Genomic DNA, 288,358 nt, shown 5'->3' with positions numbered 1-288,358 from the left:
TTGGCAACTTCGTTCGTAACACTCCCGATGATTCACACCCGGGCAGTCTTTCCCACCGTCGCCCGCATATCATGGGAGTGTCATCAACGTAAAGACTATACGTATTTATTTTAACCAAAAGAAAGGCATAGAATAGAAGCGTTCGAGATGTGATGCTGGAGGCGCATGTGAATACCTTGGACAGCCAAGCGCACAAACGTGTCTATTCTATCGCAGCTCGGAATCAAGGTTAGGCTTTCCTCCTTATGTTACCAACGCATACTGGGGTATTTCGGGCACATTACGGCGAGGTGACTACAGCTTAGAGAAGTTAATAGTAACGGGCATCACTGACGGGAAAAGACCGAGGGGCCGCTCACCAACACGATGGGCTGACCGAAGTTCTACACGATAGCAGGAAAGGCGTGGACCCGCAGGAAGTAGGGATCTTACGATGTTTTGTTTATATCGAAGGTTTTTTTTTCCCGACATCGTGAGTTGAAAAACCCACATCTGGGTGACGTCAGATATCGGGGACCTCGTCTTCGCCGGCGAAGACGCTATGTAGCTTGTGTTTGTGTTGCCTGGGAAGCATTGTCGTTCGTTATGTCATCGTCAGGATCGTAAAGGACGTTTTTTGGGCGTCTAGATCTACAGTCAGCGTTGGTATCGGTGTTTAACCTAGTTCACCTCACCTCAACCACTAGTTGGTTGGGGTAAGTGGCGGCTCTCTCAAAATAAGTTTTCGAGAGCTGTTTCATATATTGGGCTATTGTGGGGAGATCTAGGTCTCTATGTAGGTCGTTATTGCGCACAAACCACGGAGCGCCCGTGGCCTGACGCATGAATCGGTTATTATATCGAAGGACCGTAAGATATTATATATGGCTGGTTCATAGGGTTGCGTTCTACACCTATAGTTGTAAAGATATTTGCAATTACCAATAATTGATTTGTCCAGATGAACGGCAGAAAAACGGCTGGAACGTCCAACGTTTCAGCCAAAACATCACCCAGAGAAACAGTTTATGTATACGCGGTAAACAGCGGTAATTGAGTTCTAGAATTTTAACACGCTGAGGCGGTTATGAACTGGCTAGCATTCGGATGATAATTTTCTTCTTGTAACGACTGTAGACGCGTGCGTTGATTTCATTGACTGCATTGGCGCAGCCAGCCTATAGCAAGTCGTTGAGACGGGCGGTAGGTTCAATATTGCCAATTGCAGAAATCAAACAACTATAGATTCATCATCATCATTATCAGCCGATGGACGTCCACTGCTGGACATAGGCCTCTTGCATGGACTTCCAAACAAAACTGTCTCGAGCCGCCAGCATCCAGCGGCTCCCTGCAACCCGCTTGATGTCTTCGGTCCACCTAGATTAATTATACTATAGATTAATTATAATACCCTACGTACGAGCTTTTCTAAAATGCCTCTCGCCTTACGCCTATCTATTATCTAAATATTCGTATAGTTTTGGACCTATTCTCGTCAACTCAGACAATCATCTTTCATGCTATCTATCTGTTAATATAATGACAGCAGGATCATTACTACCAAATGTTAAAAATAAAAAACCCATTAATGAACAGCTTAATAATCGATAAAATTGAACGATAAAAACCAGTCTTGAAATAAAGTGTGAACCAAATAATTCTACCACTAATTATAGCGGAACTAAATTTCGAACAGATTCTGAATACAAAATCAATACATAATCATTTTAACACAAAATTACTAAACCGATTCATGAAAGTGTTATGAGACCAAAAGTACACTCTTTCAAACATAAAAGAATTATTAAAATTGGTTAATAAATGACAAAGTTATGAGGTAACAAAAATTAAAAAAAACATACCTACTTACGCTTAAAAAATGCAAAACCTACACATTTAGATACGTAAAGTTCTAATCGTTCCGTAAAAGATCTATTCCCGATACAATAAAGTAGACAAGTGATTCAGGAATAGCGTGTAATCTCACATAAACTAGACACGAACAGCGTCCGATCCTTGGAAAACAACTCGTGTACCTAAATAACTAAATGACGTCACAACTTTAAATCCAGCCAACTTGGATCGGCCGAAAGTTGCCTTTCGCTAAATAATTGATCACGTACTCATTACGTGTCTATTTGTAATCTTCCAAATACAAACACAAATTGAAGTCTTTTTAAATCAGCTTACATTTCAAATGGTCTATAAATAGTTTCAAGGATTCTACTACAAAGAGTCGACAAGAAACTGTCAAAATTACAGTCACATTACAGTTTTGCTATTATGGTAGGACTTCAAATGTTACATAGATTTTGTGTTTTTAATGAGTGCAATTCAGTCGAGTAAATAGGTCACAACTAAGCGAGAAATCGGTCAGTTTACACAGATTATTAAATCTATCGATGTATTAAATTATAATTACGTATACTTCCATGTTTCATATACAAACGAAGAAAAAAGCTATTTATGATAGCTTAGCTGGGGTGTGATTCCGCTATCTTATAATCGTCGATGTAATATTTGCATAAATAACAAATTTAATTATAATTTGAAATTTATTTCTATGGGGTGTCAAAAATAAAATGTCACTGACAACGACGTTGCCATGGAAATGAGCGATGTCACATCGCTGTAACACCATTGATATAAAGTTGAATGGCTAATCTTCTGAAATACATTACGAATTTTGGTGAGGTTTGAGGGATGAGGTATGAGGTTTTCACAGGTCTATAAAGCATATCATAAAGGTAGTTCGTATGGGATTTTTATTGACTTACAGAATAATCCCTAAGATCCGGCGTTCTAAGCTTTATTTTTATAACTTATGCGTTTGGGGTTTGCATATTTGGTGTGCGTATACAATAATGTAATTCGATCCCAACTCAGGTCATTATAATAATAATTTATCATTTCTAAGTTAGATGATTTCTGGTCTTGTTTATTGCTTCGGCCTGGCTACTATCCTACTGGCAAACAAACATCTGCTTAGACGATTCAGCGGATATAATGCTAGGTAAATATCAGTGAGCCCCATATAAACAACAAGACGCATTACATCGTCACTTTACATCAGGTGAGATTGCTTGGGAAGAAAGAGAAAAATTCGGCATGCTTCTAGTTTTTTTGTTTCTAGATTTGATCTGCAGTTAGTCGATGGTCTTTAAACGGTTTAGTGGTAGGAAAAATGGCATTGGCAGACCTGGGAACTACTGTCCTCAAGTCTGCATTGACTTGACCACGTCTGGCCGTTTTAACCTTTTGACTCTACCAAAAGTCAATAGTCTACAAGCGTGTGGGTTTGGATGTTTCAACAAAAGTCCCCGATGTTGCATTTTGTATTTGCATTGATGTTATTTCATTCATGAATAATTAGATGGTTATAGCAGCTGATCCGTAGCAAGTTTCAGTTTTGTCGCAAATAACTTAATACATTGATATCAGTCATGATCGCTATGAGCATACGTAATAGGAGATCACATTAGATCGCCGTCTATCGTTTATCTGGGGTTAGATCGCTTCTAAAAATGACTAAACTACTGTGATAGACTTATCTCTCTGTCTAATACTCATACGTAAATGTCTCGTTGGTCCAGTAGTTAGCCTACGTGGCTTCAGACTACGGGGTCGTGGGTTCGACTCCTGGGTAGGACTAAGACGTAGTAAGCTTTGTTTCTTCCAACAAATTTTCGGTTAAATGACTTAGGTTACGATTCACAATATTTGTCAGGACAACTAAATTAACAAATCAAACTGTAACCAAAATAAGACCCCAGAATGGCAAAGAATGACTTTGAGTGGAGTCACGCACTTGTGAACGTTGTCTGTAGGGCTCACTTGTTAACTAACACTCCCCTTTTCTACTCAAGTCACTCTCCCCGCCGAACCCAAATAAGCCATAAAGAATTGCACAACAAGAAATGTGGACGGCTCGAACGAGCATACTATATCCGACCATACGACGAGCGCCTTATATCGAAAGTCATTCCCGCCTAAAAGTAGGAGTTAAGAGTTTAACAGAAACAAGTCGCGCCAACTAACGTCGGCACGACCCAACACGAGATCGAGCGACGTCATATCCGTCTCAGACTATTATTATTATTATATTCCTACAATATTATAATAATACTCATAGGTGGGTACTCGTAAGACCCCGACCGGTAGCTTACCGTGCTCCCCGAAACCCGTAAGCCTATTTTCTCCCCAACTCCGGGTCAATACTGAGAAATTTTTAGGAGAAAAAAAAATTAAAAATAAATATTTACACTGGACTCAAACCCAAGACCTCATGTGTAGGCTTGTAGCTAGCCTTTACTGGACCGAAGACTCTATGATTTTATTTCATTAAAAAGTAAGTTTTCATGATCTATAAATTAAACAAAATAAAAGAGATATTATTATTGTAGAACAAGCTAAATTAACGCAAAAATCTTAAAAATACATCAAGTTAATTCAAAATCCTGTCTTCAATCCTAGGGTTGTCACTTTTGTGTTTTCGTAAAAACAGTATCGTTCAAACTCACTGATACTTTGGAACGTTTATTTATGTTGTTTATGTTATATCAATTGTATAAATAAATTTATACGCATGTTGTTTTCCCGGACTGAAAAATATACGTTCTAAGTAGACATTGTGTCCATATAATGTCTACTTTTTATTTTAAAATTTTCATACATTTGTCACCTTATTATAATTATTTCTAATGTGTATAAAGGAATTCTTAATTATGCAAATCAAGAGTTTTGGATGCTTGCTGATATTAATGTCAGTCAGTTTTAGTTATCCATTTACATATATATAACTATTTTGTATCTATTACTACGAAGTTAATTATTTTCGATTTAATTTGATTTGATAAATCTGTTCCGAAAGATGGACGTCCACTGCTGGACATAGGCCTCTTGCACAGATCTCCAAGAACAACGGTCTCCAGCATCCAGCGGCTGCCTGCAACACGCTTGATGTCTTCGGTCCACCAACACTGCGCTTTTCGGTGCGGGGTCGCCATTCTAGCACCTTGGGACCCCAACGTTTACTTATAGACTCTTCGGAACTGTGTGGCCTGCCCATTGCCAATTCAGCTTCACGACTCGCTAAGCGATGTCAGTGACTTTGGTTCGTCTGCGGATCTCCTCATTTTCTTTGTTATCAACAGGAAGAAATTATTCTCGCCCGTATGTTAGGAGCCAAATATTTCCATTTGACTGAATTTAAAAGCGGGCAATTTGTCTTGTTGACTGTCCTGAATTGACTTGCTACTTGGAGTCCCTAGAGGTTCCATGAGACACCAATCCCTTTGTGTGCTCTAACAATTTATAACGTGAAGTGTAGTGAAAAGCTGTTTGCAGTAATCCCTTAGTTTATTATCCCAATTACTAATGTACTTCAAGCTGCACGTACGAACTTCACACTTATCTTGAAGCACAATATTGCTTACCTGAAAATTGAAGCATTCAGAATATAGTGACAAATGAAATTGTTCAGGTAACTAACACAGCGGTAGCTTATTGCTGCTACAGTTACAATTGCGATATAAAAGGTCAGGGTTACCTAAGCTATTCCTGAGGTTCAGGGGGCGTATTATACGTATTGAGTAAGACGCGTTACTCATAGCAAATATTTGACGTGGATTTTTATAAGAAACAAAGATTTTTTAAATCGGGTTGGGTTATATACTTTATAGAGGATGCAAAGCATATGTTTGACGTATACAAACAAGCATATTCATGTTGAATAAAATAATTACTTTTTCCATGACTTCTTTAATAAAGGGTGCCAACCCTAGCCGCCCACCCGGCATAGTTGTCAGGCATGAAACCGTGAAGAAATTGGAGAGGCTGGGCATGAATGTGTAATGAATGAAATAAAACTTAGTTATAACTTTGTGAATACTTTCTTTTGTTGCTTTGGGATGATACCCTAAGTTTTGTTGGAAAGGAAATTTGTACAAGTTTCTTAATAATTTTGTTTTTGTATAGGGTTTTTAACCTATTAGGATTTTTTCTCGTTTGATCTGCGTCGATGGTGCAGTGGTTAGCCTATGTGACTTTGTATCTCAAGGTCCAGGGTTCGAATCCTGGGTCAGCTGAAGAAGAGAAAAATTATATAAATGGCTTAATGATCTGGTGGAGTCATCAAATTACACAGAATGCAAAATTATTATTTTTCCTAATTATTATTTGATTCCTATAGCCGTAAATGGGTTGCTACACTTCAAACTGCTTTATTGGGCCAGTGGTTAGTCAGTTAACAGTAAAATAAAATAATAAGATGCATAATCTTATTTTTTGAAGTCGGTCAAAATTAGAATAAAACAGAATTACAATCAAAGAAATAAGATAAAAATAAAAAAGATAGATATCTTAATCATCAATTCCGCTCGAACTTTAGCAACTCGCAAAATACAAAAGCAATGGCAATCAGATAAAAGTTGATTAATCTCCGCGCCGGAGTTCCGCTTCTTATTATAATAAACTAATTAATGATGGAGCGAACAATTCATTATAGAAGCAAAACTGCCTTCCGAACAATAATGATAATGAGTGTAATTAATTATAGGAAGTTGGTTCAAGACGTACTGAGTGGGAGCCGAGACGAAACACTGCGCATGGATACGGTATATTTTACACGATAAATTGATGATAATTTCTCTAATAAGCAAAAATGAGTATAATATGAAGCTGGTTCTAAACAGACTGAGTGGGAGCCAATAAAACTGCGCACGGAGACAGCATATTTTTCACTCAAACAGTACGAATACTGAAGATTATATTTTCTAAGTAAATTAATGTGAATAATTAATTACAGCAGCAGAGCGGCCAAAAATAATTAAGTAAAAGATGAAGTATGATAAACATACTTACTTTCTTTAATTTACCGATACGTTGAGATTGGCAGTAATATTAAAAGGGGTTTTATGCCTTGCCTCATGACCATCCTCATTGACTGATCTTGAAATTTTATTTTATATCTACATAGAAATACAAATGAAATTTGTATTTCTATGTAGATATAAAATATTTTTTGACATTTGACTGCTAATTTTAGCCGCCTTCAAATAAACGAATTTAATAGCTTTGTTAATTGTTAAAGGGTAACTATAATTAACAAACTCATAATCGATTGCCGCATCCATCTATTCGTTATGGCGCGTGGCAAAGGGTGTGAGGAGGTCAGCCCGGTGTCGTGCTACTGATGGTTTTCATTATTATTACTTGTAATTAAAACTTGGCTTTTATATCTACATAGAAATACAAATGTGGTTCTGAGACACTAGTCGACGACTTCACCCGCGTAGCTCCCATTCCTATGAGAGTCATCATCATCATCATCATTATCAACCCATATACGGCTCACTGCTGAGCTCGAGTCTCCTCTCAAAATGAGAGGGGTTAGGCCAATAGTCCACCACGCTGGCCCAATGCGGATTGGCAGACTTCACACACGTAGAGAATTAAGAAATTCTTTAGTGTGCAGGTTTCCTCACGATGTTTTCCTTCACCGATTGAGACACGTGATATTTAATTTCTTTAAATGCACACAACTGAAAAGTTGGAGGTGCATGCCCCGGACCGGATTCGAACCCACCCCCTCCGAATTCGGAGGCAGAGGTCATATCCACTGGGCTATCACGGCTCTCTATGAGAGTATGGGGATAAAATATAGTCACTGATACTCATAAATAACGTGGATTCTGTTAGTAAAGGAATAATAAAAATCGGTTTAGACCTAGAGATTACCCCCCTAAACCTCGCAAACTGGTTACGTTGTATAATAATAATACAGACGGCCTCGGCCTCCGTGGCGTAGTGGTATCCGCGGTGGATTTACTTGATGGAGGTCCTGGGTTCGATCCCCGGCTTTACGATTGAAATTTTCTTCATTGGTCTGGGTCTAGCCTACCAATGAAGACGTACCGCCAAGCGATTTAGCGTTCCGGTACGATGTCGTGTAGAAACCGAAAGGAGTGTGGATTTTCATCCTCCTCCTAACAAGCTAGCCCGCTTTCATCTTAGATTGCATCATCACTTACCATCAGGTGAGATTGTAGTCAAGGGCTTACTTGTAGAAAATAATAAATATATATATATATTAATACCTTCTCGCCGAGGCACGGAGCTCTATAAACTTTTACTGATTTTATAAAAAGAGAATGGAAGGTGAAGTAGTTTTTTTATTTAACCCAAGATTCAAACCCAGGGCCTCGTGATCCCAAGCCACTAGGCATTATTATCTTGGTATTATACAATTTACTATATGCTACCTGTCAAGGTTAGGGTGAAATTGATTTCACGTAAAAATTTAGTAGAAATTTTGCAATAAGTACACCTGACGTATAAAAGGAGAAATGTCATAACTTTGACCAAGTCGGTCAGTGTGTCAGTATGTATATTTGTAGCTTCGTAGCTTTTGAATAAATGAATGGACCGATTATGAGGCGGTTTTTTGGCTTGAAATATTTTTTTGCACCATACAAAGTACCTGAATGATGCTTAGTTAATGAATACATCAAGATGTTCGTAAGAGCTGTATTGTACTCAGGCCAATTATTGTATAGGACCTGCCTCGCTAGACATTATTTTTCTGTCAAAGTATATGATCAACGATCTAATGCGATTATAAAAACTGTCTCTATAGTATCGATGTTAAATAGTTGTAATCGTGTTCGTTGGTTAAAGAGCTCCGTAAAAATACCTTTTTGTGTAGTTGAATTGTGTAAAAAACGGGCAAAAACTTGTAGTTTAGTATAAGATATATACAAAATCTAAGCTCATTTTCCTCAGAAAATGACAGACAATTTTGTTCGTTACTATGAGTGCGATACAGGTCCTTCTATAATTGGTCTGAGGTATTGTAAGATAAGTGTATTTTTTACTTTAACTTGAACTTTTATGATGCACAAACATCTTCTAAAAGTACCTTTATAGACTTACTTTTTAATTCTGCTAAAATCCTGGTCCAAATGCATTTAAAATACCAGGGTCTCATAAAAAATCAGTAACACCATTTTAAATTTTCTCTATATTGTTCATAGCTATCCTAGTTCGAATTTCTTTCTAACACGAGTATGAAACGTTAACTTTCAATGAATTAAAATTGAATGCAGAGTGAGTAGTTTACAAAATCGATGCAAGCTTGCGGAGGTAACTTAGTTAATGATAAATGCCTGTTAAAAGCATCAGCAACTGCCTCCCAAGTACCAGGGCCACATAAAGAGGCGTATGAACGCTCATTAGGTCCGCGGTATCGTCCATAAATACATTATAGCGGGGTGCGGGGAGCGGCGGCGGGGCGAGGCGGGTTATCGAATTAAAACTTCACTAGCAATAGTAGAGTTGAACACCGTATTAATACACCATGTATAATTCGTGCGCTTGGACAAACTTGGTGTGCTCCACTTGGCCCTGGCGAGATACACCCAAAATTAACTGGGGGATTACAAAAATCTACATACCCGTAGGGGTAGAGACACCACGTTCCACTTGCTACGATCCTTGCGTACCCCTTACTTCTTCAATTCTTCCAATCCTTTTATAGAAGTTCATATCGGCTTAGAATCTATATCTAGGCTTCTTGTAGAATGTCCTGGATTTGGCCCAAGAACGTCTGTTTTGGCCTTTCTCTTCCAATATTTTCATTCACAATCGCCTTAAAAATCCTTTTGTTAGTCTCATATTATTCATTCTCTCTACGGATAGGACATCTTGTTCCGTTAATGATATAAGATACTCTATTATTATTTTTGCAGTAGTGCGGTGGTTTTCAACAAAGAGGTCTTGGGTTCGCTTCCCAGTTCGGGTCAGTTTAGTTTAATTTCTAAATTAGGTCTGTTCTAATCTAGTCTAAATCTATCTTATGGGAGGCCACTGATCCGCCTTGTACGTATCGGACGCATCGCATCAAACGGGTTTTAGTATTTTTTGTATAGAAAGACAAGTGTGTCCACTAATCCGCATACGTACTCGTACGATGCGGATCAATGGAAGTCTGTCATTAGACTGCATCGTCACTTAACACCAGAAGTGATCGCAGACAGGAGCTAGCATGTCATTCAATAAATAAAAAAAAATATTACCATAAAAAAATTACTCTCCTTTCAGCAGTCGGATAAAATCTAGTATCATCTCCTCCCGAGAGTGTCGGGTGAGGGGGGGGTGAGATGTCCCAGCTCCGTTCGGGGCTGAGGCATCTTGGCCTATGAGTTGAATTTTTCCTATTTTTTTATTATTTATTATTGTTGTCCTTCTGCGCGGCGATGTCTTGTCTGGTGCTTGCGTCATTTATATCGTCGTCTCCGCTGCCTCCGGTGCCTACGCCTTCTGAGATGGCCATTCGTAGAAGCTCACGAGGTAGAGGACGCCCATTTGGTGGTCTTTCGCAGTGCGGTGCTATACCATGTAGATGATAAAATCTAATAAACAGTGCTTATTAATATGTGCACAAGTGGAGCCAGCCAGGGGGCGGCGCGAAGGAGCGATCGAGGTAAGGGTACTGGCTACGTAATTAGATTTTCAAAGTCCGAATACACTGCTCGTACTTGTCTTCATAATAATGTGGTTGGACACTGCGATTTTGATACTTGGACTTATTACTCAAAAGTAATGCCCGAAGCATAGAGCACGTAGATTTTTTTTCTCAGCAAAACAAAGTATAAATAAAGCATTTTCTGTACTTAACTTTATATAAAATTAAAACATTACATTATTTAAAAAAAAATAATAAAAAAATGCAACCGGCTTCAAAGATATAAAAAAGTTTCAAGTAAAAACGTTTTTACAATTTTGAAGTTCGTTGTATTTTTTATTAAAAATTTTTATTTTTCCATTTTTAGTGATATCACGATAAAAGTGTAAAAAAAATAAACATTTTGATTATAAGTCCTTAAACCACAACGTTATTTTCTTATGAATAATAACTTGATACAATCAATCAAACCAATTTTAAAAATACTACTGTAACCTTTACTCGCTTACAACACTCCCCATTTACCCCTACGAAATATGAACATTCAAAATATTCTTTGTTTCTGTTGACCCATCTAGATGTAAAGTTTTTATCAATATAAATTAATCAAGCCCAATTACACCATATCTTCTGTTAACCGTTTAGGAGTTCCCTTAGCTATCCTTCGTCGCCATCACCAGACCCCTAATGACAGTCAACAGATGTAAAGTTCTCATCAATACAAATCAATCAAGCCCAAATATAAGGTAGCTACCGTAGATCGTTGTCAAGGTCCCTTAACTGTCCCTCGTCTCTATCACCAGACCCCTAATAATAGTCACAACATATCTAGATGTAAAGTTCTAATCAATACAAATTCATCAAGCCCAAACACAAGGTAACTACTGTAAACTGTTGAGGAGTTCCCTTAATTGTCCCTCGTCTCCATCATCAGACCCCTAATGACAGTCACAAGCCATCTAGGTGGAAAGTTCTTGTCCACACAAATTAATCAAGTCCAAACACAAGTTAACTGTTGTACACCGTTAAAGAGTTCCCTCTTGTGTGTTGCGACTCCATCATCAGATCGACTCCAGAACTTCATAAAGTTATAGTGCTTTAAAACGGTTAATGGAAAAAACATAAAACGTTATAGTTGCCTTGATTTCTCGAGGATTCTATCATTAGATCCTGACATGATTAGCATGGGACCAATTGGAAAGCATACCCTCTCAAACGAAAAAAGATTTTTTCAAATCAGTTATGGCGTCTTCGAGTAATCGGTGAACATACATAAAATAAAACATTCCGACGAATTGATAACCTCCTTCTTTTTTGAAGTCGGTTAAAAATTGTCTATAGAATGAGTGGAAAATTTTGACTATAAATTTTACACAAAATTAATAAAATAAACTATTAATTAATTAAAATTCAAACAAAATCCCCTCGACCTCACCGCAGCAACGAATAGTGCTCAAGAAACTACCAACATTAGGTTGTACCTCTTTGCATAACTAAACTAATTCGTACAGAACGTATATCAAGGTAACATTTAGACAAACAAATACATACATACATAATAATTATTACTAACTGGTTAGCAATGTAATAATAATAACTAGAAATAGTATTAATCATCATTACTAGCCTATTTTAACGGCACCCTACATGTCCAGACCTCACTTGTTACAGAAGGGGATTATAATATGGAGATTAAACCCACCACACTACTCCGATGCTGGCTATACTTTTTAAAAGTACCTATTTCCTTAAAATTACGTGAAATAACAAAATTTTATTTAAAATGAAATAATTATTAGTATTATTTTAAATCTTACACACCAAGTATCAAGACCGTTCACTCAGCACTCGACATCGAGGTATCGGATATTTAGTTTGCTTTGGGCCGGCGGGGGGGTTACGCGCGGGGGGAGGGGGAGGCTAAGTCCAACTATAAATTAGGAAGGGTACAGTTTCATTAATCACCCATACGGCGTTATTATTAATTAACCCCCTTCGAACTATCGCTGGTAAATATCGACCGGTAGTTGCCAATGTCAACTCTTTAATTCTCTTGGACTTATGAAATGGAAAGTTTTGTTATGTTTGCGCTGGGCTTTTACGGATTTGTTGTGGTTTTGTGGACTTTGAGAATAACGGTTTTTGTTGGGGACAAGCTCAAGAAGTCGGATGCCCAAGATCGGGCAAAGTGGGCGAGATTATGTCGGAAAGCGAACCCCACTATTTGGATTGGACCACGCTAAGAAGAAGAAGGTTTTTATTGAGGTCATTACCAGTTTATTTCAACGGCCCACTACTGGCTCTGTCCATATATGAGAGGGTATATGGAGCTTAGACCCACCAAGCTGCTCTAATGCGGGTTATTGGGCATTTGTTTTGTTGTATAGTATTGTTAGTTAAATGTTCCGGATTCCATTTTCAGCTCAAAAACAAAATAGCACGAATGAATGACGTCATTGACCTAAGTGATCGTTAGATTTGAATGGGTGTTTTAACAAAATTACAAACATCTTTGTTGTGTGTTTATGTTTATACTTCATGTAATGAAAAACGTCACATCGCAAGCATGTAAGAAAGCTAAAAATTTTCATCCTCCTCCTAACAAGTTAGCCCGCTTCCATCTTAGACTGCATCATCACTTAACATCAGGTGAGATTGTAGTCAAGGGCTAACTTGTAAAGAATAAAAAAAAAATGCATGAATTTTCATCTATTTACATTAAAAGATTTTTCATTTATTTTACAAATATTCCGAAAATTAACCTTATTAACCCTAATGTCTCATAAATTTAATAATCAAACCTAGTCACTATCCCCATTGCTCCAGAGCACAGGCCACGTACTCTAAAGTGTTTTTCAGATAGCATGGGTACGGTGACAGTTAGTTTCACTCTTGAAAGTTGGCCGCGATTCACGTTTGTGACGACCTCCGTGGCGCAGTGGTATGCGCGGTGGATTTACAATACGGAGGTCCTGGGTTCGATCCCCGGCTGGGCCGATTGAGATTTTCTTAATTGGTCTAGGTCTGACTGGTGGGAGGCTTCAGCCGTGGCTAGTAACCACCCTACCGGCAAAGACGTTCCGCCAAGCGATTTAGCGTTCCGGTACGATGTCGTGTAGAAACCGAAAAGGGGTGTGGATTTTCATCCTCCTCCTAACAAGCTAGCCCGCTTCCATCTTAGATTGCATCATCACTTGCCATCAGGTGAGATTGTAGTCAAGGGCTAACTTGTAAAGAATAAAAAAAAAAAACGTTATTACTACTTTTTATGAACGTCTTATGGCAACTGTCTCTGTACCCATGCTATTTGAAAAACACTTTAGGTAGTGGTCCAGAAGTTAAATATCTGAACCCTTGAAACCTGCTACCTTCCAAAGACGCCACGGTCCAAACTCGATTATTGACTACCATTTTTTTTTATTCTTTACAAGTTAGCCCTTGACCTGATGGTAAGTGACGATGCAGTCTAAGATGGAAGCGGACTAACTTGTTGAGAGGAAGATGAAAATCCACACCCCTTTTCGGTTTCTACACGACATCGTACCGGAACGCTAAATTGCTTGGCGGTACGTCTTTGTCGGTATGGTGGTAACTAGCCACGAAGCTTCCCACCAGCCAGACCAGGGCCAATTAAGAAAATCTCAATCTGCCCAGCCGGGGATCGAACCCAGGACCTCCGCTTTGTATATCCACCGCGCATACCACTGCGCCACGGAGGCCGTCATATACCACCATACCATACTACCATATTTAGTAATTATTGTTGGGCATGGACAAACCTTCAGCTTTTATAAAATTATCTTAGTTATAATTTTTGTAATTTAACTATAATCAAAATTGATTTTTATAATCAACACTGATTTTTCTGTACTTTCCTCTGGTACGGTACGAGGTTTTTTGAACTCATACTAAAACTTTAAGTAGATCGGTACGAGGTCCATCGACCCCGTAACTCTTGAACACACTAGACGTACAAGGTCAATTGACCTCGTACCGCAGCGAACGTGTTAAATAAAAAATAAAACCTTAATTTCGCAAAGGTATGTCTGGCTTTCGTAGGTTCGTCTTATTGATACAAGTATCAATGCAGTATAATGTATACAGAAAACCAGTTTAAAATAAAGCTTTCTTCCATCATAATAATGGGTAATTCACGAAAATTAACCAGCTTTAAGTAATGGTTGTTCTCAAACAGGCCCATTAGCGAGCATTCAATTAAAATACTACAACCTTGTAAGTAATATATTAATGTGGAACATCTACTTGTTTGTATTAAGCATGTGAACGAAGTGATGTTGAGTGTGTACCCAACATTATTGCTCGTTTCCGTTATACTATGTAAACATGTTGTGAAAATGACGGACGGATATCAACCATATTTTAATAATGTACTAGAAGACCGGTCAAGCTTCGCTTTGACTCATTCCCTATCTCTATCCTATTCTACTTCCACCCTACACCTACCCTACCCTACCCCTACCCAACCTTCCCCGTACCCTACCCTACACCTACTCTACTCTACCAAACTCTCTAACAACTCTAACTCTCTAACAAAAAAACCTGAATTTCATGTGGATTTTTCTGGGATAAAAAGTAGCTTTTATATTTTTCAATAACCTCCTGTATTACATAGTGAAAATAACCTATTAATTTCAGCTGCTCAAGAGGTTAGCACGTACAGACAGACAGGTTTAGCGCAAGGTCCTTTTATGCAGCGCTCCGAGAGAAATCGGCTGACACCTGTTACTCGAGGGTGAAGTTTTCTTTTAACGGTCACTTATAATATAATAAATCATTTATTTCAGAATATAAAAAATTCCATAGTGTGTTAGTAACCAGTTCTTAATACTTAAGTGTTGGTATGTAAATGAAAAACGTGTTAGCAAAGCTTAAACAAAATGGGTTAGTAAAATAGAAATTAAAATTTAATATGTAATGGCCTGCTCGACTGCAGGTGTGCACATCATTCCAAACCCTCCAGAGAGGGCTATCCAACGTCCTCCTCAGTGAATGCATATTTACTGAGGAGGACGTTGGAGCTGCTCACAAGTCTGGAGATCATTGATGCCACGCGCTTTCTTCGCCGTGCCTCTGCAAACATCTCCGAAGCACTCCAATAATGCACTGCAATATACTGCACTATAATATAACTGCTTAAATAATCCATATTTTTTTTAATTTTAGCCCAGTCTGAAGTTTAAAAATGTTTATAAACTGAACGTACCGTCGTGGTACAATGGAAACAAATTTAATGAGACACTAACTTCCGTAATTAGGTAGGCGTGAAATGAATATTGTTTAAAACAGTGGAGGTTCTAATTTCTCTTTTCCTCGCCATAAACCAACACGAGCTAAAATAACGCGGTAGATTTTATATCAACGCGCCGAAGATTTATGGTTTAATTTCGGAGTTAGCCACTTCCGTCGACTTTGTAATGAGCTATCATAACGAGGTAAAAAGCTAACTAACAGAATTATAGTGTGGATTCTTTTTGTTATGACAAGTGTAAGGCGATTAGCTGTGTTTTTTTTTTAAGTTTTTATCCGCGATCGAAAATAATTCACTGGAAAAGTAAAGTGCATGTCGGTCTACGTGCGCTGTACTTAGGGTTTTTATTTAATTTTTTTTACATTTTTTATAAGTCAGCCCTTGACAACAATCTCACTTGAAAGTACTTGTTAGGAGTAAGATGAAAATCCACACCCCTTTTGGTTTCTACTCAACATCGTACCGGAACGCTAAATCGCTTCGTGGTACGTTGTCGGTAGGGTGGTAACTAGCCACAGCTGAAGCCTCCCACCAGCCAGACCTGGACCAATTCGGAAAGCCGGGGATCGAACCCAGGATATCTGTCTTGTAAATTCACTGATCATACCACTGCGCTACGGAGGCCGTCAAAAGATCTAAAGGGATGCCTGTAGAAGTGAGTGGCGAAATCACGGATACGAACTGAGTCGCGTGTTATTTGTACGGATATCTGTACACATTGTGTGCTTAGCGGTAGTCCGCCTCGCTCAAGTACGTTACAGGATGCTACGACTTAACTTGACCCCTTTTTCACGTTTTGCTAAAGTACTTATTATTTCTTTTAACTTTTGCAGTCCAGTACCAATATTCGGCTCACTGCTGAGCTCGAGTCTCTTCTCAGAATGACAAGGGTTAGACCAATAGTCCACCACGCTGGCCCAATGCGGATTGGCAGACTTCACACACGTAGAGAACTAAGAAAATTCTCTGGTATGCAGGTTTCCTCACGATGTTTTCCTTCACCGTTTGAGACACGTGATATATAATTTCTCCATTAACAATAATTACTAACAAATACTATAAATTAGATTTATTTTTATTACCATGTTTTAAGTTAGTGTAACATAATAGTTTCTATAGTATAGTAAAGTAAGTAAGTAGGTAGGTTTGACGGCCTCCGTGGCGCAGTGGTATGCGCAGTGGACTTACAAGACGGAGGTCCTGGGTTCGATCCCCGACTAGACCGATTGAGGTTTCTTAATTGGTCCAGGTCTGGCTGTTGGGAGGCTTTGGCCGTGGCTAGTTACCACCCTACCAACAAAGACGTACCGCCAAGCGATTTAGCGTTCCGGTGCGACGTCGTTTAGAAACCGAAAGGGGTGTGGATTTCATCCTCCTCCTAACAAGTTAGCCCGATTCCGTCTTAGATTGCACCATCACTTACCATTAGGTGAGATTGTAGTCAAGGGCTAACTTGTAAAAAATAAAAAAAAGAACCTACCTAGTTTGGTTTTTAAGCTATTGCATAGTTTTATCGCAGGCTCCATATACTTTTATACCTCTTCTTACATAATATAAATATATAAATAGTGCCATTTTTTCAAAATAAATACTCCACAGCTGGACTCAAATAGAGAGGTCTAAGCTCCCATTAGCATGAGAGGCCGGAGCGCTTTCTAAAGCGGTTGTTATAAAAACTCTCGTGCGAATGAGGTTTAAGGTTCGATCCCAGCCCATTGAACTGTTCACCTTTGTTACAACCCTGACCTTGCTACTGCTATCATGTTGCTAAGTAAAACAAGAGAATTGAATATCTGAAACATTGTTTGAAAATCAGTGTCGGTATACTCTTGAATAAATATGAATAAGGCCAAGATTATTAGCGGGCCTCAGCCGTAAATACGCTAAGTGCATCCCTAACTTCTCAACATCAATATTCTACTGGGGCGTTTATTATCATATCTCATTATACGAGTTAGTGCTTGTACAGGCTTGGGTAGTCCCCTTCTTAGGTTATGACCTTACGACTAAGCACTAAATTTAGCTCTTATATCAACGAAACAATATGGACTCTAAACTGATTTGTTAAGGTGCGTTATCGAGTGTGTATGTCTAGTTGTAAAGTCGAGATTTCGAAATGCAATTTGGAAATGAGATCCGGAGGGTAGATGTTACCCTTAAGGGGTGGTGGGGGGGTCTTACCACTATTATTTATAAGGGTGGGGGTCAGTGGACGGATCGGCTACTCTGCCCGGCTAGCAGCCTTGCTTACTGCAGTCGGCAACGTGGACGAGTGTCTCGAAATTGTTTTGTTCTATTGATTAGGCTAGACTTGTGACGTCACTAGTTTAGATTTGCCTCCTTGTTCTTCCTTTATATTTTTACTTGCTAATTTTGTAACGGGCTAAGTGGAATAGAGCCTAGTGGATATGACCTCTGTGTTCGAATACAGTCCCGGGCATGCCTCTCCAACTATAACTATGTCGATAAGTGCATTTTAAGAAATTAAATATCACGTGTCTCAAACGCTGAAAGAAAAACACTGTGAGGTCACCTGCATACCAGAGAATTTTCTCAATTCTATAAGTGTGTGAAGTCTGCCAATCTGCATTGGGCTTGCGTGGTGGATTATTAGCTTAACCCCTCCCAGAGGAGACTCGTGCTCAACGGTGAGACGAATATAGTAGTCCACCAATAACAATTGTAGTATTTATATTTAATTTATATAATATTTTTAATATAATTACCTACTATGGAATCGCATTGGCCTTGATCTTGACATAAGAAGTACATTGAAATATTTAATGTAAAGATAGGAATGAATAAAATTATATTTTTAAATCCATATTTATAAAAGTTTCCAAGACTAACGTAACTTTTTTAAATATACAAATGTAAATGATGAATGAATTTGATCTTTATTACAAAATTGGTAAGGTTAATTTCAAGTTACAAAAACTCATTGTTTCATTATGAAGGTGCAAATCTTATAGGTTACTTAATGATACTGTTTAAAAATGCATATTTACTATGGTTTTATAATAATTTTAGTTCTTTTTGGAACGTGTACTATGTTCCTTATGCGTAACGTGTACTATGAGCCGTGATAGCCCAGTGGATATGACCTCTGCCTCTGATTCCGGAGGGTGTGGATTCGAATCCGGTCCGGGGCATGTACCTCCAACTTTTCAGTTGTGTGCGTTTTAAGAAATTAAATATCACGTGTCTCAAACGTTGAAGGAAAACATCGTGAGGAAACCTGCATACCAGAGAATTATCTTTTTTTTCTCTGCGTGTGTGAAGTCTGCCAATCCGCATTGGGCCAGCGTGGTGGACTATTGGCCTAACCCCTCTCATTCTGAAAGGAGACTCGAGCTCAGCAGTGAGCCGAATATGGGTTGATGACGATGACTATGTTACTATTATGAAAACTTATTTTGTAACAAATAATGGATCAATTCGTCAACTTACTATCTACAGGCGTGGAAGATTCGAAGTATAGACCCACCCCGCTACTCTAAAGCGGCTTGGCGAGATACTGTTTGTCTAGTCTCATAGAAATAGTCACGTGATAGCATTCGTGCAACATGACATCACTGCAGGCTAAAGCGCGAGTACCATAGAAATGTTAATAAACAATAGAAATGGCGTGTGCCACTCCAAACCATGGAGGACGGGTGTGGGAATGATAAGGTCTGTAGCCATGTAGCACGTCGATTCACTTTCTACGATCGCAAACGCTTCGAAAACTAGAAATGTATGGGAATGAATGATCTTGATCACGTGACCTGTCAATAGCAAATGTCTTTCCCATACGTTTTTCTAGTTTTCGAAACGTTTGATCGACATTGATCGACAACTTGATCACGTGACCTATAGCAAATGTCATTCCCATACATTTTTTAATTTTCGAAGCGTTAGCGTTTGTAGAAAGAGAATCGTCGTGCAACATGGCTAAAGGTCCCGGACCTAGAGTGACAAGCGGTAACACTATGCAATAGGTATGAGACGTACACTCAAGATGTTATGAAACTTAAAACGCAATTTTTTTTTACAAGTTAGCCCTTGACTGCAGTTTCACCCGAAGGTAAGTGATGATGATCTACAAGATAGAAGCGGGCTAACTTGTTAGGCGTAGGATGAAAATCCACACCCATTCGGTTTCTACACGATATCGTATCGGAACGCTAAATCGCTTGGCGGTACGTCTTTGCCGGTAGTTTGAACTTACAATGGAGACAGTTATTGTGTTTTTTTAATATCAGAGATGCTCCTATATATGCTCCTATGTATATAAGTGACTTCGAATTACGTGGTCCTGGGTTCGAGTCCTAGATCGGGCAAGAAATATCAATGTTTTCTGTTTTTCAAGAAATTTTCTGTATGATCACACGATTTAAGAAGTCGAGATACACCCACGTGTTTCGGAAAGTCGATCCATTTTACAGTATGCCGTTTCTATTATTTTGTTATTAAAACATCTATGGTAAGTAGGTATACCTAAGACGGGGATGAATCACCGGTCGGCATTATTCCTGCGCAATTATCATCGCCGCGCCTTAGCATTACACCAATTAATTGTTGTGTGCTGATTACAGTATGTGGTATAACATAAGATAAAATTCATCTTAATCTTGCACTCTTGATTTGGTTGTCATTGGCAGTGGTCGATTAGTTGCAAATATAGCGTCCACAGATACACATAATATTTTTTCAAAATTCATTATTTTTATATTGTAACAGGTAAAGGAAGGAAAGGTAAAGGTAAAGAAAGATTTTTTGGAAAAAAGATGCTGAATATTTTGAACCTGGACTCAGGACTCAAATCCAAATTATCACAATTGATATTTCTACATCACACTAATAATATAAAGGCGATAGTTTGTATGTAAGTGTGTATGTTTGTTGCTCCTTTACGCTGTTGCTACTAAAGCGATTTGGCTGAAATTTGGAATGGAAATATATGTTACTCTGGATTAACACATAGGCTACTTTTCATCCCGGAAAAGTCCATGGTTCCCGCGGGATTTGTAAAAAACTTAATTCCACACGGACGAAGTCACGGGCGTCCGCAATACATCTGTCTTATAGATCCTGTGGTAAGCTTATATCTTCAGCTTCGGGTTGCAAGGTCCTGGGTTGTGATATGAAGTATTTATCATTCTTCCAAAAAATTCTTAGGAGCATTTTGGACTTCGGAATTTGTTGGTATTACGTCCTTGTGCCTCAAGAAAACATTAAGCCCTCGGTTTTGGTTAATATAATTTGTTACATTACCAAACCGTGATAGCCCAGTGGATATGACCTCTGCCTCCGATTCCGGAGGGTACGGGTTCGAATCCGGTCCGGGGCACCTCCAACTTTTCAGTTGTGTGCATTTTAAGAAATTAAATATCACGTGTCTCAAACGGTGAAGGAAAACATCGTGAGGAAACCTGCATACAGAGAATTTTCCCAATTCTCTGCGTGTGAAGTCTGCCAATCCGCATTGGGCCAGCGTGGTGGACTATTCTGAGAGGAGACTCGAGCTCAGCAGTGAGCCGAATATGGGTTGATAACGACGACATTACCAAACAGAGAGAAAAATTATACTAACCCACCATTGAACTACACTACTACATTGAAGTTGCGTGATGTGTATACGCCCTACATCTCTTCTCCTATAAGAAGAGAGTCCTACAGATCTTTAAAAAATGCTTGATGAAGATGATGAATCATATTATTTATCTATGTATTTTGCATGTACTGTAATCAAAACAACGCAAGTGTGCAATTAATACTTTTATGGTGGCGCCTAAACGCGGCGCTGTCGCTTCGTATGCCATGAGGTGTTAACTTGGCATAAGCTTGCCATTTACTGGCAATTGGCTAACCAATATGGCCAACCATTTGTTTATTGAATCATCTATACTTATATTATAAATGCTGTCTGTCTGTTACCTTTTCACGGCTAAACGGCTGAACCGATCGAGATGAATTTAAGTATAACGGTAAATGGGATTTTATTGACTTTTTGTCATCTACACACAATCAATTAATTAATTAACTTAGTAATCAATTATCTTGAAAATAAGCATAAACTTGCAGTTTTATAAAACAAACAGCAAACAGCTGACAGTTTGGTATCCAAGGGATGGTAATGAGAGCAGAGGTCGCAAAACAAAAAGATGGGAGGATGACCTAAAAATAACTTTAGGACTCCTTTGGATGAGGATAGCGGAAGACAGAAAACAGTGGAAGGAGTTGAAGGAGGCCTTTGCCGTAAGACACACTGAAATAAATTTTTTTTCTTCAATGTGTACCTACTTTTATTTTTAATTATTGTAACGTATTTGTTAGCCACTGTTTCTATTTCGGGAAATAAAAGGCTTTATCATTATTATTATAATCAATTATCTCTATATATTTTTAACTGTTATTTCGTGTTGGCCGTTGGTTCAGTTGCAACGATGGAAACGAAAATTTCCATAGGTGAATCTGTTAATGATAATGATGATATCTACTTCTATTTATCATTTTAATTGTTAAAGTTTTTAGACAATATGACCACACAACGTCTGGTCCAAACAATTAAGCGATTTGTCTGCTTAGCAATCGCCGCTCGTAAAATCTGCATAAGAAGCCAACCTCAAGCCTTTGACTGAGGCGACTGTGCCACAATGGACACACTTTACATGCATTTATTTAAACCAAAATTAAATTCAAGTACCTAGGCTTGTTTCGTCATTATCAACCCATATACGGCTCACTGCTGAGCTCGAGTCTCCTCTCAGAATGAGAGGGGTTAGGCCAATAGTCCACCACGCTGGTCCACTGTAGATTGGCAGTCTTCACACACTACTGAAGTCTGCCAATCCGCATTAGGCCAGCGTGGTGGAGTATTGGCCTAACCCCTCTCATTCTGAGAGGAGACTCGAGTTCAGCAGTGAGCCGAATTGTTGTTAAAATGATGATGACTGCAAAATCGAAAAATCAAAATCAAAAATCATTTATTTCAAGTAGGCTCAGTTTACAAGCACTTTTGACACATCAGTTGACTACTTGTAAAGATTCTACCACCGGTTCGGAAGGCAGGTTCTGCTGAGAAAATACCGGCAAGAAACTCAACAGTTGCTCTTTTGAAAAAGTCATACAGTATTATAATTACAATTGATAATAATTACTGTTTACATTTCTTATAGTTTTACTTCCTGTGTGAAGGTGGAAGCTGATCCAACGGCCTCCAAGCATCTTTATCATTAAGGAACTCATCAATGTTGTAGTACCCTCGACTAAGTAAATGCAACTTAATGTTCTGGCTATTTTCACAAACGCTGTCATTCACAGCCTAGGCATCATAAGAATTTTTGATGTCAATTTTAATAAGTCTGCTTACAGGTAATGTCATGGCCAGATAAGTTTTATTTCAGTCGAGTTTCTTATTTTCAACAACAACGAAAAAACCAAAAGCATTATTGTCCCCGCACAAACATCGTGCAAAAACATAATTTGGTATCTATACATGTATAGCCTAAATTGTAACAAATTGGTAATGTCAATCGAGTATGTGAGAATATTTTTATAACGTGTCATCGGAAAAGTTCCCGACATTACATTTTAAGTTATAAATACAGCGCAGCTTTTTGCAGTGAAAGAACTTTTTAACAACACCAACGAACCTTTTTTGTACATCACAGACCCGATATCCTAGTAGTGGGGTAAAGGTAATCGAGCACGTAGCTCATTCATTCCAATGTGGAACTTCACAAAAGTATAACAAAAAGGTTTGTCCCATACATTAAACATAGCGAAAAATTCCTTGCCACACGATCGCGCATTCTGTCACATGCGGTACAGATGAAAAACATAATCTCACAAAAACTTAACTTCAAAACAATTAAACGATGAAAAATAAGTTAAAACAGGCATCTAAATGACACCGCCAAAGCCATAATAAGGTATAGGACATTTTAATTAAGTAGAAAATGTTACAAAACGCACCAAGTAATGCTAATTTTATACGCCACGGGCGATGGTAGATATCGATACCGCTAAGCCTTGCCTTATTGAACGCAGACCGGCAAAATGTCACACAGAATACGAAAAAATGACAATACAGGACATGTGACAGTTTTTTGAAAACAGTGAACAAGCGACAAACGTTCGCTCGCCGAACGTGAAACGTTTTTAATAAACGTTTAATTAGGTTTACGACTAAGACTTAAGTAGGAAAAAGTTAATGCGATCGTTAATGACTTGCCGCTCCGAGTTGAAATGGCTACATAAGCCGACAGGATACTACTTACAATTGATAAATTTAAAATAAAAACTGGAATATTGATTATATTCAAAAGGTGTATCTATGATTATAATATTCTTTAAAAACACGTTATTGAAAAACGTAAAAGTAGCGACTTGCAATTTAAAATCTGTCTTTTGAACTAAATACCTTCGTTCTTCGCAAGTCCTCTCGTAGAGGTAAATTGCTTATAGTAATAATAATAATAAGGACGCTTTTGCGTGCTAAGTTTAAATTATTCATTTTTTAATGTTTTTTTTATTTTTTATGCAATAAGGTATTTCTTCTTCTTAAATCTCATTTACACAATCTTTCACTACTAAATCGTATCTGTTATTATAGAGTAACAGTGATTTCAAATATGCTCTCTTTCTTTGCCAGTTTCCTCAAGTCAACCTATTTCTTCTTTGTCCATCAAATAAACTAAGCTATTAATAGATGTCATCAGTATGTAGGACTAGATAGATATTCATTTGTTCGGTGAAGTATACTATAAATATTTTTTTTTATTACACATAATACCAACCCAATCATGTATTTACTTATTATATAACTTAATGAAGCATACCAAAGGTATTCCAACATTTACATTTTTACCATTGGTTCATATAGGCATTAGGCACAACTTATAAAAAAAAAAACACAAATGTAGACCTGTCTACAAACAAATTCTTTATCATACTCGTAGCTATAAGCGTTTTTGCAGCTTCAGTCTGTTCTATATTTAAATTATTTTCAGAGTTGTGATACGGTTCTTTTTTTTGGAAATTTTGATCCTTTCTCTGAAGCTTCTTATTGTCAAATATTGGCTATCATCATCATCATCATTATCAACCCATATTGGGCTCACTGCTGAGCTCGAGTCTCTTCTCAGAATAAGAGGGGTTAGGCCAAATAGTCCACCACGCTGGGCCAATGCAGATTGGCAAACTTCACACACACAGAAAAAAGAGCTGTGATAGCCCAGTGGATATGACCTCTGCCTCCGATTCCGGAGGCAGAGGTCATATAGGGTCGGGTTTGCTATGAGCTAACATTGGCTCATCATCATCATCGTATCAGCCGATGGACGTCCACACCACGGACGACATAGGCCTTTTGTAGGGACTTCAAAACATCACGATACTGATCCACCTGCATCCAGCGAATCCCTGCGACTTGCTTGATGTCGTCGGTCCACCAGGTGAGAGGTCGTCCCACACTGCGCTTACTAGTACGGGGTCGCCATTCCAGCACTTTGGGACCCCAACGTCCATCGTCTCTTCGAACTATGTGCCCCGCAAATTGCCACTTCAACTTACTCGTTGAATTATGTGAGACTTTGGTTCTTCTGCGCAGAGATACTCTTAACATAGCTCGTTCCATCGCCCGCTGTGTGACTCTGAGCCTTCTTATGAGGCCCATAGATAACGACCAAGTCTCGGAACCATAGGTCATCACTGGCAACACGCACGCAACATTGGCTATGTGAGACATATATGTCGCAAGATATGAAATTGATAAAAATATATTTTTGTTTTTATTATCTCTTAGAAATATTTTTACAAACTAGGTCTAGTTTTTGTATAGCTGGATGTATAAAACCTAGGCGATTGCCCACGCGTATGTGACTATTCATTACTTTTTGCTATTATATTGCAGTCGTCTCCAGTCGCATACACCTGCTCATCCATAAATGAATTAACACCCAATTCAATATGGACTGGAGCTAATACATAATTATTTATTTTACATTGTAAACTATTATTTACATGAAAAATACAGCAGTAACAGTTACAGTTAAATAAGCAGAACTTTTCATTAAAAACAAACTGATTGTTTTATGCATATGGACTTAGTAGAAATAGACGATAGAATATTATACTAAACAATATATTTATATACGCCAGAAAACTCACTAACCAGCGCCCTTATTATGTATCTCAGTGTACCTTTCAAACAATGAGTCACTACATCATTTTTCATCGTATTTTCGTTTTTGTTATCATCTAACATAGGTATTTCACTGAAATAACATTGACTGCGCCATTTCACATAAAGTGTGTTTTTGGCCTATGTCATCCGGTGCTTACTGGTGGATATCTTATCTTAGGGTATGTAGATGCCATTTTGTCAATTGATTTGTTGTTTATTTTATTAGGTTTGTAATAAAGACCAAAATAGTGAATAGGCCAGCTGATGTTATGGAACGATGGTAATGACAGATCTTGACCACGTGACCTACTGACAGCAAATGTCATTCCCATACATTTTTCTAGTTTTCGAAGCGTTAGCGATCGTAGAAAGAGAATCGACGTGCCACTTGGTTAGAGGGGCTGGTGACGTTGTAGGTTGGAGTCATCTTTTTTATGGAGGAGTGCAATATGTATCAATTATTCCCTTGGTTATAAAATGAGCAATAGTTTGTCGCCATTGTGGAGCGCGCGTTGGCTCGTGGACTCATTATTACAGTTCCAGATCATTGTTTCAAGTCCACACAATGGGACACAAGTTCGCGCCCCGTCTCTGCGATTTCCACTGATTCCGACATACCACTACGTTTAAAATAATTATAATCGAATATTTTTGCCTGCTTAGTTAGGCCAGTAGTTTCATGCAGCCCTTTGCATGTAGTTTCAGATCACGAAGTTCAAATTCAAGGAATTCATAGAAATCCTAATAATAAGGCACTTAACATTTTTATGGTCGCGCTATATAAGCTACCAAACTTTTCGTTCACCAAATACAATTTTCAGACAAAACATTCAGCCTGAAGTTGGGATGTTCGTGGTGCTACACCCCATGCTTCGGGGAGCACGTTAATTCGTCGGTCCCGCCACTATCATTAACAGCTAATAGTGGCCGTTAATGATTTTAACATTATCACCCTGTAACCTGCATTGTAGCAATGTGGTGGGTCTAAGCTCCATATCTCTCCCCTCATATAAGCCCATACTTAACTAAACCCATGAAATTAGTTGATAATGATCGTGATGATGACTGTCGAGTTACAGAAATTACTTTAAAATTTGAAGCTGGTTAAAGTATCATCGTTGTCGGAAGCTATGGACAATCGCAAACTATTCGTTGATACGCTATTTGGCGACAGTAAGTAATTTACGGGCGCGTCGCATTTGTAGGAGAATAATGTCCGCTTTATTACGTGCCGTATTAACGAATGTGCTCATATAACCGTAGTCTTATAAAACTTTACTTATAACAGTTTGATGACCTCTCTGGTGCAGTTGGTAATGCTGGTGTTCAATAGTGAAGTCCTGAGTTTGATTCTCATGTCGGGCTCAGGATTATTGCTTTCTTAAGCTTTCCTTTTCAAAAAAATCACATCTCGTCGATCGGAGTTGGAAAGACAGTGGTGGTATGTTCGCATGCACATCACATCAAATCAACACAAAAATTCATCTACTGTATGATACTAACGAAGGGTTGTCAATAGGCACCACATGACATTTGTTGACAGCATCTCAATTTCGTTTATGTCAACTAACACACGTCATAGTTAGTAAATTAGCCTGCAGGCCATTATCATTAACATTTAATAGACATCGTTTCGTCATGATCAAAATACCCTTAGTCTGCCAACCCACGTTGGAAAAGCGAAAACCCACCTCGCTCTTCTGTGAGGAAGGAAGCCTAGCCGTTTAAACAATCTGATAAGATGATGATGATGACGATGACATAAATTATCTCAATAAACTACATTTTTGTAGTTAGTATCATGTTACTTTAAACGTTTAGTGCTTCAGAGGTTAGTGGAACAAACGAAGGTGGGAGTAGGAATAACTGTGATATATGGGACCACCGGCTTTCAGGCGCTCGCTTCTTGACATCGCGAGAGATGATGCACTGTGTCGAGTTATTGTTTTAGTATGTTATAAATATTTAAAATCCTTAAAGGTTTCATACACTGTGCCTATAGAGTAGAGTGTGTGGAATTTGAAGACATAATGCGGAGAGTTATAGACAACTCCCTCTCGGAAAACAAGTCATAATTGCTAACCAGCTAGGGGGGATAGAGAGACGACACAGCGGTACCGGGAAATAGGCCGGTAAAACTGTAGGTCGGCAGTACGTAGGGCAATTTACCTCAGTAAAGCTGGTTGTCATCTATCAGGATTTCCTCATGCAATAAATTAAGATGCACCATCCATATAAATCCATCGGTCTCAGCCGTTACCATTTATCTGATATTAGTATTTTTTCTGTGAAAAGTTATTTGTAGCTTAAAAATAATCACATTAAAATTATATTGTTTACACTAAAATTTTTCGTATCAAAATGGAAAGTCATAAATTCATAAATTTCAAGATAACGCACGTAAAAACTATTGAGTATTTTAATAAGTTAGGTAAATAAGTAAATTTTACTATTTACGGAGGTATAATCAACTCTGTACAGATCGGGTCTGGCTGCCAAGTCGCTTTTTATTTGGGTACGTAACCGAGTAGCCGGTGTTACGGAGCGTCTACTGCCGGTTTGTGAGACGCGACTACATCGCGCGTCTTTTGTTTTGGCCGACCTTCACCTCTCTCGCGCGCTCTTTTTACTCTCTTTCCTATTTCTCTTTACTCTCTTTTTTCTCTCTTCTAACAGGAATGCTCGTTTCGCGCTCTCGATGAATGGAACCCGTTTGAATGTTTGGATATAGCTTTACAGGGGCGCGCTAATGTAGAATGTTTTCGCACGGTAATTAGTGTATTGGAGTGAAGTTCTTTTTAGGTGATTTAGGCTATTAGAATGAGGTTATTTTTAGGTCATTTAGCTTACTGACTAAAATGTAGATTGAAAACTGAAAAGTGCTAAGATTTTTCTTATGTTTTTTGCCACTACCAAGGCCTATATTTTGGCAATTCGCTGATTACAAATTCTACTTAAAATACTTTTGTACGGTTACATCCTACGGTGAAACAAACTTTTCTAAAATATGCCTAATTAATCATTTATCATTATATCAGAAGATGGACGTCCACTGCAGGACGTAGGCCTTTTGTAGGGATTCAATGATCCTGTACCTGTATTCAACGACTCCGGACACGAACGTACTCAATCATTCTGATGAAGGGCCTATCTCCAGCAGTGGAGCTGATATGTGGATGATGATGAATCATCATCCACATATCAGCCGATAGACGTCCACTGCAGGACATAGGCCTTTTGTAGGGACTTCCAAACATCACGACACTGAGCCACTTGCATCCAGGGAATCCCTGCGACTCGCCTGATGTTGTCAGTCCACCTGGTGGGGGGTCACTCAATCATTACTTGATCATAATAATCAAATTGTAGATGATAAGGAAAACGTATGCTAGATTCACTACTGACTGAGAGACTTGTTTGTTCAAAAGTGATTGTTTTCAAATGAAGCCTAAAAAAGGAATAATTATTTTTTGTCGAAAAATTGCTGTTTTCATAATTTTATAGTATACTTCGAGTTTTAATGCATTTTACGAATGTTAACTTAATTAGCTACAATTAAAATATGCCTACTAAGGTATGTCAGCGATGACATTATCCAAGCATCAGTTGGTTTCGCAGAATATAATATAGGTTATGCTCCTTTAACGGTAGTTCTTTATTTTAATAATCTAAATGTGCAAAAAGACACCTATTTAGGGAAATTTTTTAAACAATAAAAAATATGGACCTAAGTAGGTATTTATAAAAAAAACATATAACTGAACCGGTAGACCTAGTTCTGCCATATAAATTTACTAGCTGACGCCGCGAGATTTCTCCCGCGTGGTTCCCGTTCCCGCAGGAGTACAGGTACAGATAATATAAATAGCCTATAGCCTTCCTCGATAAATGAGCTATTTAACACTGAAAGAATTTTCAAATCGGAGTAGTTCTTGAGATTAGCGCGTTCAATCAATCTAACGAATAAACAAACTTCTCAGGTTTATATATTAGTATAGAAGTATACATATACATTTTATATACAAAAATACTAAAACGTGATTTAAAAATGGCGGGTTTGGGCAGAATGGTGAAAATACTTTTCGACCTATACTCGTACCTACCAAATATATGATACAAATACAAACATGTGAGTTTTAGACTTCACGATTGAAGTAAAACTTCTTTAGCTCTCCCTCTCTACAACCATTCGCCTCGCCCGATTACTCTTTTCGTAACGTATTCACCATCTTACTCACCAATGCAGGCATACAGAGGTTTTATTTCTTAAATTAGGTATTAAAATCGGTCGAGCTTTTCGGAGGAGTGGGACCAAATATACTACGCGCCACGAAACGAGTCCTGTAGACAGGCGCTAATGTCTTAATGGCGCTTATTAATTATCGCTGTCAATTTTAGTGCATGTTTTAGCCGCGGCACTTATTTCGTGGCGCGGAGTCTACATTGTGACACGAGATATTTAAAATATACAATCTATAAACTGTAACTATTTCATAGTTATATATTATATTATTTACAACGCTAAAATAAAAAGTAAAATAGCAGCATGCCAGAAAGCAATGGAAAGGAGTGTAATGAAAGTAAGAAAAATACAAAAAGTCAGGTTTTGTTTTTCGTCTTATGTGTACGCTACACATAAGACGAAAAACAAAAGTTATAGATGCCTTACAATATGCTCAAGCAGAAGTGGAGGTGGGCAGGTCATATAGTAAGATACACGGACAAAAGATGGACTTTAAAGTCAACTGTATGGGAAGGACCAACTGGAAAAAGGAGAAGAGGGCGCCCCAAAAAAAGGTGGATAGATGATATACGAACAATAGCAGGAAATGATTGGATTAAGAAAGCTAAAGACAGAGAGGTCTGGAAAAAGCTGGAGGAGGCCTTTACCCGAGAAGGGGTTCCGATCAATGGTAACGAAGAAAGCGACAGCAATTAATATATTAATGCATTTTTTTTTGTTTATAATAAAATTGTTTGTACGATATGTTATTTTTTATTTGGATTGGAAATAAACAGGCTTATTATTATTATAATTATTATATTATTTTATTTGTTTATTTATATATCACTTACAAATACAAATGAATATCACATTCCACTTTTCAACATTCCCGTCTGTCTATTTTATTACGTAGCGAACTACAAATTACACGTTAACATATTCAAGGCAAATAAAGAAACGTCTGTACGTCCATAAATGTTTTCCAAGGCACCAATTAATGTGCACGCAACGCCGTGTTAAGTAATATAGCCTGGAGACGACAACAATAAAATTATTGAGATGCCTTCTTGTTCACTTTGTAAATCTATAGTGACGCTTTGGTAAGGGTCTGTCTTGGTTGGACGTTTCTCTTACAATAGTGCGTGTAACACTATTAGGCTAACTTGTGAAGAATAAAAAAAAAAAACTCTACCCAGACCCAAAACGCTTAGTCCCTGATCCTAGGGATAGATATTAATAATATAGGGATGATAAACCCACTCAGTGCCTTGCAGTGCGGCAGTATGTATAATGATATTTAAGCTATGATATGATGATGATGATGAGATATATTATATTATATGTATATAGCCTGGATTAACACATCCATTTTTATCCCGGAAAAATCCATGGTTCCTGAGGGATTTGTGAAAAACTAAATTCCATGCAGACGAAGTCGCGGGTGTCCGCTAGTTACAGATAACGAAACCCTGGTTCCTTAAGACACTGTAACTTTTTTCTCTCAACATTCTCCCTTTTATACTCTCTTTTTTTGATGTTTGAATCTGTTTTATTCAAACATAGTCACCATTATAGAAAGTTTGTAAACTTTTAATTTTAACAGCTACCAGAATTGGGCAAACGAAACTGTGCCTTAACATTTAATTCCAGACTTCACCTTACAATTTGCACTAAAATTTATCACACAATAAGGTCTGTGGCTCAAAATTATTATTCAAATCAAGGCGCATTAATCAATGCGTTCATACAAGAAAATGCGAGCGCCGATGCTCCTGTGTTCGCTAGTGATGTGACTCATGAAGTATTAGAATAATCGATAGAATTATTATTATCTATAAAATCAATAATTTGATGTGATGACGTATTTATTTTATTTTACGTAAGTATTTAATAAAAGGTGGTAGGTTCAATTACAAATTCAGTAGGTAGTTCAGTTTTAATAATTCTCTCTGATGTATACACACGAAGAAAGAAAGTAAACTTTGTTTTTTGTAAGGTTGTAGGATCTACTTAACCAATTTTAATTCTTTTAAGAATAAAAATTTAAAGAAAATTCTTTTAAGAATAGAAAGCCATAAATTTGTGAATGTCATAGGGTATATTTAACTCTATTTATTCTTACTAAACTAAAGGTAAGAGAACTACGTAAACATCTTGTCTTGTTTTTATCAGTTTATGTGTCAGAAATTTCTTTCACCAAAATGAAAAAACACTTATCCGATTGAATTATCTGATAGTCTCGGTACAAAGTGCCAAATATGGTCTTTTAACGTTTTATTAGCAAAGCACGCGCGTTTCGCATCCAAAATGTACACGTTGAAAGCAATAATGCTACAGAAGGGACTTACAGACAACATATTAAACTTTTGTTGACATATTTTTGGTAGGGTGTTAAAAAACAAAAGTATCGATATCGATAAACCTCTAAGCATCTCGTAAACGGAATCCTTGCGTGAAGCGGCGCGGTAGTGTGCGTGTCAGCCGCGAGATAATGAAGTATCTGCGCTTATATATTATAAAGTTCATTATAAACAATTATTTATTGTTAGCGCATGTTTATTAATAAGGCGCTCGATAGCCGGCTACTGCATGTTCACAGCACTAGGGATGCCAATGCATATCTAATAATTAAACGAGCAATTATTGTATTTATCCGTATATTATTTTTTCTAAATAGGACGTCTAACGATGCCAGATGGGTGATGAGTTCTCATTATCATCATTAAAAACCCACATTTTGTTCACTGTTGAGCAGGAGTCTTCTCTCAGAATGGGAGGGGTTAGGCTTATGACCCACCGCGCTGGCCTAATTCTCCACGTGTGTGAGTTTGCCAATGATTCACACACAAATGGAGAATTAAGAAAATTTTACATACTTTTGTAATTTTTAGGAAATCTGAATACCGAAGATTCAGATTTTACACCGCCAAGCTCAATGCGTATTGGCAGACTGCACACACGTGGTGAATTCAGAAAAATCTCTGGTATGCAGTATTCCTCACGATGTTTTCTTTCACCGTTTGAGACACGTGTTATTTAATTTCTTAAAATACACATAACCTAAACGCATCATATCTCAGTATCAGTGCGAAGTTATAGACTATTCCAACCATTTCTGATGGTATAAGACAGGTTCACTGGTGTCCCGACGTGTTTCCCCCTCTAACCTTCGTGAACCGTAGAATATTCTGATATTATCAGGTCTGATATTTAGTGTATCCTAACCTAGTAGCTCCTATCTTACCAGCGGACAACATGGGACGCTCGGTATATAAAGTGACTAGCTGACGCCGAACAGTTTCACCCGCGTGGTTCCCGTTTCCGTTGTAATACGGGGATAATATATAGCCTATAGCCTCGGTAAATGGGCTATCTAACACTGAAAGAATTTTTCAAATCGGACCAGTAGTTCCTGAGATTAGCGCGTTCAATCAAACAAACTCTTCAGCTTTATAATATTAGTATAGATAGCTCTTCTTCTTCGCTCCTCTTCGCTACAACGAGTATATTTTATTTAATAACTAGCAGACGCCGGTGACTTCGTCCACGTGGAATTCAGTTTTTCACAAATTCCTCGGGAAATATGGATTTTTCTGGGATGAAAAGTAGCATATGTGTTAATCCAGAGTAAAATCTATTTCCTTTCCAAATTTAAGCCAATTCGCTTCAATAGTAGCAGCGTTAAAGAGTAACAAACATCCAAACAAAAATCAAAAGAAACAAACATCCATACAAACTTTCGCGTTTATAATATTAATAAGATTTAATCTAGCGCTTCATTGCAATTACGCTTAATAGTTAGTGTTACAACCTACGTTGTAAAGCGGATACCATGAAGGCACCTATTCACTTTTGACTTGAAGATGCCCACATTGTAGGTAGTAGGGAAAAAGGTACCTTTGCAGTGCATATGAGGAAAAAGGTACCCAACCGCCTAGTATGTTTCCAAGCGATATCTACAACGTAGCGGTGCAGTTTTTTTTATTATTATTCTTTACAAGTTACCCTTGACTACAATCTCACCTGTAAGTGCTGATGCAATCTAAAATGGAAGCGGGCTAACTTGTTAGGAGGAGGATGAAATTCCACACCCTTTTCGGTTTCTACACATCGCACCGGAACGCTAAATCACTTGGCGGTACGTTTTTGTCGGTGGGGTGGTAACTAGCCACGGCTGAGGCCTCCCACCAGCCAGACCTGGACGAATTAAGAAAACCTCAATAGGCCCAGCCGGGGATCCAACGCAGGACCTCCGTCAAGTAAATCCACCGCGCATACCACTGCGCCACGAAAGCCGTCAAGTCTGCAGATTATTGTAACAAAACTGTGTTAGGGTTCACTTACACGAGTAGTACGTTGCCAACGGCAGCTGGCAACTGCTGTCGATTGCAGTTGGCGGCAGTCGTTGACCGCCATCTACTGCAGTCGAGTGCAGTCGTCGGTAGCAGTTGCTGCTCGTGTAAATGAACCCTTAGAAAACAATTTTCAGCGGTCTAATACCCGTGATATGCTAATTTCTAGACTTCTCAAAAGCTAAAAAACAACAAGACTTAGACTGTATTTTATTTGGAACGTTATTCAAAACAAAAAAACTAAGTAGGCGAAGTATTATGGGTAATAAAAATATAATTTATTCTACAACTTCTTAGTATAATTTATTTTTGGACGTCGAACTTAGTAGTAGGTGCCTTACGTATTTTTTGTTGTTTCTACATCTACATACTTCTATAATTATCTGATGATGAAGTCGTAGACCTATTTTTTAGGTGACATATGCGAGCCCAAGAATTAAAGTGACCTACACATGGCAGACTATAAGTTGACACCAGTGAGCTTTTAGCACCTTTAGAGTTCTAAATACGCGCCATTCAATTGTAGTAGCTACTTATGTTTCATTTCTGTTTATTATTAAGCTTTTATTGTACTACATGGTAAACAATGTCTATTACAGGCTCAAATTGTTTTATTCTCACGCATTCTCGCAAGGACTCAAATAATAATGAAATTATAATTATGCAGTGCAAAAGGCAGCATTACGTGTACCAATAAACTCAGCATTAGATTGCATTACAATAAGTTGGTAATTTACATACTTTAGCTAGTAAACTTGTCTCTATTATTTCTTACTGTCACTAGATAAGCTGATAAAAAGATTATTTACCTTTGTTATTACAATGATAAAAATATATTTTGAAGGTATAACATTTTAATGAAAATAAATTTCAACTAAAAAGGCGAACGAGAATGTTATATTCTCTAATCTGTAATCAGCATAATATCACGACATGACAATGTAATAGGTACGCCAAAAGTCTAGATGTAATATCATCTCACTGGGATAAACAATTAAAATTCCAGTATCTGCAACTTGCTTGATTGTTGATCGTTCAAAGAAAACAAGAAATTATGTAATTAATTAATTTTATTTTGTGGAAATAATATCTTAAACGTTTACTGGTAATCAATATAATACTCATGTCGCAGTGAATTAAGGACATCAGTAAATTTGCGAATTTTCTGAAGATATCGAAATTGAAATTTACGATATTCCTAATTTAGGTACCATAAAATAGTTTTTAAACTGCTTTTAAAACTTTTTTAATGTGTACGTTCTTAATGTATTGTTTAAAAATCTTTATTTTCTCGTTAATACTTTTCTACTCTAGTACTTAGTAGTAAGTTGTAGTTAGGTATTGGTAAAATTGGGTCTATGACATAACAAACAATGCTTTATGTATTGTGCGGTGGTGCGGTGTAGTGACTAAGGGTAGTTACCACCCTACCGACGTACCTAATGCCAAGCGATTTAACGTTAAAGTATATTATAAAGGCGAAAGTTTGTGTGTGTGTATGTGTGTGTTTTAGTGTATGTTTGTTCCTCCTTCGCGCTGTGGTTACAGAAGCGATTTTGCTGAAATTTAGAATGGTAATAGATTTACTCTGGATTACAACATAGGCTACTTTTTATCTCGAAAAAATCCATGGTTCCCCCGGGATTTGCGAAAAACTGCATCCACGTGGATGAAGTCGCATCCGCCCGCTAGTATAAAATAAGCAGCTCTTCAAAATAAACCCGCTACCATCCTGGACTGCATTGTTAATGTTACGTAACATCAGGTGAGATCGCATCAAATAGCTAACTTATAATTGACCGAGTATAACCAAGACTTAGACCAAGACAAGACCTACAGGAAGTCTGTAAAATGTCTCATTCAACATTTATACTGTGACATTTATAAATAACTATTGCGAATGTAGTATTTAGAGAGCTACAGTACGAGTATTTCAGAAACTGTTTTGCTGTTTTATTTTTTGACGTGTTTGTGATAATTAAATTAAGTTATGTCATGTTATTATTACGATCATTACTGAACGTAAAAGGTTTGTGTATTTTGTCATTTGAGTTTACAGTGAATTTGTCTTGTTGTTGAGGTTTTTTTTAACTTAGTGGTATTAATCGTTTTTAATCGTTTAGGTACCAGTTTTTGGTTCAAAAAAGTTAGTATGTCATTGTGTTTGTTCAATGATTACTCGATTAGGAAAAACTTTAATTAAAATTACCCAATCGAGGAATATTACGAAGAATTGAAGTTATTAAAAAGGTTTTGTTCATTTTAACCCTATTTATAATAGTACTTTACATGGATAGCAATAAATAATATCTTTTTACAAGGTTTTATCAAAGAATATTTACGATCGATGAAAGTAGGTAAGTACCTATAAGTGTAGCTAGTGTAATCCTGTCGTACTGTGACATTAGACTTTATCTTGTCTGTGTTATGTTGTTAAAATGTTTTGTCATGATAAAACACTGTATCTTAAATAATAATGATATAGACTATGATGACATGGCACGGCAGTAATTTTTTTTTTATTTTCGTTACTACTCCTCGATCGCCTAATCAAAAGTGGCTGCACAATCAGCGACCAAAAAACACTCCACCCAATGAGTGCCAAACACAACTTCTTGGCACTCAATTCGATTAGGTGCATTTTTTTTTTTATTCTTTACAAGTTAGCCCTTGACTACAATCTCACCTGATGTTAAGTGATGATGCAGTCTAAGATGGAAGCGGGCTAACTTGTTAGGAGGAGGATGAAAATCCACACCCCTCGGTTTCTACACGGCATCGTACCGGAACGCTAAATCGCTTGGCGGTACGTCTTTGCCGGTAAGGTGGTAACTAGCCACGACCGAAGCCTCCCACCAGCCAGACCTGGACAAATTATGAAAATCTCAATCTGGCCAGCCGGGGATCGAACCCAGGACCTCCGTTTTCTAAATCCTCCGCGCATACCACTGCGTCACGGGGGTCGAGGTGCATTTGCAAATTCAACCTTAAGATCATTATCATTATCGACCCATATGCGACTCACTGCTGAGATCGAGTCACCTCTCAGAATGAGAGGAGTTAGGCCAAATAGTCCACCACGCTGGTCAATGCGGATTGGTAGACTTCACACACGCAGAGAATTTGAAAATTCTCAGATATGCAGGTATCCTCTCGATATTTTTCTTTAACCTTATGTTTGATATTTATAATTCCTTAAATGCACATAGCTAAAGATATGTGCCGTGATACCCCAGTGTCAATGACCTCTGCCTCTGATTCCGGAGAGTGCAGGTTCGAATCCGGTCAGGGGCACCTCCAACTTTTTGGTATAGTATAGGCATAGTCAAATTACAGGTCATTGAATAAATCATTGAGTACGTACCATAAGTAATGTTATACCTAATAACCTTAAAATTAAAGAGGATTAGAAGAGAGAACATAGGAAATGCAAAATCTAACGCATATACCTACTACTTTATTTACGACGACATTAGGCGTCTACTGCCAACCCTAAGCATTGCTCCGTCAATGTAGCGAATGTAAGTCAGCACAAACCTCAGAAAGATGTGGAGAATTTGCTCTTTAATAAAATACTAACCAGTAGATATTCATTCTGATTTATGTTATAAACACATCTATATATATATTTACATCTTTATACTAAACTGCATTATAATATTTGTTGGCGTATTTATCCTTACTTGCAATTAACAATACCTAAGTACCGAAAGTATTCGTTGGGCGTTAACCTCTGGACAAAAGAAAGAGTCAGTCCCGTCTATTTTAATTGCGAAGCATTTGAAATGTCGCATATTACAATGTTTTTGAGCTTTTTGAACTTTAAAACTTCTAAAAAAATCATTTTTGTTATTAAGATATATCAAAATCTATTAGTCTAATGTTTTATGAAATCTAAGTTTATTTTAATTTTGTTCAAATCTGTTGATCTTAAAAGAGAGTTAGTTATATACAAAAACATATATAAATAGAGACATATATACACCATCGTAAAAATAATCAGGATAACTTCTCATGCCTAAAAAATTCGATAGAAAACTCGATTTTTGAAAAGCGGTGTGAAAGCATAAATTTTCCCCACTGAGTACCAAGTAACTAGTGGGAAATTAAAAACCAACACGACACTAGCCGGAAAAACACTATTTAAGTAATCTCTTTATTCACGATCACTTAGCCATAGGACAAAGGAGCCGGCCATGCGACTTATCCGATTCATAATTGAAACTCACACCACGGCAATCAGTTGATCAACAAGCGCATACAACATTGAGCCATCAATTAGGCAGAATAGCGAGCTTCAAATTAATTAAAAAACTACTTTTATGAAAGTCGCCGCGCCCAAGTAGGCCTATATCGACCGTTTAACCGTGCACCGTGGAGAGTGGACGGTGGGGCGTTCGATAAAAAAGTAAGGCCAAAAAAAGTGCGCCACCCCTAGGCTCGACGGGAAAAAAACAGATAAAAATGGGTCCCGCTCGTAATTTAAATGTCGAACCAGTTGTCGGTAACCTGCGCGATTTTGTACGATCTTTTATTTTTTATGGTGTTGCGAATTATATTGTTAGGTTACGAGTTTCTTTCTTTTAAGCTGAACTCGTTCCAAAGTCACCATTCTATCATCATACTGCAAGATACCGGGTAGGTTTCCATCCCTCCCTTCCCATGTCCTCCCTAAAACTTGTACGAAGTGTTTTTTTTTCGTTTCTTATACGCATATATACCTATGAAACTCTCTCCTGAAGTTCGTGTTTCCTAATTCTTACAATCTAAGCATCTTCTATTCAAGAACATTTCAACTAAGTATACAATTCGCGTCAGCTTATATTGGCGGTACACTTGGTAATTAGTTTTATATGTAAGATAAAAATACGGATAAATTTTTATTTTTATTTTTATTGTTTGTTGAAGGATAATGTCTCTAAGATCAGCTATAAAATAATCAATAAAATTTAATCAATTGGAACAATTCATTTTCAGGACAAGGTTTATGTACTTCCACAAATATCTGATTTTGTTTTTATATTTCTAAAATGTTTCCGAAGTACAGATACAGCAAATTTATAATGTAGATTTATAGTAAAATTACACGTAAATTTAGTATAAAAACTGCAGAGTGATCCATACCTATTACTTTATACATTTTTATATCGTGTTTTTAACTGACCGTAAAGGTTCGCAACCCCTGCCGCACAACATAATTTATAGAGTACGTATTCGCACTACTCGCTGGACACACGCGCTAAAATGATTCCGCTAGATCTCGATAAGGGACTATCACAATTACATCTATGTATATTCAAACTTTCTCAATTTCTCTATCGAAACGAGAATAGGATTTTAGTTCCTTAGGATCAACTTGAATATTCAAAAGATATTCAAAAGGAGTGGATTATTTTTTATGCAGTTCCTAATTGTGATAAGTCTCTTTATCTATATTTATATTCTTTTAAGTAAAAATTGTTACAATCCTCTTAGTTCTACCCTATCGCTATCAGCTTCAGCCTATTTTTAATAGCCTAAAGGACGTAGGCCTCGTCTCTCAAATCAAAGTTAACAGGAGCTTATATTTTTTTTTTTTATTATTTTTTATTCTTTACATGTTAGCCCTTGACTACAATCACACCTGATAGTAAGTGATGATGCAGTCTAAGATGGAAGCGGGCTAACTTGTTAGGAGGAGGATGAAAATCCACACCCCTTTCGGTTTCTACACGACATCGTACCGGAACGCTAAATCGCTTGGCGGTACGTCTTTGTCGGTAGGGTGGTAACTAGCCACGGCCGAAGCCTCCCACCAGCCAGACCTGGACCAATTAAGAAAACCTTAATCGGCCCAGCCGGGGATCGAACCCAGGACCTCCGTCTTGTAAATCCACCGCGCATACCACTGCGCCACGGAGGCCGTCAAAATATACCCAGCACGCTGGTTCAATTCTGGTAGGGATATTTGTCCGTAACATTGGAAATAAGATGCAAGAAGCCCATCTTTTATGGTATAGTTAGGACGAACGACGTCCGTAAAGTTACGTAATTTTTTTTTATTCATTACAATTTAACCCTTGACTACAATCTCTACTACTAACTAGCCACGGCCGAAGCCTCCCACCAGCCAGACTTGGACCAATTAAGAAAATCTCATTTAGCCCAGCCGGGGATTGAATCTAGGACCTCTGTCTTGTAAATCCACCACTGCGCCGCGGAGGCCTTGAAACAGATGCCTCAACATCGCTGTCCCTGGAAGCTAAGCTAATAGCCTTTTTTATTTTATTTTTTTAAAGAAAAAAAAAGAAGGCTATATATTTATTATTTATTAGGTAGCTGAACGCCAAAGTTAGTGAACAGGCCAGCGTGTACATTGTATTGACCGTGCCTCTGGGGCAAAGCAAATCGGTATTATTAGGTCATTATTTCCAACCAAGTCTAACCGCTCCTAAACGTTTCCAGCTAAGCATAAGTACGTTCATTGAATGTAGAGCATCTATCCCTCGCCAATTCTCCTACAGTGACCTAGTGAAGCATCATAATAGGAATAAGTGGGGCAAATGGCAGCACCTATCCTGACATTATATGCAGGATCTCTAAACATAGTCACAATGGCTGCTCATCATTCAATTGTGTAGCTGGAAATGGGCCGTTTATCTACAATGGGACGGGTCATCTTGTAGTTGCATTTCTTTAATTTTTTTTTTATTATGTATGGGGGAGAAGCCGTGATAGATAGCAGTGGATATGGACCTTTGATTCTGAAAGGCGGAGGTCCGGGGCATGCACCTTCTATTTATCAGTTGTGTGCATTTTAAGAAATTCGATATCACGTGTCTCAAACATCGTGAAGAAACCTGCATATTAGGGAGTTTTCTTAATTCTCTGCGTGTGTGAAGTCTGCCAATCCGCATTGGGCCAGCGTGGTTGACTATTGGCCCAACTCGAGCTCAGCAGTGAGCCGAATATGGGTTAATAATGATGATGATGAGGGAGAAACCGTGGTAGCCCAGTGCATACTGAATTTGAACTTTGATTCAGAAGGCTAAGTCTGAGGCATGCATCTTTAACTTTTCATTTATGTGCATATTAAGAAATTAAATATCACATGCTTCAAACGGAAGGAAACCTGCATACCTACCTGAGAATTGTCTTAATACTCTACGTGTGTGTAGTCTGCCAATCTGCAATGAGCTTGCGTGGTGGTGGACTATTAGTCTAATAATCATTAACAGGAGACTCAGTATGGGTTGTTTATGATGATAAATAATAAAGTCGGTTAAAAAATATTATGAGAGTTTACTACTTTTACTTTATTTCACACTTTTACTTTTAGGTACTTTATTACACTCAAGTCACTGACATAGCTCAGCGAGTCGCTAAGATGAAGTGGCAATGGACAGGCCACATAGTTCGAAGAGCCGATGAACGTTGGGGTCCCAAGGTGTTGTAATGGCGACCCAGCACCGGAAAGCGCAGTATTGGTCGACCCCCCACTAAGTGGATCGAGGACTTCAAGCGGGTTGCAGGGTGTTTGGAAGTCCATGCAAGAGGCTTATCTCCAGCAGTGGACGTCCATCGCCTGATGCTGATGATGATACGGCCTTCGTGGCGCAGTATGCGCGGTGGATTTACAAGACGGAGGTACCAGGTTCGATCTCCGGCTGGGTTGATTAAAGTTTTCTTAATTAGTCCAAGTCTGGGGGACTTCGGCCGTGGCTAGTTACCACCCTACCAATAAAGACGTACCGCCAAGCGATATAGCGTTCCGGTACGATGTCGTGTAGAAACCGAAAGGGGTGTGGTTTTTCATATTACTCCTAACAAGTTATCTCGCTTCCATCTTAGATTGCATAATCACTTACTATCATCGTGAGGTTGTAGTCAAGGGATAACTTGTAAAGAATAAAAAAAATGACGATTATGACACTCAACTCTCATTTTCTTCTATCATCATCATCATGTGAGCACATGTTGAGGGCCTTACATAAGGCAGACCTCCAAAAAATGCATATTACTGGAAAGTTGATAAATTCGAACCTGCGCCCTCCACATCGAAGGCAGAGGTCATGTCCACTGGGCTATCACGCCTAGGTAGCTATAGATATTATATTCGAAACAAACCTACGCGATAACACAAACGGGTACATTTTTATCGCGCTATCATTCCAGCCTTCCAAATAAGCTCATTTATAACGCGGGGGCTAAACAAAAAACAGAAAAAAAAATTTGAATAAGGAGGGCATTATTTATCGCCGCCCCAATGAAGGCCGTTAATGTGATTTTTTAATAATAAAAAAATACACGCGCGAGCCAAACGAGGATCATGTATCATCGCCCGGTTTCGACCAGTCATTGTCCCTGAAAAATATTATTATTTTTTTATTTACCACCCATTGATATATGTACGTCGAGAAAGATACGGCAATCTTGGGTATCATTGAAATGAAATGAAATGAAATGAAATTGTATTTGCCTAATACACAAATGGTGTTTTACAAGTATAATTAAGTCACAGTGTATTATCATTAACATGGTGTGCAAATTTTACAATTTTATAAAGCACTGTTTAAGTAATATTATTTACTTACAATGTTATAATTGTTACAAATAAAATAAATACAATTAAGATTGACATTTAAATATACATAATTGAAATTAAATTATACGAATATATGTCCAAATGAAATTTCGTTCTACCGCAGAGTTATGTTATTTTAATAGTCAGATATAATAGAAATTATAAGAAAAGCATGCAATAATAAACCAAATTAAAATTTATCTAGCGAAAAATTCGTCTAATGAGTTGAACGATTTATTACACAGCGAAAGAGATTTGTTTTAAAATTTCGAGTAGTTTAACTTACTTATATCATAAATTATTGTACACTTTTAAGACAACAAGTGTGACCAGGCCTTGTATTACTCAATGACGTTTTCCCTTAATATTTTAATACAATTATGCGTAGACCAAAGTAGGTAATTTGGTAATCATATAAAGTTTGGAGCTGATACTTGCAATATACACGTTTTGTAAATTTGTTCACACATTAACACTCCCGGCGGTCCTTTTTATATATCATTGGTGCTGAAAATATTATTATTATTTTTTATTTACCTACCTACGTCGGTAAACAGCGAAAGTATACATCAAATTAATCACTCTCTGCGAGTGTAAAAATTTGGCCACTCGTTCAATTTTCAATGTTAAACGGGCGATTGTTTCGTTTTTGTTTTGAAAAATTAGGTATATTTTATTTTTGTTGACTATGCGTATCTAATATATTCATAATTTATGTGACTGAGCAGGGTATAAAGTTATTTTTTTCAAAATTAATGCTTTAACTCGTCATAAATTGAAACGGTTGGTAAGTGATAACTTGCTGGCCCGAGACTATGAACAACTGAACTTTTACTTAAAGATAACTTTTCTTATAATACGGATGCATTTATTTCATATAGATTTCACACTCACAACACACCGAACAACATAGAATTAGTGTCTAGTGTGTGTGTGCATGTGGGTGCGTGTGTGTGTGTACACACACTAATTCTATGTTGTTCTGTGTGTTGAATGAGCGGGGTACCCAGTAATACGGGTTTTCCGCCTAGTACAGGGGTCCTTGCTACTTATTTGTAAGACTTAGTTAATTAATTTTTTTAATTTTTTTCATTAAGCTAGTCATACACACAGAAGAAAAGCTGCCGTAATGCGAGCCACTCACCATCCAATAAGTCCACGTGCCTGCAGCGCTAATTGCAGGATATCCGATGTCCTTTCGTTTGCGCTGGAAGAACATGAGCTTATAGGATGATGAGTGGATAGCATTAGGTAGGTACGATAGCTTTTGTCCTGCGTGTATGACGTGATTGTTGACAGTGACATGCACAACGGTTATAACTAGGGTAGGCACTATTAACTGTCTCGTTGGTCCAGTGGTTAGTTACCACAAGCTATCAGGATATCACATACTCGTGTAAGCTTATTGTTTATTATAATATTAATAACTGGCCGAAGCCCTGCGGTTTCACTCGCATAGTTCCCGTTTCCGTAGGTAGGTTTACATGTATAAAATGTGACACTCACAAATAACGTGACTTTCAAGTGGTAAAAGAATTTTTAAAATCGGTTCTATAGATCCAGAAATACCTCTTTATAATAATGGTATAGATTATATGTATAATTCTCTATGTGTTGTGTATAAAGTCTGCCAATCCACATTTGGTCAGCAGTGAGCCGAATATGGATTGTTATTGATGATAAATATAGATAGTGTTAGTATCTTGTCATTAAAAACATAGTCCTAATTACATCATTTAAATAAATACCTAAGAACGTGGCTCCCAGTTAGTAGGTATAAACGTTTGCAAAAAAAAAACAAAACGCACTTCACCAATAAAACCCTTCCCTTGCCTAATTAAAAAAAATTAAAAAAAAAAACCCGCTCCCTCAGAACCCGCGTTGTCACGTTCCATATTCCCGCGTTAATTACACGTCATTCTTTTTTCAAAAAGCGCGCCAATGACGCGCGCAATTAAAGCCGTGTACAGACAACGGGAAGACGACATAAAGCCGGCGTACACAATGCATCCTCGGCGAAATTCGCCGCAGGGCCGGTGAAATTAACAAGGCGATTTACACTTGACACTAGGCGCCTGTTTTCCACTACTTTCTCTCAACGTCTCTAGAGCGAGTGTACACTACGCCTTTCTTTTTTAGAACACATGCCAGAATTTCGCACAGCCTAAACATGACTTGCTGGTACTTTGGATTATTTTAGTTCCAAGTTTAATTACACTGTGGTTTGTTTAAGGTTTCCAAGTGAGACGTGTCAGGGAGTCGTCTCAGTCACAACGCAGTAATTGTGTGAAATAAAGAGCTTTGTATCATTATTTTTGAGATGCTCGTTCCGCGGAGGATTCGTATTGTTGGATAATTTTGAATTAGTTCCGTCAAAACGCGTGTTCATTATTTTTCAAGTAGCAGCAAAGTACTTTGCCGTGTTGTTTGAAGGAACAATGCGATATTACTTGGACTATGCAAGCCCTGCGGCTGTTCTATACACAAAGACGGTTGTCTTTACTTCTTCATAACTAATTCCGGTTGTTTTCCGTCTACACAATGCGCGCTTAGAACACGAAATTGTGTCAAGATTTTTGAAAATCAACGGATGCATGACACTCTTTAATGCAATATTTATTTCGTGCAAGATTGTTGCAATATGAAAAGTTGTGTAAACGAAAATGTTGACATACTTTTCTTTTTTTTGCACATTTATATTTAGATTTATTTATCTACACTTTACCCCTGAGTGCAATCAATTATTGTTATTGTTTGTGCAATCCTTTTCAGGAGTTTTATTTATGATTGCTTGTTAGGAGGAGGATGAAAATCCACACCCCTTTCGGTTTCTACGCGATGTACCAGAACGCTAAATCACTTGGCGGCACGTCTTGGTCGGTAGGATGGTAACTAGCCATGACCTTATCTTCCCACCAATTAAGAAAACCTCAGTCGGTCCAGCCGGGGATCGAACCCAGAACCTCCGTCTTGTAAATCCACCGCGCATACCACTGCGTCACGAGGCCGTCAAAAACTTGATTAAAAACATGTCATGGTTTCTAATTAATTCTTAACTGGTATCTAGGGTAGGTAGGTCCAATTTCGAGAAAGAGGTGAACCGTCGAATCCAACTCGGCTGGGCTGCATTCGGGAAACTTCGTGATATCTTTTCGTCCGAAATTCCTCAGTGCCTGAAGACAAAAATCTTCGAACAGTGCGTGTTGCCAGTGATGACCTATGGTTCCGAGACTTGGTCGCTAACTATGGGCCTCATAAGAAGGCTCAGAGTCACACAGCGGGCGATGGAACGAGCTATGTTAGGAGTATCTTTGCGTGATCGAATCAGAAATGAGGAGATCCGCAGAAGAACCAAAGTCACCAACATAGCTCAACGAGTTGCGAAGCTGAAGTGGCAATGGGCGGGGCACATAGTTCGAAGAGCCGATGGACGTTGGGGTCCCAAAGTGCTGGAATGGCGACCCCGCACTAGTAAGCGCAGTGTTGGCCGACCCCCCACCAGGTGGACTGACGACATCAAGCGAGTCGCAGAGATTCGCTGGATGCAGGTAGCTCAGTATCGTGATGTTTGGCTTACAAAAAGCCTATGTCTTGCGGTAGAGGTCCATCGGCTGATATTATGATGATGGATGATGATCTAGGGTAGGTATACGTGTTGGTGCCGACGTGTATATAGTACGCTTGATCCTTGCTAGCAAGTTTTAACTATGTACTTAAATAAATCCATAAAAATTATAAATAATAGGCTCGTTTTATGTAACTAATCAGTTTTTCTTTTATTGATATAAATCTTCTCATTTAACTACATTATACTGCACAAAGTCAGTACAGTCTGTTCTCTTCTCTCTCTCTAGGTATTCAAAATGTTTACTCGCCTCTTCGAAATGTAGAAACATTAAAGCATTTCTCAGTACATCTGAGTGTAATAGATAAATGCCGCTGTGAAAACATAAACTGTATACAACTTACACAATTATGCAAATTTTATGTTACCCCTAATTGCCAAATTATTTAAAGAGGTTTCTGTTAATTCTGCCTACGCCCTTTGTGAGGAAAAGATTTCCTTTTCTTGAAATTACATGTAAATGTTATTACCCGAGCACCCATCGATAGGGTTGCTAATGGGGGGTGATAATAAAAAAGCTAATCAAGACTTTTTAAGGGGAAACTGTATAATCAACTATTACTGTTTACTACAGGCGCCCCAGGATTTTTAAGGAGTTATTTTCAAGGGCATTTTATTCATCATCATCATCATCATCATCAATCCATAATCGGCTCACTGCTGAGCTCGAGTCTCCTCTCAGAATGAGAGGGGTTAGGCCAATAGTCCACCACGCTGGCCCAATGCGGATTGGCAGACTGCACACACGCAGAGAATTAAGAAAATTCTCTGGTATGCAGGTTTCCTCACGATTTTTTTCCTTCACCGTTTGAAACACGTGATATTTAATTGTAACCGTGATAGCCCCGTGGATATGACCTCTGCCTCCAATTCCGGAGGGTATGGGTTCGAATCCGGTCCGGGATATGCACCTCCAACTTTTCAGTAGTGTGCATTTTTAAAAATTAAGCATAACGCATTTTAGTATAAAATGTAAAATAGCTAGAAAAGTATTTACACTAGCAAAATGCTAGTTTATCCATATAGACGTATTTACAGAACATACAATACTTTCGTACAAATATGGCCCTCCTTTTTCCTTAAAGTGGAATTTTTACAAAAAGATTTTTAGTAAGACATAAAAGGCAACTTATCTCCTGTTTATTATGTGTATGGTTGTAACTGAGAACGTTTTACAAAAAAAACCGAGTTTTTATTATTATATTTTTTTACACAACTCGGAACTCCTGAGACCTCAGACAACTGAACAAATAGCCGCTAGTCAAGGAGACAGTTCTAAGATCTAAGAGTATAATTTAATTGTCGACCGCCGGTGGAAGTCACTTACATTACATATTATTCTAGAATTTCTCCCGAAATATACAGGTCTCAGGATGTTTGCATTATGGTCTACTGAGTCACGTTCAAATTAATATCTTATCTATATATTTAAACGAACCATTTCTTGTACCTGGGTATGAAAATACACTTCAATTTAGTTTAGTTTAATTCTGAAACAGAGCCTGTAGCCATATGGCAAGTTGATTCTCTAGTTAATTTATTTTTTATTTTGTCAAAACAGATTAAATAATAATCAGCAGATAGAACGCATGGAACATGGCAGCGATGCACCTGTGGCGAACGAACTCTTTCGTTCGCCCACTTTAGGTTAGGCCATCTACATTCACATTCCAGATTCATTTCATATTTAGAATTCCCTCGACCGCGCATGCGTGGATATATTGTTTCGCCCATCCATTACATCTTTACCGTTTCTCCATACCACACCGCTTCATCACTTTGATAGTCCTTTTATTTTATATCCATTTACAATTGTTACAATCAATAAAGTGAATAAATATACTAACCAACATCGTCGTCTTCATATCTATTTACTAATATAAAACCTCCATGGCGATATTGGTGACCCCGACGTGATAAATAAATATACCAATCAACATCGCCTTATACCAAATATTCTAGTATAAAACCTCCATGGCGATACACCCATTCCAAATACAAATTCAAAAACTAATACATTCTCGAGTCAGTACGACACGATGAAATGAACTTCAATTCTCGAGTCAGTACGCATTAGTAGTTTTTGTTTTTAAATATTTTAAAAAGTGTTCACAAAAACTAAAGAAATAAGATGAAGTATTTTTGTTTATGTAACTATTAATTATTATATTAATTTACGTAATTGTTGTTAGTTTTAAATTTTGAAATACAAATTATGAAAAAAGTTTTTATAGTAGGTATATGCGGATGTCAAGAAGACGCGTGACGTTTGTTTTTTATGGGTTTCACTGGCTTCACCGCGCGACTTGTAAAGACTCATTCTGTATCATTTTCTATTCTGTGTTTGTCAATGAAATGTCTGTAGCCGCGCTTTGGGGTGGTAAATATTTTGTAACTAAACGTGTACCTATAATTAAGTTATCACTACGCAAGTGACCTCTATTGTAACATACATGCATTTATGCAAATATACTAATTTCCAGATTTGATCACGCAGAGATATTCAAATCAATAGCTCTGCCAATCGTCTGCTGAATGACTATGAGCGATCTTATGAGGCTCATAGTAAGATTGTCTAGCATAGATTAAGTTATAGGTCTCGCGAAGGTTGTCTGAATAGAGATAATGACAGTTTTTTAAATTGTATATAAATTAAGAGTATGCTAATAGTAAAGCAATTTTGTAAAAGTAACAGGGTACCTGCGATCATTACTTTCGGAGCTACAGGGATTTAAAAGGTCAGATTTGCGGCGCTGCCGCGGATCCCTGAAAAACGCTCCATATAATGGCACGAACTATTGACGTCGTAGGCACTTAGTGATCGTTAATTTGTATGGGCGTTCAAATAAAATTACCAATATCTTCGTTGTTTGTGCGTTTATGTTTATAGTTCATGTATTAAAAAATGTCACATTTAATTTATGATACTGTATGAACTTTCGTCTAATTACGTTAAAAGATTTTTAATAGATTTTGAAATTTTATAATCTTATTTATTTCGCAAAATCTAGTCAATATTTGCTTTTTATGTATAAATTAGTTAACTTTGACCTTATTTATCCGAATCTATACTAATATTATAAAGCTGAAGAGTTTGTTTGTTTGTTTCATTGAACGCGCTAATCTCAGGAACTACTGGTCCGATTTGAAAAATTCCTTCACTGTTAGATAGCCCATTTATCGAGGAAGGTTATAGGCTATATGTTATCCCCGTATTCCTACGGGAACGGGAACCACGCGGGTGAAACCGCGAGGCGTCAGCTAGTGTATTATAAAAATCAATATATTCAAACCTAGTCATCATCCCCATTGAGCCGTTAGGTATACGTATAAAAAGAAATGTTCGTATATCACTGCGTACTTGTTACGCACTCGACATTCTAGTCTAGCTCTAGGCATCTGTTGGAAACACTGGTTTCTATAGTTTGTAGTTTTACTCACTAACTCTATTGTTCACATCCACGAAACGGATTGCTGTAGAGCATATAAATAAATAAATCTATATATATACATACTTATAATAAACTGTAACAGGTAAAATGATGTACATTGAAGAAATTTTGAAATATTTAGGAAGGCATTATATATTTTTATTTTTTGTCTGCCTGTATTTAATTTTGACCGGGCATCACACTGAAACTACTAAACTAATTGATTTGAGACCATTATATATAAAAGATTAAGGGATACTTTTAGTTGCGAAAATAAAATCAGAATGGGGTGAAACAGGGGTTGAAAGTTTGTAAGGAAAGTCCTTCATTGTTTAATTTACATTTGTGAAAATTGATATGTGTACTACCAAAAAAATACTACAACTAATGTCATTCAAGATTATTTAAAATTCTACTCCTAAATGGTTAAAAAGGGGTTGAAGTTTTTATAATATATATCCTTCATGTTTTGAGTTATAATTTTGTAAAATGGACTTTTTATTACACATAACACATGCGAACATATAAATAGAAGGGGGTGAAATAGTGGTTGAAAGTTTACATCGATTTCCAGGCGGACGAAGAAAATAAATAGATATGTTCGGAAAATAAATAAATAAAATAAACAAATAAAAAAACCCGACTGCATAAAGTATAAAAAAACTGAAAAGAAAAACAACAAACTCAGTCCAGAAGTGTAGAAAGCAATTAGAAAACAGTCGGGACCTTAGATATTGGATAGAATGATTTTCTTCTACATTTTTTAATAGGTTTTAATATTAGAAAAAAAAAATATTTCACCTTGCGTCTATAGCGTCTCACATTCGTCTTGTTATTTTTTTTAGTTTCACCTATCTAAGAACACTTGGGTAATTGAGACAAATCTAACGATATCCTAATTACGTAAATCCGTTCAGCGGTTTGGAAGATATGAGGTACTAAAGAATATTACATACATATATACATACATACAAGATACGCGCGAAAAACATAACCCTTCTTGCAGTCGGGTAATAAAAACTGCCTTAGTCAATCATCATACTCATCCATTTCTCAACTCACATTAATAACCAATTAAAACACTGTCATAAGACAAGCGAAAATACTAAACTATCGAACATCTAACCGGGGGAGGAGACGCGAGACGTAAGGTCAGGCGCACTCCCGCCTCCCTTGATCATTTATAATGCCAAAATGTTTTAATTAAGACGCTGTAAAATGTAATTTACATGCAAATTCGGTTTATGTTAATGCCCCGCGTATATCTGTTTGGGTGCGTGCTTGCTATCTAATTTTGCGACAGTGTATACCGTCATTATCTTGCTTCTAATGAGAAATCTGGCAAGGCTTGATGTTTGCATAATTAAACTTGCGGCTGGCAGCGTTTTGATTGTTGCCGTGATAAAATACGACATCTGCTCTTCTTTTTTGCGCAGACGTGAATGTTGTGTAAAAAGCTTGCAATCTGTACATAAATTACATTGCTAATGTTACTCCGATTTATGTTTTGACACCTAAACAATTTTTTTTTATTCTTTACAAGATAGCCCTTGACTACAATCTCACCTGATGGTAAGTGATGATGCAGTCTAAGATGGAAGCGGGCTAACTTGTTAGGAGGTGGATGAAAATCCACACCCTTTTGGTTTTTACACGACATCGTACCGGAACGCTAAATCGCTTGGCAGTATGTCTTTGCCAGTAGGGTGGTAACTAGCCACGGCCGAAGCCTCCCACCAGCCAGACCTGGACTAATTAAGAAAATCTCAATCGGCCCAGCCGGGGATCGAACCCAGGATCTCCGTTTTGTAAATATACCGCGCATACCACTGCGCCATGGAGGCCGTCAAAAACTACTAAAAAGATCTTAACTTTAATTTGAATATTTCAACTTTAGATAATCCATAAATATACATAATTTGACGTGTCAAAAGTGCTTGGTTATTAGACGACTTGAACTATATGAATTTTGAATCTGAAATGAATTTTTCTACGGAGATAGTTTTGACTTTAATGTGATGTGACATCTTTTTGTGTTTACTTGTATGAAACTAAATTACAATGCTATATGTACCTACCTACTTAACTCTTTTTATGTTTGCACGCTTACGCTAATTAAATCGATTTTTTGGTACAGAACATTTCGGATAATGAAATGTATAGTCGCTTGTTACGAAAATAAGATTGAAGGAGGTGTTAAATTCAAAAATTTATATACTTACGCAAAATTAGTTATTTAAGATTTTACTTACTTGTTTAATTCTTTCTAACTTTTCGCATTGAACTGTTGTAAAGTCAACATATCAGGATAGGCACTCTGGTTTTGAGTTGAAAAGTATATAGTTGATTTTCTGTCTTATGAACTTCTGCAAAATAACGCCAGAATGCAAGCGTTACTTTACTTAGGCATTAATTTTGAATTTCTTTTCAAAATTCAGTTCTTTCACCTTTTTCTATAGCATATTTATATCTGTTAATAAGTAACCTCAAATAAGGCATTTTTGCATTCTTATGAGGTTAAAATTTCACAGTATTCTGAATTATTTGTTGAAGATTAATAATAGGATACAACCATAGTATTTACTTACAGGAAGACTTATAAGTTGTTTTCTTCTCTAGGGTTTTATTTCAGCCTTTTCGAGCACTTAATGTGTAAGACGTAACAAGCATTTCGCCTAATTTGTGATGTTTAAAAAACATGTCAAATATTCTTAAAAAAAACTGTTTTGAATGTTTCTTTGAATGTTCTAAGTGTTTAAAAAGTATTTAAATAAAGTTTATTAAAAAATAAATAATGAGAACCCCTTCTTTTTAGTGTCGATAAAATTGTTACCTACCCGTTAAAGAAATAACCGTAGCTCGGTGCGGTGCCAAACACAAATCAAATCAATTAATTAAAACAAAATCCACTCAGCGATTCGTCCACAAGACATTCATTAGCACGAACTCGAATACAATTCCAGTAATTTATTCCAATAAAAAAGAATAACACCCCCTTCCCTAATTCACCCTGTAGATATTGTATAGTTAAGTACCCATTGGGTAGGGAATACTTTATCGACAAGCATTATGACACAGTTATGTTTGTTTGTCATAAATATTATCAGTACAATTCCAGTAATTTATTCCAATATAATAACACCTATTCCCTAGTACTACCTGTGCATTTGTACGTATGGTACACGTAATATATAATTTTAGCTGGTGGGAGGCTTCGTAGGCAAAAGACGTACCGCCAAGCGATTTAGCGTTCCGGTACGATGCCGTGTAGAAACAGAAAGGGGTGTGGATTTTCATCCTCCTCCTAACAAGTTAGCCCGCTTCCATCTTAGACTGCATCATCACTTACCATCAGGTGAGATTGTAGTCAAGGGCTAACTTGTAAAGAATAAAAAAAAAAATCTTACAAGCGAAAACAAACAGATGAAAAAGACAAACGAAACCGCGGTTTAAAGCTATCATATCGCCCACTATTTACATAGAGCCGTATATTTTTGTATTTTTCTCGGGAGCAACCCTTCGTCGTGATTCAATTCGGCTAAATAAACTGAATTATATGCTACTTAAATGAGTGTCAAGTCCCCCTCAGAACCTCCCTGAGGGCCACTCGCTTCGCCTCACCCTGAGATTCTTCCGAGATTTCTACTCAGAGGCAAACTGGAATAAGACAAATTATTTATTTTTTTATTTTGTTATGTACAATTGTAAAAAATATATTACTACTTTGTAAATCGTACCCAAATGTTAAAACACCTAACTGAGGGCCTAGTTGCAGTTTGATACTGTTACTATCGCGTTAACGTAAACGCGAATTTCTAAGGAATTGAAACAGCGCCATCTAGTGGCACTACTGCACAACTGCTTTAATTCCATATACTTAATTAATTTTACGTCAACGCGATAGTAACAGTATGAAAATATTGAAAACTCCCACATACAGGCACACTGATGCTAGTCCAAATTTCGTCAATTTATTTCGAGTAGGCTTTTATACAAACACTTTTTAAAGGTCAAGTCTATATATAGTTAATATATGTATAGTCAATATATAGTTTGTGACTAAACTACCAGTCGGGAAAGCAGCTTATAGGCCGTAGACGTAATGTTTTTGGCTGATAGTTAGGTATATTTCTTAAATTGTCTCCGGACTGTCCTTGTAGTAAATGTCTGTTTCACTTCAGTCCAAGGTAGGTTAGAGGTAAGGTAGGGGTAGGGTAGGGGTAGTTGTTGTAAGTTTACATCGAGTTTCACGCGGACGAAGTCGTGGGGGTTTGCTAGTATTCAATAAGATTGCTTAGAGCGCTTGCCAAGTCAATCTATTTTATTTAAATCTTTTTAAATCTGGGGAGATTTAAAAGCGCTTTTGAAATGTCAAGTATGACTATTGGTAGAGATTCTGAGACCGGTACACAAGGCAGATAGGCGAACACATATGATTTATAATAACTCTCTTTTGCATCGGAGTATAGTAACATAACTGTTAACCAACTTAGCCATTTGTTTATTTAAATGTTTTAATATATTCAAATACAAAAAGATTCAGTAAATCTGTTTAGCCTCTCACGTTTCTCGTATCCGTTTTTCAGCGAACATTTTACCGCTTCCACTCCATAGTAGCGTGCAAAGAAAATAACAAAACCTTCCCCTTTTAATCCTAAAAAAAGTTTCACACAGTCTAAAGGTCAGCAAAAGAGTCCGCACGAATTTGCGGGAGAAAGTTAATAAAAATCCCAGACGAACATAATACGTAGACGAAACCTTGTATCTGTAATGTATCGGTAAAATTAAACCTGCCTTGAGTCTTCTTTGTGAAACAATTTCCTCAAATCAGATTATACCTATACTTACTCAAACAAGAAATATTTTTTAATCAACAGTGTGTAATGATGGATATTCTATATGGATATTTAGCCTGTAGATTTTGATCGTTCAAAATATAGCCTATATAACCCGGACTGACGGAATATTGATAATAATTATTCATCAAAATCAACTCAGTAGCTGATAATTCTTACTTGAAACTTTGCCGGCGTGGGATAAAAATTGCTATTACTTTAGTTTGTTTTTAAAATACTCCGTATTGGTAGCTTTATATAAGAATTACTACTTTGGCAATCTTTTGTGGTACAACTTACAAGTGCATCATTTTATAATCTCTTATCTTATCAATTATTTAAACTTCACCTGTACCTATCACATTAATATTATAAAGGCGAAAGTTTGTGTGTAAGTGTGGATGTTGGTTCCTCCTTTGTGCTACGGCTACTGAAACGATTTAGCTGAAATTTGGAATGGAAATAGATTTTACTTTGGATTAACACATAGCACATGGTTTTCATCCTCATCGTCATCATTTCATAGGGATTTCTGAAAAACTGAATTCCACTCAGATGAAGTCGCGGGTTAGTTATGAAATAAATTCAAATCGATCAAACCATTCAACTATACATCAACTTTTGTTTTACAGGGTCCACCGGGTCAACTAGTAGGTATGTATTAATAAACTATAATAGATCTACTTCTTCTCTGTAGTCAGTGGTGAAACAGAAAAAGGTGCAAACAGAAGTTACCCGCTTTGCGTTAGAGCGGAGAGACAAAAGTAGGCGGCTGCCCGCCGCGGAGCCAATAGGCCGCGCGGCGAGCTTTTCTCACTCTCTTAAACGCTCTTGCTTAATGTACAGCGACCAACCCTGCTTGATACTTTAGGGAAAACGTGTTTTTTTAACAATTTTTTTTTAAGAAATATTTTTATAGCAATATAATAGTAAAAAAAAGTATAATAATAGTAATATAATAGTAAAAAAGGACGTTGTTGATACCCTGCGACTCCGATCTGCACACATTCCAACTAACACGTTTGGTTTCCTGATGGGAAAAATTCCGTCACCAAATTGCCCAGACTGTGACAGGCCAGAAGACATCTACCACGTGTTGTTTGAGTGTGTCAGAAACGAGGCAGTGCGACGGGAAGTACTGCTAAGATTTCCTGCACTAAGAGAGGTGGGCGGCTGTAATAGTGCACTGGCACATCTTTAGTCAGAGGAGGCCAGGGCGCTGGTACAGCTTTATAGGAAAAGTTTTAAGGTAATTAATTAAATTATAAGATTAGCATTGTTACAAAGGCGGCATTACGGAGCGGCATAGTCCAAAATGGACTCAGCTCTTTAAAATAAAGATTTTAAAAAAAAGGCAGGACACATACGAAAAATACAATAATAATAATATAATAATAATAATAATAATCGTTTATTCTCTATAAAATCGTAACATAATAGGTAAAAATAGCTTAACACTATAATTAATGGATGAGTAACAGGTATCTAAACTAAGAAAGAACTTGTATTATAGATACCTGTGCTCTTCCCTGCTTAGATGTAACAATCTTATGTCACGTACAAAACATAGCAGCGTGTGTATGCGTGTGTGTGTGTGTGTGTGTGTGTGTGTGTGTGTGTGTGTGTGTGTGTGTGTGTGTGTGTGTGGGTGTGTGTGTGTGCGTGTGTCTGCTTGTATGCTATAAATAAGAAGAAATAAATATGTATATATATATATGTTAGATAATGAAAAATAAGTATTATTTCAGAATTGACAGCAGATTTTCAGTAGTAACATAGTCTAATTGTTGGAGCCAGTCATGTACTCTTCTTTTACACTGAAAAGAAGATAGTGAGTGAATTGAAAGAACTGCGTCAGCCTTATTATATATAAAAGGTAACCAACCCACCTACCTGTGTGAGCGACTGCTTTGGCGGAAGGATCGAGGAGTGACGCGGGTGATCAACCAATGCAAACTGGTGATTCCTAGTTATAGAAATGCAGCGTTTAGGGGATGCTTTCGTTTCGCTGCGGCTAAGATTTGGAATGACCTCCCACCTCCAATTCGTATTCAGGGTAAGATTGTTAGCGAAGCTACCTTTAAATACAAAGTGAGAAATTTTTACATTAATTCTCAAATAGAGGCAGCACGATTTGTTTATAATAATTTATGAAATAATCATAGATATCTATTTAACTCGTATTTTTTTTTATTTTTTTTTATTGGTATGTATATATGTGTAATTATACATATATGTATTATTATGTATTAGTTTATGCTTTTATGTAATATTTTTGTATATTGTATATTATAATAGTGTAGATTTTGTAAAGTATATTTTATTGAGTTTATGTTTATCCTATTCTATTTTTTTCTTTTAAATAATTTAGTAGTAAGCACGGTGCACATTAGACCGTTGTAACGGAGCAAACTGAAAATCAGCGCTGTGCACTATGCACAGCAGAAGGCTGAGTTTGCGACCAGTTGCCATGTTGCTAGGTAGGCGAGTATTAATAATTAGTTTCTTTTCTTTTTGTTTAATTTATGCATTATAGCTTAAGCACAATCATTAAAATTAAATAGAGTTTATGTATGCCTAGTAATAAGTATGGTAATAAAGATTATTTATTATTATTATTATTATTATTAAACTTCCAAGAAAAGGGAAAAAATTATGGGAAAAAGATGTGTAGAATCTAGACGATTTGCAAATTCTGTTTTTGTTGCGTTTATTCTTTAATTTATTTATCAGAGCTTGGTCTACTGACTTATGCTGTGTCAAAATTATTTTGAGAACAAAAAGCTGTCGTACTGTGAGTACTCCACATTCTTTATACAGTGAGGTTGTTGGGTATCTGTAAGGAAGAAAATTACTAACTTTAAGAACAGCTCTCTGAGCACTCTCTAAGTTAAGAAGACGTGTCTTATTTACACCTCCCCATGAATCAATGCAATAAGTTAAAAGGGGTTCGCATAAAGTGAAGTACAACATTTTTAAAATCTTTTTGTCAGCTATGTGTCGTATATTTTTGAAGATGGCGATGAGCTTGCGGATTCTGCTTGTTAGATTGGATATATGAATATTAAAGGAAAGTTGGTTGTCAATGACTATTCCTAAGTATTTGATATGGTCTGATCTTTCCAAGAAGGAACATTTACACGTACTATTATTAATTGAATTAAGACATAGATAATTGTGGGCACGTATATTGAATTTTTCCATCGGTGGTTGTGAGGAATGTAGTAAGGTAAAAGAAAGATATTTTGTTTTCTCGGCATTACAACTTAAAAGATTAGTTCTTAACCAGGAAAGTACCAAGTTAAAGCCTTGCTGCGCATTATAGAAAACACTTTCTCAGCTTTGTCCCCAAAAAATAAGAGTAGTGTCATCAGCGAAAGTAATAATTCTACCATTTATTAAATTAAGGTTGCAAAGTTGATTTATATAGATAAGGAATAATGTTGGGCCAAGAATGCTTCCCTGTGGGACCCCATGAACTACTGGTAGTGATGTACTGATTTGATCTCCAATTCTAACGCACTGTGTTCTATTACTTAGGTAATCCTGAAACAGACGGAGTTGTAAACCACGAATCCCTATTTGTTCCATTTTATTCAAAAGTAGAGAAGTAGACATTGTATCAAAAGCCTTTTCGAGGTCCAAGAATATAGCAATACACTTCATTCCATGGTCTAGTTTACTGGCTATACAATTGGTAAGATCAGATACAGCATCTGAGGTGGACTTTGCTTTACGAAAGCCATATTGATTAGGCGACAGTAAATTATTTAATTCCAAATAGTTTATCAATCTATCTTTGATTAGTCGCTCAAGAATTTTAGAGAATGCTGGTAAGATAGATATTGGCCTATAATTACTAATTACTTTTCTGTCACCCTTTTTATAGACTGGGGTTACAACAGATTTTTTAAAGGAAAGTGGGCTTTGCCAAAGGGAAGCCCTAGGGCTTGGTGATGAAGGGGGTGATACCTCTGCCTGAGGCCTTCTCTTGTGATACTCTGACCTCAGTATTAGAGAATGGGTTTAGTTTTAGATGAATATAAGTGCCCTGTATTTGGCCCTGCGTCTGGTTGACGTCAGAAGCCGAGGGACGGTTATCTGTTAAAAAACTTCAAAGTATCAAAATGACTCAATCCTCCTAGAACATGCGAGGGTAAAGTGAAGTGTGCCGGCATTGTTGCACACGTCGGCTAATATATTAATTGTACATGCCTTCTTTGATACATCAGCAAACAGCAAAATTGTAGCTCGATGAAAATAAAATATTTTACTTAGTTTTTTATATAATTTACTGGTGCAGTTATGTCTTGTAGTTGATTTACTACTAAGTTGGAGTCGAAAAATTGGATAGAAGCAGGCGTTACTTTGCGGAAGTTCATCATGATTATATAATGATTTATTTATTTTGCTATCATCTGCGAAAATTCGGCGAACCCATGCGACAACGTCACCCAGGTCCGACAAAATACTCTCTACGTACGTTTCACCCCGAAACCGGAGCATCCTCAGGAGATGTTGACTCTACAACGTGCAATTGCATGTTGTCGCATGGGTTCGCCGAATTTTCGCGGATGATAGCAAAATAAATAAATCATTATATAATCGAAAAATTGGAGCAGATGTGAAAATAATATTTAGGCAGGTATATATTTTATTTAGGTAGTAATATGGTGGTTACATCACCGAAAATAATTAATTCGTCTGAGCCTCATATAGAAATAAATAAAATTCTATTATTTAACGCGACTTTTCTGTAGTAACTTGCAGACGCCCGTGACTCTGTCCGCTTCGAAAACCCTTTTCCTTCGAACTTTAAAGAACAACTATCTAAGATTGGTGAGATTTTAAATCAAGGGCTAACTTGTAGAGAATAAAAAAAAACGTACTTTCACCACCTTATCACCTCCTTTGAAGTAAGCTAAGTAAGTCACTTCTCAAAAGTTTAGCTATCATATACAAAAATAACTTTCACGATCGGACTGTTAGTTAAAGATATTAGCGCGTTTAAGCTAACACGAACAAACTGATCATAATATTTCTATCGTAATAGTCCAATCGAACGTGTCTACAAGTGAAATAACCCCATCCAATAACCCAACAGTACGCAATTACGGAAAAGATAAAAAAAATTACAACTCCCCAAGTCCATTAGAAACAAAAATAAATCGAATCACACGAGCAGATCGACATTTCCGATTCGGAGGCCTAACTCAATTAGGTTAGAAGCGCCGATGGAAAAATAAAATAAATACGGGGAGAACAAAAAAAAAATTAAACAGAAAAAAGTATAGAGGTCCAGATATAATTTGAAATATCTCCGTAAATGCGAGTGCTGTTATTTTATTCAAATGAGGGCGAACTTTTTTTTTCACTCCCAACCCTTTCTCTCGCCATCAAAGTGGCCTGATATTCAATTAAAAAAAAAGAAGAGCGGGAACGCGACTGAAAATTAATCAGAAAAAATGCTTTTAACTAGATCTACATTTTAATGAAATTTATTATTGACGATTATTATTACAGGCGGGCGCCTTTTTTTGTTGAGATTGCTTCGCATAATTTTTGTACCGGTCTCAGTTTTGTTTCAATAGTAGTTAGAGCTTTTACAATTATATGCTAGGTCTATCTACATCTGGATATTACTAACATACTTGTATATTTATTTGTACATCTATCTATTTTTAGAAAATTAATTAAGAAGGCATTTATATTAACGAATATGCTACATTAGATGTTACAAACAACTTTGTTACCACTGTAGTGATGTCTATATACGTAGGTACCATGACGTATAATGACGAGTAATTCTTTGTTCTTAAAACTAAACTAAATATAATATAATATAAATAAATATATTTCATAAGTGAAGTTATGTCAATAGATTGGCGATCTATGCTTGGAGTTTCTCTCTCGTGATCGAATCAGAAATGAGGAGATCAGCAGACGAACCAAAGTCACCGACATAGCTCAGCGAGTCGCGAAGCTGAAGTGGCAATGGGCAGGCTACATAGAAGAGCCGATGGACGTTGGGGTCCCAAGGTGCTGGAATGGCGACCCCTCAACGGAAAGCGCAGTGTCGGTCGACCCCCCACTAGGTGGACCGAGGACATTAAGCGGATTGCAGGAAACCGCTGGATGCTGGCGACTCGAGATCGTTATGCTTGGAGGTCCTTGCAAGAGGCCTATGTCCAGCAGTGGACGTCCACCAGCTGATAATAATGATAATGATGAAGTACCTACAAACGGTTGAAAACAAAAGGTGGATTAATAAATTTATAATATGCTAACATTATTTCAGCGTTAAAGCATTTTCCAATTTTTCATACATTAGTTATACCGTCTATTTCCGTCGGGCTACGTAATGGCGTGTCATCGCACTCATGTACGGAAATCTAAACATAATCACAAAGAATAATTTTTGTATGCATATGAGCTGATGGAAAGTGCTTTTCCGGATTCAGATATACGAATTAATTGTTGATCTCCATAACTGTGGCCGTGTCTCACACCGATGTGTAATATTTAGGTTACAATATTTAAAGTTAAAGATACATATTATTATTATTTTTACATTCATCAATAACAGCTTATTCTGCCCTCAGACTAATTACTTAAGGAGGCGGACTTAGAAACAATTATATTATAATTAATAAGTTTGTATGGATGTTAGGATGTTTGTTTCTCTTAAACGCCGCTACTACTGAAGCGATTTGGCTGAAATTTGGAATGGAAATAGTTTTTACTCTGGATTAAGACATTTTTTTTTTATCCCGAAAAAATCCATGGTTTTCCGAGATTTGCGAAAACTGATGATTTTGATGATATGAATGTTTGTTACTCTTTCACGCCTCGACTACTGTCGTAGTCGCCATGAGTCTACGAAAAAGGGAGAAGGTTCTCAATTCGTCTTAATCTTAATCACCGATTACTCGAAGACGCCTGAACCTATTCGAAAAATTATTATTCTTTGTTTGAAAGGGTATGCTTTCCAGTTGGTCTCAGTAATCATGTCAGGATCTAATGGTGGAATCCCGGAGAAATCGAGGGGAATATTATACTACTACCAAGTAGCGTGACACACGAAGAGATGACACGTTTATAGAGATACTTGTGGTGCAAGGAAAGGTGGAGGGCACAACAGTGCGTGGCAGGTCACCAATGCGCTGGATTGACCAAGTAAAAACTGCTCTCCATGACTCGCTCCACGAATGTGCTAGGAGAGCCACACTACGGGAGGAATGGCGACTGGTAGTGAGGCTTGCCACCACAACCAAATGACGACCACGACTCTGTCAAGTGTGTAACGACAAAGAGCACAAGTAGACTCAAACCACTAGTAGCAAAAGTAGATGGCTGCAAGTTACACCGTAGTGTAATCCAAGCCGCAATAATTTGAGAGCTCGTTATTATTCACCGACGGTCGGAATGAGTACGTTTTTATTCAAACGCCAGAATGATATAATTAAAATTTGAATACAAGATTAAGTCCAGAAAAATCCTATGCCGAATCGGTAATGTTTTAAAAAAGGCTTTGGGTATGGATTTTTGGAATTGGTTTTTGACTTCTACGTTTTTGACTATCGATCATTGTTAGTGGTGTCTATCGACCTAGTTATCGATCGATAAATACCACTATAGTCTGGCAAGTTCGTCGATGACACATGATATGCGGGCGACGGGGGAAAGACTGCGCGGGTATGAAATCGTGCGTGCGGGAAAGTGAGGTGCTTCAGTCGTCGGTTTTTAATTCCGCGCGGACCATCTGGAGTGTTACGAACGTAGTTGCCAAGCTATACATTTTTTTTTAAAGAATTCCCTTTCTTACTGAAACTACATTTTTATAATATTACAACATCGCAGATTAATTTTGATGTACGTAAAGCTTTTTCCTTTTACTACCACAATTTTTCTATATCCTTTTAATTTTAATTTAAGTAATGACTTCTTATATACTAAATATAACCAAAATTCACTTTTTCGTTCTATCTGGGAGCGGGCAATGAACCAAATACCAAACTTAATATTTTTCAGGTTAGAAGTTCGGACCCTTCAACGTAGAGCTATTTAAGATTTAATTAATACTAGCTGACACCGCGCGGTTTCACTCGCGTGGTTCTCGTTCCCGTAGGAATAAATGGGCTATCTAACACTGAAAGAATTTTTCAAATCGGACCAGTAGTTCCTGAGATTAGCAAGCAAACAAACAAACAAACAAATTCTTCAGTTTTATAATATTAGTATAGATTGATGTACTCGTAGTATAAAAAGGTGACCGTTGACTTTTTTTCAACCGAATAGCTACCCCTACCTAAAGAAAAACTTACGAACTAGGAACAACAGTATTCAGCGCCACTAGAGTGGACTTGCCACAGCCTTAATTTTCAACTAAATAGTACTAAGACCCAAGATCAAATCCAACACTTTTTTTTCTTCTTAGTTATTTTCTTTACTTCCCGGCTTAAATTAAGAAATAACAATGGTACCTATCAGAGAACGCATAAAAGATAAAAAATGGGTCTATTTTTGCACACTATTTATTTCAGAAGGGTGTCTAAATATGGTTTAGTATACAAGTCAAAATCCACGCTGCCACTGTCTTCTTTATCTTACGCTATACAACACAGCAGAGCGACAGACAGCGGGTGGACGCACATAAATCGGGGAGGCCGGGGCATAATGGCTCTCTCAAATCTAAGCCTGAGCCCAAAAGCCGGATTTCTACCTCGGTAATACACTTAAAACGGCTGAGCTTAAATCATCGTCATCGTTTGTTGAACAAGACTCCCGGTCACATATCAGTCGGTGACGGCCCACCTCACCCCAACCCACCCTCAATAATTTTCGCCCGGCCCCTAGGTATAGATTTCTAGCTCACACTTACGGCCCATGTTTTGTGGTTTGAGATGTTCGGGGTAATAACACTTATTCATGGTTATTTAGTTGTTCGCAAATCATCGTTGTCGATTTATATGTGTACTCGTGCCTACATTTGAATTGAAAACTTTTACGTGGATTTTTCTCTATTCTGTACTTAGATCAACCATACTCAAAGTGGAACCCTGGGGTTCCGCAAGAGTTTAGAAAAAAACAGAACACCTCTCTCAAGTCGAACGTTTTTACGCGTCCAATCATAAGGCGCAGCAGAACTTAGTCGCCATTCACAATGGCTAAGTATGTAATAAGAAGTAACTGTTACATTGTACTTTTATTATTAATTAAGAATACATTTATGGAAACAATTGTTTTATTAAAAAGTTCCGTCAAGTATTTCGCCTTCCAAAAGTGTTCCGTCACCGAAGAAGTTTGAGAACCGCTGACTTAGACGTATCTAAAAATGAAAAAATTTTGCTTGCAGTTAAAAAGTGCATGGTTTAGCGCCGTTTAGGTATCGTTCCAGTCATCAAATTAACATTGGTTGTTACTGTGTAAAAAAAATGACACTGTAACAATCCTGATGCTATTAAATTAAATTAAATTCGATTAGAAAACTGTAATCTATCATAAATACGTTTATTTATCATCATCATCATCATTATCAGCCGATAGACGTCCACTGCTGGACATAGGCCTCTTGCATGGACTTCCAAACAAAACGGTCTCGAGCCGCGAGCATCCAGCGGCTCCCTGCAACCCGCTTGCAGGGAATAGGGACCCCGGTGCGGGGTCGCCATTCCAGCACCTTGGGACCCCAACGTCCATCGGCTCTTTGAACTATGTGCCCCACTTATTGCTATTTCAGATTCGTGACACGTTGAGCTATGTCGGTGACTTTGGTTCTTCTTCTTTTCATTTCTGATTCGATCACGCAAAGAGACACCAATCACAGCTCCATCTATCGCCCGCTGTGTGACTCTGAGCCTTCATAAGAGGCCCACAGTTAGCGACCAAATCTCAGAACCATAGGTCACTGACAACACGTACTGTTCGAAGACTTTTGTCTTCAGTCACTGAAGAATCTTCCATAAATCTTGCTTGAAATATCGACTTATTCATTGCATCAATATCTCATTTTTCCGGTTCGAGTATTTAAATCTACGAGTAAATGCCACTTGGTGCAATGGTCAGCAGATAATATAGCAGGTGCTAATGGTCTCGCGTTCAGATTGATAATGTCGTGTCGATGCATAATAAACAACAAAAGATTGAAGCCGCCCTCCGAGGCTGCGTGAGCGAGCGAATTAATGATAGAAAATACTATTAATTATATCTTGTATTTTTTTCATTCATAGGATTGCCAACGTCTTTCAAAATCTGCATTAATATTTTAAAGCTAATGTTTTTTTTTATTTGGTGGAAAGTACCTAAGCAAATTTCAGAAATTGAAAATATATGTATTTTTATTGAGAAAGATTATTAAAAACTAGCTGACGCCGCGCGGTTTTACTCACGTGGTTCCCGTTCCCGTAGGAATACGGGGGTAACATATAGCCTATAGCATTCCTCGATAAATGGGCTATCTAACACTGAAAGAATTTTTCAAATCAGACCAGTAGTTCCTGAGATTAGCACGTTCAATCAAACAAACTCTTCAGCTTTATAATATTAGTATAGATACAATAGGAAACTTAAACTAACTTATCCTAATAACTATACAAATGAAGCCCTAGTGCCAGCCTTGCATCTTTATAAATTAGCACCGTAACTTTGTTAGAATAAGCCCGTATAATTTTGACTTCTTCTCACAAACAAAGTTGTTTTACTACAGTATTTTAGATGCACAAAAATATTTTTTGTTATAGGTACTTTATCTGTTTCAGGACTATTGAAAACAATCGCGTTTATTTTAATTTAAAAAACCTATGACTTAAAACACAGAGAGCCTATCGATTTGAGACTTCGATTAGTCGATGCTTCACTTGAGAGGAGGTAATTAATTATTATCAACCCATATTCGGCTCACTACTGAGCTCTAGTCTCCTCTCAGAATGAGAGGGGTTAGGCCAATAGTCCACCACGCTGGCCCAATGCGGATTGGCAAACTTCACACACGTAGAGAATTAAAAAAATTCTCTGGTATGCAGGATTCCTATATATTCAGTTTCTTAAAATGCACACAATTGAAAAGTTGGAGGTGCATGCCCCGGACCGGATTCGAACCCTCACCCTCCGGAATCGGAGGCAGAGGCATATCGACTGGGCTATCACGACTCACGAGGAGGTAATTAAGCAGATTAATTAGTTTAAACGCAGCCCTACTTATAATACATGCCTTATCGAAGCCAGATTTATTCAGGCAGAGTCGTGATTTGCGAGACATTATGATAAGTGGGTGCACCGCGCTGGCAATTAGAACGGCTCATACAACCAGCGGGAATTAAATAAATTAGTAATACGACAAAGTTGCGTCGTCGACGTCACGCCAACGTTACGTCACGATATACAGTACATCAGTAGCGTTTAACTAGGGTATTCACTAAACGTCCAAATTGTATAAATTTATAACTCATAGATAGTGTGTAGTCGCAGGATTTGTAAGCCGTTTTGTGCCCCGAAATGGGAGCCCTTGACCCATCGCTACGCTACGAAAAGTATGCTTATGTGCGCGTCGGCGAGTGAATTCGATCAGTTTTATTATAAGTATAGATATAGATAATAATATTTTATTTTCACACAAAATAAATTCAACTTACACGATTTGACCTGACCTTGTCGTATATATCCTGTGCTCATATGTATTAAAAACACTGAATACATTATAATGAATATCTAAAAGATCAAATTCAAAATTCATTTATTTCAAGTAGGCTCAGTTTACAAGCAGTTTTGACACGTCAGTTGACTATTTGTAAAGATTCTACCACCGGTTCGGAAGGCAGGTTCTACTGAGAAGATACCGGCAAGAAACTCAACAGTTGCTCTTTTGAAAAAGTCATACAGTATTATAATTTACAATTGATAACAATTAAATTACAATTTCTTATAGTTTTATTTCCTGTGTGAAGGTGGAAACTGATCCAATGGCCTCCAAGCACCTTTAAGGAACTCTGTAAAAGCTTCTGTTCTGTTCTGTTCTTCTCTTGTAAAAGCTGTAAAAACTTCAGTAAAAGCTAGTAATAATATAATAGAGAATATAACTCAGCTGAGTTTATTTTCAGTGAGCCGCTGTTTATCTTGCACGTGACTTAAACATTGAATTATCGTTGATTATGGCTAAAGTCGAGGCAGAAAGTTATCGGGAATGTTAAGTAGCGGTGCTATCGCTATAAAATAATTAACATCTGCAACACGGAGGCTGCGGAATTATCTCCCGACACGTATATTAACTTACCTATTAACATACTTAATGATGTTGGGAATAAATTTTCTATAACAGCATTATACTAGAAGTGCGTTCCTTATAGTTGAATTTGCGAACGCTTTCATGCCTTATCAGAAAATAGTTTGACGAGAAGAGTATAATAACTGTCTAATTTTTGACGAATTTGTTGTAGCAATACCAAGACGTATGACGTGATAGCCCAGAGGATATGACCTCTGCTTCCGATTCCGGAGGGTGTGGGTTCGAATCCGGTCCGGGGCATGCACCTCCAACTTTTCAGTTGTGTGCATTTTAAGAAATTAAATATCACGTGTCTCAATCGGTCAAGGAAAACATCGTGAGGAAACCTGCATACCAGAGAATTATCTTAATTCTCTGCGTGTGTAAAGTCTGCCAATCTGCATTGGGCCAGCGTGGTGGACTATTGGCCTAACCCCTCTCATTCTGAGAGGAGACTCGAGCTCAGCAGTGAGCCGAATATGTGTTGATGACGATACCAAGCAAGTCTTTAATTCAATACCCGGTTTGAATAAACTTTAAATTATAGGAAGATATTGCTCATTAGCGATAAGGCCACCAATTGTAGGTACATCAGTTTTTAAGTTAATTTCTTGCTTGTTATTATTCTTTTTGGTGTACAATAAAGTATTTTTCTTTACAAGTTAGCCCTTGACTACAATCTCACCTGATGGTAAGTGATGATGCAATCTAAGAAGGAATCGGGCAAAGTTGTAAGGAGGAGGATGAAATCCACACACCTTTCAGTTTCTACACGACGTCGCACCGAACGCTAAATCGCTTGGCGGTATGTCTTTGTCAGTAGGGTGGTAACTAGCCACGGCCAATGCCTCCCACCAGCCAGACCTGGGCCAATTATGTGAACCTCAATCGGTCCAGCCGGGTATCAAACCCAGGACCTCCGTCTTTTAAGTCCACTGTGCATACCACTGAGCCACGGAAGCCGTCAAATTTCATTCATTCATTATATATTTTTTTTTATTTAGGTTGGTTTTGGTGGTGAGCTTTGGCTGTGGCTAGTTATCACGCTTACCGGGAAATTATAATAAGTGATTTAGCATAATTATATCCTGGAGAGTCCAAGACAGAGGACAGAATAACTTTTCCGTGTAGGTCTGCTACCATTTTACATTACGTCTTTTCACACACTCATCACAATCTTGGCAAATATAAAAACGCCAAATGCGTATAAGAGTCCACAACAAGTTAAAACAACAAAAATTACAATAAATTGTAAAGTAATTAAACTTATGTATTTCTACTAGCTTTCTATTAAGAAAAGCTACGCATCAATAAGTTCACATGTGCATTTTACTTTACATTATGGCCCATGTGCGTAATGAGACACATTACGATATTGAAATTGGTGAAATAAGCGATACTTTACGAGCAAATGTGTTATAAAAACAAGTTATGAAACACTATCTTAGATGTAAAGTGGCCCTAATATAACTTTATATTATTATCTAACTCTATATACTATTATCTGCATTAACTATTAACTTAATTTGAATTCACAATACAATCCTATATTCAGCTGATTTCTCAACGCAATTAAGCGGCCGATAAGCCAGTAATTACGTATGGTAATCGTGCACTTAATACTTCTCAGTTATGCATCCCTGGTAGCTTGAGCGAGTTCCTATTCATTATATTTTAATGATTTTATTAGGGAACTAGGCTTTGTGATTGGCTTCGCTTGAGTTAAGAATCATCCAAGACAATTATTTACTCTGTTAGATCGTCGTTATCAACCCATATACGGCTCACTGCTGAGCTCGAGTCTCCTCTCAGAATGAGAGAGGTTAGGCCAATAGTCCACCACGCTGGCCCAATGCGGATTGGCAGATTTCACACACGCAGATAATTAAGAAATTCTCCGATGTGCAGGTTTTCTCGCGATGTTTTCCTTCACCATTTGAGACACGTGATATTTAATTTCTTAAAATGCACACAACTGAAAAGTTGGAGGTACATGCCCCGGACCGGATTCGAACCCACACCCTCCGAAATCGGAGGCAGAGGTCATATCCACTGGGCTATCACGGGGACTCTGACTCTGTTAGATACTAGATGACCATAAATAAAGTGTTGTATAGTTTATAACTTTGCTTAGTGTTTGTAGACTATGAGGAAGCCTTCGATACTGTGAATACCTGGGCTGTGCTAAGGTCACTACAAAAATGCCATTGACTACCAATAGTGTTGAAGTGTTTGTACGACTACGATACAGTTCGTATACAGTGATACAACGAAGCTATCCAACTGCAACAAGGAGTGCAACAGGGTGATCTGATACCTCCGAAGCTTTTTAATGCAGCGGTGTAAAACCTTAAGCTTCTGGACTGGAGCTGACTTGGCATAATTATGGTAATAACAAGTACATCACAGTAATATTGTTTGCCAACGTTGTGGTGTATGTACTCTTGAAAACGAATGATGAATGTTCTCAGCAGAGTACAGGCCTAAAAAATAAATATAGGAAAGACAAAAATTATGTAACAATATTTGATCTTAAACTGTAAATAAAAATAAGACAGATAAAACAATAACCCAAAGTTACGTGGTAAAAAAGCGGTCTGGGATATATGCAAATGCTTCGAAAATAAACACTCAGCGCAGTACGATAATCAATTCTTTGAGCGGCGTCAATGCATCGGATGCGTTTCCAGTGTTCGTCATTTTGTCACTTACTAACCCTCGCGCGAAATTAATACGACTCCGGCCGTATTTACATACAAGTGCAACAAGGTAACTGGATTAAGTGCGCTCTTTGTGATATTATCGGCGTTGAATTTGACATTGATGTTTGTTCCTCCGGCACTCATTCCATGCTAGATGGGGCTGGCACAACATATTATACGTATTTTGGTATTTTCAAAGGGATTTTTAAAAAAAAATTCGGTCGTCTCTGGTGCCTCCCCAAACGAGTTGCGTGACAGACGAGATGAGATGATGTAGCAATTGCTTAATCATCTTGTCTCGTCCATAAGCCAATATGCTATTTAAGCAATATTGCTTCGTAAGTACGAAACAATTGCTTAAATAGCTTATTGGCTAATAATTCAGGACTGAAGGTACTTAATTACTTAAAAACTAAAGACGCCAGCGTATCCGTCCGCGCGAAATCCCGATTTCACAATTCCCGGAGGTATTTAGCATTTAGTTTATTTATTTAGGAGAAAAAGTAGCCGATTCTAGTAACACATTTATCATCTAAATTTCCAAAAAAATATTTAAATCTGAAAAGGTAGCAGACAGACTTTTGCATTTACAATGTTATATTAAAGTACAGTTGCATTTGTCAAAAAGAATATTTTGTACTAAAAATAATGTGATTTTTAAAATATCACCTATTCACTTATTATTTAACAAATAGTTGCATTCGCGTCGCTTTTGATGTTCAATTTATTTTTGTCCGCGGCTGATCGTTGCTCAGAGGTGTATTAATACGACAAAACGTTTAATTTTTAATGGATATCGGATAGTTTTGTGCAACTTCCTCCATGTATGTAGTCTAAGAGATTGTGGACACTTCTTAGATAACAAAATGGTAAATCAATAAAAATTATAATAAAAATTAATATTTATATATTATTAAAGAGCCGTGATAGCCCAGTGGATATGACCTCTGCCTCTGATTCCGGAGGGTGTGGGTTCGAATCCGGTCCGGGGCATGCACCTCCAACTTTTCAGTTGTGTGCATTTTAAGAAATTAAATATCACGTGTCTCAATCGGAGAAGGAATACATCGTGAGGAAACCTGCATACCAGAGAATTATCTTAATTCTCTGCGTGTGTGAAGTCTGCCAATCCGCATTGGGCCAGCGTGGTGGACTATTGGCCTAACCCCTCTCATTCTGAGAGGAGACTCGAGCTCAGCAGTGAGCCGAATATGGGTTGATGACGAATTTATATATTAATATTAGCAAAATAATGTATTTAACATACAGGTTGACCTATACTGGTCTTTTCAGAAACAATGAGTTGTGAAATTATCTTAGTCCTTGCCCAGTTAAGTACCTAAGTAGTTTCGTTACACGAATTTAGTTTGATTCGTAGTCCTCTACGATACTATTATCTTTTATAATATTTTTAACCGACTTCCAAAAAGGAGGAGGTTCTACGTTCGGCTGTATATTTGTATTCAATGGCAATTTGCATGAATTAAATATTATAAATATTAATATGTACATAATAGTATTAATCTTTTAGGTAAATTATTATTAATCTTAAGCTTAAAGCTATCATATAATGTTGACAACTGCATTTTGCTTATGTCTAATAAGCCGTTTTTTGCGCACATTTGAAGATTACATTTCTTAACAAATAAGGAATTATAGGGATCTTAAGGACTATATTTTCATCATTAAAAAATTTTTTGTAGTAATTCTTCAATAAACTACTGCAAAGATAGATGCGTTGTTTACTCGAAATATTTTCCGATAACTGTTTATGTTTCTTTAAAACGTTTAAGTTGCATTTGCAATGCATCGAACTAGACTGTCGAAATACTGGTAAATGTTTCATTAGCGTAGCGTGTGTATTATTAGCGTACGAATTCGATCCACGATCTCTTAGAGTATACATATTTTATTTGTGTGACAATATTGTAAATTGAACCGCACCGATCTGAGTGCTAGACCGAGGAGTTTTATAAATATTTATAAATTAAAGATTTTTTTTCGATAACTTCTCCAGAGGGTTCTTGAAATAAATTAGCTGGGTATGCTCAAAAATGTGTTTTTTTTTATCGTAAATTGGTTTACTTACTTTATTTTTATAAACGAGAGATTTTTTTTTGAGTGTGACTTATTGGCACAACACAAAAGAATTCAATTGTATTTTATTTGTAACTAACGGAGTCACTTCACGTAGTTCCCATCCCGTGGGAATGCGGGATTAAAATGTAGCATTTGCTACCCGCTGATAATGTAGCTTTCCATTGATGAAAATAAATCGGTAAATCGGTTTTTCGGTCTTTTTCACATATCTTAAAGCTATTATTATAAAGAAGTAAAGTTGTTAAGGTTGTAGGTAGAGGCTAATTTCCGAAACTTCTGAACAAATTTTGAAAAAAAAAATGTTAGTTTTGAGTGTCATTAGGAGTAGGTTTTGGCAAATATTCTTTATAAAAAACTTAACCAAAGGTACTGCTTGGCTAAGTGACCATCATCATCATCATATCAGCCGATGGACGTCCACTGCAGGACATAGGCCTTTTGTAGGGACTTCTAAACATCACGATACTGAGCCATCTGCATCCAGCGAATACCTGTGACTCGCTAGATGTCGTGAGTCCACCTGGTGGGGGGTACACTGCGCTTTCTAGAGCGGGGTCACCATTCCAGCACCTTGGGACCTTAACCATCGGCTCTTCGAACTATGTGCCTATTGCCACTTCAGCTTCCCGACACATTGAGCTATGTCGGTGACTTTAGTTCTTCTGCGGATCTCCTCATTTTTGATTCATCTGACCATGCCTACTAAATATTTTAAGCTTTTTAACACGTTCGGTGCGGCACTGATTTTTTTGTACTTTCCCCAAACCTCGTATCGCACCTTCTGTGGTGCGGAACGAAGTCTTAACTCTTGAAGACGCTAAAATCCTTTTTTGCTGGTACGAGGTCAATTGACCTCGTGCTGCAGCGAACGTGTTAAAGTCGGCTAAAACGAGAAATATTCGGACACACCCCCTCCCGGCCGTCTGTCCGGGCCTATTAAAACATCCACTACATAAAAGGGCCAGTGGTCATCAACCGCAAAAAACTATCGGCATCGAATACGAAAAAAAATGCAACAAAAATCAACAATTGTGCGATTGTAGGTAGGCTGCAGTCAAAAAGAGAGCGGATTGCCGCGGTTTGGGGCCCTCTGCACGTTATTAATTCTAGGCCGTGTAGACCGCACACGATTGAAAAATAAAATAACAATCATTCATTTGCGAATGATCAGGATTACTCGGTAGCTTCATCGAGTTAATGCCGATTTTTTTTCCTACTAGCATACCCTGCGTGGTTTCCATTTCCAGAACACGAAGATAACATTTACAGTTACATGTTGATAATGTGGTTTTCTATTGGTGAATAAAATTTCAAATACGATCCAGTAGTTTCGAAATTGGTAAAACCAATCTTGTTCGAATCAATGTCAAGTTAACTTTTGACTTAATGATCAATTAAGGAACTATTTTGGTCAATGGTTGACCTCACATGTTGAATCTCACATGTTGATAATGTGGTTTTCTATTGGTGAATAAAATTTCAAATACGATCCAGTAGTTTCGAAATTGGTAAAACCAATCTTGTTCGAATCAATGTCAAGTTAACTTTTGACTTAATGATCAATTAAGGAACTATTTTGGTCAATGGTTGATTTTGGGGATCTTAGGTTGCCTATTTGTGGATTATGTTTACTTAAGCCTTGCTTTTAACTAAATTGCTTTTTTATTTCATGTTTTTTTTATTCTTTTCAAGTTAGTCCTTGACTACAATCTCACCTGATGGTAAGTGATGATGCAATCTGAGGAGGATGAAAATCCACACCCCTTTCGGTTTCTACACGACATCGTACCGGAACGCTAAATCGCTTGGTGGTACGTGGTGACTAGCCACGGCCGAAGCCTTCCACCAGTGAAAAGAATGTGAACCGCTAAAGCGATTTAGATAAAATATGGTACTACCTACTTCTTATCCCGGAAAAATCCTGCGGGATTTATGAAAAACAAATTTAACACATTCATACACCACACATACACACGTGGACATCCCCTAGTAGGTAATATTACCAATTGTGGTTTAATTTTCTAATACCGGAACACAAATCGAATTCGTTACTAGCTAAACTCGTCACATCCGGTCACGAGGGATAAAACATTTTTCGCCATTTTGTCAATAATTAAGTTCAAAACCAAAAAGCGTCGCTCGCATTCGGCGCCCGTATTGAATGGAAAACGATTGATGCAGGCTAATTATAATCGCTTAATGATTGTCGATCGACTTTTGTGATATTATTGCAGCTTATGTTGGTAACCTCTGACATAGCTGACCACTTTTGAATATTGCTGTAATTTTTCTAGTAATATTTTTATATAAAAATGGCAAAACTAAGTATCATTTTTGAAAGCGAGGAACGTATAGGTATAACAAATTGTAATATTTTTGATAAGATGGAGGACAAGTAAAATAATTTCTATAAATCTATATCTGGCTTCTAAATTTATGACATAGGAAATGCTGGAAATGTCGCTCTACAAGCCTTTGTGAATAGCCAAAAGGAGTGCCAAAAGGCAAGACTGACTGTGCAGAGAGGAATGTTAAAGCTAACACTTATGTATGGTGGTGAAAAATGGGTATGGCAGGAGAGGAGAAGCATTAAAGTATAATAAATGCAGTAAGTACAGATGAGAATATTGAGGATTAAAGTTAGGTATATCATTGAATCCTAACCCCTCTCATTCTGAGATTTCTTCATTCTGGGTTGATAACGACAATATCATTGAATATAATAGGGAGTAAGAAACAGTGTAATAAGAGAAAGTTGAATAAATGAAGATATATTATCCAGAAAGCTATGCTTAAATGGTTTTGGTGAGCAATAGAACGAAATGAGAATAACAAAAAGGATTTATAAGGCGTGAATGAATGGAAATGTTGTCAGGGTGGGGGGAAGTTTCCAGAAATTCTCATTAAAAGCCAGGTATGGGAGAAGATTATGTGGCAATTGATTTTGATTAATTGATAGGCTACAGAAGGTTAATGCGTGCCTCTGTCAGGAATCCAATAATAAACCAAGTAGATGAACTAATTAATGTTTATTAACACACATGAATGATATAACTTTAAGATACATAAAATGGCTTAACTAAGCGGACTGGTTATAATGAATACTAGAACACGAGCGTTGGTACGGACGAGTTAGGAACGACTGCCTTAAATTAACATTGAAGCGAACGTTCTTACAGAAAATGTTTACACAGAAGTTTGCGTGCTTAGGGTTCACGGTATTTATGATTGAATATAAGGCACGCTACACCAGGTTTAGAGTACCCAAAACCGAAGAACTTGAATGAAAGGATTATGATACTGCTTATAAGCCTGGCTAAGATATGGATTTAACAAACCGCAGTCTTTCTAGGTTAGTAGAAGCCAGATGAGATTATACAAATGCTAATAAAATGATAATCTAATGATAATTTGTCTTTAAATAAAAAGAAAACAGGTCTTGTTACCAATAAGTTTGTATGGTATTCTAATTTGTGACCAAATCCGATTAGGTACCTACTTATTAGGCCCAATTCACTTTATGTCGATCGTCAACATATAAAAGACCTCGCAGACATGAGACAATGCTTCATAAATAATAGAATAGACAAAAAACCAATCGTGACTTATTCATACGCTGCAAACAAGCCATGTCTGTCAAGCAAATCTGTCACTTATTGGAGTTGAGACAACCGCTTTCGCCGCATTAACATTTTATTAACATTTCCCGTGCGTCATTAGGGTTCAAATTTGAATATCTTCGGATCGGAAATGCACAAATTAAGCGACTGGTCCAAAGATGTTTAAACTGTGTATTAGTAACAGATGGGACTCTCAATAAAAATATTATTAATTTTTACTTCGATTTAGTTATAAAAGTAGACTATAAGTAGCTTTACTTTGTCGTTTACGAGTGCCTATTTAAAAGCTTCTCTTTCTTTTTTTTCTTTAGTTTTATTTTACCATAACGTTATGTTCGTATCATTTAGCATTATGTCTATATCTTAACGTTATATATTTCAGCGTTTGTCGGTCTAGACTCAGCAAAATACTGCTGCTAGATCAAAATTTGATTTGAGCTTTTAAAAATTATACATTGTTACAGTAACCAACTCGTCAATATGGCGTATTTATCGTACAAAGCGCAACAATTCAAACCTAAATCTGTAAGAAAGAATATCATGATGAAATTCTGCTGTATCTGTCTATCTTTGCTATCTTAGTATTAGTTGTTAGAAACAATCACTTTCGTATAATTAGCGTAATTTTTAAAAAAGATAAAATTGCTGAAATTCTAATCAAAATAGTAATTTTAAGAAGAAATAATATAAAATTCAGCTGATTTTCATTATTATATCATTTTATCATTATATCACTAGGTACCAATATAAATTTATTTTTATGCGGATCAATGTAATAAACAATCAATTAAAATTACATATAGCTGGCAGTGTAATAGTTGTCAATGCCCGATGGTTGCTCTACGGAGTGGATATCTCTGGCACAGTTTGTTGGCAGCGCTGTAATGAGCTGAAACGTACGTAATGACGAGGACAGAACAAAACAACACTCTTGCTTACCTCAGTGCAGTTCAGTTAGGGAACATTCGCGGCTCGGCTACTGCGGAGTGAGCTTCTACTTAGCGCACTAGGGAACTAGTCGTTGACCGTGGTCGCAAAATCTTAGATTGGTTAGGTAGCCAGATTTGCAGCCACGACCATGACTGGTCGAGAAGCAATAATTTTTCTGATACACCTGACATACACGGTGACAGTTGACATTAAGACCTAGTAAAATAACGAAATCTACGCGAAATTTTACGCAATTTTACGAAATTTTTAATAATAACTTCAGCGCAATTGTATCGTGTTGGAAAATACATACGCGTTGATTTTCTTTTCGGAAATTCTAAAAATGAGGCTACTTATTTTTTTATGCAACAAGACGTTCATACGTCGAGCTGAGCTGAGCTCGAGTCTCCTCTCTGAATGAGAGGGATAAGGCCAATAGTCCACCACGCTGGCCCAAAGCGGATTGGCAGACTTCACACACGCAGAGAATTAAGATAATTCTCTGGTATGCAGGTTTCCTCACGATGTTTTCCTTCACCGATTGAGACACGTGATATTTAATTTCTTAAAATGCACACAACTGTCCATTTGACGTCCATACGCAATGGTATAAATTCAGCTAAACTCAAAGTGATTTTCACTAAACATTATGAGAATTTCTACACAAAAAGCCGCGTCCACGTTGGTCGAGCCACCAATACTACTTATTAATAAGGAACGGTAGGTCGCACACAGTGGCGGACACGGCGAGCGACATTTGTAATGATACTAAATAGTAGCGCGCGGTAGGTGCTCCGGCGGACGGTGCGTTCACTGTCGCGGGACGGCGCTATGCCAACGCGACTAATGCATCATAAACGGTTTTTATCATCATCAACATGATACATTTATTATCAACTAGCGGACGCCCGCAACGTCGTCCGCGTGGAATTCAGTTTTTCATCAATCCCGCGGGAACCATGGATTTTTCCGGGATGCAAAGTTGCCTATGTGTTAATCCAGAGCAAAATCTATTTCCATTCCAAATTTCAGACAAATCGCTTTAGTAGCTGCAGCGTAAAAGAGGAACAAACATACTTACACACTTTCACACTTACACACAAACTTTCGTCTTTATAATATTAGTGTGATGGCAGCCAGTTTAAAAGGCCCAATGAAGCAAAGATAATGTTGAAAGACATAATTAAATTAATAATCTATAATACATTAGCCTATTTTTTGTATAATAAAACCGACCTGGACTTATAGAATTTAGCTGGAACAGCCAGTACAAGCAACATAGAGATCCTTGAAAGATTCCAAAACTAAAACTTCTGCTTAACATCCTGGCATACACAACAAAGAGATTTTAATGTTTACATGACTGTTAGGACTGATAAAGAGGAGATACAGACTTATATTATAAAAATTAATATCATTTGAGAGGAGACCGCCTGCTGTTCTGCAAACCAAAATGAAAAAGTTTCCAAAATGTAGCCAAGAAAAACAAAGCCAGTGAAAACATCTAGGAAATGCGCCAAAGGACAAATATACGATTCGACCAACAGCGATCGGTTTAATGTCATGTAACAGATTGCTGAGACACGGGAAAGAGATAAAAAATGCCCATTTTTAGTTATCTATTTTAGGGCACAGGTTCTTCATAAATAATAATCACAAACAAACAAACTTTTACACACCACACTGTTCCAATGCGAGTTTCGATTTTGCGAGGCACGTAAACCAAGTTACTTTTAAAGCTAGACGTTGTACTAGTAACAGCTGAAATTCTTTTAAGCTCTTCTAATTAAAATCTGTCTTTCAAATCGGTCACAAACAAATAAACTAAGCGGATTTTTGTTTGATTTGAAACTTTTGTATAAAACGCGTTGCATAACACCGTCCAGACAATAAGTCAGAAGCACCTATCTGCGTAATGTCTCAGCGCGGGATTTACATATTTTAATGAGCACTGCAGGCCTATCAGCCGCCGAGCGCAGCCTAGATCATAGCTCGCGGCGTTCGCTACACGGACAGTTTGTTCTTCCAATGCCATTTGTCGATTATCGACTAGTACGGACTCAGTGGCGTACCTTGGAGGGGCCCTATATCAAAATTAGTTGAGGGGCCCAAATGAACAGTAAAGAATTCTCACTTAAATTCTCTCTCTCTCTCTCTCTAAATTCTCAATAATAAAACAAAAATAGCTGCTTAAAATAAATAAACAGTGATTTAACTGATGTAGGAAGTTTTTTCAACTTTTGGGAGCACGCTTAACCGGGAAAAAGAGCCTGTTTTTAACATTTCGTCATTTCTGAAGTGAAAAGTATACTGCGTCTTTTTTAGGCTTTTTCGGGAAGCGCCAGATTAAGTGAGATTGTGGATTAGGTACATTTTTCTTATTTTTACTTTTAAAAGCAAGGGGCTCCTGAAGTCTGGGGGCCGGCTGATTCGGCGGTAGCTACGCCCCTGACTACGGTCCAACCTCAATGGATCCAAGTACAAACGCCAGACTGAAATTGAAAAGGTCTGAGATTCCAAATATAAACTGAGACCCGGGGTTCTTTTAATGATGAAAATTTATTTAAATGAATGATTGATAACCTAAAATCATATAGGTATTAATAATAAAATATTTTTATTGATCATGGTACATTGACGTCGGCTGGTCTGTCTTTTATTTAAGCTGCAAGTTTTTTAAGCCTACCTCCGTTAATCGAACCTCAGACCTTGTGGCACAGATCCATAAGGCAGTTGATAAGCAAACATGTATGGAATTCATTAACAAAGTCGCCTAATAACTTCTCCCCGGGCGGTCAGTGGAGGGTGAGGGGGGGACTGACAAACAGCGCCCTGTAATGTGCTACTGTTGAATTGCAAAAATCTCATTATGCTCTAACTGTCGTTATAGGAGTAATTAACTACCGGGCACAGAGGAACGCGTGGAGTCGCTTAAACTTCTTCATCTAAAAAGTCTTGTCCAATATTACTAACACGCGTTAACGGCATATCTTAAAGTATAAGGAAAAATATTTTCTTATACATTGTAAAATCTAAACAACACTATAGGGACTGTACATTTTATGGTTTATACACATCGAACTCCTAGTAAAAAGTGGATGCACAATCAGCAACCAAAAAAGGTCCCCACTCAATGCGTGCCAAACACAACTTCTTGGCACTCAATTCAAGTAGGTAGTCGCATTTGCAAATTCAACCTTAAACTCAACCCTTAACGTTAAATTCGCTCTTCATTTGAGATTTTATTGAATATTTGGACTATATTTTAAGGCCTTTATATATTTTCTTTACCAATAATTCCGTCAAAACAAAATTGGCCAGTTTTCAAGTTAAATTTTTTTCATGATTGTGTCTCCTTTTATTATAGGAGGTCAATGTTTATACAGTGTAAAGTGTAAACAACACTAAAAGGTGTGTACATTTTAAAGTTTGTGAGCAACTAAGAATCGAGACTACTATTTGGTCATAGTCAAAAATAGCGACCAATAGCGACAAAGAATTTTTAGCTCTCTTTCGTTCACACGGAACGTTAGCGATATTTTTAATTTCATTATTGGTCAACGTTTGTCTTTCTCTCATATCAAGATGCGTCGTAGTGCGTATTTTAGGATTACTGTATGCCTATAATGTGTCTACGACGTAATATAATATGGCAAAAGTGATATATTGTCGACCAATAGTGAGTGAAATAGCAAATATCGCTTTCTTCTAATCGTAAAGATGGCACGAAAGAGATACAAACGCAGACAATAAGCTCGTGGCGTACTTTATATTACTACTATTAATACAATATTATAAATGGTAAAGTTTGGCTGTTTGTTATTTATTCACGTGTAATGTGGGCAAATTTCGATGACATTTGGCACAGCTATAGTAAGCTCATATAATTATAAACTAGCTGTAATAGGGGACTGCGACTTCGTTCGCGTTCAACATATTTTGTTTGTTTTTTTTTTATTTTAAACAGTTTTAAAAATAAAAATACATCATGCATTTATTTATTTAGTATATCAAACCGATTGTAAGGAGTCTATTGATGGTAAGTGAGCATCTAATAGGTCGGTGATTCTTGGGGTCTGTGGCAATTCCGAATATAATATTATATAATTACTAGCGGACCCGCTCAAGCTTCGCTTTGACTTATGATGCACTTCTACCCTACTCCTACCCTACCCCAACATTACCTCTACCGTACCTCAACCCTACCCCTACCCTAGTCATACCCTACTTTTACCCTACCCCTAGGATTTAGGGGTTTGAAAAATAGATGTTGGCCTATTCTCATAGATACCGGATAAGCACAAAAAATTTCATTAAAATCGATCAAGCCGTTTTGGAGGAGTATGGTAACGAAAACTGTGACACGAGAATTTTATATATTAGATAAACAAGCAGCCCCATGGATGGCAGTGTTCGCGGGTAATTGTGTTTCGTGTAACGAGTTTTTTGGCGGCCCGCGCACCTCTACCCGCGGCTCACTTCTGTTATCTGTGCTCAGGGTCCCGTATATGCTCTATGTATTTTATCCGTAGACTAACAAGTTTTTTTTTTTTTTACTTTTTGTGCAGTCTGGCTTTTGTATCGTGGTTGATACGTTGTAAAAACTACATGTTTTAACGACGTTTTGTAACCTTCGATGATTAACTGCATAAAGAATAAGTTTATCATTGGCGTATAAAAAGTTATTTTTTAGGGCGGGAACGGCCCCTTACCTAGAGTGACCAAGCTGACGAAGCTGATTCGAAAGTGGAATACTTAGTAGTTAGCTACCTACGTATTTTTTACATGCTAAAAATAATAATGCAAAAACTGAAAAAAAAAATGAGACAAAATACTAATTCATTAAAACATTTAAATATTTTTTTGAAAAGTCATGTTATTACATTAGTAAAATGTACTTAACAAAAGAGGACAGAAAAAAAATCGAGCTAGAGGAAGTAGGAAATAAGTTACGCTGGACTATAAACATATATTCGGAATTTCGAAGTACGTATTAAGGGCTCAATATTCATTGAATCCGGCAACACTCCACTAAGGTACAGGGTTTATACTCCACAAGTCCATCGACAACAATTTTGTATGAATCGAGAGTGTGTCGAGCCGATGTAGATGTCCCGCGGTATTTGCAAGGAAAATTTTAAAAAAATTGCGCAGAAAATTCGGAAGGGGTAGGGTAGGGATACGATAAGGGTAGAAGTAGAGTAGGGTTAGAGTAGGGTAGGGTAGGGGTAGTTGAAAGTTTACATTGAGCTTCCCGCGGACGAAGTCACGGGCGTCCGCTAGTAACTTTATATATCATCACTCAAACATAGAGAGCAAGGCGATTAGTTTGAATGGCCAAACGCGGGATTGTACAGTATCAATTAGGCATATAATTTCAACTTGAAAATAGCAATTGCATAAATAACAACCGACCGTCACTGTTAGTTAGGGATTCAGGATCGAATTTAAATTAAAATTGCTATTTAAACAGATGGAAACCAATTCATTATTGTGGAATGAAAATTGACGAAATAATGTAAGTTCTGCCTACATTAAATTTTCATCAACCCTTGCTAACCATCTGTGATAACTATAATTATTTGATGCGGTTTTACCTGCGTAGTTTCTGTTCCCGTGAGAATACGGGGATAAAATATAGCCTATAGCACTCACAAATAACGAGGCTAAATATAAATATAAAATAGGTTCAGTATATCCAGAGATTACCCCTACAGTATACCGTAAAGTTTACCTCTTTACATTATTAGCACAGAGAACGTTGATATTAGTAAGTATAGACTAGTAGGTACCTATACATTTCAAGAAGAAATATAATTATATTTAGACATTATACAAGAATCACATCTACGTAGAATATCAAACAAAGTAGGTACCTACGTAGGTACAGTATGTTGAGCAAGTAACTTCACTTTAAATTGATTACCTACATAAACCTGAGGTTTAAGCAGGTAATTGTTAAGAAATGAAAAGAAAGTCTCACCAAAATTATCATACTGCGAAGTTATGGAACCCTTCCAGCTTCCATCTTCCCGACCACCTTCAACATGAGTATCTTCAAGTCAAGAGTGAATAGGCATATTCTAGGCAAGCGTATTAATGTTGCTTGGGAAGCATTGTCGGTCGTTATGGTCTTCATCAGAATCGTAAAGGGCGTTTTTCGGGCGGCAGACGAGTACCTATGCGTGTCACCTGACGTTATAAGATTACCCATAATATGCAATAACCAAAGCACAGACAGGCACTGCTATTACGTTGCTGTTAGTGTTAGTCGGAGAAAATTATCATCTCAGTAATAAGTCGAGTGCTTGTTTGCACCTATTCAATTGCGTGAAAGTAAACTTCAAATTAATATGAAACTCCTATAATCCCTGCCAATGAAAATAGCTTTCTATTGATGAAAGATTTTTTATTTCGATCCAGTAGGTAGTTTTTAGTTTATTCGTTACATACAAAAATACAAATCTTTCCTCTTTCTAATAATCGTGAAACCTATTTTTCACTAATCCAGCGGGAACCATGGATTCCATGGATCAAAAGTAGTAGGTAGCATGTTTTTCTCCAAGGTCCTATTTATCTCTGCACTATATTCAATGTAGAGTACATTGAATACACTATATTCAATGTAGAGTACATTGAATATAGGAACCAAACATCAATTGGTTCAGTGGTTTAGCCGTGAAAAGTAACAGACAGATAGACTTATTTTCGCATCTAAAATTATTTTAAGTATACTTTTAATACGTATTTAGAAAGCGCCATCTAGTAACGAATTGTGTAATGTCTTGAAGGCGCAGTTTTCAGTTACTATAATATAGGAATGCCGTATAGTTTTACGCCATCTATTCTACGATTATTAATTCCAGCAAAATGAGAGGTAGGTTTACAAGATGCGTGCTGCCATCTGCAAGCACAGTGAAACATTGTTTGTTTTTAAACTATCAGTAGACTCCGCGCCACAAAAGAAGTCCCACGACCTGATAATTAACAAAACCTGATAATTACCAAATGACAATGAGCGCCATTACGGCCTAGTCCGGGCTTATTTAGTATTTTAGTTGAATACGAACGATTAGCGCCGCGTCTACGTGACTTGTTTCGTGGCGCGGAGTCTAGTTATAATATTTAATCTATCTGGCCGGCGCTTAGACCATTTAAATAATGGTCATTCTTTTTAATGGTCTAAGGGCCGGCGTGACCATTAAAAAGAATGACCATTGGTGGTCGCGCAGTGGTATGCGCGGTGGATTTACAAGGCGGAGGTCCTGGGTAGGATATCCGGCTGGGCTGATTGAGGTTCGGCCGTGGCTAGTTACCGACAAAGACGTACTGCCATGCGATTAAGCTTTCCGGTATGATGTCGTGTAGGAACCGAAAGACTTGTGGATTTTCATCCACTCCTAGCAAGTTATGGCTGAGTTTGGTGTGGGCTCTTCTCGGACCATGGCGCCGGTTTGGAACCCTCATAACTATAATTTTAGCTTTCGACTAATTATCACCATTATCTATCTATTTATTATACAACTTGGTGAGTATAGGGCAATACAAATTACACTGTATAAATATTATAAATATTTATTATTTCATCATTGTTCTTAAGAGTTAACAAAATGCACTTTATTATTAACAAGCTTTTAAAAGTCTTTGTTTACTATTATTAGGTTATTTTTTTTAATTGAGTAGGACAAAATATTATGTCATGCATAGTTCTCATATATGGATATTACATATATACACATTATTTTTTTAAATACATTTTATAAGGCCACACCCACACTATGTATCCTGTACCTATTTTTATAAACTTTTTACACTATCCTTCAATGCAAATATAGAAATAATGGCTATAAAAAAGACAGTCAATTTTTTTTGCAGGTATACTATACGCCAAACTAAGAGTCCGCAATGAACATCGAAACGGATTTATAATATCTACGTAGTTCGGTATATAGCAATATTTTGGCGCATACTATACCTCTCATTAGAATATACATTTTAGGTCGGCAGTAGACTTACCAACAAACAAACAAACTTAACACACAAAAAAAGTTTTTGTAACTAACCATACTTGATATACAACTTATTATAATAATATTTATACTACTAATAGATCTACAAAATTAAGAAGTGAAGCTTCTTACAGAACATCTTAAAATAGGCATTTATTTACAATAAGGACGTTTACGTGATGTTACCATTGATGTTTTATAATAAAAGGACGCACAATCATGTAGAAAATTTCACTTAAAAAACTGGCCAATTTTGCTTTGACAGTTTTAGTAGTGATTACTGATGCTTAGATAGTATGGACGTAGCCTAATATAGATGAGATAATTTTGTCTACATAATATTATCATTCTTCATTCCAAACTTTAAAGGAAAAGTAAATCTCATCTGAATAATTACAAAAAAAGTAAAGTGACAGTAAAAGTGGTGTTGCCAGCAAATTTATTAATACCATTTTTATTAACTTTACTCTTTTATGTTGCAGTATACATGTAGACAAATTATCTCTTGGTGATCTTAGGTTTGCTTTACCGAGTAGTTAAAGAATAAAGTTTTCTTTTGATAGTGTATTTTGTTTTACAATTTTGTAAATATAATTCCTCTGTGATTATACGACAGGTTATACTTTCTTCACAATTTGGACAACATCCTCGTCGGCCAGTATGTGGTCGATGCCGACCTTCTGCGGTTGGTGCTTCACAGACGATCCCCATACTAAGGCACTGGAAACGAATACATGAAAAATTTTAGCACTCTAAATCTAAGTCCATATATACAGCTATACACTTCTACTCACTTGTAGCTACTTCATATTACTTAAAAGTATTTTTGAAGGAACTGCTACCAAAATTTTCAATAAGTAAATTTTTGAATGTGTTGGTATATGGAGCTCCCAGGTAAAGGAAAAAAGACATTGTGCACAGCTCGATTGTTTATATATTAATTATTATAATATACTGAACGGCAGCAACTAAATATCACGTGTCTCAATCGGTGAGGGAAAACATCGTGAGGAAACCTGCATACCAGAGAATTATCTTAATTCTCTGCGTGTGTGAAGTCTGCCAATCCGCATTGGGCCAGCGTGGTGGACTATTGGCCTTACCCCTCTCATTCTGACAGGAGACTCGAGCCCAGCAGTGAGTCGAATATGGGTTGATGACGACGACTGAACGGCAGATCAGTGGAATGAACAGAGATTTTCTGAGTAGAGTGGAAAGAACGTTCCAGTCACGTCAGGCATTGGAGCAATGTGATGGGTCTATACTGCATAGATTCTTCCTTTACAGACGCATTGATGATGATGAAGTTGGTTAAAAATAGACGCGTTCTACTTCAAACTATAGGAACTAATGTAGGACAGATACCTATAGATAGGAAAGTGGGGAAACATTAAGTAGCAGAGTGACAAATGCATTTTTTTTAGGCTGTAAATGTTAATAAAAGAACTCTAGCAGACTGATTAATTTGTATTATGTTTCACCTTGACATCTTAAAACGGGCCTCTAAAGTAGGCTGATATTGAACAACTACTATACGAACTTATTTAAACAGAACTCTGAAGTTTCTTACAGAAACCCTCTATAACTAGTAGTACTTACATTTTAAATTCCTTTACAATAGACCTATGAAGTTTGTTACAAAAGTCCTCCACACTGGTCCTGTCTGCATGTAACACTACAGGTGCATTGTAATCAGGCAGTTGTCCTTTAGGCTTGGTGTATATTCTGATGAGTTTCAAATACTCCCACATCTTCTCCAGTAAATCGTCGAAGTTCCACTTGTGATGGGCGGAGATGGGTACACAGTGGGGGATTTTGTATATAACGTCTAGCTCCTCTATGCTTATTTGATCTGTGTGACAATAAATAGACTAGTTGTCATTTGTTTTAAATGTTCTTAAATAGTTAATTATCGTTCTACTAGATTGAATTTTTTTTTTTAAATATGTATTTGACAATACAAGCCAAAACGCCTTTTGACGTCACTATAACAAATCCCTTACAGACGGAGCGTTTGACAAAAATATAAGTTAACTATTACTTTGTCGTTTAGTATATATAGTGCGTTAGTTAGTCACAAATTGGACGACAGCGTTTTTGATGTTTGGAAAATTTGAAAAAATACGTGATTTCACACTAATATTATAAAGGCGAAAGTTTGTGTGTAAGTGTGTAAGTGTGTGTACGTTTGTCCTTTTACCCTGCGGCTTATATACTTTTCATCCCAGAAAAATCCATGGTTTCTGAGGGATTTGTGAAAAAACTAATTTTACGCGGACGTAGTCGCGGGCGTCCGCTAGTTTGATATAAAACAGTTTTCATCCAGTAAACAGATACTCGTCAGTGAAAGTTGTTTCATTTTCAGATCTTAGATGAGGTTTGTGGGATTAACTTCTGAAAAATTGTTTACAATACTTATTTCATCACATTGGCCTTAGTATCTTATTTTCTTAAATCTTTTTTTAATAAACATGAAACTGAGCTCACCATTCTTATTGAGCAAATAGATGCAAAACACATATCCTGTTGTTTTTCAATGACGTCAACACATTTGGCATCTTATTGTAGTATTATATTAGTTTAAGCTTACCAATCTTATTGAGCAAGTAGATGCAAGGCACGTATATCCTGTTGCCTTCAATCACATCGATGAGGTCGTCGCTGGTGGCATCATACCGCAGTGTTATGTCAGCGTTGTGGATCTTGTACTCCGAGAGGATCGTCTTTACCGTTTCCACATCCAGTTCTGATTGTGGACACTGGAAATTTAAGCAAGAAGTTAAAAAAAAGTTACTCTTTCAGATTGACTGTCTAAATAGGTGTATGTTGCCCCGCAGCATTCACTATGTAGGTACGTCTTAATACTTACACCTGAAAAGTGAAAGGTAAGAATAGGTTGTGCACAAAAACGTAACGCTGTCATTCGTTAATGGAATTTTACTGTCTATATTTTTTTTCATATCTATATATGAAAAATTGATTCTTAAGGAGTAAATTCCAAAAATATTTTGACAATGATTAAGGACATTTAGCTGTGTAATCAGACCCTGATAAATAAATAAGTATATTTGAATGTATATCTATACTAATATTATAAAGCTGCAGAGTTTGTTTCTTTGCTTGAACTTGCTAATCTCAGGAACTACTGATCTGATTTGAAAAATTCTTTCAATATTAGATAACTATTGGCCTAAGCCCTCTCATTTTTAAGAGCAGACTCGTGCTCAACAGTGAGCCGAACATGGGGTGCTAATGATGACGAAGATGTTAAACATTCACAGTTTACCACAAAAAATACATACTGTATTATTCAAATTGATTCCTCCTTTGTCTTTCTTCCTAAAGTGTATGTTAGGTGGCTGTTTGTTTAGTCTCAGCCCAAAGCCTTCCAACTCGTGTTCTAGAAGTTTCTTGTGCTGGAGCGGTTTTAACACATCCAGGACAATGAATATGAGACTGCATGTTCTGGCCACTGCTATGACTTGCCGACCTCGACCTTTGCCGTCTTTAGCGCCTTCAATGATACCAGGCAGATCCAGTAACTGAAATACATATAGGTACATAAGTGAAGAGTAGAACTTTTTACGCTCAGAGTATTTGTCATATATTTTTTTTTAAATATGATCACTATTCCTATTCCCCTCCAACTAGTCGAAAAAGACTGTGTTAGAAGTGGGTACGACAATAGACCAACGGAGCGGGGATCCAACCACCACTTCTCCTCTACCTCATATTTTAATTAGGGTAGACCTATGCCTACGCTAGTTAAAATAATATTTATGATGTAGAAGTAGATGTGTAGAGACGTCTATAAACTATACATACAAATTGTATAAAATTCGAATTTGCTTTCCCAAAACTGGTTTTTAATGAGTTCTTAGCATAGATTCTATAACAGAGATAAGTTACTAGCGCGTCAAAGCTGCGGTGAACAAAAGCAGCTAATTATCTTAATTTCATTGAGTCACATAATAAACAATAATAAATAAGTATTGCTCAGGAACTGTAAAAACCTAAATCTTAAATACAAGTAATCACAAAATTGTGCATGTGTGCTTTAAGTGCAGTAGTTAAATTTGAATCAATTTTTGCAGTGATTTTGTAGGCATATAACATGTCTATAATAGGCCGTACAGACTACTTTATATACTACAGAGTATTTTAGTCAAGTAAGAACAATTTTTGGGCGGTTAATCCAAAAATTGTTCATACTCAACTAAAGTAGTCCAAACTAGGCCACTGTCTATAGTATAATTTGTTGTTGGTTCTCAAAGTAGGCAGTGCATTTTTGTATCTATGAAGTACACATGGTACATACCTGAATCTTAGCTCCCTTATATTTAATACAGCCGGGGACGGTGGTGAGGGTTGTAAACTCATATGCCGCCACCTCAGAATAGACTCCGGCTAAATTGGACAGGAGGGTTGACTTGCCCACTGATGGGAAACCCACAAAACCAATCCTGGCATCACCTGTCTTGGCGACATCGAAACCTGGAATTTGGACATAAGAAATTTCAATATTACATTTTGTTTTATAGTACAAGAATACCTAATTGCAAACATTTTATTAGATTGTTTTTCGAACTAAACTAGAAATTAATGTTTATATACAGGCTGCTCTTAAAAAATATAACTCTAGAGATATATTTTTTAAGAAAAAATAGATAAAAATGTTTATGGAACGTGTTCTAAAATGAACATTTTCAGAGTAAAAAATATTTTTTTTGTAAATAGAACTTAAATTATGTCTCTTCCTTATATTATGAGTAATCCAAACTTATTCATTAATAAATATCATGAAGTAGCTTTCTAGTGAAGTGTGGAGTGTCAGTTGCAATATCTCGTCGACATCAAGAGTTTTACCGCTATGATTACATATTTTAAAATGCAAGGATAGAAAAAGGCGTGTGTTATAATAGTCGGACTTATTTGAATTACTTTGTATGAACATAGCGTACTACCAAGCCATTTCATATTCCAGTATGATGTTGTGTAGGAACTGAAAGGGGTGTGGATTTTAATACCAAGTTAGACGCTTCCATCTTCATCATCATCACTAACCTTCAAATGAGATTGTAGCCAAGGTCTAACTTATAAAAACACCACCACTGATCTCTTTTCTGTAGTTTGATTACATTTTATATGGATGCCACAAAACACCCCTTTTAGCTTTAATGGATTCCAAATAAACTATTAAATAATACCTTTAAATTAAAGAAATCATTTTCAAACTACCTGCCAGCACATATTAAGATTAAAAGGCAGATAGAGCGCACGGAACACAACAGTGTCGGTTCTAGATCATTATTTATTCTGTGCCTGCCAGTTAGTTTACCTTTATTCATTTGTGTAGGTACTATTTATCACAGATTAATGGCTATTGAGTATTTATAAAAAAAAATATATACAATTAGTGCATGATTACCTTCACCAGTGGCACCGCCGCCACCTTTGGGAGTGATCAGTTCACGTCTCAATTTAGCCAAACGGGCTTTTAGAAGACCTAAATGAAGAGCAGTGGCTTTATTTTTTTGCGTCCGAGCCATCTGAAAAACGTTCATTGAGCTTTAGGTATCTTGTCAAAACATTCGCAATCATTGTTTTTGGCATTATAATGATATTTTATAGCCACTTTAGTGCAGTTTTTATTCATATTCTTGGGAAAAAGTTCATAACCTCATACCCACCTCGGACTCTATGGCGGCGATTTTCTCCAATATTGTACTCATTTTTGAGAGTTTTTATACTGTTTTTATCTTCAATCACGATTGTAATAAATTGCTTATATTAAGTTTAACTTATTGTGTTAATATCCTCCTCAAAATAGGATGAAAGCGTGTCAATAATCTGAAAAAATTGTCGGCGCGGAGGCCACGAAATTTGTTTCGAATGACATTTGATTTGACCGATAGATAGTGATGTAATCAAATAGTGTTGCGATTTTGGAATTGTCCTTGATTGCAATGAAACTTCCTTGAAAAATAATCATTTTAGTAAAATAATTAATAAGGTAAAATGAAATTATTGGTAGGATAATTACTTGAATAAATTAATTTTATAATAAATTAAATATTTAAGAATTGTCTATGGTTCTACAGTACATCTAGTTTAAACTAGATGGCGCTAGTAAGTAGTTCTTCTATATAGTTGGAAAACCACCCAACAGATGTCACTAGCTTCGGAAAATAAATGGAACAAACCACGTGGAAATGCTTTTCCCGCAGGTTTGCGCAACGCACAAACTCTGTTGAAGAAACTCTGGGAAACGTTTGAAATAAATGCTTCAGTACAACCTTGCGGGTCCTTGTGGCTGTATGTCTCGGTTCGCGCCAATGATTTCACTAAGTTTACGAAATATTTAGATAGTAGATAATCGAAATTTTCCTTCAGATTTCAATACTACTTCAAATATTATGGAATTGATAGATTTATAGTGATATTTTAATTTCGTAGTTTAAATTTGTAGGGAAAACACTTGGCTAGTTCTTAGTTACAAAGTAAAAAGTGAAATAAAAGTGTATATAGGTATAAAATGACTACCTAGCTGTAAAATAGGTAGGTATTTTTATGACTCGTACTTAGGATAAAGTAAACTCTGTAGGATCCTTATTTCGTAATTGGTAAGATAATAATTAGACGTATTTTATCTTAATGTTAATGTCGTATACTTAACTAGAATACCTACAGAACAGCTTTTGCTTTGATTACACTTATCAAAACGACCCTTAAGTATCGTTGCCTATTGATTGTGCCTCCTATGTATTAATATAGTAGGTATGTGTGGAATATTATAATTATTGAATGTTTGTATGGCTGCGATTTTCATACAAAAGTACTAAGCCGATTGGATGGGTTTTTATTTACTTTTTTTAAATCTACCTTCCTTTAAAGAAGTTCGATTAAACTTTTATTGTTTTAAGATCTTTGTTTGAGAAGACTTTAAGTTTGATTTGATAAGACTTTTTAATAATGTAGAAAATATTATGTTATAGAGGTTTCAAAATAATCTTTCACACTTTCACGCAATTTATTGTATTTTATATTTATAATATTATAATAATATTTTATGTATGATTTTTATTTATGTACTTAATTTTACCCCCTAATGGTACAGATACTAGAGTTCCATGCATTGAAGAAAACGTTAACTCATCGGTCCCAGTAATTATGAATTATTAACATCTGATAGAAGTCGTTAAAAAATTTTACGTGAGGACCCTAAGCCTGCCAATCCGCATTGGAGCAGAATGGTGGGTCAAAACTCCATATCCCCTCTCCTACAAGGCAGGAGGCCTGGCCCTGGGTAGGCCATCAAAATAGGCTGACAATGATGATGACAACTTTTAATATTTTTAGGACTTAAGTACTATCTAGTGGCAAATATTTTATTGATCAATATTAAAAATCTGATCTATGTCTCTATTGTTTCAGACGGAAAACGAAACAAAAGAAAATTCGTAGCATCCATTAGAAAAATAGAGTGAAATTAAAGAAATAGTTCGGTAAATAAAACTACTTACTAAACTTTTCGTGGCGGCCGATCGTGATACCGTGATAGATATAATCTGTGGCAATAAAAAAAAACAAATGTAGGCAGCAAAAAGTTTCCGTGGCGTGATGGAAGTTCTTTTGAATTTTAAATTTTGAATTTCGAACGATGTCTTCGGAGTTGTCTTTGGACGGACGCGATAGACCGAATGTGTTTCGTAGAGTTATTTCGTTGTGTGTTAGAGTCGCGTGCTCGCAAATAGGTTTAGTCGTGTCTGTGGTGGTTTATGTACTTCTTGGTGCTTTGCTGTTTGAGTATTTGGAGTCGGGGCCGGAAGTGCAGAAGCGGTCGGCGATACAGCGGTCGAGGGAAGAATGTCTGAAAGAGCTTTGGGCTATCACAGGTATTTATGGACTTTTGACTTTTCTTTTATGTAGGTACTTATTTTAAAATAATGTTAGTTTGTAAGAAAATGAGGGTAGATTTATTATCTATCCGCAATTAGGTAGGTGCGTATACATATTTATTGCAGGGTACGAGTAGGTAACTATACAAAATACAGAATTACTGATGTTTAAAATAATGTTAAAACGGTTTTAAGAAAAAGAGGTAGATCTACCTATCATCTACCCGCATTAAGGTAGAAGCGTCACATATTTTCAGATAGGTTCTATCTTCAAAATAGAAGAATACTTATCTTTAAATTGGTTACACTGTACTGTACGGTAAAAATAGGTTTAGATACTTAAATTTAATTTGTATCTATTCGTAGATGGTACGTAATAAAATACTTTTTTTTTAATTTATAAACTACTGTTATTTTGATATTTCGCCCTAAAATAGTTTATTCTTTTGACGTGAAACTTATCTAAAAATAGGTTACAAATTCAGAATACAGGTTTATTAATCTTAGGTTACAAATTTTACTTATTTACTTTTTGAATAAATTAAATAACATAATTCAGAAACGATTTTCTGTCGTATCTGGGTGACGTTGTCGCTTTGATTCGTTTTTTACGAATAATCAATCAATCAATCAGTCACTTTTAATAATTAATAATGAATATATGCAAAGTAGGTACATCATCAACAACTTTTAATCAACTAGCTTCTATTCTATCAACTATATTCTATTAGCTTCGCGTGAAAATCTATTTTTTAGAAATCCCGCGGGATGTATTACGGAATATAAACTAGCCTATGTTCTGCTCCATAGTCCAATATATCTCTATACGAAATTTCATCAAAATCGGTTTATGTTTGGCAAGATTACAGGAACTTAAGCTAACTTATCCTAATATCTATATAAATCATACCTACGTGGAATGGTGGCAAGAATACTGTCTGCATTTCCGCGCTGGACAGACATGCTGATTCTTTGCGCAAAAAATGAGCCAGCCCTTCTGTCACCAGTGAAATGGTAACAGATAGACATACTTTCGCATTTATAATATTAGTATGGATATGGATATTAGCCGTGATAGCCTAGTGGATATGACCTCTGCCTCCGATTCCGGAGGGTGTGGGTTCGAATCCGGTCCAGGGCATGCACCTCCAACTTTTCAGTTGTGTGCATTTTAAGAAATTAAATATCACGTGTCTCAATCGGTGAAGGAAATCATCGTGAGGAAACCTGCATACCAGAAAATTATCTTAATTCTCTGCGTGTGTGAAGTCTGAAAATCCGCATTGGGCCAGCGTGGTGGACTATTGGCCTAACCCCTCTCATTCTGAGAGGAGATTCGAGCTCAGCAGTGAGCCGAATATGGGTTGATGACGATGGATATGGATAATCAAATTCCCAGTTAAAACGTCGACTTTATTAGTAGCACCGTTAAAGATAGCTCTCATCATTTAAGTGAGAGTTAAATATCTAGCCATTAAAACCTAATTGTTATAGTTTAAGTGCTTTGATATTAGTCGTTTCAAAATACGATGGAAACTTGATATACCTATAAAATATTCAGCCTCTTTCTTCCATCTAAATCATTACTGCCAACGTTATGGGGACGTTCTAAATTAACTTTGGCCTTGTGAGGTATGTTGTTATCAATCTATAATAAGTCATTATTAAAAGACGGCCGCGTGGAGAAGTAGTTAGTGGCCTTGCTTTATACAGCGAAGGCCGTGGGTTCGATTCCCAGAACTGGAAAATATTTGTGTGAGATCATTGGTGTTTTTCATCGTTATCAACCCATATTCGGCTCACTGCTGAGCTCGAGTCTGTTCTCAGAATGAGGGGGGTTAGGCCAATAGTCCACCACGCTGGCCCAACGCGGATTGGCAGACTTTACATACGCAGAGAACTAAGAAAATGCCCTGGTATGCAGGTTTCCTCACGATGTTTTCCTTCACCGTTTGAGACACGTCATATTTAATTTTCTTAAAAAGCACACAAATTAACAGTTGGAGGTGTATGCCCCGGACCGGATTTGAACCCACCATCCTCCGGAATCGGAGGCAGAGGTCATATCCACTGGGCTATCACGTTTTGGGGGGATGCATTGTATAAATATGTATATTATGTATGATAAAATACGCTATCTTAGTACCCACAACACAAGTTATAGGCTTACTTTGGGCTAAATAGTAATGTGTTAGTATATTTATTTTTAAAAAATAATCGAGAAAAGAATTAACGAATGGGCCGAGATATAGGCATATCTTACGGTTAGTCAAGTAAGTTTTATGAAAGCGGTGCAGACTATAAATGCGCGAGGTTCTCAATTCGTCTGTATGTTTTTTTTTGTATGTTACCTGATTACTCGAAGACGCCTGGATGGATTTGAATAATTCTTATTTTGTTTGAAAGGGTATACTCCAGAGGTGGCCCCATTGTCATCGTTTAAGGATGATGATGGGATACAATGGGACACCGGCTTTTAACACTGCCTTCAAACTGATCATCAGTTAGAACATAATATGATAGAAAGAACTTGGTATGATGTTATTTTTCGCTTTTTAGTTTAGTCAGTATGTTTTATATTTTTGAAGTCGGTTAAATTTTTTTTATTAAAATTTTGTATACTTAGGTATTATGGTAGTTGACTCACATCAAATTTAATTTCGCATAGAACATGGAATAATCGATATTAATTAATAAAAGTTAAGGATTTCTAATAACACTTAAGTAATTTAAAAATCATCATTTTTTAAAATTTTCCAAACGTCAAAAAGCTGTCGCCCAATTTGTGACGTCACAACTATTTAAGACGATTTAAAAAGTGTCAACTAGCCTATTAGGTAAAGAAGTAATAATTATATATTTTTTTATGAATTTCTAATAGTAGTAGGTATATTGTTAAAAATTAAAAATAAGGAAAATAAATAAGAAAAAGAAGTGAATTATTGACAAATATAATTACGTAGGTAGGTATTCGAGTTAGGTATATTTTCCTATAAAATTATCTCTGATACATATTAAATATTAGCTGGAATACGTTTAATATGTGGATAAAGTTTTACATTAGCTGGAAATGACCGTTTAGCTTATAAATTCATATATTTTTATAAGAGTACGTAGGTACAGCTTGAGAGGCCATCTTTGATATAACGAGAGGCTCCTAATGACGGCGTCTCATTATGAGGAGGGTATGGTCGTTTGAGCCCCAGAGAGAAAGGGCTTACTTGGCAATTCAGTTTAGTGTTGACACAGTTTTAATGATATTTCCGTATAATAAGCTTTGCCCTTTAAGTAATATTAACTAGGTAGTTAGTTGGTCGTCTTTAGCCTGTGTTCAGAGCCTTGTACGAGTCTATGAAAATTAATAATATAGGGACTACTATTGCCAAACACGTACAATATTCATACACTTTATTAAAGTACTAATGGTGTTACAAATAAAATAACTGGAGTTGTTACATAGATTACGTAAATAGCGCACTCGACAGAGTGCGTCCGTACGCTATTCACCGGTGTGGACGACTAACTATGCCTATGCGCGGCGCGCGGGCGCCGCGGTTAATAGTGTTGGGAAACTTTTATAGTGATGCGCTATAATAATAGATTTTCTTTGACCTAGAAATCCTTAGCCCGGAATGGAGAAATTGGCGATGTTACCTACCTTATCTGAACAGGCAAACTTCTTTTTTCCGTATAAAAAATTTACCATAAAATAAAAAAACACATATATAGGTTGAACATTACTTTCATTCAGGAGTATCAAAAATATATGACAACCTATCCTTAGACTTACCGAGTATACCTATAAAACTTCATCGAAATCGGTCAAGCCGTTTCGGAAGAGTATAGCGAATTTTATGGCGCATGGTGAATTACGAGAATTTTATATTAATGACCATTTTGCAAAGATCCTATTTCCTACTAATATTATATACGCGAAAGTTTGTATGGATGTTTGGATGTATGTTTGGATGTTTGTTACTTTTTAACGCCGCTACTATTGAAGCGATTTGGCTGAAATTCGGAATAGAAATAGGTTTTACTCTGGATTAACACATAGGCTACTTTTTCGCAAATCTCGGAAAACCATGGTTTCCCGAGATTTGCGAAACTTGATGATTTTAATGATATGAATGTTTGTTATTCCCTCACGCCTCCACTACTTAACCGAATTAGCTGAAATTTGGTAATGAGATATATTATAGCTTGGATTAACACATAGACAATTTTCATCCCGAAAAAATCCATGGTTCCCGAGGGATTTGTGAAAAACTAAATTCCACGCGGGCATCCGCTTGTATTCAATAACTTAGATAAAGAAGATCAGATCTGCAGGACGTACTAGTATATATTTCGGTTTACGATGTAGTATAATAGTTTCTCGTATAGATTTTATTCTCAACGCAATATAAATACGCGATGACTCACTCGATGCGCTTAAACAATCCTTTTACGGAAAATGCTGCTGCAATTTGTAGCCATCTGGTTTAACACTTCAATGTAGGAATATCTATTTGTTGCGCTCTCAACACTGATGGTTATATCGTTGAGCTTTACTTTTAGTGGCTTGTGATTTTTGTTTATAAAACAATCATTAAATAGCTTTAGCCACTTAAACGTCCATGATATCAAGTAAATAAACAAACGCCTGGTAAGCCCCGCCCCCCAAAAATCGCCAAAAATCTGCAAAAAATAATCAAAATTCGACAGATGCCGACCTACTAACCAGCCGATGGACGTCCATTGCTGGCCATAGGCGTCTTACATGGACTTTCAAACACCACGGTTTCGAGCCGCCAACATCCAACTTGCTACCCGCTTGATGTCCTTGGTCCGCCTAGTAAAATGTGCCAGCAAGCAACATAGGCGTATATAACGGGGGGGAGCCAGGTGGGCCGTGTCCACCCTAGAATGGTCCAGTGCCCACCCTAGAATTCTGGGCTACCGATTTAAATTTTATGATGGATAATACAAAATATACAAAGAAAAATTAATATGATCAGTAGACTCGTTTCATAAGCCAGCGTCCACAAACATTGTAAACGAAATTTCCATGTTGAGTGTCGACACTCAGCGGCATGTCAGGGGTCGGGCCCACCCTAGGAAATAACACTAGATACGCCAATGGGCAGCTGGAGGTGCATGCTCCGGACAGGATTTGAACCCACACCCTCCGGAATCGTAGGCAGAGGTCATATCCACTTGGCTATCACGATAATGAACCTTAAGCTTAGGAAAATATATTGCCAGATTTAACTGCAGGTTAAAATAAGCTAACTATTATTATTACCTACTTAATAATACTTTCACTAATGCGAGCGAAACTTTTTTTGTACGCTACAACCTTCATAACTATGTATAGTTTATATAGCGAATATGATTGCTCTGAGTAAAGAACTCCTTTAATGATATGAAAAGACAAACGTGAAGAAACTTCAAAGAACCATTTTCAATCTTCATTTAAAATGAATAAAATTATTAGTTTAGTTTACTTGCACAACCTCGAAGTGCATTAAATCAGGGTTCAAAGTAGACTGAAATATCATCAGTCGTTAATTTCTTTTACCAAGCAACAGGTAGCCTACTTTGACCGTGGAATGCATATTTTATCAGTAAGTGTAATCATAGCCCTCAGTGCCTGAAGACGAAAGTCTTCGAACAGTGCGTGTTGCCAGTGATGACCTACGGATCCGAGACTTCGTCGCTGACTATGGGCCTTATTACAAGTGGCCTTATTACATGGATCAAAGTCACTTAGCGAATCAAAAATGAGGATCAGCAGACGAAGCATAGTCACTGACATACCTCAGCGAGTCACGAAGCTGAAGTGGTAATGGGCAGGCCACATAGTTCGGAGAGCCGATAGACGTTGCGGTCCCAAGGTGCTGGAATGGCTATTCCGCACTGGAAAGCGCAGTGTTGGTCGACCCCCCACTAGGTGGACAGAAGACATCAAGCGCGTTGCAGGGAGCCGCTGGATGCTGGCGGCTCGAGACCGTTTTGTTTGGAAGTCCATGCAAGAGGGCTATGTCCAGCAGTGGACGTCCATCGGCTGATAATGATGATGATGATGTAATCATAGCATTACTCAATAGACTAAGAGCCCGTAATCCCAGACCTTCGTCATTTTATAAAAGCTGAAAGTTTGTCAGCTCATGATCATACCATAAGTAAGTACGAGAGCCAATTATGGAGTTTGGACCGTGGTGGCTTTGGGTGGTAGCCGGTTCTAAGGATCCAGACCGTCTAGGTATAAAGTTTGAATATTTTCCTCGGCATAATATAAGAAATTATATTCCTAGTCGCCAGTGTAGCTTCGCGACAACCCTTTGAAAAGCTAGCGAAGGGTTGCCATGAAGCCAAGTGTCTGGCAAATGGTGATATATTATGCCCAGGAAAATGTTTTTTTATTTTTATACCTAGACGTTCTGGATCCTTAAAAACTGCTATCTCCCAAAGCCACCACGGTCCAAACTTCATAGTCGGTTACGGTAATCATCTATAGTAGGACCCTTCTCCTCCTTGCGTCGTATTCCTCATTACTGAGGGTCGTGACCCCTAACACAAGCTTGTTTCTTGACGATGTCGCCCCATGTGGCTCGGCTTTTCGAGATTTGCAGAGAAGAGAGTGGCGCAGATTTGGTCTGAACAACGCATCGGATTACTTTACTTTGCCAGTGATCACTAATTTCTGTATGTTATCTTCTCCTCTCCTGGCAATGTGGCTGAAGTACTCGAGGATCCTCCGAAGACAGGTGGTGGACAGCCTCTTCGAGATGTTAAGTTGTTTTGGCTCTCTGTCTATATGCAAATTAGGGTTTGACGGTTAAAGCAGTTTGGTGTTAACACAGTTAATTAATACAGGTAAATAAACATGTTCATACGGCTGATGAAAATTATATCTTGCTAGCTGTATCTACATCCCTACTACGGGTAAAGTTCGACCATCGTAATACTTCGTCGCTTCTTCGTTCAGTGGAGATTACATGTGGCCAGTGAAGAGCAATTCATCCAATGGCGTCGTCGGAGTTGTCCCAGTTCTCAGACTAATTATATAGGGACCTGCCTCGCTAGATGTTACTTTTCTGTCAAAGTATATGATCAACGATCTAATGCGATTATTAAAACTGTCTCTATAGTTTTATAATAATTGTAATCGTAGTTTTCGTTGGTAAAAAGAAGTGCTCCGTAAAAATACGTTTTTGTGTAGTTGAATGGTGTTAAAAAGTATCAACAACTTTTAGTTTAGTATAAGATATATATCCTAATCTAAAATATATTACCTAATCTAAACTCGTTTTACTCAAAAAATTACAGACAATTCCTGAATCAATTTCGAATTCCTGAATTTGGGTACGATACTATTTTTTTTTTTTTTTTAATATAATTCCTTATATAATTAGTCTGAGTTTCAGTCCCATCTCTTTTACTACCAAAGCAATGAAAAAGATAGCGATAGTGTCGGTTGCGAAGCTATTGGTTGATTTTTTTACATTTCGCTTCAGCAGATTATCTCGTTTGTTGTGTGTTAGCATCACAGGTGTTTTCATAGCTGCCGACATCCCCTGGTTTCACCTTCATAGTTCCCGTTCCTGTGAGAGTACAGAGATAAAATAAAACGCACGATACTCACAAAGTGTATTTTAAAAAGAAATTTCAAAATCGGTTTAGTACATCCAGCGATTACTCTTTACAATACCACAAACTTTACTTCTATAATATTAGTGTAAATTAAAATATCTAATCACATAATATTAAAAGAAAAAGTATCAAATTGAAAATTAGGGTCTGACAGACCCACCACTAGTTAAACGCCCAAGGGTTAAACGTTACTTAATTAAGTAATCGAATCGTAACAAGTTTAATAAGTTATTCGTGCGTACGTTACGAAAACTTTAAATTGTCAAAAAGTTGAGTGGGTAATTGGAATTAATTGCGTTCCACATTCAAACGGAACACAATCGGATTTCAAAGTAATTAATGACCGTCAGATGGCGTTGACCGCAGTTTGCCCAGTTTAACATTTTAATTAATTAAACAGTACCTACGGTGGCTTCGCTACGGTGCTTCAAGTTTTTACACAAAAGCGTTTGTTCCGTGTTGGGGTAGTGTGTATTTGTGTTTTTTGAAGACCTACCCTCAGTGGATGTATAAAGGGATTGCGTTTGTTGTGTTTGAATAGGTTGTTGTCAAAATTTTCGTTAAATATTTAGAAACTCAAATGGTTGTGTATTGAAATCGGAGACGTTCTAATCATAATTAATTTCACCTGTTGAATAATTATTATAGTATTATTTATTTTTCGTCAGCGAGTAAACGTTTTTTGTAAACGTACGCCAAACCTATTATAGGACTCAAAAGTGATTACAAATATAATAAAACTAATGTCGAACAAAGGTTATGATGATTCACAACACTTGTCAGGACAACTTAATTAACAAATCAAACTGTAACCAAAATAAGACCCTAGAATGGCAGAGAATGACCCTGAGGAGTCACGTACTTGTGAACGATGTTTGTAGGGTTAAAGGTACCTTTGACTGTTAACAAACAACCTTTTCCACTCAAGTCACTCTCCCCGCCTATCCCAAGTAACCCATAAAGAATTACATAACAAGAGATGTGGACGTCTCGAACGCCACGAGCACACTGAAGCCGTCCGTACCGCAAGTTTTAACGCGGCGATAACAAACCATAATTTAAGTATCTAAGTAGATTCGTCATAATATTAGATGAACTACTCTCAGTGGACCTACAAAGAGTTTCCGTTTGTTGTGTTTGCTGTCAAAATATACGTTAGATAATTTAGAATCATATAGGTTCTAATCAAACGTAAACTGTTCAAATCCCTCCTTTTGAATTAATAGGTAGGTAAGGTACTCGTAAACTAGCTATTTCTCGTTTATTCGCTCTGTGTCTCATTCGTTGCGATAGGATGAAACAGAGAGCGATATTATCAACTGCCATAGTTTTTTATTTACATGCCAATACGTATTGTATAAGTATACTAATTGTTTTTCTTTAAAAAAGATCAAATAGGTACTTAGATTATTACAACATAAACAGATGCCTGTGAATCCGCCCATGTGGAAATCTCTAACATTACCTACTGGCTTTAAAGAAATCCGACACTCCCAACATACACAAAATAAATTATATACTAACCTTCCCCATGACTCCGAAAATCCGTTCAGTAGCTTCCTAGTTTATCATGACAAACAAACAGAAAAACAGAACGCATTGTAGGTTTTTTAAATAAATCATCTGTTAATAACAACATAACGCACAAGTGCAAAGGTTAAACGCGTAATATTACCACAGTAATTCTAATTAATGGCACTCCGCGTTGAAGCCGAAAACAATTGGGTTGCAAAGTTATTAATGGTCAACAGATGGCGCTGGCCGCCTATTGTTACGCGGTTGTAATCACTAGAGCTTCTGATAGGTCGGTAGGTATCTCGTTAATTGATGAATTATGACCAAGCCATATGTTTGCTAAGATTCAGCCTGTGACTTCGCCTTTGTGAAAATTCCATTTTTCGCAGTCTTCTAATGAACAGAATATTTACAATTTAGGTAGGTACTTATATTTGCGGATTACAGGAGATACTTACATCGTGATAGCCCAGTGGATATGACCTCTGCATTCGATTCGGAGAGCTAGGTTTAAATCCAGTACGGAGCATGCACCTCCAATTTTTCAGGTATGTGCATTCTGAGAAATTAAAATATCACGTGTCTCAAACGTTGTGAAAAACATCGTAAGGATACCTGCATTCAAGAGAATTTTCTAGATACTTTACGTGTGAAATCTGTCGATCCGCATTTGGGCTAACCCCTAATCTAACCCCTCACATTCTGAAAGGAGAATCGTGCTCAACAGTAAGCCGAATAGGGATTGTTAATGATGACCTGAGGATTCTCCGGTGTCGGGGTGAATCGTCGTGCGTAATGAATTTTCTATCAGATTTGTCGCTTTGATTTGTTGTTTTTCGTGTTTTTCGCCGATAATTGCAAATTAATTAATTATATTTTATTATTTATTGCAAAGCCTGTATTCAATATACAGCTATTCAAATATGTAAATGCAAATCGTTTAGAAAATTAAATCTCGGTTTCAAATCTGTTAATCGGCCAGACTTCCAAGTTCCAACGCCAGCCACGTCGTCAACGTCCCTTTTCGAAGTTAATCGCTTAAAATGAATTGCTCAAAACTTTCGATTTAATCCTCTAGCTTTTAAACTTAGGAACAAATCTACGGCTAGAATTTGTTCACCTTACAATACATTACCACGGCAATTTAACTTTGGTTTGGAATTCGAAGGCGATTATTTTATTGATAACTAGCGGATTAGTTCGTCTCCGTGAAACTCGATGTAAATTTTCAACTAACCCTACCCTACCCCTACGCCTACCCTACTCCTAGCCTTACCCCTTTTTCTAATTTTCCGCGCAATTTTTTATTTTTTTTTGTCCCAAGAGTCCTACCTTATTAGTACCTTTACCTTTACTACCTTCTCCTGACTATAACAAACACATCAAAAAAAAAAGTGTAATCGGTCCGTCCGTTCACGCGTGATGGCGTGACCAAGGGATATATGGATTCAACGGATAACTAGATAGACAGAAAAAACGGATTTAAATTAAAATACCAAAAAACCGAGATGACGATTTTGCTAGAGAACTTCACATATTTTAATATTTTTTTGTCGATTTTTGCTCACTTAGCGATTTAGCGATACAACGATACAAATGTTAAGTGGAGGCAAATCAGGACTATGAGCAACGATATTTTAAACTATAGATATGTTATTACGTGCCTAATTGTATGTATTACGTGCCTACAAAATCAGCACAAAAAGTGTTCCGAATTTATCTACTCTACTGAGCGCATTATGTATACATTTTTATATACAGATACATTTTTGGCACGCTACTGACATATCTTTATTATAAAATCTTTGACTATGAGTATAACTATTTACGATTCATGTGTATCCTGTGCACAATTTTGTGTATAATTCCTTCCTTCCGTATGTTTATACAATTTTTACAGTTCCTGAACACACAACTCGACATTATATTTAGGTATTTTTAATATTTTTTATTTAAATAACTTTCGTCGTTTGTTAAGCAGCTCAATGAAATTAAGACAATTAGCCGTTTTTGTTCGCCTCAGTTTTGGCGCGCTACCGACATATCTCTATTATAGAATCTTGGACAACGAGTACTTATTACTATTTACGGTTACTGTGTATTCTGTGGTATGACTACCTTATTTTAGATAGCCCGCTACCATTTTAGACTGCGTCGTCTAAAATCAGATGAGATCGTTGCCAAGGGTAACATGTTGGTAATAAGAAGAACCTTATAATATAATGCCTTGGGGAGGATAGGTTTATTTGAGATTCAGCCAATAAAAATAACTGCACTAGCGGACTCCCGCGATTTTTCCGCCCTCAGACTTCTTTAGTCTGGGCATATCGCTGGTATATTCCGTTCTTATTGGACATCACTATTAATTACCTCCCTGACAACTTCCATCTTTGTATGTTAGCGATATTCGATATTTCGTGATAAGTGACCTTTCGCTTTTATATGTTTAGTTAATACTAGGTAAAATTAATAAAATAATATATATTGTTAGTGATAAATAATATTATTTTATCGACAATTATTAAGCTTTTTGTAGACTCAGTCTACAAAAAGCTTAATAATTGTCTAGTAAGCGCAGTGTTGGCCGACCCCCCACCAGGTGGACTGACGACATCAAGCGAGTCGCAGGGATTCGCTGGATGCAGGCGGCTCAGTATCGTGATGTTTGGAAGTCCCTACAAAAGGCCTATGTCCTGCAGTGGACGTCCATCGGCTGATATGATGATGATGATGATGAGACTCAGTCTATGCAATAGGCCCATGTCCAGTAGTGAAAGTCCATCAGCTGATAATGATGATGATGACGATGAGATGAGTTTTTTGGAAATATACAAGGTCACAGGCTGGGACTGCTCGTGTATACTTTTAAATTTAAAAAAAACAAAATTATTTTTAAAAATATACATCGTTATTACGCTTTTATCGCGTATATTTTCCAGTTACGCGCGCTTGCATTTTGAGCGAAAATCATACTGCACTAGTTACCATAAGTAGATTTTGTAAAATCTCTAGATTTTTACAAAATTTAATTAAGTTAGGTTAGAACGTAAACAACCCAGATGCTCAGTGTTTAGGCTATAATCTGTTATTTCACTGAACCAAGTCAGACCACGTTGGTTCTAGTCTAACCTTGTATATTTTCTTAAACTATTCACTGAATTAGTGTCAGAAAGTATACGCGACCAGTACGCAGAAATCTATACTAATATTATAAAGCTGAAGAGTTTGTTTGTTTGTTAGATTGAACGCACTAATCTCAGGAACTACTGGTCCGATTTGAAAAATTCTTTCAGTGTTAGATAGCAGTGATATATATTATCCCCGTATTCCTACGGGAATGGGAACCACGCGGGTGAAACCGCGCGGCATCAGACATTTTTATATAATGTTATGTATGTTTTTATATATTTTTATATAACTATCCTAGGGGAAAATAGGGTTATTTGGATTTCTTACTCAATAGAAGCCAACCCGCCACAATGAAACTAGCTAAATTGCTAACACAGCTGTAACAAGGTACGTTAGATAATGGAATTTAATACGTAATGTATCAATCCACATCAGGTAAAAGTAATGTTATTGGACTCAACCGTTTCGGGAACCAAATTAAATATTTAGTTGTTTCTATCTACGCGTTAGCTTTTAGACCTCTGCCTACCGTTGCGGAATGGGGATGATGACTAGGTTTGAATATATTGATTTTTATGATACATTCGGGTAAATAGAGTCAATGTTAACTAATTTATACATAAAAAGCAAAGATTATCTGGATATTTGCAAAATAAATGAGATTATAAAATTTCAAAATCTATTAAAAATATTTTATCGTAATTAGATGAAAATTCATACAGTTTTAGCTTCCTTACATTAAATGTGACATTTTTTAATATATGAACTATAAGCATAAACGCACAAATAACAAAGATATTAGTAATTTTGTTTGAACGCGCATACAAATCTAACGATCACTACATTGCCTATGACGTCATTATTTCAAGCCATTTTGTATGGGGCGTTTTTCAGGGATCCGCGGCAGCGCCGCAAATCTGACTCTTTAAATCCCTGTAGCTTCGAAAGTAATGATCGCAGATACCCTGTTCCTTTTACAAAATTGCTTTACTATTTGTATACTTTTAATTTATATACAATTTAAAAAACTGTCATCATCCCTATTCAATTACCGGCTGTATTTTTCTTTTTATTTCTCTTTGATATAAACTATTCAGCTTCTTCGAGCTCTTTTCTCTTGCTATGTTTCTACCTATTAAAGATGATCTTGTCTAAAATGCTGTACCCAAAAGTATTTTTTTTTATTCTTTACTAGTTAACCCTTGATGGTAAGTGATGTTGCAATCTAAGATGGAAGCAGGCTAAGTTGTTAGAGGGAGGATGGAAATCCATACCCCATTCAGTTAAACCATGGCGGTATGTCTTTATCGGTAGGGTGGTAACTAGCCACGGTCGAGCCTCCCACCAGCCAGACCTGGTCCAATTAAGAAAAACTCAATCGGCCCAGCCTGGTTTCGAACCCAGGACCTCCATTTTGTAAATCCATCGGGCATACCACTGCGCCTTAGTTTTGACGACATTTCTGGCACAGTTAGTAGTGATGTGGTTCCCAACACAGAGTCCTGGTTTCCCAGATCGGATCAGTTTACGATTTTATATTTTCTAAATAGACTCAGATCTTTTCTTGTGGTAGGCTTCGGCCGTTGTTAGTTAGCTAGCTAGCCACTCTACCAGCAAAGACAAACCACCAACCAATATAGCGTTCAGTTTTAGCGGATGCCGTTAGCACTGCAGGTTACTTGATGGTCAGTGGCTACCGTAAAATTGAAAATCCGTTTAATGTTGTTTGTTTGTAATGTTGACGGCCTCCGTGGTGCAGTGGTAGGTTCCGGGTTCCACCTTCAACTATGTCCCTCAGAATATAACACTGCAATGATTCTTGGCAGCAGAAGTACTTTCCCGGATGAGCTCTATCACAAATACTATACTACTAAATTAACAGTTATCTAAAGTGCGTTTTCCTACATGTTTTTCCACTGAGCCGTAATAGCCCAGTGGATATGACCTCTGCCTCCGATTTCGGAGGGTGTGGGTTTGAATCCGGTCCGGGGCATGCACCTCCAACTTCAGTTGTGTGCATTTTAAGAAATAAAATATCACGTGTCTTAGTCGGTGAAGGAAAACATCGTGAGGAAACCTGCACACCAGAGAATTTCTTCATTCTCTGCGTGTGTGAAGTCTGCCAATCCGCATTGGTCCAGCGTTGGTGGACTATTGGCCTAACCCCTCTCATTCTGAGAGGAGACTCGAGCTCAGCAGTGAGCCGTATATGGGTTGATAACGAATACAACATTAAAAAGCAGAGAATGAATTTTCATTTACGGCGTAGAAATTGTCCGTGTTTAAAATAAAATATCATCTTCCAACGTCGCCCCTGTAATTATTATGTGCTCAATGCTCATGTTACATTTTTTATCAGTAGCACAGTTATCAACATAATTATTATGAACTAGCTGACGCCGCGCGGTTTCATTCGCGTGGTTCCCGTTCCCGTAACTAACTAACTATTAACACTGAAAGAATTTTTCAAATCGGACCAGTAGTTCTTGAGATTCGCGCGTTCAATCAAACAAACAAACTCTTCAGCTTTATTATTTTATGTAGATATCGTCAGAGAGAATAATATACTTTTTTGAGTAAGATATTATTGTGTTGATCTTAGATTACATATGTAATTTAATATTATTTTATATTTAAAATTCCAAAATGAATCGTTTTTACCGCCAAATGAATTGTTAAGTTTTGATCAATTTTCAAAAAATCATGACATTGTATTACAAGTAAATACACTAAGTACTCAATTCTTAATTCATATAATTTAGACTAAATTAAGATTAATTTCAAAATCTTAAGAGCTTAGCTTAGGAGGAGTAATTCAAAAAGTAATTGTATTAAATTAAAAAAAAACTTGTGATATTTGACTGTACAAACACAGAAACCAGGTCCAGGCACAGCATCTAAGTGTGTAAAATCAAAAATAGTGGACGTACAGAGACAAAATTTGGCAGGGAGGTAGTTTAGTAAGTAGAAATCCGCTAAGAACGGATTTTGTGACAGGGCTAGATTGTGTAGGACAAAGTCGTAGTATATGTTATGTTATTGTATAATAGTACAAGGTAACACTAAGTAAAAACTTAATATATTATGTATGGTCAACAGGTGAATTTGGAATTGAGAACGAAGTCATCAGTCTTGGCGACGAAATTCAATATTGATTCGTTTCCGTTAATAGCCAGGGCGGGCAAGAACCGCCTCCTTCCTTCCTGTGCTTGATTGAATAACGTGTTATTTCCTTTTGACATAAATAATAATAATTAATTTCATGTCTATCTATAAAATCAAAATTTCTTATTATTTAACTAACAAAACGATTGGTGCACCGGACATGCAGGTTTGATTCCCACAACTCAAACATTTTAGAATTTAAACTATCGTGAGTGTTATTCATATTAATTGATTATGAAACACGGCTAAAACTCACGTGATATAAGGTCGGAGTATGCCCGACTAGTTTCGAACCCATACGGGGCCCTTAGTCATGAGCTTTTAATCTGGATCATGGATGGTTGTTGCCGACAGCGTGGAAACCGCTATTTCTTTCATTGTCACTAATAACAAACTTGGAACTAGATAATGTTAGTTCGGTTTGCTTACAAGAAGACGAGTCTAATGAAGATGACATTAATGAACCGTCGGAGAGTGTAACGAAACCTTAACTCCTCATCACTCAACAACTCTCCCACCGCGCGATGCGAGCAGCTGCGCGCCGCGCCCCGCCGCTTTTGGATCGTGCCGCGTTGCAAGAACCAGCTCATGACTAAGGGTCCCGTATGGGTTCGAAACTAGTTGGGCATTCTCCAACCGTATATCACGTGATTTTTAGCCGTGTTTCATAATCAATTAATATGAAACAACATTTGTCTGATGAGAATAAATTATACCTAATGTTTTCTCGTAAGCTTTTAGCGTTTTCTGTTCTATGTTTTCTATTGTCTGGGTTTATCTATAATTATTTATAATGTAATTATTTCTAACACGGCGGTTACAAAGACGTAGTTCTCGTTTTCGGCGGATTATGGAAATAAAATATAACTTACTAACGGACGCCCGCGACTTCGTCTGCGTGAAACTCGATGTAAACTTTCAACTACCCCTACCCTACCCTACCCTACCCCTAACCTTCTCCTGACAATAACAAACAAAAAAAATGGTGAAATCGGTCCAGCCGTTCACGCGTGATGGCGTGACCAAGGGATATATGGATTAATTTTTATATATACCTATAGATGTATCTCGCTAGTAATGTAGCTCCATTGAACAAAGAATTTTTAAAATCGGTTGTGAGTTTAGGCGTGAAAGTGTAACCTAAAAACAAAATTAACCATTCCATTTAATTGTAAGTTAACAAGTCTTTATTTATTGACAATATTATTATCAATTAAATAAAATGTAGTTCTAAGATATGAACTTATAAAAAGAACTATTCAATTTATAACTCACAAAATCGCTGATTTGTCATTAAATTAAAAAAATAACAGTGACCTTTAGGTACATATTTTTAGATTTAGGAGTATAAATATTCCGAGAGGCGCTTAAACTCAATAACCTCGCTTTGACTTGTTAAATCTCTTTCTTTCGGTCTCTTGAATCGCCAAAACCGTTAGAGAGATTTGTTTTGTAACGATTTAGGCACGATCGCGTTTCACCCCTCTGTTTTGTGTTGTGGCGGGGATATATCTTCTATACTTTATACATAACGCCCCGCTGTATCACCCGCGTAGTACTTACTAGCATTAAAATAAATAGCCATGACACTCACAAATAACGTAGCTTTCGATTGGTACCAGAATTTTAAAAATCCCGAGATCATGAGATTATGGTATAACCTCACAAACCTTACCACGTTATAATATTACTAGCTGATTCCCCGCGGTCGCGGTTTCATCCGCCTAGTTCCCGTTCCCGTGAAAATACTGGGATAGAATATAGCCTATGACACTCACAAATAACGTGGCTTTCCAGTGAAAAATTATTTTCAAAATCAGTTCAATAGATTCCGAGATTTGTCACTGCACACTCAACACTTTACCTCCTTATAATAGTACCTACTTAACTAGATTACATAATAAACCGGTTTTGTAGAAGCCTTCTTTAATTACTATGTTCAGATTCAAGGCTTGCTTATAATTTCCATTAACATTTAATTTTCATTGCCTTTTAGCATCGGTCTAGTGACAGTTTGATACTGTTACTATCGCGTTAACGTAAACGCGAATATCTAAGGAATTGAAACAGCGCCATCTCGTGGCACTACTGCACAACTGTTTCAATTCCATATAATTCGCGTTTACGTCAACGCGATAGTAACAGTATGAAATATTGAAAACTCCCACTAGGCACACTGATGGGAGTACCTATCTACTTAAACTGTCAATCATTAGACTTTTACTATGCAGACGCTCCGCGGTTTTTTAATGTAAAAGTACATTTTTTTTTCAATGTGACCGCTGAAAGTATGTACAATAAAAATCGTTTAACGAAAAAAATGCAATTAGGCCCGTTTTTTGGAAATAAAATACTCTGTAGTGGAAAAATTATATTTTCATTACTTGAAACAATTATTCAACAATAATTATCAAGTATAAAATCAACGCTTAAGTAATTTTTCAGTACATGGTATGACTAAATTGCACTAAAGGTAGGGATTTTTGTATTTTGAAGAAAAAACGATATAACTTAAAAACTGTAGAATTTCCGCTAACATATATTGCTAGCGGAAATTCATTGATGTCAGCTATCACCTTGTAAAGTATGTCGTACTTTTTACGGGACATCCTGTATATGCATAATACATATGTATTTTCAAAAAAAAAAATATTCATAATCGATCCACATCGAGTAATCGCGTAACAATGTATACTATTTTGAAGGTACCTAGGGTTGAAGGTTTAAAACATCCACTACTCGTAGCAAATAAATAAAATAAAATAATATTAAGCAACGTATTGACAATTTATTGAATAGGTTATTGAAAATTTTAAAACGAACGGTATATTTTAATGTAGTGCAGTGTACTCGAACAAGCGATCACTATGTAGACCGACGTAATAATCTTCGAGAGTCGATTCTTTTGAAGTCGAGATGAAAACGCTTTAACTTGGATAACAAGGCCGTTAAAGCACAGTTGTTCTTGTGTTTTGTTCGAGTACAACAAGCTTTTGTAAGTTGGAAAAGAATTTTTAATTTTATCGTCCAATTTTTTGTACTTACTCAGTATTTTAAGACTAAGTATTTTTATGTTGTAACATCCAATTTTTTATATTTAGTATTTTAAGTATTTCTTTTTACCTACATAAGAGGTTAAATGACAAATTATCCACCCAATTTAATATGACGTGAGTATAATAAAGTGGGCGGATAATTGTGCCTCTGAGTATATATAGGTATTGACTGAGCGATCTTTGGGGAACCTAATCTTTATCTATCAGCTCTTGGTACATCACCAATACCGGAAATATGAGTCGTATTCTTTACCTTTACAAAAACTTTAGACACACTAGGTTTGTTGTACTTACCTATCTTTATTTTTCTTGATCGTGATCTGTAGTCATATAAACTTACCACTTGAGGTTTTTTGGCTACCTATCGTTGACCATGACGACCATGAAATAGTATTTTTTAAAATGAATTTTTTACGAGAATAATATTACTACACTGAGAAAAATTTCCTGGTGCGCCGTACTTAAAATACGTAGTAAAGACACTATTACGCATAAAGCCGGCATTATGTTGTATACAAGCGCCATATGTAACATGGTGTTGCTTCAAAACGTTACTAAGTATACGGCATCTATTGTACGTATCCTGCACCTGTACTAAATAGTGATGTACTAGCTCCTTATGTAAGTATCTCATTTAAGTAGCTTATTTTTTTTCAGTTTATATTGAATTATGTCCCTTAAAGTTTTAAAATATTACTCTTAAGGCTTAAGCAGTTTATACAGCAGAAAATACCTCGCAAGCGGATTTGCACACAAATTATTTCCAAAAAAATAGAAAGCCGCCAAAATGTAAATGTGTCCTTTTGTGTGCATTTTATTACCATTCCGGATGTGCCGCGTGCACAGCCTTAAATGGCTTTTCACGATCTCTGTGTTTAGCTGTAAATTCATTGCCTTGTAGTTATAACTAGCAAACGCTCGCAGGTTTGTACGCGTCTTTTTTCACCAATCCTGAGGGAACCAAGCAACCATTTTTTTTGGATAAAAAGTCACTTTGTTGCCCAACAACCTCTTTTATCTCCCAGATAAAGTTCCAATAAATCGGTCAAGCTGTTCGAAAGATTAGTTCGTAGAAACAGACAGACAGACAAAAGACAGACAAAATAAGTTATTTGTGTTAATATTTGTATTATTTGTGATAATTTTGGCGCAACTTAACTAAACAATAATTTTACTTGCGGCTTAACCTGTGTTGTCTTTGTTTGGAAACTGATTAGAAGCTTGCTTATCCTCTATTTTAGAATCTTTCGACACCTCTGCTGGTATTTCTTGTGAAGTTTTTTCTTCTTTGTTAATTTCTTGGTTAGAAGACTCTTTCTTATCAGATGTGACTTCTTGTAATTCTAATTCTTTCGAAGAAGGCCTTTCTTTTTCTTCCACAGTTTTCACAGTTGAAGCCTTATTATTTGCTGGCATTAGTTTTTCTGTAGTACTTTCGTTTTCCACGCTTGGTTCTTTAGTCGGCGCAAATGGCTTGGGCTTAACACAACCCATTGGTTTATTTCTTCGATAGAGCATACATATACCTTTTAAAATATCTTCAGGCTTTTCGTTCGATATAGTAAGTCTTCTTGGTAAAATAAGTGTTGGAGTTGTTTTTATTTTATGTATTTGAAATTGTCTTTCGGCTGCTTTAACAAAACTGTTTACTTTTAGTCTTATGCAGACATTTAAAGCTCGTTTATTAAGAGACAATGGTATAATACATTGTGATAACACTTTTCCGCTTGCTTCACAGCTTAAGAAAGTAGCTTGAAGATACGTGTTTGTTGCTAACTGGGATAGTACACACTTTCGAGGTCCTGAGTTTTTGCCACTATCCTTAAAATGATAGTCGATTCTGATATCAGATCCAATATTGTCAACTAGCCATGGGAGTGTTTGTTTGAAAAACAATATGTCATTGCCATTAGTTAAATCTGATAAAATTGTTATTGGCTTACATTGGTAACTGAAGGGTATAGTAATAAATATAACAACTAGTAAACGTACCAATGACATTTTGCTGAAATATTGTAAAAATGTCAAGACCAGTAATTTTATGCTGTTTTTATAATGTACGGCAATTTATTGGCTTACATAGTTGGTATAAAGAATTTCTATTTTTATTATTTAGATAAAATACCACATATTTTTTATGCTAATGATGAATGTGAACTAACTGTGAAACTAATGTGAACTAGTATTATTTTATCTACACTAATATTATAAAGAGCATTCATATTTTTGCATGTAACGAATAACTCATAAGTACAAGATCGATTTGAAAATTACTTTTATCAATAGAGAGCTATATTATCTGGAAGTAACAAAGGCTATAAATAAATATATTGTTATCCTCGTATTCCCAAGGGAATCGGAACGAGAAAGGGTGAAACCGCGAGATTCTGCTAATCTATACTTATAATAAAATTGTAACAGGTCCAATTCTGTACATTGCAGATGTTTTGAAATTTTTGGCGGAGGGCAAATAATAATAATTTAATACTAGTCTGTCTATCTTTCCATATTTCTGTTGCCCGGGCATCAAGCTAAAAGTGCTGTATGAATTAAAGTCAAACTTGGCACGATTTTAGACCATAATACGAACAAGGTTATACGAAACTTTTAGTTGCTAAAATAGAATCAGAAAGGGGGTGAAATAGGAGTCGAAAGATTGTATGGAAAGTCCTTCATTTTTAAGTTACATTTGTGGCACTAGGTTTGTCTACTGCTATAAATATACCAAAAAAATTAGTACGAGATTTTTCTAAATTCAACCCCTTTTTGAACATTTTTCTAAAGAGTTAAAAAGGCTTTGAAATTTTTTTGAATAAAAAGGATTTATGAGTAATCCTTCATTTATAGTTAGAAGTTTAGAGTTATATTTTTGTAAAAAGACCTAGGATTATTTATCAATTATTATGTAGGTATATAAAACATGCGAAAATATAAAGAAAAAGGATGAATTAGAGATGAAAATCCACAAAGATCGTCTACTAGTGGTATATATAATTATAGTGACAATTTAAGAGTTGTGAGCGGTTATCATCTTCAAAAACTCGTACCTTTTTTCGGATTTAGATTTTACATCATATTGATATATCCAAGATTTGTCAATTATTACTGCATAATTCACATGAAGAAAATTTGCACCATCGTACATAGTGAGTACTTTTGACACCTTTCCTTAAGACATCCCATTTGAGCCGCGCGCTGTTCAAAAATCAGGTACCCACAAAATACTAAAACTTATAATTTGAAGATGATCATGTAAAATATTATGATTTGTTGGTGCATTTATCTTCAAGAAACCCTCTTTTTTTGTTTGTAAGTTATTTGTCTGTCTACCTCAATAGGTTTCTTAAATGCGACTGAAAGAAGACGCTATTTCAACAGGTTGTCCGAAGCGAGAATCGTCAGACAAGGCAAAATATCCTCCTTAGAAACGTTTATACTAGTGATCCACCGAGCTAGGACATAACACTATATTTTCATGAAATACAAAATTCAATTCACTTATAAAAAATCATCAGCACTCAAACCTTGTCTGAAGGTATAGATTATAATTACTGTTTAACAGCGAAGCGATAACTCTGACATTTAAAATAACTTAAAAATTCACTAAAAAATATTCCAGGTAGGTAAAATTATTTTTATACTTGCAACTTACTATTAATAATATGTACTAGCGTTTCTTAATAGTTAGACACTTTAAATAGTTTTACGAAATAATCAAAACTCAAAACTTTCCCAGTGCCCTACGTAAAAATGTTATAGACATTCCAATTCTATTCGCTTGGGAAATTTCAGATAGAAAATTATATAGAGTGAACTAGTTAAGTAGTGACAGTAGAGCATGCCTCCTCAAGATATACTCGTAATGTAGGAAAAAATATAATTTTCATCTACAGCAAACTTTTAACTAAAGAAGGGACTAGGCCTGACGGAGGCTTTTCCTTTACTACTTTATTATTGTTTTCTTTAGGTTTTCCGGCAGAGTTACTTTGCGTAGGAGCTGGCTGGTTATTGTCATTTGTAGTTATAATTTGTTCATGAGTAGAATTGTCTGGTAAAGTGACATTTTCTTCAGTGTTAGGAATTTCGATTGGAACTATAATTGTGTTGTCAGGTTGCTGGTTTTCTTGAGGTTTGCTGTTTTCTGATGTTTGGTTTTCTCTAGAATTGTTATAAGGAAAATTTATTTCTTCTTTAGGTAGCTGGTTTTCTGCTTGTTGGCTATTTCCTGAACTTGAAGTTTCATTGTTATTCGTTGGTTTAACTTCTACGTCAGTGGAATTTTCTTGTAAAGTGAAATTTTCTTCAGTCTTAGGAATTTTGATTGGATGATCACTTTCTTCTTTAGGTTGCTGGTTTTGTGCTTGCTGACTATTTCCTGTACTTTGAGTTTTATTATTATTCGTAGTTATAACTTCTATATGAGTAGAATTTTCTGGTAAAGTGACATTTTCTTCAGTGTTAGGAATTTCGATTGGAACTATAGTTGTGTTTTCAGGTTGAAGGTTTTCTTGAGGTTTGCTGTTTTCTGATGTTTGGTTTTCTCTAGAATTGTTATAAGGATAATTTATTTCTTCTTTAGGTAGCTGGTTTTCTGCTTGTTGGCTATTTTCTGAAATTTGACTGTTACTGTCTTTTGTTGGCTTAATGTCTACTTGAGTAGAATTTTCTGGTAAAATAGTTTTTTCTTCAGTCTTTGGAATTTTAATTGGATGATCACTTTCTTCTTTAGGTTGCTGGTTTTGTGCTTGCTGACTATTTCCTATACTTTGAGTTTTATTGTTATTCGTAGTTATAACTTCTATATGAGTAGAATTGTCTGGTAAAGTGACATTTTCTTCAGTGTTAGGAATTTCGATTGGAACTATAGTTGTGTTTTCAGGTTGCTGGTTTTCTTGAGGTTTGCTGTTTTCTGATGTTTGGTTTTCTCTAGAATTGTTATAAGGATAATTTATTTCTTCTTTAGGTAGCTGGTTTTCTGCTTGTTGGCTATTTCCTGAACTTGAAGTTTCATTGTTATTCGTTGGTTTAACTTCTACGTCAGTGAAATTTTCTTTAGTATTAGAAATACCAATTGGAGGATTACTTTCTTCTTTAGGTTGCTGGTTTTGTGCTTGCTGAATATTTCCTGTACTTTGAGTTTTATTGTTATTCGTAGTTATAACTTCTATATGAGTAGAATTTTCTGGTAAAGTGACATTTTTTTCAGTGTTAGGAATTTCGATTGGAACTATAATTGTGTTGTCAGGTTGCTGGTTTTCTTGAGGTTTGCTGTTTTCTGATGTTTGGTTTTCTCTAGAATTGTTATAAGGAAAATTTATTTCTTCTTTAGGTAGCTGGTTTTCTGCTTGTTGGCTATTTTCTGAAATTTGACTGTTACTGTCTTTTGTTGGCTTAATGTCTACTTGAGTAGAATTTTCTGGTAAAATAGTTTTTTCTTCATTCTTTGGAATTTTAATTGGATGATCACTTTCTTCTTTAGGTTGCTGGTTTTGTGCTTGCTGACTATTTCCTATACTTTGAGTTTTATTGTTATTCGTAGTTATAACTTCTATATGAGTAGAATTGTCTGGTAAAGTGACATTTTCTTCAGTGTTAGGAATTTCGATTGGAACTATAGTTGTGTTTTCAGGTTGCTGGTTTTCTTGAGGTTTGCTGTTTTCTGATGTTTGGTTTTCTCTAGAATTGTTATAAGGATAATTTATTTCTTCTTTAGGTAGCTGGTTTTCTGCTTGTTGGCTATTTCCTGAACTTGAAGTTTCATTGTTATTCGTTGGTTTAACTTCTACGTCAGTGAAATTTTCTTTAGTATTAGAAATACCAATTGGAGGATTACTTTCTTCTTTAGGTTGCTGGTTTTGTGCTTGCTGAATATTTCCTGTACTTTGAGTTTTATTGTTATTCGTAGTTATAACTTCTATATGAGTAGAATTTTCTGGTAAAGTGACATTTTTTTCAGTGTTAGGAATTTCGATTGGAACTATAATTGTGTTGTCAGGTTGCTGGTTTTCTTGAGGTTTGCTGTTTTCTGATGTTTGGTTTTCTCTAGAATTGTTATAAGGAAAATTTATTTCTTCTTTAGGTTGCTGGTTTTCTGCTTGTTGGCTATTTTCTGAACTTGAAGTTTCATTGTTATTCGTTGGTTTAACTTCTACGTCAGTGGAATTTTCTTGTAAAGTGAAATTTTCTTCAGTCTTAGGAATTTTGATTGGATGATCACTTTTTTCTTTAGGTTGCTGGTTTTGTGCTTGCTGACTATTTCCTGTACTTTGAGTTTTATTGTTATTCGTAGTTATAACTTCTATATGAGTACAATTTTCTGGTAAAGTGACATTTTCTTCAGTGTTAGGAATTTCGATTGGAACTATAGTTGTGTTTTCAGGTTGAAGATTTTCTTGAGGTTTGCTGTTTTCTGATGTTTGGTTTTCTCTAGAATTGTTATAAGGATAATTTATTTCTTCTTTAGGTAGCTGGTTTTCTGCTTGTTGGCTATTTTCTGAAATTTGACTGTTACTGTCTTTTGTTGGCTTAATGTCTACTTGAGTAGAATTTTCTGGTAAAATAGTGTTTTCTTCAGTCTTTGGAATTTTAATTGGATGATCACTTTCTTCTTTAGGTTGCTGGTTTTGTGCTTGCTGACTATTTCCTATACTTTGAGTTTTATTGTTATTCGTAGTTATAACTTCTATATGAGTAGAATTGTCTGGTAAAGTGACATTTTCTTCAGTGTTAGGAATTTCGATTGGAACTATAGTTGTGTTTTCAGGTTGCTGGTTTTCTTGAGGTTTGCTGTTTTCTGATGTTTGGTTTTCTCTAGAATTGTTATAAGGAAAATTTATTTCTTCTTTAGGTAGCTGGTTTTCTGCTTGTTGGCTATTTCCTGAACTTGAAGTTTCATTGTTATTCGTTGGTTTAACTTCTACGTCAGTGGAATTTTCTTGTAAAGTGAAATTTTCTTCAGTCTTAGGAATTTGGATTGGAAGATTACTTTCTTCTTTAGGTTGCTGGTTTTGTGCTTGCTGACTATTTCCTGAACTTTGAGTTTTATTGTCATTTGTAGTAATAATTTGTTCATGAGTAGAAATTTCTGGTAAAGTGACATTTTCTTCAGTTTTAGGAATTTCAATTGGAAGGTTAACTTCTTTTTCAAGTTGCTGGTTTTCTAGAGATTTGCTATTTTCTGTCGTTTTGTTTTGTCTAATATTAGAGTTTTCATTTGGATGTGTAATTTCTTGTTTTGATTGCTGGTTTTCTGCTTGTTGACTTCTTTCTGAAATTTGAGTTTCATTGTCTTTCGTAGGCAAAATAACTACTTGAGTAGGGTTTTCAGGTAAATTGACATTTTCTTCAGTATTTGGAATTTCGAATGGAAGTTTAATTTCTTCTTCGGGTTGCTGGTGTTTTGAAGGCTTGCTGTTATCTGATGTTTGATTTTCTTCAGTGTTATTAGTTACGTTGTGAGGTAAAATATTATTTTCAGGTAACTGGTTTTCTTGACTACTTTCAAAAGGATTTAGTGCCTCTGTATTGTTTTGGTCCAGATCTTCCATGGAAGTTTCATTATCTTCAGCCCCAAATATTTGTTCCGGAAGCTGATTTTCTTCTTTTATTTGATCTATATTTATAGAACCGTCATTTTCTCCTGATGTTGGTGGCTCATAGTTCGTGTGATTTACAGCCAAGTCACTTGAATCTTTAGTATTTTCTGAATTGGAATGTCTTCCACCAGGAAGTCTATTTCTAGGAAAAGGTGTTTGCCTTAGACAACCAGATGGTTTTCTTCGCGGATATAAAGCACAAATTTGTCTTAAAATATTTTCCGGTCTTACATCTGTTAGAAGTCGTCGGCGTTGTAAAATTATTACCGGCGTAGATTTAATTCTGTATCCTTTTAGTGGATTATCTGTTCTTTTTAAAATTTGGTTTACAGTATGAATTCGGACACACTTTTTCATTGATCTAGTACTAAATGGCACTCGTTTCAAACATGTTGCAAAGACGTTCCCGTTAGCATCACAATTAAGATACGCAGCCTGAAGACGTGTATTTGGTGCCAACTGCTCGAGGGCACATTTTCTCACTATAGCATTCACTCCAGTGTCCGTAAAGTAATAAGTTATTATAATATCAGAACCAATATTTTCAGCAATCCATGGAAACGTGTATATGAAAAAATCTCGGTCGCTGCGAAAATGTGACACAATAGAAATCCGCTCTGCACACTTAACGATAGGTGTAACAACACTTGTCAATAGTACAACTACCCGTATAAAATACATTCTGGTTGTACATAACGCAAATGCGCTCACTCATTATATATTATGAGTACGTTCATAACTTAATATGTAAATTAAACAGCACGCATGTGGTAATTTATAATTCGTCTGTATTATTGTGTCGATAAAAACAAGTATATTGAAAAATTAATATTGTCACGAAACAATATATTGGCCGTTTTCAGGTTTATAAGGCTGATGAAAAATTGTAAAATTTTAACGAAAGTATTTATAAAGAGATGTTACGAAAAGTAATATACGAGAAATACGTAAAGAATTATGTTACGCTTTCATAAAAAGTTTATTCTCTACAAGTTAGCCCTTGACTACAATCTCACCTGATGGTAAGTGAGGATCAATCTAAGAATCTAATAGAAGCGGGCTAACTTGTTAGGAGTAGGATGAAATCCACATTCGTTTCGGTTTCTACACGACATCGTACCGGAACGCTAAATCGCTTGGCGTTATGTCTCTGTCGGTAGGGTGGTAACTAGCCATGGCCGAAGCCTCCCACCAGCCAGATCTGGAGCAATTAAGAAAACCTCAATCGCCACAGCCGGGATCGAACCTAGGACCTGGGTCTTGTAAATCTATAGCGCATACTATTGCGCCACGAAGGCCGTCAAAAATGTAGGCCGTATGTGCTTCAAACCTCTTTCTCTTATAATAGGGAGAAGGTAAAGGGGCCATAAAATCAAATATAATGATTATGACGGTTATGAGGAACCTTATAACTCTTTTTAACGTGTCGCAACTTTAATAGATTTTCAATAGTTGATAAACTACTTTCTAGTTTATGCCATGATAAAATTTATCGTTTGTAATAAAAAATATGGCTCATTTAGATGTAAGTCAGTTGTTAATGTGAATCTTTTAAAGCAGATTGCTTTGTACTAATTTATTTATTCATTTAATTATTTGGTCCACCAGTGACTGTTACAGCATTTACACAATTACAATCTAATGTATTGTATCTAATGTACTGTAATTCCGAAGATCTTCAAGTACAAAACTAACTTCTGCATGTTTTTTCAAAATTTTATGTTTAGTTTGTAGTTGGAACTTGTTTAAATGAGTTGCAAGCATTTTTTTCAATTCCAAAAAAAATATATTTTTAAGACCTTTTTTTATGTATGAAACGTATTTGATGTTTAAAACTATAAATTTTGCAAAACAAAACAATTTCTTTCCATCTTACTCCCCATAAGTACCTATACATACATCTCTACGTTTAAGTCACAAGAATTGATATGTGTACCAAATTTCAACTGTATTGGTTTGAGTATGAGTATATACTATTTGTATCATTTAAAAAAATATTCAGTATTATTCTATCAGTTTAAAATTAAGAACATAGATATTTTAATTATCTTAAAGTTTTAAAAAAATAATTTTCACTGTAGTATTCGAACCGGTGGTAGTTTAATTTGAATTTGCATATTGATTAAAACAAAAATGACAAGTAAAGTCATAATTAGTAAACGATAAGCCCTTTATTGTTATTTTTTATATATATATTTTTTTATATTATTGACAAGTTAGCCCTTGACTACAATCTCACCTGATGGTAAGTGATGATGCAGTCTAAGATGGAAGCGGGCTAACTTGTTTAGGAGGAGGATGAAAATCCACATCCCTTTTCGGTTTCTACACGACATCGTACCGGAACGCTAAATTGCTTGGCGGTACGTCTTTGTCGGTAGGGTGGTAACTAGCCACGGCCGAAGCCTCCCACCAGCCAGACCTGGACCAATTAAGAAAATCTCAATTGGCCCAGCCGGGGATCGAACCCAGGACCTCCCTTTCGTAAATCTACCGCGCATACAACTGCGCAACGGAGGCTGTGTTAGTGGTGTATAAATAAGTTCATGTACCTATTGTATTATTTGTTAATTAATAAAAAAAATGCACACACATTGTAGTAATTAAAATTTAATTAATTAGGTATTTTGAATTTATCAGTAAGTTACATAGTTCAAATCGCTCTTATAATTATTAACCCTGGAATACTTAAACGGAACCCGCCGGGTAAAATATATCATTCGACTGTAGAAATCTCATAAGAACCGGATACTGTCTTCAAAACAATCTGTAGATGGCAGATACAGTACTTTTTCCTTTTCGTTTTCTTCAGTATTGTACACCACATTTTTGTATTTTTGAAGTCTGTTAAACTTGTTTATTTAAAAAAAATACATATTAGTTAATAGTATACTTAATAAGTATGTTAATGAGTAAAGTAATTTGTAAGGTAAATAGTAATTTGCAGTCCAAATTTGCATGATACTATTACAATTCGCATTATTATACAAACCACCAATAACAAAACACATGTATCTGCCAATAAATAAATTGATCGCTTGATAAAATGGTGCATATGCATCTATAATTTCTTTGGTTGCTGTTGACTGGTTGACCGGTTGTTGTACTTCTGAAGGTTCAGGAATTTCTTGACCAACGTTAACTATTTGACTTCCATTTGTGCTTACTTCTTGTACCACATGAATAGGTATCTGCGTTTCCCTTTGGGGATTAGTATTTTCTAATGTGTAGTTCTCATTGATTTGCGGTTGAGTGGTTTCTACTTGTAACGAATTATTTGGTAAAGTTTCACTCTCTATAGGATTGATAATTTGGTTTGGAGTTATAGTTACATTCATCAGTTCAGGAGTCGTAACGATTTTTGATGTGAAATTTGTTGGTAGAGTTTGGTTTTCATTTGTATTTAGTGATGGTGCTGATGTAGGTGCTTCAGTTTTGTTAGAAATATCATTGATGTGGTTTTCGTTCTTAGTTATATTTTCATGAGTTATAGTTACATTCATCAGTTCAGGAGTCGTAATAATTTCTGATGTGAATTTTTTTGTTTGAGTTTGGTTTTCTTTTGTATTTAATGGTGATGCTGATGTAGGTGCTTCAGTTTTATTAGAAATATCATTGATGTGGTTTTCGTTCTTAGTTATATTTTCATGAGCTATACTTACATTCATCAGTTCAGGAGTCGTAACAATTTCTGATGTGAAATTTTTAGGTTGAGTTTGGTTATCATTTGTATTTAATGATGGTGCTGATGTAGCTACATCAGTTTTGTTAGAAATATCGATGATGTGGTTTTCGTTCTTAGTTATATTTTCATGAGTTATAGTTACATTCATCAGTTCAGGAGTCGTAACAATTTCTGATGTGAAATTTTTTGATTGAGTTTGGTTTTCCTTTGTATTTAATGATGGTCGTGATGTAGCTGCTTCAGTTTTGTTAGAAATATCATTGATTTGGTTTTCGTTCTTAGTTATATTTTCATGAGTTATAGTTACATTCATCAGTTCAGGAGTCGTAACAATTTCTGATGTGGCATTTTTTGATTGAGTTTGGTTTTCCTTTGTATTTAATGGTGATGCTGATGTAGGTGCTTCAGTTTTGTTAGAAATATCATTGATCTGGTTTTCGTTCTTAGTTATATTTTCATGAGCTATACTTACATTCATTGGTTCAGGAGTCGTAACAATTTCTGATGTGAAATTTTTAGGTTGAGTTTGGTTATCATTTGTATTTAATGATGGTGCTGATGTAGCTACATCAGTTTTGTTAGAAATATCGATGATGTGGTTTTCGTTCTTAGTTATATTTTCATGAGTTATAGTTACATTCATCAGTTCAGGAGTCGTAACAATTTCTGATGTGAAATTTTTTGATTGAGTTTGGTTTTCCTTTGTATTTAATGATGGTCGTGATGTAGCTGCTTCAGTTTTGTTAGAAATATCATTGATTTGGTTTTCGTTCTTAGTTATATTTTCATGAGTTATAGTTACATTCATCAGTTCAGGAGTCGTAACAATTTCTGATGTGGCATTTTTTGATTGAGTTTGGTTTTCCTTTGTATTTAATGGTGATGCTGATGTAGGTGCTTCAGTTTTGTTAGAAATATCATTGATCTGGTTTTCGTTCTTAGTTATATTTTCATGAGCTATACTTACATTCATTGGTTCAGGAGTCGTAACAATTTCTGATGTGGCATTTTTTGATTGAGTTTGGTTATCATTTGTATTTAATGATGGTGCTGATGTAGCTACATCAGTTTTGATAGAAATATCGATGATGTGGTTTTCGTTCTTAGTTATATTTTCATGAGTTATAGTTACATTCATCAGTTCAGGAGTCGTAACAATTTCTGATGTGGCATTTTTTGATTGAGTTTGGTTTTCCTTTGTATTTAATGGTGGTGCTGAAGTAGGTGCTTCAGTTTTGTTAGAAATATCATTGATTTGGTTTTCGTTCTTAGTTATATTTTCATGAGTTATAGTTACATTCATCAGTTCAGGAGTCGTAACAATTTCTGATGTGGCATTTTTTGATTGAGTTTGGTTTTCCTTTGTATTTAATGGTGGTGCTGATGTAGATGCTTCAGTTTTATTAGAAATATCATTGATCTGGTTTTCGTTCTTAGTTATATTTTCATTAGTTATAGTTACATTCATCAGTTCAGGAGTCGTAACAATTTCTGATGTGGCATTTTTTGATTGAGTTTGGTTTTCCTTTGTATTTAATGGTGGTGCTGATGTAGGTGCTTCAGTTTTGTTAGAAATATCATTGATTTGGTTTTCGTTCTTAGTTATATTTTCATGAGTTATAGATACATTCATCAGTTCAGGAGTCGTAACAATTTCTGATGTGGCATTTTTTGATTGAGTTTGGTTTTCCTTTGTATTTAATGGTGGTGCTGATGTAGATGCTTCAGTTTTATTAGAAATATCATTGATCTGGTTTTCGTTCTTAGTTATATTTTCATTAGTTATAGTTACATTCATCAGTTCAGGAGTCGTAACAATTTCTGATGTGGCATTTTTTGATTGAGTTTGGTTTTCCTTTGTATTTAATGGTGGTGCTGATGTAGGTGCTTCAGTTTTGTTAGAAATATCATTGATTTGGTTTTCGTTCTTAGTTATATTTTCATGAGTTATAGATACATTCATCAGTTCAGGAGTCGTAACAATTTCTGATGTGGCATTTTTTGATTGAGTTTGGTTTTCCTTTGTATTTAATGATGGTCGTGATGTAGCTGCTTCAGTTTTGTTAGAAATATCATTGATGTGGTTTTCGTTCTTTGTTATATTTTCATGAGTTATAGTTACATTCATCAGTTTAGGAGTCGTAACAATTTCTGATGTGAAATTTTTTGATTGAGTTTGGTTTTGCTTTGTATTTAATGGTGGTGCTGATGTAGGTGCTTCAGTTTTGTTAGAAATATCATTGATGTGATTTTCGTTCTTAGTTATATTTTCATGAGTTATAGTTACATTCATCAGTTCAGGAGTCCTAACAATTTCTGATGTGAAATTTTTTGATTGAGTTTGGTTTTTCTTTGTATTTAATGATGGTCGTGATGTAGCTGCTTCAGTTTTGTTAGAAATATCATTGATGTGGTTTTCGTTCTTAGTTATATTTTCATGAGTTATAGTTACATTCATCAGTTCAGGAGTCCTAACAATTTCTGATGTGAAATTTTTTGATTGAGTTTGGTTTTCCTTTGTATTTAATGATGGTCGTGATGTAGCTGCTTCAGTTTTGTTAGAAATATCATTGTTGTGGTTTTCGGTCTTAGTTATATTTTTATGATTTTCTCGTATAGAGATTTTCTTTGAATCTTCATTTTCTATTGGATTTAAGTCTTTATTTTCATCTTTTGTTTGTTTTTCAGGTGGACTCGTGGTTTTTGGTTGTGATTGTGGTGGCTTATTCGTTGTTTCTTTGTTCTTTAATGGCGGAATTTTAGGCAAAGGTGTTTGCTTATAACAACCAGGCGGCTTTTTACGAGGATATAATGCACAAATTTGTTTCAAGATATTTTGTGGACGTACATCAATTATTACTTGTTTTTTCGGGAGTACAATTTGTGGCGTAATTATTATATTTCGATTAGATTGACTTCGTATCGATTTTAGAATAAAGTCTTTACTAAGACGTTGGACACAGACACGCAATGATTTAAAAGATGTCTGTGTCAGACATTTTAAAATCGAGGTTCCTTTAGCCTCGCAGCTAAGAAATGTAGCCTGGAGACGTGTATTTTTTGTCAACTGGGCGAGAACACATATTCTAAAACTAGTATTCAAATCACTGTCCGTAAAAACATAACTGACTGATAAGTCAGTTCCAACGTTTTCAGCAATCCATGGAAACGTGTAAATGAAAAAAATTCGGTCACTGGGAAAATGTGACAAAATGGAAATTTTTTGCTCACAAATAATAAATGGTGTTATTAGGATTACAACTAACGGTAGAAAGTACATTTTGACAGTATTTGTTTACAGATGTTCAGTCAATATATAGGTACATGTGTAATTTATGTAAATTTAACTACGTCTACATTTTTTGTTACTCATAATTCATTAATTTTACGACATTGATAAATACAGTTATGTTTTAGAATATTTTTAAAGCTACGTTCTACAAAGATAAAATACGAGTACAATTAAAAATATTGCTAATATCAATCTATTAGTACGTTTATACTCAAATGTTATCTTATATTGTTTCCACAAAAGTGAAAATTAAATTTACATGTTTATTAATTTATATTTTAGACATTGTTTACCAAATAATATTGTATGTTTACTTATTTTGAAACAGTTTGCTAGTGCAACTCAGAAGCTACCGTGTAAGAGTTGGCCTATAAATCTTGCACATGGTAGGTACCATCTGCACGAGGCGCAAGATCAGGAGGCCTATTCTGTAATGATGTTTTGCATAACTCGCAAGTGCGAGTTTCGAATTCACCTCTATGTCTCTCTGTTTAACATGATACTATAGATAGAGAGCAATAGATGCGAGTTCGAAGCTCGTCACTGTCGAAGTGATAAAAATATCGTTACAGAATAGACTGACTGACGTCAACCGCGGTTTGCTCTAAAATTAGGAGCGATGATGATTACTTGGTCGATCGTCGATCGGTAGTCATTTAGGTATAGGTAAGGTGCAGGTTTAACTTATAAAATGTAACAGATCGATTGACTATCTTAGTTATAATTTATGAATTCAGATCGCGATTAATTCTTTAGCTATAATTTAATTTTGTAATAATATTGCAAAATTTCTTATTAAATAAGTATAAAATCATACGAATTTGCATTCTACTTGCATTCTCAAGCTGACCCCAAGACGTAAGTAATTCTTAAAATATTTATTAAAAACAATACAAATAAAAAGTTTGTATGGGACAGTAGTGCAATGATTTTTTAATGTATTTTTATGCTAAAAATACATAAGCTATACATGAAATAACTTTGACCTAATAAGTGGTTGTTGTTATTGTATATATATTATTATCATATTAAAACGTCGTCGAAATCTGTATAACCAAGCGAACTGCAGTCAAAGTTTCGTCATAAAAGAAACCGCAGATACCCTGAAAGTAAACAGTAATGATTCAGTAAACCACAACACACTAACGACCTAGTGGAAAATCCATTTCCACTTTAAACTTTGTGTACATTTGAATAAAGTTGAAATTTGTCTATTTGCTGTAACTTTTAAGTGCTTGATACTTTAACGTGTAAACTGAGAAGTTTAAATGAACTCGCACGATCGTATCTGGAGTGGGAATAAAAGTATTTGTATGCCTCTTAAACTTGGAATGTAAGGAATAGGTTCAGGATAGCTCCAAAGTACAAATTGAACGTGTATCACCATTAAAGTCCTTTTTAGAGGCCTATGTTCAATAGTGGATGTCGATAATGATGATGATCATGATCACATCTAACAACAACTATTACTATAATATATGTACTATACTAACAATTATTACTTAACAATTACTTAATAATGTATATACTATACTAACAATTATTACTTAACAATTATAGAGCCGTGATAGCCTAGTGAATATGACCTCTGCCTCCGATTCCGGAGGGTTCGAATCCGGTACGGGGCATGCACCTCCAACTTTTCAGTTGTGTGCATTTTAAGAAATTAAATATCACGTGTCTCAATCGGTGAAGGAAAACATCGTAAGGAAACCTGCATACCAGAGAATTATCTTAATTCTCTGCGTGTGTGAAGTCTGCCAATCCGCATTGGGCCAGCGTGGTGGACTATTGGCCTTACCCGTCTCATTCTGAAAGGAGACTCGAGCTCAGCAGTGATCCGAATGTGGGTTGATGACGACGACTAACAATTATATATGATATTTGGATCGTGATGATTCTTCTTCTAATTTTAAGAAGACAGACTTATATCTGCATTAGAGTTATAACAACTAGCTTAGAATTATGTGTTAAGAGCCTACCAATAATGCTTAGCTTATTTTGGTCTTTATTATCAACCTATTAAAATAAACATCAAATGTATTGATAAAATGTCATTTACCTACTGTAAGATACCAGTAAGCATCGGATGACATTTTTACATAGAATCTCAATTTCGTATATGTCAACTAGCATACGTCAAAAATAGTGAATTAGCCTACTGAGCCAAATATAAATTCTTTTCTTAAATTTACATCAAAGCCAAGTAATTTTTTTTAATAATAATGTTATTAACATTATTTTTTATTGTTGTGAAAGAATACAATAAGGAACCTAAGCTAACTTAACCTAATAACTATACAAATCATGTTCACGTGGAATGGTGGCAAGAATACTGGCTGCATTTCCGCGCTGGACAGCCATGCTGAACACTAAGTCAAAATAAATTTATCTGAAATAGGCTTCTTTACAAAAACTATTAAAACGTCATGATATTACGATAATAGCGAGAATAAATATGTCAGGTTGGGATCGAAATAAAGAAAAAGAAAGAAAGAAGAAGGAAAAGAAGTTGGATAATATGCACCATAATGCTGGAGACGATGGAGAAATGGGAAGCTATAAGATTTTATTAAGTGCAAGGACAAAGAGAAAGAAACACAGCTCGGTGATACATTCACAGTGGTGTTGGTTGTAGGTTGAATTGGCAGGAACACCAACGCCTTGGGCTCTGAAGGGGCCTTTTTTCAGCCGGTAGGAGTCCGGTACTATCCGGTTCAGGATGTCCATGAGGATTTTTTTCCTCCCTAAAAAAACGTTTATGTAAAGTTATGGTGATACTATGTAAATTCGAAAACTTAAAATTAAAGTTTTGAGAGTTCTATACACGCCTTGGTCCGAGTAGAGCCCACAATAAAATCAGCCAGGGTTATTTGTTTATTACGATTTTACAATATTTTTTTAAACAAAGCCAAAACAGCGAAACCATAACCCCTCCGTTGAAAACAACCAACTTTTCCAAAGATTTTCTTAAAATAAATACCTGAACTAAATGTTAGATTTACGCGATAAATTTACAACAGAACGCTACATGAGAGTATATTTCAAAATTGATCGCCTGTAGGGATTAAAATATAACATACTTACCGACAATAAAGCTCAGCTTACGTGCTTGCATCAAAAGCTTGCAACGACGTGCCCGCTTAATGACATTTTACAGGAAAACGGAAGCTTAACGAGAATTTAGTGGCTCGACTAATGACTGTAATGCATTTTCACCCCTATCACGATAAACTGGATGGCGATTAGATGAAGTTGTATTTTTTTTAATGATATCCGCGATATTAAAAAATTAGTTAATGAGTTAACTAATTTGGGGTTGTCAGTAGTCACAGGATGAATTTTTTACCTATAAGCTCGATTTTTTTTTAATCAAAAATTTTGATCAGTTAACATTGAATAAATAGTTCAGTTCAAGTGACTTAAGTCGACCGCAGTCACCAAATGACAATGAGCACCATTAACGACATTAGCGCCGCGTTTACGGGACTTCTTACGTGGTACCGATTGTAAATCACTACAATCGGTGTGAAAATAATGAAATCAGCTTATTTTCTCTGTTGGCGAATGCTATTTCGGCTAAGATTCTAATGGAGTAATCTTGTAAAACATACAAGATTTTTAGTACATTTTTCATTTCTGTATCGTACTGAAATGAAAAATGTACTGTTTGTTTGTTTGTTTGTTTGATTGAACGCGCTAATCTCAGGAACTACTGGTCCAATTTGAAAAATTCTTTCAGTGTTAGGTAGCCTATTTATCGAGGAAGGCTATATATTATCCCCGGATTCCTACGGGAACGGGAACCACGCGGGTGAAACCACGCGGCGTCAGCTAGTGTCCAATAAGAAATGTCAAAGTAAAGTTTGTGAATTGGCCAGCGAACAAACAAATGAAGCGACGCGAATACACTATTATTCACATATTTTGTGATATAGTGTTTCCTAACAATCGAGCGATATAATTAGATTTAAATGCAAATTTGATTTGCTACGAGAGAATTTATACCCCTACACAGGATGGTAATCCGATACCTATTAGCCGCCCTAATGGTCTCCGTGATAGCATTACAGCTTCAAAGCCAGGTACATGTTATGGTATACGTGATGTTAATGAAGCACTTAAGACTACTGTTTCACCGATTATTTAAATCTATACTAATATTATAAAGATGAAGTGTTTGTTTGATTGAACACGCTTTTCTCAGGAACTACTGGTCTGATTTGAAAAATTCTTCCTGCGTTAGATATAGATAGTCCATTTATTCAGAAATGCTATAGGCTATATATTATTCCCGTATTCCTACGGGAACGGGAACCACGGGGATAAAACCGCGCGGTGTCAGCTAGTAATATTATAAAGCTGAAGAGTTTGTTTGTTTGTTTTTTTTGATTGAACGCGCTAATCTCAGGAACTACTGGTCCGATTTGAAAAATTCTATCTGTGTTAGAAAGCCCATTTATTGAGGAATGCTATAGGCTACGTATTCCTACGGGAACGGGAACCACGCGGGTAAAACCGCGTCAGCTAGTTTTTAATAAAAATGAAATGAATATCGTAGTATAGCTATTCTATTTTCCTTTTATTTATTAGAAGAAGACGTTACAATGGTGTTCTTGATTAATTTTAACTTTTGAAAATGTAATATTTATTTTCGACCTGCTCTAAAATGTGATGAAAATTCTCATGTTTGTGAATAATTAATACACTGGTTACCTCGTTTTTGCGTCGAGGTGTGTTATAAGTTGTGTGTGTGTTTCTGTCTGTCTACGTGGCCTTGTAACCTATTCGTAATAGTTAATTTTCAAATATTCTGTTTGACAAAAAAAAAATTAGAAGCGAGTGACATCGCGTCTGCACGCATGCATGTTTATGTGTTGTACTTAAAATAAACATGTTATTAATTTTTTAAGGGTATGGTAAATTGTACAATAGTAAAATTGGTGGTAATTTAATTTTCATCTAACATTTTATAAGAATAACATGAAGCGAATCTTTAATCAAATTCTAACCAAGGCTGTAAAATTGAAAAAAAATGATGCAATTCGCCGTACGTATATTTTTTCACAATTCTTATCCGTGCAAAGACAGAACAAAGCCTCGCTACATAGAACAGGGAAGACTCATTTTAAAACAGAATTCCGTCGAAAATTGGGGAAGTCATTACGGTAGTACGAAAGGGAGCAATTAGGAATGTGGGACAGGGCTAGCCTGTATAATAAGCCTTATTATTTCCGGGCTGTGGTAGCAATATGTAGAAAATAATATTCACCATGTGGAACTCTTTATTATAGCATGTGTTACGAGTTATTTGATCGGTCAGAAAAATCTACGTTAAATCTAATATTATCACATTAATTAACGTAGATTTTTCGGAACGAACAAATAGCTTATTCGCCGACTTACACATACTAATATTTTAAATTCGAAAGAATATGATATACCAATTATTATAATCAATATTAAAACTAAGGTAGATTGGGTTTCGGAAAAAGATGGTTGTAACAAAAATAAAACTTAAAAGTGCTGAAATTTCCAAATATTTCTCAAAAATATACCTACATAAGATTAGGACGTGATAGTCGTAGGAATATAATATAATAATAATGGATTCATACTAGGATTTACTTATAATTTATTTAATGTTCGTTGAGTCGTTAAGTTTTGGCTGGTGTGAGGCTTCGGCCGTGGCTAGTTACCACCCTACCGGCAAAGACGTACCGCCAAGTTTAGCGTTTCGGTACGACGTCGTGTAGAAACCGAAAGGGGTGTGGATTTTCATCCTCCTCCTAACGAGTTAGCCCGCTTCCATCTTAGATTGCATCATCACTTACAATCAGGTGAGATTGTAGTCAAGGGCTAACTTGTAAAGAATAAAAAAAATACTCAAATTAAATTTCGATTATTGAAAACGTCTCTACGTTTGGCAGTTTAATTATCATAGACCTTCAGAAAGGTATATTTGATTTCACTACATTTTCCTAAAACATGATCCCCTGTAGGTATATACGGCTGTTAGGTACTGAAATTATATTCGATTGATGTACCTAGTACTAAGATTGAGAGATAGGGATACCAATTCGAAGCACATAAAGGATGATTTGAGATCCCCGATATCTCGTTCGTGAAGGTTCCAATTGAGTGAACGATTTGCTAATATAATTAAAGTTACATGTTATTATTCAGGATTGGTTTTTGAACAACTTAGTAAAACTACTGTGCCTATCTTGTACGTTTTAAGTCATTATACCTACAAGTAATTGTTATTGGCTGAACTACCTACTAATTTTCTATTTATGTACAAGCCGCAGCCACGCGGTTTCATCCGCGTAGTTCCCGTTCCCGTGAGAATATGGGGACGAAATATAGCCTATGATTATACTCACAAATAACATGGCTTTCTAGTGGTAAAAGTGTTTACAAAATTGGTTTAGTAGATCCAGAGGTTACCCCCTACAATATCAGAAACTTTACTTCTTTATATGACCCGGCACCCGCACGGTGAATCCATGGAATGCTAAGTATTCGTCTCTCTTAGTTAAGGTATAGACAATATTTTATACACTTAGTATAAACTATTCTCCTTAATATTCAATACATGAGGTAAATTGAGAGTAATAATATGTAATTATCCTAATAAAAATAAAGGAAAAGGTACTGTAGATACAAATATTAATAAAAAGTATTAATGTAGATACAAATATTAAAAATGGTATTTTTGTATGAAAATTTTCAATCTATTTTTACATGCCGGTGTACATCAAGCGTGTTTTTAACCGACTTAAAAAAAGGAGGAGGATTATATGCTTAAAAGAGTAAACATAAAAAAAATTCGTCGGAATCTTTTTTATGTTTACTCTTTTAAGCATAAAATATTCCTATAAAATCACAGATTTTCGGTGATAGATCGAGTTAAGTTACTAGCCTTTATTCATATAAAAAAAATAAGAAAATTAACTGAATATGTATATGTGTCATTTTACGTACGTACATAAATAACATGAGCTGTGATAGCCCAATGGATATGACCTCTGCCTCTGATTCCGGAGGGTGTGGGTTCGAATCCGATCCGGGGCATGCACCTCTAACTTTTCAGTTGTGGGCATTTTAAGAAATTAAATATCACAAAAGGAAAAACATCGTGAGGAAACCTGCATACCAGAGAATTTTCTTAATGCTATACGTGTGTGAAGTCTGCCAATCTGCATTTGGCCAGCGTGGTGGACTATTGGCCTAACCCCTCTAATTGAGAGGAGACATGAGCTCAACAGTGAGCCGAATATGGGTTGATAATGATGATGATGACATAAATAACCTGCGTAGAACATAAACGGACACGTACGTCTCTAAAATTCAGTTAGTGCCATCTCTATCGATTCGAAAAGCAATTCCGCACAAAATGGACCCATCAACCGCCGTGGCATGGCTAAAATATTATTATGACCCAAATGTGTATGTCAGTTACGAGATACCTAACATTATGGTTAGACTTTGGCGTTGCGCCAAACTTTTGAGGCAGACAAAAGACTTTTTCAAATATCATGTGTCCCATATCTGATATTATGTAGTCAGTGCTAAGATTATCTTGTTAGCTTTCATACTACGAGCTATATAAAGGAAATAGATAATGCTGAATTTCGACTAAATTTCATCGAATTAAATAAGAGCCTGTGATGACCACACCTTCCTTAGCTGAAAGCTTGACTGCTTATGTCCCTATACCTAAATACGCAACTTTGAAATTTAGACAGCGGTGGATTTGGGAGGTAAGGATACAAGGGTCGGATCCTAACATTTTTTAAGATATTAATTATTTTTAAGATTTATTTATATTTTACTTGGCATAACATGAGAAATGGCCCCAGCTTTAGGGCCAGCCTTCGCTGGTTTGACATTAAAATTAGGTGGTGCTTTTTCAATCAGAAATACATTATCAGTGAAAAAAGTCAACTGTCTAATTATCACTGCTCACGCGATATACTAGACGCGATAGACTGTGGCGCTAACAAAATATTCTCGATACGTATGGGGAAGATGTGTTCGCCCTAACAAATAGGTTGAAGAGAAAGTCCAGTAGAAGTTAAGAAGGCGCGAGAAATGATAGCGATATCTCTTCATTGCTTTGGTACGAAAGAGATGGCGACAATTCGCCGCCAATTCGGACAATTCGGACGCCATTGCACGAAATTTGGTCTATAGACAGATGGTGCGACGGACTAGTCTTAGTAATAATGTCCTGTATTACCCTTTGGCTACGGAATTGAATAAATACGCTTTATACTTGGTTGAGCTTGGACCTTTTAAGCTTGGAGCTTGATCCTCCATAGTTGTCCAACTTACTTCGTATGGTAGAAGCAAGGGCTGAAACATTTTAGCTTTTTTTTAAATGAGGATGGTGTGGCTGGTGCAGGCTCATATTCTATCACGTTGAGACTATGATGATGATTCCCTAACGAATCCGTCAAAGGCGACACTTTGGTTACATAGTCTGGAGTACGCCCGGAGGTGACTTACAGAATGCAATAGACACTATTGTAGTTGTAGGAGTAAGAAGGCTTTGCTCTTGAATTTCAAATGTGGCTTTATGCGTCGATGTTTTTTAAACACGTTTGTTCAAACAAGTTGATATTGATTCGTATTCGCCATCAACCCATATTCGGCTCACTGCTGAGCTCGAGTCTCCTCTCAGAATGAGAGGGGTTAGGCCAATAGTCCACCACGCTGGCCCAATGCGGATTGGCAGACTTCACACACGTAGAGAATTAAGATAATTCTCTGGTATGTAGGTTTCCTCACGATGTTTTCCTTCACCGATTGAGACACGTGGTATTTAATTTCTTAAAATTGATATTGATGCTTTATTTAAATATTAAAAACTTCAACACCCATAATACAGACTCTAAGTACCTACGCTTACTTTGATATTGTTCTTTAAAAAAAAAAAATTCGTGTACTAGGTCTAGGTCAATTATATGTCTATGAAAATATGTGCATTGTAAGATGTTTTATTATATTACAACCATATTATTAAAGTAAATTTTTGGAAATCATAAAATACTTAATAGTGATTATTATAATATTTATTATAGCTTTCTGTAATACAAAATCTCTTTTAACTTTAGCGAAATTTTACTTAACTTTTAAATTTCAACTTTAGGTGCTTGAGTGGATATTAGTTTTAGATTAATTATGTATGTATATTACGAGTTATTTTTAAATATTCTCATAAAAATTTATGAACGCTGTAAGACTTTCAAGTTATTATGAAATTTATTATAAAATCGTAAAATTTTGATGGCCGTTTTACGTCTCTTATTTGGAGGTAATAAAACAGGGTTATTGCCTACTGGAAATATGTTTGCATTATGAACAAATGAAAAACGAGGCTGATTGAAAATGGTGGCATGAACCTCAAAATAAATAAATTCTTCATATTAAAAAAAAAATCTAAATTTATTTATTTAATTAGGCTTAATTTTCAAGCACTTTTGAAATGTCAGGATTTTGTCATGATTTAATCTAAGGGTGGTAATAATAGTCGAAAACTTAAAATTAAAGTTACGAGGGTTCCAAAAGCGCCTTGGTCCGAGAAGAGCTCACAACAAACTCAGCCAAGGTTTATTATTTTTTTATACGAGCAACTGTCACTAAGAACACTACAAGTACCAATTTTTTTTTCGTTCATGTAGGATGGTGCGGGTGACAGTTCGTTTACTCTTCTGAATAACACTTTGGTACTAGTTAGGATTAAAATGAAAATCCACACCCCTTTTGGCTTCTACTCGACATCGTACCGGAACGCTAAACCGCTTGGCGGTACGTCTTTGCACCTCGGCCAAAGCCTCCCACCGGCCAAACCTGGAGCAATTAAGAAAACCTCAATCAGTCTAGCCATTAATCGAAGCCAGGACCTTCGTCTTAAACATCCACCGCGCATACCACTACGCCATGGAGGCCGTCATTTTGTTGTCATCTATATCGGTTTCATGGTACAATTAAATAAAAAGTTAAGCAAATACTGCAAGAGATACTCTACAAAAATGTAAATAGATTTAAAACTTGAACGCCCCAATCATCTATCAAAAAAACTTTAAACGGAGTAACAAAATACGAACGTCAGCTTGTAAATATAATTCACAAAAATATAGCTAGACACAGTCATACGAAGAACATATACTGTGCTTTCAAAAAATATTATTCGGTACAAAATTTCGTCCGAAAATAAAACCGAACAGCGGGCTTGTTCTATGAATTTCCACAAAACATATGAAAAAGAGGAAAGCGTGTCACCAGCCATAAAACATGACCTTACAAAATATCGCACACCTTTGTTTCTACCTTCGCGATACTATTCAGTTTTTATGATTCATCTAGTCGCGTGTACATTACGACCATTTAAATGTGTGGTATTTAAACTGCTTTCAAATAAAAATTAAAAAATATAAAAACACTCGCTGTGCCCTGCGGTTTCATGTGCACATTTCTATGCATCATCATCATTTCCTTATCTACACTTAAGTAGAGTCGGCACAATATGCCATACTTTCTATTTACATTTGCTTTCTTTTACACTATCCAACCATCTCTTCTATGGCTTTACTCGCCTTCCGCTTGCAGTTTACCATTCATCCAATCCTTTCCTGTGTACACATCGCATCGCAGGCACACAAAATAACTAGTATTCTATAGTAGGTACATAGTTAGCAAAAAGCTCAGAAATGGATTTTAAAAATAAGAAAACCAATGTTATGATTTACAATATTTGTCAGGACGACAAATCAAATCGCAATGTAACCAAAATAGAACCCTAGAATGGCAGAAAATACCCTGAGCAGTCCCAGAGGCTTGTTACTCCGGGTGGTATAAGGGATCCCTTTAATGACATATGCATATGAGTGAGTTTAGTATTGCATTGTTAGTTACTTAGCTGGGAGCCAACACGAGTGGAGATGAGGAGCATTGACTAGTTGAAAAGTCTATAACAAAGTAAGTCAGGTCATATTATTTTTATTCTTTACAAGTTAACCCTTGACTACAATCTCACCTAATGGCAAGTGATGATGCATTCTAAGATGGAAGCGGGTTAACTTGTTAGAAGTAGGTTGAAAATCCACACCCCTTTCGGTTACACGACATCGTACTGGAACGCTAAATCGCTTGGTACGTCTTTAACTGCATCAGGTGCGATCGTAGTCGCTAAAGGCGGAATTATATTTGTCTGACGTGTCGTGTCGTGACGCATCAGTATGGCAACGTTTACACTTACGTGTTGTGCCATGTTGGCTTCTGATATGCCGCATATAAAATGTATACCGACTCTGTTCTAGTGCGTCACGACACGACACTTCAGACAAAAATAAATCCGGCTTTAGCCATTCATTAGGCCATTATCATTACCATCCGATTATTTAAAAGTAAAACATTATCACTGTAAGATCACCAACCCTCATTGGCTTGGGTCTACGTTCCATATTTATTCTCCTTTATGAAGGGAGGCATAAATCAATATAATATCAATATCAATATCAATATTGACACCGAACAAAGCTCAAAAATGAAACATAACAATCTCTACCTTGCTACTTACAACGTACGCAGTCTATCTTCACACGAACGCCTACTAGAGCTCGATACAGCATTAAAAAGAATTAAATTTGACGTTATTGGTCTATCCGAAACTAAGCGCCTCGGGAACTCAATTGAGGAATACAGGAATTTCATACTGTTCTACATAGGACAAACACCCGGGCTTCATGGTGTCGGCTTTATAGTAAAAAAATACCTTAAAGAAAACATATTGAATTTTAACGGATTGTCTGAACGAGTAGCTATCCTGAATCTCTCATTTGACAAATTAAAACTATCCATTATTCAAGTTTATGCACCAACGGAGGCAGCGCCTGATGAAGACATCAAAGAATTTTACAAAACTTTAAATACGGCACTCTCGATGTCCAACCGAAATGTTATAGTCATGGGCGACTTTAACGCAAAAATAGGCCTAGCAAAGTCGGGAGAAAATTCGATAATTAAATACGGATACGGTACCAGGAACGGCAGAGGAGAAATGTTGATAGAGTTCGCATTTGAAAACAACTTGCCCATCTTGAACACTTTCTTCAAGAAAAAAGACAAGCGCAGATGGACCTGGAGATCACCGGATGGCTCTACAAAAAACGAAATAGATTTTATACTATCAAATCTCAAAGGCAATGTCACTAACATCGAGGTGATCGACTTACCGTTCTCGTCAGATCACAGACAGGTTAGAGCAACCCTGCAGCTGCAAACAGCACATAAAAAATCAAGAAAAAATTATGGCAACCAACCAAAAAGTTCATTACTACAGGATGACGAGATAAAAACTTACCTAGAACTTCTTAATACATCCATCAATAATTTAATGATAATTAACGAAAATACAGTTCAAACATTTTACGACAAACTAATCCACGCTATTACCACGAGTCAACAACTGGCATATAATCCAGCGAACCAATCAAAAAACAAAATTATAAATGACCGAACTATGGATTTATTAAAAAGAAAGTATGAACTACAGAAGATCAAACCTAAAACTAGAAGTATGAAAAATGAGTTAAGCGCTCTTTACAAACTTACTAGCAAATATCTCAAAGCAGACTATGAAGAACATAGAAAAAATATAATAGAAAAACACCTAACAAGTAATAGCAGCATGAAAAAGGCCTACAAGGAACTCAGAACTCACAAATCATGGATTACGAGCTTACACGACTCTACTAATATGGTCCATAATCGAAGAGATATACTTAAAATAGCGACAGCTTTCTATAAAAAACTATACAGTGAGAGCCGTGTAGAAAACGTTACGCACATGAACGATATAGCCTATAATGAAGAGCCATCGCATACTGAATATATTCCCTTCGATATAACTGAAGTTTTAAGCGAAATAAAGAAGCTGAAAAATGATAAAAGTCCTGGTTCTGACAAAGTATCAAACGAAGCAATAAAGACTGCGGGCTTATGTCTAGCATGCCCCCTGACAAAATTATTTAATGAAATTATAGAGAAAGGTGTCGCCCCCAGACAGTGGACAGAATCTACAATAATACTGCTATACAAAAAGGGAAACCCACACAACATTTCCAACTACCGTCCAATAAGCATACTACCATGTCTTTATAAGCTCTTCGCCTCTCTCATAGAGAAAAGAATAAAAGGAACAATAGAGTCGAGTCAGCCAATAGAGCAAGCAGGCTTTAGATCTGGATTTTCTACAATAGACAACATACACGCAATCGAAATATTGATAGAAAAATTCCAAGAATACCGGAAGCCGCTCTACATAGGCTTTATTGATTACAAAAAAGCGTTCGACAGCTTGACTTACCAGGCTATATGGAAAACATTGCTAAACTTAAATATAAACCAAGAATACATAAAAATACTGAAACATCTTTACGAAAATAGCACAAGTAAGATCCAACTAGAATCAACAGGTCCACCATTTGCTATTAAACGCGGTGTAAAACAAGGTGACCCCCTATCTCCGAAAATTTTCATAGCCGTGCTCGAGTCAGCCCTAAGCACTCTACAATGGAAAAATATTGGAATATACATTCGAGGAAAGTACTTGAGCCATCTGAGATTTGCCGACGATATAGCCATTTTCTCAGAAAGTAGTGCGCAAATGAACCTCATGGTGAATTCACTGAACGAAGCAAGCAAAAAAGCAGGATTAGAAATAAATTTTAGTAAATCAAAAATAATGACTAACCATATAGAAACTCCAATTATAGTAGAAAACACGCAACTGGAATTCATAAATAAATATATATATTTAGGCAAACAAATATCCTTTCAAAATGATAGGAACGAAGAAGAAATAGAAAGGAGAATTAAATTTGCATGGAACAAATTTTGGAGTATGAAAGAAGTATTGAAAAGCCAAATGCCTATGAAGCTGAAAAGTAAAATAATGAACACCTGCATCCTACCTACTTTAACTTACGGCTGCCAGACTTGGAAATTTACCAAGAAGGCTAAAACAATGATTAGGACTTGCCAAAGAGCTATGGAACGAAGCATAACTAATATCAAAAAAATTCACAAAATCCGTCACTCCATCATCAGGCAGAAAACAAAAATAATCGACGCCCTAACCTTCGCACTTAAAGCCAAATGGAAATGGGCCGGACATGTCGCTCGACTCACAGATGACCGTTGGACTGTCAGAATAACGAAATGGCCGGGACCTAAAGGATCACGAGGCAGAGGCAGACCACGTTATCGGTGGGTCGACGACATCATAAATTTTACCGGCAAAAACTGGCTACTGAAGGCAAAAGACCGATCAAAATGGCAGCACCTGGAGGAGGCCTTCACCGTAAAGGGTTCTTCTTTTAAATAAAAGGGAAGATATAATAAATAAACATTTTAAAATTGTAAAATTACTTAATTTATCAATTAACAAATTAAAATACTTATTACCTAATTAATTGTAAATAAGAAGAAATAAAAGGCTTTTTTATTTTTTTTATTTTTTTATTTTATTATGAAGGGAGGCCTAGCACTGTAATAGGCCGGTAAAATAGGCTGATTTTAAACCTACAAGCATATTAACCCTGCCTCAATATTTTTGTAAGTGCAACATCACTCAGTGTAACGTAGAGGCTAATTGTCTATTATCAGGTCGCGTGTCCGGCTAAGCAGCTATAATGCACGTATCAGGCAAGGCAATTGACGGCTAATGGCAGCAATCAATGCCGCGATGGCCACTTGTGAGCCTTTGTCATACACAATGCCCGGCGTTTTGTATCGGACGAGATAGTAACGGGTTCTTTTATATACATTAATTACGTTTAAGTAGCGAAGTGTTTCAGAGTACAATGAAATACAAGAAACACGAAATAATACTTATTGATTAACTAGAAGACGCTGCGCTGAGCCGTGATAGCTTAGTGGATATGACCTCTGCCTCCGATTCCGGAGGGCGTGGGTTCGAATCCGGTCCGAGGCATGCACCTCCAACTTCAGTTGTGTGCATTTTAAGAAATTAAATATCACGTGTCTCAAACGGTAAAGGAAAACATCGTGAGGAAACCTGCATACCAGAGAATTTTCTTAATTCTCTGCGTGTATGAAGTCTGCCAATCCGCAGACTCGAGCTCAGCAGTGAGCCGAATGAGTTAATATCGACAATATAATTATACTATTTAATATTATAAAGAGGAAATATATTTTGATTGTTTGTTTGTATGTTTTGAATAGGCTCTGGAACTACAGAACCGATTTGAAAAATTCTTTCACTATTGGGAAGCTACACTATGCCCGAGTGATATAATTTATCCCCACATTCCAACGGGAACGGGAACCACGCGAGTGAAACCGCGCAGCGTCTCATCATCATCATTATCAACCCATATTCAGCTCACTGCTGAGCTCGAGTCTCCTCTCAGAATGAGAGGGGTTAAGCCAATAGTCCACGCTGGCCCAATGCGGATTGGCTGACTTCACACACGCAGAGAATTAAGAAAATTATCTGATATGCAGGTTTCCTCCCGATGTTTTCCTTCACCGTTTGAGACACGTGATAGTAAATTATACTTAGTTAATATTTCACCAAGTCTTTTGTAACTATATCTACTTCTTTTCACATTACATATAAAAATACAAATATTTTCTCTTTATAATATTAGTCTTTATTTAGGCGTATTTCATTGTTCAGTGCCTCAGTCCTAGTAACATAAATTTCAAAGTTTGTTCGTTACTTTAATTAGAAGCCAGTTGCAAGTAACTGTGACGCAATAATCAAGATGTCTGCAATTAAAATACTACTACAACCCATCAAAGCGTATCTTGAAGATGACTTCCAATTAGGGCGAGTCTTGTGTTGGAGGGAAAATAAAAAGAAAGCAAGCCAAGGTTGCAAAGACAGCGCAGGCCAAGGCCGTAGGCCGTGAGTTGACGTGTGACGGATTACTTCTGTTGATGGCTCTTCGAGTTCGGAAGGTATTTCTATTGTGTTCACACTGATAACGGATGGACTGTTATTGTGGACTCTTCTCGGGCCAAGGCGCGTTTGGAACCCTCGTAACTTTAATTATAAGTTTTAGTCTATTATTACCACCATTGAATTAAATTTAGACATATACTTGACCTTTCAAAAATTGCTTGTAAACTAAGCCTAATTGAAATAAAAGAATTTTGAATTTTGACTAGTTCAGATTACGTCTATAGTCCGAGATCTGGCATATGAATTATATGCCCGTATATTTTATTTAATTGGAGAAACAAATGATAGAAAATATTCACATTGACACATTGCACATAGGTTGCCTAGTTAAATTGCGGCTAGTTTGTATTAAATGATACTTTTTTATTTTTATACATTTAATCTCCTTCCCTCATTGGTTAATAAAAAATACTACATTATAAGAATATACCCAAAATAATTGAAAAAGTAGAGGTTGCCTTTACAACTTTGTGGTTGCCAGATATAAACAGTTAAGTATCGTTATTTAAAGACCCTTATCAGTTATTTAGTCGTCTAATATGACAAATGAAAGCTTATTTTATGCTTAATTAAACTGTATTAGATTGCATTTGATCTAGTTCGTGATTTCCTAGATTTTGTATGTAAAATATGTATTTAAGTAGGCAAATCGCCTCGCTTCGCAGTTTGGATCGTGCCTAGTTGCAAGAACCAGCTCATGACTAAGGGCCCCGTATGGGTTCGAAACTAGTCGGGCATACTCCGATCTAATATCACGTGAGTTTTACCCGTGTTTTATATTCAATTAATATGAATAACACTCACGATAGTGTGATCAAATTAACGTTTACACCGCGACTAGACAGTAATAATACAAATTATGATGGCTCCATAATTTGATTGATCATTTGTTGTGACAGGGCGTTACCATGACGTCCATAGGCCCTGATGAAATGTCAAACTAATCGAAAACCTATATACACTAGCCCTCATTCGCACAAGAGTTTTTTTAACGGACGTTAAAAAAGCGTTCAAATATAGTATGAAGTTAAATTAAGGTCTATTTCCAACGCCGAAAATTTTAAATGCAAAACTGCTCGAATAAAAGCGTAGGGTTTTAAAAACGTTGTCGTGTGTCGTATTTGAACGTTTTTTAGCGTTGTTAAAAAAACTCTCGTGCGAATGGAGGTTACAAGCGGCATGCGATTACACCAACATAACCCCCGTTCCCATGGGAATACGAGGATAATATAGTCTACTAGCAGTCGCCCGCGACTTCATCAGCGTGGAAATAAGTTTTTCACAAATAATAAGACTAGGAGAGAGAAAAGAGAACGGTCCGAAAATAAAGAGAGAGAGAAATGAGAAATAGAAAGTCAGTACAAAGAAATGCATAAAACGGTTCCTTACTGACCGGCTTATAATAGAAAGAAAAAAAATAGTTGAGTTGAATATTTAGTTGCCGTATGCGTAAAAGAAATAAAATAGTAGATTAAAGCAGTTAAACGTATGTTACTGTTTAACCTTCTGTGATTAAACGTTATTTGCTTGTTACGAAAAATAAGAAAATTTGCCATATCTTTTAAATATAACCAATATTCCCTTTCGCCTCCAACTAGTTGGGAAAGACTGTATTAGGAGTGGGTACGACAATAGCCGTGATAGCCCAGTGGATATGACCTCTGCCTCTGATTCCGGAGGGTGTGGGTTCGAATCCGGTCCGGGGCATGCACCTCCAACTTTTCAGTAGTGTGCATTTTAAGAAATTAAATATCACCTGTCTCAATCGGTGAAGGAAAACATCGTGAGGAAACCTGCATACCAGAGAATTATCTTAATTCTCTGCGTGTGTGAAGTCTGCCAATCCGCATTGGGCCAGCGTGGTGGACTAATGGCCTTGGCCCTCTCATTCTGAGAGGAGACTCGAGCTCAGCAGTGAGCCGAATATGGGTTGATGACGACGACAATAGACCAACGGGGCGGGGACCGAACCACCACTCTTGCCGTTGAGCTATTGGCTCTATAATTTGTTTGCATTGATTGTAATGAAGTCTGCAAGTCGATGGCCATCTCATTTATTGCGTTCAGTGTTCCAGAAGAATTCCTCTCGATTTAACATTGAAATGTCATTAAAGCCAGTTTATTACTTTTCCAGGGGATTTGGGAGCTAACGACTGATCTTAATTATTATTCTGATGACGTAATCTAATTGAGTTAAGTTTTATTATTTTTTGTGCTTCAAAATTCTTTTTTTTAGGATATTAACTGCTCCTGATCATCTATATAGATTTTATAAAGAGATAAATTTATGAGATTGTAGGAAATGCTAAACCGATTTTGAAAATCATTTATCAACAGAAAGCTGCGTTATTTATCTGCCGCGGATGATTCCATTATGATGATCATGTATTGGTAGATAATATAAATAAACTTGTAACTCTTCGAAGTAAGCCCGCTTTCATCTTAGTCACTGACATCAGGTGAAATCACATAGGTAAAATGTTTGATTTACTTTTGAAAATTCAAACATCACGAAAACTCCTTCAAGCATAAATATGTGGCAGAGAGGTAGTTTATAATTAGGAGGCACGCTAAGAAAGAGTTTATGATAGAGGGCAGACGAAGTCACGGGTGCCCGTAAGTTTTGTATGTTTGTATTGAAACTACGGTTCGGAAGGCAGACTATAATTTATTATTATATACCTGTAAAATCTAACTACTAACAAACTCAAAATGGTTATATAAGTCTGTATGTGAGGACTACCAGCAAAATCTCTATAACGTGCTTAAATACTTCTCTAGTACTGCAGCAAGTTCTATATTAGAATGGGTATCCAAAGTTGCTCTAATAGGATCTTACCAAAGGCTAGGCAGGGAGAACATCACAAGCGGTGAAGGGGAGTGCTAATCGATTGTCAAGGAATTTCTGAACCCTACATCCATTAGTAACAAGTCCGGGACTCTGCTCACAGCTTTTCCCTTTGACACGTGGACCCGGCACCTGCACGGTGAATCCATGGATTCATATTCGTCTCATTTAGATATATTGGCATTTCTTAAAATCCATGTACAAACGACATCTGGTCACGCTCTTTACAAACTTGTTTAATGTTTACCTACTTTTCTGCTAACCAGAAAAGCCCTAAACGTCGGAGCTGCGCGAAACATGGCTAAATGAAAATTGCCGTCGGAACAACTTATGTGTTGTGGGTACACAGACTAGCTTAGCAAAGAGAGCGCTTGTTGACTTCACATGGTTGTTATTGAAAATGTTTGGTAAAGTTTAGCCAGTAATTTCACGTAAGGTTAATAAGATTCGGTTCTGTTTTCTAGCTTAATAGTGAACTAGTTTTCATATTCGTATTGATAACTTTTAACAAAACAATAGCTATATATACGTAGGTATGAATGTTATTTAAACAGGTACATACCACGATAAAAGACGAGATTTTTTAATGTCGATATTTCAACCCAGTTGCATAGATCGCGGTCACGACGGAACTGAAGTTGCGAGATGAGAAGTGAAGTCAGCTGTTAGGGGCAGAATCGATCTACCCTCTTTCTGGTTCTTTTTCTTTTTTCTTCAACAACCTCGCGTTTATGGCTGTTTAAGCAAACCACACTCACGACATCGATTTTGTTATTATGCGTATCGCGGCGCACTCTTGGTTTGCACATATTATGTATATACGTAGGTATATACATAATAAGAATCATTAATAATTTTGAAAGTACTTTATTTATGTGGAGTTTTGTACACGGATTCCTTTAACAAAGTACGAACAAATTATGAGTAATATAAAGTAAGAAAAAATAGTAATAGACATGATTGCAGTGACAACAACTGAATTAAGCATTGTTTAATTTTAATACCTAAACCAATTTTAGTGACACTTAATTATTAAAAAATTTACACTATGATAAATCTACTCTGTGTCACTCTAGCCTCTGTGTGTATGTGTACTTGTGTGTGTGTGTACCCTTTGCCTTTGCTTCATAAATGTTACAGATTACAGCAACTTCGCATCTTGAGGATGCGTTAAATCTTCTCAATTAGTTTTGCTACTAATTAGGAAAGCGAGCCTGTGGCGTGATACGTACGACTAGGGTTTACTCAGTGTGTCGTTTGCTTTACGTGACATCGTCACATCACGTATTTTTGGGCTTTACGTTACATATTAAGACCCCTTGATTTACTGACCCGCTTTGCTAATAAACGTGGTGAATTGTATGGTTAGGGTGATTTTACGTTGTGGAATGTTTCACACAAACCTTGTTCTTTTTCTCGTATCATTCATCATTATCAACCCATATTCGGCTCACTGCTGAGCTCGAGTCTCCTCACAGAATGAGATGGGTTAAGCCAATAGTCCACCACGCTGACCCAATGCGGATTGGCAGACTTCACACACGCAGAGAATTAAGAAAATTCTCTGGTATGCAGGTTTCCTCACGATGTTTTCCTTCACCGTTTGAGACGGTGGAAAGTTGGAAGTGCATGCCCCGGACCGGATTCGAACCCACACCCTCCGGAATCACAGCCAGAGGTCATATCCACTGGGCTATCACGGCTCTTTCTTGTATACTAATACCATAATGAGGTGAAGTTTGTGGGGTTACAGGGGGTAATTATTGGAGCTTCAGAACTGATTTTGAAAATTATTTTATTATTAAAAAGTCTCTGAGCCACTCCAAGGGAGGGGGTGGTCGATGTACTCAAGTTAAGTTTGTTGGGTTGCTCCCTACCGATGGTTAAAAATATCGAGTCATGTAATTCTTGTAGTCATGTTTCCTAGATTTTTTGTACTCTAAAATAATAATAATTCAATTATTCATTAGAAAGTACAGAAGGTTTACAGAACTCGCTATAGACATACATACTTTCTACCTTGCCAGGTGTATGAATATTAAAAGTAATATTATACTAACTAATAATTCCAATAATTAAATATTAAATCGGTGAACATGGTTTTAGCAAATAAAAAATACAAGTACAAGTAGCATAAATTGACGAGGCATTCTTAACATCAAATAAATACTATCTAGTTTAAATTTTGTCAAAATAAGAAAATAATTAATATATTATCAAAATCCATTAAACAATGTCAATATAAATGCTATGTCAGCTAATGCAACATTAAATCAATCAATGTCATATAATTTAGAAATGCAGTCAAAAATGAAAAATTATAAAAAAAAAAATGATAAATGAATAATTATAATATCAATTAAACATGTTATAAAGATATAAGTAAATATCTACGCTTAATAATTGTACCATAAGCAACCGACATGACTCAGTACATTTCAAGCCTACTCGTTAATCCAGGGGGGACTTACTGTGGAGCCATCCATCCATCATACATGTCAGCGGCTTACAAGCGATCGTGGCACACAATCGCTCGTACGACAGGTGAATCTTTATAATGAACAGCTGTTGTTTGTTGTTTATATTCTTGAGTATAACCGCCATAATGATGGTTAGCTTATTTGGCGTATACTATGTAAGTATATATCTAACTATGCTGTGTTTCACTCGCTGTAGGAATGGTCTAAGATCCGGCATTAGAAATATATACCCTCATCTGTTATTCATTAGTGTTGAGAAATAAAATATAGATAATATTCACAGTGACACATTTCAAATAGTTTGCCTAGTCAAATTGCGGCCAAATACATTTGTCATACAAAATCTTACATGAACCATGATCAAAGGCAACCTAATCTTTATATGTAAAATGCGAAAGACTTATTCATCACGAAATCTCGAAAACCACATGACGTACAAAGATAAAATTTGCCAGGGAGGTAGTGTATAGTTAGTAGACATCCACTAAGAACGAATATTGCTAGAGGGTCGGATTAAGGAGGTCTAAGGGCGGACGAAGTCGCGGGCGTCCGCTAGTATAAAATAAACTTTCATTTGAAAAGACTGACGAGTGTACTGTCGTATACGAGTTGACTGAGGGTTTATATGTGTTTTTTAATTAACTAATTAAAGGAGATAAATATATATATATATATATATATATATATATAGAAATATATAAATAAATATATAAATATAAATGTGAAAATTAAAAAAAGATAAGGGTATATATTTTTTATGCCGGATCTCGTACTAGTAAAGTAACATAATTTTATGCCTGTTTTCGCTACGCAAGAGCCTTTGCTCTTGCGTATGCATCCCTGTCTTTACTGGGATTTACAGTACGAAAGACTTTTATAGCTCTTCAAGCCTACAAAAAAGTCTGAACAAGAAATAAGACTGTCGAAGAAATATTCCGTTTAGACTTTAGACATAAGTAGATGTCGCAATCGAAGAATGGTCAAAATTGGTGTTATCAGAATGTACCAAGAGCCGAAAAAACTAATTTCATCCCCACTACCTTGATGGTTGGATTATTACGTTATTACCAACCGTTTTACTAGATAATTTCTTTAACGCACTTGTACCTAGAACCAATTGTTTTGTTGCGGTGTTACCATTTAGTAATAATACGGAATTATTGAAGGGACTGATAAATGAATTAATAGGAGGCTGGCAGCATTGTGCCTCCGATCCTGCAAATGACAATGGGCGGCGGCTATCACTTAACTTCAAGTGACCTTTACTCTTTGAAGCTATAAAAAACTCAATAACTACTTATAGGTATGCGAAATAAAATAAGGAGAACACACAATATTATTGTAGGTACATGTAAAGTTATCTAGGAAGGATAAATTAATAAAGAATGTGATGTAAATCTTATATTATCTCCAGCCTCTGCTCGTAAAATTCACACCTATGACATGACATTCACCACACGAACATTCACATTTATAACATTTACCAGCTCAAATTAAAGAAACGATAATTCCTATACAAAATTGTCAATTTTTTATATCACAACTGTTCATCATCAGCCTGTATCCATCCAGCCTTTTGGAGAGCGCGCCACCACACACGATCCTCCGCCTTCCTCATCCATCCCACTACATTCTTAATGTCGTCAGACCATCTGGTTGGAGGGCATTCTACACTGCGCTTGCTGGTACGTGGTCTCCACTCCAGACCACTGCCCCAGCGGCCATCTGTTCTGCGACAAATATGACCCGCCCACTGCCATTTCAGTTTGAAATTTTTTTGGGCTACGTCGTCGATTAATTTCGTTCTCCTACGGATTTCCTAATTTCGGATTTTGTTCTTCAGAGAGACTCCTAAGGTCTCTCCGTAGCTCGCTAAGCGACTAAATTTGTGGATGAAGCGTGCGATTGTTATCGTGGTATGGCCTGCAAATAAATTTGTAACATTTTCCGCTAACAGCTCATGACTTTGATAACCATTAAACAGTTTATCCCGACATGTTTATTATGTGTGCGGATGATCCACGAAAATTGTGAAAAATGGCGACATTTGCCGCCGTGGTAATGACTTCTCGTGAGATCGGATTTTACCCTGTCTTGGGTAATACAAATAAACGAAGTTTTATTTACTATCCATGTGGGTAACTTGTCCGTTATATTACTTATACTTAAAAAAATGTCCTTATTTCAATATATTACCTAAAGTTTTTATGCACTAAATGCTTAAAATTACTCATAGATAATGACGTGACGTGACCTACGGATCCGAGACTTGGTCGCTAACTATGGGCCTTATTAGAAGACTCAAAGTCACTCAGCGGGCGATGGAGCGAGCTATGCTTGGAGTTTCGTGATCGAATCAGAGATCCACAGACGAACCAAATTCACAGATATAGCTCAGCGAGTCGTGTAGCTGAAGTTGCAATATTCTTAGTTCGAAGAGCCGACGTTGGGGTCCTAAGGTGCTGGAATGGTGACCCTGTACCGGAAAGCGTATTGTTAATCGACCCCTCACTAGGTGAACCGAGGATATCAAGCGGGTTCGAGGGAGCCACTGGATGCTGGTGGTTCGAGACTGTTGTGTTTGGAATTCCATGCAAGAGACCTATGTCCAGCAGTGGACGTCCAACGGCTGATATTGACGAAAAATGATAAATAACTAGTTGAGTCGTCTACGGCGAAATATTTATTAAGCTTCGCTACAATTTACCTAAAGGCTTAAAAGCATCAATCTTAGTTAAATTCGGCCAATAAATATTAAGGGTTGAATTTATGAACGTATAACTATTGACTGGCAGCTGATTTATTTGCACCGCCACTTCGCAAGTATTAACGGAACAGATTGCGAGGGTGATGGATGGTGACGTTTGTACGGTGCGGGTATTGTAAGTGTTTTCTTCTGTTTCGGGGGTAGTACAATAAAGAAAGCTACCCGCAATGTTTTCTAATATCACAACTAGATTACTGATTCTTAGGTTCCGCGCATACAGAAAGAGTGTTTGCTACGAGGATACGATCGATACGATCATATCTGCGGGAATGTTATATTCAACACAACAAACTCAACCCGCCAGCATACAGCGACTGCCCGCTTGATGTCCTCGGTCCACCTAGTGGGGGGTCGACCGACACATGCGCTGCGCAACTAGTTATTGTATATTTATATATCGAATAGGTAAGGGTCAGCCATGGTGGAATCTTGGAAATAATATTGCCAGTAAATAGCAAAATAATCACTTTAATGCAATCACAACATTAATTAATAATAATAAATTGGATGGAAACGCGGTAAGTTTTATGCCATGAGGCCGTTCGTCCCATTTCTTTATGACAGTTCTACCTTTTCATTCCATATTCTTTCTCTTCTTCTTTTAAAAACGTCCACTGACATCTCAACTGGCCATGTTACATACACATCTACAGGCCTTCATAGCATAAACCTCACCCAAGTGCAGTACTTGACGTTTCCTACTGCCGCCTTAAGATGGCACTATTATTATCTAATCTCCGACATATATATTTTTTTTAATTTAGAAACAAACATACTTATTAATTATAACCATCTTTAAAGAGAGGGGCAGGTTGACAATTCCAGGTGGTTTTATTAATATGTTATTATTACGATAAATCAAATATGCATGGAAAACTTGTTAGGCAGGGGAAGTAAGTATTGATGCAATCTGAAGGGATCCCTTAAACCTACACCAAAGGTCACAAGTCCTGGGACCTGCTCGAGGTGTTTCTTCTACCACGAAATGATGGTACAATCACTGTCGCTGCTAATCGTCACGTCGTATGCGTTTTTGTATACAGGGTCACTGGAAACACAAAGCGATCCCTCTAAGGGGTGATTAGTAGGATCATTAGCTATCAAACTATAGGTTACTAGCGGACGCCCGTGACTTCGTCCGCGTGGAATTTAGTAGATTTTTCCGGGATAAAAAGTAGCCTATGTGTTAATCCAGGCTATAATATATCTTAATACCAAATTTCAGCTAATTCATTTCAGTAGTTGAGGCGTGAAAGAGTAAACAACATTCATATCATCAAAATCATCAGTTTTCGCAAATCTCGAGAAAAAATGGACTTTTTCGAAATAAAAGCCTAATGTAGTGTTAATCCAGAGTAAAATCTATTTTCATTCTAAATTTCAGCCAAATCGCTTCTGTAGTAGAGGCGTTAAAAAGTAACAAACATCCGAACAAACATACATTCAAACATCCATACAAACTTTCGCGTTTATAATATTAGTAGGATATGGATATGAGGCAAAGATGTACCGATTTCTAAAAAAAAAGCTTTTTCTTGTTACTTCAAAGTGTTTTTTAATGTGAGTTACTTCAAAGTGGATTACAAAATGGGGTAGGGGTAGGTTTAGGGTGGGAGGTGGAAGCTTGACCGGGTCCACCTGTAAATAATAAACATTGTAAACTCTTCATACATATTTTTTTTTTCCAGGTACTACTAATACAGAGCATTCGACTGTTTGACTTGGATTAAACCAAGGATTCAAAGTGAGTAATGATAATGATAGCTAATAAATTAAGGCCGGGTGAATGGAATTATGTTTTTTTAAGAAAATGTGAGTAAAAGGCATTTAAATAAATATACTCTTCAAGATAACTACCTAGTATCATATAGTAGATTGTTATACATGGGGCTAAAAAGAACCGAGGTAAAATATACGAGGTATTTTTGGGGCCCGAGACGTAAGGCGAGGGCTGCCTAAATAGAAACCGAGTTTATAATGGGTTTACACACGTGTTACACTCTGCTTTTCACTACGATTGCGAGAAAATAAAATAATTTAGTAAAATATTGAATGATTTATTTTAATTAAAAATTAAATGTACAAAGTCTAAATTTTGGATATTAAGAGAGATGCCAGTAACATAATTTCCGTATGTGAGGTAAACATGGGAGATAATAGTTTAAAAAATTCCTTTCGTAAGTGAATCCATTCGTTGTTCTTTTCTCCACCTATAAATTTTTCGTAGGTAAATATTTAAGTAAATGCGTCTCGACTTTGATGGTAACAGATTGAAAATTTTATCCATCTCCCAATTAGGATCACCATTCTCTCTAGATGAAGACAACAATAACATAACAATTGTTGAAAAATATGTAATTTACGGTCACAAATTTACAATGAATTTCTGAAAAAAAACAAGAGTGTATTATTCACGCCAATTGTTTTTTAAATTCTCGCTTTTTAATTTTATTTTTTCACATAAGAAAAAGGCAAAGGTATTAAACCGTACAGGATGTCCCATGTCTTCAAATCTCGCTCAAAAATTAAATAAAAAATGAACGCATTCCACAGACAAGAACGCTGCATTTCATTCCAATTTAAAGTTTTTTATTTATTTTTCAAAACAATCAGGGCCTTACCTATATTGATTCTATTTTCGAATAAAACCTCCTCCGTTTTATAGTAGGCTAGTACTTGGCTAGTACAGAGAAGAATTAAAAAAACAAAATTACTTTAGCCCCTAGAGGCTGAAATGCTTGTTTAGCCTCGCTGTGGAGTGGTAATATGACAGTGTTTTTGAGCAAGAGTAGTGAAGTTTTGAGCAAGTATATTTTAAATGCCATAAGATAAATACGAAATACCTTTTCACAAAAAAGCATTATGCAAATACATGATACAATGTAGGTACCTACTCGTACTTATTTACACGTAACCACATATGCATACCAAATTGTTTATAATCCACAGGATTTTAGGGTACGGAAGCATGTTGTTTATATAAAGAATTACCGTCTCTTTTATCCCATGCAACCCAGAAACCAAAGGCTCATACCCGTGTCAAAGACCCTGAGGGAATGTTTAAAATCTGCCCTTTAGCACGATTTAGTACCGTGAACGACTTTTTTGCATTTTTGTATCTATATCTATACTAATATTATAAAGCTGAAGAGTTTGTTTGTTTGTTTGATTGATTGAACGCGCTAATCTCAGGAACTACTGGTCCGATTTGAAAAATTCTTTCAGCGTTAGATAGCCCATTTATCGAGGAACGTTATAGACTATATATTATCCCCGTATTTCTACGGGAACAGGTACCACGCGGGTGAAACCGCGCGGCGTCAGCTAGTGTTTTATAATACTCGTATAAGTATACTCACTATAAGTTGCTTGGCGTAATTATATTCGTAATTACTATTATAATGTTATCGGAGTCCTGCGAAGTTGTCCAATTTTCATTTCTTTGCAATGCAAGTAATGTACATACGATAGAGACCTATTGTATTGATGCACAATGCTCGTAGGTCTCGCAAAGACCTATTTAGGATAGGTACGATGCACGAGGTAAGACCAACATTGATGTTGCAACATTTATTAGAACAGTTCTGCATTCTAATTCTAAATCATTGACGTATGCTAGTTGACGTTTACAAAATTGAAAGTCTATTTATCAGATGTCATCCGGTGCTTACTGGTGGATATCATATAGTATGTAGACGACATTTTGTCAATTGATTTGATGTTTATTGTAATGGGTTGATAATAAAGACTAAAATAGTGAATAGGCCAGCTGTTCAACCAAATGACCTGTCATAGTTAAGTTATGTCGTTCAGTAATAGTTATTTGTGCCATAAATAATTATACTTAATGCAGGACACTATAAATAACTATTTTATAAACAGCACTCGTGCTTAAATTAACACTTTTTGAGTAAGAGTGAGAGTGTTTTTTGTGCAATGAGGTGAAGCCAAATCGTAGCAACACTTTCCCGAGTGATCCCCCTAACAAAATTTACAATAGAAATAAAAGATTGATTTTGGGGACCTAATGGTCCCCATTACATGACAGTGGCATATATAACTATCGTATAAATAACACTAGTGCTACAATTAGCACGAGTGCTTTTTATGCAATGATGTGAAGCTGGATCGTAGCGACACTTTACCGAGTGATCCCCATAACATAAGTTACACGAGAAATAAAAGATTGAAATTATTAAAAAGATTCTGATCTTCCCAGAAATTATATTTACATAATCTCGCAGCGCTGAAATGATAAAAAGCTGATTACTATGTTATTCAAACGTTTAGCCGGCCCAAGATTGGCGGCCGGACGATATAATTTCCGGCGCGAGACATTTTTTGACACGACACGGACGTCCGGTCGCAAACACCCCTAAAAGGGTCCCGCTTTTATAAATTACTTTAATTTTGTATCGTTACATTGTTTTTCTTGTTTTTTTCCGCTTCGTGCCAAAGGATAGAATTAGTAACGCATTTTCAAATTAAAATTCGAAATCGCTTGTAGATATATAATATATAAACTTTTTAAACGTTAGACAGTCAAAAAACTTATAAAAAATAGAACATTACTGATGTTTCATTTGACTCAAATTGTGATACCTACCTGTATCTTCTGTGCGATGATGTTATTACATCCAGCTGAAGGCTAATTCACTAACTTTGACGTATGTTAGTTGACATAATTATTACGAAATTGAGATTCTATGAAACAAATGTTATCCGGTGCCTACTAAAAACCCTTCGTGCATATCAAACAGTAGTTAGATGACATTATTTTTTCAGGTGATTTGATGTTTATTTTAATAGCTTCTTAAAGACCAAATTAGTGAACAGGCCAGCTGGTCTAATGATGGAGTCTGAAGTTGGCTATTTGGCCAGGAATTTCTAAACAAACAAGATACCTATCCCATTAGGACTCATTTGTGTTTGCACGCACTCTAGTGTTGTGTCACATGTTAAATTAATTGTAATATTTTTGTAGTAAGCACGTCCTTAAATATTAATTTACCTTTTTAACAATATTACAAAATAAATAAATATAATATCTAAATAGATAAACAAATTCACACTTTGACAATTCATCTATTACTAGAATGACATCTAGCATTTAGGTGCATCATGAGATGACGAATGAAAATCATCATAAAAAATGCCAAGAGAAAATGTTTGTTTTCAGTGCATTGCGTACAAATTTTCCTGCATAAAGCCTTGACCGGGCGCGTGGAAACACTACAGCGGCTCTCAGACATGAGGGGAGACCGTCCGACGCTTGAGAAAGCTAATTTGAGATGCGGCGAGATGTGAAATATAAATAAATACTTTATTTTAATATTTTGAGACTCTGAAGTATGATCCTGCACCGAAAAGCGCAGGTTTAGTCCACTAGGTGGATCGATGCCATCAAACGGGTACCAGGAAGACGCTGCATGAGGCCCGGGACCGAGGTGTTTGGAAGTCATAACTAGACGTCTATCGGCTGAAAATTATGATGACAATCATGATGATGATGAAGATGATGAATATTATGAGATTTATTTACTAGTTTCAGCTTAATAGCCTGTAAACGATCATGATCTTAAGTAATTAACGACACCCATAGACATTTTAAACATCAGAGACGCAGTTAAGGTTAGTTAGTAATTTTTTTTATATTATTATTCTGGAATTCCAAAGGAAAATGATTCTACAGTAAGTATATAAATGAAACAATGTGGTCAACCGATCAATGAGGATATAATTTATTTCTATAATCCAAGTGATAAGGATGGAATTTATTTCTGCGACGCAACGGAAAATGAACGGAATGCAGAGCTATTTACCACGCTCTGCATTCTTTAAATGTTGATGTTTTAAATTATCTACTTACCACAACTATTTAGATACGATATACAGAGAATAAACGTCTCTCTGGTGGTCTAATGGGTTATGTAACGATGGATTTATCATCAAAATAACATGAATTATTATCAGAGCCTGGCTCCTTTAGGATCTTAATGTATTTAAACTCTGGAGGCTCAAACTATTAATAAATGTAGGATCACCATTTACATTTAATTAAACATTTACGTATAATGAACTAAAAGTGCCACAATATCACTGAAAGTATTTTTATTATCTGCCCAGTCAATGAATACAGATAACATTTGTAAAAAACCGAAGAGGTTTATATAGACTTTTGGAAAAATTAAACTGAACAATTCAAAACACGTCGCCATTGTAAATCGCGAAGGGAGCTTGAGTGCGAGTCTTTTGTATTTATTCTCCTTTTCACCCATTGCTGTCACTGGCAGGGAGTTTTCGAAAGGAATTGGTCTCTTTTTATGCGAACTTGAGGTCTCTTTTACGCTCGGGTTACAAGGAATACCTCAATGGGTGTCATGCTCTTTGTTTGACAAGCTCTTGAGTATAATCGGACGAGGTCTTGGTCCTTAGATACAAAACCAACTAAGTAAGTGTTGGACGTGTGTTGGGTTCTGTAGTTGCCAGTCATTGTATCTGAGAACTTAGAAACAGTTGATGCCTTACTTGTTTTTAAAAGCTTTTATTTGCTCTATTATTGTAAGTACGTCAAACCTTAAGACAGATGGAATGCCTTTAAGTCAAACGGGTTATACAGGTTAGATCATTTATAAAGCAGCCATAAACGGGCTGCTTTAAGATACTAATTAAAATATAAAATTATCAACGATAGATAGATAGAACTAATAATAATAAATAATTATTGTCTATGCTAATAAAACAGGTAAAGTTTATTTATGATTTTATCCGAGTACATCATTTTAGGTCACTATTTTTGTATATCCTCGGTGTTATAAGTTAATTCAACCTAATTTGAATATGTATTTGAATATTATATTATAAAGTTCTGCGATACCAGAACAATAGGAAAGTTCTAGTACGATATAAAGCCTAGGCTTAACTAGAAAAGCCATCACTGTCCGTAACTCCGTAACTAAGCAAGATATGCAATCTAAATATTATTTGTGGACCCGGGGCCCATTTGAAACGTGATATCACTCGGATTTGATATTCAAATGAGAGTGGTCTACCTTAACCTTTTAATTTTGGAAACGGTGCGGCATATGGGATAAGGCGGCGGACGAAAGATAACAACCCTTTACGGACAGCTTACTTTGGATTTTGGGACGGAATAAAATAACACCGAGTGTGGAGTTATTAGGAATTAAATTTGCAAGGCTGTAGATTAACTCCTCAGCTTTGGGTGACTTTGTGAATTGTCTTTTGGAGCTACCTACATTACTCATAATTTTTATTTATTTATCCTCCATGAGTCGTGACCACCTCTATCTCATATATTTTCCCTTGCAATGTTTTATTTGAAGAAAATGGAGAAGACGAATGTACGCACCAGTTTTATCTTTGTTTTCGGCGATATTTACTCATATGCCTAAATAGTTGTATTCTAAGGACTGTAAAGCCTAGGATTTGAGGTACGATCCCATTGGCATAAATAAAGTTAGGTTTTAAGAAATTTTCGGATTGTTTGGTCAGTTTTTTTTTTGGCTCATTTGTATAGGTACTTATTATTTACTCACTTTCCAGTATTTTCAAAAAGAAAATGAATAACGAGTAATAATGGCTGTTTATGAACATATTTTTTTTAATATTGAGGAACGTTACTTAGTAGAAAATTCATTATGAATCTATACTAATATTATAAAGCAAATGAGTTTGTTTGTTTGTTTGATTGAACGCGCTAATCTCAGTTTTAGATAGCCCATTTATCGAGGAAGGCTACTATATTATATTTTCAAAAAAATAGGGATTCTTCCTGAAACTCCAATAACGTAACCCAAGGTGTACAAAAGGTTTGTTTATATGGCGTGCGCTGCAAAAACTATTGATATTAGAATAACTTAATGTACTACAACTTTGCAGAACACATTATTTTCTACAAAAAATGTCGCGACAGCATATATCTATCTTCTATATTTTATCAGATATAGTACTTTAATAAATTATTCAATTCATATACTAAGGTTTACGTCATTATTTACACAACTAAACTTAAATCCTTATCAAAATGAATTACTTAATAATCAAGAAGATATTATAGAGATAAGATTTCCTTTTACAGTATGTTAATGAGTCTTATAGTTTCGGAGATAATACAAAATTTCTAAAATACGAAAAAATGCCGCTAAAAGATGCCCCGCGGTTCCACCCATACAGTTCCTGTTCCCGTAGGAACACGGAGTAAAAACATAGCCCATGACACTTGCAAATAACGTAGCTTTCTATCGGTGAAAGAATTTTCAAAATCGGTTCTGTAGATCCAGAGATTACCCCCTACAACTACACAAACTTATTATAAAGGCGAAAGTCTGTGTTTAAGTGGGCTACAGAAGCGATTTGGCTGAAATTTTAAATAGAAATAGATTTCACTCTGGATTACCACATAGGCTACTTTTCTTCCCGAAAAAATCTATAGTTACCGCGCGATTTTTGAAAAACTGAATACCACGCGGACGAAGTCGCGGGCGTCCGCTAGTCTTTTTATAAAATATTACATTGAAAAATGTAGAGTTATGATCCCCTCAAGAATGCTCCGAATTCGGAGTGAAACGTGCATGCGTAGATTAATTTTTTGTCAGATCAGCAGACTAATGCACTATCTTTGTATGCTAGTTAACATATACGACATTAGGATTATATGTAAAAATGTCATCCGGTGCATACTGGTGGATATCACACAGTCAAATGACATTTCGTCAATTGATTTGATGTTTATTTTTATAGGTTTTTTTTTTTTTTTTTAAAAAAAAGAATATTTGCCATATTTTTTATTATATGACCAATATTCCCATTCCCCTCCAACTAGTCGGGAAAGACTGTGCTAGGAGTGGGTACGACAATAGACCAACGGGGCGGGGATCGAACCACCACCCTTCGGTGATGAGTCCGACCGCCCTTACCGTTGAGCTATTGAGGTTGATAATAAAGCCAAAATAGTGTATAGGCCAACTGGACAGTTTATGCACGGATTCGTCGGTTTTCAAGTATAGCAACTTACTCGCACATAGTTTTTCTATACATTATACTTCTGTCAAGTATTAATGATATATATCATTTTTAATGGAAGATGAATTAAAGTATCCCTCTCATATCTTATTTTCACGTCAGTCAGTCCAGTGGAGATTGCGCTGCACTTTCCAAGAACAAACAGACTCGGTTAGAAGTAATTGAGTAGAGAGCCACTCTGTTACGTTATGGTTTACCTAAAGCGATTGAAGTGCCCAATATAAACATCCATCGCTCTTACTGCTGTTGTAAGCCGATAAAACGGATACAAATTGAGGCGACTCAGACCGATGATGTCCTGGCGATGCGTGCCACATTATCCCCTGCATTCTGTAAAGTTACAGCGATGTGACATCGCTCATTTCCATGGCAACTTCGTTGTTAGTGAGATTTTATTTTTGGTAATGGGTGGGGCATATAGTTCGAAAAGCCGTGTGTCATATAGTTCGAAAAAGTCCCAGTGTGCTGAAATGGCGACCTCGCACTAGAAAGCGCAGTGTTAGTCGACCCCCCACCAGGTGGACTGACGACTTCAAAGCGAGTCGCAGGGATTCGCTGGACGCAGGTGACTTAGTATCGAGATATTTCGAATTCCCTACAAAAGGCCTATGTCCTGCAGTGGACGTTCATCGGCTAATATGATGATGATAGAGATAACGTAATTAAACTTTTTATAGACGAATATTACATCGACGAGTGTAAAATAGCGGAATTACACTCCAGTACGTGTCGTGACACTATCGCTATCGCAGTCCAGTAGGTACCTACGTGGTATGTAGTGGTATAGGCAAAAGTATATCCAATATATAATTTATAATTAATTTATGTTGTTCGATAGAATATATTATATTTTCAAAGAAAACATTTCCATATTTTCGCAGAATATAATAAATAGTACTTATACAAAATGAATCGACGAGTCAAGAAAATTGCTATTCAGAAAGTTGGGGCCTTCGTTCGATTTGTAAGAAGTTGCTCACACATTCGACTTTTTTACCCTTTACCATATTAATTTTCTTTTTTGTTTTGTGTTTTATTTTTGTTTTATCTATAGTACTAATATTATAAACAGGCGAAATTTGTGTGTAAGGTTGTGGACCGATTTTGAAAATTCTTTTACGAATAGATAGATAGCCACATTATTTGCGTCATTGGTTTTATCCTCCTACTCCCAGGGGAACGGGAATTGCACGGATAAAACCGCGGGGATACTGCTAGTATGATAATAATTAACTTGAAAGTCTAATCTGACTGACTCAACAGTAATGTTCTTGGGTAACAGCTGAAAATCAGCGCTATATGCACCACCATTTTGGTTGGTTCATGCAGCACAATGCTGATCACGCGAGTCCCTTCTTCAAAAGTTTAAAGAAATAGGTATACTAACAGTAGCCTGTCAACATATATATAACAGTATAGTATATGTAAGACAAAATATTAATTTGTATAAACGAAAAGTAGATTTAAACCTACGTCTTACTAGACACGGGCATAAGTTAGTTATTTCTGCACATCGTCTCCAAAGAGTAAAAAAATCTTTTGTAGGTTTGGGTGTACTCTTCTATAACAAGATCCCCAAGACTGTGATGGACCTGCCAATGCATAGCTTTAAGCTATGTGTTAAAAAACATTTACTTAGTCGAGGTTACTACAACATTGATGAGTTCCTTAAAGATAAAAGCGCTTGGAGGCCATTGGATCAGCTTCCACCTTCACACAGGAAATAAAACTATAAGAAATTGTAATTGTTATCAATTGTAAACTATAATACTGTATGACTTTTTCAAAAGAGCAACTGTTGAGTTTCTTGCCGGTATCTTCTCAGCAGAACCTGCCTTCCGAACCGGTGGTAGAATCTTTACAAATAGTCAACTGACGTGTCAAAAGTGCATGTAAACTGAGCCTACTTGAAATAAATGATTTTTGATTTGATTTGAGCTGGTACCTTTTTTAAGGTAGTGCTAAACATGACAGTGTGGTGGTTGATGCTCCTGCTACTTGAGTTTTGGTCTTGCCTTGCTCAGGTGGTTGAGGTATCACACGCTACAATCGTGCTTAGGCATTGTGGTGTATGGCATAATTTTATAAACTAAACGTTGTTTCTTTCTTTCTTTAAAAATAGGAATATACAACTACACAAACGAATATTATTATTTTCATGAATGTATACACATCTTGCGTTATCCTCTATCGATGATTCTCTTATAAATTACAATTTTATTGACTGACTGACATGACTGACTAATGTGTGGACTGGGCTTTCCTTTTTATATAGTTGATTGCTTACGTCATGTATCTGTGTCAATAAGATGTCTCGAGACAGTCTTAAATGTGTAGAATTATTTGACGGCGGGTAATAAACAAGCCCTGATGAATACGGACATGAAAGTTCCGGCAATTATTCAAATCGGGCACTTCGCTTATTTGATTTCTGCACGACCAGTTGCTTTGACTGCTAGCTGTTGGTAAGCGAATTGCTGTTGATGTGTTCTTCTATAAGCGGTTCATATTACTATTATATATAAACTACAAAACCTTCTCTTCCGCCTATATGCCTGTCCCTCCTATTGTGGGAAAGGAAGTAAATTTTAGGCCAAGAGTTACTAAAACTATGTTAGGTTAGGTTACGTCAAAGTTCGTATTACAATCAATACTTTCGTTGATTGTAGTACAACTGTTTTTACCGTTTTTCGAGATTAGATATAAATTATAAATATTCTTAAAATATATTATATTTTCATGACAGGTTTAGTTTGGTTGTAAGTACAGGGTGCGTATGTTTGTACTGAAGAAGCATCAGTAAATCAGAAACAGTTTAAAAATTATCACCATGTTTAAGAACGGTTGCTAAATTACAGATTTTTGTATCCATATCACACTCAGGCAGATCTTCTCATGCATGCTAAATCGACGGGGTACGGGCCTCGAGGCTAAGTCTCCTTGCCTTATTCAGGGTAAGGCGTGGGGGATCTAGCTCCCCGGTCATTTTGTTACAGCCCTTTTCGGGGTTCAGGCCTGGTGGCCTATGGGTCATCTTGGGTATCATTGTGCCGTGTCACACGCCTCTGTAATTTAGCAACGCGTTTATGCTGACGTTCTTTTAGCTCATTCCGACAAACGCTTTTGTCATGTCACCTTACTGGTCTAAGATCAGAAGAAGGTGTAATGGTTTGCCTAGTCGCGTGAGTCTCCGATCCTTATTATTATTTAGGCAGCAAAATGCACAACAATATTCTTTTCCCATTATTTTGGTTAATAATATTACGGACGACGAACGATAACGAACAGGCGAGGCACGTCGAGCAGCGTGTGCAAAAGCGTCTGATCCGCGACATTCGCCTGTTTAAGTTACCTCTAGGATAACGCGACCTGTACGTTTGCGCTAAAACACGGAGCGCGCCAGGCCTGGTAGAAGCATCTACTAAGGTATGTACAGGATTTGGAGCAAGAGCGACGTTCGTAAAGATGATTGCTGGTGTGCGCTTATGTATTGTTGCACTTAGACGATTGACGGCTGGGAAGCGGGCCGTGTCAAAAACATTGCTCATTACGAAATTGCAGCTTCTGAGAATGAACCTTCGCCGTAACTCAAAATGTGCGACACAAAATTTTGGGTTGGCTACTAGTTTGTCGATGATTGAATTAACGTCGTCCCGAAATAAGATCGAGGTAACATTTGCCGTTTATGATCATGGTTGGTACTTTGGACCATTAGGTATACTAGATAACAATTAATAGAGAAAGAATGAAAATGCAAATAATTTAGTAGATATATCTAGTCATATAATAATTTTTAGTAAAATTAATAAAATACACTTTAAAGGGTGCTGGGATGTATTTTATTTAAAAACGTTCAAAGAACATGTGTTCTAAAGTTAATATTGGCGGAGTGCCAAAATAATATTTTTTTTTGTAAAAAAATCACAAAATGTGTCCTTTTAACGTATCCTTATAATTATGACGTAGCCAAACTTTAATACAAGGATAGATAAAGGCGTGTGTTACATGGATAGTCAGAATTATTTGAATTACTTTGTATGAGAACATAAAAAAATATTAGTCGTCATAGTCAGCAATTTGAAGTTATGGGAAATACTCCCCAGCACCCTGTATAGTGTATATTATTTTATTTTTTAATAATTTGTTTCTTTTTCCTACAGAAGTAAATTTTACTTTTTTTGCTAAGTATTACTACTACTACTACTACCTACACTACTTTGACTGAGTTTACTTATGGGACACGGTGATAATGAGGATTCCTTCCCATTCAGAATAAAGGAATGTAGTTACGCTTTGTATATGGAAATCTCCCAAATCTTTTGTTATTCCTCGCTAATAATTTTTTGACAACACGAAACTCGCAAACCTGTCATTAAACACACATTTGATGGTGCCATTCGAGTCAAGTTGGTGAATAAATCTTTAAAATGTGTCTATAAAAGCACACCAAACAATAATAATAGATAGTTTGTTTTATGGCCCAATGGCGCATAAATGTACGATTCGCGTGTAGCCCCTAAAAGCCCGCAAAAGCCTATTTAGTTCTGTAATACCTGCTGATGTTTTATGATACCGATGAATTCATGTCGACTTGACAATAGTCTGATATGAAACCCGAATATAATTTCTTAGATAAAGAACTTGTAGTTTTTTTGACTAAATAGGTCTTACGAAATGTCTACGAATTTCGTTTAAGTAATTAAGAAAACGTACACTGAGAAAAAAATCCTGGTGCGCCATACTTAAATTACTTAGCAAACCAGACACTATTACGCATATAGCCGGCACTTTGTTGTATATAAGCTCCTTACGTGGTGTTGCTTCTAAACGGCACAGTAAGCTGCATCATCACTAAGTATACGGCATCTATTGTACGTATGCTGCACCTGTAGTAAGTAGCTCATTTAAGTAGCCTATTTTTCTCAATGTTACAATGTATGATATTCTTATCAATACTGATATTTTAAAGGGGAAGATATTTTTGCATGTAACGGACAAACTCAAAAACTACTAGACCGATTTAAAAATTTCTTTCACCAACAGAAAGTTACATTATCAGGAAGTAACATAAGTTAAACTTTATTCCCGTATTCCCACGGGTGAAACCACGAGGCCCTACTAGTCTTTCTTAAAAAAATAAAATTTAACGTGTATTTTGTAAACCACAAATAAATATACAAATGACACATTACGGGACTCCTACGCCGCCATTTGTTGAAATTACCTGACTAACCACATGTTTCTTGATTGACTAGATGAAGTATTTTTTCTTCATACCTACTGTAATATCTATCACTATTACAGTTTTTAGGTAGGTAGTAGTCGTGATATGTGATGACCTTTACCTTCGATTCTGGAGGGTGTGGGTTCGAATCCGGACCGGGGCATCCACCTCCAACTTTGCAGTTCTGTGCATTTTAAGAAATTAAATGTCAGGTGTCTCAAACGGTGAAGGAAAAACATCGTGAGAAAACCTGCATACCAGAGAATTTTAAATTTGCGTCTTAAGTCTGCCAATCTGCATTGGGCCAGCGTAGTCGACTATTGGCCTAACCCCTTTCATTCTAAGAGGAGACTCGAGCTCAGCAGTGAATCGAATATGGGCTAAAAATGATGATTACAGTTTTTAATAGGTTATTGCCTAAATAGATTATATTTTACAGGCGATATAAAACCTTTATCAGGTGAATGATGCTTTATATGTGCAATATAAGCAAGGTGGAAGCTGTAGTAATTCTTTATCTACTACACACAAATCGATAAGTCGACATCTCTATTACTTAGATAGGTACTTAGATAGGTACGTCCTTTCGTAAAACGTTTGCTCAGTCAATTTCGCATATTTTTGTTGAATCTGTCAATATTCTGTCTAAAACATCTCCACATGAGAAAGTGATTTTTTATGTTAGAAACAATTTTCTTTTTAATTTCCTTTGAGTTAATAATATATTTTCAGAATGTTTTATAAGACTATTATATAGATATGTATTATAAGACTCAAAGGTGATTACAAATATAAGAAAACTAATGTCGAACAAAGGTTATGATTCACAACACTTGTCAGGACAACTTGATTAACAAATCAAACTGTAACCAAAATAAGACCCTAGAATGGCAGAGAATGACCTTGAGTGGAGTCACGTACTTGCGAACGATGTGTGTAGGGTTAAAGGCGCCTTTTACTGATATCAAACACTCCCTTTTTCCACTCAAGTCACTCTCCCCGCCTATTAGAAGTAACCCATAAAGAATTACACAACAATAGATGTGTACGGTTCGAACGCCACGAGCACACTGAAGCCAACACCCAACACGAGATCGTGCGACGTCATATCCGTCACAGACTACTATTTCCAACACTAAACGGCGATAACATATGGTACTGATTTTCTTGTGATACGTTTATACTTGAGAAGTTGTTCTACGAGTATGCAAGATATCGGGTTTGAGTCTAGCCAAAAAGTGAAGAAGTTTTTATGTAAAAACATTCTAAAATTTTAAACCTTTCTGATGCAGTTGTGTATCAGTTAATTAGAGTTGTACTTTAGATTAATATAAAATAATTTAAATCATCTTTTTTAAATCGGCCCAGTTGGCCTATTCACTATTTTGTCATTATTTGTCTTTATGACCCTTTTAACAAATCAAATCAATTGGCAAAATGTCATTTACTACTGTGTCCACCAGTAAGCACCGGATGACCTTTTTTTTCATAGAGTCTCAATTTTGTATGTAGTGAATAAGCCTGCTGTTGGTCTAATTTGGTCTTTACTAAAACTGCTGGTAGTATGTTACATACGTTTCTTTTTACGTCTGATCTTAGATATATGCGATGGAATAAAATTACTATGTTGCTATTTGTGACAATGGCATTGAAATTAATTAAATACTTACTTTTAAAGATAAACAGTTTGATATTATAGAAAATTGAAAAAAATAACAATTTGTTGGTTTTCCGCTGTTACATACCTACTTGCGGATCTTGGATTCAATACGAATGAAGAAAGTGATTGAATTAAATTCTCTGTTTGCTCTGACGAAGTCTCTAGCTTAACCAATTAAAACCTATGTTCAATGATTGTAGATTATGTTAAAGGGAATTGGAGGAGTTTTTGTTAAAGGGTCATAATAACATCAGATCATAGGCCTATATTAGGGTCTTCCAGACGATGTTGTTTTTGTTTTGAGCTTACTAAAGGATTACAATAAAATTATAATAATACGCTTAACATTTGGATCAAGTGATTCTTGAGACGGCGCTTTGTGAGGAGGTTCCTCACTCTGGAGCCCTGACCACCGGTTGCTTAGGCAGTCAAATGTCCCGCAGTAGGATTGTTAATTTTTTTATAATTTTTTAATACTGTTTTATATTATATTTTGTATGAATAGCATTGTTAAAAATTAAAAAAAATGAGATATAAATAAATGAGAGACATTATAGTACAACACACGTTTAAGTTAAGTCGAGGCAATTTGTAAGTAAAAAAAGGTCAAAACTGTATTATATTTTAAGCCCCCAAATACTTATAGAACGCCAAAAAGGCACTAAATGTGCTGCGATATAAAATATTTACACACGAGTTCCCCTTTTGAATATTTTATATAATGTTGAGGTGTTTGACCAACCACGACATACATTTTAATATAGCACTCAGAACACACTATGTGAATTACATCCAAAAGTAAGAGAGTTTCATCATTGTCAGCACATATATAATGAATATAATAATAATAATACGAAATAAAAAATTCTACGTGTTAACCGGACCAACGAGATAGATAATATAAAAAAATCAAAATCAGTTTTTTTGTTAATTAAAAAAAAGGAACGCTCCAAAATTATAAATCTAATTTTAAAGCATTTCATTTCATTCTAAGCCTTTACAATTTATGCATTTTTATACTTAAGTAGGTACATAACATTAAAAAAATGTTCCCAGTATCCCGGACTTTTTCGCACGGGATTAGTAGAACCTTTCTTTTTTAAAAATGATTAAAATCCAGCCACATCATACCTACCTAAAATACCGTTAACCGTTTAATAAAAGTAAATTTATTCGTACGGTTTCTGTATGAATAGTCACTCCGAATATAAAATTCGATCTTACATCATGCAGTTCAGCATCTATTTTTTATAAAATAAGCTCATTGTTTACTAGGGAAATCGAGATAAATGGAGATTCGGAATTAATGAGCATCTGCCTGGAACAGGAGGCTGACAAATGTTTAGAATTTGTTCTCGCTATTCACCCCGCCGATAATAGCCTCACAGAACCTCACAGCCAGTAGCCCATGCGTTGTTGACATGATTTCAAGCTTTTTGATGTATTTTCAATAAAATTCAATCTGTTTGTAAATCTATATCAATATTCCATCATTTTTTACCCGACTGCAAGAAGGGTTATGTTTATCGCGGGTTTATTGTATAAATATGTAATATTCTTTATAACACATTTGCTCGTAAAGTATCGCTTATTTCACTAATTTCAATATCGTGATATTTCTCATTACGCACATGCGCATGTGCTGTAATATAATATACCTTTGTCGTACGTCTAAAAACGAACGGTTCTTTTTTAAATCTTGTCAAAGAGTTTGTATGACAGATGAACATACATAAAAAAAGTTTCCGATGAATTGATAACCTCCCCCTTTTTTTGAAGTCGGTTAAAAAGTGTTTAACATTTTATGAATAAAATTAACTTTGTGATTTTAAATATAATAACAAAAATGATTTTGACAGTTAGAAACCTTTTATCTGTCAGAAACACAAAAATATTAATTTACTTTATTATCAATGCTGGCTGTTTTTGGTACATTTGTCTGAAAAAACAAACGCTGGTGTGCGCACTTCGTTATCTGTGCAAAAATGGCAAGCGTATCAAAATGTCATCATAGAAAATAGGCAAAGATGAAAATTCATTTTCAGAAAGTGTGTTCAATAAAACGTCGTATGACATACATGCGCTTTGATAATTACAGTCTCTGCTTCCTTACTATAGCGCTCGCCAAGGCTCGAGCTTGCATTAAAAAATAACCTACCAATTATTGGTTGGCTATACAAAATACGCGAGGTTAGGCATTTGGTTTTTTTTTTATTTTCTTAATTATTTTTAGGCCTTTTTTAGGATCAGTGTTTAGGAGCTTAGACTCACCACACTTTTACGGGGTTTTATGCTTATCCGCAAACCGATGCGCTGGTATGATCAGGAAGCCAATTCCCTAACTTTGACGTATTGTATTGATCATATACTAAATTGACTGTTGTCAGTAATTAATAAGACCACCAGGTATTTATTTAATGCTAACTGATGAAATTTGAAACTATTTATCATAAATGTCATCCGGTGCATACTGACAACCCTTCGTGAATATCATAGAGTAGGTAAACGACATTACCCACTTGACATTGTGGTCATTCCGTAAAGCCTTACGGAATACGAAACACGCGGTCAAATATGGAGATGGATACGATCCTCACATGTGAAAAACAAGATTTAAGGAGCTTCAATAGTTAGATGAATTGCAAATCTGTATGAATACATTTCATTCCATTAAATACCTGAATACCATACACCTACTAAGTGATTAAGATAAAATAAAGAGAACCCTGAACATCTGAAGTTACGAATACTTACCTAATAAAGTGAAAGTAGGTTTCTTTCTCAAGAAAAAGGTAATATCCAATCTCAACTTACACAAAGCACTCGACTTTTTTCTCAGTTAGAAAACATATCAATGACTATAAAAAAGGTGGAAAAATTGCCTTGGCAAACTTTGCTGAAGTAATCTGCAGTAAATCCCCTTTACAAGTCACGTTTGCACGGCTGATTTGACTCCACGTTGGTCCTTCAGAAACGAATCTAGCTAAAGGACCAAGTGGAATTAAATAGGAAAGATTATATCTTTCACATGGTTTAGTAATCATACAGTTGCGCAACAATTCGCCTAGGAAGGTGAATTGTTGCAAATTAATTCTTGAGATTAGGTTAGTCATAAGCCTAAAATACCTGGTTCAGTGTTCTGTAAATAATAATCCTACTAATATTATCAACGCGAAAGTTTGTATAGATGTTTGAATGTTTGTTACTATTTAACGCCGCAACTACTGAACCAATTAAGCTGAAATTTGGAATTGAAATAAGATTTAGTCTGGATTAACACATATGCTACTTTTCATCCCAGAAAAATCCATAGTTTTCGTAAATTTAGATTAAAGTATCTTAAAAAATATTTCGTCTACGAGATATTTTTTAATATTAAATTTTCACTTTCTTTTCAATATGATTTAAGGGAACGCCATAAAATGGATTTTAATAATACTCGTACAAACATGTTTGTTTTACATGATGGATGACCACCAGCAGATTTTGTTGCGTACAACATTCTACCATTTAATATTCCGAAAGATACATGTGCCATAAGTGGGTATCTTTCAGTGTGCCATAGTGTATCAAGATGACCATCTGTACAATTTATAAACAGCGTAAATTTGAAAAGGTCTAGTGTTTAACGTGCCAAGAGATGTTTGTACGTCTATTCTCGGGAATCGGGTTGATTTTGTAAACGTGAGCCGTTTCTAGTATTGGATATTGAATCGGGGGCTATATCTCCGCACCATTCGGTTGTTTATGAAGGTCCGATGTTAATGTTGACATCAATCGACTACCATTTCTCGAGCCCATTCACCGGTACCTTTAACCTAAGTGGAAAATCATGTTCTAATTAAGTGTGCTCACCACTAGTTGCCCTTCTGAATTACTGTAGATAGTGTGTTGCTTACAAATTGCCTTTAGTTGTTTTCGTCATTCAACGGACTGCGGACGGGACAGGACAGTGACGCGACATTCGCAGGAGTTATTGATTTATAAATATGACTAACGTGGCGTGGTATAAAAAGGAGATGATCCAAAATTGTATGGAGCCCAGGATCAGTCATTGTAACCTGGCGGAAATAAAAGAAAATATTTTTTTTAACTAGTTTTGATTATACAAATCTACGAATTTACTTTAATTCTTTCGAAATAATCTTCATTCTCTCCCAAGAAATGCAACAATAGTATTATGGGTATTAATGGCGGATTGATGACAGTAGTCGATTTGACGTTTGCTGTCATTTGTCATATCATAGTTGCTCTATGGGCGCCATCTTGATTTAACTCAAAAACTTGGGTTTTAATTTTATTTATTTCTTTTTATTTAGTAAGATTTATTAACTTATTTAGATTTTAATAAAATCCTTGTATTTTTTAGATTTTAATGATACAGGGTACAAGAGTGGAACTGAAATGAACCATCTCCTTTAATCATTCTTTGAAGGGATTAAAACCATAATATTTTTTAAAAATCTAAATATTGTTCTAAATTAAGCAGAACCTACTTTACTTACTGATACTTACTTTATTTATGATTCATTTTCTACATTTTTGTAAAGTTGCTGGTTACAAGATTTTTAATATTAATTCGTGAATATGTCTTTGATTGCCCCTCAGCTGGCCTATTGACTAATTTGGTCTTTATTAGCAATCTGTTAAAATAATCATCAAATCAACTGAGGAATGTCATCGATCTACTATATTATGTTATCCACGTAGGGTTTGCCAGTACGCACCGGATGACATTTGTTACAATAGAATCTCAATTTCGTATACATGTCAACTAACATACGTCAAAGTTAGTGAATCAGCCTGTTGGACATAATATACCTCCATAATATTGTAATAATTAATATTATTATGGTACTACATCAACTAATTATGTTACGTATTAACTAACATAAGAAAAATATTATCATCTCAAGGTTAAAGATTACTATATTCGTAAATGAAAACGTTGTTACGTGTTGTAGGGTGGCTGTAGCTGTAATAAATCCTTAATTAGTATGGTAATGTGGCGCTCGTACGTATTTCTTCATTAATCTTAATTAATTTATGTGAATATCTAGGCTTTTACTTCTTGAGTAGGTATATTAATTAAAAACACGGGCGGATCTCATTCTTGTAATTTGTATCCGCATAAAATATTTTTATCCGACTTCAAAAAAAGGAGTAGGTTCACTTGTTAACTTTTGGTTTATCACTTACTAGCGAAATAAAATATATCGTGTGTTACTTTCTGATAATGTAGCTTACAATTGGTGTAAGTAACTAATAAGTATAAGCTCGTGGCTCGAGACCGTTTTGTTTGGAAGTCCATGCAAGAGGCCTATGTCCAGCAGTGGACGTCTGTCGGCTGATAATAATGATGATGATGATGATGATGATGATGATGATGATGATGATGATGATGATGATGATGATGATGTGGTTTATGTGTGAAATTTTAACAAACAAACTGCACATTTACCTACATTCAAAACTATTACATTAGATAAGATAAAATTCTTGAGGAAGGATTTCAATGCAAATGTACACATTAATTAAATATTTTATAGAATATGACTTTACTTCAGTAAAAAACAAATATGACTTTCTATTTTTTTTTACTTTTTCGATCGTTAACTGACTAACGATGAAAGATAGATAGGTAATAATGTAAAGAACCTTATTGTAGAACGTACGAAGAGCAACACTTTTCAGAATTTCAACAGCGAAACGAGTTATTGTAAAAAACGAACTAATGCATATAGGAAATCTTGGTCGAGTATTTGAAGTTATATCCAAAATTAGGTTTTTTGGTTTATTTGCATTTCCAAATGTATATATTCCAAGTGTAATAACTTTGTCTTCAAATGTATGTTTATGAATAAATCTCCCGAAATAACCAATCAGTTACGCGGAAGACATGAAACGCGAGGATAAAATTTGTTCCGCTGTTAAGCAGATTAATAACGACTTTGTAGCTCGCTTAATGAAATATGTTAATGAGGCAGGAATCCCTTCTCATGTTATACTGTAATAATTTGGAGCTTCGCTTAAGTGCCTTGATGTATATTATGAAAGGTACTTGTATGTTTTCGATTATGTACTCAGAGGCACAATTATCCGCCCACTTTATTATGACGCGAGTATATTAAAGTGGGCGGATAATTGTGCCTCTGAGTATATTAGAATTACCATCATTTGGGAAAAAATATAGGAACACATATCTGTTTGTTTTATATTTAAGACATTTTTAAACAGGCACTACAATGTAGGACATACATTAAACATTCACAAATGGACATACAGGGTGCTCAGGAGTATTTTCCATAACTTCTAGGTGTTGACAAGTCCACTTATTATTTAGCCAAACTGCATAACAATTTTTTTAGCTAAAAAACATATATTTTTTCATCCATGATAGATTGTAAACTGAACCTATTGCTTACAACTTAACGTGTTATTTTTAGGTATATTGTAATTTATCGAAGTGAAAACGTTTAATCACAATCTTAAAACGTCAACTGTCCGATTGTCATTAAGGATGAATTTAGCATAGAGTTACAAAAATTCCTTCAAACACAAGACGCTATTTTTCTCGAATAATATTGAAAATTGCTGTGTCGTACTGACTCGAGAATGTATTAATTTTTGGATTTGTATTTGGAAAGGTTGCATCACTGCCATGTTCCGTGTGCTCTATCTGCTTATTATTCTTTTATCTGTGGTTAGGTAAATAATTAAAATTCTAGTAAAAAAAAAACGGTTGTCTATAAAGTCGGTATACTGACGATAGTTGAACGTGACTAATACATTGTAATCTTTGAACGTGACAACGTCTTAGGAAAACACTGATGGAATGGTTACATTTTTCAAAAGAAAATGTTCGCTTTTCTAAAAAACTGTTTAATAATAATCTTCATAGAACAGAATATACTTTATTTCTTGTAAATAAAGTTGGCAACCCTAGGCGAGGGAACGACGCGTGACGTCATCTTTTTTCCGATCGGCCGGCTCCATCGAATTATAAGACGTTGTCACGTCAAAAAAAAAAAGACTCCTAATAAATTCAACGACTTTCATGGCTACTGGGTAGCTGTCAAAAGTCCCGCAAAGCTGTCGCCGTCGCGTCCGCGTCTGAATTAATGATGTCCAGTCACCAGTGGGTCAGGCTGTCACTCGAGCCTCTGTGTACAGTTCAGTAACGATAAAAGCATTTATTATTGTATCAACTTGTATTTTTTTTCAACAAACTGGAAACTTGTAAAGACTCCGGCAAGTAAGTTGAAGCATACACACTTCTGCACAAAAAACGAAAAAAATATGACAAATAATTGAAGAAAAAAGTTCCACAAAAAGGTCTGAAATTTGGTAAATATTAGACAGTTCACAATCTGTACAATACTTTTTTTTTAATTCTGTATGTCTAACTAGCAGATGCCCGCGACTCCGTCTGGGATAAAAAGTAGCCTATGTGTTAATCCAGGGTATAATATATTATCTCAATACCAAATTTCAGCCAAATCGCTTCAGTAGAAGCGGCGTTAAAGAGTAACAAACATCCAAACATCCATACAAACTTTCGGGTTTATAATATTAGTAGGATACTAAAAATACAAAACACATTGTTTGCGATTTTCCCAAGCAAGTAGGTAAAAGTTACTATTACTATTCACAGTTCGGTATTTACATCAATATGTGTAAGAATTTCCGTGCGGACGAAGTCGCGGGCGTCCGCTAGTATATTATAAGCAAATGAGAAAGTGAACTCAGATATCCAAGAAATAGAGTTTTGCACAAGAGGTGAGAGATTGCTGTCGAACGCAAACTTGTCCTTATAGTACAGGAGCCGAAGTGGGGATTTTTGCAGTTACTCGTTCGCTGCAGATAAACATGAGGGACTATACCTTGCACGTTGTTGAGTAGGTACCACTATATATGTGACCCTATTCAATTGGGGGGTACGTTTAGGGCAACCAAAAAAAAAACTAACCTTAGAAGTACTCTACCAGCACGTCAGATAAGGATATAGTAGGCTAGTTAATTACTAAATTATGTACATCGCGAAAATCTAACGATCTGAGCGTAAGATAATGGAATGGAAAGGTCCCAAAGTTACAAAACAAAACTCTTATATTTTAGTTCAAGTTACAACTGCGATTATTTTTTTACTTATTTTGAAGTAAATAATCTCTTAAATAATCGTTAAAATTTTCAGGCAATTTCAGTAAGCCAAAGTATTAAAAATTGTTCTTAAAGTCTGTATTTTCTTTTCCACCGCTAAAAGCGAAAAAAGTAAATAACAATTTATTATTTCTATCATTTCATTTACCAAATGGCCCATGTCCCAGTCCTGTGATGCTTTAGTAACTGCAAATTTAGCATCCCGGGCTCCCAACTATTATAAGGCTAACCGGATTAAATCAGCCAGTGCAAACAAACGTGACTTTGTTGAAGAATATTCACTGCAAATTTACTTTTGTAAACAATTCTTCACTATTGCTTTTCGATATAAATATAGGTTAAGAGAAAAAATATGTTTATATTTGCAATAAACGTTCAACGCAGTTACGTATTCTGACCGCTCGGCAAACTTTCCTTTTAGCTTTGTAAACTTTTTCTTGTCTATAAATTATTATTTTCCGTTCCGCGAAGTTTTCCTTGAGCTATAAAAGAGATTTTGGCTTAAGTAATACACAGTAAAGAAGTGAAATTACATGCAAATGTTTTTATCACGATATTGTTAAAGTAGTAACTACAGTTACCTACTACTTAAGCGACCGCCTGAGGAACTTAATGCCATTGAATGTCATATTTTTAATATTTAGCATAACTTAACAGCGACTGTTGTTGAGAAGTAAATACCTATCTCAAGGGTAGTCTAATATTAATTACATTGGCACTGGACCTGATTTCAATGATATTCCAGGAAACTCAGTAAAATTTTAAAGGAATTATGCAGTAATCCAATATTGTAGGTTTCTAACAATACAGAACAAGCACAACGGAATTACATTCATGATTCGTCTTATCCAATGACGGTCAAAACGTACTATACTAGTACAACTTTTTCTCTTCTGAAATCAAATTTAAATTATTTAATATCAAGAAGGATTTTTGTTTACTCTGTCATCGGATGGATAATTATAATGATTATGATGATCACTTCCAAATATTGCCGCAGAACCGCTGGATATGTAGAGTCTACTAAAAAAGCAGCAACAAACTCTTTGAAGGTGGTTTTCGATAAAATCATCATTTAGGTAATTATTACATACATACGCCTCATCATCACGTCTCATACCTATAGGGGACCACGTCGTTATTTCACGTACTTGATCTATGCATATCTTCCTTGATTCTTCCATTCTCATCAGTCCTTTTATACAAGTACGTCGATTTAGGGTATTTTTGATTTAGCTTTTATTAAGAATGTCCTGGATTTTATCCAGTGGCATTCACCTTGGCCTTCCCCTGTCAACATTTATTCTCACATTCGCCTAATAAATTTCCTTTGTTAGTCTCAATATCATCCTCTCTAGGTGCCTAAATCTTTTAAGTATACCGTTTTCAATTTTGGTCACTAATTTGGTATCATCATTATGATTATAATGATGATAGCGTGCAAAGCCATGGAGCCGCCTAGTAAACCAGAAAAGCAAGTCATAACCATATAATTAATCCGCAAAACAAATTTTATTCTTACGTCTTCCAAGGTTGTGGAAAGTTTGATAAATGACGCGCCCTGCTCATTGCCAGCCTCTGATTGATTAGCCCCGATATTAGGGGCCCTTGTCGTGTATCGACTACTGAAGCCGAGAAGGGTAAACAAGCGTGCGTTATTACGGCTTTATCGTAATGAAATGGTGTCAAGAACGATTGCGGATAAAATCAAATGTAACAATGTCTTTGATGCTTCAGAAAAGATTTGAGATATTTAAGTGTTCTTTATTATCGTCTTCCCTTGATAACTCACTGATAGCTATGGCCTTGAAAGAAAAATGTTTTGGGCCTTAACCCATCACTATCGATGTTAAAGATAATAACTGGGCGAGTTTAACTTGTTTTTTGAAGCATTCTGCTCAACTCAACGTTACATTTTTAACCGACTTCCAATAAGGAGGAGGTCCTACGTTCGGCTGTATGTATGTTTTTTTTTATTATTGTATGTCCAGCGATAATTCCGACATTTATAAACCGTTCTTTTGTTTTGAAGTGTTTGCTTTAAGGGTGGTCCCATTTTATGCTTTATTTTCTACAATTTAGTACTTTTTTAATATAATTAGGTATTATAATATAGTAACTGCATATTTTTTTGTCGATGTTATTTTTTTTTTCATGTTGTATACACTTGTGGTTGGACACATCGTCTTCGACCATTGTGGTCTTTTCATTTATAATATGTCCAGTTTCAATAAATAAATATATTGAATAAATTCCGGACTACTAACTGAGAATCACTACTAACAGCCAGAAATACTTTATTAAAAAATAATTAAATGATAATAGGTTTTTGAATGAACATATTTACTGGTTTTTTAAAATTACACCAATAACGCAAATACTGTCGGATTTGGCGGTTCTACAGCAAAAAGGTGTGAGGGCGCAGACCGTAACAGGCAATTTAAAGTTACCGCCAGTTTCGGAAGTTTAATCTTAATTGATGGGCAAGGGAAGCTGCAGCAGATGGTTTCTATTGATTGATTTCTGCCCTATCGGTTGCATTAATCATGTCTCGTCTTCATAGATATCAAGATAGCTATGTATTACTAAAGTGTTTTTCGGATAGAATGGGTACGGTGACAGTCGCCTATATGACGTTCATAATACATCAACATCATTATTATCATCATCAACCCATATTCGCCTCACTGCTGAGCTCAAGTCTCCTCTGTGAATGAGAGGGGTTAGGCCAATGGTCCACCACGCTGGCCCAATGCGGATTGGCAGACTTCACACACGCAGAGAATTAAGAAAATTCTCTGGTATGCAGGTTTCCTCTCGATGTTTTTCTTCACCGTTTGAGACACGTGATATTTAATTTTTTAAAGTGCACACAACTGAAAAGTTGGAGGTGGAAAGGAAAATATTTGAACCTACACCCTCCGGAATCGGAGGCAGAGGTCATATCCACTGGGCTATCACGGCTCTCTAATTAAAACAAAAAATGTATTAAAACAGGAAATTATTATAAAGAGCTGAAGTTTGTGGTATTCCAGGGGGAAATCTCTGGATCCTACTGAACTGATGTTGAATATTTTTCTACCAATAGAAAGGTGTTTTGTTTGTTAATACAATGTAAGCCATATTTTATTTCCATATTTCCAAAAGAATGGGAAACTATGCGAATAAAACCGTGGGGCGTCGGCTAGTAATTCATATGAAAGAAGGATTTCGCTGAATACAGCCTTCCATCTAAATCAAAGTTACCTTGGGCGGGAACTTGTTTGTAACATTAAACTTGCAAATATGTATAGTTATTAATGGAGTAGGTAATATGATTTAATTAACATGTGAATATCCTCATTACTTATGTTAATGTACATAATTAATTCAGTTGTAATACAATGTAATGGCATGTTATATTAGACTATCACAACACAGAAAACCATAATTACTCGTAATATTAAACAGTAATTACATTACAAAATACTAAATTAATTATCGTTTAATTGTCTGAGTGATACGTTAGGTATGTCTAATTCAATTGCTTTTAAATAAAATACCATGAACCCGCTAATAAGCCTTATGAGAGCAGTGCGGTTGATCTTAGCACCAAATTTCTTACCCTTAAGGAGGAATTCTGGTCTTTTAGAGGGCTTTACCAATAGACTGACAAATTAATGTAAAGTTTAATCTAACGAAAGATATAGAGTAGATAACTGAAGCCCCAATATCTTATTAACCAATGTTTGTCTTACTGCTGAGCTCGAGTCTCCTCACAGAAGGAGAGGGATTATGCCAATAGTTCTAAAATTAATTTTTTAAAATGTGTCCCATAAACGCATCCTTATAATTATGACGTAGGCAAGTTTTACGTATTTTAAAATGCAAGGATAGATAAAGCCGTATGTTACATGGATAGTCGAAATTATTTGAACTACTTTGTATGAAAAATAAAAAGTTTTTTTTTTTTAGTTACAAAATATTATTTGTGCAGTTCGGTTCCTAAAAGTGGACTCGTCAACACCTTGAAGTTATGGGAAATACTCCCGAGCAACCTGTATAAGGGTGGTCGTGTCAAAAAAATATATATTAGTTAAAATTCAACTGACTTCAAAAACATGAAAACACACTCACTATACTACCCTAATTTTTCGATTTTTAGTTCAGTGAGTATGTTTTTGAACTCAGTTGAATTTGTGCACGAGGCCGACTCGCACTTTGCTAGTTTTTTTAAGTAGTATCTGAAGCGTACATACCACATCCCAGTGACATTTATGGCGAGTCACTAAGAAAATTTGAACCTGTCACAAGTTCCGCGAAGCTGTCAGCTTTGTCGCACCAGCGGGATTAATAGCGTCACGTCACTCTGACAATCTTTGCCATACAAGTGTCTATGTGGGGCGAGTTTAGTGGGAGAATAATCCTTTTACATTGTTTGGACATAGACTTACAAAATAGGCAGACAATATCTCGCTGTCAGACAACTGAAACACTGTAATAGCGCCGAGTATCTATGTGTGAGTGATCGCAGTCCCTGGTACTAAACTCCGACGTCGCCCCAAAAAGTGCTCCCTCACATTCGTGAACGCGGACTTAAGAGCTAACAAATTTAAGAAATCGGATGCCCAGGATCGGGCCATGTGGGCGAGATTATGATGGAAAGCGGACCCCACATAGTGGGACCACGATAGGAAGAAGAAGATCTATGTGTGTGTGTGATTTCTATTGCCAGATGTAGGAAATTAATGACGGTAGGACAGTATTTGTAAGTGCATCTGTGTGCGTGTCGGTGTGTAAATATACACGAACTGGCAGAATTAGATTGCGTCACTTTTTAGTTCAGGAGACGGTGTCTGTATTTTTTTTAACGTCTATGTGTTTGAAATACCCGGTGGTATTGACTATTCAGCCATGTCATTTTCAATCCATTTTTTCTTAGCCTTTTGATAAAGTCCAGAAAGCTGAATCTTTGTTAGCTCATGCTCCTAAAGTGTGTCTTCTCTAGTAAATGCCTAACTATACTTAAGCCATACTCGATGTGCACTGTTTACCAACAAACAAAAAAGAAATGAAGGTAGAAAACTTATGTCATTTCATATCTTTATTACCCACCCATAATTTTCGGATCACTGTTGGGCACGAGTTCTCAGAATGAGAGGGGTTAAGCCTTATTCCACCGAACTGGCCCAATGCGGTTAGGCAGACTTGACACACGTAGATAATTAAGAAATTCTTAGCTATGTAATTCTTAGTTTCCTCACGATGTTTTTCTTTCACCGTTTGAGACACGTGATATTAAATTTCTAAACATTATGTACACAACTGAAAAGTTGGAGGTGCTCTGGACTGGATTTGAGCCTACGCTCTTAATCGAAGGCAGAGGTCTTATCCACTGGGCTATCACGGCTCTTTTAATATTTTTAATTATTTATTTATTTATTTATTTTTATTATTAATTATGTATTGTTTTTTTATTTAAATGTTATTGAAAATATATTAACTACGAGTATATCTAATTGTTTTAAGCTTAGTAATTAAATTCATTCCAATTAAATTTTAGAACGGCTGGTTCGACTGCACTCGTAAATCATTAGAAAGTTCAAACCGCATAGAAATCCAGTTTAATATGAAACCACTACAGATGAAGAACCGAATTTTGAACCAACAGACGACCTGTCCGGGGCAAACGTCCATTAATCCCGAACTCTCTATTCATCTCGATTTCTAGAAATTACGAATAAACAATTGATACCCATCATGCGTAAATGACATTCTTACAAAATATTGAAAAATCATCAATTAAAAATTAAACTTTAATAAATAACTCTTTACTTAGTCAATCATTATTATATATAGTCTGATAGTGATCGTTATTGACTTCAATATTATAATCTGATTTCAATATTATTTTGCATTGAAGTAGCATGGTGGGCCTTAGCCCCATATCCCCTCTCCTGTAAGGAAGAGGTGTTGTTCTGTAGAAGGCTACACCTCCAGTAAAATAAGCTGACAATAGACGATTGGAAGCATTCTAACAATAGGTTAATTTAGATATAAATAAAATTTAAGTGACTGTCTGTGATTTAAAAATAAAATTTTCCTTATCTATCTGTCTGCCTGTCTGTCCATCTCTCTGTCTGAATGGACCGATTTTAATGGGACTTTCACTGGAAGATAGTGGACGTTACCAAGCAACATGTAGACGACTTTGTATCCGGGAAAAATACATGGTTTCCGCGAGATTTGTAAAAAAATTAATTTCATGCGGACAAATTTCTGGTCGTCCGCTAGTGTACCATAATTATGCTTTGATAAATATATTTAAAGGTAGTCGAATACCCAATTCCTGCATTGTAACAAGTGGCAGGAATATTAAAAGAAGAAAAGACAGCGGTGTGTCAATTTTACGAGTAGGGTACTTATGCCAAAGAAACGTAGATCCTCACTTCCGCATCATAAAGTAGGCACTTAAAACGTTTGCTCAACCTTTTCCCATTTTACTGTCGAATCTGTCGATATGTCGGCAGCATTACCGGGCACAAAGGAGTTTCCTTTCCTAAAATACACTTAGTCTACATACTGATCGTTTTTACTTACCAGTCTTACAAAATAACAATTTATTTGCGCCTGGGAACTAATATAAAGAGGAATTTAGTAATAAAATTTTACCTAGGCCTCACTCCTTCCATATTGGAGAAGGGATATAGAGATTCGACGCACCATGATACTTGAATAGTCAGTGGAGTCTTCTCTAGGACGTAGTAGGTACATAATCTATACTAATACTATAAAGAGGAAAGATTTGATTGTTTGTTTGTATGTTTTGAACAGGCTCTGAAACTACTAAACCGAATTGAAAAATTCTTTCACTGTTGAGAAGCTACAATTCTTTCATTGTTTGACGGCCTTCGTGGCGCAGTGGTATGCGCGGAGGTCCTGGGTTCGATCCCCAGCTGGGCATATTGAGATTTTCTTAATTTGTCCAGGTCTGGCTGGTGGGAGGCTTCAGCCGTGGCTAATTACCACCCTACCGACAAAGACGTAGCGCCAAGCGATTTAGCGTTCCGTTACGATGCCGTGTAGAAACCGAAAGGGGTGTGGTGGTGTGTGCTGTAGCCTATTTTTTATCCCCGTATTCCTACGGGAACGGGAACCATACGGGTGAAACTGCGTCTCCTAGTATTATACAACTCATTAGCAGGAGCGGGATTTACTTGAAAAAATCACGTATTAATTATATAAAGTGTACCGTTTGGATAGATATGAAATTACCAAAAATTTTTTCAATAATCCAGAAATTAGGAGGCAACCTCACTTTTTTAAAAACTTTATCTCTATTAGAAGAAGAAGAAGAAGATTATAAGACCATTGACTGAAACGACTATCGGAACTCAACAATTACACGGTGGTAATCTCATGAGCAAAGTCCAAGTTTTGATACTTTTTCTTTTCAGCTTTAACCAGATTATCGTCATGTGAAACATTAATATCAACAAATTGTTGCACGGCGCACTGACCGATCGACTAGCACTATATACTTGAAAAATCTATACTATATACTATTTTTAATATTATAAATGCAAATGTAACTCTGTCTGTTACCTTTTCACGGCTGAACCGATCAAGACGAATTTTGGTATGATCGTAAATGGGACCTTGGAGCAAAATATAGGATACTTTTTGACCCTAAAATAAAAATAGAAGGGGGTGAAATAGGGGTTGAAAGTTTGTATGGAAAGTCCTTCATTTTTAGAGTTACATTTTTAAAAAATTGTTCACAAATAATAAAAAAGATACGAAACATAATGTAATTCAAGAATTTTTAAAATTCAACTCCTAAAGAGGTGTAATAGGGGTTGAAAGTTTACATTGATTTCCACGCGTTCGCCCGCTAGTATTATTACAATTTAAAGGCAGGTAGGAAGTTTACATCTAGTAATAGAAATATTTTCACATCTCGACCAAAACCCGCACAATATTCTGTCACTCGTCGCTGCCTCATATACATTATGCACAGAGGGACGACGTAAACATTTTATACCATAGAAATGTGTGTCCCTTTTGCAATTTGTTAAACGTTTCCAACCAACCACTAGAGATTCCTTTATTGCTATTTGCTTTAGGAAATATTACCCCTCGTTTCGTGGTTTTCCGTTTATAGTCAAGTAAAAAAGGGGTAGAAACCATTTTGTGTGGAGTATGACACTCGCGTTTTATGTATTCCTGGTTTTAACGCACTGGCTTTCTTTTTAACCGACTGCTAGGAAGGGTTATGTTTTTCACGCGTATCTTTTATCATACAAAGTACTGTATTTATAATTATATTATTATGTAATATTCTTTATTATATACCTTCCAAACCACTAAACGGATGTACGTATTAAAGATATCGTTAGATTCGTCTTGATAACCCAAGTGTTGCTAATTCTGGGCCTCTTAAGAAGGCTTAGAGTCACACAGCGAGCGATGGAACGAGCAATGTTAGGAGAATCTTTGCGTGATCGAATCAGAAATGAGAAGATCCGCAGAAGAACCAAAGTCACCGACATAGCTCAACGAGTTGCGAAACTGAAGCGGTAATGGGCGGGGCACATAGTTCGAAGAGCCGATGGACGTTGGGGTCCCAAAGTTCTGGAATGGCGACCCCGCACTAGTAAGCGAGTAGCAGGGATTCACTGGATGCAGATGGCTCAGTATCGTGATGTTTGGAAGTCCCTACAAAAGGCCTATGTCCTGCAGTGGAAGTCCATCGGTTGATAATTATGATGATGATGATAAACCTAAGTGTTCTTAGAATTGAAAAGAAACTGACACGCCGACTTATATACCTTATTGATTCGAGGTGAAAAAAAACTTTAAACATCTTTTACCAATTTAAGACATTTTAAGTAAAGAAAAAAAATGTTATCGCAAAAATCTGGTAGATTTTCCTATACATTTCTTTGTCAAAATCAAATATAAAAAATCATTTATTTCATTAGGCTTAGTTTACGAGCACATTTGAAACGTAAAGAAAGACTTTTCATTAATATATAAAAAAAAAATAAATAAATAAAAAATTGTGGTCAAATTCCTTGTTTTATCAATAATACTTCGAGGAAGTTTGCGGTCACTACTAAATCTCCCCAAACACACATCCTTAACCAATAAATATCTAACTACCAACAACTTAATGTCCACCCATTTATCATTCTTAGTCCAAATAAAACGTTTACGATAGCTATTTATAAGTGACAACACGAAAAATCCTCCGAGTAATAACTGCCATCAATACAAGGAAATACCGAGTCCAAAATAAAATCCATCGCAAACGGATAAGTACGGTCACGGACGAAAAAAGTTTCCATCCTCATTCCTTGGATCATTTGACAGCCTATTTTACGAGCGTGGTCCGACAAAGGAATTCATGGCCGTTGAATTGTATAAATCGGCTACAATACATCTTTTAAGACGACAGATATCTCCTGCAATTACTCAAACTCCGAGTACCTATGTGGAATTACATAGTGACTTTTTTTAGTCATAAATTTTGACGACCTCCGTGGCGCAGTGGTATGCGCGGTATTAGGTATTCGATCCCCGGCAGGGCCGACTAGCTGCTGCCAAGCGATTCAGCGTTCCGATACGATGTCATGTAGAAACCGAAAGGGGTGTGGATTTTCATCCTTCTCCTAACAAGTTAGCCCGCTTCCATCTTAGACTGCATCATCACTTATTCACTAACCAACAGGTGAGATTGTAGTCAAGGGCTAACTTGTAAAAATGAAAAAAAAATACCGAACTAACACCAGAAGGTAGCGACGATAAATGATATTCGTGGTACTCTCTCATAGACAAGGCTCTGATGACCGACTAATGGCAGTGTAACTATACACCTGATCAGTGATCAGACAACCAGTCCAGAAGACTACACTGACCTTCTCAACTAAACCCATGGCGCGGAAGGAAACGGGAAACCACTGTGTCTATTTCTCCCATGAGAGTTGCTAAGATGAACACAATACTTAGGGAAACATGATTGTCTTATTATCTGCGTAGCTACTAAATTAGCTACCGGCCTTGGATTAGTAGGCAACCAGACACTCCACGGAAAATAGCGGAGCAGGAGCATCTCAGGAAATCTCAGAAAAACTCCGGAGGTGTAACACCACCAACTTCCCAACTCTAGACTGAAAATGTTTGAGTGAAAATTTCTTAGAAGAAAGAAAAATTAGGTATCTCATAAAGCCCAACCCAGGAGGATTCGAACCTAGTAACTCCAAAACTAAATAGGCTAACCATTAAAGGAACGTGACAGTTATTTGGATTATGCAATAATAAAAAATATCCAATAGTATATTTTTCTTCAATTAAATTCGCCACCCTCTTTCGTATTACCGAGCGCTTGCCCCCTTACCCCCACATAGCTAAGGCACTGTTAATGTATCAAATGTCCATGAAACAGAGAATACTCCCATTGTCATAATGTCAGGATCTGATTATAGGATCCTGGAGAAATCGAGGGGAACTTTCAAAAATTGTAAAATTAACTGTAGCGTTCAATATTTTTTCCATTAAGCACTATAAACCACTACAATTCGATGAAAGTCTGGAATCGATCTGAGGAGTCGAAACACAGACTTATAAATTAATACAAAACCGGTTTAACACCGCCTTCAAAGTGATCAGCAGGTAGAACGTAATATGATGTTATTTTTCGCTTTTTAGTTTAGTTGGTAGTTTTATGTTTTCAACGTCGGTTGTAATTTTTTTATTATTTTTTTTATAATGATTCTCCACAGCGCCAGGTTCTCCTTTGATACGTCTTTTTATAGGTATGGAGTTTAAACACAAAACGCAACTTCAATGTGAACAAGCGGGCTTAAAGTGCTAATAATGCTTAATAAAGCAATATTTACCTACAGGTATACCATATAGACCGGAACACTAAAATACTACTTCGCGCTAGAAATAAGCATTTGATACAATAAACTTTGCAACTATTAGGTTATTCGAGTATTTTTACTTACTATTAAATAGCTGTAACTTATTTTCTTTTCTTTAGAGTACAAGGATTGAGAACGTAGTCTCTAATTAGTTTTTAGTTTAATGGACTTATACTGTCCGTTGAAGTCAGTTAATTGTATCTTTTTCTCTCTAGTAGCTATGTAGCATGTCGATTCTCTTCCTAATTTAAAACGCTAATGCTTAAGTTAACTTGGTTAAGGGCTGGATTCAACACCGAAAAGTCATCGGTTCGATGCCCGCCCTTTTAGACTTAGGTAAGTGGTAGTCACTTTTAATACGCCACGTGTAGTCTTTACGATTAATTGAAGTGAGACAGGAATTCCGGTTTCATTAAAATTGTTTATTCATATTATTATTGACACCGGACACTATAAATAACGTCAGGTAGAAGTTACAACATTACTAATAATAAATACATAAGAAATAAGCATCCTAGATATATTATGAATGGGGATAAAATAATATTATATCATAGGTTGAGGGCGAGAAAAATTTTATCCTCCATGTTGTTTGGGCCATTTGATATCCAATATTGAGTGTTTTTCAGTAAAGAGGGTGTAAAATCTTGGGTGCAGAATTATACAAGAATACTACATACTTTATGTGTATGTGTAAGATGTAATCGTACTGTTTTTGTTAAATGTCTTTGTTAAATTTTATAGACTTGTAATTATAAAGAGAAATAGACGTCCGTTAATTGGATTAGAAGAAAGGCTTAATTAATAAAGCGGTAACGCCACTTTCTTGAAGTTTGCGAGACATAAAGACGTTTCACTAACCGCGGACATATACTTAACTAGATACAGATACCATTTTTTTTTGATGATAATTAGTATTACATTTTTTTTTGATGATAATTAGTATAATCATCATCATCATCATCCGATGGACGTTCAGTGCACGACATATTGACCCAACATCCATTAATAAATACTCTTCAATGGACTTCAAAACACCACGGTTTCGACTCTCACCAGCGGCCAGCATCAAGCGGCTCACTGGAACCCGGTTAACGTCGTCGGTCCATCAAGTCGCTGGACGACCAACAGTGTTTTTTAGTGCGGGGTTGGCATTTATTTTACTTTTTTTTCTTTTAGGTTAACAAACAGTAAACGATAATATTAAATTTCAAACCGTTAACCGCAGATTAATTACTAAACAAGAAAAGTGAAATATTGAAAGTGACGTGACATTGAAAATTCAAGCTACTTTTACAGTTTATTTTTACATTTTTAGTGACAATTGTTTTTTGAATTTGATTGGACGAGTATCACAATATAAATCTACATGAGTGTAACTATCATTATAGCTTCGCATTAATGCATATTATTGGCGAACGCTTTCCAGAGTTAGTACGGCATTTACCTATAGCAAACAATGGTTTTCTAATTCGCATTTGTGCTAGACGTGGAACTCTATAATATAGTTTATTATTAATAGTTAGTTAATAATTTTACTTTGCATAATACAAATTAAAACTGGAATGTAAGACCAGATACGAGTAGAAGTCTTTTATATAAATCTTTGGATAATTTGACACAAGCGCTTGGAAGCACTTTTCCGAGGAAATCAAACACTCGACAATTTATCTCTTTTGATCGCAAAATGCTAGAGAAGCCACAGCCACAAGAGGCAAGGTCGCATGCCACGCATTTTTTGATATGTTGAAAATTCTAATCCCGCCACAGGACCTCTTGTCACTAAATAGAATACAGCCGTTCCTTTTTTTGCCATTATAATAATTTTTAGTTATTAACTAGCGGACCTGGTCAAGCTTCGCTTTGACTTATGTGCACTTCTTCCCTATCCCTTACACTACCCTACTCCTAACCCTACTCCTACCCCTATCCTACTCCTACCCTGCCCTACTTAAATTAAAGTTTCTATTTTGGGAAATAGAAATTTTAATTTACTAAAATTAAGTTATGATGCACGCGAAAATTTTAATCATTTGTCAGTATTTCAGAACGCACGTATAATTGTCAATCATTACTTAAACAGTATTTGACATGATGGACAACAAATGTCTGAAAGGTGTTAAAGAAAGTAACATTTATGGGAAATTATTCATCTTTCATAATTATTTATTCGTTGAGATTTCATTGTTATTAAGACGTATTCAGCTATTCTTGGTGGAGACAAATCCAACGAATCTCGAGTTATAAGTGTTGTAACAAACCCGACCTTCTTTTATATATATAGATGCCTTTTTATTATCATCATCATCATCATCATGTCAGATGGACGTCCACTGCCAGACATAAGCCTTTTGTAGTGACTACCAAACATTATGAACCTGAATCGCCTGCATACAGCGAAATCTTGCGATTTGTTTGATGTCGTCAGTCCACCTGGTGGGGAGTTGACCAACAGTGCGCTTTCTAAGTGCGGGGTTGCTATTCCAGCACTATTGGACCCCGATGTCTATCGTCTCTTCGAACTTTGTGTCCTGCCCATTGCCACTTCAGCTTCGTGACTCGTTGAGCTATGTGACTTTGATTCTTCTACTGATCTCCTCATGTCTGCTGCTGAGCATAGTTCGTTCCATCGCCCGCTGTGTGACTCTGAGCCTTCTTATAAGCCCACACTAAGTCTCGGAATCATAGCTTTCTCAAGGATATATATAAATATATCTAACGTAGATAAATTTATTTAAATCTTTCCGACTTTGAATACGAGTAGGTAATAAAGACACAAAAAATAATAATAATATTTTTTCATTTTTACCTTTGCTTTGACGATAATCCAAAGTCCAAACAACCATTTTATATTAACAGAATTTCCTCTCGACCTCTAACTTTAGCGAGCTTTTATACGTCGATCTTAACTTCTATTGTAAACTTAATAAAAACTTTATAGCTCGAACATGTGCTCGAAACATTTTATGTTTTTTGACATTATGGCGCACTTACTTGTGTAACGTAACGTGACGTAGATACACAACGTTACAAAGTAAAACCGGTCGGCTTTCGGATAAGTACGGCTGCGAACGGGAAAACTTTTGATCCGCCATATCCTTTGCACCATTTGACTCCGTGTTTTACGAGCGTATTTCAATAAAAACGAATTCTAATATAAAAACTTTAGGGTAAATTGATAGAGTAGCTACAGTAAGTTTTTTTATTATAATGTCCAGTTTTATGGGACATCCTAATTAATACCATTTTTATAACTTTTAAAATAATATTGAAATTTACCACCATTGATACACATAAAGTGCTGGAATGGCAACCCCGCACTAGTAAGCGCAGTATTGGTCGACCCCCCACCAGGTGGACTGACGACATCAAGCGAGTCGTAGGGATTCGCTGGATGCAGGTGGCTCAGTATCGTGATGTTTGGAAGTCCCTACTTTGTTTTGCAGTGGACGTCCATCGGCTGATATGATGATGATGATGATGACACATAAAGTCAAAATCTACCTACGCTCTAGTAACTTCTCGTTTATTTAATGTTTGTAATTAATTATAACTTTAATGAGACATTTTAATTTTTTTTAGCTGCGTGGCAGCCCTTCCTAGAACACGGTAATACTTCAAGTGTCTATATGAAAATTTTGATTCATATATATTTTGTACGCTCTACAATACATACATTTACATACATACATTTACATTTTTTATTTGTTACCAATCGTATTTGTATTTACATTTTTTATTTAGATATTGATCAAAACAGTGAAAAATATAGGTAGAAAAATTTGCTTTTTTATTGTAAACTGAATTTGAAGTTAAGCATTTTTAGGTCAAATCATATTCACGTCATGTCAATTCAGCTTTCTCGGTTCATTTGCATTGCAAAAGTAACGACTGTAGTAATAGCATAAATTGTCAAACTTCTAGCATTTACAAAATACCGTAAATCTGGCCATCTCAGAAGAGAAGCTATCTTATTCAGAAGCCAACTCGTTCTTAAATAAATACAATCTCTCAAAGTACGGATAACGTAGATTCAATAGTTTTTTTTCTATATTGCTTCTATCTCCTGCGATGTCATTGAAATCGGTTTATAAAAGAAACTCAATCGCTATGAATTCCATTTTATTGAAACACCCTCATAAAATTGCGTGTCAAATGGCCCAAAGAATACGCAGGGCTGGAACTTTTTTCGTTCGCGACCGTACTTATCCTATATAATGTTTCAGATGGGGTATTTATTTCGCAACTGAATGCTTATTTATTTAGTATCGATGGCCGTTTTGCTCCTAACTTTTAGATGTCGTAGGTATATTCCAACGCTACGGTATTTTTAATATTAAAATTTAATTTAAAATTAAGTGTGTGTTTGGTAATAAATAAAATAATAAATTTAAATTACGAGTATATAACGGTTTATTTTTCTTTTTAACATATTACACAAGCTGAACTGGTAAACGTAAATCTGTTCTAATGGCCTATAAGTATCTTTCAAACAAAAGTACTAAATTCATGGTAGTATTATAGGATTGAAAAGTGATTACAAATATAAGAAAACTAATGTCGAACAAAGGTTCATTCACAACATTTATCAGAACAACTTAATTGACAAATCAAACTGTAACCAAAATAAGACCCTAGAACGGCAGAGAATGAACTTGAGTGAAGTCACGCACTTGTAAACGATGTGTGTAGGGTTCTCTCACTCAAGTCACTCTCCCCGCCTATCCCAAGTAACCCCTAAAGAATTACACAACAAGCGATGTGGACGGCTCGAATGCCACGAGCACACTGAAGCCAACACGAGATCGAGCGACGTCATATCCGTCACAGACTACTATTTCCTACACTATTTATTAAAAACATGTAAATTTAAAAGCGGCCAACACGGCGATATATTTTTTTTTATTTTTATTTATTCTATATAAGTTAGCCCTTGACTACAATCTCACCTGATGGTAAGTGATGATGCAGTCTAAGATGGAAGCGGGCTAACTTGTTAGGAGGAGGATGAAAATCCACACCCCTTTCGGTTTCTACACGGCATCGTACCGGAAATAAATCGCTTGGCGGTACGTCTTTGCCGGTAGGGTGGTAACTAGCCACGGCCGAAGCCTCCCACCAGCCAGACCTGGACAAATTAAGAAAATCTCAATCTGCCCAGCCGAGGATCGAACCCGGGGCCTCCGTTTTGTAAATCCACCGCGCATACCATTGCGCCACGGAGCTCGTCGAATAACAGCGATAACAGTAGTGTTCTTTATAACCGCAAATACGTATCCGTCACGAGGCTAGGTAGAAAGCAACTAATTTCCATGCCTAGTAGGCATAGTTAGTATTCAATATTTAGGACAGCATCACACAGCATCGTTACTTAACACTAAGTGAGATTATATTCAATCTTTATGTTAACTATGAAGAAAAAACGTATACTAAGTAGCTAAGTGTAGTTTTAAAAAGTATTGTTATTGTTACGTTTAATTCTAAATGTATGCTCAAAGAATGTGATTTCAAATGATATCATAAGATATTAACATTTCAATGAATATCTCACAAAAATGTACAATGCGACGGTATATTAAAACATAAACATGCTGATTAAATCTCAGACAAAATCCTAGACATTTAAACAGAGAATGCTCGGTTTATTTCATCAAATCTCGAAAAATAAGCGGAGTTTAAAGAAGTAAGAAGGGCGAAAAATGGAGCTGCAGGATTTTGACACTTATTGCCGTTGCAATAAAGGAGATTGCCCGTTTGACGGCAGCTTTCTCAAATTGAGTGTCGTTACATTCTATAGCCAGAATAAAATTCTCATTACGGCGGGAAGGCTAAGGAAGACACGCGTTATTTTTTTAATAAAGTATGAACTCGAATAAGATATGCAAGGAACGGCTTAATATGTCGTCCTTATAAAAAGTAGCATACTCTTTTTGACAGAATTAAGAAAACAGGTGGTACTCAATATGTATATACTTATATGCTATGAACAGGCGGAAGATATCCGTTTAACTTTGACTTTCATTAACAAAAAAATCACGTGTGCCTGAAGAATTTCGAAGAATCAAGATTAAGGTATTGTCATAATCTGATTCTTATCAGAATTTTCTCAATAATTCAAAGTGGCTATTAGCTATAGCCACTTTGAATTATTGGGCAACATTTGTTAACAATTTTTTATCTATTGGGAATAGTGCTTTGTAGTGGATGTATATATTGTTATGTTATAGCTCCATTTAGCTATTTTTTAGTTATTTAGGTAGCTTGTCTGCGAAAATTCATTATAATCAGTTGTTGTGGTTTATTTATTTGCATTTAGAATGTTTTTTTTATTTAAATAGGCTCGCGTTTGATCATGATCTGATGGTAAGTGTACATATAGTCTAAGATGGGACACACTTGCCTAGAAGGTGCCTATTCACTCTCGTTTTGAAGATACCCAAGATAAAATTTAGGACACACAGACTTTGGAAGGGTATTTTAAGCCCCAGCCGTGCGTATGAGAAAAGAAGACGCAAAGCGTTTTTTAAGAGTCCTAGGACATCTACAACAGGGATGAAAACCCACTGATGTCTTGCGATGCGATGGTAAAAAGGCGAAGGTAGTACGACGTCAAATAGCTCCTGAGCACACTTTTAAAAATATATCCTATAAAACACTAAGAAACTGGCAACTTTCCGCGAATGTTCAAGGGTTTGGAGTTTTGTAAAAAGTGGTGAATGTTTGTCAAGAAGTCAGGATTTTATAAGGTAAACTTTTTATGCGATATAAAGGCAATGTTAGGTATGTTTCCAATACAATGCTGTCTCAGTTTCCAACACTACAAAGTTAGCTGGATCAAATAAATGGCTGAGAGTTTTAGCCGACTAGCTTACGTCTTAGCCGGACAAGTCCCTCCTCAAGGAATGTTACCTTCACTTTCGGAGATTCTTTTACGTGGTTTTCTGTGAAAACCTTATCTAATAACTGCTATTACATACGAGTGTGTCTGCTTATTACATACTAGCAGACGCCTCGCAGTTTCACCGCGTCTATATTATATTAATTCTCTCTCATTAATTTTTATTAATACAAAATATAATACAAAACACTATTAAAAATGTAGAAAAAATCAACCCCGCCGCTGCGAGACATTTGAGTTCCCAAGCAATCGGTGGTCAGATCTCCAGAATGACGAACCTCTTCAGAATACGCGCCTTCTCAAGAATCACGGCCTTCTGTATCCTTACTCTTGATCCAGCAGTTAAGCTAAAGCTTCTTAATGCTTTGTTTTTGGTTTTTTTTGTTGTCGGTCGAAGCTTTTCGCCATATTAATATTATTATGAAGACTGGTTTGATTGATTGCTTGTTTGGCTGATGCTACTGGACCGACGACTCTTTCACCAATAGATAGCTCGGGAGATGACATCAAGTTATCAGGATTATCAGGGAAAATAAGATAAGCTATATTCTCCCCGTATTTGCGGAAATGGTCACTACAAGTGAAACCGCAGGCCGTCCGATAGTAAGTACAAATTTTATTTTCCTGAACCACTGAGCTATCATGACACGCTACGAATACAACTGAAGCAAAAGACAAAAAAGAATTTTCCATTGTTCGCTCCTCGAATCTAGCACACGGAAAATTCCATTTCCCATCGAATTTTTTGTCCAAATGCCAGGATATTATATTGAGAATTCTTTTATTTCTTAACTCCACAAAATGATGGTAATAAATAAAAAATCAACATGAAACGTTTTCTCTGTCGACAGTACGGATCGCGTGCGAGTATGTAGGTTTACGAAAACTGTTGCCTAACTCGCTATGTTTGGATTACGCCCTTGTGGAAATATATTTTTGATAATAACTAGTTTTTTTTTACTATTTTTTTACTTACTTCATAAATACTTTTACTAGTGGACGCCCGCGGCTTCGTCCGCGTAAAAATCGGTGAAAACTCATTTTTCTTATTTCCCTATCTATGTTTCTACACACACCATAATATACTCATACACACACACCCATTAAAAATGTGTTATTTACCATATTTCACTAACGTCAATTTTTATTTTCGCGTGTTTTTTAAAATTATATTAATAAATTAATTAACATGAACCAAGTTTAGAGTCGTGATAGACTAGTGGATGCTACTACAAACGATTTTACAGTGCATTTAAATAGTAATAGAGCCAATGATCATTTTATACTATAGATAGGACTTCCCTACAAAATCACCGCAAAAAGTGATCCTAATTTAGCTACGCTACAGAGCGTACACATGCACAATTTTGTCTTTAATTCCATTATATATTTAAGTTTATATAGTTTATACACTACCTGAACACACAACTCGACATTGTAGACGATATTTAGGTATTATTTGTTTAAATAATTGTTGTTTAATAAGCGACTAAATGAAATTAAGTCAATTTTCCACATTTGTCCGCCTCAGATTTGATGCGCTAGTGCCACATCTCTAGTGTAAAATATCATTGAGTAGAGCTATTTGCGATGTGCTATCGTCATGCTAGTTTCAGAAACCAAGCTTAATAAAATGTCAAATCATCTAACTGTCAAAGCACAAAGTGTAGATTTTGACACTTCAAACTCAAAAACAAGCCTCTCAAACAAACGTCCATATAAATTAATTTCCCTCGCGTAGTGTGCCATAATACGTGGGTAGTATTTAAGCTTGGCAAACTCCGCTTCACGTTGATTACATAAAACTTTACGGTGTTTCATTTCGTTTGCCTCGCTTCAGATGTACGTTTCAAAATGTTTGGGGTAATGACGTTTTCTTTGAATGTATTCAGCTGACGACATCTTCAAATTGACGACAGATCAGTAAATGGCAACAAAACTGTAAGCATTATTCAGTCTCCGTGATGCAGGTATAACATTGTCAATGATATGGTATGAAGGACTGATTAACATTGAAGTTGAGAACTTAAGCCTCCATTCGCATGAGCGTTTTTTAACGGGCGTTAAAAAAGCGTTCGTGCGAATAGGGGATAAATATACCGCCATTCGTCGGTCGCCAGAGCCTCGTCGGTCCATCTGCAGGGTGCACCACGAGCAGGTGAGGTTGGCAGTTGGGGAGACTGACTGGTACTAGCCTCCCTCTTACACCTCAGTAGCGTTTCTCAACAGGTGGGCCTGAAAATGAACATGGCCAAAACAATAATGTGTAATGCTCATGTATCGCTACAGCCAGCTCTAGTTGAGAACGCTGCACTCGAAATTGTAGACGAATACGTATACCTAGAACATATGATCCAGTTAGGTAGGTCCAATTTCGAGAAAGAGGTGAACTGCATTTCGGGAAACTTCGCGACATATTTTCGTCCGAAATTCCTCAATGCCTGAAGACAAAAGTCTTCGAACAGTGCGTGTTGCCAGTGATGATCTATGGTTCCGAGACTTGGTCGCTAACTATGGGCCTTATAAGAAGGCTCAGAGTCACACAGCGGGCAATGGAACGAGCTATGTCAGGAGTATCTTTGCGTGATCGAATCATCATCGAGGAGATCCGCTGAAGAACCAAAGTCACCGACATAGCTCAAAGAGTTGCGAAGCTGAAGTGGCAATGGGCGGGCACATAGTTCGAAGAGTCGATGGACGTAGGGGTCCCAAAGTGCTGGAATAACGACCCCGCACTAGTAAGCGCAGTGTTGGCCGACCCCACCCCCAGGTGGACTGACGACATCATCGACTGACGAAATAAACATGCTCATTATTAGCAGTGTTGCGATACACATGCTAATAAGTAGCAACTGCTCAATAGTAGCATTCTTTCGTGCTTAAATGAGCATGTGTAACAGTACTTTTAAATTTTTTAAGCAATATTTAACGGCCGGATATAACATAAACATCGCTCGATGTCACTGTCAGAAAATATTTTGATCGAAGTGTTAGCAAATATTTAATAGAATATTTTCTTATTTAACTCGAGTGAGAGTAAACACGCTATGAAAATCGTCGCGTCATCGTACTTACGCGTGCAGGTACTCGGAGAGCACTTTAGATAGATTGGATCAGAATGGGGGAACATTCGTATGACGAGTTTTCGTCGATTTTCCATTCCTGAGATATTCAATGGGCTTGACGAGCACGTTTGGCAGGTGATTTTGTTTGCTTGATATTATTTGTACACTAGCGCCTGCCATCCTGTCGTTCCCCGATTTTTTGAAGTAACAACGTCTTATAATTCGATGGAAACGGCTGCACACTCGAAAAAAGATGACGTCACGCGTCGTTCCCTCGCTCTAGGGTTGCAAACTTTTTTTACAAGAAATAAAGTATATTCTGGTGTCAATATACAAGTATTTACAGACTTACAGCTGGGTATCTCGAATTCCGAGATTCTTAACTAATTTAAGCTTAAATGACTGGACTATTACTGCAACAGATGGGTCTTCAAACACAACTATGACTTATGCTAGCTAAAGTTTGTAGATAACCATAAGTACAAAACGTCTCCGACAATTCTCGACCGTTTGTTCAGCGTAAACCATGCCTAAAACAACAAACCTTATTTTCTCCCAACAATCTTAATTTAACGAGCAAAGTTGAAGCGCCAAACTCCGAAGTAATATACTGGAAGTACTTCGCCGTTGGAGTTGTCATTCGATAAACAGGCATTGGAATTCACTTAAAGCCTTCGCCAAACCTTTCCTTCATAAAACCCGTAGCTTTGGCGCACGGCACTTCAACGGTACTCAATAGATTGAATCCAGATCGGAAATACGGTGTCGAGTGCGGAATCACTTTGGTATATCCAGAAATCCAGTTTTCCGGGAACGGTTAAATTCACACCTCCGATATTCGCTGGATAAACCTAGAATGTAAATAAAGTTATATCGATATTTTAAATGCGAAACTAACACTAGTTTATACAATAAGAATGTTGTAGCAAATGAAATAGTTATTAACAATGTAATTAATTCAAAAATAAATCTAAACTAAAAATTTGCGACCTAGAAAAATTATTCAAAACACAGATTCCAATGAAAAAGAATTGCATATTTTACAAACCATTACATAATCACTGAATTAATTGTAGTTTAAGAAATAATAATAAAACATTGCTTATAAAAATAACATAAAGAAACATAAACAGTAGGTTAAAAAACCAATAACGATTATACGAAAGAAAATTTTTGAAACCAATTTCGCGGAAGACTAATCCTTTTTCCAATGAAGTAATCCGATATCAGGGAACGAGGAACAATTAAATCGAGAAATGCTCATTTAAAGAAAAAAATCTAAACAAAGCCCTTGCGGCCTGCTCGGTTAATCATCACTAATTAAGAGAACAAACGGAAAGACGTAGGGTAGATTATTCCTTCTTAAAAGGTTAATTACTTTCGCCTTAAAGGATTGACTGCAAATCCGGTTTATATATTTACTAGCTGACGCCGCACGGTTTTACCCACGTGGTTTCTGTTCCCGTAGGAATACGGAGATAGTATATAGCCTATAGCCTTCCTCAATAAATAGGCTATCTAACACTGAAATAATTTTTCAAATGCGACCATTAGTCTTGATATTACCGCGTTTAAACAAACAAACAAACTTTTCTTTATATTATTATTTGTTCAAATTTATATTATTTGTACAGATTTTGTGTTTAGACAGTTGAGACTGTAATTATTTATCGCTCTCTTCTTGTAGAACTGTAATTTTTTGTTTGCTTGCTTGTTACGAATAGGCCCCGAAACTAGGTACTGTATAGATTTTAAAAAATATTTCATCAATGGAAAGATACATTTTCCGAAATTGTATGGATGTTTATTAGTTTTAAACGCTATTATATTAATACATTTAATTTCAGAAACGGATTAATACATAGGCTACTTTTCATTTCGGAAAAATCAATGGTTCTCACGGGATTTGTGAAAAACCCACGCGAACGAAGTAGGCTATATTTTTATAGCTGTAATCCCACGAGAATGGGAACTACGCAAGTGAAACCACGAGGTGTCAGCTAGTATAAAAATAAAGCTCGCTGCATATATATAACGTTTGTAATATTGAACTGTTCACCACGTAGAATATTAATTTTGGAAAATATTGTTCATAGAAGCAACATAATAATATAAGCTTCGCATCATTCAGATGGATACTGGACGAGACGGGAATATCGTTCGTAGAGCATATAAGGAACATAATATAATAGTCATTATAACCTCGTTATTGGTACAAGTTGGGAGGTGGGGAGTTTATCAAAAGTTTTTTTTTTTTACTGTTGATTAATTAATAGTTATACAACTTAACAGCCACGATGTCCTACAAATTGCATGGTACATTATCTCGTTCCGACGCTCAGAAATTTTCATTTCCTTGTAACTCAGCTACCAGACTCAAGAGCTTTTGTAAATAAAAAAGTTGATCGTCTCATCCAGATGAAGCTACTCATGAAAAAATAACTTGATAGTAATCAGTTGTAAAAACGTTCTACGAATCCCGAACTAAAGCTTTGTTTAGAAAAACCCAATATCATACATATAAAGAAAAAAACAATATCTTACTAATTCAAATTCAGATTCGCGTAATGTACCCTTTATTTACCCGTCTGAATATTTAATGAGAGGAAAATATTACAGGAATCCGAGGAGAACGCAGACATTTCTAAATTCAAACACGCAGACATCAGACGAATGTCCGGCGTCCTTAATAAAATATTCCACGAGTGCCGCCGTACTAAATGCCATACCGTTTACCTGCACAACCATAACCTAGAAGTAAGGGAAGGGTTAACCTTTAGGTACTTATTTATTAAGACGTAGTTTCATTATTGCTTAATATTTTTTTAACCATTCGCTGCCCGCGAGTATTTATCGAAAAGCCCGTCTGCGTTGAAGAAGCCGACAGCCAGGGAATGCGGTTTTAATCTACCTACTCATAAAAAAATCTACTAATAAAAAAATCTTTATATTCCTCTATCGCGCGGAGCATGATACTGTGCTCGCCCATTGACCTTAGTTTACTTTATATTTTTTTACATGTCACGTAACGGATACGATGGGCGACCGGTCGTCCATTTAGGAGTCAAGAGGTTAACAACGCCAGCCCGCGGTTACCATACCATAAGCTACGCATCTTTTTTTAAATCGTGCATTATTGGCAGAGTGGCCGTGGTCATTGAGTGCTTTCTGCGTGTAATGCTTTTCCACTTTTGGCGATTATGCACTATGGGGACATTTCTTTAAGGATGATTGAGTTGCTTGCCTTGACTAAATGGGTTCAGTTTTGGAGATCTCCCATTGATTTTTCTTCCCTTTAGCTACATTTTATTCATTACGCAGACAATCCCGCGTAGATAGGTGTAATCTTAACATGAAGTTGGCCAGCGAGTTTGTGGCTGGGCCGGCCAGCCCAAATCATCATCATCATCAAGGAGGTTTTTTTTTATTTTATTTATTCTTTACAAGTTAGCCCTTGACTACAATCTCACCTGATGGTAAGTGATGATGTAATCTAAGATGAAAGCGGGGTAACTTGTTAGGAGGAGGATGAAAATCCACAGCCCTTTCGGTTTCTACACGGCATCGTACCGGAACCCTAAATCGCTTGGCGGTACGTCTTTGCCGGTAGGGTGGTAGCTAGCCACGGCCGAAGCCTCCCACCAGCCAGACCTGGGCCAATTAAGAAAAACTCAATCGGCCCAGCCGGGGATGGAACCCAGGTCCTCTGTCTTGTAAATCCATACCACCACGCATAACACTGCGCCAAGGAGGCCGTTGAATTGTCGTCGGTCTATGGGCGGTCGAAGTCGCGGGCGTCCGTTAGTTTAGTAGAAAATAATTCTGTGTTGGGGGAAGCTATGACTATAGTTCAGTGGACGAGTATTCAACTCATTACCTCTTGGTGATTGAGTCATGTCCATTTACCGTGATACCGAGACTACTAAATTATTTTCATTACCGTGCCAATAGCCGTTCTCCCCCGTGCTCCGTACTTTATTGCTCTTTCTTTACAAAAATAACTCTGCTGTTACAAATGTTTCTCTATTTTCCTCAAAAGTTACATCGGTGGACAGTTTACACAAGGGGCAATAAAAATATAGTGAATTTTATTACACAACAACAATAGAAGTCTCTGTAGTGAGCCGGCAGATAAATAATATGGTTTCATCCAACTATGTGGGAATATGCTAGCAAATATTTATAATATGTTTTACTTTGTTGTGTTTAATGTCACACAACAGTGTTGAGTTATAAATGTTATTTTTGTTGCTTAAATGTTTTATTATTACTATTGTTTGCAGATATAATGTTATGCTTACTTTTTTGCAGAAAAATAAGAAGTATAATAGTTTTATCATGATGTATATCTAAAATATCTCCATTTTTAAAGTCGCATATAAAGGCGATATCTAAGAATTGGATTATCCTGTCTTTATAGTAGGTAGCTATGGGGCTTTCTTTCTAAAATCAGCTTGACATTGTTAATTACTTACATGCTTAGCTTATTTACATTTTATAGAAGTTTCTTTTACAGATTCCAGAAAACCAAGTAGATTACACAATACATGTCTTTATACAGGAATATATTTACTTAATATTTGAGGTAAAGTTTGAGGGTTTGTAGGAGGTAATCTCTGATCCAGAGATACCTACTGAATAAACCTATTTTAAAAATTCTTTTACTACTAGAAAGTCACGTTATTTTTGAGTGTCATACTCATCCATATTTACTAATATTATAAATGTGGAAGTGTGCGTGTCTGTCGGTCTATCTATTTGTTTGTCCGTCTTTCACGGCAAGACGGAACGACGAATTGACATGTTTTTTTTTAAGTAGAGATAATTTAAAGGATGAACAGTAACATAGGCTACTTTTTATATCTTTCTAACCCCCCATTTCCCTAAAATGGGAGATGGGAGTTTGTATGGAGCATTTGTAGCGTAGGGTAAACTTACCATACCGCACATTGGCAAGAAGCGCACATAAGTCAAAGCGAAGCTTGATCGGGTCCGCTAGTAGGCTATATTTTATCTGCAAATTCTCACTGGAACAGGAACTAGGCGAGTGAAACAGCAAGGCGTCGGCTAGGACATTTATATAAAGAAGTTTCTTTTACAGAACGGATTTGAATATAGTCCACTAGCGGACGCCCGCGACTTCGTCCGCGTGAAGATCTATGTAGACTTTCAAATACCCCTACCCTACCCTACTCAACCCTACCCTACCCTTTTGTAGATATTTATTAGATCTACAATTAATTAGAACATTTTATGGTTCTATCTTTTATAACTTAGGCGCAAAATAAGTAACTTTTCTGGTTGATTTTTTACACCTTTTGCCAAAAAAACCCAAATATCTTACGGAAACTTATTTTTTTCCAAAATAAATGTTAGTTAGCCTATGTTACTTGTGGTTAGTGTAGCTTACGAATGGTAAAATAATTTTTAAAAGTGGTCCAGTAGTTTTTGAGCCTATTCATTACAATCAAACAAACAAACAAACATACAAACAAAGGTTTCCTCTTTATAATATTAGTATAGATAAATCAAATAGGTTACACACTAAAGTAGGTACAGGAATCAATAATATAAACAATTCACAACAATACTTCAGGATTCAAAGATTCATATTATCCGTACCGGGACATCCATAAATTGCATTGCATTTTCATGAGGCCCAATATCGGATGGTATGAATCGTTGATTTAATTATTGTGATAGCACTCTACGCCGTTTTTGAATTAATTCTTTCAATGCATATTTATTTACTAAGAACTTGACATCGTGGAATTCGTGTAATTGTTTTCTAGTGTCCGATTTCCTAATATATACTAAAGCTTGTGTTGACCTGAGGCACGATTTCTTAACACATACCTTTACCTTTCAGTCAGTCCAAAAACATAGAACATTAAAATTAAAAAAATAAAAGAAAAATATTTTCTGTCTTTTAACTTCTGTCTGTTAATTTTCTAACAGTAAGTATTTGAGCTAAACTGCGAATGAAAGGATGGACATGGCGAAACTAATAAATATGTTGTCTGTAATTAACCCAGTGTAGGTAACTTATTCTTACTAAAACATGATTGATGGCCACCCTAAGTCGTAATATGGGAACAGCTTTGTTGCATTGTTATCGCGTTCCGCTTGTCTGTGCAGTTGTAGCGAGCGGGCGTCAGGCAGGTGTGAATTTATTCAGTCAACAAAGCAACTATGTAGTATGTTTTACGTACGTACAGTTACTAAGGAATGAAAGAGGTAATAAAATTTTACTTTTATTATTTTGATAGGTACTCGTTTATGCATTTACTAAATTTTCCCGACTTTTTTTTTAATTAGCATTAAGTCTTTAATTTTAAATTATTGTACGCGACACTTTTGTCGTAAGAGACAATTTCAGTACAAGTAATATTTTCAAAGGCTATTTAAAATTACTTTTACTAATCATAACGATTTTGGGGGAAGGGAAAATGGGTTGATACCAATTGCTCAGTTTATCGTTAGTAAAACTTTTTTTTTAATTTTAGTGTAGTACCTAGAGTAACATCTTTATGCTAAGTGTAGAAGGATTTGATATTTTGTAGCGCAAGCGACATTACTCTAATAGTATTTTAAAATTAAGTATAAAAAAAGCATTTTATTATTATAAACGAAATCACAGATGATCAAATTTATAATTCTATGTTAAGTTTCATTGTAATAGAGCTAAAATGTTCTATTGTAAAATTTGGTCTTTGTCGGTTACGGTAATCAATCATAACAGTCGGGTATTTTAATTATTTTTTTATTAAGTATATTGTTTATTTTCAAAAATCCAGGTTTTAATTTTACAAATAACACAAGTACAATTTGAAATTAAAAATTAAAAAAAATCACAATATTTTTTTTTGTTTCATATACAAAAATATTTTCACGCAACAATCTCACTTATTTATCGGTTCACTTTTGTTATCCCAGAATGTAAATCAAATCAGCGACCTTTATGAAAGCATCGTAATTAAATATACGGGACCTTTAATTATGATACGTGGGACGTTAGTTAACGGGATTTTTTCGGGAAAATAGGTTATTTTCATTTAAGAAGATTACAATTTCAAAGGGACGTAGATACCTATTTACTTAATTTACTTCATGATATTATCATAAATTTAATTAAGACAAGATATTCTTAGGTACGGTATATTTAACGAATTTTTTATACAATATATTTCTTTTGATAAAGCGTTTTTTTTTTCAACACGATAAACTTTCGTTTAACTTGGTAGGTACTTATTTTTTCTTTCAATAATTCTTTGTTTGACATTCCAATGCGTTAATAAGGATTTTAATAATATAACCTTTTTGATTATAAGTTTTACTCTGTACTATTAAAAATCGGTCTTTTTCATATACATTTTTTGAAATCTCACAGCAAAGTTTGAAATAGCGCGTTTAAAACAACGGTTTTAAACGCGCTTGGTTCCAAGCATCATTTGTATTCATTTTATATATAAAAGAACAGAATAAATATCTTCAGAATACCGATAACAATACGATTTAAAATGTGCAAATGCTTGTAGACAACTCGTCGGGAACGTTTGAACTTTTGCAGTACAAATGAAAGCTCGATACTATTTGCACGAGAGAGCTTTTCAAAGCTATGACAACAGACTATTAGAAACAGAGACTTTTTAATCGTTCAAGTGTTGAGAAGTGCCTTAGACATAAAAGAATTATTAACATAAACATACTCATAGCTTAATAAGAACATTAATTAGTAAGACTATCTTGAAATTGATGTTGCTGTAAAATTAATCTTTTATATTTATCTCATTTAAACTACTCCGAAAGGTTGTTTGTTGTTCAACCCATATTCGGCTCACTGCTGAGCTCGAGTCTCCTCTCAGAATGAGAGGGGTTAGGCCAATAGTCCACCACGCTGGCCCAATGCAGATTGGCAGACTTCACACACGTAGAATTCTCTGGTATGCAGGTTTCCTCACGATGTTTTTCCTTCACCGTTTGAGACACGTGACATTTAATTTCTTAAAATGCACACAACTGAAAAGTTGGAGGTGCATGCATGCCCCGGACCGGATTCGAACTCACACCCTCCGCAATCGGGGGCAGAGGTCATATCTACTGGGCTATCACGGCTCCGAAAGGTTAGATGGATAGATTTATGAATGATGTATGAATATGATGTAGGCTACTTTATATCTCAGTACTTCTTAAGCTCATCGAAGAACAAGAATATAACTTGAGAAGTATTACAATTTGACAAAGCTCCTTAGAATAAAGATTATATAAAAAAAAGTATTTGGTAAAGAGATAGGAGAATAATTGGTGATGAACTAATGAAGCAGTTGAAATTGCAAACTTTGCAACACCGTTGTAATGTCGCATGGTTAGTTTTTACTGGAGTTTAAGACATGTAGACCTCATCATGGATTTCCATCAGTTGTCAATCGTAAACTTATACCTACTTTAAAAAGTAAATTCCCACTCTTCAATACAAATATACAGACAATTTTACAAACGTCTCAGTGTTTGATACGTTACGCAAAGGAATAGACGACATTATAACATACACAGAGTGCCTAGTGGGAGTTTTCAATGTTTTTATACTGTGACGATCGCGTAAACGTAAACGCGAATTTCTAAGGAATTGAAACAGTTATACAGTAGTGCCACTAGATGGCGCTGTTTCAATTCCTTAGATATTCGCGTTTACGGTTACGCGATTGTCACAGTATGAAAACATTGAAAACTGCCAGTAGGCATTCAGAAGTATAATTATTGTGATGAATGATAATGTTTTCTTGACTAGAGAATTTAAAAATATATGTGCGAGAACACGCATTTTATAAATTTAAGGAAAATTAACTAAACTTTAAAGTGATGTGATTTTCATGACATGAATTTATTTCGCTTCGCTAACGAAACCTATCGAACGCCTCAAACTTTGAGATCTCGTGCTTGAGCTTGTACTTCAAAGTTGATAACTTCACAAGTTCCTTGCTGTCACTTATCTACTTCCTTCAAATATAAGTTCTTCAGCGATGTAGTTAAGAAGGTCCTTTATGACAAAAGAGACCCGGATTACCTTTGGAATTCAACACCTCTTAACAGAAGATCCATCAAGATTGTTTAAGAATTTATGGTTAACTAGCAAATTCCAGCGACTGCAAAAATAAGAAGTTTTATCCCGCGGGAACTTTACTTTTCTGGTATAAAAAGAAGACTATTTACCTTAGCATATAATCGATTTTCATACTATTTAGTGTCCAGTCAACTATATTGTGTATAGGTTGTGAAGTTTACCTAATAGAACACATCACAGACAAACATTTAAATTTTTAAATAATTAAAAGTACAGAGAGCTCCGATAGTAAACGTATACAAAACAATAGTTAAAAATACAAATACCTTGTCATAACAATAAAGTAAATAAAAGAAAATGGAGTAAATAAACTTCTTACTGTAACAATAAATTAAAACAAGTAAAGGATTGCAATTACTATGTCAGGAATAAATCAAGTAGAAAAGGACAGGTTCAACTAGAAAAATAAATAAAACAAAGTTTAAGGTTACAAATACCATGTAAGTATGTATGTAAAACTGCTCGCATGTATAAAAGTGATTTCAGACTAGCGTATTTTTTGCGCGTATACGGTCGTTGCAGCATACGCGCTTAGACGCGCGCTACATTATACGCGCTTCAAAAAGCCGGACTCGCGTAAACGGTCATATTTCGGCGTGTTCGCTCGAACCGGTGGTGTCGTGTCGGTATCTCTGGGAGATGTATCTCGTGACTCCGGCGGGGGCAAATTGCATCCAATCTCTTTGGCCTATCGGCCTATAGGCCCAGATTCTTCGGCTATATGCCAACACAAATACCCCGACGGAGGGCTACTGATACCACAGTAGAGAGGCTTGGACCTCGGAACTGTTTCCGCGGCACCCCGACGGGTGCGTGTGAAGAGATGTAGACGAGCTTAGAAGCGCGTCAACCTTCGTACGAGTTGAGCGTGTCCCAAAAGGCACGCGTGTACAAAACGCTAGTCAGAAACCGCTCTAAATCGAAGCTTTCACCTCAAATGCATTACCGCCATTACCGCGTTCCTCGTATTATGAACTTCATACTCAGCCATTAATCAAGCGGCCGTGCTGAAACAGCCGTTCGTACGTATGGAAATTATAATACTTGTATTAAAATTCTCATTCCTTTGAAAAATAGCTCGGATGCTAAACACTGGTTATTATGTAAATGTACTGCTTCGATGAAACTAGAATTATACACTTGGGCCATAATTACTATTATTTCAAGGATTTTATAATGCTTGCAAGTTTCAAGTTAGTTCCCTAGGTTGTGTTTCAATGCAGCGGCAATGTATGGCGTAGCAACTTTATGTATGGATCCCATTTTTAAAACCTGCAGGCTAATTCACTAACTTTGACGTATATTAGTTAACCTACACGAAATTGTAATTCTATATTAACAACCCTTCGAGGGTCTGTCAACCCATCGAGGATATCATACAGTAGGTAGGTACATTTCTCAGTTGATTTGATCTTTATTTTAACAGGTTGTTAATAAAGACCAAATTAGTGAATAGGCCAGATGGCCTCTAGCCAAGCTACACATAAATTCTCTTTTTGCAAACGCTAACGAAATTGGGGATGACATTCATTATCTATAGGTCACGTGATCTTTTTAGTGTAATAGTGTTTAGTAGTGTGTGTGCTTTTCGTTGCGTTATTGTATTATTATTAAGTTTATATTGTAAGAATCATAAAAGAAAGGCATATTCAGTCATCTAAAAATCTCTTAAAATAATAAAAGTATATGCTTAGGCTCCATAAGATCGGAGCAGCGTCTTAAGGAGTTTAAATGAGCGTAGAAGTACTGCCAGAGAATTTAACTGGTTATATCCAGTTAAATTCTCTGGCAGTACTTCTTCGAGATTTCGCTAAATTCTGAAACTTAGACCTCAGAAAGAAACCTTAGAACCTATGAGGGTCATCGATGAGATCATCTTGACTTCTTATTGACAAATCAATTTTATCGTAACGATATCAGACATTTAGATATGTAATTAAACAAAAAAATATATGAATTTCGCAAACTTTCCATATTACGCCCCCTCAGAAGTCCGAAGTCATTAAAATGATAACTTCTCGAGAATCACGCCAATGGAACTTCAGAGGTTCAAAAACTTTTGATTAGGTGAGATGCAATAAAAACTTCCCAACTTCGGCTCGGTCCAATTAAAGGGTCTCCTTTCAAGGACGACAAATTCATTACGCGTAGGATTGAAAAAGAATCTTTTATGAAATTGTTTTTTTGTGGAAAACACAATATTGTTTTGTTTCTTTAGTTGTTTGGCTTCTTTTTATTCCGCTTTGATTCTCGAGCTTTTTTTGAGTGTTCTTTCTTTCCCTCTTATAATGAATAATAATAATAATCAGTCATAAGTACAGCAATTCAGCTAGACTTTATAATGGAAGTTGAAGTGAATCTTGTATTGTAAGGAAAAAAGCTTTTCTTATTCTACAGTTTCGATTGACTTTTAAAGTTAAAGACTCAGTAATAATAAATTTTAAATATTTTTAGCTGTAGTTTCATTCATCTTAAAAATATATTACCCCTATTTTACAATACACAGTACATTATTTTATACTAAGAGGTTTGGAAAGTCGTAGCTGAGTTTGTAGAGGGCTCTTGCAAGGAACGCTTGTAACTTTAATTTTAAGTTTTGGACTAATTATTATCACCATTATTAGATAATATTTTTATTACTTGATATTTCGAAAGTGCTTGTAAACTAAGCCTAATTGAAAAAAAAGTGTGTGTCAGCTCCGACGCACGAATGGAGTTTACTCTTTCAGATCGACTGTCTAAATAGTTGTATGTTGCCTACATACACTATGTACGTCTCATTCCTACGCCTGAAAATTGAAAGGCAGCCGAGGTGCAGCAGGCCGAAGGTGAAAGGTGCGCAGAATAGGCTTGCGCACAAAAACGTAACTGTCATTCGTTCATCGAATTTTACTGCCCATATTTTTTTCATACCGGGGGCTATATATGAAAAATCGAATTAAGGAGTAAACACCAATAAATAAATTAATTATCCTTACCTCTGCGAGTATGATCCAAATTCACGTAGGTATACGTATAGGTATAGGGAGAGAGTAGGTATATATACGTATAGGTATAGTATAGGGAAAGAGCCGTGATAGCCCAGTGGATGTGACCTCTGCCTCCGATTCCGGAGGGTGTAGGTTCGAATCTGGTCCGGGGCATACACCTCCAACTTTTCAGTTGTGTGCATATTAAGAAATTAAATATCACGTGTCTCAAATGGTGAAGGAAAACATCGTTAGGAAACCTGCATACCAGAGATTTTTCTTAATTATCTGTGAATGTGAAGTCTGCCAATCCGCATTTGGCCAGCGTGGTGGACTAAGGTCATTCTGAGAGGAGACTCGAGCTCAGCAGTGAGCCGAATATGGGTTGATAACGATACGTATAGGTACCTCATTCTGAGAGGAGACTCGAGCTCAGCAGTGAGCCGAATATGGGTTGATACGTATAAGTACGAAGTGACGGAAGACCTATAGGTACAATTATTTCCATGGTTAAATCTCATAACCACCTTAAACCGATTAAGTTATAGCAACCACCACCATTATAATCTACGGCGATTTATGGGCCCATAAAAGAAAATTATACGTGGTCAACATTGTTTACCGAAATTGTAAAACTTGAGGTCAGAAAATGTAAAAGACCTTTGTCCTGCGTAATTTTGTACTCAAAGTATTTATAAACTGCCTCGTTGGTCTTGGTCCAATGGTTAACTTACGTGGCATTGGATGACCAGCTGTCCTATTCACTAATTTTGAGTTACTTTATTGGATACTAGCGGACAGCCGCGACTTCGTCCGCGTGGAATTCAATGTAAACTTTCAAGATCTATTTCACCACTTTAGAGTTTAAATTTTTGAAATTTTTGAATCCCATTTTATTACGTATTTTTTTATTGATTTATGAACAAATTTTTAAAACTAACTCTAAAAATTAAGAACTTTCCATAAAACTTTCAACCCCTATTTCACCTCCTTTTTATTTTGTTTTCGCAATTAAAAATATTTTATAACCTTCTCCGTATTATGGTCTTAAACCGTGCCAAGTTTAATTTGAATTCATTCAGTAGTTTCAGCGTGATGCCCGAATAACAAAAAAATACAGATAGACAGACAGACAAAAAATCGAAAAAAAAATATTTTTAGCTTCAGTGTCTTATAATGCCTCCCAACAAAAATTTTAAATTTTTTTCCATATATAGAATGTACAAAATTTACAGTATTCGTATTATAAGTATAGATTCTAGATGGCGCTGGCGTCAGTTATGCCACGGTAACGTTTGGTGTTACAAATGGTATAAGTAAAATCTCAAATTGCGAATAAATGTATAGAATTCAACCTGTTTTATTATAAGTATAGATATAGATATATAGATACACGAAAAATACCACCTAGCTATTTTTGACAAATATCATTCCCATACATTTTTAATTTTCGAAGCGTTAGCGTGTATAGAAAGGGAATCGACGTGCCACATGGCTACAGACAGTGTATCTAGTACAAAACAACTGTCGTATATATCGCTGACGGATGAACCTGTCCATATGATCCATGAATCATTGTCGTATAAATCAATACTTTGTGCCTAGTGGGAGTTTTTAATGTTTCCATATTGTTACTATCGCGTTAACGTAAACGCGCATTTATATAGAATTGAAACAGTTGTGCAGTAGTGCTACTAGATGGCGCTGTTTCGATTCCTTGGAAATTTGCGTTTACGTTAACGCGATCGTCACAGTATCAAACTGCCACTAGGACCTCTGAACGTATTTTATAAGATGTAAACATTTGAATACATCTCTGCCACACCGAAGTTGCTTAGTTACTGAAAATAAGTTAATAGGATATTGATATTTTTGTACGGTTTTATAAATAGAGTGTGACCTATTCTTTGTTTTCACCTTTGTAATTATGCTTCAAAGCTTTTCGTTAGTCTGACAAAATAATTGGGCGGTGTTGAATAAACATTTGTGTTTGAAACGGGACGCTTGTACCGCATACGGGCTTAACTTGCTACAAAATATACTCCGTGACGGCCTCCGTGGTATGCACGGTGGATTTTACTAGACGGAGGTCCTGGGTTCGATTCCCGGCTAAGCCGATTGAGGTTTTCTTAATTGGTCCAGGTCTGGCTGGTGGGAGGCAGCCGTGGCTAGTTACCACCCTACCGGCGAAGACGTACCGCCAAGTGATTTAGCGTTCCGGTACGATGTAGAAACCGAAAAGGGTGTGGATTTTCATCCTCCTCCGAACAAGTTAGCCCGCTTCCATTTAGATTGCATCATCACTTACCATCAGGTAAGATTGTAGTCAAGGGCTAACATGTAAAGAAAAAAAAAACTTACGAGGTATGAGCCTTTGGACATTGATGTCCTTAGAAGTCCCTATCTTATTCTTGGCATTCGCATGGAACACTATCCCGAAGTTCAGAAATTATGCAGAGTTTCTTCATTTCTTATATATGGGTAGGGTATGGAAGTCGCTCCATAAGTCTGTGTTTACTGATTCTTACAACCTGCCGGTCTATTCACTGACTTACGTATGACAAATATTAGCTATATAATATAATTAGCATCAAATCAATAACAACGTCAACATACGTCAAAGTTAATAAATTGACCTACTGGACGTCGTTAAGACAAGAGTGCACATCTTCTAGGCTAGCGAGTTTTACCTTAGGTAACATTTACACTACCATAAGATAATATTTTGAGGTCAAGCGCGAGCGTGCTAGAGGTTTAGAGGTGCTTTTTGAGCATTTTTATCCTCGAAAATCCACGGTTCCCGCGATTGTGAAAAATTTTATTTTATGCAGACGAAGTGAGGGCATCTGCTAGATTCATATAAAAAGGTTATCGAGTTGTTGTTTGTCTTTATTTTTAAAAAGTTATCATCAGATGGTTATCATCATCGTAATCAGAAAATTTCAATTTTTATGAACTTTTACAAGTAGGTACATTATTATTTATTCATGTGCGTTAAAATAATTTATAGTCATCACTTAGTATAAGGTGAGAATAGTCATTTCAGGTCATACCCCATGCTGAATACGTTCATGGGTTAATAAAGCTGGTTAGCCCATAATACACAGTCTAATCGTAGATCACAAGTTAAGGATATTTTACTTTTTATTGGAGATAGATAGGACACCGCGGCAAAGCTACAATAGTCTATAAGTAACACTTTAAAGGTAATGTTTTTTTTCTCGAAAATACATAACAGAGCCTAACAGTTTATATATTTAAAATGTCTGGCGATATGGCGCTGTCGATCTAAGAAAACATTTAATATTATTGTGTTGAAGAAACATTAAAATAGATACACTCGGACAATGCAAAGTTTGGAACTTTGTTACCTGCGTCAATTTTGGCCAATTCTTATTGCTTATAGCCGCTCTACTTTTGTTAAATCTCTGCAATAGAGGCATTTTCAGCGCCCCTTATCGGCGCACTGTATCGAAACTCTCAATTAGTTGCACGTTTTAAGTAAAATGTTAATTTGTTCGTAGTTTATAGTACACAATAAATCAGATGGTTATCACACAAATTTTTACGTGAAAAAATGTTATACAACCCTCATACTCTTTGAACATAAACTTTATGTGTATTGTAGAATGTTACTCATTAAAATACGTTAATATTCGCTACACGGTAAGATGACCTTTATGACAGCTTGTTATAGTGGTTTATACATAACTAGCGGACGCCCGCAACTTCGTCCGCGTAGAAATCAATGTAAACTTTCAAGCCCTATTTCATCACTTAAGAGTTTGAATTTTAAAATTTTTGAATCCATGAATGAATTTTTGAATCCATGAATGAAATTGAAAATTATATTTCGTATTTTTTTATGATTTATGAACAAATTTTTAAAACTGTAACTCTGAATATGAAAGACTTTTAATGCAAACTTTCAACCCCTATTTCACCCCTTCTTATTTCATTTTCGCAATAAAAAGTAGTCTATAACCTTTTTCGTATTATGGTCATAAATTTCGCCAAGTTTCATTCGAATTCATTTAGTAGTTTCAGCGTGATGCCCGACAAAAAAACACGGACATACAGACAGCCAAAAAATCGAAAAAAATGATTTTAGCTTCAGAATCGATTATATAATACCCCCTAAAAAATTTTTCAAAATTCTTCAATGTACACAATATACAAAATTTACAGAATTCGTATTATAAGTATAGATTCTAGATGGCGCTAGTAGTACTCTATGCCTCGGTAACGTTTGTTGTTAGAAATGGTATAAGTCAAATCTCAAATTGCGAATAAATGCATAGAATTCGATCAGTTTCGTTATAAGTATAGATAGATAACGAAGTAAATGAAATCAGCAAAGAAATATATTTTATCTGTGTGTTGGTCCGTGCATAAATCTGCCATATGTGGTACGTACATAACCATATCCTAAAGTATTGGCTTACCTGCTACTTGGTGCATTGTGAGTGTGACAGAAGCAGGAATTATAAAGGCGAAAGTTTGTTTTGTGTGTAGTGTAACATACACACTCACACACGAGTGTGTATGTTTGTTCCTTCTTTGTGCTGCCGCTACTGAAGGGATTTGGCTGAAAATTGGAATGGAAGTAGATTTTACTCTGGATTAACACATAGGCTACTTATCATCACGTGAAAGTCCAAGGCTGTTGCATGATTTGTGAAAATCTGAATGCCACGCGGACGAAGTCGCGGGCGTCCACTAGTAATTTCATAATTTGAGATTATGTCCTTATTTTGATTTGGGTTTAATATGATTACAGAGTTTATAAGTATTCTTCAATAGATAGCTATAATAATTATTTTATGAATATTTTTTTTACACTAATTAAATGGATGGACCTTTAAACATCCTTTATTTCACTTCACAATATTATTTGTAGTCAATTTAATATGTGAATCATTGGGTAAATGAATCATCTAGTATTAATACTTGTCGACATGAAAACCACTTTCGAAATTAGTTTCATTAGCAACTAACGTTACCAAGAAAAAGTAATAAAGAAATTGTAATATGTACAGAAAATGTAATAAACATGATTACGTTCGTATTTAATTTATAAGCTACCCACAAAATTGGATTCTCAATAATGAGCACTTGGTGAATTTATAGATACAAAAAAGCCCAAGTGCTTATAAGTTACTTTATTTTAATGTAATTAATTTCTTAGTGAATATAATCTCTGCCTCGGATTCCGAAAGACATAGGTTCGAATCTGGTCCGAGACATGCATGTCCAACATTTCAGTTGTGTGCATTTTAAGAAATTAAGTATCACGTGTCTCAAACGTTGAAGGAAAAACATCGTGAGGAAACCTGCATACCAGAAAATTTTCTGAATTCACTACGTGCGTGAAGTCTGTCAATCCGCATTGGGCTAGCTTGGTGGACTATTGGCCTAATCCCTCTCATTCTGAGAGGAGACTCATGTTCAACAATGAGCATAATATGGGTTGATAATGATTAATTTTTAGATGTTAGTAAAGCATTATTTTATATTTAGTAAGTAAACTCAATAACAACTAGGGGAAGTCCGCGCAGGATTTTTATTTTTTTTTTATTATTTACAAGTTAGCCCTTGACTACAATCACACCTGATGGTAAGTGATGACCAAGTTAGCCCGCTTCCATCTTAGACTGCAGTCAAAGATGGAAGCGGGCTATACTAGCTGACACCACGCGGGTGAAACCGCGTGGTGTCAGCTAGTATAGGTATACAATGGTGTAATGGTGACTGTTGGCGACGCAACTTATTGTAATATGTATTTAAAAAGGAAATCCCGACCTTATTCATTGTACCTATTTAATAAAATAAACTGGCCGGGCAAATAACGGAATATAACGTTCAAGGGCAACTAACTGTCAGTTTTGACAGATATTTAAACCGCCCAGTTCGTTAAGAATTATCCAACTGTCTACATCCCTTGCAACGATATACGTCCCGAAGAGCTCATTTTCGTCGATTATTTCTGTGTTTTGTTGTTACAGTGACGGTGGTACGAACTCAAATAGCCCTTGTTTGTATACAAAAATAATAAATGAAAACCGTATCTTTTATTCCGCGCCTTAAATTTTGTTTCTAGCTAGTTCCCTCTAGCTCAAATTAGGTACATTTCGCCTGTGTTTTCATTTATTTTCGTCTGTAAATGTATACTAAAACGAGTGGCTCTCTAGTGCTCTGAACCGACGCTGCTTTTCTCGTAATTTTTTGCACTTAAACTCTTTCACGTGAAAAATTCTCCGTCTGCTTCGCATAATTTCAGAGGCGAGTATGGTTTTGTTTAAAATACGTTGATGCTTACTAGATACAGGCGTAATAACATTTTTTGGTTAGACTTTTGCATTCAACTAAAATAGCTATCATCATCATAATTATCAACCCATATTCGGCTCACTGCTGAGCTCGGGTCTCCTCTCAGATGGAGAGGGGTTAGGCCAATTAGTCCACCACGCTGGCCTAATGCGGATTGGCAGACTTCACACACGCAGCGCATTAAGAAAATTCTCTGGTATGCAGGTTTCCTCACGGTGTTTTTCCTTCATCGACACGTGTTATTTAATTTCTTAAAATGCACACAGCAAGTAGCATGTTCATAAATCACACGACTGTTGATTCTTGAGCATGCTCGAAATAAGCATGCTCATTATTAGCAATGTTGCGATACACATGCTAATAAGTAGCAACTGCTCAACAGTAGCATGCTTTCGTGCTTAAAATGAGCATGTGTATCAGTAGTTTAAAAATCTGTTTGATGCTATGCGTCCGATACGTACGCCGCAAGGCACGAGGCACTCCGCCGCACTCGAGAGCTCTTGGTTTCTCTTTTGATTCTCTCTCTTTTCTTCTCACTCGTTGGACTATTGTCATACCCACTCTTAGCATATCTTTGCGCTTAGTTGAATAGGAATAGGGATTTTCGGCCATGTTTTAAAATAATACATTGTTTACCTTCTTTAAATAAAAAGCTTTTCTGTAAATCAAACGAAATGTTGTCAGTCTTTTTAATTCAACAAGGCACTTTTATGTTTTTATCCAAATAACCCAAACGTTTTAAATAATCTAATCGCCGAGCATTAAATGTGACAGAATATTATTTACCTATATGAGAGAATAAGATAATATCGCAAGAGGTAATGGAAATTCCGTTGCCGAAATGTTATCAATATTCGGTTGAACAGGCAAGAAAAATATTAATATCTTCATCAAAAACCTTCACTCTCAGTAAATGCGATTCAAGAGATATGGTATTTCTCATATCCCGCGTGGGTTTTTGTTCAAAAGGAATTCTTCTGGTTTTGGTGTTTTCGTAATTAATAAAGTATTTTTTATTAAATACACTGTTTAACAATCGTACAGATCAGTAAATTATTGACGACGACGTAAAAACAACAAAAATATTGCATATCAAATGGACTTTATTTCCGATTTAATGATAGCATGACATTATCTTAAATCTCGAAAAAAGAACAGAAGCAAAAGCTGCAATAGACACTCCATTACCATTTCAAGGCCATCTATTTGCTTGAGACCTATGACACAGCAAAAACAAAAATTCGAAATTCAAATTTCATTGATTTTGAGTAGGCTTTGTTTACAAACAATTTAGAAACGCCTGACTTGTCTGTCTGACTCTACCACTAAACTGAAAAGTTGATCTCTTGAAAAAATCTTTGTCACTAAGGAATTGCTCATTTAAATGTAGAAGGCGAATTGCCATTTGCTGAATCCAAGTTGTTAAAGTCGGTCAGTGTCAGCCGTACGTACGTAGAGTACATTCGGATACCGAATTTTCTTTTTTTCAAGTCAAAATTCAATAATTCAAAATTCATTTATTTCAAGTAGGCTCAGTTTACAAGCACTTTTGATACGTCAGTTGACTATTTGTAAAGATTCTACCACCGGTTCGGAAGGCAGATTCTGCTGAGAAGAAACCGACAAGACAACAGTTGCTCTTTTTTTAAAAAAAACATACAATTTTATAATATACAATTGATGACATTACAATTTTTACTTCCTATGTGAAGGTGGAAGCTGATCCAACGGTCTCCAAGCATCTTTATCATTAAGGAACTCGTCAATGGTGTAGTAACCTCGTCAGTTAATAATACTATCTGTGGACTTGTCAAACCATAATACGGCCTTCAATTATGAAAGTTGCGGAGGCCGCCGATCGCAACGTGTATGGATACGCCGGGAGGGACATTCCTCCCTTGTATCTAATAAATTATTTTTGATCCTGTCGCAAATAACAAAATATTTTGGCTAATGTTTTTTCTTTCTCTTATTTTTCCAATACCACATTATTGTTTTCGACATTTTTACCAACGTAGGTATATTTGTTTTGTTTGTCTCAATTGGTTGACTGAGACTATCAGTATATTTATTGACAAAAAGACGTATATATTTTAATCAATTACTACAAAAGTATTACGAAACTTTGTATTGTAGTCAGTTCAACAGTGGATAATGAGATTCCGGATTTAAGGCAGCTAGTTTCACATAATGATTTTTTTTAAGGTTTTTAGTTAAATAAACTGATCGATTGATATCTATATTATATATTATCCTCGTATTCTTACGGGAACGAAAACTACGCGGGTGAAACCGCGTGGCGTCATAGTCTTTAACATTTTGTACGACTCGAGTCTCTTGACCGACGGACGGGAAATTACGACCTAATGTCACAAGACGAAAACGATTAAATGCTAAAATACAAAACGTAACAAAAAAATTACAATATGTAATGTATCATGATTTTTCAAATGCGATGCGGTTGACGAGAGCATTTGTAATTACATTTCCTCTTTTTCATTATTGTCAGGGTCATAAAGACCCAACGTTCGCGACGCTTAATAAGGGTTGTCAATATTAATCTTCAGTTGCATTAAATAATACAATAAAGCCCCCATATACAATAGCCTTTTCAGACCCCGGGACACTCGTAACCAAAATTTAATTTCTTTACGAGCTTAGCCTTTGTTTCATATAACCTAACACCGAGATGGGGAGGGCTATAACGGCACAATAAATATCGGTGAGCGGTCCTTTGTGACGTCGTTTAGGGAATTTTTACCTGATACAGCGATATTTATTACCAAAGGGTTAATAAATATTGCATTATATCTTTAATATTTTCTCTTTGATTTTAAATATCAAAATACGTTTTGGTTAGCGCACCGATTTTTCAGGGATATTCAATTTTTCGTTTGAAAACACCATATGTGATTCTAATTGAAGGGAACAGAGATAAATAAAACAGACTTTATAGCTGTGTTTTATTAGCTTATAGCTCAACCATAGAGCGGTCAGATTCATCACCAACGGGTGGTGGTGGATCAGGGGTGCTTCGATCCCCGCCCCGTTGGAATATTGTCGTACTCACTCCTAAGACAGTCCTTCCCGACTAGTTGGAGGGGAATGGGAATATTGATCATAAATTTTAAAAAAATATTATGAACATAAATTACTAGCAGAACCTAGTGGTTTCACCTACATATTCGTTTCCCATTCCCGTAGGATAACAGTAATAAAATATAGATTATACTTCCTCCCTGATAATGTAGACGACGCAACGCTGACGCTGCAAAGACGCAACGTAACTCAAGTCACTCTAATAAGTTCCTATTAACTTACACTAGTTGATACAAAATCGCATTTAATTTAAATTGTACCTAAACCAACGATATACACTACCAAATAATATAAACACAGCCAACGAGGTCATACTTTGCTACTTACCTACGTTAATATTACAGATAAAAATCCATTTTCATAATTTGCACTGAAAAAAAGTATCTTTAAAAGCTTTCAACGTGTTCTCAACCATATAATAAGTTAAAACGTTATACTAAACATCTTCCGTCTAAAGAAGTCTCTTTGATTTCAAACCAGGCCATGTTATTTAAAGAAAAGTTATGGTAATTACGAGCCCGGAGCCTGGTATTCACGTAAAGGCGATTTGTGTAGAGTTTAAATATAGCCTGAAATTTCAGCCAACTTGGCTATCCAAACCTATCAAAATTGTTTATTTAAATTTGCCCTTGAAGGCCGTAATTTAGATTCACGATGTTAACAGGTACTGTCGAATACTTAACTCAAACAATTTCTATTAAAATATCTTCGTTAACCTAAAAATTAATTAAATATTCGTGTTAACCAAAAAGTTAAGCCGAGTTAAGTTAATGAGTTTCAAATAATTTTTTTTTGAGTTTTATTTGCGTTTTGATGGAAACTCAGTTTAGAAAACAATTTTTATTATAATAATGAATGAAAGTTACTTATATTTACTATTCTATATACAACTTCTACTCTGTGTTTCACCGGCGTAGATTCCAATTTATAATATCGAAATGAAAAGTAGCCAACGTTCTATAAATTATTGAAAACTATAAGAAATTGTAATTGTTATCAATTGTAAATTATAATACTGTATGACTTTTTCAAAAGAGCAACTGTTGAGTTTCTTGCCGGTGTCTTCTCAGCAGAACCTCCTCCCGAACCGGTGGTAGAATCTTTACAAATAGTCAACTGACGTGTCAAAAGTGCTTGTAAACTGAGCCTACTTGAAATAAATGATTTTTGATTTTGATTTTTTTTTTATTATATACGCGAATTCCAATTTTTCTGGAAAACTTTCTTAATTTTTTACTCTGAGTGACGCTATTGCAGTATTAAGACATAAAAAAGATGAATGAAATCGGATAAGTAGTTCGTAAGTTATGATGCGATGAAGGGGAATAGGGAACCGTAGTTCTTCGTAGTAAAAAACATCTGCCCTGAATTGAGTAGGTAAGCTATACCATTGAAATCCCGACAATCTCCGAAAATCCCGAAATTAATCCGAAAATCCTACGGGTTCGGGGTAATATAAGAAAATAAATCTTTAAGCGGTATGGAGATCGCAGTTACTTCGTTATACCTATATATTACCTTTATTTTGTCATTTTATACGTTTTAGGTAATAAGCGTACCTACTTGTAAAACTCTATTAGCAACGAAGTCGACAGTAAAGTATCTCACATTTTTCAAGACATTTAAAAGAGTCAAGTCTTTTTAAATGCTAATAGTGTTATTGAAATAAAAAATAAAATATCTACTTTGTACTAACTACAACTACTAACTTTTCTTTTTTTTGACTAAAAATACATCTGTATATATCCCTTATTCTATGTATTTATGTTTGTTTGTCCATAACATAACGCCTCATTTCTGTAATAATAATAATAATTTATTTATTCATTAGAAAGCAGGTTTACAAAGACAGCTTATGATATAGTTCTTCGTTATCAACCCATATTCGGATCACTGCTGAGCTCGAGTCTCCTCTCAGAATGAGAGGGGTTAGGCCAATAGTCCACCACGCTGGCCCAATGCGGATTGGCAGACTTCACACACGCAGAGAATTAACATAATTCTCTGGTATGCAGGTTTCTTCACGATTTTTTCCTTCGCCGATTGAGACACGTGATATTTAGCTTCTTAAAATGCACACAACTGAAAAGTTGGAGGTGCATGCCCCGGACCTGATACGAACGCACACCCTCCGGAATCGGAGGCAGAGGTCATATCCTCTGGGCTATCACGGCTTTATGATATAATTAAGACCCTGATACTTTCTACCAATAATGATTTGATGTATGAAAAATTTTAATTAGACTATGTACCTATACCTAATCCTAATTTTTATCAAACAAAAAAAGAAAAAGTAACGTAACGTAAGTGTAGCGATACCTATGCACGTCCACCGGCTACGAAGCTACGATCCTTGCATAATATGGACCTTGTCTGTCTGTCCATTCATTTTTTATTGCCTATTGTTATTCTCATTTTCCACCAAGTCGATTTATGAAAAATAAATTATCTACCGAGAGCTTACGATGCCAGACATACCTTATTTTAGGAATGTATGTTTGTTAGCCTGTGCTCCAATACGAATACCATAGGAAGAACCTAAGACCAAAGACTTATAAAATATGCAGACGGTATCTTGCTATCAAATAACTGAAGAACCATATTGACACCGAGTATCTATGTGTGATCGTGAAAGGTATTGCCAGATATATAATATTAATGGCGGCCTGCCTTCATATGTGCATCTGTGCGTGTAAGCGTATAAATATGCAAACTGACATCATTAGGGTGCGTCACTGATTCAGGAGACGGTGTCTGGACTTTTTATTACATTTATGCTTATGGTGTTTGGACCGTGGTGAACGGTAGCACATTTCAAGGTAGCAAACACCAAATCTGTAAAGGCATGTATCCTATTACAACCATTATATTATATTTATTATTAAATCCATTTATAATTGTCGAGTAAAAACTGAATCCGTTATACTTTATTTATCGCGAAAATCCGAGAAATACGCAAATTAGCACGTTTCGGGCGCGGCTACGTCACTCGCAGTGATTAATTGTCGGGTAATTGTGGTGACAGAGTTAAAAAGTTTGCAGTTAAAATAACGGTAATATTTTCGCTAATTAATTGATATTTTCGTTATAAAATACGTTGTTTTGAACTGGCAGGTTAACATGTCTATACATAGTGCTTAATACTACAATGCAAAAGTGCGAAAGTTTGTGTTTGTAAGTGTGAAAGTATGTAAGTATGTATGTTTGTTCTTTTACACTGCAGCTTGCAAACCGATTTGGCTCAAACTTGCAATGGAAATAGATTTTACTCTCATATAAGCTACTGAATACTCGGAAAAAAAATACAGTTTGCGTGGGATTTGTGATAAAAAGAATTTCGGGCGTCCGGTAGTGTTGTATAACACAAATCAAATTTTTAAAATTAATTATTAAAATTATTATTAAATATTTATTTTACTTACTAATGATGATTTTAAGAGTAAAGATAATCATTTTTTATTATTTCTATCTGTTACTATACAGTTGATTCTAAGTCGTACGAGTAACAAATAAAGTAAAAAGTCAGCTATTGTGAAAATACTCGCTTTACCAAGTTCCCAGTCCTCCAGTTGAGTTAGTTGCAACTTGCGACCATGTAAATCGTTTGATTACTGGAGCTTAACCACGATTTACCGGTGGTTGATCGTGTACTTCGTTAAAGACCGCTGACCAATTAAAGCGAGCGGTTAGCGAAACTGTATACCTAATGTAATTGTTTCAACTATAGGAATGATTAGTGACAGTACTACATACTGGTAATTTTATTAACTCATATTAATTATTATCATTATTATATTATTATAAAATAAATATATTACCATTATCATCATACTCTATATGTGTATAGACCACTTCTTGTAGGACACAAAAGCAAAAAAAATAATAACACAATGCTTGGCCTATTAGATAGGTAGGAGTACATTGTGTTAGCATTTTTAAAATCATGTTTTTTATACATACATCATAAATGATATTTATAGTACAGTCAAGATAAAGAACAATAAATATAAATAATAATTTGTACAATTACATGGCGGCCAAGTACCTAGGTGTCTAGTCCTTGTAGATTTATTTTAATCGTTTTAAAATACACCTAATTAATTAAATTTAGTTATACCTAACTAGCGGACGCCCGCGACTTCGTCCGCGTGAAACTCGATGTAAACTTTCTACTACCTCTACCCTACCCCTACCCTACCCCTACCCTACCTCTACCCTACCCCTACCCTAATCCTACCCTACACATACCCTACCCTACCCCTACCCTACCCCTACCATACCCCTACCCTACCCTTACCCTATCCCCAAAAAAAAAAGTATCCTATGTCCTTCTCCTGGCTCTAAACTACCTCCCTGCCAATTTTCAGCTAAATTCAAGGTTCAGCCGTTCTTGAGTTATAAGTGGAGTAACTAACACGACTTTCTTTTATATATATAGACATACTGCGCTCATTAAATTGTCACAGAGCATAATGTAATTACAATTCGCTATATCGCGTAGTATAGCAACCGATTATTAATCTGCTATCGCCCTTACAGTTAAGTCCTTGTATTTCGCATCAAGCACGTTAAACTCTTAAACAAAACTCCGTTTCACTGTTGTATAATTATATTTATTGTTGTTGCCTGTCTATTTAGTATTTACAGACAACTCGATTTAGATGCGAATTGTTGTTGTTGCAGTTTTGCATATTACAATTTGGATCTGAATAACTTCAAATTCATGTTTTAAAGCAGAAAGTTGCGATAGTTTATTTAAAAAAAAAGAATGCATGCCAATGCAAAAAGTTGTAAACACAGTTAGGAGTAGGTACGATAATGCTGCAATCACTTTTGCACGGCCTCCGTGGCGCAGTGGTAAGCGCGGTGGATTTACAAGACGGAGGTCCTGGGTTCGATCCCCGGCTGGGCCGATTGAGGTTTTCTTAATTGGTCCAGGTCTGGCTGGTGGGAGGCTTCGGCCACCCTACCGACAAAGACGTACCGCATAGCGATTTAGCGTTTCGGTACGATGTCGTGTAGAAACCGAAAGGAGTGTGGATTTTCATTCTCCTCCTAACAAGTTAGCCCGCTTCCATCGTAGATTGCATCATCACTTACCATCGGGTGAGATTGTAGTCAAGGGCTAACTTGTAAAGAATAAAAAATGAAAAAAAATCACCATCATCATTATCTATGATATGTCCGTAACCGTTGAGCTAGTTTTTTTTTATTCTATATAAGTTAGCACTTGACTACAATCTCACCTGATGGTAAGTGATGATGCAATCTAAGGTGAACTTGTTACGAGTAGGAGGAGAATGAAAATCCACACCCATTAACTAGACTTGGACAAATTAAGAAAACCTCCTTCGGCCCAGCCGAGAATCGAACCGCCGTCTTCTAAATCCACCGCGCCACGGAGGCCGTCTAAACTACCAAAGCTACTAAGTAGTTCAGTTGTCTATGTATCTGTTTTTAACTAGAAAGAAAATATATTGGTTTTAAATGATTAGTAATTAAACAGATCAACTAGGGCTTTTTGATGACTTTCTCTAATTTAAATATTTCTCAGTTAGTAATATAAAGAAGAAGAAACATTTTAAGAGTCAATTAAATTGCGGTAAAAAGGAAACTCAAAACAATAATTTATTTTCCTTTGACTTTCCATTGCACGGTTTGATTTTCCGCCTCCGCTCTCGGGCTCGTGCATGTTTTCCACAAAATGAGTGTAATTTATTTTCACATTTTCCTGGAAATAAAATGTTAAAATTTGATAATAATTTGGCGATGTATTCAAGAGCGTGTCATATTTTAATTTAGGCTTTTGGGAGAATTTTTCACGGCCTCAAAGAAATTATATTCTCATGACTTATTAATAAAATGATATTGGTTTATTCATATTCATATTTTTTATAGTATGAATTTTCATAGTACAAAATTATTAGCAAACTTTAATCGCATGTATTATATTGTATATAATACATAACATGATTATTGTAATCATTTTTAAAGAACTATATTGCATTAACAAAACTAGTGAGATTTGATAAAATTTAAAGGATTAAATCTATCGCTATATATTTACTTCAAACAATTCATTATAACTTCAGCTATTTTTAGACGACTAGAAGGCTGTTATTTTGAATCATCTATACATTAAAGAAAACCGTATAATAATAATTAGTCGTAATTCCTCATTTGTACCTGAGATATTCCATTCACTCACGTACTCACCTGTACCGCTCAGAAATGACGGCATAGTGTTCAGAGTTATTTTCTGATATAGTAACAGCCTTCTAAGCGTTATTCACGTTGGTTCATATCACAGGTTAATTTTGTCCATGGGCTTTTAGTCTATTTGGCATAATTTTACAAACAAACTGTAGCGCCTAAAATGATATTTGTTTTACATTAAAATGCAATTTTCATTCAAATTATAAGTACGGAACGAAAGCCAAGCTCGTCGCTTATCAACGTTTTAAAAACATTTTTTCCCCAACTTTCTACTTTAGAATAAAGAGCCTGCAAGAGCAAGACATACCTCATTTTAATTTATTATGAAACACGGCTAAAACTCACATGATACAACGTCGTAGTTTGCCCGACAAGTTTCGCCCATACGGAGCCCTTAGTCATGAACTGGTTCTCGCAACGTGACATGATCCAAATTGCCGCGTGCCGCGTATGAGCTCGAAACTATTCGGGCATCCGACGTTGTATCACGTTAGTTTTAGCCTAACACTCACGATACTTTAAATTCTTAAATACCTCATTTTATGAGTGAAATTTTGTGAGCATATATTATGCTCTTATCGTAGGTGAGTACGGTAGCGAATTATAACGTTTGGGCAGTCATTGCTTTGGAACGTAGCAGGTTTCAAAGGTCATACCCTTAAGCATCCAAGTTTAGAGGGTATTTTATAGTAAAACTTCTGCTTTCTTGACTTGGAGCGATAAATAGTTAACGCGTTACGAAAAGTGCAATCGGGCGAGGCAATTGGACGGTGAGGTAAGGAAGAATTGCTTTAGTCGTGTGGTCTAAAGCACATCGTTTTATTAAATTTTCCTCGGTAATATAAGATATCATGTTCCCAGTCGAAGGGTTCCCTTGAAACTATTGAAGGAACCCTTCGATAAACACCATTATAGAATAAACTATTTGGTTTCATGATTCCTGAAGATTCTTCGTTGAAAATATCAAAAAATTAACGTGGACAAGAAAAGAGAAATATGAAAAAAATGTCCGGTATGTCTGGCTATGACAGGCTCTTGTTCTATCGTGTGACACTTCCTGATTTATTCACTTCATTGTGGGCACGCAAAGTTTTTGAGAAGTTCTAATGCAATAAATCAGATTATTATCAAACGGGCTTATAATTATTTACGTGAGTGTTGTGAATAAATATAAATAATACATTCGGTACAGTTGGTAATAATTTAATGTTAAACTGCAATTAGTTAAATGAACCTAAACAGTTTTATGGGGAACACGACCCAGATGTCACTTAATAAATAATTTAAGACTTACCACATAAAACACCGTCCAAGTGCGAGACGTACACACGCACCAAAGATTCCGTTTGAAGTTGAAATAAATTAGGTTACACTAGGAAGTTATACTAAACCACCAACCAACGTGAATAACGCTTAGAAGTTTGTTACTATATCAGAAAATAACTGAACACTCTGCCGTCATTTCTGAGCGATACAGGTGAGTACGTGAGCGAATGGAATATCTCAGGTACAAATGAGGAATTACGACTAATTATTAATGTACGGCTTTCTTTTATTGTATAGATGATTCAAAATAACAGCCTTCTAAGCGTCTAAAAATAGCTGAAGTTATTATTAATTGTTTGAAGGTAAATATATAGCGATAGATTTAATCCTTTAAATTTTTTCAAATCCCACTAGTTTTGTTAATGCAATATAGTTATTTAACAATGATCATATTGTTATGCATTATATATATACTCTGTGAAATAATTGAAAAATCGAAATATTTAAGAGGTACATAAACTGGATTCAGTGACAAACATAGCTTTGCCGTTGGAAAATTGTTAATTACTTAGGTCGCAAACATAACACTAACATTGTAGACACTATTTTTTGTAAGCATAATTATGTATTGAAGTACTTTACTGTTTTCAACTTTTTCCTTTATTTGTACCGACTTGCTTCCTTACTTGTACATATGTTTTCTGTGCTTGCACTTCAAATTTCATTTTTCTAGCTCAATTGCAAGTCCTCTATAAGTTATGATTCCCTTTGATATTAATTTTAATTTCACCTTTTTAAGGTTTCGTAGATCAAAACGTAAATAGGAAATCAGTTCAAACTTAAGCTGTCTGTCTGTCTGTCTGTGCATACATATTTTATCATCAGGGTTGCCTGTCAGAGATTGATTATAGTAATAAGGCCACATTTCCATGCAATTTTTTAGTTTTTATTGATTACTAGCGGACGCCCGCGACTTCGGCCGCCCTTAGACCTCTTTAATCCAGCCCTTACCGTAAGTAATATCGCTGTAAAAATAGAGCCACTTCTCCCGTTTTCCCAACATTTCCCTTCACTGCTCCGCTCCTATTGATCGTAGCGTTATAATAAATATATCAAAACCTACCCAGGAGTATGAAGAATAATTGTACCAAGTTTCGTTAAAATCCGTCTAGTAGTTTTTGTTTCTATAACGAACATACAGACAGCAGGACAGATAAACAAAAATTTTACTGATTGCATTTTTGGCATCACTATCGTTCACTAATCACCCCCTGATACTTGTTTTGGAAATATATTTCAAGTACAGAATTGACCTCTCTACAGATTTATTATAAGTATAAGTAGATATAAATAGTAATTAAGCCACCTTTCCAGAATTATTTTTAGTTTCTCGCATTTATTTATTACTTCTTTTTTTTTTAATTTTTAACAATATAAGTATAAAATACAAAACATTATTAAAAATTTATAAAAAAAATTCACCCTCCCGCTGCGGGACATTTGAGTGCCCAAGCAACCGGTGGTCAGGGCTCCAGAGTGAGGAACCTCCTCACAATACGCGCCGTCTCAAGAATCACTGCCTTTTGTATCCGACTCTTGATCCGTAATATCCGATAACAGTTAAGCGAAAGCTTCTTAAGGTGTTGGTCGAAGCTTTTCGCTATAAGACCATTGACTGAAACTATCGGAACAATAATAGTTGACTCAACATTCCACATGGCGGTAATCTCGTGAGCAAGGTCCAAGTATTTTGATACTTTTCCTTTTCGGCTTTAACCAGATTATCGTCATGTGGAACTGTAATATCAACAATTATTGCACGACGCACTGACCGATCGACTAGCACTATATCAGGTCTCTTGGCTACAATATACCTGTCAGTGATAATCGTTCGGTCCCAGTAGAGCAATGCACTGCTATTTTTAGTTTTATTATTATTTTTTAATATTTCATTGGTTTTATATTTTGTGTGTAATAAAGTATTTCAACTTCTTCTTACCTATAAACCATTTTATTTTTCATTAAATGGCACCGAGATTATTCTAAACTATGTTACAAAAAGTAGATTAAAACATAGTTTGTTTATTCTTATTTTACTGCAGTAAAATAAAAGTGTAGAAACATTCGCGGTATGTTTGAAACTACAAAAACGGATTTTCCGGTTTTCCCAGGTATATCACAATGTAACAAAGCAAGCTGAGCTTACAAGCTTGGAGCTTTGATACGTTGAGATCGGACGTATGGAAATAAAAGCTGAACATCCGAATTCCTAGCAGATAAAGTCGGGGGATATTAGCGCATCATACTAATATTATAAGGAGGAAAGTTTGTGTTTATGTGTGTATGTTTGTTCTTCTTGTGCAACGGCGGTGGAAGCGACTTGGCTGAAATTTGGAATGGAAATAGATTTTACTCCGGATTAACACATAGGCTACTTTTCATCCCGGAAAAATCCATGGTTCTTGTGGGATTTGTGAAAACTGAATTTCACGCGAACGAAGTCGCGGGCGTCCGCATAAATCAAATTTATGAGCCTCAACCCATATTCGGCTCACTGCTGAGCTCGAGTCACATATTAGAATGAGAGAGGCGGGACCAATAGTCCACCATGCTGGCCCAATTGGCAGACTTCATATTAAAACTGTATATGTTTTTGAACTCCTATTAAAACAGTATGTGTTGCGGTACGAGATCCATCGACCTCGTAACTCTTGAAGACGCTAGACGTACGAGGTGAATTGAGCTCGTACCGCAGCGAACGTTTAAATACAATAGACGGACACTTCAATTTTACTTGGTAAAGAAATTAGTATAAGCTGAGTAAAAGTACGGGTGCCGACTACTCTGAAAAATATTCGTAAACAATAGGTATTCCCGTAGCAGCGCAAAAAAAATAAATCCGCTTGTGGAAATAATAAAAGACCCGGAAACAATGAGAGTTTTAAAAAAAATTGATGAAAAATGAAGTAAGCTGAGGACGTCACAGCCGCAGGACTAAGGGACAACGCACACCAGCGGAATAACACAGGGTGTTTAATTTATCAATACATATAATTATAAATGAAATGTCAGTCTGTGATTTCAAAATAACTGTATTTTATCAAGTTATATTTATTTCCACGACACACAAACAAACTTTTTTAATAATTGAGTATTTTGTTTGTCCGTCTGTGTGTTTGTCCGAGGTAATCTATGGAACTTTTGAACTGAAAGGGACTTTCACTGGAAGATAGAGAAAGTTAATGAGCAACATAATATAGTGTATACTTTTAATCGTATCCACCAGGGTCTCCCTACTAGCTAAACATGACTGTGCCTCATAATAGAGTGGCATGCTAAGGTCTTTAAGTAGGGTAAGTACTACATACAAATTATACAAAATGGAAAATTTCTTCTCGAAATGCAGGTTCGTAATGCGTCCTCCGGGGAAAGCAGTGTTTTTGCATCTATGAAATGCACGCAACTGAAAAGGTCTAACGGTAAATCGTTTTAAACAAACATCAAATCAAATTGATTCTTATTCAAATATTCGTTACATTGCACATCTGAAATTCAAGTTGCAATTGCATAACAAATAGAATTTGAAATGCTAATCGAACCAAACTAACATTATTCTGACACCGGCTGGTGATTCTGGGCTAATCTGCTGGAAATGTTACAACCTAACTATGGAGCAAGAGCCAGACATTCCTCATTTTATGAAGGTTATTTAGGTATTTATTTAATTAATAACATACAATGATACAGTAAAAGTAAAAAGTAAAAGTAAAGTGAAATGAAATATCACGTGTCTCAAACGGTGAAGGAAAATCGTCGTGAGGAAACCTGCATACCTGGGTTTTTTTAATTCTCTACGTGTGTGAAGTTTGCCAAATTGCAAATTAGCATTAGGCCAGCGTAGTGGACAAAGGCCTAACCCAATTCTGAGAGGAGACTTGTGCTCAACAGTATACCAAAAATGGGTTGTTAATGATGATTATCATGGGTAATCATGTCTCCAGTCTCGAGTTGCCAGACCACTAGCTTCATGGCAACTCTTCGCTAGATATCTTTTATTTTTTAAACATTTTGGAAGAAATAATTTTGAATCCAAAGCAAGAATATCGATGGTAGAAATCTGGGCAACGTTTTTAATCTTAGATAATGTCAACCGCTGTAAGTTTTGCTTTTAGATAGTAAACTGGTTAATAAATTTTGATGTCAGTTTAACAGAGTTTTAGTCTGTTTACAATACCATTTTTTTATTTTTGTTTTTTTTAATAAAATTGTCATATCTTTTTAAATATGACCAATATTCCCATTCCTCTCCAATTAGTCGGGGAAGACTGTGTTAGGAGTGGGTACGACAATAGACTAACGGGGCGGGGATCAAACCATCACCCCTCGGTGATGAGTCCGACCGCTCTAACCGTTGAGCTATTGAGGCTATGGCATTGAAATGGTAAGATATTTATCATTTACTAACACGTAGCTGAGGTCTTTATTAAGACTATCATTGTAATTATAACTTTTTGGCTTACTGGAATTGTCAAAAAATTTTAGCGATTAATTAAGAGATTATTTCCTTCAAAATAAGTAAAAAATAATCGCGCTCGTAACTCGAGAACTAAAATATAAGGGTTTTATTTTGTGACTTTGGGACCCTCCCATTCCATTATACGTCGTCGTCGTCATCAACCCATATTCGGCTCACTGCTGAGCTCGAGTCTCCTCTCAGAATAAGAGGGGTAAGGCCAATAATAGTCCACCACGCTGGCCCAAAGCGAATTGGCAGACTTCACACACGCAGATAATTAAGATAATTCTCTGGTATGCAGGATTCCTCACGATGTTTTCCTTCACCGATTGAGACACGTGATATTTAATTTCTTAAAATGCACACAACTGAAAAGTTGGAGGTGCATGCCCCGGACCGGATTCAAACCCACACCAACCGGAATCGGTGGCAGAGGTCACATCTACTGGGCTATCACGGCTCGGCCATTATGTATATATTTATTATTAGTAGAAATACACACCTTTTAGTAATTAACTAACGTACTGGTCCGTCCTTATCTGACGTTCTGGTTGAGTATTTCTGAAGTTAGTTTTTTTTGTTTGCGTTAAACAATATTATGGACTCGTACTTGGTAACTTGACAACGTGCAAGGCATAGTCCCTTATGTTTATCTGCCGCGCTCGAGTAACTGCAAAAATCCCCTGTTCGGCTACTAGAGATACCTCTTTAAAAAATATAAAAATACTTATAGTATATATAACCTACAAAATTCACAGCACTGGGCTAAGCACTACAGGAACCCTAACATGCAACCAACGACATAATCTTGTGAAGAGAAATAGACAAACTTCAACCAATGGCGATGCAACCGGAAATACCGCTATCTTTTTCATTGTTTTGGGACGAAAGAGACGGGACTGGGACAACTCTACCGCCCTTGGACGACATTTTGTCCATTTTTCTTCACTTGGTCGCATGTTAGCACCACGAAGCTCACTATAAGTGTATATGACCTACCAATTTATTTTTTTTTTCATTTGAAAATATATACTTATACATTTTCAAAAGGTATTTTCTCCCAGTGGCCCAAAAACATGCCAATAATATAATCATTACCATCTAACGCGGCTTCCAAGTTCCAACGTAATTTAAGAATTGCTTTGACATTTTTATTTTCATCGCCATGTCGAACCGACTTATTTATCTCTACGCTTTTAAAGAGGCTTTTACTGTAGGTAGTTCAATCAAAAATGAAACCGCTCATAAAATTTCTTAAAAAATATATTCTATTTGTGGAAAAAGGATAACTTAAGCTCCAATAGCTCCACGGTAATTTTTGATACGGTCCAGTAGTTTCAGAATCTATTCGCTACCAACAAACAAAAAACCTTTCTTGCAAACAAACTAGCTAATAAGGAACAAGGCATATGGAGCTTAGACCCACCACGCTGTTAAGCAGTTTGATGGTTGAGAGAGATAACGTTTTAATCTTGTAACGGTCACTATCAGATGAATGATAATGATCGATTCCGACGGCTTAACGTGCTCTCCAAAGCACGAAGGTGTATCGTCCATGCTCCGTGGTGCTAACATGCGACCAAGTGAAAGAAATACACAAAATGTCGTCAAGGGCTGTGGAGTTGTCCCAGTCCAGTCTCTTTCGTCCCAACGCAATGAAAAAGATGGCGGTATTTCCGATTGCATCGCAATTGGTTGAAGTTTGTCTATTTCTCTTCACGAGATTTTGTCGTTGGTTGCATGTTGCTGTGAATTTTTACAACCATGAAGACCGCGCAAAATTCAATGTTTAAAAAGTAATCTAAATATATAAAAGCGAGAGGTGCTTAGTTAAAGAATATCTATAGTTATTTTAATTTTTATGATTGTGTTTATTTTAGTTGTAGTAATACAAAAAATTGTATGTAGGGCAATGAAAAAAGAAGAAATCAGTCAAATGTGCAATGAATAGCAAAGTGAAGGGCGTTACAAATGAGGGCGTAAACGCAATCCGTTTCAAACAATTTTATTGTTCGAAGTAAAATGTTTTATTCTAGCCCTAGAGTAGGCTTTTATTCCTGCTGACAATACATTGGCGTTTATGTAGGTCAATAGGAAGGGGGAGTCAATCAAGACGAGCAATGAACATTGTGTAGACACTCTCTATAGTCACAATTGACAGTGCAAATGCAATCTAATTCAAAGCTTTTTATTGTTCGGAGTAAAACGACTATGTATTCAGAGTTGAAAAAGCTGTTTACAACATGTATATATACGTTTGAATGTACAGTATATCTTGTTTCAATTTCCATATTAAATAAGGTGTCTTTTAACTGACTTAAAAATGAGAGAGTTACGGTTGTGTGTAATATTTTAAATACTTGCTTTTATAGTGTCTAATCAATGTTGAAATTCATTTTTTTTATTTCAAACACATCCTTTGAAGCATCCCCAAAGAATCGACCTCAAATACCTCATGATCAGAAGCCTAACCACTAGACCAAGGCAGGTGAGTTCTGAGCAATGGGTTTTTTTTTATTTTATGAGGCACAATATGTTCAAAATATGGTATATTCAAAATATGTTATAGCTACTTTATATTTGTTTCGTAAAGTATAAAAAATAAAACTTACTTTTTTATCATACATACATACATAAATCTTTAAAAGGAAAAGAAAGTAATACCGTAAAACTAGAATAGACTTTTATTTATTTGGAAGGTTTTCGTCACGTTCCTTGTTACTCGGAGAATTGAAAGTTAGCCCTTTATACTTTGTTTACAGTTTTACACAGACCTTTTGTGCTACTCAAATTTACGGGTTAAACTCCTCTATAAAATGTTGTTTTGTCGCAGCCTTGTTTATACTGATTAAGGCTTTGTTTTTTTTGTTTAACGAAAAGCTAGCGATTGAATGACATTTCATCTCATGGTTTTTTTTGTTTAACGAAAAGTTAGCGATTGAATGACATTTCATTTCATGGACATGCAATGATTTAATCTTGGATTACAGAAGATACCCTAAATTCGATCTTCAGCTCGGATCAGTTTTAAATTTCATTAGCTTACATAAGCTCATGTCTGGCTTCGATCGTAACTATGAATGGCCAACTCACATTGGAGTAGCGTGTCGAGTTTAAGCTCCATAACACAGATGAACAGGGAGGTCTTCCCCTGTGTGGAAGACATAGACATTTAAGTAATCATATAAGAGTTCACTTTGTCTTGGAATGGAAGCTGAGAGGCTTTATTCCGAGTGTCAAGCAAGCAGCACCAAATTACTTTTATCATAAAGAACATTAATTAATATAGTCATTAAAACTAAAAATGACTGTTTTAGGTCCCCCATTTTTTAAATATTAATAAAAAAATATATATTTTTTAGCTGACAACATTAATTAAGAATTTTGAAGACTTTTCTATGACAATTTAAGGAATTGTTTTATTTTATGCTTCTCTGTCTAACCGTTTAATGTTTATTTTGAACTTGTCATATTGACATTCAACAATATTGCATGAAATTGACAGTTTACACCGGATATAAATTCCATTCCAATTATTTTTATTGGCTGTTATGAACACATTTACTGTATTTTCTAGGTATTCATTTGTAGACAAGGGAAAATTGTGAAAATTGTTTTCTAAGCAACAATTTGTGTTTTCTATCCGCAAAAATACTAACAGCCCGCTTGTTAACAATTAAAAATAATAAAAGCCCATTTTGAGATATGTCCTTTGTATGTTTGAACATAAAAAATATCACACAAAATGTACTAAAGTACATTTGGTAGATTCAATTACAATCACAAATTAGAATTGTTATGCAGTTGCGAACTTGAATTTCAGATTCGTTTGCGGATACGAGCGCTTGAATAAGTTATTTGATATTCGCATTTCAGGCTCATCCATCACGATACCTACGAATTAGGTTGGAAAATCTTACAGGAGAAAATCTTGTAAAGTCCAAATGTATTATTTGTGACTTTTTGATATTATACCTACCTAATACATATTTGTTAGTTTTGATGTGTGGTCACATAAATAGTTTATCTGCTATTTTGCTTATTAGTTACTAGGGGATGCCTTCGACTTCGTCCGCGTTTAAATTCAGGTCAGTAGTCGAGGCGTGAAAGAGTAACAAACATTCATAACATCAAAATCCTCAGTTTTCGCTAATCTCGGGAAACCATGGATTTTTTGGGATAAAAAGTAGCCTATGTGAATCCAGAGTAAAATCTATTTTAGTAGGATTTGATTATTAAAAATAACAGATATTGGAGCAGTACAGTGGGTCTTCCCTCCCCCCCCCCCATACTAAGAGCCATTTAATAATTATTTCAACATTGAGCCAATAAAGCCACTTCAGACAGCAGAAAAAGTTCTACCTTTCACATTTAGCACAACCGGTACAAAACAAGAACGCGTCGAACTAGATTGCATTTGCAACGACCGACAACCCCACAATGTGTATTATTCTCGTGATGGACTGCAGCTTCTCACTGGCCTGAATATAGCTTCAAAGTATTGTCAGCGCGAATGAAAACCTCATCGCGTCGTACAAAACTAGAACAAAGCAGCTTTCAACGGCGCTGTAACTTCGGTCTGTTTAATAAAATAGAGTAAAAACAAGAACAGTGTGACTCAATTTTGAGAAAGCTGTGTCCGGTGACAACGTTTTACTGTACGACTTTTTCATTTGACTAGCAGACACTTGCGGTTTTGTTCACGTAAAAGTCCTTAACCCTTTTAGGGTTAAAGAACCAATTTATTGCATATTAGCAGACGCCACGCGATTTCATCCACGTAGTTCTCTTTCCCGTGACAATACGGAGATATTAGACTATGACAATCACAAATAATGTGGATTGCTAGTGGTATAATAATATTCAAAATCGATTGAGTAGATCCAGAGATTACCCCCTACAATACCACAAACTTTACCTCCATATCATATTACTAGCAGACGCCACGCGGTTTCATTTACGTAGTTCCCGTCCCCGTGGGAATATTTAAACATAGCCTATGATACTTGCAAATAACGTGAAAGAGACGTTATTTGCGTTTATCGGTTAAAGAATTTACCCCCTACATTGCAACCTCACAAACTTTGCCTCTTTATAATATGTTTTATAATTTTATTGAAGTATTATACATTAAGATACGCACAAAATTAAACAAAAGATTGGAATATGAAGGCGGCCATCTTTTACAGGAAACTCCTGATCACAGAAACTACGCGCATACCCAAGTAACTGGGGAAACTTAGTTTGAAATTCAAGATCACCTTGAAAGTATCTAAGCCTATGTCACTTCTCCAAACGTGTACTTCTGTAACTGTAGTAGTTTCAGAGGCAAGCGCGATTAAACAAACGCACAAACAAACTCTTCGCTTTAAAATATTAGGCGTACACCTTATGACTTATCAATACCTTAAACCTACTGCCCTATTTTATTTACTGGCCTGTAGTTATGTGGTACGTCAATTCTCTTTCTACAATCAAAATCAGATCATTTGTGTGAGTGACATTCGTTGACGATCGTGACGTGATCATGTTATCAATCAGATCTGTCATTCCCTTACATTTTATAGTTTTCGAAGCGTTAGCATTTGTAGAAATAGAATCAACGTGCCACATAGCTACAGTCCCTGTCTCTGAGGTAGCTAACGGAGCAGTGCTCCATACAAAGTACGAGGTTAGGTTGAGTTTCAGTTTTAGGTTGAGCTCTGAGTTATTGTAGCTTATAATTATATTTGATTCGGAAACTATAGGAAATAGGAATTGGGGAATTGAAACTGGATTACGTTTGCACACTCAATTGCGATTGTTGACAATGTCTATTATTAACTTGATCGATAGCGTCTGATTTCAGCAGAAAATTACAATGTAACACAGGGTTGTAAACCACTCGAATGATTTTCGTTTCGACAAAGTTTACAGTAAAGTACCAAACTGTTTTCTTTTTATTTTAGTATCTTAAATGATTGCCGTTTAACTGTCTCGTTGGTCAAGTCGTTAGTCTCGAAATGTTAGTGAGTTTGAATCCTGGATCGGGCTAAGTGAGTTGAAGGTATAAAGTTATTAAATTTAACATTATCACTTCAAGCCGCCAACCCGCATCGGAACAGCGTGGTGGGTCTAAGCTCCGTATTCTCTCTTCTACAAATGATGATAATAAAAAATTGCAAGTTTCTGCTCAGTACTAACTTCCTACCAAGTAGTGTCATTGTAAACAATCAACTTTCAAATGTGCATGTAAAATAAAATCCATATGAAAAAGTCGCCCGTAAAAACCCTAGTCTATTTTCTATTCACACCAACAACGCAAATCTGAGAACATGCCGCAAAAATAAATTGGTTAGACCTCCCACAAGATTGACAATATATGCCAAGAGTTCTTTTTGTATGGCAATAAAAATATATAATAAACTTCCTCATAGTCTAAAAGAGATGCCCTGGTCAATATTTAAATGTAAAATTTATAAATTATTATTAAAAAAAGTTATTATGACATTCAAGATTATTTTATGGACATGGACATTTTCTAATTGTGACATTGTATTAATTTAGATTCTTTTTTTTTTCTTCATTCAAATGTATTTAATTATTTAAGATAATTCATACACCAGTTATGGTAAAATGTATAAAGGCTCAATTGTATAATATGTACCATCATGTTAAACCTACATTTTCATGAATAAAAAATATCAATATCAATATCAATATCAATATCAATATCAATCAAAAGTTTTTATTTACATCACAACTTAAACTAGGTAATAATCCAAAGGATTACGTAAAGACAATTTGATCCGGAATTAATTGTTTCGATACTTTACCGTTAATGGCTCAACTTCTGTGAAGGGGCAACTTTGTTGTGATAACACTTTGATGACCTCTATTATTGTTAAGTTGAATTCCGCGAGCCCAGAGGACAAAGTTTTCTTACAATTTTCTTCACCGTCTTTTGAACTGTCCTTGAATTGAAAGAGTTAGCGCTAAAGCGAAACCGCTGTATGATATTTTATTACCAGCAGACGCCTACGACTTTGTTCTTGTCACTATGTATAAATGATACAGGAATAATCTATACTTATGATAAAACCAAAAGGAGATGAAATAGGGGTTGAAAGTTTATATGGAAGGGCCTCCATTTTTCAAGTTACATTTTGTAAAAGTTGGTATGTGTACTATCAAAAAATACTAAAAATAATGCTATTCAAGATTTTTTAAAATTCTACCCCAAAGGGTTAAAGAGGGGCTGAAGACTGTTTTAATATAAATCGTCCGAAGAGGGGCTGTTTTAATATAAATCGTCCATGGTTTAAGTTATATTTTTGTAAAATTATTAGTAATTATTCATAAAACATGAAAAAATATACATCAAGTTACACGCGGAGCGGAGTTGCTAGTACTTAAATATACTTAGACAATACACACAACTCTAACTAGCCTCAAAGTAAGCTTGACCTGTTATAAGGTTAGGTACTAAGATAGCAATTTTTTTATACATTTATATACCTACATATTACATTTAAGTGCTTGTATAATAATGCATAAATACATTAGGTATATAATGTATATTCTTCGGTATTAAATTCAGTTAGTTTATCACAAATCCCGCGGAAACCATGGTATGTATCGGGATCAAAAGTAGCATTATTGCTCAATATTTTTGTTTTCAGTGAAAGTTTAATTACAATCGGTTCAGCCGTTCCAAAAATTAGCCCGGACTCTGAGACAGACAGTAAAAAAACTTTAAAATGTGTGTTTGTGTTTTAGTATCACGTAAATAACTGAACAGAATCACAGTTATTTTGTACCTAATAATCTCAATTTTGGGAAATGCATTGAGAGTAAGGCTAAGACAGCAGCTAAAAAATTAGGCATCCTAAATAAGGTTAAGCGGTATTTCTCTTCTGAACAGCTTCTTACCCTATATCAAGCACAGGTTCGAACAAGCATGGAATACTGCAGTCACCTATGGGATGGGTCTGCTAAATATCAGCTCTCTGCATTGGACTCAGTTGATCGTCGCGCTAGACGTATCATTGGTGATGAATCTCTAACTGGAAAGAATCTACAAAGTCTTCAACACCGACGTAACGTGGCCTGTCTTTCGGTTTTTTACCGAATATAGAATATATAGATATATATTCGGAGAGTGTAAGTAATCTTACTGTAATCGTAGACAGGTGTACATCTACGATTACTGATTGACAAGACAAGTTCTCTTGTGACGAGTTTAAAGAGGACGAACGAAAATGTGCCAAATTTCGATGGGGTTTTTCTTTGAAAGATGACTCTGAACTTTCCCTTACTATAATAAACTGAGATTCAGAAGAGCAAAACATAACAATGTAACGATGTTTTTATAATTCAGTAGTGTATCTCGATTTTATCTTTATATCTCTCTGGTAACTCGATACTTTACCCTCTATATAGAGAGATATGTACAAATTCGTAACTCAGACTTTCGAGTTACGAGAACATTCTTACAGAATATATTTTAACCAAAGTAATAGAATAAAGGTCTAAGGGCCGTTGTTGAGGTCCTAATTTGCTGGAATGGCGACCCCGCACTAGAAAGCGTTGTTTTGGTCGACCCCCCACCAGGTGGACTGACGTGACGACAGAGTTGCAGAGATTCGCTGGATGCAGGCGGCTTAGTATCGTGATGTTTGGAAGTCCCTTCAAAAGTCCTATGTCCTGCAGTGGACGTCCATCGGCTAATATGATGAATAGAATTAAAAGAAATCTACAATATTATTAATTTAAATATATTCTAACATTTGTTTAAAGGGTCTCAAACATTTTAATGGTCAAAGAATATCTCCATAACGTACAATATTAACATACAAGAAACATCAAAGGTATAAATATAACGTCAGGAGGTTCGATTACCATTTCAAATTCGATTTATCATGCAGTTCGGCTTGAATTTCAGATTCCTGTGGCGACACGGCTCCTTGAATAAGAATTTATTTTTATATTTGCATTTCAGGATCATTACTCTCTAGTGCGAATGCTTCAAATATCAATGACTCCGGTGCGTAACAAAACGATGTCGTTTCAAATCCAATCAAATCAAATAAAAAATCATTTATTTCAAGTAGGCTCAGTTTACAAGCACTTTTGACACGTCAGTTGACTATTTGTAAAGATTCTACCACCGGTTCGGAAGGCAGGTTCTGCTGAGAAGATACCGGCAAGAAACTCAACAGTTGCTCTTTTGAAAAAGTCATACAGTATTATAATTTACAATTGATAACAATTACAATTTCTTATAGTTTTATTTCCTGTGTGAAGGTGGAAGCTGATCCAATGGCCTCCAAGCGCTTTTATCTTTAAGGAACTCATCAATGTTGTCATCGTTGCTGTGAAGGACTGTTTTCATCAAAGCAGTTAATCCTCGTTTTGAAAATTTAGGGTTTATTTAGCTCCAATTTCCCAGCCATGTCTATTATAGTTTTATGTTTGGATAGTGTAGAAGAGGCTCAGCACAAGTCAGTTTGTTTCAATAACCTACCCAAAAATGTCGATTAGCTCTCGGGCCATGAAGAGTTGATAATAGACAGAGTTTGTTCTATTTGAGAAATTATTTTTGTGTTGTCTAGCCTTTAAGCGATGAAGGCTATATAACATTACGCTACGATCAATAGGACTGAAACATATATTAAAAGTGTATCCTTAACGAAAAAAATATTCGTCCATTGTATGCACAGCGGAAAAGGTTAAAGTTACGCGAAAAACATCTATGTAAGACGAAATTGTTGTGTACTTGAAACAGCTCTCTCGAAGCTAATCGTACTTCGATACTTGAAGGCTGACTCGGTGAGACATGCAATTACTCGTACAGAGGCGTCCCAAAAACGTCCTTTAATATCCAGACACATAAAAACCGACAACACTACCCAGGCAACATAGCGTCTTCGCCAGCGAAGACGAGGTTAAATATTTAATGGCGGGATATTTAACCTTGTCACCCAGATTGTTACATTCAGGGCAAAACACCTATCCAGAACGGCTATCTAAGCCGAGGTACGAGTCTCAGAGGAGACTCCTTTAGAGAGTCGTTCCGCCCTCAGTACTTCCATTTTTAGCCTTCGGGCCCATCAGGTGATGCGTCTGCGCTCGCCCACAACTCCCGGTGACGTAGCCGCGGTCCCAATATGGAGCCTACGGCACCTATACAATCAGAAAAAAAATTATGAACCTGTCCTTTTAAATTCTAAAGGTAGGGTCGAACACATCACTAGCTAATTATATTATAATCGTAGGCATCTAGACGAAGTTGCGGCTATATCATAATGTGCTTTTAATGCGTTTGTTAAAAATTATACTAATTAAACATGATTTATGAAGTGACAGTTAAACTAAACTTTTATTCGTACGGTCTCCTCTAATTGTTGGTACGCACGGAATAAATACAGTTTCAGAACAATTAATGGCTTCATTTTTATGAATAATAATCTCGTAAATTAGCAGTTACTTTGATTTAATCTGATTTATTACGCCATAAACAAATACAACATTGTTGTTGTATGAAAATATTCTTCATTTATAAGTAAGTATTAAATAAATACAAAATAGTGAGTGCAGGATGCACTCCAGGCTTAGACAACCTGAGACAATACACATAGACATAACCGTATTCTTATCTCTCTCTCTCTCTCTGATACTCGACTTCTCTATGGTAAAAGGTACCTACTACTATCCATATGAATTTTTCCACGTAAAAAAGGTTAATCTGTTTAGTCTCTAGATGTTAACATCTAAATACTAAAATAGTTAGTTTGGCGTGAAAACGTTATTGAGACAATATTTTGACATTGACATTTACAATAGGGGACGTCCGCGTCCGCAATAAAATTCCGTTTTATGCGGATTTCGCAAGAATTATGGATATTTTTCGGTATTGAAGGACCATAATATGTTAATCCAAGGTATAATAATTATCTCCATTCCAAATTTCAGTTAAATCTATTTTTAAGTTTTTGCGTGAAAGAGTTAGAAACATCCACACAAACTTTCCCGTTTATAATATTGGTTCAAAGTTAATTATATTTTTCCCTGACACCTCGCTGCCTACCAAACATATTTGTTAGTGACAGTTGTACGAAGATGAACTGAACAGCAATAATTAAATTAAAATTTAATTAAAATTAAATTATCTACTTCGTGTTGCAAATAACACGTTGTGATTACACGGTCGAAAGGATCCGGGTACCTTCGTAATTTAATTAAAACGTGTTTCCTGTCACTTTTACTATACCACACACATATTTTTTGTATTGTACAGACTGTTGGAAATGAAAAATCAAAATTAATATTGTTCCTCTATCAAATAGCAGTCCAGAATAAGGAAGTGGTGTAACACCCTAGTATATAAATATACTTAAATATAAATATACTTAAACAATAAATATACTTAAACAATACACATCTATTTCCAACATATATCTATAGCCAACACGTATTCTATGTGTGATAGTTCTAAGCTACCCTAATAGGAGATAGAAAAGTTTGTGATCCTTAAAATCGGTCATGTAGAGTAAGATCTGGCATAATAATGATGATAAATACGTCAACAGGCTAATTCACTAATTTTGAAGTATGCATGCAAGTATGTATGTATGTATGCCGTATTGACATATACGACATTGAGATTCTATGGTATGTTATTTGGCTGATGGAAGGCTTTAGCCGTGGCTAGTTACTACCCTACCGGCAAAAGACGTACCGCCAAGTGATTCAGCGATTTATTAATAGTAGCGTACAATGTCGTGTAGAAACCGACATGGGTGTGGATTTTCATCCCACGCCTAACAAGTGAGCCCGCTCCCATCTTAGATTTCATCATCACTTACCATCATGAGTCAAGCAGAGCAGTCAAGGGCTAACTTGTGAACAGTAAAAAGAAATGTAACAAATATCATCCGGTGCCTACTGACAACCCTTCGAGGATATCATACAGTAGGTTGATGATATTTATTACGTTTCTCAGATTATTTGATGTTTATTTTAATAGGTTGATAGTAAATGGACTCAGCTCCTCAAAATAAAGATTAAAAAAAAGACCAAATTAGTGAACAGGCCAGCTGATCGCTCGATCAATCGCATCAATGATATTTATGATTATATAATTATAGATACAAGATGTACACTAATCAATTTGTTCTTGTAACATTATTGACAGTTTAACATACAAGTTCGCAATAATGAAACGCTTCGCTCCGTTTTACAAATAACATGCACGTGCGAGCGTGATCACACGCCCCACGGAAACTGGACGCGTTATTTAATTAATTAAAATATATTTCAAGCACAGGCTTTCCTTTGCAGATTATCCATATGTGACAGAAAACAGTGTAACAGCTGTGAATTTCAACGGAAAATCATCATAACTATCATATTTATGCATTGAATTGGTGGGTCTTAGCCATTATAAGCCTCTCTCCTGTAGGAGAAAGAAAAAATTGTGTCATATAGTAAGCCATTAAAATAGGCTCTGATCGTGAGTAAAAAAAGACGGTTTACCCTAAAAACCTATTCTAGTAACATTATCGACAGCCTAACTTATACAACAATAATGAAACGTTTCGCTCCGTTTGACAAATAACATGCACGTGCGAGCGTGATCACACGCTCCACGGAAACCGGACCCATTATTTAATTAATTAAAATATATTTCCAGCACCGGCTTTTCTTTTCAGTTTATCCATATGTGACAGAAAACAGTGTAACAGCTGTGAATTTCAACGGAAAATCATCATAACTACTTTATTTATGCATTGAATTGGTGGGTCTTAGCCATCATAAGCCTCTCTTCTGGAGGAGAAAGAAAAGATTGTGCCATTTAGTAAGCCATTAACATAGGATATTAGCTCTGATCGTGAGTAAAAATAGACGATTTACCCTAAAAACCTAGTCTTGTAACAGCCTAACTTACACAATAAAATGAAACGTTTCGCTCCGTTTCACAAATAACATGCACGTGCGAGCGTGATCACATGCTCCATGGAAACCGGACGCGTTATTTAATTAATTAAATATATTCCAGCACCGGCTTTCCTTTGCAGATGGTAATTTGTTTTATTTCGATATTTTGTGTGATATTCATAAAAACTTAATCGTATACACAGTAGGTGTAACGATAGTCTGTGATGGGCTGATTTTCGTAATTTTATAGTAAACTAACGGACACCCGCGACTTGGTCCGCCCTAAGACCTCCCTAATCTAGCCCTCTCGCAATATCCCTATCCCTATTAACCTACCTCCGTGCCAAATTTCATTTTTACCCTACGTCAAGCGGTTTTTGATATTTCATGATTATTAGTGGCCTTTCGCTTTCGTAATTACTCATATTATATAGATTTGAAATGTGACTATCCGTGCTCCTACCATAGAGCAGGCATAACAGACAACTATGGATGGCTTTGGAAGATAGCAAGTAAGGTCAAAATTTTACAAAATATCTAAATATAATTGAAAATAATGTTCCAAATCAGTATTATGTTCTATGTTTAACCGGTAGGTATTGTTCTAATTTACTGCATTGATAAATCAATTAGCCAATCAAGGCAAGTACATGCGATGTTTATATAATATTTTCAACGAGTCTTGTCCATGCCATCTCATTACTTACGCAACGGATTTTAAAGCGCTTTTAGAAACAGAAATTTGTAGTGGTTAAAGGTTTCCACGCGGACAAATTCACGGGCATCCGCTAGTTTAGTTTTTTTAACATTTTATTTTCATTTCGCAGCTTACAACTTAATAAAATCTGTATCGTAATTTAAAATTTTCATTTCAAGTGTACACCTGTATGTGTACTTAATCTACGTACATTGTTATACAATATACATTGCATTTTGAGAAAAACGCTGCTTTTTCCCAATTCTTCAGCAAATATGGCAGATTGCCTTTGCGACGCGAGCTCAAGTTTATACTTACAATTTTAAATTGCGCTACCTTCAATATCACATTTTTATTTGGTGTCATAGTAGGTACCTAACGAGAATGTTCTATTTGTATTACTTGATTCTACTAACAGAAAAATATAACCTAATGCATATAGCAAACATTTTTTTTTTTGTATGTATTGGTTTTAGATATTTTTTATGAGTCACCTAATACGAGCATACAATTTTATTTTCCTTCAGTTCCCACCACTCAAACACAAACATTGACAAGGGATAGAAAGCACAGGGAAGTCAGAGAGGAAGCAAGATTTTTTAACGCGAAAGTACCTTATTCTGTCCCCATGGTAATAATTAAGGGTTAAATATAAACCATTAATTTTAAATGTTTTTATCTCGTCAGTCTTCACGTCTACATTTCAGTCGACGTTAGACAATGGAAGCCGACACTTGTCTTAGTCAAGCTGTCTAAAGCCTTCGATTCGATCCAATAAATAAATAACAACTTAAATGGAACTAATGATTAGGGTAGCCCAGTTACGTCTAGATATTGATGACTGTAAAAGTTTCTAGCATTGACTCGAAATTTCATTGTTTATTTGTATTATTTAAAATCACGAAAACTCGAGACACGGGAAGCAATATATTACATGTTACTCTATCCCTACGCCTTATGATTAATATCATTGTGTATGTGCGGCTGTTTGATGAAAATCGGTTGAGCCGATTTAAAAGTTTTGGGGGAGTAAAAGTGAGAAGAATAACCGAATGTCTGCAAATATACACGAGCGGGGTATGAAATGAAAGCGCACCGGAAATATAAATTGATGACTTGATCAAGAGTGTAATTAATAATTTCATGCTCTTCAGGGGACTTAAAATTTTTAAATTTGAAGTTATTAAAAGATAGTGATATCTTGTAATGTAAACTTATAGTAGGGGAGCCGAAGAGGGGATTTTAGCAGTTACTCGAACGCTGCAGATAAATCTAAAATAAAATATTGTATATAAGGGACTATACCTTGCACGTTGTTGAGTACCTACACCAAGTATGAGCCCATATGATTAGTGGGTGCGTTTGGGGCACCCAAAAAAGAACTAATTTCAGAAATACTCAACCAGCACGTAAAATTAAGATAAAGAAGTTGAGTTAATAGTTAAAAACTGCGCATTTCGAAAATCTGAAGATTTGAGCGTAACGTAATGGAATGGGAGGGTTCCAAAGTTGCAAAATTAAACCCTTAAGTATATTTTAGTTCTCGAGTTATGAGCGCGATAATTTTTTACTTATTAAGAAGGAAATAAGGAAGGAATAACCTCCTAATTAATCGCTAAAATTTTCTGACAATTTCGTAATAAAAGTTGGTTTTATAGTCAGTAGTTTCTTTTTTCCAACGCTAATAGCGAAAAAAGTAAATAACCATTTATTCTTCCTATAATTTAAACTACCAAATGTAATCGGTCCCCATGACGCTTTAGTAAATGCAAATTTAGCATCCCGGGCTCCCTTACTATAGCTCTGTTTGTGATATAATTTTTAAAATCGGTTTAGTAGTTTAGGCGTAAAACCGTATAAATAAAGCCACTTTCGCTTTTATAATTAACTCGTTGGTATGGAAGTATGGATGACTGTTAGAAAACAGTTACAACAGCTACAAGTTGCAACAGTTTAATGGCATTCCAGATCTAGCTTCGATCCCCAATTTGAGTGACGCGCAGTCTGATTACGATTTCGATTGGAACGTCGATGGGACGGTAATGCGGTCGATGTGTTGCCGCATGCCGTTTAATTGGATTCCCGAATAACGTGCATCATTCAATTATACGCCATTTTACGCCTTTCCTGAGCCTTTTTGGACAGTGAATAACAATTTATAGAGTTTTCACTTTTACTTTTTACTTATTTACTTTAATGTGGCATCATACAGGTATCAGGAGAGACCGTAGTTAAAGGCTAATTTGGCTAAAATAAAAAAAAAAACCTTAGCTGATACACTTATCGTCAGAGTGGGAGTGCGAAATATACGAGTACGTATATTACGTAATATACGAGTGCGTAATATGTCGTTACGTACGTCTAATACGCATACATTTCAACAACAACAACAACAAAAAAATACGATTCTGCAATAGAAAACGCTTTTTTTTCAATTATAATGAAGATTGATTAAACAACAACACAGACAAATTATCAAACTTAACTCAGCTTAATTTATTGAAACGCAATTCAACTTTAGTGCCACGCACTTAAAAGTTTAAACAACGCTACAAAACAAATCTAATTCCGTAGTGCTAATATTTAATCAGAGAAACACTATTTAGTGGAAAATCCTTCGACGCTGTAATCTACTTACCCATTCCAAATTGACAGAAGCAAGGTTTTTAGACGAGTTTTCCCCAAATTGCTGGTAATTGCCGTAGTTAATTGACAGCTTGAACTTTGCCTCTCTATCGTGGATAACGTCTTTGGACCATTATAACTAGTTTATTTTCCTGTCCCACAAATTGATATAACGGACGTAACTAATTGGCTATTACAATTTTTACAACAAGATTATTTTCATTTTCATTCGTTTTAAGCGTCATGATGAGAGAGTTGGTGGCAACTTCCCAACACAGAGAACATCTTTTAACTAGTTCGGATAGCTGGGACACTCTATAATTTGACCGTAATATTAATATTTTTTATTGAATTAATCATTCTTGATATTTTTTATTGTATTTGTGTTTATTAAATTAATAAAACCTTCTTCTAAATATCATCTTCCGGTTTGTGATTTAGTACTGATTTGGAAGAAGGACCGCACTCCTTCATAGTCCAACTCAGGACACGGGAGTTTAGGATATCATGATCCGAAGCCACATAGGCAAACCACGGGAACAATGAGGCATATCTTTGCAAAAACAATATGGCATCATGATCCGAAGCCACATAAACAAACCACTGGAACAATGAGGCATTTCTTTGCAAAAGCAATAGGATATCATGATCAGAAGGCACGTAGGAAAACCACTGGAACAATGAGGTATGTTTTTGTAAAAGCAATAGGATATCATGATACGTAGTCACATAGGCAAACCAGTTAAACAATGAGGCATTTTTATAAGAGCGGTAGGATATCATCATCAGAAACCTCATAGGCAAATTATTGGAACGATGAGGCATTTCTTTGTAAAAGCAGCCTACTTTTGATTTCTTGTTTATGACTGTTGACTGATGTAAGAAAAAATAGTCAACAGAGAAGTGCACTTCATAGATGCAAAATTCACTGACTACTTCGCCGAGAACTTATTTCGTTTAGTTTGTAGTGCTTAACCTAGTCACAGTATAACCAGTAGGTTGACTTCATACTAGAGGTCGAAACGCGAGCTATACCTACGCACCCCGAACGTGGGGTGATCGTAGGGTGAAGACAGTCGCGACTGTGCTGCGGTGACGAGCGCACAGTGTATTGGATTTTTAATTATGACGACTATGAAAAAAAGCCTCGCAACTGGTGGGCTAATTTTTTTATAAAGTTTGATTAATATTTTGTATTCTAAAGGCATATTTTAAAAAATATATATATAAATAAATGCTTAAATAATAAAATTGTGTAAATAGGTAAATGACGAAAACGGTAGTATAATATTATTAAATAATTATTTATTAACTTCTTCATTTAGGTTGTTTTCTTTGATTATTATGTAATACATAGATTTAAATCTTATGACATGTATGTTTTGTATACCTGTATTTTAATGTCATATAGAAGTTAAGTACAGAAGTTGTTTGAATTTAACAACATCATTGTGTTGCTCATACTTTAATGTATTTGAATAAAAAGAGTAAAGAGCCGGCTGATATTAATATACCTATCCAGATTTTTTTAGTAAACCAGCGAACCCGGTCAATCTCAATTTTTTTTTGTGGTTCCTTCTCTACATGCTAAGTCAGGATCAATTTTTTATCGTTTATTCTATAGTGTCATCGTTATCGGTATTTTTGTGCATTACTTAAGGGATTAAAGTGCTAACATAATCTACGGAACCCTACACTGCGCGTGGCCCGACACGCACTTGACCGGTTTTTATTATTTGGTCACCTAGTGTGGTGGTAATACCTAGATGGCATCACCAAAATAAATATATGAAGGTCTTTCAATCATTGATCAGTATCAGCCTTATTTAAATCTACCAATCAAAAAACAACACGCATTTTATTGATCACTTCCTATTTTCCTACAATTTACAAAGTATTTTATTTGTCTATTTAAAAAAAAAGTGTATTTACAATCACAAAACTGAATGGAAACACAAAGTTGGCAAATGTAATTAAAATGCTGGAGACGGGCAGCCCTATCACATGTTTACGTGCCGCGCGGCTGTAGGTATTTATTTCAAAAATACGGCCGAGTTACTATACTGCTTGTTATATCTACTGTGACCTAGTTAAAAAACCTTAGTTAGTTATGTATATCACTGTCATCTACCTATACCGAACACCCATCGGACGTATCGGACGAACGTGTCGTATTGGACAGGTTAGCAGGAGTTTGTTATTTATTTTATTTTTATTTTAATAAGAGTATTAATTTTTAATATTTGTACACCACAAAAATAAAAGAAAACAAGCAAAACAGAAACACAAGAAAAAGTAGAATACAAAAGTCAAAGTACTTTTAACCGTAACAATGTCGGACAAAAATACGACTCTGCAATAGAAAACGCTTATTTTTTCAATCATAATGAAGATTGATTAAACAACAACACAGACAAATTATGAAACTATCTCTCTAACTAACTCAGCTTAATTTATTGAAACACAATTCAACTTTACAATGCCACGCACTTAAAAGTTTAAACACAACGCTACAACACAAATCTAATTCCGTAGTGCTAATATTTAATCAGAGAAACACTATTTAGTGGAAAATCCTTCGACGCTGTAATCTACTTACCCATTCCAAATTGACAGAAGCAAGGTTTTTAGACGAGTTTTCCCCAAATTGCTGGTAATTGCCGTAGTTAATTGACAGCTTGAACTTTGCCTCTCTATCGTGGATAACGTCTTTGGACCATTATAACTAGTTTATTTTCCTGTCCCACAAATTGATATAACGGACGTAACTAATTGGCTATTACAGTTTTTACAACAAGATTATTTTCATTTTCATTCGTTTTAAGCGTCATGATGAGAGAGTTGGTGGCAACTTCCCAACACCGAGAACAGCTTTTAACTAGTTCGGATAGCTGGGACACTCAATAATTTGACCGTAATATTAATATTTTTCATTGAATTTACCATTCTTGATTTTTTTTATTGTGTTTGTGTTTATTAAATTAATAAAACCTTCTTCTAAATATCATCTTCCGGTTTGTGATTTTTTACTGTTTTAGAAGAAGGACCGCACTTCTTCATAGCTCAGGACACAGGAATCTAGGATATCATGATCCGAAGCCACATAGGCAAATCACTGGAACAATGAGGCATATCTTTGCAAAAGCAATATGGCTTCATGATCCGAAGCTACATAAGCAAGTCACTGGAACAATGAGGCATTTCTTTGCAAAAGCAATAGGATGTCATGATCAGACGCCACATAGACAAACCACTGGAACAATGAGGCATTTCTTTGAAAAAGCAATAGGATGTCATGATCAGAAGCCACATAGGAAAACCACTGGAACAATGGAGCATTTCTTTGTAAGAGCAATAGGATATCATCATCCGAAGCCACATAAGCAAACCACTGGAACAATATTTTATATGAGGCATTTCTTTGCAAAAGCAATAGGATATCATGATCCGAAGCCACATAAGCAAGCCACTGAAACAATGAGGCATTTCTTTGCTAAATCAATAGGATTTCATGATCAGAAGCCACATAGGCAAACCAGATGAACAATGAGGCATTTTTTAAAGAGCGATAGGATATATCATATCATCATCCGAAACCTCATAGGCAAATTATTGGAACGATGAGGCATTTCTTTGTAAAGGCAGCCTAGTTTTGATTTCTTGCTTATGACTGTTGACTGACGTAAGAAACATAGTCATGAACCATAGGCGTGCACTTCATAGATGCAAAATTCACTGACTACTTCGCCGAGAACTTATTTCGTTTAGTACATTTTGTTTAGTTTATAGTGCTAAACCTAGTTAAAAACCTTAGTTAGTTTTGTATGTTACTGTCATCTACCTATACCGAACACCGATCGGACGTGTCGGACGAACGTGTCGTATTGGACGAGTTCGCAGTAGTTTAGTAGTTGTAATTATATAAATGTGGCGCCATTTTTCAGTATTAATGTACAAAAAGCTTTATGAACATTGAAAAGTTAAATTCCAGAGAAAGCCTTAATGGTATTGGCTTACAATGGCTGTTTGATTTGGATATTACTGTTGTAGGTACGAAAAGTTTATTGTTCAGGACTACACAAAGAATTCCCTGTGGAAATGTGCCCTTTTAACAATTTGATCACCTTTTTTGTCTGTCTTTTGGGTATTTTAGTACCTTTTTACAGACGAAAGCAGTCTTGTGGGGATTATTAAAAATACATAAGTAACTAGAATAAAAAAAAGCATGAAGTAAAATAAACTACAAAATTAAATAAAATAAAATTCACTGTCAACTAATGTTATGGGTATTATTTATTTGTTTTATTTGATACAACATTGCATACTTAATACAATAAATAATATTATCATCATTCATCGCTCCTCTTCCCGTAGGGGTACGGAGAAACGTCGTCCTTGCCTTAGTTAGGGATCACTGCGTAATTATCTCCCTTGCTTCTTCCTTGAGGCTTAGTAGTTTGAAGTAAAATATGTACATATGAATATAACCACAGAACAAATATGGCTAAGAGCTAACGCTTTTAGCAGGCTTGTATCTGTGAATATAACACTTGCAAAGAATTACTAATCTTTTGGGATCACTGCATAATTATCTTCCTTGCTTCTTCCTTAAGTCTTAGTAGTATTAAAATACCTACATATGAATGTAATACTTGCAAAGAATTTCTATTTTTTTTGTAACTACACAAATTTAAAAAACTAACCTAGAACATGTTAATCAAAAGCTTAACTTGACTGTACAAAAAAGCTTCTATATTAAGCCTGCTCAATGCTGGTATATGTATTTGGTTATTTACATACCCCGAAACTGTACAATTTACATACTTTATAATGAACAGGTACAAAGTATATCATAAGACAATAGAGTTACCCTGAGTAGGGCTCATTCCAATTGGAAAAGGTTAACCTCACACAATGGAGGTAGTTGTCAATCGGTTCGCCGTGTAGTTTCCATTTACATGAATAATTAGTTGGCTGAACGCCAGCTTGTGTGCTCCATTGATTGACGTCAACCCCAGGGTACGAGGGTGAGCGCTGCTAACCGACGTGGGTATCGGTGTTAACCACCAAAGTGATTAAAAAGTTAATAGATTTACCAGTTACTTTGAAATTTTGGAACTTTAATCAATAATTATGATACCCATTTTTATGGGTTTATTGCAGGGCTATACCTAAGGCAGTTCCTCCTTTCTGTAATATGCTAGAATCCAAAAGGCCTTGAACAAAAAACAACTGGTATGATTTATTGGTTCACGTCAACCCCAGGGTACGAGGGTGAGCACTACTAACCGACGTGGGTATCGGTGTTAACCACCAAAGTGATTAGAAAGTTCATAGATTTACCAGTTACTTTAAAATTTTGGAACTTTAATCACTCATTATTAGCCTATTTTTATAGTATCTTTAAAGTGATGAGTTCTCTACTTTCCTTAATGGACTAGAATTAAAAAAAGCCCCGAACAAGATAAAACAACTTGTGTACTCTGTAGATTGACATCAACCCCAGGGTACAAAGATGAGCGCTGCTAACCGCTATGGGTATCGGTTTTAACCCTTTTTTAAGGCTTGTTGAAGGGAAATAAAGCCTCTCTCGTTTCTGTAATATGCTTGAAAGAAATAAAAGCCTTAAACAAATTTAAAACAATTATCGATGTTAACCACCTAAGTTATTAAAGAGTTAATAAAATTACCAGTTACTACGACATTTTAAATCAGTCCTTAGTCCTGAATACATAACCAGGTCATAGTATCACAGCAGATCGAGCCTTTCTTCTTTCTGTAGTCATGCTACAATACGAATCATTTTGCCCAACTCTGGGTACATGGCTAAAATTAGGTCTGAAGGGGTTTTGACCGGTAGGTAAGACCGGTGTTTCTCTCAAGGTTTTCCTAACTTGAAAAGAAAAAAAGCGTCTTTCCTTACATGAGAGGGGTTTTGGAGCTTTGACAGTGATCCTATAGGAATATAGGAGGTTAATTTATGCACTATCTTACTTAGTACTAGTAGGTATTAGTATTTACAAGGAGTCGACCAGTACAACCCTTTCATGATCATGATTCAAGGACGTTTGACACATACGACATTCACAAGTATGGCCAAGCAGAAGCACATTTTGACGGGCTCCGTGGTGCAGTGGTATGTGCGGTAGATTTACAAGACGGAGTTCCAGGGTTCCAACCGCGGCTGGGCCGATTGAAACAACAGAACAAAAAAAAAGCGATTTAGCATTCCGGTACGATGTCGTGTAGAAACCGAAAGCGGTGTGAATTTTCATCGTTCTCCTTACAACTTAGCCCGCTTCCATCTTAGATTGCATTACTTATCAGGTGAAATTGTAGTGAATTCAAGTTGGCCCAACTTGTAAAAAATAAAAATAAAAACACAAAACAAGCTTAATAGACCTAATAAACAAAAATCTTAAACTTATCTCATTAGATAAATGAACTTCTGTCCACATTCATAAATACAAGCAAAATTCCCAAACTGTAAGAACTGATACAGACCAACCGCGAGTTAGGTTTGTTTTCATTTTTGTACGAAGAGTTGCAGGTATTTGTGTGTCAAACTTTTAATTGGAAGTCAAAAAGAGAAACTGGTTCTGATAGTTCAGCTAAAGGTCAACGCAAAATGCATGATGCATTGAAAAAAAATAATGAAAGAATTATTTACAGTTTTGACTCGACTACGGCGAAGCCAAAAGGAATGGTAATGATTTTAGCAGAATAAGTATAAAAATGTATGCGCATATGTTCCACCGTAGCGCCTAAACCACTGACCCGATATTAATGAATGAGGTGTCAAACGATTTGTAATAATGGCCCGGGTGACATATATTTATAAAAAAAATATCAATTTTTTATTATTTTTACCGCCTTCGAACCATTCGATCTTAGAATAGAGAACGAAACCTAGTGTTGAAAAGTCTGAGGGTACGATGTTATTTTTCCCTTTATGTGTAATACATCTTTGAAGTTGGTTGTACTTCTCTTTATTACTAGCTGACCCCACGCGGTTGGCGCGTTCAAGCAAAGTTCTGGTTTTGGCTGGTGGGAGGCTTCGGCCGTGGCTGATGAATGATGAATACAGGCTATAGATATTTTATCCCTGTATCCCCACAAGAACGGGATCTACGCGGGCGAAGACAATACGAGCTAATAGCTGATACCTACAGTTTTAATTAAACAATTTTCTGAGACATGCAAATGTACGAGTATGTCGCACATGGTAGCGTAGTCTACAATTTGGTGCTACGTCATTTCGGCGATGAGTTATTACGTCACGTATGCGGATATTGCCGGATTCCACTCCGCGGCGCACCGACCAAATGACAAAGCCACATAGCATCACAATTAGTACGTTCAGGATGTATTTACATACAAGTACATCAGTAGGGCCACCTCAAGCTGAAGTAATTAGACAGTAATATCTAGTCTAGATCATTGGCATACCAATTATAAAATTAGCAATGTCTGACCTCTGTACACAATAATATTATGTTTCAAAGACAAAGATTGTCTTTCTTAACTAGGTGTTGTTCCTATTAATCATTATCATTTTAAAAGAAATTTAGCAGTTGTATGAGACCTTGTTTTTGTTATTTAAACATCCGTCAGCAAAGAATTAAATATTTTTTTGCGTTTAAGAGCCTGTTTTATTAAACCGTTCATTTTTTGGTATTTCAGTTTACAATTAAATTAAAATACTAAAAATTTTAAACTAGCTAATAATTATCTTACAGTACATCATACGTATACACAACAGCTATATACCTACGTACTGGGATATTGAGGGTACTTAATTAATTGCTTCTAATCCAAGTTAGCCCAGTGGACCTCTGCCTCAGATTCCAGAGGGTGTAGGTTCGAATCCGGTCCGGGGCCTGCACGTCTAACTTTTCAATTGTGTGCATTTTAAGAAATAAAATGTCTCAAACGGTGAAGGAGAACCATCCTTAGGAAACCTGCATACCAGAGAATTATTTAAATTCTCTGCATAGGTGAAGTCTGCCAATCCGGATTGAACCAGCGTGGTGCACTGTTGGCTTAATCCCTCTCATTCTGAGAGGAGACTCGAGCTCAGCAGTGAGCTGAATATGGGTTGATAACGAACGAATCCAAGTTACCGAAAAAAAAAACAAATACATTGAAACCATATTCCATATCATAAACCATACCAGCCCGAATGTCTTTTATTGCATACGTTAAACATTAAATATCGCAAATTTACTTGCATTATAAACGATAAATCAGCATTATCGACACAAAGGCAGAAACTCTACCAAACAGCAAGCAGTTCGATCGCGGCAACAACAATGACGCCGCTATATTTCGCGTGACCGACAAATGACAAACAATTTGCTGACAAAGCCTGCCGGTTCCTGCACATTATTTATTTTATCAAACCACCCCGTCTTGCCAGCCTTCGTCGATCTTCATACAATTTGACAAACCACGCTGTTATAAATCCTTGTCCGTGTCGTTTTCTTAGGAAACTTTCTATATTCTTAATCTCTATTTTATGGTAGTAGAAGAAGGCTGTATTTATTTTGATTTCTTTTAACCTTTTGATTGCTTTTGCTAGTATTTAACGGTCATTGTAAGTGACTTCAAACAAATCAAGTCGAATCATATTAAATCAGTGTAAAGCTCTCATAAGGGTATGGAAAAGATGATGACCTATTTGACTATCACACTATCACACTAATATTATAAAGGCAAAAGTTTGTGTGTAAGTGTGAAAGTGTGTAAGTATGTTCCTCTTTTACGCTGCGGCTACTGAAGCAATATGGCTGAAATCTGGAACAGAAATAGATTTTACTCTGGATTAACATTACTATTCATCTCGGAAAAATCCATGGTTCCCGCGGTATATGTAAAAAACTGAAGTCCACGCGGACGAAGTCGCGGGCGTCCGCTAGTATTACATAAAATTATAATGAAATATATTACAATCATATTGTTCAAGTTTGTTTAACTTTAAACAAGAACGAGCCGATACAACACGTAAACACTTTCCTTGGGATAAATATTGGCTCAATTTTTTAACGAGACGCAACGTATCGGTAGGTAATACAATATTTTTCTTTAATAAACTTTTGTTTTAAGTTTATTTTAAGTTTGTTGCAGTAGTACAAAGTTTACACAAGACTGGAGATTAAAATCGCTTACTGTTCCTTTCGAACGTCTAGCCATTGAGTTTGCATATACTACTGGAGAAACTGTTCCAAACTTTATATATAGTATATATACTATATAGCATATATATTCTATATTTTATCTATAGCAATATAATAAAGCTGAAGAGTTTGTTTGTTTGTTTGATTGATTGAACGCGCTAATCTCAGGTCCGATTTGAAAAATTCTTTCAGTGTTAGATAGCCCATTTATCAAGGAAGGCTATAGGCTAAATATTATCCCCGTATTCCTACGGGAACGGGAACCACGCGGGTGAAACCGCGCGGTGTCAGCTAGTACACTATATGGAGAAACTGTTCCGAACAAAAATCATGACAGATAGAAGTTTTTACTGCAGCGCTAAAATATTAGTTGAGTTTACCTATACCTACACTATTAATATGCAGCACTAGTCTGGCAAGTTTTTTGATGACACTCCCGTGATATGCGGGCGACGGGGGGAAATATTGCACGGGTATGAAATCGTGCGTGCGGGGAAGTGAGGTGCATCAGTCGTGAGTTCTTGTTGCCAAGCTATAAATCATTTATAGAATATCGTTTACGTGGTGCTTGCGCGTTTCGTTCAACATAGTAAGCTATGAAGCAACTATGAGGTGCGGCGATATCGCCACAGTTGAACGGAACATAGTGATGAGTAGTATCAACGTTAAGAGCGCGCAGCACTTTGATACGATATGAATAAAATTCGAAGCGTAAGCGAGACGCCGAATTATGACTTTCACGTGAGTGAAAAGCACGGAGTGATTGACGCGCGACGCAAATTTTATGACGCGAGCGCCTAAACCATTTTTAACTCATTGCAAGTAAATTAAACAACAAAACGAAAAACAAAATAGCCATGTTCAATATATATATACCTAATTTTCTATACAAAACAAAAATTTAAGAAAATAAGTTTGCTTTTCCTGAGATTGAACGCAAAATGTGATCAAAACATGTATTATAATTTGTATATAAATGTATTTTTCAAAAAAATAAACTATCGAGAAAAGTTTTACAAATTGTGTATTTTGTATAGTCATAACGAAGTTAACACTTTGAAATATCATTTACCCGAATATCAGGCTCCTAACTTTTCCAGAATCCAAATCCAGAACCATTTGTAACTACCAAATTACATATTGCACACTCTTAATACGTACTCTTAGTACAGAGTATCTAGCCAATATAATCTCGGCACGTATTCCTTTACGGTGGAATAAATATTGACGTTCGTTAAAAATATACGATTTGCAAAACTTCGTAACGAATTTCAAACTGGATTTGTAGTTTTTGTTTCTTTATAACAAACGTCACGCCCGCAACTTCGTATGAAATTGTTTATTTCGGAAAACTTTTTAAACCTTATACACGATGTTGAAGAAACAACACTTTCTCCAGACTTTGCATAGGTAATCTATTTGTTAAAATCGTATTAAAACTCAGTAAGTAATATAGATATTAATATGAACAGACAGTGTGCATCGTCACTTAACAGGTAATTTCGCAGTCGAGTTTTTTAATTGGATTAAAAATAGTTATTTTCTTTTCAAGCTACCTAATTATAGTCTAAATTCGCATTTAAAAAACTGTTAAAGAGATTTCTACTTGAAAAGCAGATTGAATTCCAACATCATGTGGCGGAGTTTTCTTTCTTATAGGTAAATAACTGTATAAGAATTGCATAAATTTGTAAATACCTTTGTATATATGATATAATTTTATTTTTAATATTTTTTCTTCTCACGTTGTTATTTTTTAGTATGGTATTTTATTGTCTTTCCCTTTTTATTTTAGTTAATTGTAATGTACTATTTTAAGTTTAAGTTATTATTATTGTTTATTTTAGTTAATAAGGTTGTTGTGTGCTGTGTTTGTGGCGGCATCTGGTCAACGGTTCCAACTGAAAACCAGCGCTGCATGCTCTTTTTATTTAAAGAGTATGTAGCATTATGCTGAGTTGGATCCGTTTACTGGGTTGTGCCACACATCGCAGGATATTGTTATAGAACAAATTGTGTTGTGTGGCATAATTCACTAATAAAGCTTTTTTCTTTCTTTCTTTCTTTCTTAATTTTATTTTGAGTACAGACCATTGGTTTTAACTCTTTTAATCGAGATGCACGGAAATCATCATCATCATCATCATATCAGCCGATGGACGTCCACTGCAGGACATAGGCCTTTTGTAGGGACTTCCAAACATCACGATACTGAGCCGTCTGCATCCAGCGAATCCCTGCGACTCGCTTGATGTCGTCAGTCTACCGGGTGGGGGGTCGGCCAACACTGCGCTTACTAGTGCGGGGTCGCCATTCCAGCACTTTGGGACCCCAACGTCCATCGGCTCTTCGAACTATGTGCCCCGCCCATTGCCACTTCATCTTCGCAACTCGTTGAGCTATGTCGTTGAGCTTAGTACCATGCTCAATGACCTCAGCAGAGTTTCTCAACGGAAGTACCCAAATAGAAAAAACGCCTGACGCGACAAGGTATCTTTAATACTATTTTCGGATGGATTCGCTTTTAATGTCGCATGCTACAATATAAAGTAATTGAACAATAACTTCATATGACGGATAAAGCGACGCGTGAGTGATCGATCGACTTACTCAAACAATTGCGTTTTCTACTTTCAGAAGCCTAAGCATTTGTGTCCTTATAAAAAGTTGTTGGTACTTCCTCAGGGACAAAGAGACGAGCTTCCAAGTTTTTGAGTAATAAGATCATTATCGTAAATTGGATTCTGTTTTAAATATTTACCTAGTATAGAAACAACTTCTATCTGTGACAGAAGTTGGTAGCACTAAGCATTATGTTTCAGTTTCACAGTTATGGTTGCTGGTCAACGACGTTTTACACTATAGACAATAGACATGTTACTTGCAAACAAAATCACCGCAAAAAGTGAGCCCAATTTGGCTACTCCACGCACACACTGAGGTTGGTCGTCTGGTTACATTGTCTACTATGAATGTAACAATAAAATTAAAATGTTTCAGCGAGAAGTAGTTCAAGCAGCTTTTTTTTTAAAAAAAAAGAATATTTGCCATATTTTTTATAATATTGCCAATATTCCCATTCCCCTCCCAACTAGTCGGGAAAGACTGTGCTAGAAAAGGGTACGACAATAGACCAACGGAGCGGGAATCGAACCACCACCCCTCGGTGATGAGTCCAACCACTCTTACCGTTGAGCTATTGAGGCTTATAACTTATGCTTTTAAGGCAGAAATAAATGGACCTATAGATGGACCTGCCAATGCATAGCTTTAAGCAATGTGTTAAAAAACATTTACTTGGAGGCCATTGGATCAGCTTCCACCTTCACACAAAAAGTAAAACTATAAGAAATTGTAATGTTATCATCAATTGTAAATTATAATACTGTATGATTTTTTTAAAAGAGCAACTGTTGAGTTTCTTGCCGGTTTCTTCTCAGCAATCTTTACAAATAGTCAACTGACGTGTCAAAGTGCTTGTAAACTGAGCCTAATTGAAATAAATGATTTTTTATTTTGATTTTTGATTAAGTACCTACCAATGTTCAGGTAAAGTTTGCCAACGTGGGTAAAATATAGGCGCAAAAAATGGGACAGCGAAAAATTCCAACGCAAAATTCGAGCCGTACCACGGCCGGTGCCCTATCTCGACATCTTAACGACTGAGGCCTCAATTGAATTCGTGATTTTGCATTGAAGACATCAAACAATTTTATAATACAAAGGAGCGTTTAACCTTGAGTTACGAAGATTGCTTTTCAACGAAACTTATTTGTTGCAAATCACCCGCCTTAACATAAAAGAACGCAGTTACGTGATAACAAAAAAATAAGTTTAAGTTATAAGTTATTTTGTTTAACTACTAAAACGAAGTGAAATAAATATTATATTTTTGATTTAAAAGAGATGACCAGGGTCTAAAATCAAATCTTTTGGAACACTTTATAAACGTTTAATAGATTTAATCACTATTGTTACTATGTATTCGTATACAAAGAATCAGATTATTTTGACCAAATATGATTTCACATATTAACCGCGGTCAAGGATAGGAAGCTGTGATCTTAATCTCATGTCAGGCCATTGACCCACTGACCTTATTTGAGTTTGAGCAACCCTTTACACGTTATAAGTCAGCTATATCGTGGTTATAAGCATTTATTACACATGCCAACTTCAGCCGTATTGTTTTCAAACTTATTGAAACTTACAGAAATCTGTTTATTGAAACAAAAGATTTTGTATTTTTCTTATAAATATTATAATTATAAGTAGTAGGTTCCAACATACTACTTTGCTCTACCGTCACCTAATAATTTAGGTATTATTTGAGAAACCCAAAACTTGAGTTTCGTCTCAGTCGGAGACAAATAGGCCTGCAAAAAAATACATTTTATTATTATTTATTTATGTAGCAATATTGTCATATTAAATATTAATTGTTTATTCCATTACCTTGCACTGTTTCCAGATGCTTGTGACATTAAGTATTAAAATAGCATTACACGACATGGTTTTACTGTTATTTATTTCTTATCCATATTTTTCATTTTCTTTGTGCAAAGCGTTTTGTCTTCAAGCATTGTGTTTCTTTTGTGTTTTCTCTTTAAAGTCACAATAAACGTAAATAATAATAAATATATTCTTATGAATGGCTTTATGAAAGATTATAAAAATAACTACGAGTATATATTTTCATCAAACCAAGATTCGAAAATGAACAGAGTCAGCAAGTCGGGATATCTATGAGTGGCTTAAATCGTGATTCGTTGTTACTCAGCGTTCGGCTTTAATGCGGGATCACGAACCCAATTGAGACCGCGATCATTAGTGTGTCAAGATTCTGCATTGATAGCGAGATTTCCGATATACTTTATAAATCGAAGCTATTGAATACCTTTACTATGGGCATTTAGAAATTGGTCTGACGCATAGAGGTATTAACTTCTGAGGCGAATACTGAATTACTTCCACATTAGCTCGCAAAAACTCTGACTATTATTTGAGTAGCGTATTTTACACGTCTAAATATAAATATAAGTTTGTATGTCTGTTACTCTTCCACACCGCAACTACTGAACTTGGAAATGGAGATAGATGATATCCTGGATACTAACACATAGGCTTACAAGTATTATCTCGGAAAATAACATGATTATTGTGGGGTTATGAAAAACTGATTTTCGTACGGTACGATGTTGTGTAGAAACCGAAAGGGTTGAGGATTTTCATTCTACTCCTAACAAGTTGGCCCTCTTCTATCTTAGATTGCATCATCACTTACTATCAGGTGAGATAGTAGCTAGCTTGTAAAAAATAAAAAAAAAGTAGATCTCCCGCATTGCAAAATTTTTCCACCTAACAGCACAGCTATGTTTCAGTCACTATTCTTTCGTGATTAAATAAGATCTATTACGTCACGTATTCTGTTAACCTGATGTTAATATTCGCGTAGCAAGCTCTGGTTAGAAAATTGAGCTTTCTAGTTTCCCAACTAAAAATTCCCGTTGTATGTATCGACACGGACGCGGGATATCTCTATGATTTATTTTATCTCAGTTGTGTTCATGATTTTGCATCGAAACCGTCTAACATTGTGTATCTGCAGTTTCAGTCCACGTTTTAAAATGTTGAAACATTGTTATGCTAAGTTGAGCTTCAAGAGAAATTCTATTAACATAGTGAGAAGATGGTATCCATTTTAAACAAGCTTTTATTTAAATTAAAATGTTTGTTTATATAGTTCAAATCTTGTGACTTACTTTTCAACAACTAAAGTTTTTGGACACGTTTTGTTTGAATTGCATCAATGAATGAATGGCAAGTTTAGAGTCGTCTTTGCAATATAAGAATAAAAAAAAATAGAAAATACTTTATTTATTATTATTATTATAATTATTAGCACAACACATTGAAGACTTAAAACGAATACATTTGACACTGAAAACTATTTTATATTAATACTTACTTAGATGTGTAGTGCAAAAAACCACAGAACAGACAAAGCTAAAAGCTAACGCTTTTAGCAATAGAAGTAGCAAGGGGGCGTGGCCCGCTTACACCCAGGTGTGCGGAACAACGCAAGCGTGTCCGTGGATGTACTAGCAGTCTTGTTTGTTCTGTGACAAAAGGAATACATAATATTCAACTCTAAAGTAAGGGTGACATATTTCATTTTCACTGAATATTAAACAGCCATTTAGGCCACGCCCCCTGGGTACGTTTCAATACAAAGAATTGACACTTTATAAATCTAGTTACCTTTTATATCTGTGCTAAAAACGGATCCGACTCAATTTGGAATGTTGTGGGTACATAAGTACCTACAACACTGATATTCTGCCAGATCCTATTGAGGGAAGAACAAAACATAGATACTTAGAAGAAGCGTAGTATAAACCTAATATAAAATTAAAGATGAAATGCAAATGATGTATCAGATGTTTTTATTTAGCTCCATGATACTGGTATTAATTAAAATGCTTTACCATAATGAGAAGAATACGAAAAATAAAATGTCTTGACTTTGTCTTAAAACAATTTTATTTATATCAACTACAAGTTTCTTGGAAACTAACTAATTGCCAATTTATTTTAAACTTTTTTAGAAGGAAGCATCAAAGAGAGGTTGACGCATAAAATATTAAAGATCGTCTGTTTTAAATAGCGGTGGTACTAAGACAGCCTTAGAATAAATTAAAATGCATTTCATTTTTGATATTTTAATTATTAGCTTTAGTAGAATTAATTATTAGTCTAGAAGCTTTAGCTTATTAGTAGATATATATAATAAAATATAACTAGTAGATATACAATAAAATATAATAATATTTTTTTAAAACCTTAATATCTCCATTTTATTGGACCTATTTTAATCAGAAGTGTCTACATCATATTATCATTTCCATTACCGGAACAAACACGAGCCCGATGTTCGTTTTACGTCTTTTGCAAATAGAAAATGGATTCCACAAAAAGATCCATCGACACACAAACTCAAATAATATTATCCCGAGCAAATACTTCCAAAGTTCAACGTCGACAAGCTTCCACATTATTGGTATTTGGGATTTGTAATTAAGTAGGTACTTTCAATTGATTGCGAAATTATTTGTCGATCAATTTGGTACGCAATCGAAGTTATTAAATTTAATATCTATGTTACTTCATATACGGTAGTTCATTCATTAGTTTATTGAAATGTAAATAAACAGGAAATTACGTAGGCGTTTTAGTTGAATCATGTTTTGATGTAAACAGTTTGGTTATAATGGATTAGTTTATATCGTTACTCTAAATAACAAAAACACTCTATTCAAAGTAACGATTGGATAACAAACTGCGTGTTGATTTACGTGCTATAACTACATACGTGATTGTAATAGGTGCAAGTATCTCAAAATGGCTACAATGTTGTCACGTGCTATTTGTCACTGTTCCCACTCAATCAATTTCTAGTTTCTTTAGCAATCGAATCTAAACTAATAAAGCTGATGAGTTTCTTTGTTTGTTAATTTGAAAGCGCTAATCTCAGGAACTATTGGTCCGATTTGAAAAAATATATAATAATAATTATATATTATATAAGGATGGAGGAGGCCTATACCCAAAACTGGGTGCTCCAATAACAACATAAAAACACTGACATACTTATAATCGTAAATTATTAAATTGACATCATAATATAGACAAACAAAATAGAATAAAATACGAGTATTACTAAATTGTCGTTAATAATAATTTGATTTTATATTGACATTTGTTTATTGCATATTGACATATTTGTATCATTTGTATTGTAATTTGTATTGTAATTTGTATTATTATGTATTTCTAATTTGTATTTTTGTAATTTGGTTATTGGAATAAAGGCTATTATTATTATTATTATTAATCTCAGGAACTATTGGTCCGATTTGAAAAAATATTTCAGTGTTAGATAGTCCATTTATCGAGGAAGGCTATAGACTATAATTGAACGGGAACCACGCGGGTCACTTGTATTGTTATAAAATGTTATTTTTATTATCTAATGGTTAGCCAATGTGGGTTCGATCACGAGGTCCGTCCTGGGTTCTAGTCCTGGGTCGAGCTGTTAAATACTGAGTCCTTGTTTCTTCTGAGAAGTTTTTAGTAAACATTCTCAGCTTGGAGTGGAAAAGCTGGTTGTGTTACACACCCGTGCGAGAACGTTAAGCCGTTGGTTCTGAACGTTATCATTACAATCTTTATTTCATTGTTTCAGAACGCCTCAACGTTCTGTACGAGCGCAATTGGACGAGACTGGTCCACGAGCAGTTACGGAAGTTCGAGTCATCGATCGTGGCGGCGGCGAGACAAACGGACGCGCCGCCGGCCGAGCTTCTGCACGCTAAGTGGACGTTCTCCGGCGCGCTCATATATTGCATTACCCTCATTACCACTATAGGTCTGTTTACTTGTTTATCAAACATTATCAACATTTTCCATGAACACTGATTTAATATTTCCTAGGGACGTTATGTCATATTTCATAACTTCATATATGTGTAGATCGTACGGAAAACACACGTTGTGTGTGTACAACTAAACAAACTAAAGTGAAGTAACTAAAGTGTTTTTCAGTGTGCCTAGTGGGAGTTTTCAATATTTTCATACTGTTACTATCACGTTGACCTTTACGCGAATTTATATGGAGTTGTGCAGTAGTGCCACTAGATGGCGCTGTTTCAATTCCTTAGAAATTCGCGTTTACGTTACGTGACAGTAATAGTAACAAACTGCCACTAGGCCCTCAGATAGCAGGGTACGGTGGTAGTTCGTTTCACTCTTCATAGTTTGTTGCGGTTAACGATAATAGTATATATTATGAACGTCATCAGGCAACTGTCACCGTATCTATCTGAAAAACACTTTATAATCAGCAATTTTGAATTACAGACGCTTGCGTCGGACCTTAACACCCACTCCACCACTTAACCACTTAACCACTTAACGGCTCGGCTTGGCAAGGCACGCGTTTGTGTATACTATAAATTATTTTTAATTGGTATTTAAAACAATCTTTCATTTTGAAAGTGATCCTAGGGTCAGAACTTCAACGTCCTGTACTGAAATCGGATGTGACTGTTCCATAAACGGTAGTGCTATTTCGATATATTTATAAGTTTCGAATTCGTATTTATGCCTTTCTATCTATCGTAGGTAGTTCTGTTATTGGTAGGTAGGTAGTTAGTAGTGTTATAGTTAGTCTAAGCAGCGCTAACAAGTTAAGTCGTCCGTCGTAAGTTAGGGGTAACCTACTACTATTGTCCCATATTCGGCTTTCGAGATTTAAGTACACTTGTAAGTAGCTCCGCTACGCGTCAATCCATTCGCACATAGTTTAGCTCCATAAGAAAGAAAGAGATAGCATGTTCGCCACTTTCTTACAGGCGTCCGGTATAGCTGTCATTCGTTTTCGTGCGCGCGCGACTATCGCATGTAGTTGAAATTAAATAAATTTCTCGTGTTTTTTTTCTGGTTATTACTTAACTTATTTTATCAAACAAAGAATACGGATAAAAAGTGGAAAGGCTGTGTAAGAAAATATGAAGAAAAATTAGGACGCCAGTGTTATGAATTCATTACAATTCATAATGCGAGGGTATGTAACAAAACCTTTGAAAATTTATTCTTCTTTATTAGTGTCGGCTGCATAATAATTTCATCTCTGATCTAATACGTGATATTAGACCGTAGAAAACAAGCTTCGAGTGTTATGAATTCATTACAGTTCATACAGCGAGGGTATGTAACAAAACCTTTGAAAATTAATTCTTCTTTATTAGTGTCGGCTGCATAATAATTTCATCTCTGATCTAATACGTGATATTAGACCGTAGAAAACAAGCTTAGAGTGTTATGAATTCATTACAGTTCATACAGCGAGGGTATGTAACAAAAACCTGTAAAAAATATTTTTTTCTTTATTAGTGTCGGCTGAATAATAACATCTCTGATCTAATACGTGATATTAGACTGTAGAAAGCAAGCTTCGAGTCAATACGAGATATTGACCAACAGCAATATAAAAAGAGTTAATACGAGATATTAACCGTTCCTTTATTTTCCATCTTAAATGATCTAATTATGCGTGATGAATCACCCCCTCCCTCGCCTCGTTCTCCGCAGTTAACAAAGCGGTCTATAGTTTCCGTGGTGTGTAGTGCTATCTCGATTGAGCTTGAGAGACGCGATGGGTCGACGTCAGCACCAACTGTGCTGCAGAAAATTTGGAAAGCCACATATCCTCAACCCAGAAATCCGATACGGTCTAGTGGCTAGGATATCTAGCGCTCACCCAGGAGGCTCGGGTTTGATCCCCGGTGTCAATAACCAAGCCAATAAATCTACCGGCAGTACTAAAAAATATATGCGACGCGAGTAAGCTTATTGAGGGCTTGCATTTCTTGGAGACAGAGACTACGAGATCTCTTCTCACGCCGATGCTAATATGATGATAGATAAGTCTATTATTGAACCCTTTAAGATCAGGAAGCGAGACAATCTTGTATTTGAGGACGATTTAAATGAATTTCTATATACGTCTCGGGGCATTCAAAAGATGGGAAACTCATTCACTCTTCGGTATCGCCAAGCGATTTAAACCCCAGGCCCTCCTTGCCGCGTACATTCCGGCTACCGCGGCGGTTGTCAACCGCCACCGGTGTCTGACGACGTTCCAACCGCAGACTGCTTGCGGGCACAGAACACCAACGCCACCGCCATCGACGTCTCAACGTCAGAAGCAGGCGAGGTCGGCGGAGTCGAAGCAATAAATTCACAGGTACACTCTGGTTGATTAAAACATTTCACTAAGGCTTGCTAGATTACTGATCATAAATCTGTTCTGGATAACATTTCTGGATATAAAATTCCATTTATTAGGGTGCCTGTTCAGGACCCAACATTTACCGACTACCCGAAGATTTCTCCTTTTAAAGGTGACTTGTCTTTCATCGATTCTGGAATAGCGCGTTTGATTAATTAACATGCTATTCATAGATGGAACCGAGTGAGTGAGGGGCTATCTTCAATCAAATCTATCTTCAAATATTTTTATGATCCCTAAAAGTAATGGTGAAAACGTCTTACTTTGAATCTAAAAGAGCTTAATAAGTTCGTGCAGGTGGTGCATAAGTCACTTAACAATTGAAGATGAATGGCAATAAAATTAATGACCAAAAATTGGTCTATGGAAATTGTTATATGGTGAACTTCGATCTCAAGGAGGCGTAGTTTTTGGTGCAAATCCATAGAAATCATAGAAAGTAATTAAGATTTTATTTTGAAGGTATTCTTTACGAACTCTTAGTACCTATACCTTTCGGTTTATGCACCCCATGCTTTTGCTAATCTTATGAAACCGGTTTTATCTTGCTTACTTTCTCAGAGATTTAAGTCGGTGTTCTATTTAGATGATAGTTGCTACATTAGCAACAACTACGAAGATGGTATTAAAAAAGCAAAAAATAATATAAAATTGCTATCTACTCGCCGATTTGTAATCAAGTATAAGAAAAGTAATTTTGTTCCAAGTAAGGCCCGTCAAATCATAGGATTTGTCATTAATTCTGCAAATATGACTTTGAAATTACCGTGTAAAAAACCATATTCACGCACTACCGCAATGTTAAATACAATAGAGCTTCCAGTTCGTAGCTTTGCTCGATATTCAGGTACCCTCACTGCAGCCTGCCCGATTGTAGTTTATGGCCGAGTTCATAAAAAAATCTTTAGAACGAACTTAATATTTGGCTTTGATACAAAACGATGATTATGATCGAAAGATTGTTGACATCCATGATGACCTTGATCTATTGACAGTAAACCCAATCAAACCTTGCTAGGCTTTAATCTTGAAATTCTTAGTGACGCTTCTTATAAGCCTGGGGTTCTGCCTGCAAATAAGAAATAATAGGTGGTTCTTGGAATAAGTATGAACGTCAATTTGGAAATACTAGCAGTGTTTTTCGGGCTTAAGTCCTATGCTGAAGGGTGTTTTAATATATCGTCATATACTATTACGTAATAAGACAATACGACAGCTGGGTGGAGTGTAATATCCACGTCTTAATTAAATAGCTCGTCAAAATTTAATATGGTGTGGAGAACACAAATTTTCGTTTTTGCTTCTTATATCAAATCTTCTCACGATGCTGTAGCTGACTTTAAATCTAGAAATATCGATATTGAATGGGAATTGCATATATTAGTGGTAAAGTATGGCGAAACTGAGATAGATCTCTTTGCTTCACCGATAAATACAATTTTTCATTTTTACCTTTTAATGTGGATGTTTTTACAATAAGATTGGAAAATGTATTTCTTTTTTTATACATTTCCACCATTTTCACTTATATTAAAGGCCCTGCTAAAGTTATTAATAATCAGGAGTCTTGGAATATTTGGGTCCAAAAATTGGCTGTGTTTTTCGGTTTCTTTTAATCTCTTATGGTGGATGATGTACTAATACCACTTAACAAGTATTTACCTTCCTCTAATTTCAGGGAAACTTATCACCTACTACCTCTTCATCAAAGCATTTCCCTGGTGGCGAGTCTATTATCTATCAAGCTTTCGCCAAACAACAAGTCAGCTCAGCAATGATTGCGATTCTTACTTCCTTGTCGAACAGTACCTACGAAATCTCAGTATACTTCTAGCTTTAAACAGTGGTGGACCTATGGTGATACTAAAAGTATAGATCCGTTTGACATTTGATCCTTTCCGTTTGATTGCTTAGGAAAAGGATGCTCATATGGTTCTTGAAATAGTCATCATTCAGCATTTATCTCTTATTTATTACCATAAATAAGGTGGGCCATGATGAACGAGTAAAGAGGTATCTTAAGGACGTCTTCAAAATTAAACCGACCATTCCTAAGTATGACGCTACATGGGACCCGACCAAAGACCTTAACTACCTTGCTAACTTGTACTCGTACTCTCAATACTCGTAACTTCCTTAGTTGGGAACAGATCGCTAAAAAGTTAGTAATTCTATTAGCATTGTCCACTAGACAAAGGTGTCAAACATAAGCTTTAATTAGGATTCAAAATATTAAGATCAATAATATAGGATTGTCATAACCATTAGCGATATTATTAAAACCTCAGCTATTCTGCGACCACAACTCGGCCTTCTTAATTTTACACAACGTTCAAAATTTTGTCCAGCAAATACTCTCGTATCTTACATATCCATGATTTCGTATACCAGATGTAGTCAAGATGATAGACCTTACTGACAACCAAAAAGCCTGTTCATCCTGCTTCGTCCCAAACTATCAAACGATGGAAAAAGCGAATGCTTACAGTTAGTGACATTGATACGACATTGTTTAGTGCGCATAGCACTCGTCATGCGCTTACTTCTACTGCACTACGAGTAGCAGGCTAATTTATTATCTTGGACGTATGCTAGTGGACATTATACGAAATTGAGATTCTATGTAAAAATGTCATCCGGTACTTACAGGTGGATATCACACAGTAGGTAAATGACATTTTGTCAATTGATTTGATGTTTATTTTAATAGGTTGATAATGAAAACCAAAACAGTGAATAGGCCAGCTGGCGTCAGACTAAACACTTAAAAAAAAAAAAAAAAAAAAAAAAAAAAAAAAAAAAAAAAAAAAAAAAAAAAAAAAAAAAATAATAATAATAGTAATGACCCTTTGATTATTAATGATTCTAGTTTTGTTAATGCGTTACGAGTATTTAATGTTTCGCCTTATTAACCTTAAAAAAAAAAAAAAATATATGATTTAATCTTTCTAATTTAATGAATATTTTTTAGAAATAGTAGGTATATTTATTACATATTACATATATACCAAAAATTTTATTTATAATCAGGTTTGATTATGGTTTTATGTTTTATCTCCAACATTTCCTTCTTCTCTGAACATCTTACAAGTGTACTTAAATCTCGAAAGCCGAATATGGGACAATAAAATGATCAAACGAACTTACCAAGTGAAGTTCGATCTTGATTGTCCCATATTCGGCGAAGAGATTTAAGGTCCCTCCCATCCCCGTCTTTATTAATATCTTATAGATATTATGTACCCGAAATATCAATGTTGGAGACCAGATAATTCTCTAAACTAAATGACAGCTATACCGGACGCCTGTAAGAAAGTGGGGAACATGCTATCTCTTTCTTTCTTATGGAGCTAAACTATGTGCGAATGGATTGACGCGTAGCGGAGCTACTTACAAGTGTACTTAAATCTCTTCGCCGAATATGGGACAATCAAGATCGAACTTCACTTGGTAAGTTCGTTTGATCATTTTATTATTGACCGCATCATTACTTAACATCAGGGTGATTTAGGGTCACAGCACACTTATCAAGTCGGAAGCGCTTCTCTTGTCTTGTCAAATAACCACATTCCTACGCTCAAAAAATATATTTCCTTCGGTAGTCGAATAAAAAGAAACAGAAAACACAAACATTGAAAATGGTATTGGTTTTAATTGGACAAAAATAAAGAGCTCATAAACAAACTACGAGTAGGCACAATCAATCAGTGTCCAATTTTTCGTTGAGGCCAAGTTTGTTTGTTGTGAACGTATAATGAACATAATTAATTGCTTCTGTAAAAACTTCATTAAAGGCCAACCTTGTTTGTCTACGGTTAACGAGACAAATAAAAATAAATTACAATTTGATTTAATTATTATTTATTATTGCGGGATATTTTACTTAATTCTTCAGGGATCTATATGTTAGTTAAAATAGTTAACCAATATTCTTACTTTCGGACCAGCTTCTGAATTCTGTAATGTTCTCATTTTCATGTCAATTTCGTTCTTAGTAATATTTCATTTTTAGCATCATAAAGAAATAAAGTTCAAATTCTAATAAAACTGTAACAGGCGTACACATCGACGAGGATAAAAAAAAACGGAATCACACCTCAGAACAACATGTCTCACTCATCCTATCAATTCTATCATACCTCATCCATCCATACTTAATATTATAATTAAGTCTGTCTGTCTGTTACCTTTTCACGGTAAACCACTGAACCGATTTTGAATGTAATTTGGTACCTTGGAGAACATAGAGTTTTACATCCCGGAAAAATCCATGATTGGTTATCTAGTCTAGTAGTAGATAAAAACAGCTATGACTAATTAGCGGTCACCATTTTGTTCGCGTTCACAACATTCTGTTTTTTATAAATCTTCTGTTTTTAGATAGTAAAACTATTACTGTTACTGTTTTTTATAAATCTTCTGTTTTTTTATAACAATTGCAATAGATACTAAAACATACCCATCCTGCAGGATATGGCAATGTGTCGCCGCGCAGCACCGCTGGCAGAGCCGCGACAGTGTTATACGCAGCGGCTGGCGTGCCATTGACCTTGGCTTGCTTGGCAGGGCTCGGTGCGTCATTGGCACGACTGGCAAGATTAGCCTGGCTACGCGCCACTAAGGATAAAGTGCCTAACACATGGAGGAAAGATGGTGAGGTAAGGTTATCTTTTACGATGACGTTACAACCTTTTATTGTAGGTTTAATATTAGTAGTCAATATTATTTGCCTATAGTGATGATCTAGATGACTTTTGTCCGAAAATTCCTCAGCGCCTTAAGACAAAAGTTTTCGAACAGTACATGTTGCCAGTGACCTATGGTTCCGAAACATGGCCGCTAACTATGGGCCTTATATAAGATGGCTCAGAGTCACACATAGGACGAAGGAATGAACTATGCTTGGAGTATCTCTGCGTGATCGAATCAGAAATGAGGAGATCCGCAGTAGAACTAAAGTCACAGACATAGCTCACCGAGTCGCAACATTGAAGTGGCAATGGACGGAGCACATCGAAGAGCCGATGGACATTGGAATCCCATGGGGCTGGATTGGCGACCCTTAGTAGAATACGCCGAACACTGCGTTTTCGTTGGGTGTGACCAACAGGTGGACTGACGACATCAAGTGAGTCGCAGAGATTCGCTGGATGTAGGTGGCTTAGGATCGTGATATTTGGAAGTTCCTACAAAAGACCTGTGTCCTGCAGTGGACGTCTATCGCATGATATGATGATGGTGATGATGACCCGGCCACTATAAGGCCCGGGTTCCCCTCCTTATTAGAACGCAAGATCCCTTTCTCCTAAGCTTAGACATAATATGGTATTCCAATGCGGGTTGACGGTATGGTGATAATGTTTTAAGTTTTTTTTAACTAACGTTATCAAATGTTATTGATAATGACTGGGACCGATCAACGTACTCTACAAAGCCTACAAGTGTAATTCTGTGCAATTTACCTAAAAATTTTCTCGGAGGAAAAAAAAAGCTCAGTAGGCAGTGCTTCGTCAGCACAAGGCATAGTTTAGTAGGTATTCAGCCTATCAGTTATGTCACCAGCAAACATACTATAGTCTGGCAAGTTCGTTGATGACACTCCCATGATATGCGGGCGACGGGGGGAAAGACTGTGCGGGTGTGAAATCGTGCTTGCGGGGAAGTGAGGTATATCAGTCGTGGGTTTGGTTTGTCATTCATTGCTACACGCCACCCGACCCTCGTGGTCCATCGGGAGTGTTACGAACAAAGTTGAGTATTAATAAACAAAATTATCATTTCGACAACAATATTTACAATATAATTGTCTGACAATCATCTGTTATAACGAGTAAACAAGTAATTAACGGAAAGCGTGCAAAGGAAATAAATTATTTAATAATTACACACACACCTCACACTTCGTATAATAAATAATTGCTGTAGCGATTCGAATACAAAGTAAATATTAATTTTATATAAAATATTTAATCCAAAATCGGTTATCAATATAAATTAATATTACACCGCCAACTGTAATTATTTTACTATTAAATTTGTTTATACGCTATCAAAGGGATTAACAGATAATTTTGTGTCACGTAATTATTTGCTTCGGTTTTCCGTTATTCCGCCTCAAACTATCTATTGCTAATTGGAAATTCAATGATGTTCGGTTCACAAGTAGTAGTAACTTTGTTGTCATATCAACCTTTGATTTGGGGCACGTAATTGAAATTAGTTCTGCTTATGAAGTTTTGAATAATCAGAAAATGACACCTCAATTTTATATTCAGGAAAACGAATTTTTCAGCTGGTAATCGAAAGATGCTAAAGTTGCAGGCGATCTTACCCGGTCATCAGTGATAATGCAATCTTCTTTTTACCCATGACCAAAGAATACTGGTTTACGTTTCGGCTCTACCATCACTCCTATAATTTTAGGTTTTCAGTGATTCTGTTAATACCACAGAATACTGAACGCTATAGTTAACGCTTAATACATTGTCAGATGTTACTATAATAACCCAGATTACTTTATGATGGTGATACTTTCTGAGGCAAGGTGCTTTTTGAAGAACAAGATTCTTCATACCACCGGCACACCGCCCATATCCTAATTTTGATCTATTATCATAATCATCATCATATCAGCTGATGGAAGCCACTGCAGGACATATGCCTTTTATATGGACTTCTAAACATCACGATCCTGAGCCGCCTGCATCCAACGAATCCCTGCGACTCGCTTGATTCGTCAGTCACCTGATTGGGGGTCAACAAACACTGTGCTTCCTAGAGCCGGGTCGCCATTCCAGCACCTTGGGGCGCTGGTGAATTTATGCGCTAGTGAAAATTTACTAAAGATAATCATAATTTTCAACCGATGGACGGCCACTGCAAGTCATAAGCCTCTTGTAAAGAATTCCTAATACCAGAGTCTTGATCCTCCTAGTTTTAGAGTAAGATCCTTCAGAGTTTCGGTTCTCCAAGTCGGACCAAACTACACTGCGCTTTCCTGTACAGAGTCACGATTCCAGCACCCAGAGTTTTGATCCTCCTAGTTTTAGAGTAGCCTTCAGAGTTTGGGTTCTCCAAGTCGGACCAAACTACGCTTGCATCCCCTGTGCAGAGTCGCCATTCCAGCACCTTAGGATCCCGAATTAAGAACTAAATAAAATAATTATAAAACGAGACTGTAACCAAGTCTTTTAATCCTTTTATAGATGGAGAATCATTTCCAACTGCACGAACAACAACGGCTTTTACCCCAACCGACGGAACACAACCAGTACACGTCGTTTCCCCCGCGGACCCAGCGGTCCCCAGGGACTGTGAAGGCGAGGGCCGGGGACAGAGGACAATATTCTCAAGTGTTTGAGAAAGCGCCTACAAGTCCTCGAGCGGCGACGATGGGACGTGTGAAGCGTAGTGCCTTGACTGATGGTTAGTATGAGTATCTTCTCTACTTCTTCTTCTTAACTTCTTTAGTTCTCACTTTTGTTTTATAAAACAGAATGATAATATTAATAATGTCTGTCTTACCATGGTAAATAGTAAGTGCATTTTGTTTTATTTTTCAAAATCAATCATGATGTAGGTAGGCGTTACTTTGTAAAAGTTGTCTGAATAGCGCATGAAACGTTTATTTCATTTTCCCCTTAACCTTTTGCTAACCCTATTTGGTTAGCAAAATAAATCAAAATCAACATGGTCTCATTCGGTAAATAATTAAAAAAAATCGAATTAAGTTCGGAAAATTGCAGCAGCTGATACTGTGATATTTCCAAATATTCCCCATTTTAGAAAGCAAAGTAATAACTTAATAAGAACTTCTGAAACTATAATATTATACATGGAAATGGTAATGTTTTATACATTATAAACATTAACCCAATCCGATGTTAATCGCTGAAACTATACATTTTATCAGGTTAATGTTTCCTATTATCGGATTAAAATCGTGCCACGGTATCCCAAATATTGAACAAATGTTTTGTATTCAATAACCTGAAACTACTTCCAAACATTTTCCCTACATACGTTATGGTTATTAAAGTTTATTTAAGCCCTGCTTTGGAATTTGTTAATAGCCTCTTTAAAACCTTCATTAATAACTTGCAGATGCCCCGCGGTTTCACCTGCGTAGTTCCCATCGAAATAAAATATAGCCTTACACTGATAATGTAGAAATAACATAAAAAATCGGTCCTTTAGTTTTGGAGCCTATTCATAACAGACGAACAAAAAATCTAATTTCTTTATAATATTAGTTTAGATTGATGATTAAAATACCAAAGTATATAATTATTTATAAGTTTTCTTGAAGATTTGATTTAATTTGAAGAGTTAATTTTAATAAGGATGTTCTCATTAAACTTCTCTCTTAGATTTAAAGTACATACTTCTTTATTACGATCTACCTTAAACGCATTTCATAACTTTACACAGGAAATGACACTATCTCTCTCACCCTAACACAACGAAAGAGAGATCGATATTTCTGGTTTGCCGCTTTTGGTCGATTTGCCTTCAAGAGATATGTAATATATACAGGCTGCACGGGAGTAGGTATATCACAGTATTTCCATTCCCAAGGTGTTGACGAGACCACTTATGGGAACCGAACTGCGTAATATTTTATTAACTAAAAAAAAAATACGTTTTCATAAAAAGTAATTCAAATAATTCCGACTATCTATGTAACCCACGCCTTTATATATCGTTGCATTTTAATCAATGAATAAGTTTGGCTACGTCATTAATTTAAGGACACATTTTAAGATCTATTTACAAATAAATATTATTTACTCTGAAAATATTCATTTTAGAACACATGTTGAACATTTTGAATTATTTTTTGTTAGACCCTAGTGTTATGGGAAATACTCCTGAGCATCCTGTATAAGTTACTAGCGAACGCCCGCGACTTCGTCCGCGTGGAATTCAGTTTTTCACAAATCCCGCGGGAACCATGGATTTTTCCGGAAAGAAAAGTAGCCTATGTGTTAATCCAGAGTAAAATCTATTTCCATTCCAAATTTCAGTCAAATCGTTTGAGTAGCCGCAGCGTAAAAGAGGATTAAACATACTTACACACGAACTTTCGCCTTTATAATATTAGTGTGATATACATAAGTGAATCTGTCCACAGAACCGCAAACGTCATCAGCCCTCCAAACACAGACCCTGGACCGCAAGCGGACGATGAACAACATGAAGTGTCTGGCGACAGTGCACGGACCGGCACGGGGCCGGGCGCGGACCGTGCTGAGGCCGCGCGGTCCGGCCATCGAGCAGCTCATCGTAGAGGAGTGCGGGGAGATGTTCCTCAACAGGAGTCAGGACGAGCTTGACGACTCAGAGGATGCTGAAGAAGGGTTTGTTTATTTCATCATTATCATCCTATTTTGACAGGCCTCTACGGTGCTACTTTCCTGCTTATAGTTGAGGGGATATTGCACTTAGACCCAACACGCTGCTGGTATTAACTATCAGATGTTAAAGACAATGACAAGGATCGACAGTTTAAACTAATCTTTGTGGCACGGAGGTGTAACACCAACTTCCTATCTCTGAGCTGAGAATTTTACCTGAAAATGTCTTTGAAGAAAGAAAAATTCAATGAAGTGCTTGAATGAATATTCGAATCTAAGATCTCGTGTTAGAGTTCAACAATGGAACTTCGAAAACACTTAACTACTTAGTAAATAACTTTTTAAAATAATACCTCCAAATATGCCAACCATATGAACAGCTATAATGAAAATAATGTACGTCTGTACAGCACTGGTATTTCTACTTCTTCTATAGCCTACTACGATTCGATAACTTTGAAATCACTGTAAAAAAATGTTCTTCGGCCGTCCAATCTTTATTGGATTCTTCTTTATTCATATCCATGTGCATTCTTTTCATATTTTGATACACACATGGAAATGAAACTTGCCTTATTTTCCCTCAAACGGTAGACTGTCTAACTTATTGAAATGCAACAGTGCATTGTTTTAAAGTATATTTTTGTTTGTTTAGAATATGTCCACACGACACGCCATCAAGAGTGCCTTTGATATGGAACGAAGAGAATCACAAAGCGAAGAGTTGCGCTGTACCCAGTAGCAGTGCTTCCACGAGCGTGCAGCATCAGAACCACAGCTTAGAGCACTGCCACATACCAGTCGGCATTGTGCTGTTCCTCCTCATTGGCTACATTTGCGTAGGAGCAGCCATCTTCTCCGCGTGGGAGAACTGGAGTTTCCTCGACGCTGCCTATTTCTGCTTCATTGCATTGGCGACGATTGGCTTCGGTGATTTCGTACCAACAAGTTTCCTAACCTTGAAGCAAAGTGAGAATTCACGAAGCGAATACATACAAATGATTGCGTGTTGTGCGTACCTTGTCTTTGGACTTATATTGATAGCAATGGCCTTCAGTCTTCTTCAGGACGAAGTGGTGGCGCGATGTACTCAGTTGGCGCAAACTCTAGGTCTCACGCGTCAATGACAATACGAAAAGAGCGATTGCAGCTCAACAGATAACAATTTGAGGATGTTATGATCGTTATTGTAAGGAGTCACTCAGGTTCGAGTCCCCGGATACCCTTTGTACTTCTTATTATTATATGACACATGTTACCATTGTATAGACAAATATTATTTTCTCATGTCTTCGTAAAAGAAACGGTGAAATTTAAAGAGTTTTTACGGAATTTGTACTTGAAGCGTATGTTTTCTTATGTAAATAGTGTAAAAATTTATCTATAAAAGCAAGGCTGAAACTGTAATGAAACAATAAAATTGTGTGAATAATTGTAATTTTGTTTTTATTTTTCCCATATCTTGTAATTTTAAAACGATTTATAAAGTGCTTGTATAATGTTTATATACCCTTTTTAATACATTTAATTTGCCAAATATTGGTTGCTATCACGCGTAACGCATGTTAAGCGGAAGTCCAGTCAATGATGGAATGCGCTAGAGAAGTTGCCTATAGTGTTGACAAAGGAAGAGTTACGATAATCAACTTTAACTTACGATTAGCTCAACACTAACAAGCAAAAATGATCAAACTTACCTATGTTAAAATATTAGAGCATTCAGGCAAAAGTGTTAATTAATTACCAAGGTACTTAATCACCAGGATGTCGAATTTGGATAAAAAAGAGGCATATAAAGTTGATATTGGAAACTTCAATATCATTGTAGACCTATCCATAGATACCTCACACGTATGTGTTTGATGAAAAAAAAATTTTTTGAGTTTCAGTTTAAAGTATGGGGGACCCCCATAATTTTTTTTTTCTATTTTTGTATGAAAATCTTCATGCGGTTCACGGAATACATCCACTCACCAAGTTTCAACAGTATAGCTATAGTTTCGAAGAAAAGTGCCTGTTATTTGGCTACGGAACCCTAAAAAATGAGTCGAAGATGTCAACGAATGAATAAGTAAGTAAACCATGATGAATTTATTCACGACAAACGATCCAAACTATACCGAAGTTGAAGTTGTTTATTCAAACTAGTTGCCCGTCGAAATATAGCTTACTCACCTTCCCCCCTTTGACAGCGCAAACTTAATATAACTTTTGAATGCGACCTTTGGTGATAGAAACTTTCTGTATGGAACAAAGAAAAATAGCGGTTTATTACCCAACAATGTAGCACAAATGGAATTGGTGCCTGCTCGTAAATTATGTTTGAGCTACAAAAGTCGGGAAGGTGGAGGTTAGGGATTATTTTTGATTTAGTATTGGTGGAAATTGAATATTTTCATCCTCTTTACATAACTCACAAATTGGGTCTGCCAACGATATTACGTTTCGCTTTTTTCTTATTATTTATTTTTTTAATTTCTTTATCTTTTAATGTTGTCCCAAAAGTTAAGATGGATGCTTTGAGTTTTAGTCTTTGATGGATGTATCGGATACATTCTTTTTACTTTTATATCTTGTTTTATACTTATTGATAATGTAGCTTTCTATTTGTGAAAGAATTTCACAAATCAGTCTAGTAGTTTCAGGAAGTATTTATTTCAAACAAACAATCAAATCTTTCATTTTTATAATATACAGGTAGATTTAGATGATTTTTGATTGCATACCGTTATTTTTGTATTGATTGGTTATTAATTTAGTTTTGTATTTTTTATTAGTTTTAGTTAACAACTTTTGAACATTATTGTTTATTGATTTGATTATATAAAAAAAAATGTTTTATGTATTATTTTTTTTATGTATTAAAAAGTTTAGTATTTATTTAGCTAGAATTAGCTATACCAAATTATATACTTTTCTATTGTAGAATACAGATTCAACATAAGAGTGATAAAATTAAAATGTTCAGTGCATATTTAACAAATACAAAATGTAGATATTAATAACATTTCGCATATAACAATAAATTGAGATAGTTGATTTAATATCTAACAAAGTATCCACTACATGATAGAAATGTGTCCAAAGAACAATCTAGTAAGGGATTTGCCGGGTTTGCAGCGGAATGAAGGCTTACGATGGGATATTTGAGATCGATACGACGCTGAACGTAATCCGTTTGCAATTTAGCTGTGGCATAGTTGCCGATCAAAAATACTACCTAATGTATGTTGTTTATTCATCGCTGTAACAACATACATTAAAATAGTTGCCTAAATATGTACTTAAAATAATTTATTGAAAATCAATGGCAATTTTACTTGGACATACAAACAAACATTATTTTAATATATATTAAAAATAATATATATTATTGTTTATTTATATTATTACCCATAAGAATTGGCAAAACCAAAAGAATTATCTATTCAAAAAGTGGTCTAACCCTTCAATTGTACATTCCAATATTTATGACTCTGTATAGGAATTACTTACCTTCCATTCTAAAAAACATTTAAATTATGTTACGTAATATAAGAATTATGAGTTGTGACTGAAATATTAAGTAAGAATTTAATTTAAACTATTGTAAGAGTATGGCGTATCCACACTAATAATGAAATGTACAATTAGGCTCAAACTCACATGATTATTGTTAGTATTGCCTAAATAATTTTAAACTCAAGAAACTTTTAAAGAACCTTTGTAATGAGCTTGTTCAACACAAGCTAAACTCTTATAAAGTACTAAGTTAACTTATATTGTCATAGTGGCCGTGAATAACTTTATTTGTGTTCAAAGAATTTTGAAAAATAAATAAATGTTAAAATATGTAAGTACTTATTACAACAAAACCTGCTATCCGAACGGGTAGTAGAGTATCTATACATATATGAACTTCGTGCGTTGTTTTCAAGCGCCAAAGTGAGTTTCTCATAAAGAGCGCGCAGCGCGTCGGTACGATATGGATAAAATTCGAAGCGCAAACGAGACGCCAAATTATGACTTTCACGTGAGTGAAAAGCACGGAGCGATTGACGCGAAACGCAAATTTTATGACGTGAGCGCCAAAACCATTTTTACCTAATTGCAAGTAAATTAAACAACATAACGAAAAACAAAATGGCCATGTTCAAGATAAATACCTAATTTTCTATACAAAATAAAAATTTAAGAAAATAAGTTTGCTTTTCCTGAGATTGAAAGTAAAATGTGAGCAAAACATGTATTTTTCAAAAAAATAAACTATCGAGAAAAGTTTTACAAATTGTGTATTTTGTATAGTCATAACGAAGCTAACACTTTGAAATATCATTTACCCAAATATCAGGCTCCTAACTTTTCCATATGTAATTTGGTGGTTACAAATGGTAACCACCAAATTACATATGGTATACTATATTGCACACTCTAAAGAAACTGTTACAATAAAAGAGTAGAAATATACTGGTTTTGACAAAAAAACAACAGAAAACGCGCTCTGCAGGGCTGTAATAAATGATGGCTAATGGAAAAGAAATATGGGGAAAAAATAAAAAGTGGAACAACTCAAGCAGGTGTTTATTTGTGGGTCGCATCGATCAACGTTTTTACTGCGGCCTTTCAGATGAAGATAAATGAATTTGGCAATTGTTTTTTACGCAAACAGTGTTTCGAGTGTTAACTTTTTGTAAAGTTACCTTTACCACTAGATGTTTATATAATATAGAAATTCAATAAATTCATGACTTAAAATAAATATATCTTTGTTTATGTCAAGTAGATTTAGTTTACTAGTACTTTTGAAAATGCCAAGTTTTGTTTATAGAGACCGTTTCAGAAGGCTGAATCTGCTGAGAAGAGCCGGTATGGATCTCATTACCTTTATAATAATGCTTTATAAAAAAACATATTTATTTTTTGTCTGTGATGTCTCCTGCAGCTTAATCCACATTAGATTCGATGTTAGACTAGAAATACATAGTGCATCCATCAATCCAAAGAGCAGGATTCGAAACGGATTAGTCTAGAGTTTAGACTCTGCATTGCGTTCCACTCCAAGCATAAGACTTAGAGAAGATATTGGAATATCTGTCATCGCTGTAATGCCATAAATTTCCTTTTAAACAAAATAAAATTCGTAGAACATTTTTTACAACTGATTAACTAACTAAATTAACTAACAAGTTAATTTTTCGTGAGTAGCTTCATCTCGATGAGACGATCAACTTTTTATTTACGAAAATTCTTGATTCTGGTGGCTAACTGAGTTACCAGGAAATTAAAGTTTCTAAGCGTCGAACCGAGATAATATACCACGCAATTTGTAGGACTTAGTTTAATGTACGTCATCTAGTCACACGAAGATATCAATTATTTTAATTACAATTATTTTTTTCTTGTTGAGTAAATGCCGTTGGCTCTGTAGGAAACCAGGACGACGTCACCGGGGGGGTTAGGCGCAGAAGCATGACAGGAGACCCGAAGGCTAAAATAAGGCCTATGAGACTTGGACCTCAACTTAGAGGGCTATTCTGGAGGGTGTAACCGTGACCTGAATGAATCAGACCGGGCGCTCCCAAGATCGTAAGTTAGAAATAGAAAACCCATGTCCGGGTGTCGACGTTAGACATCGAGGACCTCGTCTTCGCCGGCCAAGACGCTGTGCAGCTTGTGATTGTGTTGCCTGGGAGGCATTGTCGGTCGCCATGTCATCGTCAGGGTCGTAAACAAATGTTACAAATCATCTAAGTATGCAAGAAACACGCCCTTCCGACCAGAACACAGCGATACTGTTTGACGGCATATTTTTTACGAAACTAAAAAGATCTCAGGAATCAAGAAAACGAACGGTAAAATTGTGTAGCAATAAGGCTTTACGACACTACCTAAAAGCAAAATACATACGGGATTGACGAAATAAAAAACAGAATAACAAAATCTAGTCCCAAAAGAGTACGCCATGTTAACAGACCACGTCTCCCGTCGCATCCAATTTACCTGAAACACTGCCTCCTAAAAAGGGTCCCCGCTCATCAAAACTATTGTAGTTTCGTGGTGTATAATTTAGTCTATGTCCTCAGTGACTTTTACAAGTCCTCGTTAGATTGTCTTTTGTAATTTCACTAAAAGGGCTTGTTGGGTTGAGTGGACATTTGTATGTTAATTGTGATTTCGCGCTCTTTGCCCGCTGTACCGAAATGGACGTGGGACGGAAAGGTATACGAATTTTTACTTTGTTAATTAATTGGGTCACGTTGCTAAGAGTTTTGTGCTTTTGTTTATGTTCTGAATATTAGTCGTGTCTTGTAAATAAGCTTTGTGGCAATGGCCTTATGGTCAAGGGACTGGACTCAAAAAGTAGTAGTCATAAGTAGGCACCCATTTCACTAATGTCCTTTCCACTCCTAACAGAGTCTCGCAGCACCAAAAACTACTTGCGTATGACCTCTGCCTTTTAGATTAGGATGGCGTAGGTTTGAATCCGGTCCGGGGTATGCACGTCGAACTTTTCAGTAATGGGCATTTTAAGAAAATTTTTTACCTATCACGTGTCTCAAACCTTGAAGAAAGAACATCGTGAGGAAACCTGCATACCAGAGAATTTTCTTAATTCTCATGTTTGTGAAGTCTGCCAATCCGCATTTGGCCAACGAGATGGACTAAGGCCTAACCCCTCTCATTATGTGAGAAGACTCATACTCAACAGTGAACCAAATATTGGTTGTTAATGATATGATGATGCTGTTACTTGTTTCACCTGGTAACAAAAGGGCTTGCTCATTTTTCGCGAAATATTAACGGTGAACCGTCTAGCACAAGCTACAATTTCGATAGAAATTTTGAATTCAACAACGAGATTGAGATGTAACAATTAAATTCAGAATATGTTTAAATTATACTACTGTGGATTTAAAAGCGTACATTCCTTTATCGGGGAAGCTGTCAATCTCACGATCTCTAGAGAAAGGCAATACGGGATCGACGGGATCCGATACGATACGTGAGTACTAATCCTCTGCCATGTCAAATGAATTGCTTCAGTAAAGAAAACATTTATTTTGCTTTGATTATCCGTGTATTTCCTTTTAATGGAAATAACAATTGGACAACTTCGAGGTTGCTTGTCAAGCTATACAATAGGCTAGTTGACTCATATCAAATTTAATATAAACAATATTAAATATATATATATTAATTTATTTAGAATGTATATATATTCATTTCGCAAAGTATGTACATGGAACAAGGGTCTGGAATATATCGATATAAATTAATAAAAGCTATAAAACTTAATTTCAAAATCATGTATTTTTTCAAATTATTCTAACGTCAAAAACGCTGTCGTTCATTTTGTGACGTCACAATATTACTTGATGTACTATTAAACTTCAAACTAATTTGTTGACTAATATTATCGTCAAACGCTCCGTTTGTAAAGGATTCGTTATAGTGACGTTATGAAACAGTTGAAACAAACATCATCATGGCCGACAGGCGGTTTGGCTCGTCAAAACTATATTTAAAAACTAAAATTTTCATGTACGGAATCACGCCCCAAAAAAATATGAACAAAAATTTTTCAATCTAACAGAACGATAATGAACTATTTATGACCATTTTAAAAAAGGGTCAACTAGCCTATTAGGCTAAATGTGTCCAACTTGTTGGAGCAGGTAGTTTTTACCACAGCAGGAAGGATTTCGAGCTCTCAAACTCAACGCTTTAATCCATGTTGACAGACTTGAGGTAACAATATTTTTACAAAGCAACGATTTCTCTAGGAATGCAGGTGCAACACCAATAACTTCCTATCTCCGGGCTACAACTGAGAAATTCTGGCTACTACTAAAAAATTCTGGCCACTACTGATTAATTCTGGCTACTTGTGAGAAATTCTGGCTACTGCTAAGAAATTCTGGCTACTATTGAGAAATTCTTGATAGAGGGGTTTCTCAATATTTCACAGCCTGAACCAGACTTCATGTTGCAAACTAGTAGATCAGCGAGGCTGTTGATTAAACATAAAGATTTACATTATGAATTTAAAGAGTTGCAGTAATCAGTGCCTATATTAATCCTAAAATTAGGAAATTGTGGTAACACCGTATTAGATGTGAGTTCATAATTTAACAAGCGCATAGAAGAAACTACATTTGATAAATCGGATGATCGGCCGACTATAGAACTTGTTTTTCAACTCCAAATATTTATTCATTTTAATTTACAGCTCATGGTTCGCTCAGAGAGTATAGAACAATCAGCATAGTAAACACGATCGGCAATAGAGCTTCTATTGTTACCATTACACCACTAATTCCCATACATCCCACAATCAATATTCTTCTAAAGATCGCAGTAACCCCAGACTTGAAAAAAACCTTGCGGACTGTCGACAGGGCGGCATGTCCAACTTGCATGGACTAAAATGACCTCTTCTGTATAGCTTGGCAAATTCGATTCCCATTCGAATGGGGTAGCGATGCCTCCATCGCACGACTTCATACCCGCGCAGTCTGTTCCCCCCGTCGCCCGCATATCATGGGAGTGTAACCAACGAACTTTTCAAGCTATATGTACTCCAAGGTTGGCACGGGACCGCAATTCATTACTTCATATGAATTTTCTCTCTTCCTCTTCTCATATTTTTCATTCTCTCTTCTCCTCATTGTCTCTCTTATCATTGATAGATAGACACTTTAAAAGACGTAAAAAAAATCGACTGCTAGTCAACTAGCTAATAGGTTATAAAGCTCTTCAACGTTATACGTTATTTCATCTTTCCTAAAACCAACGTTAGTCTGGGGTGCCTTGTATTATAGGACTCAAAAACTTAAAAAATATAAGAAAACTAATGTCGAACAAAGGTTATGATTCACAACACTTGTCAGGACAACTAAATTAACAAATCAAACTGTAACTAAAATAAGACCCTAGAATGGCAGAGAATGACCTTGAATGAAGTCACGCACTTATGAACGATGTGTGTAGGGTTAAAGGATCCTTTGACAGTCGACTAACACTCCCCTTTTCCACTCAAGTCACTCTCACCGCCTATCCCAAGTAACCCATAATGAATTACACAACAAGAGATGTGGACGCCTCGAACGCCACGTTCACACTGAAGCCAACACGAGATCGAGCGACGTCATATCCGTCACAGACTACTATTTCCAACACTAAACGGCGATAACACTTGGATCTTTAAAAACTGTTTAATTTATTGCGCATGAAAAGTTTGTTTTAGCATTGATAAGCTTTTGACTTATTGGCAAGTTAAACCACAGTCTTTGTACACAACGCTAATAAATCCTTTCGCTTATCGAGCGGGTTCAAAACTTTACTACGTACTTGACGTTTAGGTATTTAACTCGCTAAGAAGTTATTATGTAATACAGGAAACTAAATTACTATAGGAACTTGATTGGAGCTGCCTGCTGTGCCAGCGACCGCGTTTATAGGCCGCGAATTTAATGCGCAATGTCATTCATTCATCACAAAATCTCAAAAACTGCTTGACATACAAAGATGAAATTTGAGGTAGTTTATAGGTAGTAGAGAGACTACTAAGAACGTATTTTGCGAGAGGACCGAGTTGAGGATTTCTAAGGGCGGACGAAGTCGCGAGCGTCCCCTAGTAAAATATACTTACAATAAAGGTTAAGCTAAGTTTCACTAGTTAATATTTTTATGTCTAATTTGTAAACATTCTCTAACATAAATAGTTTGGAGTTATTTCCATTAATATCCCCCATTTTGTTATCTTTAATAACTTTTGCAATTGTTTCTGTGCGGGTATGACATTTTTACACATTTTTGTAGACGTCATCACAAATTGAATATAATAATATCACACGTATTTTCATTCGATCAGATTATAATAAAAAATTCAAATTCAAAATTCATTTATTTCAATACTTTAAAAGCACTTTTGAAAAGTCAGGTCAGTATGTCTAATTTAATTTAATGTAATGGTGGTAATAACAGTCGAAAACTTAAAATTAAAGTTACGAGGGTTCCAAAGCGCCTTGGTCCGAGAAGAGCCCAAAACAAACTCAGCCAAGGTATATTTTTTTTGTTTACCACTATTTTACAAACTTATATAAAACTAAGCACACAGTCGTATAATACAGTTTAACACCAAGTTTTTTTATAATTTATATAATTATTAACACTATAGTAAGACTTTCCTAAAAGCTTGCGTTTAAAACACTTTGAACTTTTTGAGAGACATTCCAGTGGCTTCATGTGGTAGTTTCACCATCATTATCAACCCATATTCGGCTCACTGCTGAGCTCGAGTCTCCTCTCGGAATGAGAGGGGTTAGGCAAATAGTCCACCACGCTGGCCCTATGCGGATAGGTAGACTTCACACACGCAGTGAATTAAGAAAATTCGATGGTATGCAGGTTTTCTCACGATGTTTTTCCTTCACCGTTTTTGAGACACGTGATATTTAATTTCTTAAAATGCACACAACTGAAAATGTTGGAGGTGCATGACCCGGACCGGATTCGTACCCACACCGTCCGGAATCGAAAACAGAGGTCATATCCACTGGGCTATCACAGCTAGAGCTGTGGTAGTTTAATTCAGTATAATTCTGATTTCACCACAACATTGAAAACATCCCTGTAGTTCGGGTGCACAAATGTATTTGTCAATGATTGACGTACTACATATTCAACGACTACATCCGTAATTCCGCAGTGGGTCGTAGGAAGATCGTTATTTTGGATGGCACCAATTAGTCCGGTGACCGTAATGACCATCTGAGCGTCACAATCGCACCGACCCGCTTCTGGAAACGTTATCCTGCTAAATATATTATTGATACACTTCTGGTAACTGATACTTCTGATCAGCAGGCTAATTCCTATTAGCCTATCTTTGACATAAGTTATTTGACATAATGTCGGAGTATAAGGGGTTGTCTGCAAACACAATTATTGAAAGAAAGTCTGTCAGGTCTAACAATTCCCACTAAGAATGTTACCAATAAACCCTGAGCGGCAGAGAATGACCTTGAGTGGAGTCACGCACTTGTGAACGATGTGTGTAGGGTTTAAGGCGCCTTTGACATATATCTAACACTACCCTTTTCCACTCAAGTCACTCTCCCCGCCTATCCCAAGTAACCAATAAAGAATTACACAACAAGAAATGTGGACGGCTCGAACGCCACGAGCACACTGAAGCCGTCCGCACCGCAAGTCGTTGCAACGCGGCGATAACATTAGCGAAATTGAGATTCTATGTAACAAATGTCATCCGGTAGATACCATATCGTAGGTAGGTATGTTTATTTTAGTAGGTTGATAATAAAGACCAAAATAGTGAATAGGCCAGCTGAGCTTTTGTATTGCTGCTTTTTATATAAACGATCCAGTTACAAGTAGTGTAACTCAGTCTATTGACATCTCTACAAACTGTAGTAATAGTACAAATATTTCTATATATGACTGCAGTACCAATCCTAGTACTGTTACAATTAAAAATTCTTTAAACTAGAAAATATGACAACGGAGGTGCACTGTAACTTTAACATTGTACACCAAAATATACAGAGCATCAACGGCAAGGAATTAGAAGTTGAACTATTTGTAGAGAAATTCAATATACACATCTTATGTATTACGGAACACTGGCTCACAAAGTCACAACTATCAGTACTTGATATTAAAAATTTTTCATTGTCAAGTGTATTCTCCAGAAGGGCTGGACATGGTGGCTCTTTAATACTTTTACTTAATAACCTAAAATACAAGGATAGAAAAGACATAGTTAGTCTTTCTGTGGAATGCATTGTTGAACTATCTTGTGTGGAGTTGGAACGAATTGTTATAGTATGCGTGTACCGACCCCCTCCTGCTGACTTTGATCAATTTGAGGAGGTAATGGAGGATGTAATGAGACGTTTGTGCACATCTTCCAAACAAATACTGATTTGTGGCGATTTTAATGTTGATATTCTAACAGAAAACTCAAAGTCTGTTAGATTTCTTAACTTATTCAAATGTTTTGATTTGACTCATGCTTTTAATGAACCTACTAGGATAACGGCTACTTCAGGGACATGTCTGGATAATATATTTTACAATTGTGTGATTGAAAAAAAGATGATAATAAATAAATTAGGCTCTGATCACAGTGGTCAAATAATAACTATTTTAAACAATAAATCCAATAGCAACCAATGGTTCAAGTATAGGCCGATAACTGAAGGTAAATTAGAGCGATTTAAAAGCATAATTTCTTCAAAAATTCCAAGTTTTTCATTTGAAAATAGTCACCCAGACAGGCTATTTGGTACGCTGTTCAAGACAATAGACAAAGAGTTTTGTAAAATTTTTAACTTTAAACGTATTAATGTTACTCAAAAATTAAAGTTTAGCGAATGGGCTACTGTAGGCATTTACAAAAGTAGAGACAGATTGTACGAGTTGTACGAGGAGAAACAGTATAATCAAACGCGAACATATTTAGAACATGTAAAAAACTATTCAAAAATTTTCAAACGTGTTTGTATTCTTGCAAAATCATTACACATCAAAGATAGAATAATAAAATCTGAAAACAAGGTACAAACAACCTGGAACATAATTAATAAAGAATCAGGCAAAATTAGACCACGTGATATGAGTTTTGAATTAATTGTCAATGATAAAAAGATAAACACCGATAAACTGGACTCTTCTGCTACGGAAGCCCAGAGGATATTAAGAGGCCATGTTAAAGAGTGCAACGTTCTTTTTGAATTTCATCATATAACTGTATCAGACATTAAAAAAACTTTTAAACTGTTAAAATTAAAAAGAACTGGAGACATGTGGGGCATGTCAGTGAAAGTAATATCTAACATCATTGATGTCATTGCTCCCCACTTAGCTATTATTTTTAATGAATGCGTGGATTTGGGTATCTTTCCGAACCTAATGAAACATGGCAAACTGTTACCACTTTTTAAATCAGGTGACAAAACTGATGTTAATAATTATAGACCAATTACAATACTGCCAACACTTAGTAAGGTTTTTGAAAAAATCATTTTAAATCAACTTTTAAGTCATTTTAATTTAAATAATTTATTTCACCCTGAACAGTATGGTTTTACTAAAGGTCGCAGTACAACTGATGCAGGTGCTAAACTTTTAAAACATATATATGATGCATGGGAAAATGCTAAGAATGCTATTGGTGTATTTTGTGATTTGTCCAAAGCATTCGATTGTGTTGACCATAACATTCTTTTACTTAAGTTAAGCCACTATGGCATAAAAAGTGTTGCACTCGATCTCATCGCCTCTTATCTTAGTGATAGAACACAAAAGGTATGCATAAATGATTCAAAGTCTCGCGGTTTTTCTAACACAATGGGCGTCCCACAGGGTTCAATTCTGGGTCCTTTTCTATTCCTAGTGTACATAAACGATTTACCACACCATGTTAGCGGCATCTGTGAGATAGTACTGTTTGCTGACGACACATCCCTAATTTTTAAGAGTGACAGAAGTAAAGATAATTCCGACGATGTAAACCGTGCCATATCGCATGTGTCGCATTGGTTCACTGTTAACAACTTACTTTTAAATGCAAAGAAAACTAAATGTATTGAGTTTTCATTACCAAATGTTATAAAATTAGATAAGTCTATAATGATCAATGGTGAAACACTAGAAATAGAGAATTCCACAGTTTTCCTGGGAGTGACCTTGGATTCTAAACTTCAGTGGGGTGCTCATATAGAAAAACTGTCAGGTAAACTCAGCTCAGCTGCTTTTGCAGTGAGAAAAATAAGACAGTTTACTGATGTTGATACAGCTAGACTTGTTTATTTTGCGTACTTTCACAGCGTAATGTCTTACGGTATTTTGTTGTGGGGCAAGGCTGCTGATATACATTCTATATTTGTACTTCAAAAAAGAGCAATTCGAGCAATATATCAACTAAAATCACGCGAGTCCCTTCGTCAAAAGTTTAAAGAAATAGGCATTTTAACAGTAGCCTGTCAGTATATATATAACAGTATAGTTTATGTGAGACAAAATATTAATTTGTACAAACGAAAAGGAGATCTAAACCCACGTCTTACTAGACACGGGCATAAGTTAGTTATTTCTGCATATCGTCTCCAAAGAGTTAAAAAATCTTTTGTGGGTTTGGGTGTACTCTTCTATAACAAGATCCCCAAGACTGTGATGGACTTGCCAATGCACAACTTTAAGCAATGTGTTAAAAAACATTTACTTAGTCAAGGTTACTACACTATTGATGAGTTCCTTAACGACAAAGGTGCTTGGAGGCCATTGGATCAGCTTCCACCTTCACACAGGAAATAAAACTATAAGAAATTGTAATTTAATTGTTATCAAATGTAAATTGTAATACTGTATGACTTTTTCAAAAGAGCAACTGTTGAGTTTCTTGCCGGTATCTTCTCAGCAGAACCTGCCTTCCGAACCGGTGGTAGAATCTTTACAAATAGTCAACTGACGTGTCAAAAGTGCTTGTAAACTGAGCCTACTTGAAATAAATGAATTTTGAATTTTGAATTTTGAATTGTATTTCATGAGCATTCTACTCGTATCTCTTAAAGTATCAATTCAGTAATTCTATATAAGTATCAATTAAAGGATCAATTCAGTAATTTACATGTTTTACATAGATTGAAAACT

The 288,358-nt window shown here is 36.0% G+C and overlaps 2 protein-coding genes across 2 annotated transcripts; one reads left to right on the top strand and one right to left on the bottom strand.

Annotated features, from left to right (window-relative positions):
* Positions 1-84,085: 84,085 nt before the first annotated feature.
* On the bottom strand, positions 84,086-90,446 carry LOC112054096 (GTP-binding protein 128up). The gene is made up of 7 exons (XM_024093751.2): positions 90,226-90,446; positions 89,964-90,084; positions 88,854-89,029; positions 87,838-88,077; positions 87,126-87,294; positions 86,135-86,387; positions 84,086-85,255 (listed from the first exon to the last, which is right to left on the bottom strand). Exons 1-7 carry the CDS (start codon positions 90,265-90,267, stop codon positions 85,153-85,155), a joined length of 1,104 nt encoding a protein of 367 aa, XP_023949519.1. The 5' UTR covers positions 90,268-90,446; the 3' UTR covers positions 84,086-85,152.
* Positions 90,447-90,863: 417 nt separating this feature from the next.
* On the top strand, positions 90,864-275,141 carry LOC112054097 (uncharacterized). The gene is made up of 7 exons (XM_024093753.2): positions 90,864-91,093; positions 91,970-92,430; positions 261,741-261,923; positions 268,818-269,005; positions 271,553-271,772; positions 273,481-273,706; positions 274,359-275,141. Exons 2-7 carry the CDS (start codon positions 92,196-92,198, stop codon positions 274,828-274,830), a joined length of 1,524 nt encoding a protein of 507 aa, XP_023949521.2. The 5' UTR covers positions 90,864-91,093; positions 91,970-92,195; the 3' UTR covers positions 274,831-275,141.
* The last annotated feature ends 13,217 nt before the right edge of the window (positions 275,142-288,358 follow it).

Source organism: Bicyclus anynana, chromosome 14 (assembly GCF_947172395.1).
Source record: "Bicyclus anynana chromosome 14, ilBicAnyn1.1, whole genome shotgun sequence".
NCBI lineage: Eukaryota > Metazoa > Arthropoda > Insecta > Lepidoptera > Nymphalidae > Bicyclus > Bicyclus anynana.
The sequence above is the reverse complement of the archived record's forward strand: the minus strand, read 5'-3'. Positions and strand labels throughout refer to the sequence as shown.

What these genes read in the sequence shown, in the direction of transcription:
- LOC112054096 (XM_024093751.2), bottom strand. Translation starts at nt 90,267, where the DNA reads ATGAGTACAATATTGGAGAAAATCGCCGCCATAGAGTCCGAG. An exon ending in TCGCCGCCATAGAGTCCGAG is followed by an intron (nt 90,085 to 90,225) that starts GTGGGTATGAGG and finishes AACGTTTTTCAG; the next exon opens with ATGGCTCGGACGCAAAAAAA. An exon ending in ATTGTAAAGGAATTTAAAAT is followed by an intron (nt 85,256 to 86,134) that starts GTAAGTACTACT and finishes ATTCGTTTCCAG; the next exon opens with TGCCTTAGTATGGGGATCGT.
- LOC112054097 (XM_024093753.2), top strand. Translation starts at nt 92,196, where the DNA reads ATGTCTTCGGAGTTGTCTTTGGACGGACGCGATAGACCGAATGTGTTT. An exon ending in TACCCTCATTACCACTATAG is followed by an intron (nt 261,924 to 268,817) that starts GTCTGTTTACTT and finishes CCCATCCTGCAG; the next exon opens with GATATGGCAATGTGTCGCCG. An exon ending in TCAGAGGATGCTGAAGAAGG is followed by an intron (nt 273,707 to 274,358) that starts GTTTGTTTATTT and finishes TTGTTTGTTTAG; the next exon opens with AATATGTCCACACGACACGC.